This window comes from Elgaria multicarinata, chromosome 12, assembly GCF_023053635.1.
Source record: "Elgaria multicarinata webbii isolate HBS135686 ecotype San Diego chromosome 12, rElgMul1.1.pri, whole genome shotgun sequence".
Taxonomy (NCBI): Eukaryota; Metazoa; Chordata; class Lepidosauria; order Squamata; family Anguidae; genus Elgaria; species Elgaria multicarinata.
Genome location: NC_086182.1, coordinates 28,441,376 through 28,729,733, shown reverse-complemented (window position 1 = coordinate 28,729,733; position 288,358 = coordinate 28,441,376). Strand labels below are relative to the sequence as shown.

General features: G+C 45.4%; 1 protein-coding gene across 1 annotated transcript; it reads left to right on the top strand.

The window, feature by feature from the left end:
• Nucleotides 1–60,180: 60,180 nt before the first annotated feature.
• Nucleotides 60,181–185,773, top strand: IGSF9B (immunoglobulin superfamily member 9B). Its single transcript, XM_063139123.1, has 20 exons — nucleotides 60,181–60,297; nucleotides 100,029–100,226; nucleotides 105,143–105,289; nucleotides 121,599–121,750; nucleotides 122,677–122,794; nucleotides 123,762–123,903; nucleotides 127,799–127,944; nucleotides 133,550–133,692; nucleotides 141,347–141,487; nucleotides 142,546–142,662; nucleotides 146,355–146,505; nucleotides 152,572–152,683; nucleotides 157,602–157,777; nucleotides 158,734–158,960; nucleotides 161,391–161,475; nucleotides 162,369–162,530; nucleotides 164,839–164,884; nucleotides 165,970–167,601; nucleotides 184,249–184,370; nucleotides 185,182–185,773. The coding sequence occupies exons 1-20, from the start codon at nucleotides 60,231–60,233 to the stop codon at nucleotides 185,403–185,405; spliced, it is 4,308 nt and encodes a 1,435-aa protein (XP_062995193.1). The 5' UTR covers nucleotides 60,181–60,230; the 3' UTR covers nucleotides 185,406–185,773.
• Nucleotides 185,774–288,358: the final 102,585 nt, after the last annotated feature.

Genomic DNA, 288,358 nt, shown 5'->3' with positions numbered 1-288,358 from the left:
TTTAGCTCAAAATGCTTAGCCACTGTAGCTTGGCATGTGGTCTGAACAGGGTCTGTGCCTTTAATAGCAGCCCAATAAAATGAAATCAGTAGTCCTTAACCTTCCCAGTCACTACCCGGCATTTCTTAGATTGCTCACATGGCCAATCCAGTCAATTGGCTATCTTGTTGTGGTTACCTTCCCCAACCTTGTGCCATCCAGATGTTTTGGACTATCATTCCAGCCATTCCTGCTCATTGGCCTTGCTGGCTGGGGCTGCTGGGAGTTGAAATTCGTACATCTGGAGGGCCCCAAGTTGGGTAAGGCTGATGTAGTGAATAGTCTATATCTTTACACTACAGATCCCATTGGCTTTGTGGTAACATCTGTGAGTCAATCCATCAATGAAACCAGCTGAGAGAGAATGGTCAGAGCTCAGTGGTAGAGCATGTGCTTGGCATGCAGAATGTCTCAGATTCAGTCCCCAGCATCTCCAGGTAGGTCTGGGAAAGACAGCAGTATAATCCTGGCAAGCCTCTGATAGTAGTTAGACAATCCTGAGTTAGATGGATCAATGCTCTGATTTGGCGTAAGGCAGCTTCCCTGGGAAAGAGGTAGAGGAGGAGAGGCAGAGGTAGAGAGATAGACGCATGCATGCACGCACGCACGCACATGCAGAGTGTGTGAGAGAGACACTTAAAGAGAGACACAAAAGGAGAGACAGATACAGAGAAACAGACATAGAGAGATACATATAGAGAGACGGAAACAGAGAAAAACACCGTGTGTGTGAGTGTGTGTGTGTGTGTGTGTGTGTGTGTGTGTGTGTGTGTGTGTGAGAGAGAGAGAGAGAGAGAGAGAGAGAGAGAGAGAGAGGGAGGGAGGGAGGGAGGGGGGAGAGGACAGAGACAAACACAAAGACACACACACACACCAGAGAGAGGGGCAGACAGACAAAAGACAATGTAAATAAATAGGTGAATACGTTTCCATAACAACAACCCCCCCACACCCTGCTAAACTCTGCTGCCCAATTAGTCATGGGTAAGTTATCATTTGATCAAAATGTTGTTGATTCATCTAATCCGTTTGTTGACTAGATCTCGCATCTCTACTCTATGGTGTCATCAACGTAAGAAGAGTACCAATAGCAAAACGGAGAGTTGCCAACTCCCAGGAAGTTACCAGATAGATGTCAGCTTCGGGAGAGACAACAAAGGGGGAGAGATGGAGAGGAAGGGAAGGGAGATGCAAGGTTAATAATGGATGAACGTGAACAAATGTGTTGATGCTACATCCTTTCATCCATCTACAGACACACGCATTTGATCCAGCGCAATAAAATTCCTTCCCCCTAAAAAAGCCCACACCGCTTGCCAATGTCCACTAACTGCCAATGCCTCATCTAATTACCCAGCAGCCCTTGCTGTCCCTGTCAGCAGCTCACGGGGAATAAATTCCGACTGGTGTCAACCCTTCGCGCCTCAATTAGTTACTTTTTAAAGGAAGTGCTATGGAATATTTTTGTAGGAATGGTGTTTCCATGGCACCCAGTCGGCAGAAGTGTTTCCACGAGCTGGCTGATTCCCAGCAATGAACGCTCACAGAAGGTTGACCTGACCTAACTTTCTCCCTCCCATGTCACACATGTGTGAATTGGGATGTATGCAGCATGTTCGTATTCTGGCGCATAGAATCATCAACACCGCCACATGTCTGTAAAATCAATAGAGATACATGCAGTATGTTGCATGTTAACCTCTTCATGGACTTGCTCTTCTCCTTGCACACAGCTCTGTACATGAAAAAAAAAGCATGTACAAGCTCACAGATGCACCTACATCCCTTCGTACAAGCCATGGCTATGACACCACATGTGCTATCTCATGAACATGGAAATAGTGGGGTTGAGTGTGGGTTGCTGTTGAACCATGGGTTGTTGTTGAACTGTGGGTTAGTGTGTTGTCTGAACCCAGGACATTTTTTGAAAGGTGACTTGTTAACCATCTTTGTCTGCTTATTAATGCCAATTGTGCAGGTGTCACAATCACAAAAAGAGAAATTCTCATAATGTCTCATTTTTAATTGCAAGCGTGATATGATTCCAGCGCATTGGAATCAGGGCTCAATATACACAAGGGAATTACAAAACAGGGTAAAGTCATATCGAGGGGCAAACTATGGGTTTTTTTTGCAGCATGCCACCTCAGGGTCACAGTAGGTCTTGGATCCAAGGGAATGTCAGACAGTGATTCAGTCTGTGTGCCACCCTCAAGCTCTGGTAGAAGGAGGAAGCTGCTATGGTTCAGCATGAAGCTGCGAGTCAGAGGAGGATGACTAAGCTGAGATCAGGGCTGTTGTACCAGCTGAGGAACCAGACTACGTTCCTGTCACCATGGTCAGTGCCTGCAGAATCAGAGTTAGGACCCTCATGGATGCCTTCACTTGAGCCCAATTCACTAGAGGAGAACTTAGGAAGGGCGGGTTGGATGGAGGGACTTCTAAGGTAGGGCTTGGCAAAAGGTAGACCTCTAGATGTTCTGGGCTTCTGGCAATCAAGACTATTGGCCATGTTGGCAGGGACTCCTGGGAGTTAAAGTCCAAAAACATCTGGAGATTGGCCTTCTGTCCGAAGGGCCTCATTCACCTCGTTCACTGGAGCAAGTTGCTTATATGTCGCTTTCTGTGGCAGAAACCCTCACTATGTGGGTATCTCTGCTGTCTATAGATCAAAACACAAACTGCAAGGCAGTGGCCAACTAGACCAGTAAGGAAGCTCCAATAGCACAGCACAGGCCAGATCTTCTCCTTGTGTCAAGTCATTACGATCCCATCATGGTAATGTTCTATCCTTGCTGTGCCTTTATACCTCACAGGACACACCATGACATTTGTTCCAGTATTTGGATAATGTGGAATAAAAAGCAGGAAATAACACTCTGGGAGTGGTTTATGGGACGTGTAGAGTGTCCCAACAGTTACCAGTGCACTTCAATACCACTATAAAGCAGTCATGTAGATCTAGCCCAGTTCACATGGTGATATCTAGGGCTGTGCATGGACCCCCCCGATCCGCTCTGCACCCAATCCGCAAATTCTGGATTGGGTCCGCTCCGCCCTGTGTCGATCCGCCTATGGTCCGCTCTGCTGCGGAGCTCTGGATCCGAATCAGAGCTCCACAGCAGCGGCAGCAACAGGTAAGGCCCCCTCCCTCCTCCCCCTTACCTGCATCCATCGCAGTCTGGCGGCTGCTTCAGCTGAGCCCGAGGACTCAGTTGAAACCGCTAATGGAACGGAACGGACTCAGGTAAGACACTTCCCCCTTACCTGGCTCCACTGCCGTCGCTGCACAGACTGCGGTGGCACCAGGTAAGGATCCTCCTCCCCCTTACCTGCATCCGTCACGTTCCGTTGCGGCCTGATCTTCCGGTTTGAGTCCTCGGGCTCAGGTGAAGCCGCTGCCGGAATGCGATTGACTCAGGTAAGACCCTTCCCCCCGCCCCCTTACCTGGCTCTACTGCCATCACCACATGGACTACGGTGGTGGCAGCGGTGCTAGGTAATACCCCCTCCCTCCTCTCCCCTTACCTGTGTCGGTCACGTTCCGGCAGCGGCTTCACCTGAGGCCGAGGCTCAAAGTGAAGGGCAGGCTGTTGTGGCCTGGTTTTCCGATTTGAGTCCTCGGGCTCAGGTGAAGCCGCTGCTGGAACACGACGGACTCAGGTAAGACCCTTCCCCCCGCCCCCTTACCTGGCTCTGCCGCTGTCACCACACGGACTGCAGCAGTGCCAGCTAAGCCCCTACTTACCTTTTTGGAGCTCCGGATCGAGGCAAAGGATCCGCTTGGTCTCGATCCTCTTAGCCTCAATCCGCAGCCCCCCGACGCGCTTCGTCTCCGCCTTTGTTGGAGGCGAATCAGGCTGCCTCGCTATTGCTTCTATGCTCCAAAGTGAAGCGGAGCACAGCCCTAGTGATATCTATTGTCCCTCCATAAAAGTTTCTGTGCCAGACTTGTTGAGTGGATTGTGAAGCAAACTTTGTTCTTTCTGTTGCCGTTCCTTGAGCTGGTGACGTTTTGCTCTCTCAACCCCCAGTTCAAGAGGACCAAGGTCCGCTGTGTTGAGCCCCAGAGGGAACTGAGTCATACAACGATTCCGTCGCCATGCTAACCTTCTCACAGCATGTCAGGGCTGTTCTCTCTCTTCTGTGCCTTCCGAATGGAAGTTGGCATGACTGTGCAGCACCGATCTCCCCTGGAACAGTTCCATGCCATTCCTCTAAGAATTTTTTTTAGCAAAAAGGCTGTCTTAGTCATTGCTGGGAGAGTGTGTGGAGAAACACAACTGCCAATTACTAAATCTGCTTAGTCAAACATCTACTCCGTGTGACACTGTAAATGTTCTTACGGCTGCCAATGGATCACCTTATCCATCCCCCCCCTCCTTCCCACTCTCAGGGTCTTTGAGCATATGACAAAGACATCTGCTGAACCAAAGGGAGATTGGGGGTGGGGGTGGTGAAGAGGAGAGCAGGCTGAGTCAGCGTTTCTTGTGCTCTTGAACAAGGTGAGGAGGTCTGAGTGGTGACGAAGCACTTTGCATGTGCGGAGAGCAATCATGGCTGTGGGCGGGGCGTGGGGGGTGCGTGGGACCAGGCACTGTCAATCAGGCAAGGGAGGAGAGGGAGGGGTAGCAGCTTGGCATGCTCTCCCACCCTCGTTCCTCATTAGAAATGCTAATTGGAGGTGATTAATCTACACGGGAAGCACTACTTGCAAACAGTGCTGACTAAGGTTTTGAACGGTCCTTGGAACGACTCATCTCTTTGAAGTCTAGGATGGGCGTTTAGCTGGGGAAGGAAACAAAACAGAGTGGATGAAAAGTTTCTGTGACTTACTTGTATGAAAATAAAATGTAGCGACTCATGCCCAACTTTATGCATCAATGATAACAGGTGGGAAATGGTGGGCCAATGAAGTGTTGGGCTCCGTGCTCTGTCCCCTTCTCTGTAATGTTCAGTACAGGTGGGGGACCTGTGATGAGTGAGGTTGGAGAAATCCACAGTGGAATCCAGTGAGTTCAGATTTCTATGAGGCCAGGTTTTGTAGTGGAGTTTTTTGGGTTTTTTTTAAAACTTTCCAGAATTTTAAGCAACTTTAGTTGTAGAAAAATATGTCAAAGAAAAGAACACCGTCCAAAAATGTGCATCTCCCTCAGAGGCTAAAGCATGAAAATATGCATAGGGGAGGGATTTGCACATTTCAAGTGCAAATTTGTGGAAATGCGAATTTGCACAAATTTAGAAAACTGGAAAAAGAACTCAGATGAGCAGATTGACAAAAGCTGACTAAAGAACATAAGAAGCGCCCTGATGCTGGATCAGACCGACGGTCCATCTAGTCCAGCACTCTGTTCACACAGTGGCCAACCAGCCATCGGCCAGGGACCAAGAAACAGGACATGGTGCAACAGCACCCTCCCACCCATGTTCCCCAGCAACTGGGGCACACAGGCTTACTGCCTCGAATACTGGAGATCGCAATAGCTGCAGTTCTCAAGGAGCTGTGGTGGTGGTGGTGGGAGTGAATTTTCCCAGCAGCAATCTGCCTTTTCTTGTTGCAATGGCTTGATTTTGAATGGGAATAAAGACCTATAAGCTTGGCAAAAGATCTGAACCTAGTGGAGATAAGTGCTCCTAAAACAGGTGTGTTGACCTGTATCCACACAGCTGCTTGCTGTTTTGGACTCTTGTTGGGGGTGTGGCTAGTGGCATGACCATGACGAGTACCTGCGCTTGGAAATTTACTGTGTTGTGGCTTCAAAATTTAGTGCAACACCAAGCTACACTCTGGCTTGGGCTCCTTGGCATTTTGTGGTTTCTTGGTGAAGTCTCCGGCATCTGAGGCAAGGAGGACTGACCGAGTGCAGGATTCTGTGTTAGTTGGTGGAAGAACTCTTCAGAGGGTTGTGGCAGCCTGCCCTGGGGTGGGTGGGGATGGATTGCTGACTCCTAGATCCCTGTTGGGCAGTGCATCTTCCAGCCAAAGACTGGGCAGTGGGACCATGCTCATTGCCCAGTATTGGTATCAAGTAGTTGTGATGTCAAAACACAAGGCATGCAACCATGCATTTAGTGAAACATCTGGTTTGGCCCTGAAATTTATGAACTGTACTCTCCAGAAGATGGCTCAGTAGAGGGCCCAGACACTATTGAGGAGTCGCTGGTTTTGGGAAGGATGCCTCCTCAAGTCAGGAGGAGGCATCCTGGTGCAGGTGAGGATTGTATGTCTATGCCCCTGCTAGGTCCATGTGTTTTTTTTGCCACCCCCACCAGAACTGCCACAAGTCCCATCTGTCTGTGCCACTTGGCCTATGTTCAGATGTTAGGCCCCTCTTATGCACATGGGATGGGGAAGAGGAGGCCTTCAAGAATGGAAATTTAATTCAGTCCCCAGGAATTACCCTCATACAATCTTAGGGTCTAGCAGCTTGCTTTAAAACACACACACACACACACACACACACACACTGAAAGGTGGCTTTCTGGTTTCCAACTTGTGCTCCCATTTCCACATTTGAAGGGCACAACTGTGGAATGGCAGAGTACACATGTAACCTGGCTTATATCGTAGCCTCCTTAGATCCCTTCTCTGCTGGGGATGCTCTCATGCTTTTGACAAGATCCTCTGGATCAAAAGACTCCTCTAGACATTTGCTTTAGACTAAAAAAAAAAGCCTTTTAAACAAACTCTGTGCCAGCATTCAGGGAGATCAGCGGCATCAGCTATCATCAGCATATAGATTGAAGCGTTAATGGGACAGAACTCAAGAAATGAACTGTTATTATTATTATTATTATTATTATTATTATTTATTTATATAGCACCATCAATGTACATGGTGCTGTACAGAGTAAAACAGTAAATAGCAAGACTCTGCTGCATAGGCTTACAATCTAATAAAATCCTAGTAAAACAATAAGGAGGGGAAGAGAATGCAAACAGGCACAGGGTAGGGTAAGCAGGCACAGGGTAGGGTAAAACTAACAGGATAAAGTCCGCACAACATCAAGTTTTAAAAGCTTTAGGAAAAAGAAAAGTTTTTAGCTGAGCTTTAAAAGCTGCGATTGAACTTGTAGTTCTCAAATGTTCTGGAAGAGCGTTCCAGGCGTAAGGGGCAGCAGAGGAAAATGGACGGAGCCGAGCAAGGGAAGTAGAGGCCCTTGGGCAGGGGATGGTTTGCAAAATGAACCCCTGGTTATAAATGGAAAGGAATAACTAGTGAGCAGGTTGTGTCTAGGTCAGGGGCAGGGAATGTGCAGCACTCTAGATGTTGATGGATTGCAACTCCCACCAACTCCCTAAGTAGTATAGCCAATGGTGAGGGATGATGCCAGTCCAATAACATCTGGAATACCACATGTTCTCCATCCTTGGTCTAAGAAGTTAAGTAGTACCTTCAAGCTTTGGACAAGCCTTGCCCACCAATTAGGGTGGCCACTTGTGAAAAAGTGGAAATGCATCACCAAAAAAGAAGACAAAAGAGGATATTGATTTGCATAAAATTTGCTTATGCTAGTGTGTGTGTGTGTAGATGAAAATTTAGATATAGTTATTGTAATTCAAGTAGAAGTACAGTACATCTCACCATAGTGTGAAAGACTTTGACCAGGTGACCTCTGTGCCTTGCTCTGTCTGCTCTTCAGGTACTGCAGATGGGCAACTTCAAAGATGAGTTCTTTCTTATGATGGTTCTTTATCCTTAACTGGACCTGAAGAGGACAGGCCTTCAAATAGAGGGTCCCTTGAAAATAGAAGACTGACAGCCCTTTAAATAAAAGACTGTTCTCAGTAAAAGAGGACACATGGCCACCCTAGCACTCAAGCTTCCAGGATAGGTAGGACCATCAAAGGGCTTCCTGCTTGAGTAGGTCTTGCCTGAGAAATGAGACCTTCTCAAGCTCTGTCGTGTTTCTGCATGAATTCTGACTTGCTCACCAGCTGTGACTCCTGACTTATCACCAGCTTTTCTTTCTCACTCCTGAATCATCTTGGAGAGCTGCCTATGGTCCTACCTCTGACAGACAGACAGACAGACAGACAGACAGACAGACAGACAGACAAACAGACCATCACACTCTTGTTTCTGATCCAGGCAGAGTTACTCCACCAGCTCTTTCCCCCCATGTTGAGTGGGACTAAACATTCTCCCTGTGTGTTTACTTGTGTTTTATGAATGCGGTGAGCTGCCTGCTTTGCAGAATCTGGTTGAAAAACAGGATGAGACGTCCAACGATGAACAATGAAACCTGTGGCGTGTGGTGGCAAGGCTTCACTGCAAATGCATGAAAGAAAGCCCCAACACAGCAGGATCTAGAGGCTACAATTTTGAGTGGAGAAGGACTGGGTCAGGAGGGAAGATAGGGCTGCCTAACCCCTTTTCATGATGGCAGCTTTTCGGCTCACAATTGCACTGCATGATACTTCCAAAATCATGTTTCTGTGGATTGGGCCAGATGGCTAGGAAGAACTACACACGCCTGCAGCCATTTTAGTCTCCATGCCTGGCTTGTAGCATCATCGTATCAAGAGACATTGCCCAGATAGCCAACTCCTGTTGCATGTCATGATGGAATTCCTTTCATCAAAAAGCCATCTTATAAACAAACACTACACCAAACATCACTTTGGTGTCCCCGTAAACAGCAAAGAAATTAATATCGTCCTTTTTTGCCACCTCTCTTTTTGTACAGCTGACTCAGATGTGGGAGAAGCAATCTAGGAACATTGAACATTTCCAACCTCTACTTTGTCCTCCTTGTGTACCTCTGCCAACTCAAAGTGTATCGAAGTGGAGAATCAGTGGCTATTATTTATTTAAACACCTAAGCTGCACTCCGCTCCAAAGAGACATAAATAATGATTAAGAACAATAGCAGTTTTATTAATACAGTTCGCAAAGGTGCCTGTGGCACCACAAAATGAAATAAAACCAAAGGCGACTTCATAAAAGAAACCCAATGTCAAATGTCAGCCTCATAATGTACGAATGCCAGTAGCATAAACAAGGTGCTAGCAGGTGTGTGCGCGTGATGGTTGAGAGGAGGGAGCGCCACTAGAATCATCTAGGAGACTGCAAAGAGATGGGTGGTCCATTGCTTGGTTCCATTAGAGTCTGAAAGAAAGGGCTGGATGACCTCACAAGCTGTAAAGTCCAGGACTGTGCCCTGAGAAGCTTACAGTCTTGGGTTGTGTGTGGTCTGTTGAACCTTGACGACAAATGCCATTCAAAACCAGATGCTGGAAGGCAAGAATGTTGTTGTAGAGTTCCCATGTGTCCTGCTTCACAGTCCTTTGTTTGAAGGCAAATGCTATTTTGGGCTGCATTAATAGAAGTATAGCTTCCAAATCATGTGAGGTACTGGTTCCTCTCTATTTGGCCCTGGTTAGGCCTCATCTAGAGTATTGTGTCCAGTTCTGGGCTCCACAATTCAAGAAGGATGCAGACAAGCTGGAGCGTGTTCAGAAGAGGGCAACCAGGATGATCAGGGGTCTAGAAACAAAGCCCTATGAAGAGAGACTGAAAGAACTGGGCATGTTTAGCCTGGAGAAGAGAAGACTGAGGGGAGACATGAGAGCACTCTTCAAATACTTAAAAGGTTGTCACACAGAGGAGGGCCAGGATCTCTTCTCGATCCTCCCAGAGTGCAGGACACGGAATAACGGGCTCAAGTTAAAGGAAGCCAGATTCTGGCTGGACATCAGGAAAAACTTCCTGACTGTTAGAGCAGTGCGACGGTGGAATCAGTTACCTAGGGAGGTTGTGGGCTCTCCCACACTAGAGGCCTTCAAGAGGCAGCTGGACAACCATCTGTCAGGGATGCTTTAGGGTGGATTCCTGCATTGAGCAGGGGGTTGGACTCGATGGCCTTGTAGGCCCCTTCCAACTCTGCTATTCTATGATTCTATAAGGCATCTTCTTTTTAAGGGTTGCCCAGTCCAAGTTTGATTTTAAAATACAGAACCATAGGAAGGGAAAGCCAGCAGAGGCCTGCAAGTTGCCTATCAACAGCCAGGATCTGGGCAGCTGACTGAGCAGGCATCCACACACGTCACCTGTCTATGGTGAAATGTACTGCATAGTAAAGACTTCCAAATCTACATCGAGACATATAAATCAACTAATGCAGACTTATGCAAATCTGTGTCCCCTTTTTGTCCTCTTTTGTTTTTGGTGCAGCGTAACTTTCCTTCATGAGCTTCTTGTGAGCTTCTTGGAGGTATCTGGCTGGCTACCATGGGAAACAGGTGGCTGGAATGAATGGAAGTATGGTTTGATCTAGCAGGGGGTCTTCTTAGGATAGGGGCAGGGAACCATACCATTAGAATTACACATGTTAATTGACATTTGGTGGTCAAAATGTGAACTTATTTTCCATATTAGTTTCAAGTATATAGAGGGTCCTCCCCCAGACTGCCAATGGCCATGTTGGTTGGGAATGATGGGAGTTGTAGTCCAACACATCTAGAGGGCACCACATTGGGAAAGGCTGGTAGAGAGGATTTCTACTGCAGAGAAACGAAGGCTGTTCTCGGTTGGTAGAGCAGTATGGGCGATGGAGACTTTCCATTTTGACCAGAAATTCATGCTGCATGTTATGGTTATATTCCCTATCTCTCTCTCCCTCTCCCCACCCCCTTCACTCTCATGAATGGGCTCAGACCTCCATGATGTGCTCACCTAATGGCTGACAGAGTGTACTGGTTGCTGTTTTCCCTTGTGGGACGGATTGAAGATGAATGGATTGGGTTCCAGCCCAATAAAGCAGTGATCATAGGATATGCAGAGGAAAAAGCTCAGGAATCTCTCTCCTTTCAGGGGAAGGGAGGGGGAGGTTGCCTCTGGACAGCTCTGCACTTCACCAAGTGCCCTTGGCCCACATTTCCTAGCCCGAGCTGCCCTCCAAGTGCCCCATAGCCATGTGCACCTCACAGCATTGCAGGGTGGGGGTAGGGGGGAGAGAGAGAGAGAGACAGAAGCTTCCATATCCCCTACTTCTCAGTTTCTGAGATAATTGCAGACACATGGCTGCTATTCTGAGCTGTGAAATGACAGGTCGGAAAATGCACGCATGACAGGAAGGGGATTCGGAAATGCTTGTGGCACGCATGGGGTCGCCCCCTGGAGTATCACAGAGAGCATTCAAAAAGCACTTAAGCGATGCCTCCCTAACCCCATAATTTTGCTCGGAAGGAGCTTGATGGTGCAGAGCCAAGAGCTTGTTAGCTTCTTGGTCCCGCCAGGCTGAGTAGGAGTTGGAACATGGGGAGAAGGAAGGCGGCCTGGAGAACCTCCATGGTCAGTTGCAAGGACAGGATTCTTCTGAGCATGGCCTGTCTTAAGATTCTTTATACAGGACCATCACTCAGGTGAAGAAATCTCAGTTGATTGATTGCGTGAATCTTAATTAATCCATTGATTAGTTGATGAATTACATTTGCACCATGCACCCCATGCCCAAAGAGCACATGGTAGGGAAAAGCCCTGCAGTGGAGAAAAGCTGGCTTCAGAGATATTTGTGTCAGGCAGGTTGGGGAACCTGTTTCCCTTCCAGGCCTCATTGTACTACAACTCCCATAATCCCTTCTGTCCCTCTTACATCAGTTGCACCTCCCTTCACAAAGGGCATATCTGCTGAGAGCAGTGGTGATCCTCCAGTTGCTGCTAAGTGGCCAAGGTTTAATTCCCACAATGACCTTGATGTAGCATCGCACCAGGGCATTATGGGAAATTAAAATGGCACACCCAGAACATAAGAAGAGTCATGCTAGATCAGACCAAGGCTCCATCTTTTCCACTGTCCCTGCAGAAGCCAAGCAGCTGCCTGTGGGAAACTCACAAGAAGAGCTTGAGTTCAACAGCACCGTCCTGCTCATGTTCTCCAGCAAGTGGTGTATAAAGCCATAGTGCCTCTGATACCAGAGACGGCATATAGCCATTGGGACTAGTAGCCATGGATAGCCTTCTCTTCTAGGAATTTGTCCAATCCCCCTTTAAGGCCACCCACGTTGGTGGCCACCACTACCTCTTGTGGAAGTGAATTCCACATTTAACTATGCGCTGTGTGAAGAAGTCCATTGGAACACAGGAAGCTGCCTTATACTGAGTCAGACCATTGGTCCATCTAGCCCAGTATTGTCGACACTGACTGGCAGCAAAGGCTCTCCAGGGTTTTGGGCAAGAGCATTTCCTCTCCTACCTGGTGATGTCGGGGATTGAACCTGCGACCTTCAGCTTGCAAAGCAGATGCTCTACCCCTGAGCCACAGCCCCTCCTTCCTTTGATCTGTCCTGAATCTCCTACCAAACAGCTTCTGGGTTCTAGTATTATGAGAGAGGGAGAAAAATGGCTCTCCAGCCAGTTCCTCCACACCACGCATACTTCTATCATGTCTCCCCTCACTCTCCATTTTTTCTAAGCTAAACCATCCCAGGAGCCTCGTGTGGCGCAGAGCGGTAAAGCAGCAGTTACTGCAGCTGAAACTCTCCCCACGGCCTGAGTTCGATCCCAGCGGAAGCTGGTTCTCAGGCAGTCGGCTCAGGTCGACTCAGCCTTCCATCCTCCCGAGGTTGGTAAAATGAGTACCCAGTTAGCTGGGGGGAAGGTAATCATGGCCGGGGAAGGCAACGGCAAACCACCCCGCTATAAGGCCTGCCAAGAAAACGTCAGCGAAAGCTGGCGTCCCTCCAAGAGTCAGTAATGACTCAGTGCTTGCACGAGAGGTTCCTTTCCTTTCCTAAACCGTTCCAGATGTTGTAACCATTCCATATGAGGGTGTTGCTTTAGCCCCTTGATCATTTTGACTGCTCTTTCCTGCAACCTTTCTTATTCACCCAATGCTGGGTGGGTGGGTGTTGATATTATTTTTAAGGGCCCCCAGGACAGGCTCTGGTGGTGGGCCCTGCAGCCTCATCCGCTGTCCAAGGAATGACACACGGTGACGCCGGACCTGCATAGCATCAGCACTATGACTTTATTCATCTATTGCTTTCATCATGGTCCAACCTGCATGCTTCTCAGAAATTACATCAGCACCTGACACTTCTGCAGATGGTTACGATTCTGCATTTAGAAGTTTTACTCATCATTTCCCCCTCTCCTGTTCGTCTGTAGTTCAGAAACGGTTTCCAGGTGATGAGAGCGTCTGACTGCGGATTTGATCATTACCGTGGCGAGTTTAAACTGGTGATTGGTTTTTAATTAGCCTGTGATGCTATCTTGGCTTTCACTTGGCACAGAGTGAAGGCTTGCATGTAATTAGGCCTGGCCCTGGGCCAAGTGATGGTGCTACCCAAAAGTCCCTCGCAACACAGCGGGGAATTCTGGGGCCCTTTCAATATAAAAGCCTTCTGGATGCTGAAAAGTAAAACTGACTGATAAAGCTGCAAATTAAAACCAAAATGTCTTGAAACTGAAAAGCAAAGGTGTCAGTTAAATCTCCCTAGGTGGGGCATTCCATAGCTATCACCTCCCACCAGATCCTTTTTTCCATGTGCTCCTACTGAGAAGGGCCTTTGATGGAGATCTCAGCTCTCAGACAGATTTGTGTAGAATAAGATTGTTTTTCAGCTGCCCCATTTTTGTGCCATGTAGGGCTTAAGAAGTTAGGATCAGCTCTTTGAATTATGCCCAGAAATGAACAGGAAGCCAGTAAAATGTTCCTGGGGATCATAGTGCCAATCAGAAATCTAGCTACCACATTCTGCACCAATCAACATATCCCAGTAGGTTTGATCAACCATTTGGGGGGCGGGGCGGCGGAAGAAGTACATTTTGAGCCCACCGTTTCAGGGGAGAATGATAAAAATACAATAAAAATGCCCAGTTTCTAGATAAGCAGAGGAAGGGGGTGGGGGTTAGATTACCCATGTTCCAAATTTCAAGCTTCTAGTTGAGAGCATCATTGCATATATAATTTTATTTCAAATAAGTATTTTAAAGACATTTTGCTCTTCTTCCAAGGAGCTTGGAGGTGGATCACATCACACAGAATTTGCCTCTACAGGTGTTTTATGGAACCAGAGCTCTTTCACTGTGTCTGTGGAGCTTTTGGCCTGTGCCTTCAGAAGACCACTTGTGTGCATTCACTGCATATATGCATGTCTGAATGAGTGCAGGGCTTTGGAAGCTCGTGAGGGATCTTTCAGAATACTGGTTCCATTTCTAAGCCACAGAATAATAATAATAATAATAATAATAATAATAATAATAATAATAATAATAATAATCAGCCATGAATCTCTCGAGCAGCCTTTTGGAATACATCAAGGCCCTAGACACCAAACTCCTCTGCGTGATGCGGGAATCCAAATTTGTACCATCTGTCAACTGTGAAGTGATTATTTCTCTCCCTCTCTCCACCACACTCCACCCATGCTGGGTTTGCCATAAGATTTCATCAGTTATAATCATAGAAGGAGCTGCCTTTTAACTCAGGCAGCCTGAAATAGGGCGACCCTATGAAAAGGAAGACGGGGCTCCTGTATCTTTAACAGTTGCATAGAAAAGGGAATTTCAGCAGGTGGCATTTGTATGCATGCAGCACCTGGTGAAATGCCTTCTTCATCACAACAGTTAAAGCTGCAGGAGCTATATTAGAGTGACCTGATACATAAGAGGGCAAGGCTCCTGCAGCTTTAACTGTTGTGATGAAAAGGGCATTTCACCAGGTGCTGCATCCATGCAAATGACACCTGCTGAGATTCCCCTTTCAATACAACTGTTAAAGGTACAGGAGCCCTGTACTCCTTTCCACATGGTCACCCTACCTAAAAGAACTCTTCAAATTCTTAAAAAGTTGTCACACAGAGGAGGACCAGGATCTCTTCTCAATCATCCCAGAGTGCAGGACATGGAATAATGGGCTCAAGTGACAGGAAGCCAGATTTTGGCTGGACATCAGGAAAAATTTCCTGACTGTTACAGCAGTACGGCAATGGAACCAGTTACCTAGGGAAGTTGTGGGCTCTCCCACACTAGAGGCCTTCAAGAGGCAGCTGGACAACTACCTGTCAGGTATGCTTCAGGGTGGATTCCTGCATTGAGCAGGGTTCAAACTCCAGCCTCCCCAGGTAGGGCTGGAAAGAAACTTGCCTAAAACCCTGGAAAGCTGCTGCCAGTCAGTGTTGGCAATACTAAGCAGGATGGACCAAAGATTTGACAGTATACAACAGTTTCCTATGTTCCTAATGTCTCAAACTCAAGGCTACCTGGGATCTTTACAAGTGCTGGTAGCCCAATTAGATGCAACTGAGGAAAGTAACCTTTAATAGCCTTAGAGAAGAGAAGATTTTAGGAGACAGTGCTTCTCACCCCAGCAGAACAAGCGCCACCTGCCCAAACTCCATCTGCTGCAGCCTCCTCTGTATTTAGTCACTTTAGATGCAAGAGAAAGAAAGAAACAAAACCCTGGGGCCATATTGATACATGTGAAGGATGGGCATGAATAATGAGCAGCTTAGCTACCATATATATATGAGTAAGATTTGAGTGTATTGATGGGGACGGAGGAGGAGTGGGAGGAATATATTTTTACTGCCTGCAGGTGAAGACATTCCCCCCTTTTCTAGTATTTTGTTTCATTTAAATATGCTCCTCACCAACATCACTCATGTCTCGTTGATGAGCCTTTTTGGCTGGTGGCTACTGGCCATACCCCATCTGCTTGGACGGGGGCTAGAGTAAAATGTTTTGGGGCTGGAATACATCCAGTAAAGAGGACAGCCAAGTTTTGCAGGTGGCTGGAAGACGTCACCTGCGAGAGCAGACAGGGATCACGCTGCTTTGCTTTCAGGGGCGAAGTGATGCCGCTTTGAGGATTTGGTCTGTTGCTTGCCTTGCTCTGACATGCTCAGCTTGTGTCTTTGTAAATAAGCAGATGTTACGAAAATACCGTAAGTCTCTGGAGGTTCTCATGGGAAATCTGGAAAGTAGTGGAGGCTGGTGGGATCTGATATCATTGGCTCAGTGAATCCGCTCTGGGTTTCAGCCAGAATTTTAAAGGGGCTATCTTGGATAGCTCCTTTAGAGTTCCGAATGAAACCCAGAGCAGATACACTGACATCAGAACCACTAGATTCCACTACTGACCACGTAAAAGGCGGCCTGCGCTGAACCATCCTACAGCTTGGAAAAGTGTGGATTAATATTATGCACTTTCCAAGCTGCCACATCTGCCTCATTCCAATAGAATAGTTGATTTGTGCATGACTCCAAGAGGGTAGTAGTTCCTTAATGACCCCCAATGAAGCCAGGGATATAATGCATTCAGTCTAGCTAGCAGACCCGGCTCTGCACAGGTTGCAACAGCCTTTAGTTTGATAGAACAAAGGCCTCGAGCGAACTCCCACAGGTGCCAGAATTGGACACATTGGGTAGCACCCAATGCTAGACCTATGTAAAGTAGATCCATTGAAATGAATGGGACTTTAGTTATAGCTGACTAAAGTCCCATTCATTTCAATTGGTCTACTTTAAGCACTTCAATTGGTCTACTGATAGCACTCTTCAAATACTTAAAAGGTTGTCACACAGTGGAGGGCCAGGATCTCTTCTCGATCCTCCCAGAGTGCAGGACCCGGAAACCATTCCCTTGGTCTTAGTTCAATCCTGTGAGTTGTGACGGTGGAAAGGGTCCGTGCATTGTCCCTCCTCCTCAGAAATAGAAATAGACATAAGCCCTATGAAGAGAGACTGAAAGAACTGGGCATGTTTAGCCTGGAGAAGAGAAGATTGAGGGGAGACATGATAGCACTCTTCAAAGACTTAAAAGGTTGTCACACAGAGGAGGGCCAGGATCTCTTCTCGATCCTCCTGGAGTGCAGGCCATGGAATAACAGGCTCAAGTTAAAGGAAGCCAGATTCCAGCTGGACATCAGGAAAAACTTCCTGACTGTCAGAGCAGTGCGACGATGGAATCCGTTACCTAGGGAGGTTGTGGGCTCTCCCACACTAGAGGCCTTCAAGAGGCAGCTGAACAAGCATCTGTCGGGGATGCTTTAGGGTGGATTCCTGCATTGAGCAGGGGGTTGGACTCGATGGCCTTGTAGGCCCCTTCCAACTCTATTCTATGATTCTATGATAAGTAGGACTAATGTTGGATACTGCCCATTTTGCCCAACCTTTTCTTAGTGACATCAGACCCAATGGTAGCCCTAAATACGGCCTCTGCGATGGTGCTCCCCTACAGCCCCCTGAGGGAAAGCTCTGTCCACTCCATTCCCTCGAGGCAAGCAGCCAGTAATAGAGGGGTATCCATCTCAGGAATCCTGGAGAACCAGGCTGAGGCCCAGACAGGCTGGATTTGGCCTGGCTCTTCCAACATCGTTTTTCTAAACTAAAAAGATTTTGCACAGCTCCCATTTGTTTCAATCGGCCTTGCGCAGAAGAGACCAGCCTGGTGGACTGTGCCAGCATTTGCATGTTCCTGCCAAAGCGTTGCATCGTATTATGTCGGCGTTTGGTAGGGAAGCGATAATTGCAGACTGCCATCCTCAGCCATAGGACAGACCATTCTTTCTAGCTTCAAAGTGTGAGAGACAAATTACTTGGGTTATAAAAACATCTTAAAAACAACACATTTTGTTTTGCAATATTCCTAGTCCTCTGTGCCAAAAAAAATATTATGTTTTTGTCGTTGTTGAATACATTTATGGTTTACTAAAGATAGAGAGCGGGTCTCTCCTAGCTCATGCATGGTGTGCAATAGGGGCTTGTTTTTCAAACTCCCAAGTTGGTATACAGTCCCGCTTGACTTCAAAGCACCACATGCAGCTAAAAGTTAGCTCACAACTGCTATACGTAAATAGAAGTCAACCTAGAAAGAGCTGTGTTGAGACCAAACTATCACCTCCAGCATTCTGTTCAAACAGTGGCCAACCTTTGGTAAGCCCACGGATAGGATACAAGTGTAATAGAAGCCACCTGCTCCCCATGTTCCCCAGCAACATATATACAGTGGAATACTGACTCCAATACTGGAGGTAAGGCTACGAGCCTTTGATAGCCTTATCTTCCTTCACGGATTTGTCTAATCCCCTTTTAAAGCCACCCAAGTTGGGAGCCAACACTCTATTTTGTGGAAGTGAATTCCTTGTCATTATCATCATCATCGAATCATAGAACAGTAAAGTTGGAAGGGGCCTCTAAGGCCATCGAGTCCAACCCCCTGCTCAATGCAGGAATCCACCCTAAAGCATCCCTGACAGATGGTTGTCCAGCTGCCTCTTGAAGGCCTCCAAGGTGGGAGAGCCCACGACCTCCCTAGGTAACTGGTTCCATCGTCGTACTGCTCTAACAGTCAGGAAGTTTTTCCTGATGTCCAGCCAGAATCTGGATTCCTGTAACATGGGCCCATCATCATCATCATCATCATCATCATCATCATCATCATCATCATCATCATCATCTCTATACTGCTTCATAGCCAGAGCTGTCTGGATGATTTACAACTATGCACTCTGTAAAGAAGTACTACTTTTTGTTGGTTGTGAATCTCCTCTTGATCAACCTCATGGGATTGACCCTATTGGGTTGCAGTATTATGGGAGAGGGAAAACTCCTATCCACTTTCTCCATACCATGCATAATTTTGCACACCTCTATCATATCCCCCAACTTACGTCCCCCCCCCCGAGCTAAATGATCCCAGCTGTTGTAACATTTCCTCATAGGGGAATTGCTCCAGCACTGATCCTTTTGGTTGCCCTTTTATGCACCTTCTACAACTCTACAATAATCTATGTTCAAGGCGCGATGATCAGAACTGTGCATGCTATTCCAAGTGTGGCCGTATCATCAACTGTAAGGTCGCAAGAGCCTTGAACCAGAGGACTTATGACACAAACTAGGAGGGCTGAACTCCAAAAATTCCTTGAATTTGATTCATTCTTTTTTAAACTCTAGGGGTGTCATGAGACGGGAGGATTTTCGCTTTCCCTACCGCCGCTATGGCCTCCTGCTGCTGTTGCACAATAGTGTTAATCTCTTTACATGGGAAGAGAGAGGCAGCAGCAACGACCCCGTGGCCCAGTCAGAGGGCATTTTTGTTGCACTGCTTTCCCTACACACAGCAGGAAATGGCGGCAAGTTTCATTACAAAAAAAAGTTGGATTTCCTGGGTCTTTTTTTGCTACAGAGAAACGAGATAAAAGAGTGGAAGGCGCACGGGAGGCCGAAGTTGTCGTCTAGGACTCAAGAAAAAATGTGAGCGGGCAGTAACGAGTGTGCAATAAAACGCTTGTCTGATGACACTCTGAAAGTGGAATGATTGAGATAAGAACCATGATGTGCAGAGAGAGGTTTTGCTGAACCACTTCTTCTTACATGACAGTCCAGACAAAAATTGTGGTTCCTCCCACTCCATTTTGCTGGAAGCAAATGCACCGCGAGAGCAGCCAAGTGAACGACAATGGAAAAGGCAGTTTCCATTTTTGCAGGCTAACGGAATCTGTGTGGCCAAAGAACCTTCAGCCCCACTTAGACATTAGTTGATGCTTGCAAATGCTAGTTCTACAGCTCAGGGAAGCAACACAAAGAACCCCTGCCTATAAAATGTAGGCACAGCCTGCCCTGGCAAACAGAGCTGCCTGCATAACTTTAATATTATGATTATTAGTGATTATTTATTTAATAAGGAAAATATTAAAATTACAGTGATTAGAGGATTCAGTTGCAAATTCATTCCTGCGGCATTTCGAAGTTGAAATGTGTTGGGTGTGTGACATATATTAAATCCAGAAAAGCAGCAGCCTACTGAGTTGCTTCCCCCCACTTCCCAAATTACTCAGAACCCTTCCATGCACTATGCAGAATAAAATGGTAGGGTTTTGGATTGTACCACTATAGCCTGCAGGGGAGCTGTGTGTGCATTTTATTTTATTTTTTTAATCTGCCCTGCCTAAAAAAAAAAAAAAACTCCCCACATGTAGTCAGGGTAGATTGTGATAAAACTTTTTTTTCTTGATGTGCTAGTTTTCTGTTAGCAGGGAGTTTGTTCACATGGAGGGAGATTAAGAAACGGGATCTCCCTGTCCATGGCTGGTATTGCTGAACAGCTGCCTGCTAGCCAGTACTAGTCTCACTTAGGGGTGCCTGAGAAATTCAAGACGGACTAAAATGAATTCAGGTCTCTAAGAATCTGACCTGCAGAATCCAGTATGGGTTGGTCTCCCAGGCTGTGTGGAGTCCGCAGACTTCCAGATTATTATTATTGTTTACTTTCTCAAAATTTATGCAAATTCCTTCACAGGAAGATGCGCACGTTTCTGCTGAAACGTATGCCATGCTGGAAAATATATGCGGGGAAAAGTCAAAGGGAATGGAGGGCAATACGCTAAATGTTACATACTAACATAAATTATGCAAATTGTGTGCAAACTTTATTATTTTATTTATTTATTTATTTATTTATTACATTTCTATACCGCCCAATAGCCGGAGCTCTCTGGGCGGTTCACAAAAATTTAAAAACATTCAAAGTATAAAACAACAGTATAAAACCATAATATAAAATACAATATAAAAGCTCAACCAGATAAAAACAGCAGCAATGCAAAATTACAGATTTAAAACACCAAGTTAAAATTTATTTATAGACTGTTAAAACGCTGGGAGAATAAAAAGGTCTTCACCTGGCATCTAAAAGCATATAATGTAGGTGCCGAGCGAACCTCCTTAGGGAGCTCATTCCACAGCCGGGGTGCCACAGCGGAGAAGGCCCTACTCCTGGTAGCCACCTGCCTCACTTCCTTTGGCAGGGGCTCGTGGAGAAGGATCCCTGAGGATGACCTTAGGGTCTGGCAGGTACATACGGGAGGAGGCGTTCCTTCAGATAGCCTGGCCCCAAGCTGTTTAGGGCTTTAAATGTTAATACTAGCACTTTGAATCGGGCCCAGACCTGGACTAGCAGCCAATGAAGCTGGAAAAGGATTGGCGTGATGTGGTCTCGTCGGCCAGTCCCTATTAGAAAGGACCTGTTTTGTACCAGTTGAAGTTTCCAGACCGTTTTCAAAGGCAGCCCCACGTATAACACATTGCAGTAATCCAAATGAGAGGTTATCAGAGCATGGATAACTATAGCTAGGCTATCTCTGTCCAGATAAGGGCACAGTTGGTATATCAGCCTAAGCTGATAAAAATAATTCCATAACTTTCTTATGGAATTATCTGCGAATTTCTCCACCTAACAGTGTGTGTGTGGTGTGTGTATGTGTGTGTGTTTAAATAGTCTGTGAACAGACAAACCAGTGAATAACATTGCACAATCAACGAAACATACACAGGGCTGATTTCACAAAATCCAGACACCCCCATTCTCACTGCCAGGGTTATTTATTCTCAATATACCCTCCTGTCTAGCCTGGGTAGTCTCTTGTATATCCTGGAAGACTAGGAATGGCTCAGTTTCCTCTGTGAGTAAATGCATACATGCAGAGTAATACTTACCTTCATGAATACATGCATATAGACATTTTCCTATGCATTTTTTTAAATTGTCAAACTTTGTTGCAAAATTCAGAGGAGCGCAAATTTCAAAGGATGGCGAAGTTTCGGTTTGCATACTGGTTCGAAAGTGTGACATTCAATAAATTCACATTAAAATGTGAACTGAACAAATTTCTCTCCCATCCCTAGAGTCATTCCATTTTCTAGAGCAATCTCTGCCCATCATGGTGGGCTGTTTACCTACAATATCTATAATAAAGGAAAAACTTGCCAGGGCCAATCTACAGCAGTCCTACTAGTGCAACCCAGTTTAGCAGACTCTAACCATTCAATCATAAGAGTCTCTGAGCTGGAAGGAAGCCCAAGAGGTCATTTAGTCCAATCCTCAATCTTAACAATACCCATAACCTCGCTCTGGCTTCATTAAGTTTGCCGTAATAAAGGGATGGTGCAAAAGAATAGCTATCATGGGTTAGACTTTTATATTGTGTGAAAATAGAAGGGAAAAAAATTTAGCAGGTTATCAATTAGTAACAACCATGTGAACAACTTAATGCCAGCTGGCGCTTTTGGAATCTCAATTTCTAGCAAAAAGAAGCAGATTCCATGTGATGCAGAAAATTACAAATTTAAAACACCAAGTTTTAAATAATGGTGCATACACCAATAATGGTGTATGCTCCAGTTCTCCAAATCACAATCTAGAGAATGGTGTGTGTGTGTGTGTGTGTGTGTGTGTGTGTGTGTGTGTGTTGGAGGGGGTGGTTTGCCACCACACTTCTTAGGACATAAAATGGAAGTTTTAAAATAAAAACTAATAAATGTGAGATCATCAAAATGGGATTAATATAACATCAAAAATGCTAATGGGATTTGGAGGCTTGGGCTGAGGATTATAGGGATCATCAGAATAAATCCCAAATACTGTACAAGGTTTCCAGTGTATCTCTGAAAGAAAGAATAAAACAGACTTGTGTTGGAGAAAAGTTGTGGTAGCTGTTGAGAAGTCAGATGGCACTGGGCTGTAAGAAGAAGGGACTGCAAGATTTCAGAGGGTTACACCACGGCAAATTCCTGACCCCACTGCTGACTCCAGGATGTGGAAGAGCCCGCAAACCATGCATTCCCAGGGAGGCCACCTTAAGAAAGGGTATGTAAACTGAAAGTTCTCTCCCATGGATGTTGAAGTTCTTGGATGCTCCATGAGAAGATTGGTAGTTCTCTTGGGATGGGGCCCCCTCTCTTTCATTCTTGGGCTTCAGTGAATGGCTGACCTCAATTCTCCAGGAGCTGACATTGCCTTGACCATCTGAGATGGTGACAAATGAAGTACATAAGATGTCAGTGGAATCCCCATCATGAATGACATGCACACTTTCCCCCTTTGTTCCTCGGTGCAACCTGAAATTGGTTTTGTACCTACCAGAGCCTAATCTAATTAAGTATCATTAACACCACCTGTATTGCACCAGGAAACTATTACAAATTACAAAATTAGCGGCTCCAACAATATCATGCCAAGTTCCCTCCTCCAGCTCCCCTGCACCAGCCCTCAGCATGAAGAAACGTTCCAGAGGATGAAAAAGCTTGATTATTTTTTTTTTTGACATTTTAGTTGGTCCTAATAAAAGTATTATCCTACAGAGACTTTTGTCACAGCTACCTATATCTTTTTCATAGTCACAGATAAGAATGCGAGATGCAAATCACTCAAAAATGTCCTGTTTGCAACCCGAAACACGAATGCGAGCACACGCTCTCTAAATTTTTTTGCAATTTCCAGCACTTGCATTCGCATCCACAAAATGCACTTATAAAAATTAGCTTTTCACACATTAGTCAATGGGGGAAGGTGCACACTATTAAAAATGCACAACTTAATTATTATTATTTTGCATTTTCATACTTTTGTCAATGCACAAAAGTGCACAATTTTGAAAAAAAGAAGAAGCACTTTTCCCATTTGAACAAACCAAAAAACCAAGTGGCAAACAAAAATGTTAGTGAGCAGAAAAGAACTTTGAAGTAAAGTTCAGAGAATTTTGGTGATCTTGAGCACCTCTGGTTCTCCCGACTCTTGTAAAACCTAGGCCATAATGAAGGGATAAACCTGAAAGAACCTTATTATGGTTCTTAAACACCTTTCCTTTCATTCTTCAGAAAGAGAAGGAAGGAAAACACATTCATGATTCTGCTCATGTGAACCTATTGACCATTTATTCTCAGTCTTCATCCTTTTATCTTCCTCCTCTACGGCACTCCAACCCTTGTATGAAACATGCAGTGAAAATCATGGATGAAAAACATGGATTCTCCATGGGGATGCTCTGTGGCATGGGTGGGCAACTTGTGGACCTCCAAACCCTTTGACATACAACTCTCATGATCTCTCACCACTGGCTGTGCTGACTAGCACTGATGGGAGTTTTAGATGAAAGTATGTGGAGGACCACAAGTTGTCCATCCCTGCTCTATGGTCTGTTCAGCTTTAATGGTGGGCATTACCACTAACTGTGCATAAAAGGAGTGATCCCAGATGTGGGTGAGCATCTGTGTGTGAAACTCCCCCCCCCCACACACACACCAGGATGATCAGGGGTCTGGAAACAAAGCCCTATGAGGAGAGACTGAAAGAACTGGGCATGTTTAGCCTGGAGAAGAGAAGATTGAGGGGAGACATGAGAGCACTCTTCAAATACTTAAAAGGTTGTCACACAGAGGAGGGCCAGGATCTCTTCTCGATCCTCCCAGAGTGCAGGACACGGAATAATGGGCTCAAGTTAAAGGAAGTCAAATTCCGGCTGGACATCAGGAAAAAACTTCCTGACTGTTAGAGTAGTACGACAATGGAATCAGTTACCTAGGGAGGTTGTGGGCTCTCCCACACTAGTGGCATTCAAGAGGCAGCTGGACAAGCATCTGTCAGGGATGCTTGAATGTGGATTCCCGCATTGAGCAGGGGGTTGAACTCGATGGCTTTATAGGCCCCTTCCAACTCTACTATTGCTTGATACTTTGATTCTAATTGCATCCAGCCAATTCAATAGAGCTTATACAAGAATGACAATGGCGATAGATGGAAAGTAAAGACAAAAAACCATATCTGTGACATGCACAGAAAGTGGTTTCTGCATGAAGATCTCCCTTGCTATTTTGGGGCACATGTGCATTTACGACAGAATGCACACATGTGCAAGCATCCTCGTAGACGATAACCTACATGCAGCCTTTCCTGCGTGGAATTTCCTCTCGGGTAGGGGGAGAGGGATGCCACATGTGAAACTGTCCTCAGATTACCAGTTTGCTGTAATTTAGCAAAGGGAGGGAGAAAGAAACCATCTGGCTCTGTGCAGCATAGTCATGAGGACAGGACCAGAATTGCCGTTCCCCAACTCCCGCTTGTACAGCTCATCTTTTTTCCTTACATGGAGCTGAATGCTCAAGTTCCCATTTTATAACCCCTTTTCTGTCTCCCTTTTCTGTCTGGCTGCTGATTATATTGTAGCTTCTCCCTGGCTCATTCTCGTTGGCAGAGAAGGATGAGCAAGAGAGTTCAGTCCCTGTGAAAGATGAGGCGAAGAGAGAGAGAGAGAGAGAGAGGAATTGAGGAAGAGAGAATGGGAAAGCAAACTCCCGCCTGCAGACAGTTGCCACTCTCTTCTCCCTCCGACAGCTGGGCTTGGAATCTAATCCCCTGCCCTGGGTAATAATAACCCGCGCCTGTCCCCAGCTCAATAATCTTAAGCATTGATTCCATCAGGGGGGCTGTTCTGGCATCTGTGGGTCAGATTAATTACTCTGGGGGATGGGAGATGGGTTTGCTGCTTCCTTGGAGATTTCGGATCAAAGGGAAGCTCCACCTGCAGCCTCGATTGGAACCAGAAGAGCCATTTGGTCCCTTGGCCTTGTCTGGCACTTGCAGAAGACTCCAATGGGGACACTTAGACAATGGCCGTAATCAGAGTTCTCAAGGAGGTGAATGTCTTTTTAGCTTGCTGTGCTTGGAGGTGGAATACCACTTCGTTATAGTCATGGGTATGTCAGAGCAAGTCCTGGCTGTTGGGCCCTCCTTCATACCTGTTGACAGGTATGGGCCAATACATCACTTATTCACTAGGTGCCACTTTTGAGACCAATTCAAAGTGCTGGTTTTATCCTTATAGCAGGGAAGGGAGCCTATTTTCTATCAGGGGCCGCATGCCAGAAATGAGCAGCAACAGTGGGTGGGACCGCCATCACACCACGCTTTCTCTAACAGCCCCCTCTCTTTCTGACACCCTCTTGCCCACCCCTTTCTGCTTCTTTCTCTCCACTCAGCTGGGCTCCCTTTGCTCTTGCCAGAGGTCTGCACTGATCCCTTGTAGAGGACCTTTAATTAGGCTGAAGGCTGCAGGTTGCCCACCCCTTCTGTAAAGCCCTAGCAGGCCTACCGTTAGGTAAGTGAGACAGTTGCTTCAAGAGGCAGATGCTGGGACACAGCAGCAAGGTGTTGAAGGAGAGAGCTGTGTGTCAAGTTGCCTAAACTACCCCTCCCCCAAATAGCAAGCTGTCTTTAGAAGTGGGGGGAGGATGCTGTACTATTGCCAGGCTTAAAGAAGATTCAGCTGATACAAGGTCCCCCACCTACGTCTCAACGTCTCCATGTCCAGCTGAATAAAGTATGTCTTGCTAAATATGTTGGGCCAATGACATGTTGGGACAGTCCCATGGTAGTCATGGAGTCCATAACATCTTGAGCTGCCCTGGACAAAATGTCCTTGACATAAATGTTGATATACCCCAGAACCAACAGTCTGGGGGACCTCAAGAGCACACCTGAGAACATCTCCATCAGCTCAGGTAGGGAGTCTGTTGAGCAGCACGGTGGATGGTACACCAACAGAGTCCCCAGTCTGTCCTGTTGATCCAACATAATGTGCAAACATCCCAGACCAGTAGTCAAATGCACAGGGAGCCTGCAGAAGGAGATGGAATCACTATAGAACACAGCAACAGCTGTCTCATCGGCCGTCAAATTTGCCCTGAAGCTGAACCAAGTACTCTGGTGTGCACAGCTGGGAGAGACTGCCTCTTCCCTGCTCACACACCAAGGTCTCATTTATGCTGGCCAAATTGGCTTCCTCATCTACTATTAAATCATGGATCAGGGAGGTCATATTTCGAACTGATCTGGCATTTAAGGGCAGCATCCCTGAAGGCACAGAGGGCAAACGTCAAACCTGGCGATGTGGGCGGGCTGAAAAACAGCGCAGCCGTTAATTGTGTGGGCCATGTTGCTTTCCCAAGAGCTATTGACATTTGGATTTGGTTAGGAAAGGCTGCTCTTAGCATTAGGCACAATGAGTTGGCAGCTGATTGTGTCACGAAAGGGCAGGAAATTATCGGCTACTTCATTTATTATTGTAAGGCTTTTTTTCTTTTCAACTACCAGGGATGGGGAGAGCACTGGTGAGATTTTGTGCTTCCAGTGCCAAAATAATCAGCCTTGTGTACTCTGCACCTTGACTTTGGGGTGGGAGGCATTCGCTGCTTCGCTTCAGGCGGTGAAATGTCTTGGGACATCCCTGGGCTTAGGCCTTCATGGGTGGCAGTGGTGGTGGTGGCAGGGAGATAAATTCAGCTTTCACAAGGAAATAAGCTGAGCTCCTTCCTGATTCCAGCACTAGTGAGTTCTGTTGGTTAAAGAGAGCCTAGCAGGGCATCACTGGCCTAGGATCAACTGTTCAAGCACAGTGTCCGAAAGAGTGTGGTACACTTAATAGTGCTGCAGTTAGAGACAAGATCATTCCCCCTGCGTCCCTTGCTGTAGATTTTGCTTCTATTATTATTATTATTATTATTATTATTATTATTATTATTATTATTATTATTATTTTATATAGCACCATCAGTGTACATGGTGCTGTACAGAGTAAAACAGTAAATAGCAAGACCCTGCCGCATAGGCTTACATTCTAATAAAATCATAATAAAACAATAAGGAGGGGAAGAGAATGCAAACAGGCACAGGGTAGGGTAAACAGGCACTGGGTAGGGTAAAACTAACAGTATAAAGTCAGAACAAAATCAAGATTTAAAAGCTTTAGGAAAAAGAAAAGTTTTTAGCTGAGCTTTAAAAGCTGCAGTTGAACTTGTAGTTCTCAAATGTTCTGGAAGAGCGTTCCAGGCATAAGGGGCAGCAGAAGAAAATGGACAAAGCCGAGCAAGGGAAGTAGAGACCCTTGGGCAGGCGAGAAACATGGCATCAGAGGAGCGAAGAGCCCGAGCGGGGCAATAGTGTGAGATGAGAGAGGAGAGATAGGAAGGAGCTAGACAGTGAAAAGCTTTGTAGGTCAACAGGAGAAGTTTATATTGGATTCTGAAGTGAATTGGAAGCCAATGAAGAGATTTCAGAAGTGGAGTTACATGGTCAGAGCGGCGAGCCAAGAAGATGATCTTAGCAGCAGAGTGGTGAACATATTCTAGGGAAGATGGGTCAGAATCCTGATGTGCAACAAGTCGAGCTGGCTACCGCCACAAACCACATTTCAAAAAAGGCAGTCCTGAATGTGCACCAAGAGAAAACATGATGAAAACATGGCTTGGGGTAGGGGTATCAAACGCCTTGTGATTTCTCAGCTCCAGGGTCTGCATGTTCCCCCCTCCTTTGATCTGATAACAGCCTCTGAAGCATCGTTGGAAAGAGGCTTTTTCAAATGCGATCAGCCTCCCCCCCAATTCCAGAGGCACAGATGTGGGCTCACCCTCTCAAAGTCTCTCTTAATCACCTCTGCATCTCCCAGTTTAGTGGTATTGTCATCCCAGTTAATCAGCGATCCTCACCATTAAGGATCATTAAAGCTTAATTCACTGCCTGGGGAAACATTTTCATTAAGTGGAATTGTTGATTAAACGGGTCCCGATTATAAGTGGGGGGTGGGTTGGAGACAGAGAGGGAAGTTGGATGTTTAGAATCAAATCACAATGGAGGGTATGGACCTTTCAACATTTGTTCAATGCAAATGGGCAGACATGTCTTGTTAATATTATGACATTGCCATCAGTGTACAAATGTGCCTTACAACCTAACTGAAAGAGACAGATCCCTGCCTAGACAGCTTATAATCTAAACTGGAGACCTCCTTCTAGCATTTTGGCTAATGAATACCAATGCACACAATAGCCTCACTTAAAGTGCTGGTGAAGTAGGAACCCCATTAAAGAAAAGGAAAGAAGTGTCCAGTGTTTGCTTAACTAATGTCCTCATCATCCGACTTCTTCTGTGGCAGCTATCCCCAACCTGGTAGCCTCCAGATATTTCAGACTGCAAATCCCACCTTCCTGGATATTGGCTATGCTCATTGGGGATGATAGGAGTTGAAGTCCAAAACATTCAGAGAGCACCAGGTTGGGAAAGGCTGTCACAAACGACAGCCAAACTTGATAGCCTTGATATCACTCCATTCACTTGTCTGTCAATAGACCAGGTACTCAAGAAGGTAACATCATTGCTCCTGCTCAGAAAACAATTCCTGGAGCTATCACCTCCATCCATTCTCTCTCTCCTATGCCAGTGGTCCTCTGATTTGCAGTCAGCACAGGCAAGTATACCCCTTAACTCAGTACTCTTTTTCCAACATAGGAAAGAGCCCTTTCACTCTTCCTTGTCATCACCATCTGATATTCAGAGGTATGCATGAAGGATACATGATCTATCTGGCTGAAAGGAGGGATATATCCTTGAGTATGCTGGGGTGGATCAAACAGGAGAAGCTTTGTGCCTATAGAGGCATGGGAAGGTGTAACAGGAATGTCTAAGCAAGGTGTTGAGATGGGTGCATGTTGCCCCCAGTTTTTTAGGAGGCAGCACTAACCTCCCCTCCCCCAACTCTGCTACCAAGATTCATGATAACTGCATTTCCTCTCACCCTTCTCGCTGGTTCAGCTCCAGATGTTGATCACTGTCACTCTGGAACAAGTGCCACATCACCACCGGCATTCACACAGAAGCATCTTGCTAACAGCTTCCAGCTGTCTCCAGACGTAGGTGCAGAAATGTCCTCTCCCATTGCTGTGAGCTGTGAGTCAACCCACCCAGAACCAAAAAGAGTGTTTTAACTAAGCCAGAAGAGGCGTGAAGGCTGGCTCTGCATTTCTAGCTGGGGCGAGCAGATCAGGCAGCAGCCTTGTGTCTTTCTTTTTCTTGAAAGGGCAGTGGGAGTAAAGTCATGATGTAACTATGATGAGAAATCAAGTTCTCACAATGCAGAGATGAGGTGGCAGATCCATGCTTAAATGGTACCACTTTAGGCTGAAGGCAGGGGATCATGTAACTCAATTCTCATTCAACCAACCAACCAAGCAAACAAAAATCCTTGCACAGAGAAAATTGGTTGTCAGGATGAAGGATTTTAGCCTAGTTTTCTCCCTGAAATGCTTGCTTGCTTGCTTGCTTGTTTGCTTGCCTGCCTGCCTGCCTGCCTTCCCTCCTCCTCCTCCTCCTCCTCCTCCTCCTCCTCCCTCCCCCCTCTCTCTCTGTGACATACATATATATATTGTTGGATCCAGATTTAGTCATAGTTAGAGTAGAGCCATTGAAATCAATGGGATTTATGTCACTCAGTTCAATGGTTTTCAGTAGATCTATTCTAAGCATGACCAAATCTAAATTCAACTCATACATTTGGTGGGAGGGTATGATGAAGCATATAACTGAGTGAATACTCAACTGCAGTCTGAAGTGGTACAGTCCTGACACAGGCTTGGCACTCCTCTGCTGATTGCCAGAATTCAGCCGAAATCACTGAACTCTGCTGTTACATAGATACTGCTGCACAGGAGGTTATGTGTCACATGCAGGATTGTATAATAATAATAATAATAATAATAATAATAATAATAATAATAATAATAATAATACACAACTGAACAATCCAAACTCTGTACTAAAGAAGCTGAATTCCATGCCCTGCTAAATTATGCAAATTGAACACATTTGCAGAATGCCTTCTAGTTTACATAATTCAGTCTTCATGTTACACTATTTTGCACAACTTAGTCTGTTTAGGGGAGGGGAAAGAATATAGACCAAGAAACTCTATACTTCAGTTATGCTGGGGAGTGAGAAATGGAAGGGAAGGTATTTTGTTGCTACTCCAGTGGAACAGCTGCTGTAACCTATGTGTGATCAGCTTGGGAGGAGAAAAGACACAAAACACACACACACACACACACACACACACACACACACAAAAACAGTGTAAAAATGAAAGACCAGCCCCCAGGATCCTGGAAACATCATCCGTGCCAGCCCATAAGAAGGCATCATATGTGCCAGCCCATAAGAAGGCAGGAAACGATGTCCATGTGCCACCCACACATGAAGTGGGGGAGGGGCAAGCCATTCAGGTCCAGATAGGAGCAGTTCCACCATGCCTCCATGTCCCAGCACAAGGCCGACAAAATACCTTCCACTGCCTGAGGCAGAAGGATATGCTGTAGGCAATATTAAGGCAATGTGCAGTTGGCAATATTAAAGCAATGTTCATAGCAGGCATGTCAAACAGGCATAGCTAAAATGGATGTCTGAACCAACGTTTGCTTCTCACCTATTACTGGCAGGAAGGTTGACCTGGGGAAAAGAGCATATTAAGATAAATATTCTTGCTCAATATGGTTCTTGCCCAAGGCAGGTCAAAACCACCAAGGACAAAAGTTGGGAAATGTCTATAGAACTGTACAAGTTATAACACAATGTCATCGAATATGAATAAAAATGGAGCGTGGGATTAAAACAGTGCAGTAGCCAATCAGAGCATTGTAAGCAATCACATCACATACGCTCATGGGTAAAACTATAAAAGTTAAGGGAGGCTACAGCGTCAGGTGGCCCCCGTCAGGGCGTAAACTCTGCTGGCAGAAATCTGTATTCGTAATGGATGTACTCAGCTTTGTCTTGTTTTCTTTTCCTGTTGTAACGTTTGTCAACAAATACTAAGGTATCCATTTCTGTCAAGAGTCTTAAATATACCTTGCTGGTTGTTAATAAATATCTAGAATATAGGCCATGAGCATCTATTTATAAATCAATTGTGTTGAGCGTAAAAGGATTCAGCTCTTTTCAGCATCAGAAAAAAACACAGATATAGACAGGAAGTAGGAGCCTGTCAAGATAACAGAGGGGTCTGCTTAATTCGGTCTGTTATCTAGCTGGTCAAAGAGCAGCTTTGGAGTGTCATAGCATAGCCATGAGGTCTAGGAACTTGCTTTTTTAAAAAAAGAAAAAGAAAGAAAGAAAGCTGAGTTTCTCAAGAAACTGGGTTCTGCTTTTTCTTACATTTTGCATTGGCACAGACTTGTCACATACATCTCCACATGGCCTCTACATGGCATGAAACGCTCAGAGTCACTTGCTGAGATTCTACTATTCAACGATGCCTACAGGGAAATCCCTTCCAACCACTAAGCAACACTACTCAGTTTGACCTTTACTGACTTTTTCTCTAACCTGCAATTAATCCCCAGGTGCCACTCTCTGCTATCGTACAATGGGCCTGCAGGTTCCTATTAGTATTAGAGAGATAGATCCAAATAGCTGCTGACTTGTATCTTCCAACCATTGCTTCTGTGTCCCTAGAAGCTTTTGGTGCAACCTGAGCTCCTTTTTTGCATCTAGCACGGTCTAACCTAATTAAGTCTGCAGAACACTTCCCTGATTCCATTTTAAGACTATTAGGAAATGCACACCGGGCTTTTGCACCATGCCTATTAACACTTTTACTCCCCCTTGCCTTTTCATTTTCGCTTTGCTCAACGTCTCGTTTGATGCAAGATTCTGGTGAACTCGGAAGTTTCTGCACCTGACATTTTCATTTATGTACCTGACATTTTAGTGGGTCCCGATAAAGGTCCTGCTAACTTTTGTTTTGTTGGAATGTCCCATCACCACCAAACAACAAGAAGACCAAAACAAAGCAAAAAACAAAAGCCCAGTCAAGGTTCATTTCAGCTTTAGCCATTTCTAATAAATATTTAGAAGGGACCTGGCTTGAAATCCCCCTGGGGCGGATCTACACAGAGTCGTGAAGGCGTCATGAAGGCGCTTGCGTGCGCATGCAGGGCGCCCCGAAACTCCTTGTGTAGATCCTGCCCACAGAAGAGACGGAGGAGGAGGCAGTGGCGGCGGCCCCGCATCACCCCTCGCGGGGACGGGGCGAAAAGTTTCCGGGCTTGGCGCGTCCTTGCCACCAGTGCCGCCCACCTCCCCGCCGGCCTGGGTGGCTCTTTCGCTGGCAGCAGGAGGCCGGCGGGGAGGTGGGCAGCGGCAAGGATGCGCCAAGCCAGAGAGCTCCGGCTATTGGGCGGTATAAAAATGTAATAAATAAATAAATAAATAAATAAATAAATAAATAAATAAAAGAGAGCAGAAATTTGTTCTGGAAGTGTACTTCCAGAGGGATTACAGATACCTGTACAGTAGAACCTCAAATTCTGTAAGGATCCCTAGGAAAATGCAATGTTTCCAAGGCCACCAAGCAATATGCCTGTGCAGGCCATCCTCTTGAATTCAAGGCCAATTTGTGACAAGGCTAGTGACAATGAGGCCTATTTGCATGTGATCACTAAAACACAGAGACTGCAGGCTACTTGGGAGGGTGTGGATGCGAATTTGTCTTCCTGATGCCTGGGTCAATGAAATCGATCCAGCAGGAGTGATGAATCAATGGTAATTTGGTTGACGGGGCTGTTACCATAGCAAGTACTGAGTAATTAGAAGGGCAAAAGATGTCGTGAACAGGAGCCTTTGCCGACCCTCTGTCTATGTTATGGGCTTGTTAATGAAGTCAACAGCCAACTGGATGGTTATTAATTTGGGGGGAGGAGGGGAGAAGGGGTCTCTCTCTCTCTCTCTCTCTCTCTGTGTATGTGTCAGTGAAGTCAGGGTAGTAGGATTTCTGAGCATAACTGAATTTCTATCTCTTGTCTTCCCATATGTTTGCAACATACCTGCTTCCCACGTTGAGTCCTGTTACTCTGGCTTTGCACACATATTGTAAAGGGCAAGGTTGTATCTGGGGGAAGGAAGTAGAATTCCTTATGAATTCTCAAAAAGAGGAGGGGAGAGGACACTGGTGATTTGCATAAAATTTGCATATGCTGATTTATATGTGTAAATGCAAATCTAGACATTATTATTATTATTTAAGTAGAATTTGACACTTGACAAGGGCAATCTAGACAAGATGATGGAAATGCATAATCTGATCTCCCATCTCTTTAAATTTTGATTAAAAAGCAGCTGCAGGAGAAGGCTGAAATTAGGATTGAGACCATCCATGGTGGTAGATGAGAGTGTGTTCAACTGTATTCTTTCCATGAATATATTGTCTTTCCCTCCAAAGCTGCTGTTTGACCAGTTAAGGAAAACTTATATGTACATGGAAATGTAAAAAAGCCTGGAGAGATGCAGTCATAATCTCTGTCATTTTGGACCCAAGTGTGAGAAAGTTTGTGATCAGGTGTCCTGTGTGCTTTGTTCACAGAGCCAGCACAAGACATTTTGCCACCTGTGGCAAGGAACAAGATGGGCACCCTCTTCCTTTCCATGCAGAAAAGCTGACTGGCCTGTCATTGAATCTTTATTCAACACTGGCAGTGGGGCAGAATTCTCAGTCCAAACTCTCAAGGAGCTCTCCAAGGTCCAAAGCCATCAGCCTCCGCTGCCCAAATACACCAAGGCATTGTGCCCAAACAGGGAATTGTGACACATGTATGGGATGTGGGGCCATGTGTGCTCACTCCAACCCAAGTTCCCCATACATACTGGCTCCACCTTCTCCGTTCTGTCTTTCCTGTGGTGAGTGGGAGGGTCAGAAAAAGTCTTCTATAATATTTGCTCAAGTGTGTTAGAAGCCTCCATGAAATCCTGATAAAGCAGGGTTCCTGATTTTTTTGTTATTTATTTATTTATTTATTTAATAGATAGAGGGTGCAACCCTATGGTCCATAGGCAGTGTTGGGGGGAGTGGGAGCATAGGATCCTTCACACGCCTGGACTCCTAATAAGCCATGATAACCTGTGATGATCATGTCAACCAGGTCTCAGAAAATGTTATGCTAGCAATGAGCACACACACACAGACCCCACCATCCCCAGAGAAATGATCTCCAACTCCAACTCCAATTTCTACAATGTAACTTTTGGTGAAATGCAGAGGTGTGCAAAATGCCCATGATGATTCAGCTAAAATCCACAGGGGTGTCTGCCATGACACATGCTCTGAACACCAGGCCTGGCCGCGGCTACTCCCTGCTCAAGCCAAGCACCACCACTTGATACGCCTGAGGCAAGGGATAAAACCCACCTTCCTCCAAACTATGTGGAGAAAGGGGTTAAATGGAGAAGGATTTCAATATATAAAATAAAACACTGTGAGTTATATGTGCTGAGGTGAATGATTGTCAGAGTGGGTGCTAAATGTGTAAACTTCAGATGATAAATGCCAAACAGACACGTGGGATTTTTGCGGTAGTTAAAAATGAAAGAATTAAAATTTATTTTTAAAAGTTCACAAGCTTTGTTTCAAATAAAACATTTAAAAACCTTTTTTGAAACCTTTCATCCAATCCTTCCACTCATTCACATACGCGCTTTCCTTTCTCTCACACAATCACTCTTGAACTTTCTTTATTCTCAGTATTGATTAATATACATCCACTACATGCACACCACACTCTAAAGACACCACTCACTACACTGACCCTCAAATTTCCCAGAACTTAAGTACCATAAACACAGAGAGCACTACAGACTCTAAGAGTACCCAAAAAGTCTCCCTCGATCCCCTCCGTCCTTCCCTTATATATCACTCCTCCCCCCTCCCAAGACATTCTAACTCTGCCCACTCAGGCCAACATTCTAAAAACCACAGACTTACAAATTGCAGACATACATTTGGGAACTGACTTGTGGGGTGTAACGCCACAGTGTCATCTGGACAAGGTCACCCAAATTCACACCAAAATAGAGAAAATGGGGAAGGTACCAGCTTAATCTCACGGCCATTATGTGCTGCTGTCACTGCATTTTCTTTTTTCCTGGTGAATGGAGAGAGCCGGAGTTGGAAGAATACAAATGAAATAGAGAAAGAGAAAAAAGAAAAAGAAGAATGAAGTGGTAGGGGAGGAAGGGAGTGACGTGGGCTAAAAAATAATAATACAGGGAAACTGAGCGCAGAAGAGGTGAGGGAAGGCAGCCTTCAGATATGAGCTAATGGAGACAGATTAGCACTCATTTCTATTAAACACCTGAATTCATTTGCCTTGGCCCAGTAAATGCTGTATAAAAGATCGGAGGGTAATGAATCCATCCACGTGGTGTGCTGCTGTCACTGTGGCTGTTATCACAGCTTTGTTACTATTACAGTGAACTGGGCTGTGTGTGCAATGTGGTGACGCTCTGCTCCTTTGTAAGGGAGGACACACCAGTCACACATCTGGCATCAGATCCTGAAACTGTAGGCCTGCAGTGGTGGTAAAGTGGCCACGTGGTCTCCTTTACAGAGAACAGTCCCCTATTTGAAGGGCTGTCAGTGCTCTGCTTTGGGGCATCCTCTATTTGAAATGTTGTGCAGTTCAAGTCTGATTTAAAGATAAAGACCCCTAGGAATAGAGAGCAACAGAGGTTGTCCATCCTCCGTTAGCACCTGGACACTGGACTGAGCAGGAGGCACACTGGTCACCTGCTCAGAGTCTTCTCCACTATGGGGAGATGTATTATTTTTCTATCGGAGTTATAATAACAGCCCCATCCCACAGCTAAATATTCAGTTGTAGGTTTTCCCAGGAATTATTTTGGACATCCCCACAACCCCTCCCTCCAAACCTGTTCGTTTTACCTGAAAATCAAATTTAGAGAGCATGAAGTGTAGCCTTAAAAGATACAGAACATTAAAACAAAAGACCTGGCTTTCATCATTCCAACCGGTCCTCTTTTTACATTCAAAGCTTACTGCTCAAAGAGAGAGAGAGAGAGAGAGAGAGAGAGAGAGAGAGAAGAAAAAAAGAAATCATATCAGAAACACAGCGGAGCCAAAATAGCCCTCCCCCAATACAAGAAATGTGTTCAAACCCCCACAATTCACAGGATTATTGCAGGTCTGGCTAAGCTGGTTTAAAAGCAATTTCACTGAGGAAGGTAGTTGTTGCCTTGTTCCCCCCTCCCCCCTCCCCAGGTCTTTTTCCATCACTGCCTCTCAGAGAAAAGACCGCACACATTGTAAAATAGAATCTCAAATGCTTTCAATGTTCCCCATCCTAGGAAAGGCCATCTGAGGGAAGCGACAAGGAAAGAAAAGAGAGAACAGGAAAGGCCATCGGATTTGCTCCCTGTATTTCCGTGGCATTTATTTTCTAGGCCACGCATTCCTAGGGGATAGGAGGAAGGCAAAGAGAAGGAAAGTACAGATCTGCTCTTTATAGAACATTGGACAAGTACTTTAGTCCTCCTTGGCCTCTCTCTCTACTGGATCTCAGGAAGCAATGCCACGGCTAATGCAGGAACTGCCACGGCTAATGCCACATCTAACTGCCACGTCTAATGCCACGCCACGGCTAATGCAGGAACTGCATTTTGATCATTCTGCTCGGTGTAGAGATGTGTTGTACTACAACTCCCAGCATCCCCAGAGGATGGGCTCTCTGGACAAAAGCCAGCATGATCTTTGATTGGAATGATGGATGATAATTTGCCAGTGATCTTATACAGAGAAAGCTATTCCCTTCTTTATGACCCCATTTTCACAGTAGCCTGTTGTAACTTACATCCAGTTATGTTACTAGGGCTCAAGAGTTGTTGTTGTTGCTGTTGCTGTTGGTTTTACTAGACTACTAGCTGTACTACACATCTTCCTGATGTGCTAGCTTACTATATGCAGGGATCTTTATATATAAGTAAGGGGAATATTCAAAGATATGATCCCACACCTGTAGTCTGAAGTACAGAATTCTGCCACCTCATTCTGCACCAACTGTAAAAAGTCTCAAAGTCAGAATAAACACCCAAAACAACAACAACAACAATAATATACATGAACATGATCTCTGTATTTAATACATGCATTCTATTGCAGGTCAAGGGAGGCTCCAGGCTTGAGGGGCTTCTCTGTCAAAGTCCCCCTTGGTGAGCTGCCAGGGCCTATGGACCTTCCTCGTGGGCTTGAAAGTGGCCGTGGGCATTAGCAGCTCTCCAATCTTAGTATCATTCATGGCAGGACATTTAAACTGATGGACAGCTTGCAGCTGCCTTCTGCCAAGTAAAAACTGAGCTGAGGGTGGGGGGAAGCAGGTGGAGTCAATCTGGCACAGCCGTCAGCACCGCTGGGCATTGGCAGCTGCCCAAGGATGCTGGACTTTGGCGCCAGGTATTTTTTCTTTCTTTCATTTTTGCATTTCACAGACCGGAGTTCTGCCTAGAGAACAGAAATACATCTTTACTTGGCATCTCTTCATCTTTCAATTTAATGCAGTGGAGTTGGAAAAACCATTCAAATGAAGGGCCCTTGCAGTTCCTTACTAATCAAGCCAAGTCTCTGGTGTTTTAATAGGTTCATTCTCCCTTCTCATAAGGCCTCTTGGAATGCTTCATGCCCCAGGAGTGAGCCAACTGATGCTTTTGGTGGCCAACATTGGTCACAAAAATGATTTCCCTCTGGACCCTGGTTTTGACCCCTGTTTCCTGGACTTATCCGGGCAAAACCGGGTATATGGTCACTGTAGGTCTGAGGATCTTGGCTGATCCTTCTCCCCAGCAAAGCAGCAGGATGATTTTTCAGAGGGAAAGGAGGGGGTTCATTTGGTTGCGTTTGCTTCTCCCGTTGCCTGATACTGCCTTTACCCTGTGTGGCAAGTACTACAATAGTATTACAGTAATATAATGTTGTGAAGGAGGAGGACTGTGGGGAGACAGTTAAGACATGATTAGAAAAGGGGAAGGAGCAGTTAAGCCTGATCCTGGGAAAAGGGTGTTCTGTTGGTCAGTGGGACAGGAAAAGAACTGGATTTGGAGAGAACTGAAATGGGACAGGCTGGCCGTGAAGTGCAGGTAGATTGGGAGGCCCACAGCTAAAGAGCTCCATCAGATGAATATTTTATTGCATGCTCATTACTGGGCACTCATGGAGTTTCGTGGGTCCCTCTCACAATGTCGTCTGTCTCCCACATTCTTCCCCTTCTAGCCTTCTTCGTGTCACAAAGAAACACCCCAGGAAGTCCGACTTATTTTTAAAGATGGAAGTTGCCACTATCTCCTGCTGTGTGCAGGAAAAGCAGTGCAATCAAAACGGCCCACTGAATGGGCCATGTGCGCGTTGTTTACTTCCTCTTTCAAAAGAGGAAGAAATGTGGGACAAACGCACGGGTGAAAAAATGATGGTAACCAAACATGATTTTCCCCATGTGATGATGTTCGTAGAATGAGACAGAGAAAGACATGGATCACCAGCTCTCTTAAAGAACAAGATGCAGATCTTCAATGATCAGGAAAACCAGAAAGTGAATGGCTACAATAGTTAAAGTGTAATTACAGAAATATTAGAGTACTTTGAGTTTTGTGGTTAATGTTCATAAAAATTGCAATTCTCTTAACATTTTATGAATATTGCTAATGTCCACAAGTGTCAACTGGACTTTGTCCAATACCTATCTCAGAATGTCCTGAAAAGGACCATCACACCTGCAACTCTCTCCCTTCACCCCAGCTGAGGTTTCCAGATATGTGTTTGCTACATCACATGGGGGGGAGCATCCTGCTGGCCAGGAGCTTTGCAGAGAAAAGCAGAGAGTGGGTGAAAGGGGTTAAAAGCATCCCCCCACCCAATGAGGTGTTTCTCTTGCAAATTGTGTTCTTCCCTTGCAACATTTCAGGAGAATTGTTACAACACACAGTCTTTCTCTCTGACAACCCTGTTTGCTTTCCTAAGCAACATCTTCTGCTTTGGGATCAGATTCTTGAGTAGCAAACAGCCCGAAGGCTTTCAGTCTCTGTTCGTTTTAAAACATGGCTGGCTCCCTTGTTCCACTGACTGCCCCAGGCTTACAAAAACCCAAGGAAACAAACAAACAACTCAACAGCCACTCCCAGACATCTAAAGGCCACCGGGGCAAGTCAGAAGACATGCATCCAATGGCAGCACGAATGGAGCTTCCCAAACTTCACTCAGAAGAAGCCGCGTTAATTCCCCCTCCAAGAAAATTGGGGAATAGCTCCACTGATTCCATGATAATCCAAATCAATTGAGATGGGGTTTGGATCTGTACTCCAACCCTCAAGACCTTCTTCCTCTCACAGTCCTTCACTTATCTGGTCCTTGCTTCAGAGGTGGCAGCAAGTGGGAGAGTTGAAAGAAGAGTAGAACCCCACCCCCTCACTCCAAGGGGTATTAATTTCTTTAAGGGATGTGTCCTCCCATATTACTGAAAGGGTCTCTAAGTTACTTAATACCTCAATGCAAATTAAAAAAAAGATAGTGCAGAGACAGCAATTAAAGATGCAATCCTATGCATGTTTAGACAGACAGACAGACAGACAGAGTAGATAGATTAAGGGTGCAGTCCTATGCATGGATAGATAGATAGATAGATAGATACATGTTTAGATGGAAAAAGTCCTACAACTCCCAGCATTCTCCAGTCAGCCATGCTGGCCAGGGAGTGCTGGGAGTTGTAGGTTATTTTTTCCATCTAAACATGCATAGGATTGTGCCTTAAAATCCATAAAGGGAACAAATTCCTGTTTCTGGCTATTAAGGCTTTTTATTTACATTTATTTCCTTCCCTTCTCCAAGGAGATCAGTTCAAGGTATGTATTCCTCTACTCTATGCTCACAACAGCTTGCATACTGTACTGTAAACAATGGTCAGCCTTAATAAAGATATTATTTTACTGACCCTGTGAAAATTGTCTTTGCTTCAAGAATCACTTGAGACAGGACTGTTCTCTTAGAGAAGTCAAGGCTTCCATCAGGCTCCAAAAAGCGTACAATGACCTGTCCATGGTCCTGCAGAAGGGATACACAGACTTTGTGGTGCTAGAAATGACTATGAGATAAGTATAGCTCATGCCGTCACTGTAGAAAGCACCATGGACAGAATTGTGGGGCATCAAAACCAGATGTTGCCAATGCAAATCAGGGGATAATGGGTTAACATCACAGAGAAACAATTAGGGTTTACACTAACAGAAGATGAATGCACATATGTCTGCTTTGTCAGAAAAGGCTAAAACCATATTATGAAGAATTAAAGGAGCATTGGATCTTGTGCCCTGTATTTCAGAGTATCAGTGCACCTAGAGTGGCAATATCTCATCTGGAGCACGCATTTTGTTCCAGGCGCCCCAACTCAAGAACAACGATTAAGAAAATGGCCACATTTTTGATTAACTGCTTCTTTAATCTGGGGGGTGGATGGGTAGGTGGGAAATATCACTGCAAATTATTCCTCCCCATAGACTGTGCTGTTTGGATTTGGCTGAGAAAGGAATACTATCTGTGGGGATCCAGTTTGGGAAGAATGGAGGTTTTAGTATAGGATGGTACTGACATATCTGTAGAAGAGTAATGGGGGGAAATGCTCCGTAGAGTTAAACATAGGACTGGATCTCCTTTGGATTCAGGTTTTACAGAGACAGCTTGGGATTCTGCAGTCTACAGAAAGAAACTTTTTTCTCTGGGCTCCAAAGAATTCTTTTGTTCTCTACAATTCCAGCATTTAACGGATATCCATTTTTTAAATTTGGGGGTGGTGCTGCAGATCCTCTGACACAGGCCCAGATTTGGGGTCCCACTCTGGCTCTCTGGGTTTCCCCAGAAAGCCTTGCCCTTCCCTCTCACCCCACACTTCCTTCCCAACCATGATCCTTTGGTGCTTTCTTGGCTTTTGAGCAGTTTATTTGTTTATTTATTTATTTCATTTATATACCGCCCCATAGCTGAAGCTCTCTGGGTGGTTTAAAACAGTTTAAAATGGTAAACATAAAAAAAAGTATACAAAATTTAAAACACACACATCAGAAACATAAAAACAACAGTATCCATTTAAAAACAACAATTCTGCGGTCCATTAAAAACAAACTTAATGTTGTTAAATACTGTTGAAATGTTAAAATGCCTGGGAGAAGAGAAAAGTCTTGACCTGGCGCCAAAAAGATAACAATGTTGGCGCCAGGCGAGCCTCATCAGGGAGATCATTCCACAGTTGGGGGGCCACCACCAAAAAGGCCCTCTCCCTTGTTGCCATCCTCCGAGCTTCCCTCGGAGTAGGCACTCGGAGGAGGACCTTAGATGTTGAGCACAGTGTACGGGTAGGTTCATGTCGGGAGGGGCGTTCCATCAGGTATTGCGGTCCCAAGCCATGTAGGGCTTTATAGGTTAAAACCAGCACCTTGAATTCCCCCCCATTCTAAAAAAACCAAAATACCTCTCCTAAAGAATTAATTACCAGCAGTGAGAGCTTTAAACTGAGATTAGCTGGCATGTTGGGCCCTGCCCCCATTATTATTATTATTATTATTATTATTATTATTATTTATATAGCACCATCAATGTACATCTGACTCTGCTTCTTTTTGCCTTCCACCCCACCACTGGAATGTGCACTCCTCCAGAGAGAACTTCTCCAAAATGGAATTGGTCCTGTCATCTGAGAGAGTTTCAACAGCCCTCCCCGCCCCCAAATTGGCAGCAAGTACCACCATGGCTGTTTTCCAGTGCTACCTCTCCCTCCATTTCATTCTCTTTTGCTCATCTTGGATTCATCTGCTCCCACGATGCTATTGCCCTTGCTGTGTAGTAGCAAAACGTGAAGGTGTGTTATACCTACCAAGTCAGAACGTTGGCTCATCTAGCTCACTATCTCAGTATCATTGGTCCATCTAGCTAAGTCAACAAGATTGGCAAGGGCTATCCATAGAGTTGGCCATCCGCCATTGGCTTTTTCTAGATTGACCTAGAGATGCTAGAACCTGGGACATTTTTGCCTGCAATGCATTTGTGTTTTGCCACAGAGCTGTGGCTAACATGCCCAACGTGATGGTCCGGTGTGACGAAGCAACCCTCAAGGCAGTTTATGTTGTATTCACATGCCTCATATTTCAGCCTAAGCAAGCAACATATGTGTCTAGCTCAGTATCATCTAAATGGACTGGCCGTAGCTCTCCAAGGTTTCAGGCAGAGATCTGTGTACCAGGCAGAGATGTCCAGCCATCTTCTGTATGCCAACCATGTGCTCTGCCACTGAGCTATGCCCCCTGCAGTGGCCAGTTTGCCATCCACAGATCCCAGTGAATCCAGAGACCTTGAATTCAATGGCTATTGTCAGTTGGTCGATGGAAAGTGTTATATGTTTTTTGTTGCAGTGCAGGCTAGTGGCTCCTATAGAGCCCTGCTGGATCAGACTAAGGGTCCATCTAGTCCAGCACTCTGTTCACACAGTGGCCAACCAGCTGTCGACCAGGGACCAACAAAGCAGGACATGATGCAACAGCACCCTTCCACCCCTGTTCCCCAGCAACTGGTGCACACAGGCTTACTGCCTTGAATATTGGAGGTAGCACACAACCATCAGGGCTAGTAGCCATTGATAGCTTTCTCCTCCATATATTTATCCAAAAAACCCCACCCTTTTTCAGTGGGGCAGTGAATCCGCTCTGGCTTCCAGCCAGAACTCTTAAAAGAACTCTACAAGATGCTGAAGCCATTTGGAGGATAGAGTCCAGCACTTTGGATAGCTCCTTTCACATTCTGCTTGGTTCTGACTACAACCAGCCTCCATGGTTTCTATGCTGTTTGCGTTCCTTGAGAAATCGGAGCACAAGGTGGTTACTCGACATCCAGAAAAGGAAGAACTCTACACAATTTCCTTGCATTTTTTTTTCTTTTAAAAGTATATCTATTAGCTAAATGTGATTTCTGTGGCACCACCTGCTGGCCAACAATGCTCTGTGCTATCAAGCAAAGAGGGTCTTTCTGGATCCAACATCCACCCTTGAGTCTCTCAACGCCACGATGTAAAAAAGAGTGATATAAAAATAGTGAAAGTCTGTAAATTGTATAAATAGAATTAATAGCCCCAGAGGAAAACATAAGGGAAATTTTACCTGTAGTGCAACTCAAGATCCTTGCATAAGGTTCAAGCCCCTATATGTTCTGCGAATATTAATCCGAATATTAAACAGCTCAGGGGGATATTAGCTATGCCGGTGTGCCTGTTTCTGAATTCATTAAATCATCCCACCCACACCACCTACACATGCTGACCCTCTGTGCCCACTTGCATGTTTTAATGATGGTGGCAATGATTAAGGAATGTTTTGTGCTAAGCAACTTCAGATCTCGCATTCTGGAACTAATGGAGTTAGTGTGTTGCAAAATACCTTGGGTATTAGGAAGTAAACAAGAAATCATGGTACAGCCTGACTTTATCTGTGTTCCAAGGAAGTTTGCTTAGGATTGCAAAATCCTATTCTTGTGGCTGTTGAAGCGGAAATTCATACCGGGGAGTTCAGTGGGACATATGCTCCCACTAAGGGTGTTATGACGGCTTCCCATTGCAAGAAGCAGCTTCCCTTTTTTCCTGGCATGGATTCTTTACTCCAAAACAAGTTCCCCAGTGAGTTTCGTGGGGCCTACTGCCACAGAAAAATGGGGATGAGATTGTTGGTCACAAGCCAACAAGAAGCGGGAGAAGATTTTAACGGCCTGCTGATTATTAACCTATTTTGTCTTTTCAAAAACCTTTGCCATTTGCTTTGCTTGTAATAATACTGAGCTAACTTGCAGGATTGTTGCATGGATGATGTATGTGATCCTGCACTCTGAACAAGCAGCAAGCCCATAAAGGGCTACACATATGTTAAGTGTTATTATAGCCAATAACTGCACAAGAAAAAAAATAGATGTGTACGAGGTAGTGCAAAGGTAGGACTGAGGAGAATAGAGGAGCTGATTAAGGGCTACTTTCGATTATTGGGGGAATTATTTTGATTAATTTATTACATCTTTATTCTGACCTTCATCTCAGAAGCTCAAGACTGCATACTTGGTGGTCTCATTTATTCCCATAGCAACCCTGTGAGGTAGCTTAGGCTGAGAGGTAGTAAATGGCCCAAGGTCATCCAATGAGTTTCATGGCTGACGGAGGACTGGAACTCAGGTCTTTCTGGCCCTTCCCTGACACTCTAATGCAGCCTTTACCAATTTGGTGTCCCCTCACCAGATGTGATGGACTGCAATACCCATCATTCAAAGCCAGGATGGCAGCTCCTATGACTCCTAGCTAGCATAGCCATGAACTGGAGGGATGGGGAACTTATTACTATGCCACCATGTGTGTGTGGAAGGAGAGTATGTGCTTCACTTTCAAGGCCAGCTCTGCTTTTCTCATTCTGTATCCTTCAGAGGCACAGCTGTAGGAATCCAAAGCCTGGACAAGATGGCTGCCACATCTCCCAGCCCTGCATTTCACTGACTGGGGCAATGGAAGACACCTGCCAAAGATAAGAACATAAGAAGAACCCTGCTGGACCAGACCAAGGATCCATCTAGTCCAGCCCTCTGTTCACACAGTGGCCAACCAGCCATTGGCCAGGGAACAACAAAGCAGGACATAGTACAACAGCAGCATCCCACCCATGTTCCCCAGCAACTGGGGCACACAGGCTTAGTGCCTCGGATACTGGAGCTAGCGCTAGTAGCCATTGATAGCCTTCTCCTCCAGGAATTTATCCAGCCCCCTTTTAAAGCCATCCAAGTTGGTCGCCATCACTACGTCTTGTGGTAGAGAATTCCATAATTTAACTCTGCGCTGTGTGAAGAAGTCCTTCCTTGTGTTTGTCCTGAATCTCCCGTCAATGAGCTTCATGGGATGACCCCGGGTTCTAGTATTTTGAGAAAGGGAGAAAAATGTCTCCCTATCCACATTCTCCACATCATCCATGATTTTGTACACCTCTGTGTCTCCCCTCAGCCTCCTTTTTTCCAAGCTCCTCTCTGTCTCTGTCTGCCTGGAAACTGCAGTGCTTCATTAAGGGGAGAGATAACATTCAGAGAAATCGTGTTCCGTCAGCTTCCATTCACTCTATGCCAAGCCCAATTCTTGGCTTTGGTCCTCATCTAAAAGCTTCATTTGTACCCCACCCGATACTCTTCAGCTATGCTAGCTGGTGGAGACAGGCATCTTTCTAAGGATGCAATCCTAAGCACATTTAGTCATGAAAAAGGTCTTTTTCATGACTAAACGTGCATAGGATTGCACCTTAAAGGACTTTTCTCCTCTCTTTCTGATGGAGGCCGGGTGGTGGTGGGGTGGGAGATTTGCAACCCTGGGAATACAGATGTGGCAACTGGGAAAGGATCAGCCCCTTCATTGTCCATGCTTACTGTGAGAAAAAAGGAAAGGAAAGGAACCTCTCATGCAAGCACTGAGTCATTACTGACTCTTGGAGGGATGCCAGCTTTCACTGACGTTTTCTTGGCCGGCCTTATAGCAGGGTGGTTTGCCGTTGCCTTCCCCGGCCGTGATTACCTTTCCCCCAGCTAACTGGGTACTCATTTTACCGACCTCGGGAGGATGGAAGGCTGAGTCGACCTGAGCCGGCTGCCTGAAACCAGCTTCCGCTGGGATCGAACTCAGGCCATGGGGAGAGTTTCGGCTGCAGAAACTGCTGCTTTACCGCCACTAAAATGCTCATGCACCACCTGCAACTGACAGTGCAGTGCGTATATGTTGCCATTTCAAGCTGTGTATTTCTTGCACCCGAAATCAGATGGTAAAAATATGAATTAGCTCTTGTAAATGCATTGATCCCGGCATACCTTACAGGACTGTTGTAAGAGTTACTGAGAGAGAATCTACGTGAAGCACTTTGAACATGTGAAATGTTGCTGTGGTTGGTTGGAGCGGCAGCTGGGATGAATGTATTACATTCACGAGAACAACTCCAGTGTCTGAAAACGTCTGCACTGACCTTGCTAAGGCACCAAAACACGTTGGGTTTTGCCTTCTGATTCCGAGATAACCTAGCCTTGGGGTGGTAAGAAAAGAGTTCAGGATCTACCAATAGCTCTCTAGATGATTTGCAATAGATCATCAAGGGTTTCTTTCTGATGCACAGCTGTTTAAAAATAGCAACAACAAAAAAGACCTTTCCCACCTAAATTCAGCTGCTGGAATGAAGAACGCTTGTGGCAATCAGAAGTAGAATTTGTGCAATGTGCTTGCTGTCACCCAGTTCTTTAATTCTAATAGTATGCCTTTTGAATCTGACTCTGGTTGGTTGGTCTTCTAGTAACCCCCCTCCCCCCCACCCCACACAAAATAGCATCAAGAATCCTGAAGTCTTCCCTTCTCTGACCTAGATCTAAAATATCCAAGTTTATTCATAGTTCACAAGCCTTCAAATCCCCCCCCCCCAAAAAATGAGTGTTTAATTTCTTACAATTGGGGCTGGTGTGGAGAGAAATCTAAAAAAAAAAAAAAAAACACCCAAAAAAGCTCACTAAAATTATTTTTGTTTCATTACTAAACATTTTAAACAAGACTAGGACAAAAATAAATATTGCACCAACTGCAGCTGTTTATGGGAAGCAATAGTCCCACTCTACTCCAAGCCGGTCAGACCTCAACTTGAATACTGAGTCCAGTTTTGGAGACTACACTTTAAGGAGGAGTCAGATAAACTGTAACAAGTTCAGGCAAGGGCAACAAAGATGACCAGAAGACTCAAAACTAAGGCCGTTGCTAGACGAGGTCTTAGCCCGGTGTGAGGCCTGGTCTCCCTCCTGTGCATCCAGATGACGCACAGGGGATCCCGGGGTCAGGCCGGGCTAAGTCATCCCTTAACCCGGGATAACCGGATGCGGTTATGGCCCGGCTTTTCCGCAGCCCCTGCCTGAGGCCAGGGCTGCGGAAAGTCAAGCAGGGTCTGTGGCTTTTCCCGGCTGCTTGCTTACTCGCAAGTAGCCGGGAGAAGCCACGTACTGGGCACAGCGCTCATAGGAGTGCTGTGCCCATCGGGCTGGGGGGGATAATCATGGGGGGGGGAGATGGGGGCTGGGGGAAAGACCGGACCCGGCAGGAGAGAGGGGAGGAGAAGAACGGGGATGGGCATCGGGGACGGGGACGGGCCTGGTGGATGGGGGGGGACAGAGCATGGTGAGCGGGGACGGGGGACCGTTTATTTTTTTAAAAAAAAACCCTACCTTTTTCGGTGGTGCGCTCCTGCGCACATGGCCCTTTAAATGAAGAAAAACCAGAGCATGCGATGGGGCTTTCCCTTGCCCCGTCGCGTGTTGATGTCTGGAAAAGGGTGACAGCGCGCGCTAGCTGTAGCGCGCCGTCACCCCTACCTCCGACCAGATTATCTCGTAGGTCTAGCAAGGCCCTTGGTCCTATGAGGAAAGTTGGAAGGAACTGGGTATGTTTAGCCTTGAGCAGAGTAGGCTGAGGGCATTATGACAACACTTTTCAAATACAAAAAAAAGGTTGTCACACAGAGGATGGCCACAGCTAGTTTTCTTATCATCCAATATAATACAGGACACAAAATAAGAGGCTTAAGTGACAGGAAAGCAGATTTTGGTTGAACATCAGGAAAAAACTCCTGCCAGAGCAGTCAGACAATGGAACTAAACGCCTAGGGAGGTGGTGGGCCCATTGTTAGAGATATTCAAGAAGAGACTGGACAGCCATCTCTCTCAGGGATAGTCATCATCATCATCATCAATTTCTTATAAAAACAGTAAAATACATAAAACTGATTAAAATATATAAAAACTAATACATTATTAAAATAACAGCCAGGCATATTAAAATTCGGCTGGGTAGGACTGCTGGAAGAGATCAGTCTTTACAGCTTTTTTAAATTCAGAAAGACTGTTAAGTTGGCGAATCTTTTCCCAGCAGGCCATTCCACAGTCATATATGACTTAAACTGGATTCCTGCACTGGCCAGCAGGTTGAACTTGATGGCTTAAATGGCCCCTTCCAACTCAATGATTCTGTAATTCTACGAATCTTTCTACGAATCTTTCTCAATGATTCTGTAATTCTACGAATGCTGAAATTTCCTTTTCAATGCAACTGTTAAAGAGACAGAAGCCCTGTCCTCCTTCTCATATGGTCACCCTAAGTTATGTTGAATTGTGTTCCCTAGCTGTAGCACTGGTGATCAAAGCTGATAGATGGGAAGGAAAAATGGCCCTTGTTGCTCCTAGAGAGAATTATTTGATTTCTAACTTGCCAAACATGGCTCTGTGGAGCCCTCGGGGCAGTTAGTAGTAAGAGCAGTTGGAAATGAGTATTAATTAATATGAATACTACTGACTTACTACTAGTAGCCTGGTTACAGCTACTGCGATTTGGTATACGTATTAAAGGTGTGTACACACATCTATTTATCTGTCTGTCTGTCTGTCTGTCTATCTATCTATCTATCATCTTATTCTGAGTCAGACCATTGGTTCATCTAGACCAGTATTACCAACACTGACGGGCAGTGACTGTCCAGGCTTTCAGGCAGGATTTTTTCCTGCCTTACCCGGAGATGACATGGATCAGTAAATACCAAATAGACTTCAAGTAATGCTTGAGTAAATACCAAATAAATGTCATATATGGTCTTTAGTTAACCACTCATGCCCCCCACCACTCATATTAGAAGTTTTAATTCCTGTGCTTGATCCTAAGGAATACTCTGAGTAAGAAAGAGGTCTACTTTTATATATAGATTCCTAAAGTTGAGTCAGTCTGCAGATGATGTCAATTCATCTTAGCTGTTCCGCTTGCACCTGCGCTTGGGTTTGCCGTAGTCCTCATGTCGTGCTGCATACTCTGCATATGTCTGTAGCAGGTGGTGCCTCTGTAAAAGCTAATGATATGAGCTGGCACATATAACGTTATGTACTTCCCTTTGCATGTCTGGGAGAGGGAATAAGCTGATGTCACTGAACACATCATTTTATTTAGCTGTTGCTTTTGTTTAGCAACCCAATATATGTCATTCCACCACGAGGCATAGACACTACCATTATAGACACACCAGCAACGGCCATTGGCTTTACTGCTCCGTTCCTTGTTTCCTTCCCATTTTTCAGTTTGGCCCAAGGATCCGTTGCATGAATCCTTCTGTGAATTTTGGAATAAGGCTGCTGAATTCTCATGCAGTGCTCACTCCAGGTTTTGGAGGGCCCTTGGGCAAGTCGCCCACAAAGGGCTCCCACCCTCAATAGGTGCTATTGCTTTCCATCCTCTTGCTCATCCTTGCTACCCTCTTGACCAGATACAAAAGAGGGCAGGGTTCCTGCAGCTTTAACTGTTGTAGTGAAGAGGGAATTTTACCAAGTGCTGCATGCATAAAAATGACACCTGCTGAAATTCCCTTTTCTATACAACTGTCCTATTCAATTCGCTTTTCTATACAACTGCCCCCCTGTCCTCCTTTCTATATGGTCATCCTATCTGAGCCAGAGAGTGGATAGAAACTAGAGAACATGAAACCTGATAGATTAAGTCATGGATTTATCTAGTCTTTATTTATTTATTTATTTATTTATTGCACTTATATACCGCTCCCATAGCCAGGGCTCTCTGGGCGGTTTACAGAAATTCTAAAATTAAGATAAAAACAAGTATACAAATTTTAAAATTCTAAAACACAGAACATACACACATAAAGCATTAAAAACCGTTAAAAAAACACTAAACATGTGGGTGATTAAGATGTGCCGCCATATGCTTGGGCAAAGAGGAAAGTCTTAACCTGGCGCCGGAAGGATAGCAGCGTTGGTGCCAGGCGAGCCTCGTCAGGGAGATCATTCCATAGTCTGGGGGCCACCACCAAAAAGGCCCTGTCCCTTGTTGCCACACTCCGAGGCTCTCTCGGAGTAGGCACCCGGAGGAGGACCTTAGATGTTGAACGTAGTGACCGGGTATATTCACGTCGGGAGAGGTGTTCAATCAGGTATTGTGATTCCAAGCCATGTAAGGCTTTATAGGTCAAAACCAGCACCTTGAATTGGGCTCGGAAACATACAGGCAGCCAGTGCAAGCAGACCAGAGCAGGTGTTATATGGTCGAACCTTCTGGTTCCTGAAATCAATCTGGCTGCTGCATTTTGCATGAGCTGCAGCTTCCGAACCATCTTCAAAGGCAGCCTTACGTAGAGTGCATTGCAGTAATCTAACTTGGAGGTTACCAGAGCATGGACAACTGAAGCCAGGTTATCCCTGTCTAGATAGGGGCGTAGCTGGGCCACCAACCGGAGTTTGTAGAAGGCACTCTGTGCCACTGAGGTCACCTGAGTCTCAAGTGACAATGATGGATCTAAAAGAACCCTTAAGCTACGAACCTGCTCCTTCAGGGTGAGTGCAATCCCATCCAGAACTGGTGGAACACCCCCCATCCTGTCAGCGGAGTCACCTACTAACAGCATCTCAGTCTTGTCTGGATTGAGTTTCAGTTTAGTCTGGCATCTGGCTTCCATTAGTTACTAGCCCATTGCTCCTAGGAAGTGCACCAACAAGTCATCAAGGCAATAACCCTCCCCCACACATCTCTCTCTTGTCTCCAGCACCTGGTATTCAGAGAGATATAAACGTGGAGATTCCATTTAGCATGACTCTTAGCCATTGATGCATGTACCTCCTGCCACACATAATTACATTTACAACTTTGCCATTACAAAATGGAGTGTTATTCACTTTACAAGGAGATCAGACAATCCATGGTCTCTATAGATCTTCCAGGATCAGTGGTAGACTTCCTTTGAATAACAGTGTGGAGGGCTATTGCCTTCACACTCTTCCTATTATCCCCAGCAAGGAAACAGGATGATAGACTTGATGGACCTTCAGCCTGAACCAACAGGGGTCTTATTCATTTCTTCAATCCTCTTTTAATGTTGAGTTTTGGGAGTGTGGCATGTAAGGTCAGGCCCAGTGCCTACTTTGAAAGCCTCCTTAGAAATGTGCCTGCAGAAGTTATTTCACCCCCTTACGTTCAGGCCAGTCAGAAGGTACCGAGGAAGAAGGGGACAAGCAATTGACAAGGTAAGACTGGGAGCATTGTATTTCCCACCTTGAATCCTTACAGGAGGTTAATAAGACACGACAGACAATTGTTGCTGTCTGATAAGGTGAGTGTTGTGCAAGTGAGTCTATTAGTGGGATTGATGACTAATACGATATGTTGGAAAATGTGCTAACAGGAGGAAGAGTTGCTAATATGATTCAATTGACCCATTCTGCCTGACTTACTGCATCATTTTATTTTTTTCCCCTTAAAAGAATCATGCTCACAGGTGGATCATTCTGACTGGTACTGGAGGATCAAAAATAGTTTCCTCCCTCAAGCCAGCTGTGACAGTTAGTCGGTGATAAACCATTGATCATCTAGGGAAAGCGGAGAAGAGACACAAGAAGCTAAAATGAAATCTTGATACTTATTTGACTTTTTGCCATGGCCCCACTTGAAGACTCCTCAGAAGACGAAGACCTGGAGGAGCAGGAACCACCTGCCACCAGCAATGCCCAGGCTTTGCCAGTAGACCAGGAGCAGCCTGGACCCTCTGGAGTGACTACTGTGAGGGATTGGCCTGTGGAGGATGAGGACTCTGTTTCACATTTGTAGGCAGAAGACCCTCCTGGCTCTCTGGAGACAAGACAGACCCTCAGAAGGCATGCTAGAAAGAACCAGAGGCCTCTTTGTTAGGAAAAGGTCTACCTGCATGTAGGAGGACTTTTTCAGCTGCATTCACTGAAGCTTGGGTGTAGCTCTGACATCCTCTGCGTAAAAGCAGCAGTGGAAGGCTACGACCGTTGCTGGAAATAATGTCCAGCCGATCTTCCTTAATCCAGCTTCCTTTGAATCCAGACGGCTTCCTTGGATGATTGCTGTGTTGTCTTGGGACCTGGTTACCTGGACCGAACTCTGACACACCTCCTGCCTGCCCTTTGCTGTGTTGCCTTGGGACCTTGTTGCCTGTGTCCTGGACTGTTGCCTTCTGCCTGACCCCTGTTTGTGCTCTCCATCTTGGAACCAAGCATGTCCATGCTTTCAGAAGCTCATTATTTCCCCCTTGACTATATATTATCCTTTTCTGCAACCAAATGCTGCTTATTCCCAAGTAAATGTCCTCAGCATCAGTTTTCCTTTTATACTGGTAGTTATGATGGTGCTATGATTTAAGTGAATTTAAAATGAAAAACTGCCCATGCTCAGAGGATCCTTTCCCCCCATTTCTTTCCTTGGTATAAAGGGTGGGGGTTGTCTTTCTTTGTTTGGTTTTGCTCCAGCGTATCGTCAGGAACGTAGAAGCACTTGTAAAGCACGGAGTGGTGGTGGTGGTGTGTGTGTGTGTATTGGGGAAAAGAGAGAATAGAGATTTGAAATGGGTCCTTCACAAATGAAACAATACACATGCCTACCTCAACTTCCCCACCCCCCAGAATAAGACCTTTGGTTCCAGGGCCTCAAATTTCCAAGCTGTGCCACAGGAAGGGAAACAATCTCCTATGATTCGGAGGAAAGCTCTGAATCTCACTCAAGGTATTTGGAGCCCAGTTCATTCTATTGTTCCATTCTTTGTTTCCTGCCCAAGTTCAGAGTCAGACCCCGTCTCATCGATCCTTCTATGAATCCTGAAGTGCTGCTGCTGAAGTTCCTATTCCAAGGCTCATAATGCAAACCTTAAAGACTCCTTAATGCCCACCTCCAATCAGAGTTGAGGATTACGGCACCTCACTCCCAAGTTTCTGTCCAGCTTGGATGGTAATCCAAGCCAGGGAAGAATTCTTTTCCCCCTTCCTGTGCTCACTCATGCCACCTACCCACCCATAGAAAGTTCCATCTCCAACATGTGGGGCGTGGCCAGGGCCGCTGCTACCATAGAGGCCACTCAGGTGGCCGCCTAGAGCGCCAAGCTAAGAGGGGCGCTGGGCACAGCGCAGCACTCACGTACGTTGGCTGTGAGCTGGGCTGGCCTGAGGATTCAGCTGGGCCTGGGCGGGCGAGATGGTGCCCCACACCCGCCCAGCTGAAGCGAAGCCAGGGACGCTGGGGTGGGGGTGGGGCGGCTCCACGTTGGGACTTCGAGAACGCGCCCGGAAGAGAGAGAGAGAGAGAATGTATGGGTGAATGGGGTGCATGGGGTCTTTGAGTGAATGCATGTGTTCATGCGTGTGTTTGTTTGGAGTGAGCGATGCTGAGTGTGTGCGTGTGCGCGTGTGTGTGAGTTGGGGGGGGATGATTTGGAGGTGATATTCCTATTAAATAATGCATTTTGGACCCATAGACGTTCCTTTCCAATTTGTTTGCTATAATTGGCATGATGTATTTCTTGCACTTTAAAATAAATTTAGTAGTTTCAAGTTTTGTGCTTCTTATTTTTTCCAGGAAACATACGTTCTTGAAAATCAAAGTTGGCATTTTGGGTGTGTGTGTGTGTGTGTGAAAGTAGCTCACCTTGCCTAGGGCGCAAAATAGTCTTGCACTGGCCCTTGGCGTGGCTATAGGCACCTGCCCTCCATGCAGCTAGAAACGGGGAGTGTAAGGGAGTAGTATCCGAAGCAGAAGTTGTCTCTTGAGGTCACCTTTCTCTGTGCTTCTATGGGACCGTGTCTGAGGAACGGGTTGGATGATAGCTCCGCTCCAAGTGATGGAACAGCCTTTGAAGTCAGGGCCAGCTTTAGACTGAGATGAGATCTTCTGCACCCCCTTCATTTGTTCAGCTTTCAAAACCCCTTTTAAAAATGGCATTTGTAGCCCGTTTCATGATGCTGAAGCTCATTTGCATGTGTGATTTGTCTGTGTCCTATAAAATGATAAATTTGCACATTAGGATCTGATCATAATCAGGCACACGCACACACACACACCGTTTGTTGAATAGGCACTGACGTTATGAATCTTCACACACAGAGAGATGTATGTTAATGTAATTCTATCCACACAAACTGTGCTGCCTTGCCAGCTTTACAAGGGAAGATTAACTGTTTGTCTCAGCTTGTGAGCAGATAGTTAGCCTCACACCTCCAACAGCCTGGATTGCAGGTGGTCATTGAACCTAAATCTGGCTTTGTACAGGTCACAGAATTCATCATTTCTCAGTGTTAGTTTTGAGTTGTCTTAGGGGCGGGTCTGTAGCGCAATGGTAGAGGCCCTGCGTTGCTTGCAGAAGATCTGAAGTTCAATCCCTGGCATCTCCAGGTAAGGCTGGAAAAAACCTTGTCTGAAAGAGCTGCTGCTGCCAGTCAGTGTCAGCAATACTGAGCTAGGTGGACTAGGTCTGAAGCAATATAAGGCAGCTTCCTATGTCCCTATGTGTGTGGAAGACTCCCACCTCTGGTTAAAACTTTAGCAAGACCCTTTTCACACATCTCTGGAGCTTGGTGACTTTTCAGTACTAAGAAGGTTCTTTAATTAATTGGAGTTCGTAAAATACCTTCTCTTAGGGGAGGAAGTCTGACATGAATGCTGAAAGGCTAAATTAGTAAAGTTTAACCTCCGGGGTGCATTAAACTAAACTCCACTCTCCCCTGCTTTTTAAAGGCCAAACTAGATGTCATGGTAAATGCATCGTTAGGAAATACATCCATTTTTTTCTTCTTCTTAATAGTAAGTGCATTTTTGTCAGAACCGGAGTGTGTGGGGAGGAGTGGTTTAAACTTTTCTTCCCCCACTGGTTGTCCCAACAAGAGAAAAAGCCTCCATTGGCTCCTAAAATAAAGTTAACATTGGCACCAAATAGGATCTTTTTTCCCTGGAGCCGTTAATTGCATGGGCAATTTTGGGGTTGTCAGGATTGCAGTGGGGGATGAGAGGTTAACCCTCCCTCTTTTGCACTGCAATCCTGATGAAAAACACTCCTGCTATTCATTCAGAAAAAAACCCACCAACCCAACATGATTATTAGTGATGCGTTTAGCGTCAGGTCTGACGTGGCCTTCATGCAAGGGCTTGGCTGCTCTCGTGAAGCCACCGTTCTAGTGCAGCGCTGGTCAATCTGAGGCCCTAGGACAGCCTTCCTCAACCTGGGGCGCTCCAGATGTGTTGGACTGCATCTCCCAGAATGCCCCAGCCTGAGAGATGCAGTCCAACACATCTGGAGCGCCCCACGTTGAGGAAAGCTGCCCTAGGAGCATATGCTACCCTTAGTCTAATTTCATGCAGTTCTCAATGCAATCTCAAAAGTTTTCTGCAAGAGATCATTTCATACTTCTGGCAAGAGTGTTCTGTTCTTTGCTTGATAGTCTGCTAGTTGGAGAGGAAAATGGAGAGAGAGAGAGAGAGAGAGGAAAAGAGAGGAAAAAGGGGTGGCAGAAAGAGAGAAAAGGGATGGACCCACCTATGTTTGGTTTTGGCCCTGCTTGCACCATCAGCATGCAGTCCCCCAATGGACTACTCCCTAAAGCAGGCTTCCATAATCTGGTGCCTTCCTGATGTTCAGACTTCAACTTCCATCAGCCCCAATCAGCATGGATAATGTTCAGGAATGTTGGGGAGCTGTCTTCCAAGGGCCCTCAACTGGAAAAAAAAAATCCCCATCCCTGTTCTAGGACAAAGCATCCAGAAGAGGCTGTGTGTGTCTTAGAAGTTGAGTCAGTAGGCAGTATTGATGGGGACTTGGGCTGTATTGACTATACAGCCTAAAATTCACTTTTAAGTGACAGTATATCAATTTGCAGAGCAATTCCATTTGTGTTGATTTGGAGGTAAGCCCCATTGAATTCAATTGGACTCGTTCCCACCTAAGTATGTAGAGGACTGCATGCTTGTATTCATAGAGTGTTTGTGCAGAATTTGGGGGAAGTTGTCCAAGGCCACACTCCACAGCTTGGGGAAAATGTCGAGTAAGGGGGAACGTGATAGAGGTGTTTAAAATGATGTATAGTGTGGAGAAAATAGATAGGGAGACATTTTTCTCCCTCTCTCATAGTGGTCATCCCATGAAGCTGGTTGGCAGGAGATTCAGGACAGATAAAAGGAAGGACTTCTTCACCCAGCTCATAGTTCAGTTATGGAGTTCGTCACCACAAGATGTAGTTATGGCCACCAACTCGGATGGTTTAAAAGGAATTGGACAAATTCTGTGAGGAGAAGGCTACCAATGGCTACTAGTTCTCATGGCTATATGCTATCTCCAGTAGCAGAGGCAGTATGCTATGTACACCACTTGCTGGGGAACATGACCTGGAGGGTGCTACAGCATTCATGTCCTGCTTGTGGGCTTCCCAGAGGCATCTCGTTGGCCACTGTTTGAAGAGAATGGCAGACAGGATCGACCCTTGGTCTGATGCAGCATGCCTCTTCTTCTCTTAATGAGCAGAAGGACCCCTGAATGCAGCAGGGCTGACTTAACCCATATTGAAATCAGTGAAGTAATACCCATTACCATCTAAATATGTGTGTCTATGTATTTGTGGGGACATAAGAACATTATCTCCAGAGACTAAAATTACTGAGCTGCACCACTGCTTATAATAGAGCTGCCATTGAAGAACAAAGAGCTCCTTCCATAAAACCTCAGGCTCCTGAAGCCCCTCTTTAGGTTGCTCTTTCTTCCTGGAATTAGGTTGGTTTTTTATTTTTATTTTTAAAGAGATGGAACAAAAAGGAGCATAAGAAATTGAGCCCTTTCCCAGTCACAGGGGGATCAGGCTCCTGGAAAAGAATTTGGAAGCTTTCACTTCCAATCCTGGGATTAACAGCTGACTCAGTGCTTTTCTCTCCCACTCCTTCCTAGGTTCTATTTAAATTATGTTGTCATTGTTAAGGGAGGCAGGTTGGTAAGGATTTGGGACTATGGTTCTACAGGGTCTTGACCAGCCTCGGGGTCTTGTTGAAACCATTCCCTTGGTCTTAGTTCAATCCTGTGAGTTGTGACAGTGGAAAGGGTCCGTGCATTGTCCCTCCTCCTCAGAAATAGAAATAGACATAAGCCCTATGAAGAGAGACTGAAAGAACTGGGCATATTTAGCCTGGAGAAGAGAAGATTGAGGGGAGACATCGTAGCACTCTTCAAATACTTAAAAGGTTGCCACACAGAGCAGGGCCAGGATCTCTTCTTGATCCTCCCAGAGTGCAGGACACGGAATAATGGGCTCAAGTTAAAGGAAGCCCGATTCCAGCTGGACATCAGGAAAAACTTCCTGACTGTTAGAGCAGTGTGACAATGGAATCAGTTACCTAGGGAGGTTGTGGGCTCTCCCACACTAGAGGCCTTCAAGAGGCAACTGGACAAGCATCTGTCGGGGATGCTTTAGGGTGGATTCCTGCATTGAGCAGGGGGTTGGACTCGATGGCCTTGTAGGCCCCTTCCAACTCTGCTATTCTATGATTCTATGATTCTATGAGATAGCATTTATTTTTTCTAGATCTCTCTGAGAAAGAATAAGAAGTAGGATGAAGAAGAGCACCAGCCATTATAAACACTACTCAGCATTTTCATTGCACATTTCAAGAGTTTGGAAAGGTCGGTTAGATTTAAGCCATCTAAGGTGGACCATTGGTCCCCCTCCCATGTTTCAGATGCAGGTGTGTGTGTATGTGTGTGAGAGAGATTGAGTATGGGTGTTGAACTAGAGTGGTGATCTATGTAAAGATAGGGGGAATGAGTTGGCTGGCAGAGGTGGAAGAGAAAAGGAGTTTGCTCTGTGAGATAAGGCCAGTCTCCAGGTATTTTGGCACCCTAGGCAAGATGGTATTTTGGCACCATTGGTAGTATTGGGGGGCAGGTGGGATTCTTAGTGGCTGGGATTGCCAAAACCAGACCATGGAGTTAGGAACACAGGAAACTGCTTTATAAGAAGTCAAACCATTCATCCATCTAGCCCAGAATTCTCAACACTGACTGGCAGCCACTCTCTAGCTAGCCACTGCTGATAATTCCAGCCCTGCCTCAGATGCTGGGAGCTGAACCTGGGACCTTCTGTAGGCAAAGAAAGTGCTTTGCCACTGAGCTATGGGCCCTCCCTAGTTTACCCAGGCCTAACGGAAGAGCCGGGCAAGATGTTTTTGATGCCGGAGGAGAACAGTACATGGTGCCTCTCAAGGCAAGGTACAAAACACTGGCCCAGTTGTTTTGGCACCTGAGACAGAAAATCCCACAAGCATCACTCCCTGGGAGTAAAAAAATAAAATTAAAAAAGTACAATATTATACAATATAAAATTAAAAATTAAAATTAAAAATTTTATACAATATAAAATTAAAAAGGACAATATTAACACATTCAGTAACTAACCATTTCATGCCACTGTCAGCTGCCTCACTCGGCCTAACTGCAGGGCTGGCCCTGCCCACTGGCGTTTCCAAAGGCACCCCTTGAACTGAATAGTTGTCTTTTGAGCCCTGGGGGAGAAAGCCTTGCAAGGCACCGGAGGCTACTGTGCTGGGGGCCAAAATCTGTTTGCCTGTTCTGACATCACGTAATCCATGGGAGGGAGGTTGGGTGCATCCAGGGTGGGTGGCTGAAGAGCACAGAGAGACCCACCGCAACTCCGAGAGGAGCGCTTTCCAAGACTAGGTAGCTAGGGGTCTTTTGCCGCAGCCCCCTCCTAAATGTCGGCGGAGATTCCTTATGACTGCATCCTACAACTCTGGCATGTCCTTCCTCCCATGGAACATCACACCGTGTCTCTCTCTCTCTCTCTCCCTCCCTCCCTCCCCCCAATTTTGGTCGTTGGAGTCAGAGGCCCGGAGCCACGACGCGGAGCTCCGGCGGCGGGAGAAAGCTAGCTAGGCAGGCAGAGAGTGGGTGCAGAAGCTGTCAGCTCTCCCATCCCACTCGGGACCCGGAGAGTCATCGCGAAGAGTGGGAAGCGGACGGAGTCGAGAGAGAAGTGCTCCGGAGCTCGCTCGGCAAAGGGGCATCTGCCGTCCCCTCCCTTCTCCTCCCCACCAGCTGCATTGGGGCGCTCTGCGGAGATCTCCCCGGACGCAGCCAGCCAGCCACCCACCCGCCCCCTCCCAGCTTGCCTCCCCCCTACCCACCCCCGCCTCCTCCTGCCTCCCCCTCTCTTCACCCTGGTCCAGGAGCATCCTCTTCTTGGGGAACTGTCCATGCAGTGTGAGCAGGGAGGGAGAGAGGCGATGGGAGGAAAAAAAAAAACGTGGGGAGGGGGGGGGGACCAGTCCCTTCGCCATGGCATTGCGCATGATTCTGCGGCTCTGTGCATTGCACGCTCCAACCCACCTTGGCGGGAGGGAGGAGAGGGGGGCGCCTTTCTCTCCCCCCTCCCACCCTCGCTGTCAGGGCCGCCAGGATCCAATCGGGGCCCCGCTTCCTTCCCTGCCATCCAATGGGAAGCCGGCGGGGGCGTCGCCAAGGAGGCTCAAATGGCCCAGGCTAGGCTGCGCGCCCGGAGAGGACTTCGGCTGAGCGCTCTCTGGCGCTCTCGGCTCTCTCCCTCTCTGGCGGCGGCGGCGGCGGCGGCGCCTTCCGCGAGCAGCGCAGGTGCCGGGTGCTGCATGTCTGCGAGAGGCGGAGGCAGGGCGGGCTGCGCTGCGCTGGGCGAGGAAGGATGGAGAGAGCGGCGGGGAGGCAGCCAGGAGGAGGGCTGGTGAGGGCATGAGAAGGAAGAGGAGGAGAGCGGGAGGCAGCGCGCCTTTGGCACTCGCCCCGGGCAGGGCAGGGCTGGGCTGGGCGATGAAAAGGGCTCCGGCACGAAGGGCGCTTCGCAGCTAGGATGAAGCTCCGGTTCGTTGGTCGGTAGTACTATGATTTGGTATGTGGCTGCTTTGATAGCAAGTGTGATCAGCACCAGAGGACTGGCAGCAGCTCAAGGTGAGTTGAAGTACAACGTCCCCCTCCCTTTCGCTGTCCTCTCTCTCTCTCTCTCTCTCTCTCTCTCTCTCTCTCTGCGGCTGCTTCTCTCTTTCCTTCGCGCTCACGCCTTGCCTCTTCTCTGGGCACCGCTCCGATCGGATGCTTCGTGTCTGGACCACTCTCTCCATCTTTTCACCTGTATCCCTCGATTTTCGCCTCGCCTGGCTCACCTCTTCCTGCAAGGAGTTTCTCCTCCAAGTAGGAAAGCGTAAGGAGGGAGGAGGTTGTAGAAACTCGCAAAGATGTTCTTTAAAAAATAAATAAAAATCCAGGCATGCTTCTTTCTTTCTTTCTTTCTTTCTTTCTTTCTTTCTCTTGAGAAACGATGTGTGTGATGCGTTTTGAGATGTAGTAAAACCAATTAACAAAACCAAACAGGAGGAGGACTTGAGTAAGTCTATTGCAGACTTTCCTCAAACGCTGGGATATAGCGCAGCTTCGCCTTCTTTATTTTTTATTTTTGAAAAATTAAAATTGTTTTGCTTCCTGGCTTATGTAATGCTTCTAGAGTAAGCTTTTGCAGAAAGTATGTCAATGTATCAAGCAGAAATGCGTGATATTGACCAATGCATTCTATCCATCTCAAGTACGGTTTTGTTGTCCAGTGGGATGAAGTATTATTTTTGTTCTGTTGTGGCAAATGTTGGAAGTTGCTTTGCAAAGCAGTCTCACTAGGGCTGCAGTCCTATGAACACCAACCAGTGTGTAAGTGCCAACCCTGTTACATGCACAGGGGCCAGCTGTATGCAAGTATAAGTGATCTTTTTCACCTGTCCCGGAGAAACGGGAAGGAAAAGGTACAGATACCAGTTCAGTGATGAAGTAATGTGAACCTCTGTCACTTGTGCCTGTGTGTGTGTGTGTGAGAGAGAGAGAGAGAGAGAGAGAGAGAGAGAGAAAGAGAGAGAGACTGTCAGCAGTTAACTGCTGGCTATATTCTTCCTGGGGCAGAGAGGTAGTTTTCTGTCACTTGTGCCTGTGTGTGTGTGAGTGTGTGTGTGTGTGTGTGTGTGTGTGTGAGAGAGAGAGAGAGAGAGAGAGAGAGAGAGAGAGAGAGACTGTCAGCAGTTAACTGCTGGCTATATTCTTCCTGGGGCAGAGAGGTAGTTTTCTGTCACTTGTGCCTGTGTGTGTGTGTGTGTGTGTGTGTGAGAGAGAGAGAGAGAGAGACTGTCAGCAGTTAACTGCTGGCTATATTCTTCCTGGGGCAGAGAGGTGGTTTTCTGAAAGCTAGATGTCTAGTTTTGAATGTTAATTGGAAACAAATCTCACATGTCTTGTTTAAATCTGAGCACAATTCATTAAGTAGGAAGTCAGAGAGGGTTTACACATTTTATCTGTAGGCTCTGGCAGGCAAATGAAGGATTCCAACTTTACTTAAGAAGTGAGTTTCCTGGGTGTCTTCAGAGAAGTGGGTAGGATGGTCGAAAGGCAATTCTTATTGTGCTGTGATGCCATTTCTGATCCAATATATGTGTCTTCCTATTGCACACCTTCATTTTCGGAGCATAAAGTGTGCCTAATTCCAGACCTGGCACATCTGCACTGGTGATGTTTTAATATTTAAATGGTTCCAAACAACATCTGGCCAAGGCAGACTTTACTAAAAAGAATTTCTTTTAAGAATATACAAGAGAGGAAGGGCGGAGGCGGGGAGAAGCTAGAAACTGCCCGGAGCATCTTATGAAAATGCTAATCATTTTTTAAATGTCTTCCCAGAGGGCAGTCAAGCAAACTCATGAAGTTGATGAAACATTAACTCACAAACAGTGACTGTTGTATTCTCTGCATGGAAGGCTGCCAGAAATTACTCCGGGGAGGCTCTGAGATTTTTCTTTCAAGAAGTTAACCTGAGAGAGTGCAGGGGGGCGGGGAGAGAACTCCTTTTAGGACTCAAGAAAAACTGTGGCTGTGAGATTTCTGGCTGGGCTAGGTGATAGTGGAAGGAAAGCGGGCTCATCTCCTACATTCTTAGGAAGCAGGGAGAGAGCTGGACAGCAGAATATTCACTCCATAGGGGTTTCTTTCTTTTCCAAAGTTTGTATATAACCCAGCTTTACAAATAGGTCCACAAGTAGCTAGTCAACACCCCCCCTCCTCCTCCTCTTCTCCTTCTTCTACACATACATGTCATTTGTGCTGTATCCCCATCCGGAAACAGCGACACACAACCCCTTTCAATTTACAGAAGGTTTCCTTCCTGGTCACTTGGAAATGATTCTACTCACCACAGGTGAACAGCTGTGGCTCTTCACCTGTCAAATATAAAATCTCTGCCGTTTTGAGCCAAGGACCTCTTGACAGCTCTCCCTTTTTCGTTTGGGAAAGGATTTCCTTCAAATGATTTTAGTTAAGCGTGGCTGTGCATAAGTGATGGTGTCAGGCATACATTTCCAGGATTAGGGTCTATGGCTCTTGGAACAAATTTCGTGCAACAATGTTCACATTCCATTAGTTTAATTGCATTTCTCCAGTGTGGTTTATTTTCTGGTTGCTAAGCACCTTACATTTGTGTGTGGAGTGGGACTCATCCTTCTAAGGCTGGTGTTGCTACCGCTGCATTACAGGTCTGACCTACATGTGTGGTAAAATGAGTTGGGGTTTTTTTTTTGTAGAATGGACAGAAAAATCTCCAGACTGCAGCTGCTGGCGGTGCAGGTGTGGGGAATGTGGGGAATGTGTGGGAATGTGTGGGGAAACTCCCTGCAAGCAGAACACTAGCACATTAGGAAATAGGCTGGGTTTTCTCCCTGATGTTCTAGGTTTATGTATTTTTTTATTTGTGGGGAATCTTTTAGGTAGCTACAAATGGAAATCAGAATTCTGATTCTCACCCAGTCTTTATTGTCATTGCCTCATCTGTTAATGGGGTGTAGGACCTGCCCCCCTCTGTCATTGGGTATCATCTAGTGGAGGTTGGTGGCTCTGGTGATAGTGGGTTGGTGAATCCACTCCGGGTTTCAGTCGGAACCAGTCAAAACTCTAACGGACCTATCTGAGGGGCTTCCACACCTTGGATAGCTCCTTAAGAGATCTAGCTAGCTCTGACTGAAATCCGGAGTGGATTCCCCTCCCCACCAGCCTCCAGTGCTTCATCTCCTGTCAGCCCCCAGCTAGCATGGTTAGGGTTAGTGTTCCGAGGAATTGCAGTCCGGCAACATCTGGGCTGCAGCTCCTCCATCCCTGATATAAATAATGGCACTGGAGTTGCTGTGATGCTGATGAGCGATGAACCTGAAGATGCTCTTTCCATACCAGCCTTCCCCATCTGGACATCATCCAGATGTGTTGGATTGCATCTCCCACAATTCTCAACAGTTAAGGCTTTGTGGCTGGAACAAGCAAGGAAGTGAATGCATGAGTTGCATGCAGGAAGTCCCAGGTTCGGACCTTGGCACTACCGGTTAAAAGGAACAGGGGGGCAATAGGAAAGACCTTGAAGACGTCCTGCCAGTCAACACCCGGCTCAAGGGATGAATACTAATAGCAGAGAATCAGACAAGGCAGCTCAAGGTTAGGTTCCTATTCTGAGATGCTCAGTGCCTTGCCTGCATAGGAAGCTGCCTTCCACCAGATCCCATGGTTTGTCCACTGAGGCCAATGTGGTCTATTCTAACTGCAGTTCTCTAGGGTCTCAGCTAGAGGGTCTTTCCAAATGCAGTTACAAGATGGGGGATACTTGGCTCAGAAATATTACAAATGAGAAGGATCTTGGAATTGTTGTAGATCACAAGCTGAATATGAGCCAACAGTGCGATGTGGCTGCAAGAAAGGCAAATGCTATTTTGGGCTGCATTGATAGAATAAAGCTTCCAAATCATGTGAGGTACTGGTTCCTCTTTATTCAGCCCTGGTTAGGCCTCATCTAGAGTATTGTGTCCAGTTCTGGGCACCACACTTCAAGAAGGATGTAGACAAGCTGGAGTGTGTTCAGAGGAGGGCAACCAGGATGACCAGGGGTCTGGAAACAAAGTCCTATGAAGAGAGACTGAAAGAACTGGGCATATTTAGCCTGGAGAAGAGAAGATTGAGGGGAGACATGATAGCACTCTTCAAATACTTGAAAGGTTGGAATAATGGGCTGAAGTTACAAGAAGCCAGATTCTGGCTGGACATCCGGAAAAACTTCCTGACTGTTAGAGCAGTACGACAATGGAACCAGTTGCCTAGGGAGGTTGTGGGCTCTCCCACACTAGAGGCATTCAAGGGGCAGCTGGACAGCCATCTGTCAGGTGTGCTTTGGGATGGATTCCTGCATTGAGCAGGGGGTTGGACTTGCTGGCCTTATAGGCCCCTTCCAACTCTACTATTCTATGATTCTATGATTCCCATGAGCTGCTCCTTGATTGAACAGGAGATGCCATGGATTGAACCTTGGGACCTTCTGCCTGCATATAGCTCACCCCCGAGTGCTGGGCCCCTCTATCACAGAGATAATTCACAATGTATGTTCTAGATTCTGCCATGTCTTAACCTTCTTCTTGACCTCTAGAAGGGCCATCTGGCAATGGGATTTGACTTGTCAAAACCAGCTTGTTCTCTTTTGGCCATGAAGAATTGTCTTGTTGAAACAAATCAAGGAAAGCTATTGTAAAACACTGTGGTACTCCCCCCCCATTTTACACTGTCATCAACAAAGGTGTCCGTAGGCTAGTAACAACTTTTGTAGGGTAGTAAATCATTTTATGGCCTCATTTGCAAGGCCAATGCAGCACAGCCACCTCCACTCAGACAAATCCCATAAGTGAATATATAATTCAATGTATTCGTCTGCATTGTCCAGGGTGGAGCATTCTATTAGCAACTGCCAGCTTCCCTGGTCTGGGGCCTTCCAGACATTTTAGACAACAACACCCAGAATTCCTAGCCATTGGTCATGCTTGCTGGGGCTGATGGGAGTTGATGTTCAAAATATTTAAGAGGGCACCAGGTTGGGGAGGGGTAACATAATGGATCCTCCATATCCAGCAGCTTCTGAATACTGGAAGTGCTGGAGACAGAGGGAAAGTAATGACGATTAAATGTAGCTTTTATGAATGGTGGAGGCACTTGGTTACTTCTTAGAAAGAGGACGCTGAGACTAGATGGACCTTGGTTATATCCAGCAAGACCGTCCTTATTTTATTAAGCAGGAGAGTGCTCCCTGCCTTCCTCAAGTGAAAACCTGGTTTGAGAATTAAACCCGCCCCCCCTCTGTTTTTGGAAGATTCATTACATAAGTGTCACTTTCAGGGTCAAAACTAGGGTGACCAACTGTCAGGATTTCCCAGGATTTGTCCTGGTTTTTGTTCTTTCCATGGTGTCAGGGGGGATTTTCTATAATTTTCAATAATGTCCTGGAATGACACACCTTCCCCTTTAAGGCTGCCATTAGCATGGCAGGAGGGAATGACATGCGTTCTTGAGGCACAGCATTCCCCCACCCCGAGCTCCAATTGAGGTCTTAAAGGGGAAAGTGGGTCATTCGTGGACATTATAGAAAAGGCCCCAATTGGAGTGGATGGTGGTGGTGCAGAATGAAATCCTTTCCCCTCCTCCACTCCAATCGGGTTCTTTAAGGTGGCGGGGGAATAACGTACTTTCTGCAGGACTCAGAAAGCTGCTTCCCCACACGCACACTAGGTGTCCTCTTTTTTGGTTTCCCAAATATGGTCACCCTAGTCAAAACCATCCATCACAAGCAAAGCCCAACTACTCATGCTGCATCCCACACCCACCTTTCACCAGACTTGGTCATGCTAACCTTTTATTGTGTGCTTGTTGATTAGAAAATAACTGAGGAAGAGCAGTATGTGAGTTGTGTGCAGGAATAGTGATAATTGAACTCAGTACTGTAAGCTCTTTGGGGCTGAGACTGGAGTGCCTCTTTTTCTTATTACCCTGTAAATACCAAATGCATTAGCGGTGGTATGCAAAGGTTTAAAATAAAGCTGCGGAAAGTGAGTTACCCTGCAGTGAAATCAGCAAGCAGAAAATGCACAACACGTTAGCAGCGCATCACTTTGCTTTTATTAGGGGACCATTTTCTTCACTCTTGTGATAGTCATTTATGCCATGTCAACAGCTTGAAAGGCAGTGGGGAGAATAGTACTGCACTGCATTTTTAGATGGTTGGACTTCTTGCCACTTTGGGGGTAATTTCTTACCCTAATTCCCCTCCCCACAACACACACACATACTCAGGGCCAGGGTATCCTAACCAGGTCCCAGATTCAATAAGAGAACATCTGTGCGGTAGTGGTGGGGATGATGGACACTGGATATGTGCTGGAAATAGTGATGGTTTGGGATTTAGAATCATAGAATCATAGAATAGTAGAGTTGGAAGGGGCCTACAAGGCCATCGAGTCCAACCCCCTGCTCAATGTAGGAATCCACCCTCAAGCATACTTGACAGATGATTGTCCAGCTGCCTCTTGAATGCCTCTAGTGTGGTAGAGCCCACAACCTCCCTAGGTAACTGGTTCCATCGTCATACTGCTCTAACAATCAGGAAGTTTTTTCTGATGACCAGCAGAATCTGGCTTCCTGTCACTCGAGCCCATTATTCCGTGTCCTGCACTCTGGGAGGATCGAGAAGAGATCCTGGCCCTCCTCTGAGTGACAACCTTTCAAGTCTTTGAAGAGTGCTATCATGTCTCCCCTCAATCTTCTCTTATACAGGCTAAACATGCCCAGTTGTTTCAGTCTTTCTTCATAGGGCTTCGTTTCCAGACCCCTGATCATCCTGGTTGCCCTCCTCTGAACAAGACCTTCCTTTTTGATACCAAATGAAGAGATGGACTGTGGCTCCTTGGAGAGCAGAGCACATGTTTTAGATACAGAGGGTCCCAGATTTAATCCCTGTCCTCTACAGTCAGGGTTGCAAGCAGTGGGGGTACCTTTGCCTCAGACTCTTGGAGGGAAGGTGCCAATTAAAGTTAGGGATACGTGGATTAGGTTAATCGTTCTTTCTGTGTTTTGTGGCTTGTCAGGAATCTTTCATTCTATGATCCGCTCATCACAACTTTTATCCCCTTCAAAAAAGTACACAAAAAAGTCTTTCACAAACTCCGTAACATTTGCCGCCTCATAACACTTTGCATATTTTTCAGCATACAATGAATGCTCAATGAGAAGTGCAGACAAAAAGGGAAAAAAAGAGTTCTACGAATTGGAGGCTGGAGAAAGATTAGAGATGTATTCAGCATTTGTTGCTGTTTTTTAATGGTGTATATATTTGTGTATTTTCCAGTAACTTTCATACTTTTGTACGACTAAATTTGCATATGATCCTGGATTTTTTTAAAAAAATGCTCTAAGAGCCCATGGAATCCATATGACTTGGAAAATGCCAGTGTGCTGTGGATTTGGTGGGTTGGATTAACGGAAATCCAAGTCATTTGAATTCATTTCAAATGTCTCTGACACCCTTAGTCAGAGCAGATAATCCTGGGCTGGATGGACAAATAGTATGGCATCTTCCTACATTCCTCTATCTGCTGCTGTCCTGGTGCCACTTTTTCATTGGAAACAGTTTCTTCTCTGCCCATAAGACACTGCATAGTGAATATGATGATGCCACAGCGCCAAGTAGCCAATCAGGATTGTCTGTTCGATGATGTCATGGAGCCAAAAGGAATCCTAGAAAATATCTTATGTAAACTGCCCAGAGAGCTTCGGCTACAGGGTGGAATAGAAATGTATAATAAATAAATAAATAAATAAATAAATAAATAAATAAATAAATAATTTCCTAAGTGGGGAGGAGAAGGCATAAGAAAATAAGAAGTGCCATGCTGGATCAGACCAAGGGTCCATCTAGTACAGGACTCTGTTCACACAGTGGCCAACCAGCCATCAGCCAGGGATGAACAAGCTGGACACGGTGCAACAGCCCCCTCCCACCCATGTTCCCCAGCAACTGGTGCACACAGGCTTACTGCCTCGAATACTGGAGATAGCACACAATCATCAGGGCTAGTAGCCGTTGATAGCCTTCTCCTCCAGGAATTTATCCGCACACCCCTTTAAAGCCATCCAAATTGGTGGCCGTCACTATATCCTGTGGTGGTGAGTTCCATAATTTAACTCTGCACTGTGTGAAGAAGTCCTTCCTTTTATTTGTTCTGGATCTCCCACCAATGAGCTTCATGGGATGACCCCACTGGGTTCTAGTATTTTGAGAGAGGGAGACGAATGTCTCCCTTTTCACATTCTCCATACCATGCTTCAACCTCTTCAGGCCAGCTGAAGCACTTGGGCATGAGCCTAGTTTGTAGCTTTCCCCAGTCCTGCATGCACCCCCCCTTAAGATGCAGAGCTAGGTGGGAGGATTTGTTTTAAAGCTCCATAGATGTATGAAAAAAGAGAGGAGATTCTCCCACCCACGCCTAGTTGTTACAATGAGAGAAAAAATACACTGGGTTTAAAAAGGGAATGTAGAGCTTGTCTGAGTGTCAAGGAAATGAGAGGAGGTGGGCGCTGAGCCATTATGGTGAGCGTGTCTGTCTGGAGCAGTGTGTGTGTGTGTGTGTGTGTGTGTGTGTATCATAAATGAGTGCACTGTGAGTGCATACGTCAGAAACGAGTGAAGGATGATAGCTGTGTACTCTGATCAGTGTGTGGGTGTGGGTTGAGAATACTCGCAAGCGTAGCAAGGATTACGTGCTGCACGCAGAGAGTCGCTGACATCTCATGTGTGCATGTACTCAGAGGGGTTGTGCAGGTGGGTGTGAGCTCAGGTAGCAGATAGGGTAACTGTATGTGGAATGTACAACATGGTGAACGCCAGCTGTCACGAGCAGATTTATGGTTCAACCCAGTATGTGGGTATCTGTGTGCACTTGGTAAGTGTGGCACGAGAAGCTTGGGAAACAAAATGTGTGATGTACCAGAAGGCTGCTCCTGTGGATCTCGGATGTACCGGGCAAGTTAATTGCCTGCCTGTGAAGATTGAGTTCAAATCTCCTTTATGGAAGGATGCTAAACATTAGTGCATATACAAGATCAGATCAAACCAAGGGGAGCGTCTAACAGTGTCATTCCGCAAACCCAAATAGTGCTAGAGGACCTCTGCCAAGTCTTTCCATTGTGCAAGGGGGTTGTGCAAGTGGTTGCACAACAGGTTGTGCAAGCATAATGTGCTACCGGTTGCACAATGGTTGCAGGACCGTTATGAAACCAGTTGCACGACCATGCTCGCACAGATGTTTGATCTTCCTTTCGTGCATAATTTGGAGCTCAGTTTCCACTAGTGCAGCATTATTTACACGTGTGGAATGGCAGAGTTGGATACTGCCACAAGGGTGCATCTAATCCTGCATCTTATTGTCAAAGTAACCCCCAAGTTTTCTCTGGTGGGACGTGAAGGCAACAGCCTTCCTCTCCACTTCCCATTGTTGGTCCTTGACATCTGGTATACTGCCCACAAGCATGGATCTAGCTGTCATGGGCAGGACCAGCATCAAGAGTTGGCAAGGTTGGGTACCTGCCGAGGGTCCACATCCCAGCAGGGGCTCACTGACAAGAGTCCCCCAGGAGTTGCTTCTCCTCTTCACCATAGCATCCTGCTTCTTCACCTGCCTCTTGCTCTGGCCCAGGTAATGATGGTTGTGGAGATAAGGAGGAGAAGTAGAGGTCACACTGTCTTCTGGCCCACTGGCTCTCTGCCTGCCAAGCAAGCAAGTGGTCGCCATGACGAGAAAGGGGATGTGGAGCCATGGTGACCATGGCAGTGAGAAGACAGACTCACAGAGGGAGGGGGGCTGTTAAGGGTGTCTTGCGCAAAGGCCTGCAAAATCCTGGAGCAGCACAGCTATCGGTATGTCTACCCTCCCCAGAATCCTTCTGAAAAAATGATGCCTGGTGTGGAGAATGGTAGGGTGACCATATGAAAAGGAGGAGAGGGCTCCTGTATCTTTAACAGTTGCATAGAAAAGGGAATTTCAGCAGGTGACATTTGAATATATGGGGAACCTGACGAAATTCCGTCTTCATCACAGCAGTTAAAGGTGCAGGAGCTATACTAGAGTGACCAGATTTAAAAGAGGGCAGGGCACCTGCAGCTTTAACTGTTGTGATGAAGAGGAAATTTCCCCAGATTCCCCATATATACAAATGACACCTGCTGAAATTTCCTTTTCAATACAATTGTTAAAGATACAGGAGCCCTGTCCTCCTTTTCATAGGGTCACCCTAGAGAATGGGGTTAGGGAGACGTTTTCCTCCCTCTCTCAAAATGCTAGAACCTAGTGGGGTCATCCCATGAAGCTGATTGGAGGGAGATCCAGGACAAATAAAAGGAAGGGCTTCTTCGCACAGCGCAGAGTTAAATTATGGAACTCACTACCACAAGATGTAGCGACGGCCACCAATTTGGATGGCTTTAAACAGGGACTGGACAAATTCCTGGAGGAGAAGGCTATCCATGGCTACTAGCCCTGATGGTTGTGTGTTTTCTCCAGTATCAGAGGCAGTAAGCCTATATGCACCAGTTGCTGGGGAACATGGGCGGGAGGGTGCTGTTGCACCATGTCCTGCTTTGTTGGTCCCTGGCTGACAGCTGGTTGGCCACTGTGTGAACAGAGCTCTGGACTAGATGGACCCTCGGTCTGATCCAGCAGGGTGCTTCTTACGTTCTTATGCTCTTATCCAAGCTAGTGTCCATTGCTACATTTGGTTCTGGAATGTGTGCCCGGGAGAGTGCAGATGCCAAAGAGGAAGAAGCTCATATACCTTTTAAGGCATTTTGCAGAAAAGGGAGTTTTGGCAAGTGCAAAGCAGCACTAAGGCCAGATCTACACCAAGCAGGATATAACACTTTGAAAGCAGTTTGAAAATGGTATATGGAATGTGTACTGGGCCCCAGCAGGTGTCAGTACTGATATAAACAGTTATAAAGCAGTAGTGTAGATCCTCGTACAGACCAGAAGTACACCAAGCAGGATATAACGGTTTGAAAACGGTATATGGCCTGTGTCCTGGGCCTGAACAGTTGTCAAAACTGTTATAAACTGTTATAAAGCAGTAGTGTAGATCCTGCCCAGGAGGAGAAGAATTATAGGGGGTTCCGATGACACCCAGGCAGGATCTACACTACTGCTTAGAATGGTTTATAATGGTTTTGACAACTATTCAGGCCCAGGACACATTACATATACTGTTTTCAAACCGTTTTTAAAGTGTTGTATCCTGCTTGGTGTAGATCTGACCTAACTAAGGCCATAGCTAGACCTAAGGTTTATCCCTGGATCATCCAGGGGTCAAACCTGTTCATCTAGGTGACACACAGGGGATCCAGTGCTCAGGCAGGGGTGAACCCTGGATGATCCCAGGATAAACCTTAGGTCTAGCTGTGGCCTAAAAGCACAGCTCTGAAGGGTACAAGATCCCTGTCATATGAACATACAAAGCAGAATTATGCTGAGTCAGACCACTGCTCTGTCTATCCTATCCCACTCTTTGCTGACTGGCAGAACCTTTCTGAGGTCTCTGATCCTTTTAAAACTGGAGATCTTAGAGACTGAACCTAGCAACGTTCTGCAGGCAACACATGCACCCTCCCACCTCAGCGATGACCCTTGTTTATCTCACCCCCCTCTGTTGAAGTGAAGCTGCCTCCAGCCAAGGGATATGGGAGATTCCTCCGCCCTGCCTCACCAGAAGGGCTTCCCTTGTGTATTGGGAGGGATATGTGATACCAGGCAGCCCTTTCTGCATAACCTGACTATCTTGCTGCTCAGCTTCCTGCAACGAACTGCCAAAGAAAGAGTTCATCTTTGAGGCTTGCCAAAATAAAGAGCGGAGGTTGTCCCCGCTAGACTTCTTAAGAGGCAGGATGGGAAAGTCCAATGTTTCGTTCTGCCCTGTTGCTGCAGCTGTAGTTGCTATATCTCTGCAACCACCCCTCAAATTCTGGGGTGGTGGTTGTGGTGGGGAGGCTGGCAAAAGGCAAAAGATTTAAAGTGAGTGGCGTTTCTTGTCAACTGATATCTGCCAAGGCTTTCCTGAGGACTTGGTGCTTTGGGGTTGCTAAAGCTGTTCTACTTCAGCGGCTTTGTGGGTGATGGGTATTGTGGTACCCACATGGCATCTACTAGCAAGTTCTCAGGGGTGTCCCAACTATGAGGGAAGATGAGTGATAAACTTTAGATGCTCTTAAAAGTGGGAGGTGGTTGGTGGCCTCACGTATCTGATTCATGGGGCACAGTCTGCCGGGACGTTCTCTTGCAGAAGCCTCTGCCGTGCTCTTGCACAACTCCCGTTCATTTCAGCATGGCTTCTGCAAGACAACTTCCTTGCTAGACAGTGTCATGTTAGATTGTATTGCCGTCTGGGGTTTCTGCTTTGAGTACCGTATTTCTTCGATTCCAAGACGCCATCGATTCTAAGGCACACCCCATTTTTAGAGCTGTTAATTCAGAGCAAAAAGTGCATCTTAGAATCGAAGAAATACGGTACTAAAATGTCTTAGGCCAGCCCTGAAGGTGCCAGTCCATAATGAGGACATCTCTTACTGGGGCTGTTCTCCTAGCCTTATTCCACCCCCCTCAACCCATCCTGCCATGGCAGTGATGAGTGTGTAGGTGCTTCAGGCAGCAGATATTTGTGTGTGAGGGATGCAGATCAGTGGCCACCATGGTACACCCTCTTAACCATCCCTTTACCCCAAAACAAGTTGAACTGTTTTGCCTACCTCCCCATTATATTCCCATGTTGAGTGTGGGTGGGGAATCCCTCTGATTTTATTGAAGCAGTGACTCCCTGAAGTAAATCACCCCAGTGACTCACCCTAGTAAATATGCTTGTATGTTCAAGTGCAAATCTCCAGGATACATAAATAGTGCTAGATGTTTGAGGGGTGGGAAGGAGAAACCTTTTCCATATGTTAAGGTGACCATATGGAAAGGAGGGCCGGGCTCCTGTATTTTAACAGTTGCATAGAAAAGGGAATTTCAGCAGGTGACATTTGTATGCATGCTGCAACTGATGAAATTCCCTCTTCATCACAACAGTTAAAGCTGCAGGAGCCTTGCCCTCTTTGTATCTGGTCACTCTAGTACAGCTCCTGCAGCTTTAACTGTTGTGATGAAGAGGGGATTTCACCAGTTGCAGCATGCATACAAATGTCACCTGCTGAAATTCCCTTTTCTATGCAACTGTTAAAGATACAGAAGCCCTGTCCTCCTTTCCATATGCTCACCGTAGTTATGCAGCTCTACGAAGTCTATGAGATAATTTGCCTGTTGTCAAGCTGGTACAATTATTATTATTATTTATTTATTTATTTATTTATATAGCACCATCAATGTACATGGTGCTGTACAGAGTAAAACAGTAAATAGCAAGACCCTGCCGCATAGGCTTACATTCTAATAAAACCATAATATATGACATTGTAAATCCATGCTTGTACTGTTACATATATGTGATCATCATGTGTGTGCGCGCGTGCATGCACAACAGTACGCACAAGAATCTGTTTAATACATACATACATACGTTTTCTCAGACCACCAGAAGATATAGTTCTTGCTTGCCCAGACTTTTCTGCTGACTTTTCTTCTTGCAAATATGCCACGAATACCTAAAGGGATCTTAAGGTGACATTTGATCAATACGTGCCAGTCCTCTTGACTGGCTGGTTTGGGTGCCTCGAAGCAGCACTTGATCCAAATCAATGCAAAACAGATGGGAGTGGGTCTCCCCCTGAACACTTAGGAGCTGTGCTATTTCATCTCAGGGTTGTGGTGGACAGCTCGATGAAAATGTCCACCCCGTGTGCGGCCACTGTAAAGAAGGCAAACTCCATGTTAGGCATTATAAGAAAAGGAATTGAGAATAAAACGGCCAGTATCGTACTGCTCTTATACAAATCAATGGTGCGACCACACTTAGAATGTTGTGTACAGTTCTGGTCACCACACCTAAAAAAGGATATTATAGAGCTGGAAAAAGTGCAGAAAAAGGCAACTAAAATGATTAAGGGGCTGGAGCATCTCCCCTACGAGGGAAGGTTACATCAACTGGGATTGTTTAGCTTGGAAAAAAGGAGACATGATAGAGGTGTATTAGATTTTGCATAGTGTGGAGAATGTGGACAGGGAGACATTTTTTTCTCTCTCTCAAAATACTAGATCCCGGGGTCATCCCATGAAACTGATTGGTGAGAGATCCAGGACAAATAAAAGGAAGTACTTCTTCACACAGCGCATAGTTAAATTATGGAACTCACTACCAAAAGATGTAGTGAGAGCCACCAATCTAGATGGCTTCAAAAGGGGGTTGGATAAATTCCTGGAGGCAAAGGCTATCAATGGCTGCTAGTCCTGATGGTTGTGTGCTATATCAGGGGTCTGGAAACAAAGCTCTATGAAGAGAGACTGAAAGAACTAGGCATGTTTAGCCTGGAGAAGAGAAGATTGAGGGGAGACATGATAGCACTCTTCAAATACTTAAAAGGTTGTCACACAGAGGAGGGCCAGGATCTCTTCTCGATCCTCCCAGAGTGCAGGACACGGAATAACGGGCTCAAGTTAAAGGAAGCCAGATTCCAGATGGACATCAGGAAAAACTTCCTGACTGTTAGAGCAGTACGACAATGGAATCAGTTACCTAGGGAGATTGTGGGCTCTCCCTCATTAGAGGCCTTCAAGAGGCAGCTGGACAACCATCTGTCAGGGATGCTTTAGGGTGGATTCCTGCATTGAGCAGGGGGTTGGACTCCCTGGCCTTGTAGGCCCCTTCCAACTCTGCTATTCTATGATTCTATGATTCTCTCCAGCATTTTAGACAGTAAGCCTGTGTGCACCAGTTGCTGGGGAACATGGGTGGGAGGGCGCTGTTGCACCATGTCCTGCTGTGTTAGTCCCTGGGCGACAGCTGGTCAGCCACTGTGTGAACAGAGTGCTAGATTAGATGGATCCTTGGTCTGATCCAGCACGGCACTTCCTATGTTCTTATCCTCAGCAGCCCCTACAATAGGAATGCTGATGGAGGCAGGCACAGACACACCTGCTCATTCTCCTCCTCAACATTAGGATGAGCAGCTGCGGAAGAGATGAGGGACTGGCAGTACTTGCACAGGAATGTGCTCTTTAATGGGATTTTTATACCACTTTCCCATATGAGTATGGTTTGTGCGTCTATGGCACATGTGTGAATCACTTTGTTCTTGTGGCATATTTTTAATCTTCTCTAAAACAATTAAACCGAATCCCAAAGTATATATAATGCAAAAGAAATCAAATATTTAGAAACAAGAGCAGAACAGGAGGGGAAATGTTCTAGCAGATGTGCCTTCTAAAGGCGTAAGGGGCTGGGGGAAGATGGCTGAGGGAGACACAGCGTCCTCTTGCAGGAGGGGATTCCAAATGGTATTTTGGGTTGTATTGTTTGTCCTGCAATGGAAGGGTAGTGGTGGAATCTATAGAAGGGAGGCAGGACATACATGTAATGTAATAAGAACATTTAATCAATAGGACTTGTATGGTTGTTAAGTTTCATCAGGTCCTCCACCCTTCCGAGGAGGAGAAGGAGAAGGAGAAGGAGAAGGAGGAGGAGGAGGAGGAGGAGGAGAAGAAGAAGAAGAAGAAGAAGAAGAAGAAGAAGAAGAAGAAGAAGAAGAAGAAGAAGAAGAAGAAGAAGAAGACAACGACAACAACATCAGGAAAAACTTCCTAACTGTTAGAGCAGTACGACAATGGAATCAGTTACCTAGGGAGGTTGTGGGCTCCCACTCTAGAGGCATTCAAGAGGCAGCTGGACAACCATCTGTCAGGGATGCTTTAGGGTGGATTCCTTCATTGAGCAGGGGGTTGGACTCGATGGCCTTCTAGGTTTTGTGAACCACCCAGAGAGCTCCGGCTATTGGGCGGTATAGAAATATAATAAATAAATAAATAAATAAATAAATAAATAGGCCCCTTCCAACTCTGCTATTCTATGATTCTATGAGAAGAAGAAGAAGAAGAAGAAGAAGAAGAAGAAGAAGAAGAAGAAGAAGAAGAAGAAGTACTACTTGATATATTTATGCTGTTTAGGTGTCTGAGTCTCAACACAGGCAGTACCCAGGAACTTTGGAAGCTGTTGTATACTGAGTCAGACTCTTGTCAAATCTAGTCCATCATTGTTGACACTGGCTCAGTTCAGACAACACATTAGTCAACGCAGTGTGAAAACTCCACTCCACGGTTGAGTTTTTATGGAGCACGCCCCACATAACACGTTCTAACTCCACCATTGCGCAACTTTGGGCTACCATGGAGTTGAGTAAAAATCCATTGCCATGTTTGATTGACAGTCCCTCTGCCCTCTCTTCTCCCTTGGTCCTCCTGGGGTATCCCATCAGCCATCGCTGTTGGAAAAAACCATCCTGGCAGCTCTCCTAGAGCGACACTCCCCCCCCCAAACTCCACCGTTGCATTGAGGTTTCCCGCCAGGCAACGCGTTTCTCAATAGTGGCGTAAAAACTACAGCGCGGAGTTCTAAACTGAGCCACTGACTGGCAGCCTAATGCACCCCAACTTCAGTGCATTTCAATCCCGATAAAAAAAGCACCAGTGTAGATCTGGCCTGGGTTCGAAATGCAGACTGCATGGCCACAACATCTGGCCTAATATCTCCCCCCCCATCCTCTGCTTTTTGTACCACCCAGCCTGAGGAAGGGTTCTGTAGGACTCGAAAGTTTGCACACATTTTTGTGACATTTTAGTTGGTCCTGATAAAAGGACTGCCCAGCTGTGGGTTTGGGATTTCCCCCCCTCCCTCCCCACCCCTGGCTCCCCGCCTCCATCTTGTGACTGGAGTCCTTTTTGCTCCAGTACAGTGGCAAATGTGAGTCCAGCATCGAACACTCACCCCCCCCCCCCCCGGCCAGACTTGCACGTCAGTAGTGTCGGGCTAGGAAGAGGCTGGCTGGGGGAGGCTCGGGTGCTTTCCCGACTTATCCTTTTTAATCTTGCCCGAGACTCGGAGGAACTTTCCCTGCTCTCTCCCCCCCACCAACTGTGTGGTCCTGTTGTCTTCTAGTTCTTGGAAGGAAGAGTGAGAGCTGTAATCCCCCAGTCTCACTAGGCAGCCAAAGATTAATCTGATTCCTCATGATTACTTTGGAGGCTCCAGTCAAAAGGCAAGGGGAGGGGGGTGGCGGTTGGGGGCCGGAGAGATTGCAATCATCCAAGCTTGGGGGCAAAGCTACTTTCCAGCAGGGGCTGCTGTAAACCATTCTGGTATGGGAAAGGCAATGTGGCACAGTGGTTAGAGCAAGGGTGGGGGGACATCTTTTAGCCCATAGGCCGAATTCAGTTTTGGCGAAGCTCTCTGAGGCTGCGTTGCAGTGGTTGGTGGGGTGGAAGGTAGGGTGACCATATGAAAAGGAGGACAGGGCTCCTGTATCTTTAACAGTTGTATTGAAAGGGGGATTTCAGCAGGTGTCATTTGTATATATGGGGAACCTGGGGAAATTCCCTCTTCATCACGGCAGTTAAAGCTGAAGGTGCCCTGCCTTCTTTTAAACCTGGTCACTCTGGTATAGCTCCTGCAGCTTTAACTGTTGTGATGAACAGGGAATTTCATCAGGTGCGACATGCATACAAATGACCCCTGCTGAAATTCCCTTTTCTATGCAACTGTTAAAGATACAGGAGCCCTGTCCTCCTTTCCATAGGGTCACCCTAGTGGAAGGCAAAGGAGGCGTGGCCAGAATACCCCAAACAGGAGCACGTTTTAGCTTAATGCTCTTCCTGCCAGTCACTCGCTAAGTCTTAGGAGAGGCATTTCAACCTTTCAGAATGGGGGAAAAATGCAACAGAGGACAGTATTGGGGGTCAGGAAATAGGGGTGGGGCCAGGGGTAGGGGCGGAGCCTCTGAGGGACTTCAGAGGGCCATGTCTGGTCCCTGAGGTAGAGGTTCTTCACCCCTGGGTTAGCATGTCAGGGGGAATCTTGTTCTAAGGCCCTCTCAGCTGTAATGTTCACTGTGTGACTTTGGGCCATTCACCTTCTCTCAACCTAACCTACCTCGTAGGCTTGTGGTGAGGATAAAATGGCGCTGATGGGTGAAGAACCATGGTGGAGAGTCAATATAGAAATCCAGCAAGGTGGATCCACCTTGGGATCCTGTTGCAGAAGGACAAGGCCAGGTGAGTTTGCATCTTGGCAATGGGGGTGATTTGAAACTTTGGGTGGGCATCGTTGGGTGAAGAGACTCTAAAATTGGCTTTCAGTGTCTCCCTGCCCCCACAGTTGGCCACTCTACTTCAGGGGCCCAAGATGTCAGTATTCAGGTCAACTAGAACTGAACAGGGCCCAGGATACTTTGCTGCCTGAGGCAGAGCAGGGAATGGTGCCCCTACCTTCCTGAGTCACGGTACCCAAAGGCAGTGAAATTACCTTGACACCTGAGGTAGTAAATCTCATCAGCACCTCTCTCCATCCCATCCATAACAATAATAATGATTTAGTTCTCTAACAATGTCCTTCTGTTTCACAACACCCAAAAATCAGCTGCCCAGTGCAACTGCCTAACGTTAGGGCCAGGCCTGGCCCTCTTCCTACCTCCACTTCCAAAGTATAAATGGGGCAAGGTTTCCCAGGCACAAGGTCCCTCTTCCATGTCCACCTCTGAAGAAAGGAATTTCTCTGAGCAATATGTCTGCAGGGAGCTGAGTTCATCAGAACAGGATGACGGCCTCACCATCAAACTGCCCCTTCAACTAGTTCAGTTTTCCAGTCTTGTAGTCTCTGCACCATTATTCTCACCGTACCTCTTGCGGTGTGACCTAGAAGCAAGTTGCTGGACCTCTGCAAATCCCAGTTATTCCACCTGGAAAGGCTGGTTTTAAAAGCCGGACCGTAGTCCCAAAGGCCCGACCTAACTTCCTTCGTTCCCCTTCCAGTTGCTGCCTCGTAATGGAGCCAGGGAAACAAAATGGGGAAAAGGAAAGGTCATTGGTCACGGACTTGCCGAGCTGGTGATCTTCCATGATGGATGTCGCCAGAGGTGGTCGGAGAGGCAGCTCCTCTGCGGTGTGACATGGATACCCCCACCCCACAGCAATTTAACATCCCTTTGTGTGTATGTGTGTGTTTACAGCGGTGGGTAGGGGGCACAGGGCGGGGGTGGGGAAGGCCTGCAGAATCAGGGCATCTTTCTCGGACGTTTCTTAGATGATTGAGCAGCTAATTGCAGCTTTCTGTCATGTGCAGTTTCTAACTGGCTGAGCAAAACCCCCACAGCAAAGCAGGGACGCAGGCGCCTGTCGGGTTTGACTAGTGATGTGATGTGTGATCCAGAGAGTGGAAAGCCTCCAATTCACCAGCGTCTTCCTGCTTAGCTGTGATGGTTCCCCTTGTCACGCGTTGTTCATGATGGATGATTGAAAGGACGTCACAAAACACAGAATTCACTTGTGGAATTCGCTGCCTTGAATTGTGGGGATGGTCAGTAGTTTAGATGACTTTTCTTTAAAAATAAATAAAAAATAAATAAAACAACAACAACAACAACGTGTCTTGTGGCTCCTCCATCAACTGTTATTAGCTGTGTAATCTAAATGGATCCTCCAGCTTCAATTGCACTATACCAGCTTCTTGTTGGTCACTGTTGGAAACTGGAAGCTGGTTTAGATGTATGCTTGATCTGATCCTGCAGAGCTCATGTTCATGTTGTCTCTTGTGCATCTCCACATTTGCTGTTATACCCTTGGTGGTTTTCTCTCATTGAGATGAGTTCTAGTTTGGAGTATGATGGGAGTTCATTGGACTTGCTAGGCTCTTTTTTCTTCTTACTTTCTCCCCATGGATGAGAACTGTCCACATTCTCCTGCTCTTGTTGAGCTTACAGTGGGGCTCGCCAATGCATTGTCTCAGCAGGATAGATTCAGAGTGGAGGAGGTAGAGAGAGGCTCACCATTGGCCATGGGCCAGTTGACATGGGATTCTCCCTGGGCACTACAAGAGTAGTGAACCCTCTTCGCCATCTCTTGCCTGGAACCTATATATATTTTGCCATTCCAGCCCATCCTGCACCCATTTGTGTGGGTGAATTCAGCAGGATAGAAAAGACATCTCAGAGCTTTTGTTAAAAACCTTATTAATAAAAATCGTTTCTCACTTCAAAAGAAAATGGGTTTAAAATGAAATCTGCATTCAGTACACACAAGCATGTGGAATCCTACACCTCAAAAAATGAATTGGTGACCTTCTTATCAAATACTCTGAATGAAAGCATGTTCCCACCCACCCCAGGTAAAATAGAAACCCGTGAGGTAAAAATACGTGACTTCTGGGTCAAGCATTATAAATGATATAATAGGTCATGCATTGTACTTGTTGTGGTGGTGAATTATGAATATTTATGTCTCTATTGACCAAACAGCATGGACACTTTCTTTCTGTCTCATGGGGAAACTCAGCTTTGCCCAGTAATTATCAGCCTTCCAGCTGGAAAGTTCTGGGCCTATTGCTTCACAGTTCAGCACACCTTGACTCTTTATAGCATTGTGGTAGATTCTATTTCCTCCTCTTCCTCCTCCTCCTCCTCCTCCTCCTCCTCTTTTCAACACAAGTAGTGTACATAGCAAAATAAATTGATATATAATTATTGTTTATTATTAATTACTTTCCCACTGTTATTAACTTACGTTTCAACATAATAAAATAAAGGATTTCTAATTTAAAGCAATGTCATCACGTTTAACATTAATTCAACATTTATCAATACAATATCAGTACGACATTAATCTTAACTTCCAAATGCCCAATAGGATAAGTATATTTTCACCTGTCAGAAAAGTAAGCCCCAGAAATAGACAAATGAGTTTATCCTACAGCTCCAGGGCCACAACAGAGAAGGCCCTGCTTTCAGGTAGGAGGCTGGAATCTGGCTTCATTGGCCGATTAAAACTCTTGAGGGATTTTATGTTGTATTTTTATATTATGGTTTTATACTGTTGTTTTATACTTTGAGTGGTTTTAATTTTTGTGAACTGCCCAGAGAGCTCTGGCTATTGGGCAGTATAGAAATGTAATAAATAAATAAATAAATAAATATATAATTGAGGGATTGTAAAGAGAAGGCATCTCTTATAATAACGTCCAGACCATTTAGGGTTGTAAACTGCAAAACTAGCACTTTCAATTTGACTGGGAATCTGGTATTTATATCCTGCCTTTTTTCTCTTCAAGGAACCCAAGGCAGTGCACATATTCCTCCTCTCTATTTCATCCTCGTAATAACAACCACACTGTGAGGTAGGTTGGGTTGAGAGTCTGTGACTGGGCCAAAGTCACCCAGTGAGCTTCCATGGCCGAGTGGGGACTAGAACCCAGATCTCCCAACTCCCAGTCCAACACGTGAACCACTACACTACACTGCCTCTTAGAATTCATCTGTGAGCTGGCAAGAGCACCTGTCATTAGATGGCTGACACCATCTTGTACCAGCTGAAGTTTCTGGACCATTTTCAAGGGAAGCCCCACATATAGCACATTGCAATAATCTAAGCTGGAAGTCACCAAGGCATGAATGGCAGTAGCAAATATATTATTATTATTATTATTATTATTATTATTATTATTATTATTATTATTATTATTTACATTTATATACTGCCCCATAGCCAAAGCTCTCTGGGTGGTTTACAAAAGTTAAAAACAGTGACATTAAAAATATATATACAAATTTTAAAACCATAAAAAAGCATAAAATACGAACAAAAACAGACAATATCCATTTAAAAACAACTATTCTGGGGTCAGTAAAAAAAACTCAGCATATGCTGTTAAATGCCTGGGAGAAGAGAAAAATCTTGACCTGGCACCGAAAAGATAACAATGTTGGTGCCAGGCGAGGCGAGGCTCGTCAGAAAGATCATTCAATAATTGAGGGCCCACCACTGAAAAGGCCCTCTCCCTGGTTGCCACTCTCCAAGCTTCCCCAAGGGTAGGCACCTAGAGGAGGACCTTAGATGTTGAGGGTAGTGTACGGGTAGGTTCATGTTGGGAGAGGCGTTCTGTCAGGTATTGTGGTCCCAAGCCATTTAAGGCTTTATAGGTTAAAACCAGTACCTTGAATTGGGCTCAGAAACATACAGGCATCCAATGCAAGCAGGCCAAAGTCGGTCTTATATGCTCAAACCTTCTGGTTCCTGTTATCAATCTGGCCGCTGAATTTTGCACAAGCTGTAGCTTCCGCACCGTCTTCAAAGGCAGCCCCACGTAGAGCGCATTGCAGTAATCTAATTTGGAGGCAGTAGCAAGTTCCATTGAACATGCTGGGACTTACTTCTGAGTAAACATGAATATGATTGCACTGTAGGTAATGTAAAAACTGCATTTGAAAATCAATAGGTTTAAAATGTTTATAACAACCAATTAGTATTCAGGAAAGAAACGAATTAACAAATGGTAAACTAGATGTGAATCAATTATTTACAGCTCTTCCCTTCCCATCCCCCGCCGCGCTGTGATTCAAATTGCATTGATTTTTAAATCAATTCACCTTGGAGCTCAAGACACAGAGCCTGGCTTTCATACTGTGGGCCATTCCATGCTTGCACGCTCATGGCTTCATGTCAGCAAGATTGAGTGACACACCTTAGAGAGCCTGCCGTGTTTTATGTATTTTGTTGTATATTGGGGTTTTTAATATTATTGTGATGATGTTTTCTGTTGTGCTGGTCTATGACCGAAATAAACAAACATTACATTACCTTAGAGAGCTCCTTTAGATTCCTGACTGGTTCAGACTCAAACCCGGAGTGGATTTACTGCCCCTGTGACCTCGTAGCCACCAGCCTCCACTGGTGTCTTGGCTAGACTTGAACCTTGCACCCGGCTCTGCCTTTTCCATTGATGCTGCTTCGGTGGATTTGCACCTGTTGACTCTGTGCACTCCCCCTCCTGCTGGGTCTTGCACTTTATTCTTATTTATTTACTAGGGATATGCTTCGCTTCGCTTCAGAGTGTAGAAGCAATAGCGAGGCGGCCTGATTCACCTCCGACAAAGGCAGAGACGAAGCGGGTTGGGGGGCTGTGGATTGAGGCGAAGAGGATCGAGACCAAGCAGATCCTTCGCCTTGATCCAGAGCTCCGAAAAAAAGGTAAGTGGGGGCTTACCTGGCGCTGCTGCAGTCTGTGGTGATGGCGGCAGAGCCAGGTAAGGGGGCAGAGGGGAGGGGGGCTTACCTGGCGCTGCTGCAGTCTGTGTGGTGATGGCGGCAGAGCCAGGTAAGGGGGCAGAGGGGAGGGGGGCTTACCTGCCTCTGTTGCAGTCCGCCAGCGGCTTCAACTGAGGCTCAAAATCTTTAATTCTTGCGCTTGATTGCGCTTAAATCCACAGATTAGCAATTTTATTATCTATATATCTCTCCCTTTTTCACTATGCTAGGCCCCAATAACCCAATTCTGTTCCCTTTTCAGAAACCAACAAATAACAATCTAGTATCTTTAGTGGTTTTGTAACACTCCCTATTTTTTATCCCTACTTTGTACTGTTTTATATAATGGTGTATCTTCTTGTTTTATATTGGTCTGTTGACTGTAAATAAAGAAATACAATACAAGTGTTTTCCCTGGCTGAGGCTCAAACCAGAAGACCAGGCCGCAACTGCAGCCTGCCCTTCCACTTTGAGCCTCGGCCTCAGGTGAAGCCACTGCCAGAATGTGATGGATGCAGGTAAGGGGGGAGAATGGAAGGGGTCCTTACCTGGCACTGCCACCGCCACTGCAGTCCATGCAATGATGGCGGTGGAGCCAGGTAAGGGGGCAGGGAGGAAGGGTCTTACCTGAGTCCGTCGTGTTCCAGCAGCGGCTTGAACTGAGCCTGAGGACTCATACCGGAAGACGGCCTGGTCTTCCGGTTTGAATCCTCAGGCTCAGTTGAAGCAGCCGCCGGACCGTGACGGACGCAGGTAAGGGGGGAGGAGGGAGGGGGGCCTTACCTGCCGCCGCTTCCGCCGCTGCAGAACTCCGATTCGGATCCGGAGCTCTGCAGCAGAGCAGAGCGGACCATAGGCGGATCGATGCAGCGCGGAGCAGGCCCGATCCGGAATTCGGGGATCAGGTGCGGAGAGGATTGGGTGTGTGTGTGTCCATGCACAGTCCTATTATTTACAATATTTATATACTGCTCCCCATTGAAAATTTTGGAATGGTGTATAAGATAAAATAACAGAAGGAAAAAACCAAACAGAATAAAACACCTGAAAATAGATTTTAAAAGAAGCAAAATATATAGTGAAGGCTTCCTGGAATAATGACATTTTCAGGAGGTGCCGAAAGGAATACAAAGTTGGTGCCTGCCTGACCTCCAGAGGCAGGGAATTCCACAGGAGGGGAGCCACCACGCTGAAGCCTCTTCCCCTGGTGGACTCCAATAGGAGGATGGGTCTATGTGGAACCACTAGGAACATGCCCTCAGATGAGTTCAGTCGCCGGGCAGGTTGGTAGGGGAGAAGGCGCTCTCTCGGGTATCCTGGTCCCAAGTTGTTTAGGGCTTTGTACACAAGTACAAGAACCTTCAACCTGGCCCGGTAGCAAATAGGCAGCCAGTGCAGCTCCCTCAGCAGAGGAGTTACATGCTGGAAAGGGGCAGCTCCAGACAACAGCCGAGCTGCAGTATTCTGCACTAGCTCCAGCTTCCGGAGCAGCTTTAAGGGCAGCCCCACATTGCCCCACTTTGCACTTTACAACTCCCCTCTTGCTTGCCTGCTTTCAGCCTAGCACTGCCAGGGAGAGATCCGTATTGTGGCAGGTGGAAGGCGTTGGCCCTGCATGCAGCCTACTGGTACCACAATCCCACTCCCACCCCAGAAATTGTCCCAGAGACAATCTCTCTCCCCCCCCACCCCACTCCTACAACTCAATCGTTCTTTCAGCTCTTGCCAAAGCAGTCACTTGTAAGGCCTGCGTTCTGCACCTGGCAGACGCTAGGGAGTATTTGCTGTGGGACGTGGTGTTTGTATGTGGGTCGGCATTGAGAAGAAGGAAGAAAAGGCAGCATCTCTTCTCTCTTTGGCAGTACGTGACATGCATGTGCTCCGGTTCTGGCTCACGCTTCCACCGCCGACGAGCTTCCAGCATGCAAAGAGATCAAGGGAGGGACGTCTCTTCCTTTCCTTCCCCCCACATCCAATAGGCACGCAGTATGCAAAGGAGGCCAGAGTGGCAGAGGCAGGAGAGAGGAGGTGACTTCATATCTTTGCAAAGGAAAGCCATGAGCTGACATGATAGGAATGCAGCGAGATGGTGGAGGTGAGGGTGAGGAGGTGCAAGAGGAAGGGGCTTACCTGAATCATCTCCCCAGACTCTCAGATGCCCCATTCAGGGCTGCCTTGGAAGCATCACTGCTGTGCCTGCAGTAATTTCTCTTTAGATGGCATCGCTTTGTTCCAGGGGAGGCTGGTGCTCGCTATATCCGCGGGGCAGTGAATCATCTCTGGCTTTCAGTCGGAACTATAAAGCAGCTCTCCAAGGTGCTGGACCCATTAGCTCCAATGGGCCCAGCCCTTCAGATAGCTCCTGACTACTTCTGACTGAGACCTAGAGCGGATTCACTGCCCCACTGACATAGGACCGACCACCCTCTACTGCTTTGCTCTGTTCAGAATGGGGCAAGCCACAGCCCTGCGGCATCTGGGGCCCTCCTGATCATTCTGCCAAGTGCCTCCCCCCCCCCCCAGAAAACATCTGCCCCAAAGCCCTGGCCTGATGGCACCATGGACAACTTGGCATGATCTGACATTTTCATTTCTCCAAAGAGGTGCTGAAGCTTAGGCCTACCCAAAGCCATGCCATCTGCCCCGGAAACCTTGCTTCTTAATCCTAAGAGTACAGGACAGGCCTTGGCCGTGCGGCAACGAGAGACATGCACTCATCTTTATTATTACACATATTCCAGGACGTCACCCTGGTATTAAAAATAGCTTCTGTGGATGAGCCCTGAACAAATTAAGCCCTGTGCTGCATCTCTCCGCTCTCCCGCTCCCTCCTTTTAACTGGAGACGCTGAGTAGCAGATGAAAGCAGCTTTGCCTAGAAGGCTGCCTCATTTATGTGGATGCCCTCTAGGGGGAAACCTCCCAAATATTGGCAGGGGTTTATAAATCGCCGTTAGCAGGAGTGATGTCATGGGCTCGGGGAAAGGCGTCTGCCTAAATGGGAGGAATGCAGCTGAAGCTAAAGCATTCGGAGCGGTTTTAGTTTAGAAAAAGAAATTCTGCTGGAGGAGGGGTGCATGCTAGAGGTTTTAGAGCATGATGCGCGTTGTGGAGAAGGCAGAGAAAACCCTCCCTGCCTCCCTAATATGAGAACGCAGGAGTAGCCAGTGCAATTGATAGGCAGGAGTTGCAGGACAGACACAGGGCATGGCTAGACCAGGGGGTTGGAGGGAGATGATCTTGCAATATGATGATCGTGAGATCCTCCCCCTCTACATCCCGGAAAGAAGAGGACGTCGCACCTGCCATTCTGTTTTTTGTTTTTAATCGAAAAAAAGCTCAGGAGCACTCCATTGCAAAAGTGAGTTGTTGTTTTTTTAATAAAAAAAACCCCCTCCCTCCTGAGAACTCCTGAGTTGCTCCGTGCCCAGTTCTCAGCTCCTTGCGGTTACTTGCAAGGAGCCGGGACAAAACCGGGACAGCCGGCCACATGTCCTGTGGACTAGGGATTATCTTGGGACCACAAGAAAAGTTGGGATTAAAGGGTAGGGCGATATCCCAGGGAAAGAGAGGGATCATCCCTCCCTGCTCCCAGGATGCCCTGTGTGTCATGTGGATGCACAGGGACGATCTTGGGATGATCCCTGGGATATCGTCCCATCTAGACATGCGCACAGAAGAACGTCTTCACACAAGGGGCAACAAATATACGGAATGCTCTGCTGTGAAGTGTGTAGGACTTTTTGGCTTAGATGCACTGGTGTAGTGGATCCAGATCTTCTAGGGATCTAACACTGGGAGTTTTTGGTTGGCAGGGACCATGATATCATCTATCGCACGCATCCTCAAACTTTCCTGCTCCCTCGGAGCTTAGCCCCAACTCTCACAGCACTTGCAGGTGGAGGGAGGCATTTTCTCCACAACATTATATAGTTAAGAACTATCCCTGTTTTAATGCAATGTATTTTGGAGAAGCCTGGTCTTGAATGGGCAATTAAGACCTATTGGCTTTGCTGAAGACCTGCTCCTGATGAAGATGAAAATTGCTAGAAATAGTTTGTTGCTGCGGATCAACCCAGTTGCTTACATTTATGGACCTTCTAATTTACCACTGCACCACTGCTTAGCTGGCTTTTGAAAAGGGGAATTTGGATGAATTCATGGTGGGTGAGGGGTCAGTCAGCAGCTGTTAACCATGATAGGGAATGTAGAGGAGTTATGGATGACTGAGGATTTTGTCTGGACAACATTTTTAATGGCTGTTACATGCTTCCCAAGTGAATCCATAGATGGGAACACAGTTATCTTTTGGATTTTGCACTAATTCCGAATCTTTCAGTGCAGTTTCTTGGTCAGTAAAGGTGGGTCAGGCTGACTGACCCATGATTTGTTGTTGGGTTTAATCCTGGATTGTTTAACTCCTAAAGAGACCAGAATTTCTGGGTTTGGACATAACAATAACTCTGGAGTGGGACATTGCTAGGTTGCTTAGGAGAGTTGCTCATTCGCTGCTGCATGGCCAGTATTAACTATGGGATAAACAGTCCATAGTTAGCTGTTATGTGTGAACAGGGTCATAGAGTTGCCACTTAACTTCCACACTCCTGGAAACAAGTGTTCATGTACCCAGCAGAATGAAAGAAGTGCTCATGTAAGGGGCACTCAGGATTATTCCGATACTAGAATGGATGTTTGACCTGCGTTTCCAGGGAGGAAGACCGCTGGGCATATTCCCAGGTGATGAACTAGTTGAGCTGCCAGTTTCACTGTCAATTTCCATGCAGACACGGAGTTGCTGTGGTTTTGCTTTTTTGCGCTGAGAACGCATTAAAGGATTGCACTGAGATCGAATTACTGGCTTCCTTCCTGTCAGCAGGGCCCACGAGGAAGGGTCTCGAAACACAATCTAGACAAGAGCAACTTTAAAACTTTCTAGTAGTGTGGCAGGGATCGGGAAGCTGGCTAAGATAAAGGATCGATCCGGAATCTGTCTACCTGAGGACTCTGCTGGGAAATGCTGTCTCCGGCTTAATCTCTGGGCTCTTCCTTAGGTTGGATCAGATTTGCTTTAGCTATTGGACAGTATGGAAATAGAAGAAATACATACATATATTTGGGCAAGGGGGCGGGCACCTATCTCTTCTTTTTGCACTTATTGCCGATCAAATCATGCTGACCTGCTGGAATGGAGTGTGAACAGAAGTGCCCCTTTGCTGAGTGATGGCTTACTGTGGTATGGATGTGACCTCTTCTTAGGTCCGGGTAGATAAAGAACATGCATCGACTGCACATCTTATCTCAATATGCACATGACGAAGAATTCAACCCACCCTTCTCATGGTCTAGCTAGGCCATCTTTATGGGCCCTTTGTATAATCCTAAGGAATATTGGTCCTGATGGCTGTTTGCTACCTCCAGTAACCAGGGGCAGTAAGCCTATGTACACAATTTGCTGGGGAGGGTCTGTTGCGCACATGTCCTGCTTGTAGGTTCCTGGTCAACTGCTGGTTGGCCACTGTGTGAACAGAATGCTGGACTAGATGGACCTTTGGTCTGATCAGCCTGGCTCTTTTTATGTGATAGGAAAGCTAATTCCTGTTACTCACCTTTGCGCTGAGGAACTCTAGCATTTTCCTGAAAACACCATGTTGTGGTATATGTAGTGGCTTTAGTGCCTGGCTCCTTCTCCACAGGGTGCATGTGGATAGTGCCACGGTACCTCACAAGATGCAGGAAAGTGTGTTTGAGACATAGGCCTTAGCTAGACCCAAGGATTGTCCCAGGCAAATGGAGGGGTCATCCCTGCCTGCTCCCAGGATCCCCTGTGTGTCATTTGGATGCACAGGGATGATCCCTGGACAATCCCGGGATATAGGCTTGCTCTAGCCATGGCCATATTGCGTAGTGCTTGTGTAGAAATCTGTCCTGCAGGTATGGAGGAAGTCTGACCCATGGGCCAGATATGGCCCACATGGGCTTCCTTACCCAGCTTGCCCGCCTCTTCTCCATGCCCCACCCCCTCTCCCCAGCCAGGGAAAAGCTTTTATCTCTGGTCAGCAGCTGATCGGGCACAAGAGCTTTCCCTGCTCTGGGGTGAGAAATTGCATTCGCATGTGTGTTTCTTTGCCCAGGCAAGGATCAGGTCTGTGAACCCGTGCCACACTCAGCTCCTTACATGCTTGTCTGGAGTCAGTGCCACCCTTTAACCAAAAAGCCTTCCTTACCCCTGTGCTATAGGGAAGTTGCATTAATTTGCCTGCCTGTTATGAGTAGTGTCGGCTTCCCATTTTGTCAAGCCACAAACTGATTTAGGGCCATACCTTAATCTAGACCTGCAGGGTACATCCTCCAGTTTTGGAACCCAAGCACTAGTGGCTGGACCTGGGAGCTGACCTAGAGCCTGAAAGGCCACTAGCAAAAGTCTTGGTTGGCTGAACCAGAAAGGGTCTAACCGAACTAGAAGTTTCACACTGCCTACTGTTCACAGGGCCCCCTCTTACACACTAATACTTCCTTCAGGGCCTAAAGCAGGTGAGGCACACACAGTTCATCATGGATTGCTGTGTTGGGTCCCAGGCATGGCAGCCTGGAGTAGCTTCCCAGCTTCGTCCCCCTCTTAACTCTTCTGCTGTCCACAGCCCGGTCTCATCTGTCTGCTTTGCACTTCTGCCTGTCTTGCTGGCTACACTCAAATGGGAAAGCCCCACAGGTGAATGAGTGGCTGTGATGCTGACCGGGAGATAAGAGAGATCAGGGGACTGTGCCAAGGCGCATCAAGTCCTCGCCGGCTGGCAGGCCTCCAGCAGTGTATTGGGGAGATGCTGCAATTGCTTTGCATCTGAGATGACTTGGACTGGCTCCGAGATTCCATGCTGCCTAAAACTACTGGCCGAGGAGGGGAAAGCTGGCCAAGGTATGCAGGGGTCTTTTTCTTTCCCTCCATGCCTTGGCCAGCTTGGGGTACTGCTGTTGTTCCCAGGACCAAACAGACATCCTAGTTCAGGGAGAGATCCTTTGTCCGTAGAGGAGAATTGCAAAGAGGCTATGATTCAGTCAAACCATTGTCTAATGTATGTGCACTGCCCTTCCTCTGAGGAGCTTAGGACAACGTAACTGGAATTTTATTTGCTGAAGTTTTACCCCTGGTTCCCCCCCGCTTTTTGCAGGGGAGTTGCTCAGAGACCTCTACAGTGAGTTCCCTGCAGTCTCTCATCCAAGCTGATACTTAGCTTTATTCGTATTCCAGCGTCGGATCAGTGAATTTCTTAGCTGTAAACCATCAACTTACTCTTCAGCCACTGCATTACATGAGCTCTTGCTAACTCCAGCTGTGCATTTGTGTTTTAAAATGTTTCATGAAAACACACTTGTCGTGGTCATGCTTTATTCGACATTTTCCCTTTACAGCAGTGAGAGCAAGAACATCCCTTCTCCTCCCCCACCCAGGGATTTCCAACCCCCCAGTTTCAATTTCTGACATAGATATTGCAATAGTTTTGCTGGCTTGGACAAGTTTGCAAGAACCTTCTCATGTCTAGTTAGATCAGATTTATTTTCAGTTGGCAAAATACATATACTGGGAGCCGTATGTATAAACTCTGCCTTTGCTGATTAGAAATATATATGCATGGGGAGAAAACCAGGAGTGAAGTTGACATGCTTTCCCACAACCTCTGCTGAAAATCTGAAGGAGTTCCTTTACTAAAGATGATGAACCTGGCAAGGGTCTACAAACCCTCTGCTGTCTTTTTTTTTAAGAGCAAAGGAGCTTCTGCAAGGGGCAAAAAGATGCCTTTTTTATGATATTTGCAGAGAGTTTAAAGAAGGCACAGTTAGCACTGAATGTCTCAAGGGCTGGATGTGAAGATGGTTGCACCAGTGAGCAACGGAATGGTGGAGGAAGGAAAACACCCTTTTGAGGTGCGGAGGGGTGGGACACATCTCATTTGAAACTCTGTGTAACCCCCAAACATTCCATGGATAGGTGGCACCATGGGATAGAGGAGCAGAAAGATCTGCGGAAATAAAGGGCCAAGATTCACACACCCCCACCCCCATTTAACTTCTAAATGAGAAACTGTGAATTTTCACAGCGTTAGCGGTATTGAGTCACAACCTGAAGTTGTGAGACTGGTGTATTACTCCCCTGACTTGCAAAACTGGGTAGTGGAATAGCTCTAGCGGTTGACGCACTTTTCACGCCCTCCTTAAAAAAGAAGCAGCAATGATCATACCTAGAAGTACTCTGAACATGTGTAAGTGCTTTTGGAAATCCATCTGTGGCTTCTAGTCCTTGGGCCATTCAGATACATGCACATGTGGCCTTTGGCCCCAGACTGTGCCCATAGGAAAAAAAAATCAGGCATTGAATCTTATCATATTGACCCTGTTTAGATGGCATGCTGAGCCATGGTGGCTAAACATTTTGAGCTCTACATTACAGCTTAGCATGCCATGTGAACCATTCTTTACCATGATGGCTACATAACCACAATCACTAACCATTTTCTTCAAAAGGGTTGGCGGCCCAATCATGGCTTAGCACCTTGTCCGAGCAGGTCCTTCACAACCTTCTTCAACCTTTCATCCTCCAAATGTGTTGTACTACAAATCCCATCATGCTCCAGCTAGCATGGCCACTGCTGGCCACAGCTGGCGATGAGTCTGAAGCTGCTTCCTAGTTCCTCCTTCCTCCCCCCATTCATTTCATAGGGTGTAGGTTCTACACCAAGCGAGGGCAACTCAAAGAGATCCGGAGGCTATCTTCACACTCTAGACCTCACCTGCAAACTGTGGGTGCCATATATGCCATGGGGCACTCCCCAAAGATTTTTTTTAAAAAAATGGGTACCAAATCACTCTGTGGTGCTACAGAGTACTCCCAGAGCGCTTCTATGCGACCCCAGTGCACCCCGAAAACGATAGTCTGACTTCCCTGTAAAAGAAACGAGGAAGAGCGTCCATGCTGCCAACGCTGCCGACGAGGAGAGCTCTCTGCCGGCGAGGAGAGCTCGGCAAAAGAAGGCGGGGTGAAGAGTGGAAGAAGCTCTCTACCCCGCCTTCTTTTGCAGAGCTCTCCTCATCGACGGAGAGCTCTACTCGGTGGCGTCGGCATCGGCGTTGGCGTCATGGACAGCTCTTCCTCGTTTCTTTTACAGGGAAGTCAGACTATTGTTTTCGGGGTGCACTGGGGTCGCATAGAAGCGCTCTGGGAGCGACGTGCAGATCCCCTCCAGGATGAAATGTAGCTCGGTTGCAACGTTTAGGCATGGGTGCCTATTGCCCAACTTGTGAACCGCCCAGAGAGCTTCGGCTATTGGGCGGTATAAAAATGTAATAAATAAATAAACAAACTTATACTGTCATGGCTTCCTGCAGAGAATCCTGGGAACTGTAGGTTAGTGATGTGCTCAGTACTCTTTGTTGGACACCCCTCTAACTCCTGCTTGCAGAACTGCAGTTCCCTGGGGAGGTACAATGACTTTTAAACCTATTGGCTGTAGTGCCGCTTGAAGTGCCTTCTGGCAGAAATTGTAATTAGTACGATAAATACAGTAATTTTGTCTGTGGTGTATGTATGCCTGTAGGGTCTGTCCTTTCCAATGACAGGCACACCGTTGGGATGCCCAAAAACTACTTATGGTGGTTAGCGGAATCAAAACCCTTGTTTCTCAAGATTTTGAATCCTCAAGGAGTATCCTAATTTATAGTGCTTTGGGCTGAAAAAATTAGGCTAACCAGGCTGGCAGGGCAAATCCTAGGGCACGTGTAGGCAGACAGCAGACTTTGTTTTTATTGGAAACTCAAGTTCCAGCAACCAGGTGCAAAACAGTGATCTGGGGTGGGAGGGCATATATGGAGAATTAAGGAACGGGGTGCTTCTGCACACACATACCCAGCTTGGAAATTCGTTTACAGTCCCAGAAGTGAGCTCTCAGTACTGTCGCTCAAAAATCTGCTCTCATTTTCCCCACCCTCACCAAATCTCTCAATTGTAGCAGCCCGTTGACGTCACAAACCTATACACACTTAACTGGGAATAGCACCCATTGAACATGATGGGACTTACTTCTGAGTAGGAATGCAAAAGATTGCACTATTGCAGGTGCGGGGAGGATGCCTTTTAGTTGATGCTATTTTTTATTTTTAATGTGGGTGCTTCGAGATAGAGGGCACTGAGTCTACCGATCAAAATACATTGCCCAGTCATTCCATCTTCCCCTCCTTAATGGTATAAATAAATGAATAAATCAAATCAGAAGAAGTGGTGGGGAAACATGGGAGAGTTACAAATTGAAGCTGACATAACCTGGACCCCTGGCAAAATTCTGCGAAGGAGGCAGGGTGATTGCACAACAAAAACCTGGTATAGGAGCACCTTGCAAGTGTGAAACCTTGGCTGATCCACATCAAATATCCTGCTCCACCTTCTGCCCACCCTTGTCATAGGGTTCAGTTTGCTGGTGGCGTAGATATGATTTGGGGTGAGGCGATAGTGATTACAGCTCCAGTTTCCTTCCTAGCGTCTGAGTCCAGCTGCATCTTCTTTTTCTGAAGTGAACAAGATAAATTGCCATGCTGGAATCAAACCAAGGTCCATCTAGTTCTGTCTTCTCTTTCCAACAGCAGCCAGCCCACATGAATGTAATGTCTGTCCCTCTTTTGGCTTGTTAATTGCATTTGGTGTTTAGAGGAGCAAAAGCCTGGAAGGGAAAGCTATCAATTAGGGTGACCATATGAAAAGGAGGACCGGGCTCCTGTATCTTTAGCAGTTGCATAGAAAAGGGAATTTCGGCAGGTGTCATTTGTATGCATACAGCACCTGGTGAAATCCCCTCTTCATCACAACTGTTAAAGCTGCAGGCGCTATACTAGAGTGACCAGATTTAAAAGAGGGCAGGGCACCTGCAGCTTTAACTGGTGTGATGAAGAGGAAATTTGACCAGGTTCTCCATATATACAAATGACACCTGCTGAAATTCCCTTTTCTATGCAACTGTTAAAGATACAGGAGACCTGTCCTCCTTTTCATATGGTCACCCTACTATCAATGGCTACTAGTGATGGCTACGTGCTACCTCCAGTAGCAGAGGCAGGAAGCCTATGTACACTAGTTGCTGGGGAACATGGGCAGGAGGCTGCTGTTGCACCTGTGTCGTGTCCTGTCAACAGCAGGTTGGCCACCGAACAGAATTAATAGAATGCTAGACTTGATGGCGCCTTGGTCTGATCCAGCATGACTCCTCTTATGTTCAAACACCATCTATGCTAAACAAGGTGATGGGTATTGCACCAGTGTTTGAATAGCATTTGCAGCTACAGGGGGGTGGGAGTAGAAATTGCTCCAGGCAGGATGGAGAATACGTTTTGGGACTCCAACACATTGCAAGGCTGAAATGTCTTGCATACTGGCTGCAATGAAAACTAGGGATTTCCTTTTTTTCTCCCGACCCCCACTCCCACTCGCTGCTCTCCTCCCTGTTGCCCTTGGACCTCAGTTTGGGACCTGGCAGTTTCCTGCTCCTTCTGCATTTGTACATCATGAGGGTTTTCTTAGAAGGTGGTGGTGGGGATGAAGGGGGGGGGGAGAGGGGGAAGGCAGGCAGCTGAAGTCATCCCGTCTGCTGAGGGCTTGCGAAAGCCTCAGCCACATTGGCAATGCAGCGATAATGAGGCGCATCAAGGTGTGAACAAAGCATGTGCGTGAAAGGGTGCCGGTGGTTCGGCTTTGCACGGAGCGTGGGAGGGAGGGGTTGCAGGACCTGCTTCTTCCAAGCTGCTTTTGCAATTTTGGTGGTGGTGGTGGTGGGGGAGGCGCTGAGAGCGGTCCTGCATCTCTTGAATTGTGATGGATCTCTCTCTCTCTCTCTCTCACACACACACACAGAGAGCACTCTATTTTTAAAAGTGGCGATGCCTTCCAAAAGGGACATCTGGCAGGTGAATCAATCCACCCTCCTCCTTAACTGCAGTTCCCATCATGTTACATTTTAATGCGGTGCCACCCGCGTTTAAGCACCCTACCTCCTTCTTCCCCGATCTCTCCCCTCCCCACAAAAGGCCCTGCCCCTTCCTGGTAACCTCTATATTTGTATATCATCTTTCCCAACAGGAAGGGTGGAGAGGTTGCAGGTGTGTGAGTGTGAGTGAGAGAGAGAGAGAGAGAGAGAGAGAGAGAGAGAGAGAGGATGCAGGTTGTTGGCTATAGGTGTTGCTGCCTCCCAGCGCGTCCCCACCTCCCACCCCCCGTAGCCAGCTCATGCAATCCGCTGCATCAAGGCCACTTCCTTGCCTCACCCCTGTCCCGGAGGGACCTTCCTCCTAAGCTGTCTGGGACCCCGCTGGGGCCACTTGCTGGTTAATGCTTCTTTCTCCTGGTGCCAAAAATAGACCTGCCAGCGTACTAGATTCCTGTTGTGGAAAACACACACACACACACACACACACTACACAGTGATGTCATTCTAGGCCAATCAGCACCAGCCCTGCAGAGCAGAGCGTAGCAGCTGGGAGGAGAAGAAGCGTTTCCAGCTTTCCGGAGATACCTCGCTGCAAGGAGGAGGAGGAGGAGGAGGCAGGGGCAGCAGCTGTGGTGTTCTGCAGGGTGCAAGGGAGAAGTGAGGCGAGGCTGAGTTTAGACCTGGGACTCCCTCGAGGTCCGGCCCTGGGACCTCGAAACCTTCTGTGGGGCTAAATGCTAGCTCCACACAGCCTTCCGTAGTACTTCATTGTGCATGATCGCGAAACAGATCCCGGAGTGGGGGGGAGGGGTAATGCAGATACGATCTGGCTGGATTTCTTTTCGGAGGCTGGATCTGTTGGAGAGGCGGGTTTATCTCTCCGCACCGCCCAACACATCCCAGTAGTACATCCCTTTACTTTCATCCGAATGGATGGATGGATGGATGCGTTTCATTTATATTGGGTAGGGGCAGATGTGGCCGTAGACAGGGGCACCATTTCTCTCTGTGTGTATGTGAGGTATTAGGGCTTGGGGTGGAAAGGAAATCAATATGTTTCCAGTTTTTCCTTCAACCCCACCCCCACCCCAAACAAAGAGCCAGGTTTGGGAAGAAGGACCAAAGTTCAGGGCTTCCTGTTCTGTTCTGCATTCAGTTTAGGGACCGGGAGGCAGTGAGGTCCAGGCTTGGAAAAGCAGATTTGCTTTCCACCCCCTTCTAACACAAACACACACTGTGCCAATTTATTTTTTCCCCCATCTCTCCTCCCCTTGCCTATCAAACTTTTAGATAATTGAAGGTACAATTCCCATGGCTGGCTGGGGAATACTTGGAGTTGTAGGACTATTTTCTTTCTAAACAAGCATAAGATTATGCCCTCAGAGCATGTTTGGTCAGCTTATTTATTTATTTATTTACTTATTGCATTTCTGTACCGCCCAATAGCCGAAGCGCTCTGGGCGGTTCGCAAAATTACGGAATGCAAAATTACGGAATGTGATTCTTTTGTTACCCACTCACTACGATGTGCACTCCACACATCTGGGATTCTGGGTGACTGGGGAAGGGAAAAGAGACTGCCAAGCCAGAAGTTAATACCTTGGTATCTCCCCACCACCACCAGCAGCAGCATGTGAAATGAAACTTGATGGAGCGACTGCAGAGAGGGTCTCAGCGGAGGGGTCTCTATTTATTTATTTATTTATTAGATTTTTATACCGCCCAATAGCCGAAGCTCTCTGGGCGGTTCACAAAAATTAAAACATCCAGAGATTGTTGTCTATAGGAGCCTTCCCCAACCCAGTTCCAATCTGTAATTTCTTCAGCAGAGTTCCCCAAACTGATAGTTTGGGACTACACCCTCCATCATCCCCAATATTCTCATGGAATGCAGCCTTCATCATCCTGGTGCCTACAACCCCCAGCATTCCTGACCGTTGGCTGTGCCAGCTGGGGCTAATGGGAGTTGTAGTCCAAAACCTCTGACATGAAGCAGTTGTAGATATTAATCCATGGATCGAGACCCCTCACCTGAGACCTTTATCCCTCTCTGCAGATACTCGGTCAAGTTTCATTGGGCGGCATGGATGAGAAGACGCTCTCCCAAGTGCTCTGTAGGGTCACTTTTCTAACTGCGAGAAGCTGTGGCTCAACTTAGTCTTTTTCTTCCATCCCAAGTTGCTAATAACTCCCTACCCTCACCCCAAAAGATGCTTGGATGTCTTCAGTGAAGGCTGGTGCTCCGATTTCATTGGGGCTGTGAATCCATTCTGGGTTTCATAGCCGCACAATGCTTTTGGTTTGGTAGCATCAGGAAGCCTCTGTCAGCATGTCTCTTCTGTACATTCATTGAATCCCCCTTTAAGAGGTATCTAAGCCATCAGGTCAAGGCATGGCCTCTCTTCCCTGGAGGTGGGTTTAGTGTGGGAATTGAACCCAGAGCAACCTGTGTGTGTGTGTGTGTAAGTAAGTGTACTGTGTTGTAGTGGAGCTTGTGTATGTGTTCAGTGTTGCAGCAGAGCCAGGGCTCACAGGCTCAAAGCACTGGGACATTTTGATTTGCAGAGATGGTGACGTCATCTGCCAGCAACACACCCGCCCACTGCACTCAGGTTTCCCTGTTCCCTCTGAGCTTATCTGCAGTCATCATCACCATAGCTGGGTGGAGATGGATTTTCCCAGCAATAATATTTTTTTCTGATCTCTCTCTCTCTCTCTCTCTCTCTCTCTCTCTCTCTCTCTCTCTCTCTCTCTCATACATATATATGTACATACAGAGATATACTATACAGCTGCCTAATTTTTGGACTCTCCTGGCAGGGTGGTGGTGGTAGACATGGCTCTGAGGACTGTTGTGATGGATGCCTGCACTTCATGACCTATCCTTACATCCCCGGGTGTGTGTGGGAGAGAGACTGGGGAAGGATGATAGATCCCTTTCGTAGGACACCTTGAAACTACCTTCTAATGCTTCACCTGTCTCTGTGTGTCCCCGCATTCTTCAAGTGCCCTGGACTTAGAGTTGGGTGTACAAATTGGTGCATGCATCCAACAATGGATTTTGGCTTATATGTCTGATTGGAGCGGAATTCCATGCTGTAGTAAGATGTGTATATTGGAGGGGTGTGTGTGTGTGAGAGAGAGAGAGAGAGAAAGAGAGAGGGAGAGAGAGATGGATATTGGGTTTTCTCTCTCACTGGGTGTAGCAGCAACTGTAATTTATCCTGTTGCTATTTTAACAATGCTGTCACCACTTGTACTGCAGCCCGGGCTGCGTCAGCGGTTTCCCCATCAAAGGCCTTGTTCCAGGGATTTTTTTGGAGTGCTTTTCCGGTGATTGGCTGGAAGGGCAAATTGGTTTATGAATGGATGCTTCCACTGCTACAAGGAGGAGAGACATTCCCTGCAGGTATTATCAGGCAATGCTGAGAGGCTTAATAGCAACAATAGAAGAAGAAGAAGAAGAAGAAGAAGAAGAAGAAGAAGAAGAAGAAGAAGAAGAAGAAATGAAATAAAATAAAATGCCATATGGTTCTTGCCAGTTCACTCCTCCCTCTTTCCCCTTCTCCCGAACGAGAGGCTGAGAGACGTGTGTTGTGGGGGTGGGGAGGCCCTGCAGGAAGGTCACCTTGGTGCAATGCTGAGAGGCTGATTTGGCAAATGCCTGGCTCTGCTTTTGGAAGCTGAGGGTATCTCCCCTTTGGGCAGGGAGCCTTTAGAGGATGCCATCTCTTGTGCCTTGAGGGTCTGGACCAGCACAATGCCCTTTCCTTGCTACCCTAGAAGGTAGCCTTTTGCACAAACACGTGCATTTTTCTATGTATGCACAGGTGTTTCTCCGTTTCAATTCTTCTCTCTCTCTCTCCCTCCCTCTCTCCCTCTCTCTCTCTCTCTGTGTGTGTCAATTTCCTGCTTCCATTCCTGAGTAGTCGACTTCACTTCCCAGCCTTCTGGAGAGATGCCTGGTGTTTTCATTCCCAAATGTTGCTGATCCCTTCCTGTGCTCTTTGCTTGACCCTACCATTGGCCGGAGTGAAACAGTTGCTTCAGGCGGCAGATGCTGGGTGGCGGCAGCAAGGTGTTGGAGGAGAGACGTAGCTTACAAAAACAATTTAAAATAGATCAAAACTACAAAACACATTAAAATACATTAAAAACATAACATCGAACATGTTTTGGGGTGGCTTGATCTCGAATGGGCAGTTAAGACCCATGAGCTTTAGAAAAGACATGCAGCTGGTGGAGATAAGACTGGTATGGTATAACTTGTTTGTTGATATAGTTCAACGCAGCTCCCTGAAAGTTTGGGCTCTCTTGGGGAGACTGACATGATGAGTGTCTGCACTTTGACACTGACCACTACACTATTGGATTAGAAACACAGGAAGCTGCCTTATATTGAGCCCATCCAGCCCAGTATTGTCAACACTGACTGGCAGGGGCTTTCCAAGGTTTCAGGCAGGATTCTTTCCTCACCCTCCCTGGAGAAGCCGGGGATTGACCCTAGGACTTTCTGCATGCAAGGCATGTCTTTCAACCTGAAGTGACACCACTGATCTTCCCCCCATCCTTCTCGTTCTCTTTTACAGGTGCCCACGGCTTGAGGGAGGAACCCGAGTTTGTGACAGCTCGTGCTGGGGAGAGTGTGATCTTGGGATGCGACGTAATCCACCCGCTGACGGGCCAGCCCCCTCCTTATGTGGTAGAGTGGTTCAAGTTCGGAGTGCCTATTCCCATCTTCATCAAGTTTGGGTTCTACCCTCCCCATGTGGACCCAGAATATGCCGGTAAGAAGCTTCCTCTTCCTCCTCCTCCTCCTCCTTGCTTTTTTAAACAACCCATGTTGGAATTGCCCATGTATGCTAAAACCTCACACCTATTCAATAGTCAGGGCGTCGCATGAAGGATCCTTGGCTGGAGGTGGAGCTTGGAACTTTATTGTAGACCTCTGGTCACCCACATCCCTCCCCCCCACTCCTCCTCAGATCAGCAAATCCCAAAGTTTGCTAAAGAGCCCCCCTCCCACTCGCTTGCTGTAGCACAGAACATATAGAATTTGCTGTAGCACAGTATTCATATTCAGATGGAGATGATGCTTGCCAATGATCTCTGCCAGAAGTCAAATTTTACATCTGTCTTTACGCTGCCCAATTTGGACTGGCTGGTTAACATACAGCGAAGGCCAAGCTCAGGTTTCTTGTCTGTTCCTTTCCCCCACAGAAATCTCTCTCTCTCTCTCTCTCTCCCCCTCCATCTCCCTCCTCTTCTTCTCCTTTTTTTTCATTCCATTCTTTCCGCTTGGTTGGTTTTAATTAAGCGACGGCAGCGAGAAGCCAGCTGGGCTGTCTAGGCCAAGAGAAGCCGAGGCGGCGGAACGGAGGGTAGCCGCTGTTGTCGTGCCTGTTGCCGCTGCCTCCCTGTAGCAGCCTAAAGCTCCAAGTGACGCTTTTGGGGACGGCGCATTGAAAACCTTTGGTGACATCCTCAGAAGGGGAAACCACTGCTGCTCACTTGCTGGGGAGGGAGGGAATTAGGAAGAACAGAGCAAGGGAAAGGGAGCAGCCGGCCACATCCTTCTCCCAAGCTCCGGCATGGCCTAGAGGCCCTCCGGTCCATGGCCATCTTTTTTTTAAAAAAATAAATACTATTTTTATTGATTTTCAAGTAAGGACAAATACAATAAATACACAGAGTAAAAGAAAACACTCAACAACAATATAGATGTTCCCATAGCACCACTATAAAAAAACATAGGTGTTCATTCCTTCAATAAGCACTTGGTACAGAAAAAGATGCAGGTTAAGTTAGAACCTCTGACCAAAAGGATTCCTGAGTCATTGGGGGTCTCGGTTCGCCCGGATTCATATTAATAAATGTGAGAAAGTCCAACCAGTTTCCCACAAATGTGTCTGATGTTATTTCTCCTCTTGCTAACCTGCTATGTTGTGTCAATTTATCATTTAAAGCTAGTTTCCAAATCTTATCAAACCAGCGTTGATGGTCAAAAGGTCTGTCGCTTTTCCAGAATTGGGCAATTTCCCACCTGGCTGCAACCAGCAAATGGGTGACCAAGGCTTTGGGAATAATGTTTCTATTGGCATTCCTAAAAATAGAAAGTAGAGACAGTGCTGGGTCAGTTTCTACTTCAACATTAATAATGTTTGTAATGGTTTGGAAAACCCTTGACCAAAAAGTTTTGACCTGTTGACATTCCCACCAAAGATGAATATAAGTGCCAGGAACGGAGCAACCATGCCAACAGAGCGGGGGTATATTAGCACTAATATGGTGCAGTCTAACAGGGGTGATATACCACCTGTGAGTGATTTTCAGAGTGAGCTCTTTAACTTTTGCTGATATTGTTTTATAGGGTGCTGATTGCCACAAGCTTTTCCATTCACCTTCAGTGAAACTGGTGCACAGATCATGTTCCCAAATCATTTTTAACCCTCCCTTATCTGGGAATTGACAATTCAACATCATGTGATATATATCAGAAGCTCCCCCTTTAACCTTTCTAGAATAAGTCAGGCAAGCTTTCTCAAATATAGTAAGCGAGCGTGGAATGTTATGGAATTGATATAGAGCATTTGCAAAAGAGACTATTTTCAGTTTTTGGAGCCAGGTACAAGGGAGTGGGTCGCAAGACTGCCTGGTGAAGGCTGAGAGCCCCTCATGTTCCCTGAATTTCCAGCTGCTTCCACAGGCTTTGGAGACTCTAGGAGCCAAATGTGGGAGAAGACAAGACTGTGCCTTTACTGTAGAAAAGAGAGGTTTGGGAGACATGGTTTGGTAGAGGAGAGGTCAAGCAGCAAGCACACTGCATTTGAAAGATCTCCCTGTGTTTTTTGTTGTTCCTTGGTCAGGCTGGAAGGGCGATTCACCTAGCTGTTACATGGTGAAATGGACTCAGAATTAGCCTACGTTTTTTCTCTTTGTGTGTGTGTGTGGTGGCACAAATCAGCATCTAATTAAGGTACAATCAGAAAAAAAGGTTTATTTATGTATTTATTTATTACATTTTTATACCGCCCAATAGCCGAAGCTCTCTGGGCGGTTCACCAAAAATAAAACCATAATAAAACAACCAACAGGTTAAAAACACAAATACAAAATACAGTATAAAAAGCACAACCAGGATAAAACCACGCAGCAAAATTGATATAAGATTAAAATACAGAGTTAGAACAGTAAAATTTAAATTTAAGTTAAAATTAAGTGTTAAAATACTGAGAGAATAAAAAGGTCTACTGCTGGCAATGAAAAGAGTACAGTGTAGGTGCCAGGCAGACCTCTCTGGGGAGCTCATTCCACAGCCAGGGTGCCACAGCGGAGAAGGCCCTCCTCCTAGTAGCCACCTGCCTCACTTCCTTTGGCAGGGGCTCACGGAGAAGGGCCCCTGTGGATGATCTTAAGGTCTGGGCAGGTACACTTTGAGTAGCCGGTATAAATAAAGGCAAATGATCTTCAAATTGTTGGAAGCAGCTGTGTGGTCCGAAAGAGGCAGGAGTTGGGTTCCAGAGCAGCAAACACGAATCAGAGGGCCAGTAGGAGGTACATGGTCAAAGGCAGGTAGAGGTCAAGATAGCAATTGGGCCGAGGGGCCAGGAGTCTCAGCAGGGTCTCCCATTGGAGGCAAGTCACATGGATAGAGGAGGAGCCAGCTGAGATGCTGGGGCTTCATAAGGCCTGGTGGGCCCTTGGAAATTAGCTTGCAGTGCATCACATCTGGAGAGCACCAGGTTTGGGAAGGCTGTTTTGCAAGAATGATGTGACACGGAGCAGTGGTTTCTCCAAGGTTTCACCCATATCCCACCACCCAACATGGCATGATAAGTGAGGGGAGAATGGTCTAAAGTACTAGTGGCCTTGAATTGGGGAACATGGGCAGGAGGGCCCCTGCACTTTACACTCTGGGCCACCGGGGCAACTTGTTGGTGGGAATCGCTCATCTGAGCTTGGCCTACAACACACCACAGCACCAACTTGAGAGTGGTAGCCCAGAGGTGCCTGGGGAGGGGGTGATAGAAGCCTTGCTGGCCCTATATAAGACTGCCCTAGACCTGGCTTCCTAGTCTGAGAAACATGACACTTGAGCAGCCATATAGATTGCTATGCCTTTATCTTTTGGAACCTGACCATCAGCCCATCTTGGACCACGTTACTTGCATCTTGGTTGCTGTCTTTGGATTTGGCCTCTCACTGTCCTGGGCTGCACCTCCGATCCTGCTGGGTGCTGACAGCAGAGGATGGGGAGGCTGAGGTTCAGAAGCTGATATCCCTAAAGCGGAAGGCTGCTGGTTTGGCCACTTCCCGGCTCTGCTGTGGGCATCTGCGCTTCCACGTGCTTGGCTGACTCTTTGCTGCAGCCACAAGCTGTCAGGGCCATCCCTGACTCCCATCCAGGAATGCTAATTAGCTTATTAGGTCAGCTCTTGAAGCACTGCAGCACTCCGCACGCTTGAGTGGCAGGTTCGGAGAAGGGATGCAGCCGTGGTAGCGCTGGGCTTTCAGCTGTGCTGCCCCAACCTTTCCAACACTAACAGATTCCAAGGTGGTGTGCCAACTGGGCTTTCTTTCTCTCTGGCCTTAGGCTGTGAGAAGAGCCCTGCTGCTAGATCATACCAAGAGTTCATCTAGCCCACCTCTCTGTTTCCAATGGGGAACAGCCTACCAGCAGCACCTTAAAGGCAACAGCCTCCCCCCAACATTCTTTGTTTGCAGCACATTGCTCAAATTACAAAAAAGGGGCATTACTTTTTGCATCAGACCCTTTAGCAACTCCTTCCGCCCTTTTTGTAAGAACAATGTGGTAGTGTTTGTGTGTATGAGTACAATTCAGCTAAAATATAGCTAAGGAAGGAAAGGATAGAAGCCTATAAAATTATGAGTGGTGTGGAGAGATTTGGGCAAGCTTGTTTCTTCTAATAACTAGTGTAAATCTCAGGTCGGTAAATCCCACGGTGTGGAGGGGGTACTAATCTGAGAATGATTGGATAAAAATATGTGCCCATTTCCCTTGCAACTGAAACAACTTTACACTATTAAACTAAATGTACTACAAATAAACGGGCAAAGGTGAAAGAAAGTCTTTTTCCTGGGCATGAGTTCCCTGGGCATTGAACTCCCCCACCCCTGCTCACCTTCCATCTCCTCTGCTCACTGCCCACCCACGGGACTTACCTGAGCCTCCGTGTGTGCTGGTGAGCCACTTGGCCTCCACCCTGAACTGCTGCAGATCTACTGTTATAATCCCTTTCTGCCTGCCGTAGTTTACAACAGTAGATCTGTGGCAGCTTAGAGTAAAGGAAGAGCAGCTCACCGGAGTGCATGGAGGCTTCAGGTAAGTCCGGTGAGCAAGTGGGCAGGCAGGTGGGGAGCAGCAGCTGGCTATTGGGCTGAGTCAGCCTGAAGCGCTTTCGCTTCTTCAGGCAGAGGTAGCCCAATCCAGTCCCAAATCAGATTCGGGCTGAGGTGGACCGAATTGGCCTGCTTTGACTTGGATTCAGGCTTTGGGACCAAGGTGAAGGAAACCCCTACTCCCTACACTCTTACTGGCTAGCAGAGCCTTGGACCAGAGTCACTCTTAGCAGCCTGTAATGCCTGAACTGCATTAGGTACAGTTGGTAATGCCACCAGGTAAATGCCTGCTCCCCTTTATGCCACCAGGTAAATGCCTGCCCACTTTACTGTTCTCTTCCAGGCCGTGCCAACCTTCATGACAAGGCATCTCTGCGCATTGAGCAGGTTCGCTCTGAAGACCAGGGTTGGTATGAGTGTAAAGTGCTCATGCTGGATCAGCAGTACGACACGTTCCACAACGGCAGCTGGGTGCATCTCACCGTCAATGGTAAGCTTGGTAGCTCCTTGCCCAGGCTAGCTCTGGACTGCCAACCTCTTTTGCCCATCATCATCATCATCGTCATCATCATCATGAACTTAGATGCCTTTCTCAGAGGCAAAACTATAACATGCATAATTTAAAACAGCTAAAAAGAACTGTTTTAGCATGCTCTGGCGTGTAATACATTCATTGCCATGAGGTCTCAGCAGGTGCGTTTTGGGATTCTTTAAAGCATTTAGTGCCGTCAATTTCCTAAAATGGGCCCAAGCCTGTAGCCTGCTTGTATCAACTCCTCCGTCTTCTCAGCCTTCGCTTACCTGTTAAGAATGTAGTTGCGAAAGGCAGCAACCACCTCCCTTTCCCACCTGGTTATTTCACAGTTCTGTCCTTGCACTTCGTTGCTAGGGGCTTCCATGATCTCCCCACCACCACCACCACCTGGTTGTATGTCTGGGAACCATCTGTTGAGAACAGAGCCCAAGGCTCCATCTGGGATCCCCCCACTTTCTGACAGCACTTGTAGCAACCGACACTTGCAAGGGTACAGGAATATTCTACATTTCAATCTTTTCAAGGTGTCTAGTGAGGAGGGAAGGAGTAGCGGGATAAAGTAGGATGGCACCAGAAGAAGCTGTGGGTGTTTAAAGGAGCCAACTAAACTGTCGACGCTTCTCTGGGAAGATGGTGGAAGATAGAAAACATAAAGATGGGTTGTAAACACAGCATGGGTTTCTGTGCTCGGGGTTGAAACACACTCCCTCCTGGTGAAATGTCTGTTCAGTAACGCTGCATGGCTACCTAAACACTGAATCAAATTGACATTTATAGAGTAAATCATGGGAGGTTGTAATTTTCCTGTAACCCAGCTACTAAATCCCCCTTTCTCCTGCTCAAGTGACCACAGATGCATTCATGAGGACAATCCTTCAGAATTGCTTTCGGTGTAGCAACTTGCCTGCTATGCACAATTTTTTGTCATCTGCATTTTTGTTCCTTGGCATTTTTCTATGAGACTAACCTAGCAGTCCTAGGTAGCTGCTGTCATGGGCAGACCCTTAGTACCAGCCTGGACCTTGGATGGCCTTCATCCAAGTGGCAGAGACCACGACTGCAGATTAAGTGGGTGGGCAGCTTAGAAATTAGGTATAGTTCCATTGAACTCAGTAGGAATTACACCAGTTCATAGAATCATAGAATAGTAGAGTTGGAAGGGGCCTATAAGGCCATAGAGTCCAACCCTGTGCTCAGTGCAGTAATCCACCTTAAAGCATCCCTGATAAGTGGTTGTCCAGCTGCCTCTTGAATGCCTCTAGTGTGGGAGAGCCCACAACCTCCCTAGGTAACTGATTCCATTGTCGTACTGCTCTAACAGTTAGGAAGTTTTTCCTGATGTCCAGCTGGAATCGGGCTTCCTATGAGCCCATTATTCCGTGCCCTGCACTCTGGGAGGATTGAGAAGAGATCCTGGCCCTCCTCTGTGTGACAACCTTTCAAGTATTTGAAGAGTGCTCTCATGTCTCCCCTCAATCTTCTCTTCTCCAGGCTAAACATGCCCAGTTGTTTCAGTCTCTCTTCATAGGGCTTTGTTTCCAGACCCCTGATCATCCCCATTGCCCTCCTCTGAACACAGTTGCTGGGGAACATGGACAGGAGGGTGCTATTGAACTCCCGTCCTGTTTTTTTGGTCCCTGGTCGACAACTGCTTGGCCACTGTGTGAACAGAATGCTTGCTGGACAAGATGGACCCTTGGTCTGATCCAGCATGGCTCTTCTTAACGTTCTTAAGATCTGCAGGACCATGGACAGCTCATTTGCAGCAGAAAAGTTGTGAAGGGCAAAGACCTCACTGGTCTCTGCTGAAGTACTGCAACTTGGGCCCTTTCTACACCTAAGGTTGTAGAGGGATGCAGGAGAGATGATCCCTGGATTTCCAGCTTCCAGGATCATCACCCTGTGTCCAGATGGCCACGCGGCGCCCTGGAAGTGAAGAGGGTCATTGAACCCATTGTGGCCGCCATTTAAAAACAAACAAACACAGGGGCTGGAGTGCACTTGCGCTGTAGCGCAAAAGTAAGTGGAAAAAACACCAACAAAAGCCCTGCTCCTGCTCCCCTCCCCACCTTGATGTCACTGGACTCCCCCAGACCAGCTCCTTCCCTCTTCTGACCCCAGCTACTTGCGGGGAGGAGGGAAGAAGCTGAGACGGGTGCCTACACTGCCCGCGGTCCTTGGGATCATCCCGGGACCATGGGTAAAACCAGGATATTAGCGGTCCTAGAAATCTAGGCAAAATGGTGCCTGCCTGCTCCCAGTATCCCCTGTGCTTCATTTGGATGGACAGGGACAATCCAGGGATGATCTCGGGGGAAAAGGCAGGTGTAGAAAGAGCCTTGATGTTGCACAGTTAAAGTAGCTTGAGCCAAGAGGAGGGTGATTGTTGCAGGGCCTCTAATGAAGATCTACAAAAGGATAAACATCCTGAGTACATGGTGTATTGATTCAGACTTCCAGCCAGGAGAGCCTGGCCTAGCTTCAGTATCTGGCCATATTTGTTTATCCTCAATTCATTTTGTTTATTTAATCATGGTCACAGACCACCCACTAAAAATACACAAATGCAGATACAAATACAAGCTACAAATTCAAAGATACACATAAAATGGAGATTTAAGAACAGAGCTAGCTTCAATTACTGTGTCTATTAGTATCAACAAATGTTAGGATGAGTTATAGTGGGGGCGGAGCTTGGCAGCCTGAGCGATGGCGGGTTTCTTCTGAGGCTCTGAACGGCGCTTGCCGGAAAAGGCAATTATCTCTCTTTTAATGGGCATGAATCTTTGAGCAACTGACAGAAAATGATTATAAAACCAACAGGAGCCGGGAAAGTGGAGAGATTTGGAGAAGGGAGGTGAGATGAACTATGATTAATGCAATGTCTGTCTAAACGGCAACTCTATGAAAAGTGAAAGTAAACGCTGACTGACGCAGTTTAAAAAGAAGGAATTTATGTTTGCTGGACATTGATCTGTGATATAACCTCTCATCTTTATCTCACATGGGAACGATTGGAATGCTGGCTTTCTAAGGTTAAAGTGGTTGACTGGATTTATTGGCGTGGCGAGAAGGGGGGTGAAGGGGTGAAAAAAGCTGCATTTGGCATTCGGTGAGGGAGATGTGGGATGTGAGAGACTTTGAGTGATTAAATCTGATCCCCTCTAGTGAATGCTGTTGTGAACTGGATTTTTCCCCCCTCCTCGTGAAGAAGGAGCTGTGAGTGCTATATAATAGAGAAGCCAGCATAAGTTACTAAGGAAGAGAGTTGGACTCTAAGATTTATGCCCTACCCAGAAGGGACCCATGCCCAACGTTAAAAAAAAGATTAAAAGTTGGGAAAAGCTTAATAAACAAAAAAAGAAACCTTCAAATCATAATTTGGCTTACCTCTCCTTCCTGGGAAGTACAGCCCCTGGAGTTGAACAGGAAGAGGAAGATATAGACCCAGTCTCTTTGGATACAATACCAAATAAAGAAGGAAACATGGCAGAAGGGGGGAAAGAAAGTGGTAGTAACCCTCCCTCTTTAATGGAAATCAAGGCTATTATAGCAGAAAATAACATGATTATTTTTAAAAAAATGGATCAGCAAATGAGTGAATTCAGAAAACAAATGCGTACTATTATGGATAAAACGATGGAAAATTCGGATAAGATCAAAAAGATAGAGGCTAAAGTGGATCTGGACCAGAAGAAACAAGAGGCTTTCGAAAAATCAACTAATATACAATTTAAAGAATGGGAATTGCGTTTGATCGCCTTGGAAGATCAATCTCGTAGATCTTCGCTTCGAATAAAGCAGCTGAAGGAGACGCAAGGAGAAGATCTTAGAGAAATTATCGTGAACTGGTTCAAGGAGCTGACGCCTGACATTCCAATAGATGGATCGGATCTGGACCGAGTCCACCGTGTGGGGGGGAAAAACTACAAAGGGACTAGAGACATATTGGTGAAATTTGGCAACTATTACAAAAAAGAGCAAATTATGAAAGAATTGAGATCTAAGGTTCAGATACAGTGTAAAGGCAAACCAGTGCAAATTTACAATGATCTTTCTCAACGCACATTAAATTGGAGACGTAGTCTTAAACCAATAACGGAAACATTAATGAAGAATAAAATTCCTTATGCATGGGGTTACCCGGTTTTCTTAAGATTTACATATGGGAGGAGGGAATACAGAGTGACCTCATTGGATCAAGGAAAAGATTTGCTGAAGAGGCTGGGTCTGGATGGGGAAGCAGATGGGGCTGGAGTGGGTGGGGGAGGGAATGAGGCTGGGACATCTGGAGAGTAAGAGAATTGTTAATTATGTTGGAGATAATTGCAAATAAAAATGCTAATATAGAGACCTGCCGGCCAGGCACAGCACTGCCTCCCCCCTCCCCCTTTAAAGTAGATGGCTGGAGTATTAGACTCACGGGGATATGGGGGGGGGATTAGAGTGGGGGGGTGGGGAGGGGGGGAAGGTAGGGGAGGAGGGATCGGGGTAGGAGGGTGTGGGTTTTATGTATGGAGTTTGTGTTTTTATGTAAGCAAGTTTGAATTGCTGAGCACAAGGGATCGGAAGAGATTTCAAAAGGGTGATTATGGATAAAAAGATAAAGGTATCAACACTCAATGTTAAAGGTTTAGGGGCAGTCGTGAAAAGGAAGAGAATAGAACAAATGCTAAATAAAGAGGGATCAGATATTATAATGATCCAAGAGACACACCAAGGCTCCGAGAATTCGAATATGATAAAATTAAAGTGGTTAGCCTATTATGAAAAATCATTAGGGACATCAAAAAAAAATGGAGTGGCCACTTTGATTTCAAAAAAAAGTGGGTTTATATTAGAAGAGGTAAAAAAGGATGATAAGGGTAGATATCTTATGTTAAAAGGTAAAATTGAGGGAAAGGTTTATACTTTGATTAATGTTTATGCCCCAAATGAGAGGCATAGAGAATTTTTTATAAAGCTGTTTAAAGAAATAGAAGAATTTAAGGAGGGGTATGCATTATTAGCTGGGGATTTTAATATGGTTATGGATAATAAAAGGGACAGGTCAAATCCCACTAATGCTGAAAAGAGGAACAATATGACTATATTGAATAAATTAGTAAAAGAAAATGATTATTTAGATTCGTGGCGCTTACTTTACGGGAATAGGCCTGGATTTTCATACTTTTCCCCAGTTCATCATACATACTCCAGGATAGATTATATATTTGTTTCAAAAGACTTTGCAACGAGGATTTGTAAAATGGAAATGGGGGTAATAAAAGTAACCGATCATGCCTTGTTAAGTTTAGAATTTACAGTTAAGAAAGATTATAAAGAGGCATATAGATGGAAGTTGAACACAAAGATATTGAAATACAATAAAATAGTAGATAAAATTCGGAAGGAACTGTCGGAGGCATGGGAAATTAATGAAAAAGGAGGAACAGCTGGGTCAGTCATTTGGGACACCATGAAGGCTGTAGCAAGAGGAATCTGTATTAGAGAAACATGTAGTTTAAAAAGACAACAACGTGCAGAACAGGAAAAGTTAGAGATAGAAATTAAAAACTTGGAGGAAAGATATTGGCGAAGTAAAGATAAATATAAATTAGTGGAAATACAAGCTAAGAAGAAACAATTAGAAAACTTAAATATAGAAGAGATTCAAAAGAATTTAATGTATATGAAAAGGGAATATTTTGAAAACAGTGATAAGAACTCGAGGTTGCTTGCCAAGCTCACACAAAAAGAAAAAGGGAGGAATGGGATAGAAACGTTGAAAGATAGTCGAGGGAATTATTGTCATGCAATGAAAGCTAAAATAAAAATTTTTCAGGACTTTTATCAGGAATTGTACAAGGGTAAAGAAATTCAACAAGAAAAGGTGGAGGAGTATATTGGAAGGTTTATAAAGAAGGAAATAAAATCAGAATATAAGGAGTTAATGGAGTCAGTAATAACTCAAAGAGAAGTTGAAGAAGTTATTGATAAGTTAAAAGTGGGTAAATCACCAGGAGCAGATGGTTTGGGTCCAGAATATTATAAGGTCTTCAAAGATTGTTTAGTTCCAAAATTAATGGAACTTTATAATAGGATATTATCAGGAGAGAAGATACCTGAATCATGGGAACATTCAGTGATAATTCTGATCCCAAAACCAGATAAAGATTTGACTAATCCTGATTCTTATAGACCTATTTCTTTAATAAATCAGGATGCTAAAATTTTTACATCTATTATGGCCAAACGATTAAATAAATTTTTGGCAGAATATATAGGAGCAGATCAATGTGGGTTTGTGGTAGGAAGACATATGCATAATTTAGTGGGTAGAGTTTTAAATGTAATAAATGTAATAAAAAAAGCAAATATTAAGGCAGGTATTATGGCATTAGATATTTTTAAAGCTTTTGATTGTGTGAGCTGGCAGGCACTAAAGAGTATTATAGATAAATTGGGATTTGGAAATAAATTTAAAAATGTAATAGAACAGTTATATTCCCAAAATACGGCGGTAGTGGTGGTAAATGACGGACTTACTGAAAAGATACGACTAGCCAGAGGAACAAGACAAGGATGTCCGCTCTCGCCGGTCCTTTTTGTAATGGTTATGGAAGTTTTGGCGAAGGCACTAAGGGAGGATAAAGAATTAGAAGGAATTGGAGAGGTAAGGGAGATAAAGCTAAACATGTTTGCGGATGATACTTTATTGACCATTAAGAATCCATTAAGAAAATTAGAAAGAATTAAATATCAGTTGAGGGAATTTGAGGAAATTACAGGGTTAAAAATAAATTGGTCTAAATCAGAGATGATGTTGTTTAACTATACTAAGAAGGAAGAAAAGGATTGGGAATTTAAGGGGATGGAATTGAAAGTTAAGAATGAGATTAAATACTTGGGAATTAAAATTACAAAAAATCTAGAGAATTTAGAAAGGGAAAATTTAACGAGGTTAAAGAAGGAGGTATTAGAGAAATTGGAGAAATATAAAAGATTAAATTTATCTTGGTTTGGGAGAATAGCTTTGATAAAAATGAAGATACTAGCTAAAATTAATTTCGTATTTAGGATGCTACCTATAAAAATATCAGAAACCGAGATAAAAAGTTGGCAAAATATTATTAATAAATATTGTAATGGAGAAAAGAGAGCAAGAGTGAATAAAAATAATTGGTACCTAAGCCAAAAAAAGGGGGGAATGGGTCTCCCAAACATAAAATTATACTACGTAGCAAATAGATTAAGACATGTTGTAGAAGCAATTATGGGAGTGGGAGATTTATACTGGATGGAAGAAAAAATCATAAGTAAGGTAGAGATGAATCTGGAGAATGTTTTTTTTAAAGATGGAGGAAGAAAATGGGTTGGAAGTATAGATAATCCACTCCTGAGGACTCAATGGGAAATTTGGAGCAAATTTAAAGGGAAGCTGCTTCCGAGCAACTCTCCCTTAGCACCGATAATAATGTTAAAGAATTTCCCAGAGGATCTAAAGGGTAGATTATGTAAAATATTAAAAGAGAAAAATAAAATAAAATTAAAGGATTGGGTAAGAGATATTAAAACAAGAGAAGATATGGAAAATTTGTTAAAGGAGAAGAAGCTATCTTGGCTAGAATATGGTCAATTAGAACAATGGAATAAAAAGTGGATTAAAGATAATAGAATGTGCAGAAAGATGACGAGGTTTGAAGAATTAGTAGTAAGTAAGGAGAAAGGAAAAGGAGGTAGTATAGTTTCAAAAGGATTAATGAGTGAAATATATAAAATATTGTTAGAGAAGGAGTTTAGAGAGAATACAGAGAAAGTGATTTGGGAATCAGATTTGAAGATACAAATAGGGCGACAGAGCTGGGAGGGACTATGGAAACAAAGAGTGTTGAGAAGTTTATCAGTAAGAATAAAGGAGAATTATTTTAAAATTTTATGGAGGTGGTACCTAACCCCGGTTAGATTGAACAAGATAAGTGATCAACATTCAGCAAATTGTTGGAGAGGATGTGGGGAAAAAGGAACGTATTTACATATGTGGTGGCAATGCAAATATGTACAAAGATTATGGAAGATGGTGTTCTCAGAAATTGAAGAAATAGTGGGAATGAAAATAGAACAAACACCAAAAATAGCATTGCTGTCACTATTTGAAGATATAAAGTGTGGAAAAGGAACTATAGAGCTGATATCGAGTTTGTTGGTTGCAGCACGATTGATGATAGCTAGGAACTGGAAGATCCAAGGGGAATATTCTATTGAGGAGTGGTATAAAGTAGTATGGGATATAGCCATTAATGATAAACTGACATGTAATATTAAGTGGAGAAAAGGCGTAACTAAAATAAATGAGTTCGAAGGAATTTGGAAACAGTTCCTAGTGTTCGTGTTTACTAAGGGAAATGGGAAACCACCATCAGAAGAAACGATTAGATTTTGGACTCAAGAATGATCCCGAGGTGGGGGGTGCACTTTTATGTTAAGAATGAAAATGTTGTAGTGTGATAAGGCATATGTAATAGTTTTTGATATTTGTACTCAACAATTATTCAATATGTATGAAGCAGATATTTGATGTATTTCTTTTTCTTATTGTGTTTGTTTCAATTATATTTTGGAAATGTTCATTTATGTTTATATAGTGTTGAAAATGAATAAAAATTATTAAAAAAAAAAAAAAAGGATGAGTTATAGTGATATTTGGTCATTTGATTCCTAATAGAACATGCCTGGGCACAGAATTTTGCCACCTTGGAAGTAAATTAACAGGTAGAATCTAAGAGAAGAAGACCAGGAAATTTTGTTAGAACTGGGACAATATAACGGGAACAAATATCCTTATAATAAAGACAGCGTAGTAAGACATGTTCATCTGTTCCTATTTTGCCTGATTGGCATGGGCACACACATTGAGGACAAAGAATTCATAAATATCTCCTTTCCAAAAGAGCTGATGGTAGAACGTTGAGATACACAAGCCAGTGTTTCGGTATTGCCGTCTCCCCACGGGTGTACATGGATGTGCAGTGTGATTCCACATGAGACAAAAGATGATGCTGTCCATGCTGAGACCGCTTACAGAAGAAGGAACTCGCAGGATGCCAGGAAAAGAAAGGTGAGGGTCACTTGTGGAATGGTGAGCATTGCTCTCCCCCACTGCAAGGTCAACTTGCAGTGGAGGAGAGCAAACAGAAGACTCGCTGAGCAAAGCTGTCTCAGTTTTTTGCAGGCTAGTTCTGTGGGTGAAGTTTAAAGACCCGGTGCTTTGCCACCCACAGGACTCAAGTGGTCCTCTAGGAAAATGAGCTGTTGGTTATTACCTTTAAAGCCCTGCATGGTTTGGATCCAGGTTACCTGAGGGCCTTCTCCCATATAATCCACGCCTTACACTTAGGTCTTCTGGGAAGAATTTGCTACGGTCAGCCAAAACTAGGCTGACAACTGTTACCCAGAGGACCTTTTCTGCTGCCGCTCCCAGACTGTGGAATGGCCTGCCGGGAGAGATTCGTCGACTTAATAGTCTTGCAGAGTTTAAGAAAACCGTAAAGACTGATCTCTTCCAGCAGTCCTACGCAGATGTTCTTTAACATGTCCAATTGTTATTTTGTGAATGAATAGTTTATTTGTTTGTAGCACAAAGACCATTACAAAATACAGAATTGCTCACATATAGCAACACACATTATTTGAAATATTCAAAATATTCGAGGTACAATCCTTGTTCAACCAAGGAGTCAGTCAGCGGGTCACTCTAGGGGTGCTCCATTTATCTGTAGCACCCACCCTTTGCTATCGCGACAGTAAATTGTTATTTTAATGTATCTAGGGTGACCATATGAAAAGGAGGACAGGGCTCCTGTATCTTTAAAGTTGTATAGAAAAGGGAATTTCAGCAAGTGTCATTTGAATGCATGTAGCACCTGGTGAAATGTTGTCTTCATCATAACAGTTAAAGCTAAAGGAGTCCTGTCCTCTTGACCAGATACAAAAGAGAGGAGGGCACCTGCAGCTTTAACTGTTGTGATGAAGAGGAAATTTCACCAGGTACGACATGCGTACAAATGACACCTGCTGAAAATCCCTTTTCTCTACAACTGTTACAGATACAGGAGCCCTGTCCTCCTTTTCATGTGGTCACCCTAAATGTATCAGTTTAATATGCTTTTAACCAGTTTTATGCATTTTATTGTGATTTTGTATTTAATGTTGTTCCCTGCCTCGATCCAGAAGGAGAGGTGGGTAAGAAATAAATATTCTATTCTATTCTATTCTATTCTATTCTATTCTATTCTATTGACCGGTCAAGGACTTACAGGTGTGTCTTGATGTCAATCCCTTTGCGTCTTACCTACCATCTCAGACCAGATGCATTTTTCAACACCTTTAACTCTTGCAATTGGTTTGGGACGACTTCTTAACAAGCTGTACCAGATTTTTAGGGGTGGTGGTTAGAGATCAGTGATGTTCAAAGGGGGCAAAGTGTGAGCTATGAGCAGGACGCAGGCCTTGTTAAATGGCTCAGTTCTGTGTCTAACTTAAGACACTGCCTGGGAGATGGGAGGAACAGACCTTCAGGAGAAAGAGCCACTTGGCCTTGTTAACTTTTAATAAGGGCTTTGCACTCAACTGAACATCCTTTAATGTGCATTTCTTGAAGTATTAGGCATGCTCACTGAAGCAGACACTGCTTTTTCTTGCAGCTGCACCATCTTTAAGCAGCCACAAAGCTCAGGAGCATTGCCTGGCTGAAGCCATGGCATGGGTTTTGCTTTAAAGTTTAACTCCCAAGGACATCAGAGACTCTTCTTGTTTTTATTTTATTTTATTTTATTAATTTTTTGCTCTGATGAGCTGAGCCTTTGAATCTTCTTTGGGGAAAGCGGACTATTTTGCCACATCTGATTGTAGAGCTGTAAAGAGATTAGCACAGGGACTGCTGTGTCAAAACGTCATCCCCTTTGGGGAGTTACCTATGTCCTCTCATCCCTCCCCTGTCCCATGATTGGGGAACTTCTACAAATGTTTAGCTGCCTCAATAGGATGCTTAAATATTCTAGCATCCAAGAGATTGGAGATACTCTGGGAAAATCTTAGGGCCTCCGGGTCTTGTGGAAGATCTCTTAGTGAATCTCTGCCAGCAGAAGGAATAGCTCTGTTTCCCCCCCCCCCCCATTTTGAACATGCAGGGTAGTATCCATTGTTACTCCTACATAGAGTAGACCCATAGAAATGGAAGGGATGTAAGGTATTCCTTACATCACGTTTGTTTCAATGGGTCTACTTTATCTGGGACTAACATTGGATACTATCCTTACAGTGCAATCCTCTGCATGTCTACTCAAAAGTATTTCCTACTGAGTTCAATGGGACTTACTCCCAGGTTTCCTGGGCTTGTGACGTAATTTACTGCATGTGCCAGATTTAATGCAGATGCTACTTCCACATTAAGTAGGTCACTGTGGTTCTGTTTGAGAGCTACATTTGTTTTGGAATTCTTACAGTTCAGAATACTAAATCAGGCCTGGTTGGGTTTTTTTGCCGATTCTCCCCCCCCCCCCCCCGCCTTCACCATCTTCACTGATTACAGACAGCTGTTCTGTGCTTCTTACAACAGCTTTCCACAACCTGGTGCATTTGCTCAGAGGTTTAACTTGTAGTAGGCGGGGGACATGCTATCCTCCAGATGTTGCTGGAGGTTCGGAATGATGAGCATGGCAATTCTGTACATCTGGAGAGGATCAGGTTGGGGAAGGCTACCTTAGAAAAGCAGGTGGAGAGAACTTGGGACAAAGAGTCATTTTAGAGAAAAGGGATTTTCAGCCGGTGTCATTTGTACGCATGTCGTACCTGGTGAAATTTCCTCTTCATCACAGCAGTTAAAGCTGCAGGTGCCCTCCTCTCTTTTGTATCTGGTCAAGAGGGCAGGACTCCTGCAGCTTTATCTGTTATGATGAAGACAAAATTTCACCAGGTGTGACATGCATTCAAATGACACTTGCTGAAATTCCCTTTTCTATACAACTTTAAAGATACAGGAGCCCTGTCCTCCTTTTCATATGGTCACCCTACCTCTAGGCTCAGTGGGAAGTGAGCTTTCTTCTGGCGGAGAGCGCCCCAACAAGCTAGCTGATGCTAGGGTCCGCCGGAAGCTAAAGTGCATGGAGCGGAAGGAAGGCATGAGAAAATCGGTCCGACTGGGATTGCGTCAGAACCTGCCTCCACACCAGGCACTCTGAAGTTACGGGCGTTTGGGAAGGGGCTTCCTGTTCTCCTTGGTTGGACAATTGTCTCGCTTAGTTTGCATAGTTTTGCCTAGGGGGAAGTTTCCAAGAGATTAGGCTCCCTTTAGGTAGAAGAGATGTTTGCTGCTTAATAAAATCTTTGTGGATTACCTAGCAGGCCTCGTCATTTGTCCCCCATCGAAAACAGGAGCTTTCTGAGAAACACAACACCTATAGGAATTAGGATGGAGCCATCCTGTTCCCCTTTTTAGCATCCCAATTTTGTGTGGTAGAATGGGGAGGGTTTATTTTGGTGACTTTTTTCTCATTGTAGAGGACTGAGTGGGTAGGAAATAAGGAAGACAGCTACCAATAATTGGAACACCAGTGGAGCTCCCATTCTCTCCCCCCACCCCATGACCTGGGGCATGTCTACACCATGCATATATCCCGGGGTCGTCTCTAGGTCATCCCTGTGCATCTGAGTGATGCATGGGAGATCCTGGGGTCAACTGGGGACGACCAGAGACTTTTGGTCCTGGGACAATTCTGAGGACAATGACTGGTGTGTGGTGTGGCGTAGGCTCCCAGGTTCTCAAATGTACATGGAGCTGTGTGGGGTGGCTCCGTGCCCATGGGGGTGGGTTGGGGGCAGCAATTTTGCCATCCCTGGGATGGCAGGGGGGTTGGGCATGGAGTTTGGTGTGTGGGGTTCCTTACTTTTTCACCATGTGTGGCTCCTCTTCCTCTCCCCCCAAAAAAAGGTGCCCGTGATGTCCTTCTTACCTTCTGGGACATCACACAGCTATATAGACACTGGGGGAGGATTGCAGAAGCAGGTAAGTTCATGATCCTCCACCCCACTACACCCTTAGCTGTAGACGAGCCTGCTGTCTTGTTGCAATTGGGCTTATTTGGGCAGCTAGCAGCCATTGGTAAGAATGTGGCCATCACAAAGAGGAGGCAGCAAAACAAAAATACTGAAGGTATAAGACCATTTCATCCCACCCACCGCTTGGCTGAGAGAACTTCCAGCTCAGCCTGAATAAGAACAGCCAACTTACAGGGTAGTGGGCTATTTCGATTCACAGCTTTTAAACGATATTCAGAGTGGGTATAAGCGCAAGCCTTCTCATGCATAAGCTGTGACCTTGAAATTTTCTGCCTCGGAGTGCATGTGTTAAGAGAACGGTAAGCTCAAACCACGTTTGGTGCGACCAGAATTTTGTTTTGTTTAACACTTCCCAGGCCATGAAGCTGGCAGCTCAAACACTGGGGTATTGTAGGCTGGAGAAAGTGAAACCCACCAGTCTGGCTGCATTGTGGAAACTTAATGAATCGTGAGAAATAAACTAACTTGTGTCTGGTTCAGTTGCCCCAGGGCTGGGGAAAATGGAATTCTGCAGGAGTATATTTAAGGACTAATGAGATTTCTAACGGTTGCCTGGAGTCCACATGGAGGGCTTCCTCACCCTCCTTTCCCTTTTCCCATTTAGGCGTTTTCATACATGAAGCCATGATATGCAAAACCTACAACTGCCAGAATGCTCGTTGACATTACAAATGCTGCACCCCCTTTCTCTCTCTCTCCTGCATTAGAAGCTATTAGATAATAACAGAAAGAGCATGAGAGAAGCTCAAAGTCATTGGCATAACAGTGCCCTGCATCAGTGAACATTTGCGTAGTAATTAGGGATACATGAGAATTTCATTTTTGCTTGCAAAACATGCACACATTTCTTCTTTGAAGCCCCAAATGTGACCGCAAGCATGTCTGCCAAAAATGTCCACAAATTGCCAGACATGTGCTTGCATTCGATTTGCGCAAATTTCCCAATTTGACTTTGCACAAATTTCCCTGTTTGTGCAAATTTCCCAATCTGACTTTACACAAATTTCCCAGTTTGCGCTAATTTCCCTGCGGAATGAATCAGCCCTGCTTTAGTCTATGGAGGAAAGTTACACAAATTTGGGGGAAGCCGTGCGAATTTCACATTCAATGACTATTAGATTTGTGCAATTTTCCTGTTCATGCAGAGCGAGTAGCAAATGTGACTGTGAACAGGAATCAGGCACAAGACAAGCGGCAAAAAGATTTTTGAGAAATCCTAGCAATCTCCAACATCATTCATTTGTTGTTGTTTATTCGTTCAGTCGCTTCCAACTCTTCGTGACTTCATAGACCAGCCCACGCCAGAGCTTTCATTTACCCATCCTTAATTGTAATGCCCCTGCCTTTGATTCCAGCATAACATTGCTGGAACATCTATGTAACACTGTGCTGCATGATGTTGTATTACTGGATATGCTGCATTTGTATTAAGGATGGTTAGATCTCCTTGGTTTTGCTCTGTGATGTTCTGGAGCTATTTTCTGCATACATGAGTGGATTGCAGAAACTGGGATGGATTCTGCTATCCACTTTGAGCATGCTCAGAGAAGCCTGGCATGGTTAGTTGCACGCAGAGCTAGACGGCACTGTCTTTGCTGCCCATCACCACGTCAGAGACTTTAGAACAAGATTCTCCAACTTGGTGCCCTCCAGGTGTTTTGGGCTACAACTATTGGCATTTTTGACCATTGGCTGTGCTGGGTGGGTCTGATGGAACTTGAAGTCCAAAACATCTGGAGGGCACCTGGTTGGGGAAGGCTGATTGAGGCAGGGTTCTAGTTTAGAGCCCCACCTTGCATGCCTGCTGTAGGATGGCAAGAGGTTATGTGAGATGCTATCCTCCAAATCATCCCACAATTCAGTGGGTTCTGTTTCTATTGAGAAAATGCTTTCGAACAGCCAGAACTCAGAATTCCACCCTAGTTGCCAGTGGGCGGATGGGGAGGAATTTGGCAGCACCTCCTTCATATTAGAAATTAGAAGTCATAGATTTATGCAGCATCATTCACCATAACCTCCCATCATGAGAAGCCCCTAGTCTAGCCTTCCACCACCTGGTACCCCCCTGGAACTTTTAGACTACAACTCCCAGCATTCCTGGCCACTGACCATGCTGTATGAGGTTGATGGGAGTTGAAGTCCAAAACATTTGGAGGGCTTCAGGTTGGTGAAGACCGCCCCAGTCCAAGGAATCTGATTTCCCTTTGCATATGATGTTAACCACTTTTCTCTGGTTTTTTAATAACCTTATTAAAAACATAATCCTCTAGGTCCAACAGTGCAACATGAGTACAATCATATTCCGAAGGATTGCATTAGGAATCTCTCTCCACCCTCCTCTCCCTGCCTGAGCACATTAGCCTGGTTAATTTTTTCTTTCTTTTAAGAAATAAATCCTGCTCTGTGAGGGCAGCCACCCGAAATCAGTTCTTTTCAGAGTCGATTGAAATTGCTAAAATGTCTTCCTAGAAAATTGGACTTAACAGCTATTTATGATTGGGCCTATTTTATAATTCTTCAACAGCCTGTTTAATCAAAAGGCAGATTAGTGCCTGCGTTGCAGTGCCTCTCTGTGTTTTGACAGTTATGCTGTAATGCTGGGGTGAATGGGGGTAGGGAGACTCTCCTTCTGCTTTAGGTAAGTAAGAGATTTTCTTTGGCTCTCTAGTCAAATTATTCAAAAGAAGATTTACCCTTCCTTTTCCCATTGCCACCTCCATGGCAATGACATCATCGCTCCTCAGCAAAAGAACTTCATAGGGAGGCTCTGCCCTACAATTGCCGCATTAGCATGTATCTGTAAGTTTGATTCCTTGTACGTAGGACTCAGTCAAGACCAAGGTTTTGTCTCCAACTACAGTTGCATAAAATAGCATAGCAAAGCTAGGACGATGGTGTCACTGCAAACAATCATTGTGCTTACCTGTATACACATGAGCTTTACCTAGAAATGTCACAGTCTGCTTCTTGCATGTCTTGGCCTTTTGGTTTCTCCAGGTTAAAGGGAAGGGAACCATTTTTGACGTGCAAAGAATATGTAGCCTAGCAGCAAGGCTCATGTTCAAGAAGATTCTGACCAAATTCACAGTTGTGTCCTTTGACCATACAACATGGCACCACAATACATCCTCCTTCCTCTTCTCTGTCTCTTTTTCAATCTCCTTGACAGCTCCCCCCACCTTCACAGAAACTCCCCCCCAATACGTAGAGGCGAAAGAAGGCAGCAGCATTACCCTGACATGCATGGCTTTTGGGAACCCTAAACCGACGGTTACCTGGCTAAAAGAGGGGGACCTCTTGGGTAATAAGAACAAATATCAGGTAAGGTCCTGCTCAGGAAGGTCCATAGCTCAGGGGCAGATACCTGCTTTATATGTGTCGTGTGTTAGGTTTAATGGCTGACCTCTAGTTTATGGATCTTGGATTGGAAGGCTGGGGAAGAACTCAGCCTGAGATCTTGGAGAGTTCCTACTGGTCAGAGGGTTACCAGGGTTACCAGGCCAGATGGATGATCGGTCTAATGGTAATAGGTGGTGTCGTATCACTACCTATTACCCGAGAGCTTCGGCTATTGGGCGGTATAGTAATGCAATAAATAAATAAATAAATAAATAAATAAGATCAATGTGAACAATTATGCCTTCAACATGCCACATGTTCTGGAAACTCACAGGTCCTGAGTTCTCACTGGGCTGGGTATTTTGTGGGGCAGAGTGGGGCAGTGTTGCATATTTCTTTATTAGTACGAATGCAGTAGGCAGAAATAGGGATTTTAATCGTTTCTTCCATGGTCAAAATGAATCATTAGTCTATAGTAGCCTTTGCCTGTCTCGACATGTGTTGGACTACAACCCCCATCACCCTCAGCCCAATTGGTAGCTAAGGATGAAGGGAGTCGGGACACATCTGGAGGGAGCCAGGTTGGCAAACGCTGATCTATTCTATTTGGCCAACCAAAAATTCTTAAATACATTTCCCTAAAAGAAAAAGAAAAAAAGTCCTTCCAAAGCTGCAACGATTTCAGTTTATTGTAAGTCTAGTTGGCCTTGTGTATCATAGAATCATAGAATAGTAGAATTGGAAGGGGCCTATAAGGCCATCAAGTCCAACCCCCTGGGGGGTTGGAATTTGTGTGCATTTGTCACTGCGATGATTTTGTTTGCTTAATGTTCATGCTCTTCCTTCCTTCCTTCCTTCCTTCCTTCCTTCCTCCCTCCCTCCCTCCCTCCCTCCCTCCTCCTCCTCAGGTTAGTGATGGGAGCCTGACTGTTGTATCCATCAGTCGGAACGACCGAGGTGCTTACACTTGCCGGGCTTACAGTATCCAGGGAGAGGCTGTGCACACCACCCGCTTGCTCGTCCAAGGTAATTCATGGGACTGAGTCCTTGCGGATTCCCAACTAGCAGCTTATTCTTAGCAGTGTTCGTCTTTGGGCCAAAGGCAATTCACGAAACCTGGGCAGAAAACAAAACCATCCTAGTGCATCCTCACATCATCTTCTACCTGATCCTTTTACGCCTAGATGTCTCAGATTGATCCTGGGACCTTCTCTACACAAAGCGTGTTTTCTATAGCTAAACTGTGGCCCCTTGTTTTAGATGAGTCCAGTTCCAGCTCTCATCTCCTAGTAATAATGCTTACAGTATGAAGGGGGATTATGGAAGCGCTTGTTCATGATCATGTGAGCTAGGCAAACTGTAGGATAGCCACATGCTCCACTTTATGGAGGACAGTCCTCTATTTGAAGGTGTCCTCTATTTGAAGGGTTGCCCACTTCAAAGCCTGTTTAAACATATGGAACTTTACAAGGGGAGGGTGTGCAGGAGGCTTGAAGGTACCCACCCACAGTTAGTATCTGCCAGTACCAGGGGCAGTATGCTTATGCACACCAATTACTGGGGAACATGGGTGGTAGTGTGCTGTTACACCATGTCTTGCGTGTGGATTCCTGGTCGACAGTTGGTTGGCTACTGTGTGGACAGAATGCTAGTCATACTCTTGTCCAGTATGGTCAGATATCCTGGATTTCTATTTAAATGATAGAAATTATTTCTAACATTGCACTTCTGCATAAAATTAGCATATGCAAATGTTATGCAAATCCATGTGCTCTTTGTGTGTGTGTGTGGCGTCCTCTTTTTTTTGGTAAGTGGCCACCCTAGCAAAATGCTAAGATCTTGGTTTTGTTAGACAGGCCCTTCCTCGCACTGCGATCGCTGCTTCTCTGCTCATCCCTGTTCCCTGTTCCTGATGGCCATGTGCTCTTAGCTATGAGCTCACCCTCCCCTTTTCAACTGCTGAGGTAACTGTTTGTCTCTTGCTTTCCCACAGGACCCCCTTTCATCGTTTCCCCTCCAGAGAACATCACAGTTAACATCTCCCAGGATGCAATGTTCACCTGCCAGGCCGAGGCATATCCAGGCAACCTGACCTATACTTGGTATTGGGAGGAAGAGAATGTCTACTTTAAGAAGTGAGTTCAGACCCAGTTGTTGGGTCTCTCCTTCCATCCTGTGCAGTACAGCCCTGCAGAAAGAAATTGAGCTGGGGACAGGAGAGTCTTCCATGACATTCTGGAACTCTTTTTCCCTGTACCCATAAGCCATGCATATTCCATGGGCGCTATTGATATACAAAACTAGGCACAGGAATGTCAGCTGTCTGAACCTGGCCTCCTTTGTTTCCCATCTTATCCCTCTGGCTAAAATGTTTTGGGCCAGAGATGATGAGAGAGATGCACCAGTTCACAGAAGAAAAACTCAGAAACAATGGAAGAAAACACCCGAAAGTACTGTAGAAAAATTGCTCATTGCTCAGTTCTGAAGCTTATCCAATACGTTTCAAACTTTCCACTCTCAACCAAAGGCACTACAAAATAAGCAAACGTGTATCCTCTTTAAGATGAAGTAATGATCATATATAAAGAATACGCATCATCTCTCTTGTTATACAGTGGAGATCTGAAAACAAATACGTAATTTGTTTTGACAGCAGTGTCTCCTTATAGACCAGTGCATTTATCACGGCACGCAAGCATTCATGTGATAACTAGAGCCCATTTGTTTATCAGATGCTTTAAGTGGCCTTCCAAGTTGGTAGAGAACCCTATGTTATGCCAAATGCCAGAAACTGGCATTTATTGGTAAATCTTATGTGTGTGTTTGTGTGTGTGTTGGGGGTTTAGGTCTAGAGAGAAGCATTTAACAAATGCTGATTTTTACACATAAAAGTCAAAGATAAGCATATTCAGTAAATGTCTTAACGGCACCTCCTTTCCCATCATTTATAGATAAAGGACCATGTCAGAAATATAAGTGTAAAAAAGCAAGTCCAGGATGCAAAGGTCTTGTGCACATGCAGCTTCCTGCAAACAAGAGCCTGTAAATAGGAAGCGGTATTTGGATTTATGCTATCTCCCCTGTTTTCCTCCTTTCTCTGGAGTAGATATCTTTATCTCTTCCTTTGCTGATGCTAACCATGATTTATTATTGGCAGGTCTCCTCATAAGCATGGTTTGCAAACACATTTCAGACCACGCTTTGAAATTCTGGTTGTGTGGGAAACATGTCTAGCCTTAGCCATGGTTACTGTTGATGTATGTGTAATGCTACATCATAGTTTTATTTAATTATTTTTATTTATTTATTACATTTATATCCTGCCTTTTTTCCACCAAGGAATCCAAGGCAGCATACATAATCCTCCTCCACCTCTCCATTTTATCCTCACAACAACAACCCTGTGAGGTAGGTTGGGCTGAGAGTCTGTGACTGGCCCAAAGTCACTTAGTGAGCTTCATGGCCAAGTGGGGACTAGAACCCAGATCTCCCAACTCCTAGTCCAACACTTTAGCCACTACACCACACTGGCTCTCTAGTTAATACTGCCAAGAGGAAGAAGAGGCAGGAGGAGTGTGAGCATTTCCAAGGCTGGCTTGTTGGGAGCCATCATTACATCTCCACTGAATGAATGATTTCTGACATTTTCCAATTGGTCTCATATAGTCTTAAGATTTGCCAGTAAATGTCAACATTGACCATGTTTCTGAAAGTAACTATAATACGAATAAATTTATTACGGTCATTGACCAGAACTAATAAAAACATTAATAACAAACAGACAATCCCAAACACATACATACATTACTATATTACATACGTCCAGCCGTTGCTGAGAAATTGTATCACACAATCAGAGGCTGCAATCGGCAGTTAAAAGATTATGGCAAGTTATAGCAATTGCACAGAATTTGGCCACTTTATTTGTAATATGTGGTGTCTTATAGGAGAGAAGTAAAGAAATATAAAAACAGTCAGTCCTACCCGGATAATTATATAACATGGGAAAAAATAAGGTCCCTGCGTGACTATAATATGTGTGTGTGTGTGTGTGTGTATTTTCTCTGCATCCATGTGTATATTTACCTACCAACTTAAAAACACACACACCAATTAATGCATTTGGTAAAGTAGGCTTCAATCTATGGCCAGATCTACATACACCTTGATTCATACCAATTCAACCCCATCATGGTGACACTATATTCCTCTTGTGCATTTATACCTCTGTTGACATCTGTTGCAGTATTTCGGATAATACAGAATAAAATGCGGGAAACAATGCTAGAAAAGCAGTAGACAGAATGTGTAATGTGCCCCCAACAGTTATCAATGAACCTCAATACTGATAAAAAAACACTAGTGTAGAACTAGCCCATGAAAGTTTATGCCGCAGTAAATGTGTTAATCTTTAAAGTGCCTCAAGACTCTTATTCTTGCTACAGCAGACTAACACAGCTTCCCTTTGGGATAAAATATTTTGCAGTCCAAGGGACATTCTGCCTTTATTTTCTGGTCAGGATTATCAGTATTGTTTATGATTTCCCCCAGCTGAGAACACGATCACTGCTTCTTTGCCTCGCGATAAGGAAACAAGCATCACAGGATGAGCAGTGGGGGACATTCAAGAGACCCACTTCAGGGAACAAGGAGAGCGTGCTTTTCAAATTGGGGAAACTCAAATAATTAAAACACCGCAGGAGCCTCAATGTGGCTGAGCTCTTCTACTCTTTGGAGCACTTAGCATGCTAGTTAAGCCAGCCCCTCTGGGAGGATCTGTTGTCCTGAAAAGACCCACAGTGTTCCTTTTTTATTATTATTCTTCAAGCAGATAAGTGGAGCTGTTCTGCCTGGGACTTCCTTTCCAGTCCAGTTCAGATGTAACATTATTCCTCCCTGAAAAACAGCCCTGCAGGACTATGGAAGGGAACTCTTGGTGAATTACAAAATCCATGTGTATTTTTCAGGGAATGATGAAGGACGCGTACCATGGATATTTATTTATTTATTTATTTATTTATTTATTTATTTATTTATTTCAGCATAACATTTGTTCGTGTGCATTTCTCCAGGGTCATTCTTGAATGGGAAAAGGACCCAGGGCTGATCCTGATGTCATGTTTTGCCATGACATAAATTATCCTTCTAAAGATGGTGCTTTTTCCTGGCGAAGGGGATGAGTCTTTAAAGCTAGAAGAAGAGCCCTGATGGATCAGGCCAAACATCGAAGTCTGGCATCATGATTCCCACAGTGGCCAATCAGATGCCTCCAGGCTCCCCCAGCAGAGCAGGCCTAAGACATTTGCTGCCCAAAAGCAAAGCACGAGATGGTTCCTTCTTCCACTTCCACCAACACCAGTCTCCTCCAACATCTTGACTTAGAAGATGATACTTGTACGTTTTCCTCTGCAGGGAAAATAGCGCAACCGAGAGGGGATTTTGATCAGGAAAACAACAGAGGGAAAGGATTTATCCTTTCTCCAGCACCTGTGGTCTCATCTGTTAATTGTTCTACATGCCACAGGAGATCAGTAGAATTGATCTAGTATGGCCCTAAATTAAGGTGACCATATGAAAAGGAGGACAGGGCTCCTGTGTCTTTAACAGTTGCATAGAAAAGGGAATTTCAGCAGGTGTCGTTTGGATATATGGAGAACCTGGTGAAATTCCCTCTTCATCACAACACTTAAAGCTGCAGGAGCTATACTAGAGTGACCAGATTTAAAAGAGGGCAGGGCACCTGCAGCTTTAATAGTTGTGATGAAGAGGAAATTTCACCAGGTTCCCCATATATACAAATGACACCTGCTGAAAGTCCCTTTTTAATACAGCTGTTAAAGATACAGGAGCCCAGTCCTCCTTTTCATATGGTCACCCTACCTAAATCCCCTCTGCCACACTGTAGACCACACATTTCCATGGAGAAATTTGATGTTAAACCGTCCATCATTAGGTTCCTTCTGCTCCTTTTCCTTCCTCTTTGAGTCCCCTTTGCCCACTTCTCCTCTCCTTGCTCTCATTCCATTGCAGTGACCTGAAGCTTAGGGTCCGGATCCTGATTGATGGGACACTGATCATCTTCCGAGTCAAGCCTGAAGATGCTGGCAAGTACACCTGCATTCCAAGCAACAGCCTCGGCCGCTCGCCATCCGCCTCTGCCTATCTGACAGTGCAATGTGAGTGCGTTTGTCCGAGGTGAACAGGGAAGGCTTAGGGGATGAGTTAACAAATGCATGATGACAGCTGATGATAGATCTTATGGTTACATGAAATGCAGCTGGCGGCATCTCCATGTAGCCTCTCTGTAACTTTTTACGGGTGCAGCAATAACTGGGCTGGCACGGCAGTCGTCCAGAGAATGGAGAATAAATCGCGCCTAAATTACAGGGACTTAAGAGATGTAGGCTGATTGGTACAGTTGCTGGGTTAATTGCTTTGTTTAATGCAATGCTACCTAGCAGTGCCATATTGAATCAAGCGGCAGATGCTTCAGAGTGGAGTATCATGTCGGTATTAGATGTCTCAGGGGAGAGTTAATCTGCCACTCCTCGCCCAGGCAGGATGCATGCCCACCAGCTTTTATTTTATTATTTGTATTATACCGGTGCTTCCAATCTGCTAAACCCCCTTTGAAAGCTGCTTCCTGCAGCATGCCCCCCTTCACTCCGCCTGACAGCATGCACTTCAATCCGGGCTTTTGCAGAAGCCAAGCCATCGATGAGAAATTGCTAGAAATGCTTGCAAACTCAGTTCTGCAAAAGCTGGCTGTAGGGATTGTCTGCCTTCATCAGTGCAGAATGATTTTAGATCTTGGTTACAGGTTATATCCTGTTCTAGCTTGAAGAGGCTCTTGGGAACTCTGCCATGGGTAGCCATCCAGCAGCTCCCAGGCCTAGTCAGACTAGGTGAGCCGGAAGGGATGCAGTGGGTGAACTGGGATGCATGTAAGTGACACCTCTCCCCCACCCCCCCACCCCGAGGGAAGAGGGGAGTTTGCAGCCTGACATGTAGCTGGAAAGTGACAGACTGTTACCTCTGGAACAGAACCAGATAGCATGTTGCATGTGCATGGAGGTTAGCGCTAGCCACGATTTGCTTGAAACCAGGGTTAACCTTGGTTAAAGCTAACAGTGGCTAGCATTAATTTTAGTGTAACACTAAACTGTGATTTAAAAACTAAACTAAGGAAGAGAGGAGGATTTAATTGCAGAGAGAGAGAGAGAGGGAGAGAGGAGCAGCAAGAGGAAGGAGAGTGAGTGAGTCTGGAGCATGCTTCTGATCTTGTAGTCATGGGTGCAAGACCAGTATTAGAACTTCCACCGAATTCTGTGTTTGCCATTTGTTCTTTGCAGTCACATGAATCTGTCACTTAGACTGTAAACCTAGAGGGGAAGGAATATCCTTTTTAGGTCTTAATGTTCCTGGTCACTTTTCTCTCTCTCTCTCTCTCTCTCTGGCTCTATCTGGACAGAAAGCTATCTTGTTCAACGTCGCCCAAGTAGCTGTCAGATGGCGACGGCTTTTGGCCAGTCATTAATCAACCGAGTTGGATGCTGTCCAGTGACCTAGAAGTGAAAAAGCTCAGTGTCCCGTTACCAATCCCTTGAGCCTATGTTGATTACATTTTCTAAGACACGGCACTAAACTGCATGTACACAAATCAAGTTCTTCATTATGCTCTGGATGAGAATCTGGGTTATGATGCCACAGTCAGCATCGGGTGACCTTGATATAGATTTGCTCCTTGGTGGTTGTCAGCTGTTTGGAGAGTGTGGTGAGGTGTGTGTGTGTGTGTGTGTGTGTTTGGATAAAGTACAGATAAAAGCTGTGATTGAAAAATCCCTCTCCTTCCTTAGAATCCTACAACTGTCTGTATTCAGAATGTATATGCAGAATGCTACTGGAACACTGCTGTGAGGTTCTTTTATGAATCTCAGTCATTCCGTTTTTAATCTTTAATACCTCTGTAGTGTCTTTATTTTCTGTTCTTTTAATTTTGTACCTGGCAGGCCATCATATTTAGAAACCAAAAAGAAAAGAAACAAATACAAAACCCTCTAAAGCCAGAATAATAAGGTTTATACCCCCACCTCACTCTTTTGACTGGTTTATGTCCCCATCAATCACAGATCCAAAATCTCTGACAATGGTGGTGTCACTCAATCACTCTTGGTTGGACTCTGGGAATTACTGCTGCCATTCTAGCTCCTTCCTCACCCTACCAAATAACCCCAGGGAAGTTGGTAGAGAGAAATGAAAGCAAATGAATGTGAGATTCCAATATAGCCACTGGACTAGAAAGAAGAGGATGTAAGGGAAGTTGATAGTCTATGTTTTCTAGTGCTGCTAATTTGAAAAGGCATTGGCATTGCTAAATAGTACAAATGGATGGATGCTAAAGAGGAAGTGGGTGGTGTGAAGGAGTAGATCTGTAATGACTGCGTTATGGGACTATGATTGTGGACCCAGGTAGGATGTTGGGATCAGCCAGGATTTGAATTGAGAACCTTATGGCCTGTGCACGGGACCTTTGTGAGGAACCAGTCACAGCTGACAAATGAAGGAAGAAGGACAGTATTACTTTCCTGGGTCCCACTTTGATTCCCTCTGACCTGACCTAGCTGTAAATACTTCTAAGTGAAGCCTGGGTTGTTGTCTTGGCAACAGCCTGACCTTCACCTTGCTTGTGTGATTCCCCAGCCTTCCTCCAAGTACTCAGTTTGTCTTTCCTTCTCTCTCGGCTCCTGTGTCCTCATTTCTTCTGCCTGCTTCCCCCACCAAGCCGTATTCCAGCTCTGCTCTACTAGCCCAAGGCACTTGCGTGGGGAGCTGCAGTGGCCCACATAATGAGAGATCGAAAGGAAGGCCTCAGGCAGCTTTGGTGACAAATTGCAGGTAGAGCTCTACAGTACTTGGAGAAAAGAGCAGGAAAAAAAGAGACAGGGCTTCTCTGGGCTATGAATGCAGTTGCCTGGAGTAAGCTCTTTGCTTAAGCCCCATGTTTGAGACCCACCACCATGTGGTGAGTTAAGCAGCGCACATACCTAAGAACGTAAAAAACGCCCTACTGGATCAGACCAAGGGTTCCACTAGTTCAGCACTCTGTTCACACAGTGGCCAACCAGCCATCAGCCAGGGACCAAAAAAGCAGGACATGGTGCAACAGCACCCTCCACCCATGTTCCCCAGCAATGGGTGTATCTAGTCTTAGTGCCTCGGATACTGGAGGTAGCACACAGCCATCAGGGCTAGTAGCCATTGATAGCCTTCTCCAGGAATTTATCCAACCCCCTTTTTAAACCCATCCAAAATGGTGGCCTTCACTACCATCTTGTGGTAGTGAATTCCATAGTTTAACTCTGTGCGGTGTGAAGAGGTGCTTCCTTTTATTTTCCCTGAATCTCCCACCAATCATCTTCATGGGATGACCCCCTTGGGTTCTAGTATTATGGGAAAAGGTGAAAAATGTCTCCCTATCCATATTCTCCGCATCATGCATAATTTTGTACACCTCTATTTCCTTTATTTGATCTTGGCTCTTGCATGTTTTGACATGCTGAAGGTGGCAGTTTCAATCCCCAACGTGTCCAGGGAGGGCTTAGAAGGTCTCTGGTGTGAAACCCTGGAGGGTCACTGCCACTCACTGTACAGTTCTGAGCTGGATGGAGTCAGGGCCCTAATAGGGCATCTTCCTTTGTTCCGAACTATTTTTCAGTGTGAATCCCCAATCCCACTTCAGATTTCTTCTAAACGAACCTCCTTTGCCTGGCAATCTGTCTAAAGTGATAAGGTTTTACTGGTGTTTGCTATCCCCTTTCGACCCTCAAACTATTAATCTTATTTATTTTAAATAATTCTTGGCTGCCTTTCAGGGCAGAAGCCCCTTCCTCCCTAACAAGGTGGCTTACAACAATAAAATATACAGAAATGTTGAAATGTTAAAAGCAACACTAAAACCATGAACACAGTAAAATGGGAATAAAAGCATCAGTAAACACCAACAGTAAAACCAGCAACAACAATGACAGCAGCAAATACAGTAACTATGGGTTTTACCTATTGTGAAGTGTGCTTAAGCTCATAGCATATTGCTTTAGGTTGGTTTCCACACTGACTTATTTTTTTAATTAGCTTTGTTTATTTCTTTTCCCATTGACTCACTGCATATTCTACTGCAGGCAATTCCTTTATTCTGAGCAATAGTTAGACCTTTGGGTTAGCAACAACAGCTTCAGCTAAAAAGTAAATGGGTTTTAAATAATGAGATTGAAAATGGTTTCCTCCCTCATTTGCATTCATAGAATCATAGAATAGTAGAGTTGGAAGGGGCCTATAAGGCCATTGAGTCCAACCCCCTGCTCAATGCAGGAATCCACCCTAAAGCATCCCTGACAGATGGTTGTCCAGCTGCCTCTTGAAGGCCTCTAGTGTGGGAGAGCCCACAACCTCCCTAGGTAACTGGTTCCATTGTCGTACTGCTCTAACAGTCAGGAAGGTTTTCCTGATGTCCAGCTGGAATCTGGCTTCCCATAACTTCAGCCCATTATTCCATGTCCTGCACTTTGGGATGATCGAGAAATGATTCTGGCCCTCCTCTGTGTAACAACCTCTTAAGTATTTGAGGAGTGCTATCCTGTCTCCCCTCAATCTTCTCTTCTCCAGGCTAAACATGCCCAGTTCTTTCAGTCTCTCTTCATAGGGCTTTGTTTCCAGACTCCTGATCATCCTGGTTGCCCTCCTCTGAACATGCTCCAGCATGTCTGCATCCTTCTTGAATTGTGGAGCCCAGAACTGGACACAATACTCTAGATGAGGCCTAACCAGGCTGAATAGAGGGCAACCAGTACCTCACACGATTTGGAAGCTATACTTCTATTAATGCAGCCCAAAATAGTATTTGCCTTTCTTGCAACCACATCACACTGTTGGCTCATATTCAGCTTGTTATCTATAACAATTCCAAGATCCTTCTCGTTTGTAGTATTGCTGAGCCAAGTATCCCCCATCTTGTAACTCTCAGTTGAGAGTCCTCCTATTGTGGTAGTTTTCATATAGATTCATATATATGTTACATTTCCTTCCTAAGATGCCAGAATCCTCTTTCCTCTCAGGTAGACAAGTTGAGAAATCATTCCCTATTAAACATAATTCCTCTCTCTGCATATCTACTCTACAAACATACAACCATTTAGGTGCAAATTCAACCTTCAGATTCATCTCAAAATTCACTCTAGACAGGTTCTTGTGGAATGTAACAAGGAGGATAATCCATTTATCCCTCACCCCAACATTCACTCCAAATATGCTTTGACTGCTCCCGTTTACACAGAAGGTTTTTAGAAAAGGTGCAGGTTACAACTGCTACATGCTGAATGGGAACTTTTAATTTTTTCATTTTTTAAAGCAAAGTGAAGTATTTTAATGTGGATCATGGAAGGAAATGATGAAGTGTGTGTGTGTTGTGCATGTATTTACCTGCTCTCCCCTAACCCAAATATATGTCATGTTCCTAGAGTTTAGCGTAGATAGATCGAGATAAAATTATTCCAATGACTAAAGCTCTATGTAAATGCTTAGCGTTGTTCTAATGGATCTGGTGGAGATAATGAGCACAGCAATAATGGTCTTTGGAGGCCGTAGTTTTATGAGCGTTAGTGAATTAGCATGTGAGCTTTGAACTCCATTATAAAAATGTTACCGACCTTGCTTGCACTCATCTGGAAGCTAAAAGAAACAGATTGAAACAAAACTCTTGATGACTTCTGACTGTTTCCACCCCAGATCCTGCCCGGGTGGTGAACATGCCGCCCATAATATACGTTCCTGTGGGGATACACGGATACATCCGCTGTCCAGTTGAGGCAGAACCGCCAGTTACCCTGGTCAAGTGGAACAAAGATGGACGCCCCCTGCACATTGAGAAGGTAACATCAATTGCTGGAGGATTTTTTGTCTGTTTTCTTTTAAGGATTGCAAATGTGTGCTTTGCATGTTTATCCTGCCCTTTCTTCAAGGAATTCTGGGTACAAGATTCCCCTGCCCATTTTTTTCCTCACAACAACCCTGTGAGGTAGTTTAGACTGAGAGAAAATGATTGGCCCAATGTCTCCTAGGATGACTACTAAACCACACTGGATTGATTACAATGATTGAGAGACTAGGGCTGTAACATTTAGATGGCAATCTACACTTCAGAGGAATCCTCCTTGAACTCAGTGGGACTTACGTCTAAATAGAAATGCATAGTTTTGCACTGTCAGTCCATCAGTCAGTTAAGATCCATCAGTAAAAACATATTGATCATCTAAAAAGATGGCCCCAATTAATTGGTCACCAGACTTAAATTATTATTATTATTATTTATTTATTTATTTATATAGCACCATCAATGTACATGGTGCTGTTTAAGAGAGCTTCGGCTATTGGGCGGTATAAAAATGTAATAAATAAATAAATAAACAAACAAAACCCTTTTTTAAATACCTCTGTGAATGAGAAGGGAGACTTCTTAGGTTATGCTTTCCATGGCATATTCTTGCATTGTAAACCCTTCCCTTAAAATGATACGCACTTTTTTCTTTTCTTTAGAACTAATTTGTCCTTGTATCCAAATGTTAATTAATCAACCGTAATTCATACAACTAATGGATTCAGACTGCAGTTCTCTACTAACTTGCCTTGGGAGTAAGTTCTGCTGGACACAGTGAGATTTACTTCTGATTAAGGATGTATAGGTTTGCACTGTAAGGTGTCTTTGATGAGGTGAGAGCCCTGTTAGTATCACATTTCCCCCCATCCCCCATTGGGTCTCTTTCAATTTAAGCCAGGCCATGCTTATCACAGGCCAAGGTGGGTGCAGGCAGAAACCTTTGTCCCAGCTTTCTCCCCTCCCCCCCACATTTGGGGTGGGTGGGAGAAGGTGAAAACCTTCCCAATAGATTGAGGGGAGGGCATGAAACCTTTAGGTTGGTGAGTGGGAGAGTGGGGGTGAGCAAATGGGGAGGGCGATTACTTTATTGCTTAAAATGAGACAAGGTAACCAAAGGTTTTTCCATTTTTTTTAAAAAAAACCCACACATTTCAAGTGTCGTGTGTTTTGAAAATGAGGGCTGAATGACACGGGAATTACACTCTTTCAAGCCTTCCCAACCTGGTGCCTTCTAGAAGTTTAGGAATATAATTCCCATCATCCCTAGTCTGTATGGCTAATGGGGATGATGTGAGCTGAAGTCCAAAACATCTGGAGAGCACCAGATTGGGGAAGACTCTGACAAAGTATTTCCCAGGGGCATTCAGCCTTTGTTTCCAAAACACACGACACCACGGCCGGATCTACACTACTGCTTTAAAGTGCTTTATAACAGTTTTATAGCGCTTTAAAGCAGTTAAAGCGCTTTATAACTGTTATAAAGCGCTTTAAAGCAGTAGTGTAGATCCTGCCCAGCATTGCTGAGCTCAGCTTAGAACGTTAAACAACAACAACAACAACAACAACAATAACAACAACAAAACAGGATCCTAGGGGCAGTCTTGGCCTCTTTGTACCCACCCACCTGAAGAGTCATATGACTTTCAGCCCCACACGAAAGTCCCCCAACATCCCCCCATTCCCCAATTTCATAGGAAAAGAATGGTCTGTCAAAGGTGGGAGAGAGAATCACATTCTTCTCCTTTGCTGTCCCCCATCACCCCCTTCTCACCATGAGGAAGACTCTTGACTTTAAGACGACAATGAAATGTGCCCTCTATTTTGGATTCTTCAATCTCATCATCTGCAATCTTCCCATCAAGGGTCTCGTAGGGAGTTCATTTCTCCTGTCACTGCAGGAGATAAGCATCATTAATCTAACACTGGTGGAACGATAAAGTGTCATCCGGAGATATTACTATAAATGGGAACTTGGTGCTCCAAAGATCCTCTTTAACAAGACTCTACACTGCTGTTACCTCAGTTTTAAAATCCTATCAAGGACTTCATTCTTTTAAATATTTAAAACAAAATACTCAATATTTAGAGTTTTCTTTAAATATTAACACCTTAAAGATTATAGTCTGACAGTTTCAAATGTGAGTTTTCTGCTAATGGGGCTTTGGACTTTAGCCGTGGTGATGTTGCTAATCAGAGACTCAGTCCAGCCAAAGCTGAGACCTGTTAAATTCCCACCAGAACAGATGCCTAACTCACCCATTGAAGAGTTTGACATTTGGCAAGATGACAACCCCGTTTTTTTCTATAAGAAGACTGCCATCTGCAGAATAAACGTTTGTAGTGAGAACTCTAGATTTACTTACACACAAAACTTACAGTTTCCATTCATCTGTGCTAAGGACTGTGTCTTACAAGACAATTTTTTTGGTGGAGAAGTAGACAGGTCCATGCAGGAGAATCTGATCAATGTCTGTAAATGGAGGTTCTAGGAAGGTGTTTGACTTCAACCACAGCTCCTGTAAGACTGACCACTCTGTTTTAAGGGCGCCATCAAGGTTGCAGTACCACTCTGGAGCACAAAGGCCAATCAGCTGACCCCAAGGGCCAATCAGCTGACCAGCAGTGTTTGCTCCTTAGTCTGACCAATATCCTAAGTTTCTGTCCCTATCCTTGATTGCTGTTGTGGAACTTCACTCCTGATTTGCCACCTGCTTCTAGCCCACTTGGATTGCTACCAATGTAGTGTAGTGGCTAGAGTGTTGGACTGGAGTCGGGAGGTCCGGGTTCTAGTCACCACTTGGCCATGGAAACTCACTGGTACCTGTGGGTCAGTCACAGACTCTCAGCCCAATCAACCTCACAGGGTTGTTGTGAGGATGAAACAGAGTGGGAGGATTATGTACGCCGCCTTGGGTTTCTTGGAGAAAAAAAGGTGGGATATAAATGTAATAAATAATAATAATAATAATAATAATAATAATAATAATAATAATAATAATTTCTCACCTTTTCCCCAGTACTGGGATTCAAGGTGGTTTACAAGATTAAAACAAATACAATTAAAACATATAAATATAAATTTACAAAAGTTAAAATAGAATTAAACCCATAGTAAAAATTAAAAACATTAAAAAAAAGCATTAATTTTTTTTTAAAAAAAAAATCCAATACATTAACACAGGTCCAGAGAATTTCCAAAAGCCTGCTAGAACAAAAAACGTTTTTGCCTGCCTCTGAAAGTGTAAAAAAGAGGGAGCCAGTCTATTCTCCAGAGCCTTGGAGCCACCACTGAGAAGGCCCTCTCCCATGTACCTATCAGGCGTGCCTATGATGTTGGTAGGACTGAGAGAAAGTCCCACCATCTCCTTTTATGTCACTGGCAGCTCATGAAAATAATCATACAAAATACAATTAAACAAAATCATAAATAGCCAGACGGCGGCCTAAAAATCACTTAAAAACAGGAGACAGTTAACACTGATAGATAAAATAGCAAACCTAATAAATAAAAATGCTAAACCTATAATTGATTCCTTATTTTTTAAAAAAACAACAACTGCAGAGATAAGAGTCCCAATTCAAGAAAAAGCATCCCCAAATAAAATCAGTTCTTAAAACACGTTTTAATATGTTCAGAGTTGAGGCCGTAACACATTTTTGAGGGAGCTCCAAAACCCAATGAAAGAGAACTTCCTCTCCTGTCCACCAGCTGAATTAATCTTACCTATGAGCAGGGTAAGATGAGCAGGGGTGTATGAGCAGGGGTGTAGGCAGTCCTTCGCATCACCTTGTCACAAACTGTTTGAGGCTTTATACGTCCGAACCAGCACTTTAAATTTAGCCCAAAAACACTACCACCCGCCGCTTGGCCTGTGGTGGAGAGAGTCCAGTGCAGCCTACTCTGGCGTAAAGTGCTGCATGCCAGAACTGGTGCTCCAGTTTTCTGCAGATGATTTTGCATCCTGGCTGTAATGATAATGGGAATAATAGAAGGGCCTCGTTTTGTGGTCTTGGGTTATTGTGTGTGTGTGTGTGTTTGCTGATGCCCACAAACAGCCATTAGATAGCTGTGGCTATTGAACTACTGACCTGAGCTAGATTCAAACTGATGCCAAGAGGAGAAATTGTCCACATCTCATTAGCAGGGCTCTGTGTCAACATGTTTCCCCGAAGCGATACATCTGTGCCATCCAAGTAGGCCAATTATAGTAACTGACCGTCTCTCAGCTGACAGCAATGAAAAGATTGCAAATGTAAGCCAAAAATGTTGACAGGGGATTACGGTTTATGAATCCCCCTTCCTCAAATGCCATTCTGTTTGTTTCTTCTCGGGAGTCGCTAGGTGTATCGTGCTCGATTTGTTGCATCTTGGCAATAACAGCAAGAAAAGAAGTTGGGAACAGGACTGACCAGTTTCCTAAGGCCACATGTAGGGCCTATGATTCAGTCTCTCCTCCACTGCATGCTGTGAGAACAAGATGGAATGTAGATTTGGGCAGCCATTGGAATATTCCTGATTGGTCTGAGTAGAACTCTTTGGTTATGGCAGAGCCATGGAATGGATCAATCCCACTCTGCCAGAACTCTGGAGAACATTGTGGAATCTTGAATGGATTCTACACTTGATTCCAGGGTGCATGGATAGGCCTTGTGTATCCAGTGGTGGTGGGGCATCCCTAGGCCACAATTGTCATGTTCCGACTCCTGCAGCACCAACCTCACTCACTACAGTGGAGGCCTCTGCATATGCAGAGGGAGTTGTAGAGTGCACTGGAACCAGGATCTTCTAGAAAGTTGTGTGACCCACTCCCAGTTTTGGAATCTTTAAGCTCAACTGGTACCTAGGTGTCATGTTTAGCCCTGCTCCCCCTGGGTTGGAAGAATGTGTTTCAGGTGATCAGTCAGAATCAGACTCTGAAGTAGAGGAGTCAGTGCCAGAAACAGGCCAGCCTGTATCATTGGGGGAGAAAGCTCTCAAGGGCTCTTCACCAGCTGGGAGTGAACTCTCTCCAGAGCTTATCTCTTCAAGGCCAAACAATATACAGTCAGTGAGAAGCCAATATTCTTCCGAGGGGAAGAGCACGGAGAGGTTAGCCAATCCTAGAGTATGCCGCAGACTAAAATGGGTGGAGTTAAAGGAAGGCAAGAGAAAGTCAGCCCGGCTGGCGTCCTGTCAGAAGCTGCCTCAGAACTAGGCTCTCTGAAGTTAACGTGTCTTGGGAAAAGGACAATTGTCCTTTTTGGAAGGACAATTGTCTCACTTAGTTTGCATAGTTTTGCCCAGGGAAAGTTCCTAGAGATTAGACTCTCTTCAGGTGGGAAGAGATGTTTATTGCTTGAATAAAGCTTTGTGGATTACTTAGCAGGCCTCGTTATTGTCTCCCAGGAAGGCAGGAGGTTTTGAGAAACACAACACTAGGCTTCTGTCCTTAGTTCTGGTTGGGGAAGATTTGTCCCCATCTCTATTTTTAGTGTGCTGTACTAGCAAGTTCGGAATAACTTTCAGACTCAGCTTCCGCTGGGTGATATGTTGCCCTGACGCAGAATTCCTCCACTGCACGGACTGCTGAGTCTAAACTTCAAGTGCTGGTTTTGACCTAAAAAGCCTTACACAGCTCAGGAGCCCAGTCCTGGAAGGGCTGCCCATATGAACCTCCCTGGACCCTGCGATCGACATCTGACTCGCTTCTCTCCTTGCCTCCTCCAAAAGATGCTTATAGAGTGGCAACGAGAGAAAAGCCCTTTTCTCATTCCAATTATGGAATGCTCTTGCTTGCTACCAATGATATCATCTTTTAGGTGTCCAGCAAAGGCAGTTCTCTTTTCCCAGACCTTGGGATAGTTTAATGGCCCAGCTTCGGTGGCTATTTTTGATGTATCATTCCTGCAGTGGGTGGGGGATGGTTTTATGCAACTGCTTGATCTTTTTCATGCATACCTTTGTAAATGTGTGTGTTTCTAATGACTGTGTCATTGTATATTGTATTTGGTAGTGGTTGTTCTTTTTTTAAAAAAAAAATCACTTCTTTGAAAATTGCTTGTGAAGCGATACACTAAATGTAATAAACGAAACTAAAACAAACTTTTATAGGAGTTTGTAACTATCTGCTCTGGCCTCTTGCGTCCAAGAGGCCTCCCTGATAGTCCGGATGTTTTGTCTGTAGTTCCCTTTGGCCCAATCAGGGTTGTCTCACAGTGCAAAAGTACCCAGCTGAAATTCACTTAGGGACCTGTATCCCTTGCAGGGGTAAGTGCCACGTATGTGTAGGTATGTGAGAAAGAAGACTTTCAGCAGAAAACATTGTCGAAAAGCTCCATCTGTCCACTCCAATATTTCTCCTCAAATTGTAGCCTCAACAACTGCATTGTATTAAAGGAAAAAGTCTGAAAGAAAAATCCTCGGAACTACACATGATGTGTAGTTCTGCCCTCAGTCACTAGATGGTGAAAACAGCACTATAGAGGCACCTACTAACAAATGAAAAGCATTACAAACTAGGGATGTGCTCCGCTTCTCCTTGAACCGGAGAAGCAGGAGCGGAGCGGGGGGGGGCTTCGCCTACCCTTAAGGCGGAGGCGAAGAGGATTGGGGGGCCGGTGGAGCATTGCGAAGAGGATCGAGGTGAAGGCGGATCCTTCGCCTTGATCTGGAGCTCCGCAAGAAAGGTAAGTGGGGTTTACTGGGCCCTGCTGCTGTCGCTGTCGCCCATGCGGCAACAGTGGCAGGGCCCAGTAAACCCCCCTTCCTCCTCTCCCTGGCGCCACTCCCCTCCACTGCGGAGCTCCGATTCGGAGCCGGAGCTCCTCGGCGAAGAGGAGCGGACTATGGGCGGAGCGGAGCGGGCCAATCTGAAATTTTCTTGCGGCCCAGACTTCCTGGTTGAGCCACGGGCTCAATTGAAGAAGCCGAGGGACCGCGGACGGACACAGGTATGGCCCCCCTCCCCCTTGGTTCCTTACTGGGCTCTGCCGCCGCCGCCGCATGGGCGGCCACAGCGGCAGGGCCCGGTAAACCCCCCTCCCTCCTCTTCCTTACCTGCGTCCATCCGTGGTCCCTCGGCTTCTTCAGTTGAGCCTGCGGCTCAACCAGGAAGTCTAGGCCGCAAGGCCTAGACTTCCTGGTTGAGCCACGGGCTCAATTGAAGAAGCTGAGGGACCGCGGACGGATGCAGGTAAGGCCCCCCTCCCCCTTGGTCCCTTACCGGGCTCTGCCGCCGTCGCCGCACGGGCGGTGACAGCAGCAGGGCCCGGTAACCCCCCTCCCTCCTCTCCCTGGCGCCACTCCCCTCCATTGCAGAGCTCCGATTCGGAGCCGGAGCTACGCAGTGAAGAGGAGCGGACTATGGGCGGAGCGGAGCGGGCCGATCTGAAATTTTCGGATCGGCCCGTGGGGCGGATCGGGGGGTCCGTGCACACCCCTATTACAAACATCATCATCATCATCATCATCAACAACAACACATATTTTAAAAGCCAGCTGAAGGGGAAGGCCTAACACATTCTAATCCAGACAGCGTCCACACTTAAATAGATGTACCTTAAAACAGTTAATTAATCCGGGGGGTGGGGTGAGGATAGCAATACACCATATATTGATCCTGTGGAACTCAAAACGACAACATATCTAGTCTCCTCTCTCGCCTGTGCAGTATTCTGGCTGGACCCTGATGGAAGATGGCGCAATTCGAATAGAAGAGGCAACGGAAGATGCTCTTGGCACATACACCTGCATGCCTTATAATGCCCTGGGTACAATGGGCCAGTCTTCCCCTGCCCGACTGGTACTGAAGGTATCTCACTTCTTGATACATTCCTGTTCTGACTATAGCTTGTGAACTATATTTATTACATACTAACCAAATGCCAGTTGTGATAGTAAGGCTAGCACACTGCAAGGCCTTCCTGAGGCCAAAATCAGCTCAGCTCAACTAAACTAAGGAAAACATAGGCTGCATTTTTTTAAAAAAACACACACCAAAACCTCCACAGCTATTGGCTGTGAGAATTGAGTTGGTTGAAATACCTTTGCTGCTGACACGATAAGGAATGCTTATAAACATTCCAACTTAGAAGTATAAAAAGCAAGCACACAAGCTTACAGTAGTGCAGTGTTCTGTCTGATGGGGAGGCATTCAGCAGGGAAGGAAGTTGTTAACTCTGTCTGTGTTTGTGTGGGGGGGGATGGGTGGGTGGGAGGAGGGTTCTGTATGTATGGAGGAAAGGAACCTCTCGTGCAAGCACTGAGTCATTACTGACTCTTGGAGGGACGCCAGCTTTCGCTGACGTTTTCTTGGCAGGCCTTATAGCGGGGTGGTTTGCCGTTGCCTTCCCCGGCCGTTATTACCGTTCCCCCAGCTAACTGGGTACTCATTTTACCAACCTCGGGAGGATGGAAGGCTGAGTCAACCTGAACCGGCTGCCTGAAACCAGCTTCCACTGGGATCGAACTCAGGCCGTGGGGAGAGTTTCGGCAGCAGAAACTGCTGCTTTACCGCTCTGCGCCACACGAGGCTCTTCTGTATGTATGAGAGGTCTGTGAACCACATGAGAGAATAGAGTGTTCTTACTAACAACTTCCATGAGTTGGGAAGTGTGTGAGAGTTAAAGGAGAACGAACACAAAGAAGCTATCGCATCCATGAATTTACATGGGTCAGTGCTTGTGTGTATGTCAACGTAATCTGTTAACCATCTGGCTTTTGGGCTATTCATTAATTGGCTTAAAGTCCTGTAATTGGTTGGCAGCTCTGTTTTTTTTTTTAATTTAATTTATTTCAATGAGAGTGGTTCGATTTCATTTATCTCTTTCCCCTTTTCCCGCCTCTCTCCCCACTTCATCCTGGCTGCAGGACCCGCCCTATTTCACGGTGCTACCAGGCTGGGAGTACAGACAAGAGGCAGGGAGGGAGCTGTTGATACCCTGTGCTGCTGCAGGAGACCCCTTTCCTGTCATCGCCTGGAGAAAGGTACCCGGCCTGCCAGAAAAATCTGCAGTGCCTTTGGCTTTTGATGAATATTGCAGACAGAGAAGCCACACTCTGTCCCGGTAAGAGCAAACTGCAGGTTCAGCTGCTTCGCTTTGGGCTGTACCACTGCCGCCCCGTCCCGCAGGTGGGTGGGGGAAACCCAGCTCCTCGCAAGGAAGCACCAGACACTGCAGAAACCTTAGCGGCAGCAGCGTCTGCAAAAGAAGTCTCTCTGTTCCCACCCTTTTTCTTGCTCCTCTCTGCCAGTAACGACTACAGGTGCCCTTCCGACCCAAGCTTCCCCCTGCCCAATGCTACCGTTGCCCTGCGCAGTGGGAGGGCAGGCTAGCTTCTGGGTCCTGCTGCTGCGCTGAGATTTTGCCGTGCGCTGCCTTGCGCCCAAAGCATGAACTGCCGCAGCACAGTCAGGAGGCCGTGGTCAATGCGTTGGTGAAAGTCAGCGTTAAAAGGAGCAGGGCTGCACTGAGTCAAGCTGCAGTAGGGGTTGCACGTGTGGGTCAACGCCCCCAGCCCCGTTGCACATCATTGACTGCTTCCTGCAGGTGTGGAGGAACACATTGAGTGATGATTCTGGGAGACAGGATGAGTTGAAGTAGGCATGGTTGCCACCTAGTTTATCCTAATGCTTAGCTCTGTCCACACTGAACTGCTGCTGCTGCCATTCACCATTTGATCACACACCAGCTGTGTACCTTTAGGCAGAGAGAGGGGGAGGCAGGGCTACCCAGTGAGCTTCATGGCTGAGTGGGGATTTGAACTTGAGTTTCCCCTAGTCCAGCACACTCCCTATTCCCCATCTGCAGCAGGCTGTGAATCTTGAGGCCTTTGGGTTACCCATTTGTTTTACTATATATCTAGATCGATCGATCAATATCTGTCTGTTGATTGATGAAACGATCGATAGATGCTCTCCCTGACATCCATTTCTCCCATTTCATCCCCAACTATTCAATGAGAGAGATTAAACCAGGAGAGAAAATGGAAGGCCTGTAAAGATTTGAACCTGAGTCTCAAGGGCTATGCCTGTCTTCTTCTTCTTCTTCTTCTTCTTCTTCTTCTTCTTCTTCTTCTTCTTCTTCTTCTTCGTTTGCATTCTTCCCTTTGTGCCTCTCAGTGGCCTCCCTCTCCAGTGGCCCCATCTACTTCTGCTTACCCAAATATACTCCATGTCCAACCCTGGCCCCACTGGAGTCCTCACCAGTTGATATCTTCTGGCCTCCCTCGATAGCTGCATGGCCCCATTGCACCTCTCCACAGTTTTGACCCTTTCTTTCTTTTCTTGCTGAGCAGAAGAAGCAACACACACAGTCAGAGGTGGGAAAGGAAAACACTTCCATTTGATGCTGCAGTAAAAATGCTGCCCCAGGCAATAGTGTAGCCCTAGACAATGACGTATGGCTGTCTTCTAGTGGGAATGGCCTGAAACCCCAGAAAAAGTAATTTGATTGCCTCATCCTGCAAATATTATCACCGTAAAGGCAGGCAAAATCCATGGAATTGTTGCTCCCTCTACTGGCCTAAAGCGATAAACCAAGTAAGAGTTTAACTCACTGGAAACCCAATCAGCTATCCTGACCTCTTCCCCGTACCACCCCAAAGAACATTGGTAACTGTAGTTTTTTGAGGTTGAGGAAAATTCCTCGTTAGGGACCATTCGTCCCATTGTAGAACTCCAACTCCCAGTGTTCCTTTGGTTGGGAGATAAAAGAAATCAAACAGGTCTCTAGAAGTGGTCTAAATTTCTAGTGCAGAAAAGCCTGTAATAATGTGCACATTGAGTGGCTCATGTCCCAGAATGAATTATCCATACACTCTGGCTCCCAGGAATTATGCTACTTATATGCATACGTGCATTATGCTTCCATATAAGCACTCATTTTTGCTCAAGTGTGTGCCCTCACCATAGCTTACTCACCAAAACATGAATTGTGTGAATTTTACACCTTTCATTGAGTCACCTTCCATGGATTTAGAAGTATGCAGGCATTCAATTCGCATAGAACTCTTAACCTTATTGCTTCCTGGTGAGGAGATCTTACACAACAAAAGCAGTTTGATATCCAGTAAAAGATTTTATGCATTTCCTCTTCTCTGAGGTTGAATCGACAACGCTGCCCCCCACCAAAGCGTTACCTGAATACTCAACAGACCTACTGCTCTAAGGCTGTTCTTAAATCTGGGAGTAAAAAATAGTCAAAGGCAAGGGTGGAACCAAGTAATCTTCAACAATAATATTAGTAAAAGTTTTATTAAAGGGCCAGGTGCCTATGCGTTTCAAACGCGGTTGCGTTCTTCCTCAGGGCTTTATAACATTCGTGCAGTTGTCTGCAGAAGCTGTCATTCCCTGATTATTAATAATAATAATAATAATAGTAATAATAATAATATATTTCTTACCCGCCTCTCCCTCTGGATCGAGGCGGGGAACAACAGTGAATATAAAACACATAAAAATGCAAGTTTAAGGAAACAGAACTCTTTAACCTCAGGCCTTCTGGGCCATTTGCGTAGACCATTGCATCTCATAGAATCATAGAATCATAGAATAGCAGAGTTGGAAGGGGCCTACAAGGCCATCGAGTCCAACCCCCTGCTCAATGCAGGAATCCACCCTAAAGCATCCCTGACAGAGGCTTGTCCAGCTGCCTCTTGAAGGCCTCTAGTGTGGGAGAGCCCACAACCTCCCTAGGTAATGGATTCCATTGTCGTACTGCTCTAACAGTCAGGAAGTTTTTCCTGATGTCCAGCCGGAATCTGGCTTCCTTTAACTTGAGCCCGTTATTCCGTGTCCTGCACTCTGGGAGGATCGAGAAGAGATCCTGGCCCTCCTCTGTGTGACAACCTTTTAAGTATTTGAAGTGTGTTTTTGTCTCATTGGAAAGCCATAGTCTGCTGGAAGGTAGATCACAGTCCACTGATGGGACCACCGACAAATTGCTGGGATCCTTGCTCCTTACTGGGATTCTTGCAAAGAATGTTAGACCTGGTGTACCTTGGACTAAGCAACAATGTGCTACCTGTGTCCTCCAGCAAGAGTGCATACTTAAAATCACTAAACATTGAATAATGATGACTCAAGTGTTAAGAGAACTTGAGTTTGTAGTCAACTTAGGTTTGTAGTCAACTTACATTGGTGGACTACAGGCATTCCAAATAAAATAATAATAGTACTGGACCATGCAAGACCACACACATGCTGCCCACCTTCTTTGGGCCTACTAGAGTAATGGGCTCCCCATCTTGTTCCTCCCCTCCTTGTGACAACCAGTGGTGCCCCTGCTTGCCAAAAGTCCCGATTATCTATGCAACAATAGCAGCTATGTGTCCATTCCTTGCTCTGCCACAGCCTGGTTTTTGCTTTGTTTTTTGATGGTGCTCTGGTCTCTCCAAACTCACTTTGTTCTCCCCCCTCCCCCTTGCTTTACCTGTCCAGACTGCCTTCTGGAAACTGACCTTATTCTGCCTCTTTGGCCAACGATTTCGCTTTGCCCTTTGGTTAAATGCCTTGGATTGTGTGTCCCCCCTCCCCAGGAAGGGCCCGGGACACCTCCAGTGTAAGACAGCTGGGGTTATCGTAACGTTGCCTCACTCCTGTGTCCTTGTAACAAGCCTCTGAGTTGTGTTTTTCTCTCCTCTTCCATCCCCTGTGCTTTCTCTGTTTTTTGACCAAGGTAGGGAAGCCCAGTAGAAGCAAGCACAACACCCTCCCAAGTGGCAGCCTCCAATTCCGATCTCTCAGTAAGGATGACCATGGAGAGTGGGAATGCGTCGCCACCAACATCGTCACAAGCATCACTGCTAGCACTCATCTGACAGTCATCGGTAGGTATGGGACGTTTTGCTGGCATGACCGAGGCATTGGACGTTGGGGCGCCCAACATTTTTTTTCTGATCTGGCTATCAATGGCTACTAGTTTTGATGCATCTATGCTACCTTCAGTATCAGAGGCAGTATTCCTATGTAGACCAGTTGCTGGGGAACATGGGTGGGAGAGTGCTGTTGCACTCCTGTCTTGTCGACAACTGGTTGGCCACTGTGTGAACGGAATGCTGGACTGGATGGACCCTTGGTCTGATCCACCATGGCTCTTCTAATGTTCTTATGTTCTGCTCCTGAAGTGAACAGTCTCTGTTTGCTTTTGCATATTGAGTACCTTGCATGAGCAACCGTTCACAAATAGTTCTCATGGAGCTGTGAACAACCGGTTGTGCAACAGTAGATTAAGAATGACAAGTGAGAAACAGTCACAGCTTACAATATGCAATAGCATGTTTTTCACTTTTAAGCAGTGCTCAAATTACACTGTTCAAACGACCTTTAGCAATGGACCCCTAAGCTATAGTATTTAGAAGGCTTTGCGGAGGTCTCATTTGTGCGGGAATCAAGGAGTGGACATTGTAGGTTTCTTTAGTGGTCCGTTGCCCTTTCTCCAATTACTAGTGCACTGGTTTCAAATGAGAAATGAAGTGCAATTTTAAATACAGAACTATTACAATTTGGAAAAAGGAATGCACATTCCTCCTGACTTCCAGTTGAGAAAGACAGGAAGAGAAATGTCCAATGGCATCCATTGAATGTGGAGCTTGACAGTGACATTAGAGAATATGAAAATAGAATCTAGGCACCAAGGAGACGATTTAGCAGGAGAAGTTGCTGTGGAGTGGCTGATGAAGGTTTATTAGAATGCAACTGATGGTGTGCAGGAAATAGGAGAAGAATAGGTTAGGAAGAGAATTAATATTAGCGATGAAGGATATTTCGGTAAGTGGCAGTGCTTGTGGGAATAGTAACGGTACTGAACACCATGACTATTGAGTTTGGTCTCTGGAGGAGTGAGTGGGGGGGAGATCTCTATTTCTGGGCTCATGCTGGGGGACAGGTGAAATCCCCAAATATCAATATTGTCCTGAAAACAGACAAAATAAGTGAATCCTGATGGCACAATCAAATTCCTAGCTGATTCGTAATGGCTCCTTGAAAAAAACAAATCACAATGAAAGCAGGAAGGGATCACGGAGACTTTCTTGGAACTGAGCATAGAGAAAGAAGACCAGAAGATGCTGTGTTGCTACTTTGCTCTCTCTCTCTCTCTCTCTCTCTCTCTCTCTCTCTCTCTCTCTCTCTCTCTCTCACACACACACACACACGCATGCACAAACACACACACACACACCCACCCACACACCCCAGTCCATGACCCTGGATGGATAACTCAGTGACGCAGGCACTATTCGCTCCATGTCACCCTGCCTGTTTTGAGGATTCCTTACATTTCGGTGGCTGGCCCTTCCAACTGCGCTAGGAGTCAGCTCCTTGAGCTAGTAGAGTGGCTAAGAGATAATTGGAGGGGAGCGATGTGTTCCTCTGTGCCGAGGGATGCTCATATTTCTCGGATGACGTCTGTGGCAAATGCCTTGTCGGAAAGGCACAAATCGGGGCTGGTTCCCAAGGAAAAGAAGAGCAACATTTTCCTTCAATTTCATGCTCCAGTGAAGCTGCTGCTAAAATCTGTCCTTTTTTTGTTTGGTTGGAGGGGTTTTTTTTGTGGGGGGGGGAGGGCACATCTCTAGATGGATTGAAAATAAAAGTGTCTTTTCTTGCAGGGCTGAGCATGTATCTCCTTCTGTAAAGGGTGCAGCTAGAGGGATATTTCATTTCTGCTTCAAGGATTGTCAGGGCCCTACAAGGAAACCCGAAATGGTCATATTTTGGAGGCTTGGGGAGTGCTGATCATCAGTCCGAAGGGGGCCAAAAGAAAGTATTTGGGGGCAGCCAGGAGATGAGTTCTAGAAGCCTAGAGCAGATAATATGTTTTAATCAGTTTTATGTATTTTATGGTATTTGTATCTAACGTTCTTCCCTGCCTCAATCCAGAGGGAGAGGCGGATGATGATGATGATGATGATGATGATGATGATGATGATGATGATGTAATGCAAGAGAAGAGGTCACATTCCAGAGGTAGCAACTGAAGGTACAATGTCAAGTGACAGGTAGAGGCACACAGACAATCTGTTGTGGAAAATATCAGCAGTACAGCAGAAAGACCTTGGATCTTGGCCAGGCAAGATCCAATCTGATGAGATGAATTGCTCAGATTGAGAAACCAGTTCTGAGGATAAGTAGGCTTTTCCAACCTGGTGCCTTCCAGATGTTTTGGACTTCAATTTCCGTCTGCCCCAGTCAACACTGCCAATGGTGAGGGATGATCACAGTCTAAAACATGTGGAGGGCACCAAGCTGGCGAAGGCTATAATAGGTTTTTTTTAATAGGTCCTAGTGGATGGAGATGGGCCTGTGGCGTTACACCCCACAAGTCAATTCCAAATGTATGTCCGCAGTTTGTAAGTCTGTGGTTTTTAGAATGTTGGCCTGAGTGGGCGGAGTTAGAATGTCTTGGGAGGGGGGAGGAGTGATATATAAGGGAAGGACTGGGGGGATTGAGAAAACTTTTCGGGGGGACTTGTTAGGTACTCTTAGAGTCTGTAGTGCTCTCTGTGTTTAGGGTACTAAAGTTCTGGGAAATTTGAGAGTCAGTGTAGTGAGTGGTGTCTTTAGAGTGTGGTGTGCACATAGTGGATGTATATTAATCAATACTGAGAATAAAGAAAGTTCAAGAGTGATTGTGTGAGAAAAAGGAAAGCGCGTATGTGAATGAGTGACAGGATTGGATGAAAGGTTTCAAAAAGGTTTTTAAATGTTGTTAGTTGAAACAAAGCTTGTGAACTTTTAAAGATAAATTTTGATTGTTTTGTTTTTAAACTACCACAAAAATCCCACGTGTCTGTTTGGCATTTATCATCTTAAGTTTACACATTCAGCACCCACTCTGAAAATCATTCACTCACAGCGCATTATTATATATATAAATATTAAAATCCTTCTCCATTTTAAACCCCTTTCTCCACATAGTTTGGAGGAAGGTGGGCTTTATCCCTTGCCTCAGGCATATCAAGCGGTGGTGCTTGAGCAGGGAGTAGCCTCGGCCGGGTCTGGTGTTCAGAGCCTGTGTCGTGGCAGGGCCCTTAGGGACACTTGGAGGTCGGCTGTTGGGATTCCAAGCCCCCCCCCCCGCACTGAAATGTGAGACAGCAAAGAGATTTGCTGTGCAATCTTTATTCAGTAAAAACAAAACAACAAAACAAAAACTCACCTCTTCACACCTGTAGCAACTGTGAAGGCTAGGAGCTATCTTCTAAGCTTGATTAGACAAACAAAGCACGGAAGTTGCCTATCAACTAAATGTCAGGCAGGCTTTTACTGGACTCCTTCAGGGTGGGTCCTCTTGACCCAACTTCTGACGTGCAGCTAGTCTGGCAGACCACCTCCCACCTCCGCTCAACTCCGCCCACTTGACCCTGCAGCGGACTCTGGGATCCGTCAGTTCTGATGCTCCCTCCCCCTCCTACAAAGGCTTAGTTCCCAGGGTGCAGGGAGATGATCACTAAACCCAGGCCTCCTGTTCAATAAGCTTCTGGGAAGATTCTTCCCTGACTCCTGGAGATCCTTGGAGAAAGTCCTCCTCTGCTCCCTGTCTTGGGCTTCTTCTAGTTCTGCCTCTGAGTCTGATTCAGCATCTGAAACCAAACCAGGGAGCCTGGCCCCATCATGACATCAGTTGACAAAGTATTCATTCAAGCAATAGGGGTAGTGCTGCTAATCGCCCCCTGACTAATATTGAAGTTTTGTTTTTAGAATTTTTTAAAAAAAGTCTTTCCCAAAACAACATAGTTAGCTTTAAACCAGCCAAGTGCCATCCTTGTTGCTGAGCACAGTAATTTCTGCATCTTTGTTCAAACACTTCTGAACAGCTAATCTCCTTCTCTCTTTTTTATTTTAGAATTTAATAAACACAAAGGTGTAGAGCAGCAGTCCCCAACCTTTTTGGCACCAGGGACCGGTTTCGTGGAAGACAATTTTTCCACGGACCGGGGGGGGGGAGGGTGTGGAGGGGATGGTTTTGGGATGATTCAAGCACATTACATTTATTGTGCACTTTATTTCTATTATTATTACATTGTAATATATAATGAAATAATTATACAACTCACCATAATGCAGAATCAGTGAGAGCCCTGAGTTTGTTTTCCTGCAACTAGATGGGCACATCTGGGGGTGATGGGAGACAGTGACACCCGAAGTGTGTTGCTTATGTCCAGTCTGCTCCGTAATCTCGTTTCAGTTGTTGTCAATGAGAACGCGGCCCGGTTCCTAACAGGCCACGGACCAGTACTGGTCCGTGGCCCGGGGGTTGGGGACCCCTGGTGTAGAGTATAAAGTGAAGAGAAGAGAAGATTGAGGGGAGACATGATAGCACTCTTCAAATACTTAAAAGGTTGTCACACAGAGGAGGGCCAGGATCTATTCTCGATCCTCCCAGAGTGCAGGACACGGAATAACGGGCTCAAGTTAAAGGAAACCAGATTCCAGCTGGACATCAGGAAAAACTTCCTGACTGTTAGAGCAGTACAACAATGGAATCAGTGACCTAGGGAGGTTGTGGGCTCTCCCACACTAGAGGCCTTCAAGAGGCAGCTGGGCAACCATCTGTCAGGGATGCTTTAGGGTGGATTCCTGCATTGAGCAGGGGGTTGGACTCGATGGCCTTGTAGGCCCCTTCCAACTCTGCTATTCTGTGATTCTATGATTCTATAAGTGCTGCTCTAGTAGACAGGTGGCACCTGTAACAAAACGTTGCAGTGTGTGGAGTGCTTCTGTTCAGGGTTCCAGATGGCCAGCCAGTCCTCATTGGGATGTTTCCCCCCCAGATTTTTTGTACTTTAGCAAGCCTGGTGATACACCCCTCTTGTGTAGGGATGATGCACTCATGACTTGAACAACAGAAGAAAGGAAGGCTATCAATGGCTACTAGCCCTGCTGGTTGTGTGCTATCTCCAGTATTCGAGGCAGTAAGCCTGTGTGCACCAGTTGCTGGGGAACATGGGTGGGAGGGTGCTGGTGCACCATGTCCTGCTTTGTTGGTCCCTGGCCAATGGCTGGTTGGCCACTGTGTGTACAGAGAGCTGGACTAGATGGACCCTTGGTCTGATCCAGCATCAGGGCTCTTCTTATGTTCTTATGAAACAAAATTAAGAAGACATGATAGAGGTGTATAAAATTATGCATGGTATGGAGAATGTGGACAGGGAGACATTTTTCTCCCTCTCTCAAAATACTAGAACCTGGGGTCAACTGATTGGTGGGAGATCCAGGACAAATAAAAGGAAGGGCTTCTTCACACAGCGCAGAGTTAAATTATGGAACTCACTACCACAAGATGTAGTGATGGCCACCAATCTGGATGGCTTCAAAAGGGAGGTGGATAAATTCCTGGAGGCAAAGGCTATCAATGGCTACTACTCCGTGTGAATAGAGTGCTGGACTAGATGGACCCGTGGTCTGATCCAGCATGGCACTTCCTATGTTCTTATGAAACAAAAATAATAAGAATGATTAAGGATACATCTCAAAACTGAAGGGGGGGGGGGGAAATGGAGAATAACAAGAACTCGGCATATCTATAGGTTGAAATCCAACAGATTTTCTGAGAGTTTTTCTTCGCTTATTATTTATTTATTTATTTATTTATTTATTTATTTATTTATTTATATAGCACCATCAATGTACATGGTGCTGTACAGAGTAAAACAGTAAATAGCAGGACCCTGCCGCATAGGCTTACATTCTAATAAAATCATAATAAAACAATAAGGAGGGGAAGAGAATGCAAACAGGCACAGGGTAGGGTAAACAGGCACTGGGTAGGGTAAAACTAACAGTATAAAGTCAGAACAAAATCAAGTTTTATGTAATTTTATGTAATTGCTAATGTAAGCAATTTAACATCAGTGCTGACAGCTATGCTCTTTGGTTTCCCCTGCTTTCAGGCACAAGCCCCCATGCGCCGGGCAATGTGCGCGTCGTCGTTTCCATGACCTCTGCCAACGTTTCCTGGGAGCCCGGCTATGATGGCGGATATGAACAGACATTCTCAGTTTGGTACGGCCCTCTGTGAGTCATCCCAGCATGCTTTGCTCTCTGCTTCTTTTCTTTCCCACTCGGCCAGAGCTCGAAGTAGGCATGGGACATGGCTGTTCTCAGGCTGAGTTCCTGGTTTACTTTCGTCCCACGTGCTTGAATGTTGCTCATGTTCATGAGGAGCAAGGAGGGGAGCAGTTGAACACAAACTCCTCTTCTGAGGATGTTTTTGCACCCTGGCTCCTGAACGGCTCACATTAATGGTACAGAGCAGGGCTTCCTCCACCCTTTCCTCTGGGGCCTTCCTCCATCTACCATAGAGAGGCCAACCGCTGGTTTTATTTATTACATTTATATGTTGCCTTTCTTCAATGATGGAACTCCAAGTGGTGTACATGTGGTTTCCAGATACTCTCCCAACCAAGGCACTGACCAGTCCCAGGCCTGAGATGTGATGTTAAGTCCGTTACTGACCCTTGCATGCTTTGTTTTTGTAAAATAGCAGCCACGGTTGGAGAGCGATGATCCAGATTGGGACTGTGGTATCCAAGAGGGGGTTTAACGTTTTGCCCCACCATGGTCCTGATTCAGATATCCTCCTGGCTGCTATTTGCCAATAGCAACATAATTCCCCGGGTAATTAGCAGCCATGGGAGGAGGTATTTGAATTGGGGCCCACGAGGAGGCAAAGGGTTAAATCCCATCTTATGCAACACCACAGTCCTGATGCAGGTCCCCTACTGCCCAGCAGCTGCTACTCAGTGGTGTAATGGTAAATTCTAAAGAGCAGGAGTTGATCGTGATAACACCCGTAGCCAACCTGTTAAGGAGAGCAGCTGTATTGATCCGTTTGTGTTCCTGTGTTGTCCTTTATAGGTCTTTTGTAAAGAGAATGGGTCTTAATTACCCACTCAGGGTCAATCCACTTCAAAACACTTTGTGTTACAAAAAGAATGGCTCACAACAATATTCCTACTGGGAAAAATCTACCCCCACACCCTGCTCTACCCCCAGCTACTGTGAAGATTGTAGGGAACAGAGAAAGCTGAAGGTGTGCTCCCTGCCTCCACCCCCCCCCCACTACTGCTACTTAGCAAACAAAAACTAGGCGTGCCACTTGCAACTCACCAAACTGAATGCAGCCCACCAGTCATGTATTCGTGGCCTGCCAGGAATCCGAGAGCCACTTAGTTTTTGCAGTCTCAAGCAAGAAAAGCCCATTGGACCGCTGTGCATGGCTGGTAAGCTGTGTTGTGTTTGGCTTGTCATGGGTCACAAGATCTTGTGGACCTATAGCCCGATTGGAGTCCACCAAGAGAAGAGCCTTCAGCGTGGTGGCCCCCCCTTTCTTTGGAACTCCCTGCTCCTGGAGATCAGGCAGGCTCCAACACTGTGTTGCTTCCAGTACCTCCTGAAAACAGCTCTATTCCAGGAAGCGTTCCTTAGCTGTCAGCCACGGGTTTTATTGGCATTCTGGGTTTTTTTTTAAGTATAATTTTAATGGTGTTTTAATCTTTGTATCTTTTACTGTTTTACTGCTTATGCTCACCGCTCTGGAAACTGTTTCAGATATGGAGCAGTATACAAATGTGGTAGATAAATAAATGTGTGGGTCGTACCTGCTACAATTTCCCACACTTACCTGCGGAACTGATTAATAGCAAGAGCTAACACGATACAGGAACACCTTCAGCATCTCTGGTACTTGCTGACTTGTGAAAAGTGTGTGTTGTTAACTAGGCTGGATCCAGAGATGTGTCTTGCTGCAATGGTGCACACAGTGCTGTGTGTTCATATAGCTCTGTTAGCACCTCTCTTTTTTATGAACTGGAGCAATTTTTCCTTGAGAAGCTGCCTTTAGGGATGGGAGAACCAGGGATGGTGGAGCGGCAAATATTTGGCCTTGCGAAAAGGCCCAGCCTCTCACTCTGCTTCTGAGCCATTTGACATTCCGTCCCTTTATTGACTCTCAGAAATGTAGAGGTGACAGTGACCTGCTATATTTTAGTCATGTCTCTCTTCTCAAATCCTTGGGGCTTCTTTTTTTCTTTCCCTCCTCTCCCACGCCCCCCTCGGCCTCAATTTTCACCAGATGGAGTCTACTGATAGAGAATAGATTGGAGACGCGCTTCTCATAATAATAATAAAAAATCTGTTTGGCTTTGGGAGGAGTTGGGAAGTGGAGGGTAATGTGATTGAGTAGAAAGACAAGAGGAGAGGCGGAAGGAAGGAAGGAAGGAAGAGATGAAAGGGAATTGGGCGCAGGAGGGAGAGGAGGGGAAAGTGGGGGGAAGCCCAGAATGTTTGAGAGAGAGAATAGGATTAGAGAACAAAACTCACACAGCTGCCTCTGTGATTAAAATGTCCTTGAGAAAGAATGATTAAGTTGCCTTCCTTCCATAAACCACATCTCACCTTGGAGGGAATAGCCAACTGCTTCTACTTGCTGCCAGCTTTCTTGGTGTTTCTTCCCCATTACACTGTGGACACGATGGTGAAGATCTTATTATGCTTATTTTTATTATTAGCAATATGAAAATAAATCATGTGGCTTTTTGGACTGCACAAGAGGTTCCCAGAGGTGCGGGAGAAGAGGATAGACATTTGTGGTGACTACCTCTGCATGAACCCTGCTCTTTGGATGGGAGATGGTTCCTTTTTGGAGGACCTAAGGCAGAGTGGCCTTCAGGGAACCCATTCCACCCAAACTCATCTGCTGACCAAACTGTCCATGGCTATTGCAGGACCCCAGTGCCTTGCAGAGGATTCTGGGGGCATGTTCCCAGGTGCATGCATATTTCAAGGAAGGCACTGTCCAAGAGAGTTGAGGCTCACCATTGCCCTGCAACTCTCTTATGAGATTGTGCATTGCAGGGGAAGATGGATAATTACAGGCGGGCTGTCAAGGTTCTCCACCATTACCGGCTTTCTCATTGAGGATCCCAACTGGGCTTTAAGAAAGCCCAGAGTGGTACAGAACATGGCTACAATGATTGTTTATTGCCAATTGGCTGCTTATAGATGTCATATTAAACACACCCTCCCTTTTTTATTGACAACTTGGGGTTCTCTCATCTGCTGGAGACTGATTCATTCTGCCCAGGTGAATTTTGGTTTCTTGTTTTGTCTTGCAGCTTGGACTTTGAGAAGGTTGCTTTCTCATCCTCAGGGTTGTATCCACATCCACAGGCATCCTTGTGGAGATGGATAAAATCTCCATGGGGTTTTATCCACCTCTACTTCTACACACTTGTCCAAATAGGTGGTGGTGGACACATGCTGGAATAGTTCTGGAATAGGCAAAATCAAAGGGTGAGGCAAAATCATTGGCCAGAGGGGACAGCTGAAGTCCAGACTCAGAAGGCTGTCCAGGAGAAAGGAACAGAGCAAGGCTGGCAGGGCAAGGGAAGATGAGTAAGCTTGCAGAATCAAAGAAGCACAGTTGGAAGAGGCAGAATAAGGAGCCGAGTTTGGGCATACACGGAGAGATGGTTTGTTGCGCATGCATGATCTGCTAACAGGAAGGGGAAGTTATGTAGGAACAGGAAAGGGCAGGGACCAGTCCACTGAGAGGAGGTGTGGACCAAGACAGAGAAAGCTACTTGGGCCTAGAAAAGAGCTGTGCTTGGTTTTCCAAAGACCTGAAGTGCCTCAAAGGACAGAGCTTCAATCAAACTCCTGGAAGGACTGCGGTTTGAGTCCATCCATGGCTAATTGACCTGACAAATGTTGCCACTGTTACCCTATATGCTGCTACCCAAACAGGTTCATTGCCCAACTTTTGGTGCATTACCTGGACAAAGCATCATATAGCATTAGTGGTGCAAAAGAGAGTTTTCGTGTAAATTGGCAGTCCCCATTTCATTGTTCTGATGCTCTGCCTTCTGTCGTGTTGTCCTCAGCAAGGTCTGGAAAGTCGCCAGAGTGAATGAACTCATAAATTGGACATGTCTTTTGCTCAGGCTGCTGCACAGGTGAACCTAGCTGAAGGCCAAATTCAGCTCCGTGGTTCATTTGGCAGTCTCAGCGACAGCATATGAGTCAGCCTAGGGTCCACCTGCGTGTCTGTTAGCCGAGCTGGTGTTGTGCCATCTGTAAAACGATTTGCCGTGACAAATAATTGAAGCCTGATGCAGTGAAACATTCATGGGCAGCAGGATAGCTGGTTGAAAAGATTTAATTTCTACTCAGTATAGAACTGTTTGGAGCTTTCATAATTTCATTAATCGTGCCCCTTTCAACTGAAAGACCTGTGCCCAGGTTTAGAGTGACAAGAAGAAACTGAGTGCAATCTCCATCCTTTTGCTTCCATTGCAGACCAGCAGCCTTTAGAATATTGACACTTAGTCCTTTTGGTATGAAAGAATAGGATTTATGTATGAGTGAGCTGCATGCGTGCAGAAAAGCCACAAGCAAATGCATTGGTCACAAAATTCAGCTTCCTACATATTTCTTCTGTCATTGAAAAGAATCATGTTTCTAGCTCATATTATTGGGAAAATATGCTTGAACGTGTGTGGGCAGCCCTTGCCAAAAGTACTGGAGTTAAAGGAGCTGCAAAATAAAATCTGTGAAGGGCAGAGGGCATGGGGTTCAGGGCTTCTTTGCTTCTTCTTGCAATGAGCAGGAGCAGAATAAATTATGGAGAGGAATTAGTTGGATTTATTCAGGTTACAGAATTTAGCTTTCCTTGTCAGAATTTGGGTTACATCCCTGCAGAATTTTTACATGAGTATATATGTATTTAGCCCCGTCTTGGGTATCATTGGGCCCAATCCCCCAAGCCGCTCCATTGTTCATTAAGGGATTCTTTCTTTCTTTCTTTCTTTCTTTCTTTCTTTCTTTCTTTCTTTCTTTCTTTCTCGTTCTATTTTTCTCTTTGATTCCTTCCCCCCCCAAAGAACCTGCCCCTTGGATTGTCTTTCTTCTATCTCGCCAGGATGAAGCGGGCACAGTTTGGACCTCATGACTGGCTCTCTCTTCCAGTACCGACTGGCCCCAGCTGGCTGCTCATGGATAATCTAGAACCGGAGACTGCCTATCAGTTCAGTGTCTTGGCCCAAAACAAGCTGGGCACAAGCTCCTTCAGTGAGGTGGTCACTGTGAATACTTTAGGTGAGCCCCAGAGTAAAGGAACCTGATAATCCAAGGTAAACTGATTGACAAACTTTTGTGCAACCTTTGCCAATCCAGATGTTTTGGAACTCAAGTCCCATCAGCCCCCAACCAGCTTGTCCAATGCTCAGGGATTATGGGATTTAAAGTCGAAAGGGCAGTAGGTTGAGGAAGGATGCCTGTGTGCCTCCTTTTTTGTGTTAGTGGAACAACTTCCGTTTTCTCCATTGACAAATTATTTTGTATATACACAGTTTCCTGCATGCGCATTGCCCATGATAGAGTAACTCGAGGACCTTAGAAAGTGAATCTTGAAACTGCAGGAGGTAACAGAGAGGGAAGGAGGGTGGATACGTGGAAATGTGGTGGCATGGTTTATTTCAGTTGCAGGTGAGCACTAAGTGCCAAAAGTATTATGAAAGAGGTGTGTTTTGAGGAAGGACTTGAAGGTAAAAGGAGAGGTGGCACAGAGCACAGGGCTAGACCTACCATTAAGCAAAGTGAGGTGGTTGACTCAGGCAGCAAATGCTGGGAGGCAGCAGCAAGATTTCGGAGGAGAAAATGGCCTGCCTCTGCCCCATAAGTTATCCTGCTGCCTTCAGGTATGGTGGACGATGCTAGCCCATCGTCATTGTTGAAAAATGATTCAGTTCAGTTGGCTTTTGTACATGGAATGGGAAGGGGCACCATCTTGTCCTTTGGTAGCCAGTCCCAATAAAGCAGGTGCTCTGGGAGGGAGTTCCAGGCCTAAGAGTGAGTGAGGGAGAAAGGGTGGAGCCATTTAAAGGAGTGGCAGCCACGCCCTTTTGCAAATGCGCTAGCCGCCAAGTGCAAAGCCTGTGATTAGTGCTACTTCAGTCCATGTAGAGTCCTTCCCCACCCCCAAGCAGTAGTTCTTGCACCCGCTCTTAAAATGTATGCTTTTCTTTCTCCTCCCCCACCCCTTCTATTTTCAGCATTCCCTGTCACAACTCCAGAACCCCTGGTGCTGGTTACTCCACCGAGGTGCCTAACAGCCAATCGGACACAGCAAGGAGTCCTGTTGTCATGGCTTCCTCCAGCCAATCATAGCTTTCCGATTGACCGTTATATCATGGAGTTTCGGGTAGGAGAAAGATGGGAGATTTTAGATGATGCCATCTTGGGGAGTGACAGTGACTTTTTTGCCAAGGATTTGACTCAGGTAAGTGGGTGCTGGTCTTGCTACAGAGTGGTCTGCAAATGGTGCCCTGGAAACCTGGGCTCATTGCCTTAGACTCATTGCCTTTCCCAGCATTGGGTCCCTGGATCAGTTTGGACTACATCCCCATCATCCCTAGTCACAATGGGTTGGGGAGTGATGGATTTATAGTCCAACAACATCTGGGGTCCCAAGTTTGGGAAAAGCTTAGAGTTTAATAAATAATCCTCAATGAGAAGGTCAACAATAGAAGAGCAGCTTCCCTGAAAGAGCACTTGTTTGCCTAATACTGATCTTTCCCTACAAGATGGAGTCATGGGGTAGTGGTGGTGGGTGAGGAGCATAGGGAGTGTCCCAGGGTGCTCTCTGAGGACAACAATGAAGTCTGATCTGCTGCATGAACTGACTGTGCCTCCTGAGACATACCACCAGATCTTCTTTAGAACTTGGGTTCCTTTGTTAATTGCATAGAAACAGCCAGAAAATGTTGACGCTGTCCAATCATTTGAGAAGAGTGGTTGACCCTAGTTCCTATCCTCAGAGCTAGGGATGCTTCCGAAATGTTCTTCATCCAAAATTCTCACTGGATTTTGGAGCTCCAAATTGCTGATCTTGTTTCCAAAGTCTTAATAATCCTCTGTTGTCCCTTTTCCTAAATTTCTGGGACCCTGTGTGGAAAGCTGTGCCCCGCCACCCCCAACTTACATCTCTCAAGCTCCTGTGAGCATTGATGAAAAAGCAATCTTGAAGTGATTAATATGTGTATCAAGTTTCTTCTTGGGTGTTGTTCTACCAGGCTGCAGGAGCGCATGTGTGCTTCAGCAAAAATTGCAGGAAAAGAAGCCTGATGTCGTCAAGAGTTGCTTTTTTTTTTGCAGTGAGTGCGCAGATGTGCTTTGGTAACAGAGGGCAGTGGGTGGGAGAATTATATTAATGAACTGAAAGCCATGGCAAGCTGTGCATGCTCCAACATTAGAATCATTTTAGAAATTCTAATTTAACTGGAATTAAATTAGTGCAATGCAGGACAGACCAAACCAATGGTACAATAAAGGCATGGCACAGTTCAGAGGAGGGCAACCAGGATGATCAGGGGTCTGGAAACAAAGCCCTATGAAGAGAGACTGAAAGAACTGGGCATGTTTAGCCTGGAGAAGAGAAGATTGAGGGAAGACATGAGAGCACTCTTCAAATACTTGAAAGGTTGTCACACAGAGGAGGGCCAGGATCTCTTCTCGATTCTCTCAGAGTGCAGGACACGGAATAACAGGATCAAGTTAAAGGAAGCCCGATTCCAGCTGGACATCAGGAAAAACTTCCTGACTGTTAGAGCAGTACGACAATGGAATCAGTTACCTAGGGATGTTGTGGGCTCTCCCACACTAGAGGCCTTCAAGACGCAGCTGGACAACCACCTGTCAGGGATGCTTTAGGGTGGATTCCTGCATTGAGCAGGGGGTTGGACTCGATGGCCTTCTAGGCCCCTTCCAACTCTGCTATTCTATGATTCTATGATTCTATTCATCTCAGCCCTCTCCAGGCATGGTGTTCTTAAATGTTTTTGATAGGCCTGTGCCCTATATTCAGGGAGGAATCCCGAAAGTGTGTCCATGGCCAAGGTTAATATTTGCTATCCTTTCAGTGCAGTTCCTTTATCAACTCTGGCCAGCATCTCCTTCTGCAAAGATGCTGTTCCCTGTTAGAAAATCCAACCATCACTGAGTGTCAAAGGGAAGACTGGTTCACACATAAATGTTGATCCCAAAATGACTGTAGGACTCGCATGTGTGAATGGGGCATCCCAGATCAAATGCAAAACAAAATGTTCCTATCCAGTGCTTTTTTCATCACTTTGGCTTCAAAGGCATCAAGGGGTGGGTAGTTAGGACTTGCTTGTTCAACCAGGCTGTTGGCTTGTTTTAAATTCCTCCCTGCTGAGTGGGTATGTTTTAATACTCTGCTCTCTTTTATGATAATGTTTGTTTTTGTATATTATGTATTTTTAATGTTAGAAGCTGCTTTGGAGGCCCAAAAGGCAGGGTATAGAGAAGTTCATAAATAAATTAAAAGAAGAAGTGTTAAATAATCAAGTGATGTGTGTGCATGTAGGGAAACTCACTAAATAAATTTTAGGGATCCTATTTCTCCACCTGTTACCTTCTCTACCATCCTAGATTCTGTACCAAATGTATTCATCTTTTTTCTGGCCTGACCATAAATGCAGCAACCTGATGACCCAACTTAGTAAAGGTGTCTAATCTCCTTCCATATACAAAGGCAATTCCCTTGCTCCTGCAGAGAAAGGATGCTATTTCTAAATTAAAAATGGGACCACCTGTTACCATGGGTAGTGATGGCATTTGTTTTTCATTGGGAACGTTAGAATTGGTGGCAGCTAGTTCTGACTGATGGCACACCTGTTTTATGCTGTAGGATACGTGGTATGAATTCCGAGTTCTGGCTGTCATGCAAGACCTCATCAGCGAACCCAGCAACATTGCTGGTGTATCCAGCACAGGTAAGGGCTTTCTGCACCACCCATCATGCTTCTTTATCAAACAAATCTAATTTATGCAAAGGGCCTATTCCAGGTTCCATTCTATTGTTAGGCAGCATTCTCATCTTGTTAGGCAGCCAGTGTGGTGTAGTGGCTAAAGTGTCGGCCTGGGAGTCAGGAGATCCGGGTTCTAGTCCCCACTCAGCCATGGAAACTCACTGGGTGACTTTGGGCCCGTCACAGAATCTCAGCCCAACCTACCTCACAGGGTTGTTGTTGTGAGGATAAAATGGAGAGGAGGATTATTTTTATTTATTTATTTTATTTATTATTGCATTTATATCCTGCCTTTTTTCCTCCAAGGAACCCACGGCAGCGTACATAATCCTCCTCCTCTCTATTTTATCCTCACAACACCAACCCTGTGAGGTAGGTTGGGCTGAGAATCTGTGACTGGCCCAAAGTCACCCAGTGGGTTTCCCTGGCTGAGGGGGGACTAGAATTCAGATCTCCTGACTCCCAGGCTGACACTTTAGCCACTACACCACACTGGCTGTGCCTTGGGTTCCTTGGAAGAAAAAAGGCAGGATATAAATGCAGTAAATAAATAAATAAAAATTAGGATCAGGGTCTTTGTGTCGTGGCCCCAGAGATTTAGAACACTTTCCCTTAAGAAGCTTCTTTGTTGTATTCCCTGGCCTCTTTTCACAAACAGATCCAGACATCCTGTCAGGTATTTGGAAGGAGAGAACGTTTTTTTCCGTTGCTTATATTGTCAATTTTCATTTCACTAGTCCCTTGTTAACATTGTTTTAATTGGATGTGGGCTTTTTTTTAAAAAAATATGTTCTCCACCATGTGAACCTAAATGGAAAAGCATCCCAACAAGACCTCCTGTTCTCTGTCTCTTCCAGACATATTTCCACAGCCGGACCTGACAGATGAAGGTTTGGCCCGACCTGTGCTGGCAGGAATAGTTGCCACCATTTGCTTCCTCGCTGCTGCCATCTTGTTCAGCACTTTAGCTGCCTGCTTTGTTAACAAGCAACGCAAACGGAAACTCAAGCGCAAAAAAGGTGAGCCCGCCTTGGCCGATTTTGGTCCTCCTGGGATAAAGGTGGAGAGACGTTCTGAAGGATGATGGGATTTGTTCTAGAGTAAATTCACTGCATTCTGAGGCATTTGGTTTTTTGGGAGCAGAGGATAAGTCTCACATTTCTACCACCCTTAGAATGGCTGTTGTCTACACTCCTACCTGTCTGCTTTGACCCTAGCAACAGAGTGATGGTCGAGCTTACCCCGACAGAAATGGCAATTGACTCATGAAGTTATGATTTCTTCATTCCGTTGATGAATCATTGTCCACACATGTCAAAAAAGTGCATCTTGGAAACTGTAGTCGGACATTTATTTATTTATTTATTTATTTATTTAAAATATTTATATCCTGCCCTATATCACTAAGATCTCAGGGCAGTGTACAGATAAAAACATACAGTATAAAACTATAAATATACACAGTTAAAAACAAATTAAACCATGATCCAAGTTAAAACAGTATATAATTTAAAAGCAATAGATACAGTTAAAACAATGTGCCAGTGAGTTTAACCATCAAAGCTTTGTTAAGAAGCCATGTTTTTAGTTGGCGTCGACATGAAATCAATGTTGGTGCCAATCAGGCCTCCAAGGGGAGGGCATTCCGCAGTCGGGGTGCCACCACAGAGAAGGCCCTCTCCCTTGTCCCATCATAATGTATATGTTGCATTGGTGGGATGCGGAGAAGGGCTCCTCCAACAGATCTAAGGTCTTGGGCAGGCATATATAAGGAGAGGCGCTCCCTTAAGTATCGAGGTCCCAAGCCATTTAGGGCTTTAAACGTCATTACCAGCACCTTGAATTCCGATCGGAAGCACATAGGCAGCCAGTGCAGTTCCTTTAAGACCGGTGTTATGTGGTCTCTATAAGATGTACCCGCCAGCAGTCTAGCTGCTGGATTTTGCACTAGCTGCAACTTCCGCGTTGTCTTCAAGGGCAGCCCCATGTAGAGTGCATTGCAGTAGTCTAATCGGGAAGTTACCAGTGCATGCACTACTGTGGCTAGGTTGTCCCTGTCCAGGAAAGGCCATAGCTGGTGGATCAGCCACTTGGGCCTCCAGTGACAACGATGGATCTAGGAGTACTTCCAAGCTACGCACCTGCTCCTTCAGAGGGAGTGCAATCCCATCCAGAACAGGTCGCTTACTCAATTCCCAGACTCGGGAACCACTAATCCACAGAGCTTCCACCTTATCAGGATTCAGCTTCAGTTTATTGGCCCTCATCCAGCCCATTACAGCCCCCAGGCACTGGTCCAGCACCTTCACAGCCCCAGCTGGCTCCGACGACCCCTAATGACCTCACCCAATGGCTTCATATAGATGTTGAACAGCATGGAGGACAGAATAGAACCCTGTGGCACCCCACTTGAGAGAAATGGCCTCAGTTGACTAGCGGAATACAGAAATGAAGCTAAGCCACAAGTGAAAAGGAAATGTTGAGTGAGGGCTACATGGCTGTTTCTTCACACATTCTCAATTTGTTGAAGCATGTCAGATCCAAACATTTGCACTGATTGGAAAATAGTAACTTAAAAGACCCCATTCCACAAGAATCAAACAGGATTTTCCCCCCGTTTCCATCAGAAAGTAAAGGTTTCCACCAATCTCAGGACATGTGCAGAAATGGCAGGGCTTAGTTATGCATCTCATGAAGTTGCAGAATATAGCTATACACTTGGGCCTTAGCGAGACCTAAGGCTTATCCCAGGCAAATGAAGGGGTCGTCCCTGCCTGCTCCCGGTATCCCCTGTGTGTCATTTGGATGTACAGGGATGATTTCGGGATATAGGCCTGGTCTAGCCATGGCCTTGGTTTCAATAACGAAAATACCGAAGTTTGTTAGATAGCCTTCTATGCCACATATGGGCATTACGTTGAGCTATTAAATTTTGAGTTTCAGTAGCATCCCTTGGGACATTTAGACAGGAGATCTGCAGCTGGATGTCCTATGCTTTTTTCTAAAGGGCTAAATGCAACCTTGAGGTGGGGCGGGGCATTCAAATCAGGCCCTATTACCATATGCATCTATGTTAACCTTTTCCTCCCTGTGCTTTTTTCTGATCTGAATTACTCTCATAACATGCATGTAACAGTAGGTTTTGCTCCACAGGTCAAATAGCATCTCCAGGGGTACAGTTGGAATAAATAACTGGCATGACATGGATCCATTGAGGATCTCCCTCTATCACACCTGGTTGGATATAGAAAATATGGTGCCTTGTTCAATGTTGTCCTTGCATCCCTTTAGTGAACTCTTCCCCCTCCTCTTTTTATTCTTTTCCAGACCCTCCTCTCTCAATAACCCACTGCAGGAAAAGTCTTGAGTCTCCGTAAGTATCTCTGCATTATAGGTGCCACCCAAGTCTTCATCAGAGGACTCTACAACATTATTTTGTTGAACGTGTCTTTAACTACATTTGCTCTCCTTTGCCCCGATAATAAATACAATTTGGGGGAATAACTCCTTCCTATTTCAGGGGAGTTCTCTTTCACTCAAACACATTTTAAGTAGTTTTCCACTATTGTTATGCGGATACTATTATTTATTTATTTATTTATTTAGCACCATCAGTGTACATTGCTATTAATACAAAGGGATCACAAGTTGGGCAGATTCACACATAAGGACAAGCAATATATATTTTTTTTAAAAAAAATCAACAATAAAAACTAGGTTAAGAACATTAGAAGAGCCGTGCTGGATCAAACCAAAGGTCCATCTAGTCCACTACCCTGGTCACACAGTGGCCAATCACCACAACACTACATGGTGCAACACCTTCCCATCCATGTTCCCTGGCAACTGGTGCACACAGGCTTACTGCCTCGAATACTGCTGATAGGACACAACCGTCAGGGCTAGTAGCCATTGATAGCCTTCACCTCCAGGAATTTATCCAACCCCCTTTTAAAGCCATCCAAAATGGTGGCCATCTCGACATCTTGTTGTAGTGAATTTCATTGTTTAACTATGCACTTGTTGTGAATATGTTAATATATTAATGCATTGCTAGCCCATCATTCCCTCACAAACAGAAGCAGCTAAAAAACCATGGACCTTTCCAACCATGGGTTGTTTGCCATAATCTGCAAACCAAGAACTCTGGCTTGACTTTCCCCTGGTCTGCATGTCATGGCAAGCAATCCAGGCTTGAAGAATCTATGGGTTGTTAGCCACTCCAGTTCATAGCGAGAGCAATCTCATTCATGACAAGTAGAGTTGGAAGGGGCCTCTAAATCCACTGAGTCCAACCCCCTGCTCAGTGCAGGAATCCACCTTAAAGCATACAAGTTAAAGCTTTCTGATTTTTTTGTGCCCAACCAGCTTCTGTTCCAGCCGTGTTGCTAAGGAAATTCCAGATGGCAGTTTCCCTCTTTATGACCCATCCACCTTTCTTTCCTTCCTGTGGTCCAGGTTGTCTTCTGGCAAGGTGAGTCCTGAGAGCATCCGCACTCTTCGGCCCCCTTCTGAATCCTCCGATGACCAAGGTCCACCTGGCAAGCGGATGTTGAGCCCCAGCAAGGAGAAGGAGCTGTCTCTTTATAAGAAGACCAAGCGGGCCATCAGCAGCAAGAAATACAGTGTTTCCAAGGCCGAGGCGGAAGCTGAAGCGACCACCCCCATTGAACTTATCAGCCGTGGGCCAGATGGCCGCTTTGTTATGGACCCTTCAGAGATGGAGCCCTCGCTCAAGACCCGACGGATCGAGGGCTTCCCCTTTGTGGAGGAGACGGACATGTACCCAGAGTTCCGCCAGTCAGATGAAGAAAACGATGACCCTGTGATGCCTGCCTCTGTGGCGGCCCTCAAGTCCCAACTGACACCTCTTTCCTCCAGCCAGGAGTCTTACCTTCAGCCACCAGCATACAGTCCCAGATTCCACCGGGGCCTGGAAGGGACAGCCACCCTGGAGAGCCGCCTCCAAGCCACTGGTCAGGCCAGGCCTCCGCCCCCCAGGCCATTCCACCATGGCCCATATTACGGTTACCTCAGCAGCAGCAGCCCCGGGGAGATGGACCCTCCGCCTTTCTACATGCCAGAGGTCAGCCCTCTCAGTTCCGTCATGTCCTCTCCTCCTCTGCACCCTGAAGGGCCCTTCGGCCATCCCACCATCCCTGAGGAGAATGGAGAGAATGCTTCCAACAGCACACTGCCTCTGACCCAGACTCCAACAGGGGGCCGGTCCCCTGAACCATGGGGCAGGGCTGAGTTCCCTTTCAGCGGCCTGGAGTCCTCACCCATTATGTTTCCTCACCAGCTCCACCACTGCGAAATGGCTGAGAGCATGCAGCCAAAGGCCAGTCTTCCTAGGGGACCACCACCTTCCTCTCTCCAGGTCCCTGCATCCTACCCTGGCATTCTGGCCCTGGAGGCACCAAAGAGTTGGACTGGCAAGTCACCGAGCAGGAGCCAACCTTCTGTGCCCACCGCCACCAAATGGCAGGACAAACCTATGCAACCAATGGCGAGTCAAGGGCAGCTAAGACATACCAGTCAAGGCATGGGCATACCTGTGTTGCCTTACCATGGGCCGTCCGAGTCAGTCAGCCACAGCGGCACAAGCACATTCGGCCTGGACACCAGGTGGTACGACCCCCAACCTAGACCTCGGCCCAGCCCTCGGCAAATCAGGAGGGCTGAGCCCAGTTTACATCAGGTGGTGCTACAACCTTCGAGGCTTTCCCCCCTGACCCAGAGTCCCCTCAGCTCCCGCACCAGCTCTCCAGAGCTGACAGCACGAGCCAGGCCACGACCAGGCCTCATCCAACAGGCGGAGATGTCCGAGATCACCCTGCAGCCTCCGGCGGCGGTCAGCTTCTCCCGCAAGTCCACTCCATCAACTGGATCTCCTGCCCAGAGTAGCAGGGGAGGGAGCCCCAGCTTCCGACCTGCCATGGCCTTCACCTCTTTAGCCACTGGCTACCCCCCCTCTCAGTGCCCCTCCCTGCCCGTGGAGCCCATGGACGTCTTTGGACAAATTCCCTCACCAAGGAGGTCTGGAGAGGAGATTCTTAGGCCGGAGCCAACACCGACAACCAGTTCAGGGTAAGTGTTTGTGTGGAAATCGCCTGTTCCCTTTTACCCAGCCCTCCTTTCCCTCCCCACCTCACCTGCTCCCATCCCTTCCCATAAGTTCTTCCCCTGCCCCCCATCAACTGTAATCCTTAGGGTTTGTCTAGGCACACTGCAGCATCCTTTTTGGAGATGACCTCCAGTTGCCATTTCTAGGCTCCCCCACCCCACCCCAGTCAAGTTTGTATTGTTGGGCCGCCCCCCTGCCAATGTGTCATCGCTCACCTCAGTAGGTTAGATCAATGGAGTGCCTTACCTTTGGGATGGTTTGCGATGGTGTGTTGTTCGTTAGCACGAAGGTCCAGATTCCCCCTTCACAAGAAATAAATATCGAGCCTTGCTTTTTGGTTTGGGAGTTGTGTGCTGGGACAAACAAAGATGATCCAACTGTCTACAAATTCCAGTTTCAGGTGTTTTGAGGGTGTGTTTTTTTGGTTTGTGTGCTGGGTCAATGAATCCCAGAAATTACCAGTATTTTCCTCTTCTAGTTCCTGGCTGTTTTCTTTCCTTGGACATTAAGGCCTTGGGGCTGCTCTTGGCCTTCTTCACATCCTTTCCTCCCCTGAGAGGGTTTGTCATCTACCATGAATGAAACATGGCCACACAAGCTGCCTTTTTCCACACCATCTCCAAAAGGGGTGCTGCAGCCCCCTCCCCGAGACTTGGGCATGGCAAGAGAACAAGACATTAGCCACATGAAGAACTTGTAAGGAGAGGAACAAAAAGCAAACAAAACCAAAATCCACCCCAAACACACAGAAGCCAAATCAGGAAGCTGCCAGCATTCTCGGATCCTGTCCATGCAAGAGATTGCAGCTGGCCTTTTCTCCAGAAGCTGGTTTTCCAGGTACCAGGGTTGCACCAGGCAAAGCGTCTCTTTCTTTCTGTCTCTTCCTTCTTCCCCCCTGCTACACCTCTGCCTTTCACAGCACCTGTAGGCGTGTGTTCTCTCCTTCCATCCTTTTGTCTCTGCTGAAACAACTTTTATGTTCTCCATGTAGCTAAGCTTGGCCCCTCCCCCTTTTCGATCCCTGACCTTGTGGAAACGAGTGATTAATGGCGTGATGCAAAACACGTGTAGATCAACTTGGATCGAGAAGGGCTGGGGAAAGAATTGCTCCGGGTGGGGGACGTGGGAATGCATGGTCAGCCTGATACGTGAGCAAGCGCTGGTTGCTGCCGCTAGGGTCACTGTAGAGAAAGCTGTGACGTTTGAGTGTAGTGTGCGAGGAGAGCTTTCACCCCCTTGCAATGCCCCCTTGCATTTCATCTACACTCTCTGGTACCTGGAAGCTCTGAACTCTCTAGAAACCCATCCAGCATGGTTATTGGTTGCTGCTTTCAGGAGACTGGACCCGTAGGACACGACAGATGCATTTGTACTAAAGGGCTGAGGAGACAATAGCTACTAACATAAATGAAAGCAGCCTTGATTACATGGATAATTTGCAACCTAATGGAACCAAGACACATTTTTTAAAAATGCCTATCCTGGGATGCTCTAGTGCAGTCTTCCTCAACCTGGGGCGCTCCAGATGTGTTGGACTACAACTCCCAGAATGCCCCAGCCAGCTGGCTGGGGCATTCTGGGAGATGCAGTCCAACACATCTGGAGCGCCCCAGGTTGAGGAAGGCTGCTCTAGTGGGCATGTCTACACAATTAACAACAAAAAAAGTAGTTTTCCTAGTAATTCAACTGTCATGGCTTCCCCCAAAGATCCATGGAATTGTAGGGTTGGTTGTGGTGTTTTTTAATGCTGGATTCTTTCTGTTAGAGATCCCTAGCCTTTCACAAGTGGCTCCAGACACTTTAGGGTCCCAGGTTGAAAATCCAACTGGCCCCTCCCCTGGTGGTAAAAATGTCATCGTGAAACCAAATAATTGACAGTTTGCTGCCCTTTAATGGAACTGCAAAACATTCCTCACCTGGGCTTAATGATGAGGTTGGCCCTACAATTTCTGGGATTTGCAGGAATTCCCAGCAGAAAGGAGTATTGAACCCGTTTAACTCCGTAGTGTAGATATATCCTTGATGATAGCACCCTGTCGTCTGTGCTTTGTAGCCATGCCTTCTATGCGCTCTAGTCATCCTTTCTGTTGTCTCTGTTCCAGCATTGTTGGTTTGTTTTTGTGTTTTGATTTCTTTCCCCTCACTCTTCCTTTGGATTTTCTTTCCCCCCTTTTGACTTGCTGATGTCTTATGGAGCTTGGCTCCTTGCGGGTGTTGATAACTGCTTTGTTTTTGATTAATCTCAGCTATCTGGGCAGTGTTGTCAAGACAAGCTACTCCTCAGCTCAATAGGTAAGGGTGATCAATGTCTGAAAGGATGGTGCTGGGCTGTGGGGCGCGGTTGGGGAGAGGGGCATGGGAGGGGACCCCAAAGGTGCTTTTTCCAATAACATTTTTTTTCCTTTAAAGGGGAATAAGGTATTGCAAAATCCAGGACAAACCTTTGCACACTCAGGCTCTGTGGCTTTTGGGTCTCCCATTCTGTAGTACATTTCTCTTTTGTTCATGCAGAAATATATTTCCTTAGAGACACACATGAAAATATTTCATGCAGCTGTAACTATTATGGGAATAGCCCAAAGAGAGGGCTGTTAACTGCAGAGGACAATGACGTAGCTACTCATCGTTAGATTATGAGTTCCCATGCGAACTTTATTATTTACTTATTACATTTATACAACACTGCTCTCAGTGGTTTAAAATATAAAATAATGGGTTATGAACTACTACTAGAACTTTTCCAAAAAGCTAAAGCAAAATAAGACATTGCAGGTGCTGCCTCTTATGCAATGCTTACATAACAACTCAGTGGAATGATTGATGATGGAACAGGAGTTCCTGCTGAGTCAATGGGGGAAGCCTTGGTATCTCACCGTTCTTTCCAAAGCCACCAGGTGGAAGGGCCATAGATGGAGACATTTCTGGGCTACAAGTAGCCAGCTTTTGTCCTGGTTTGGAGAATATTTCTCAAGACATTCCTTCCTTCTATACTAGATTTCTCCTGGACGGAGTCTATTTCTATCGTATCTTTGGAGTGAGCAATTGCCTCAGCAGCTGGGTTTACCAAAAAAACAGGGAAACAAAATAGTCTAAACCATTTTCTTGCCAGATTTATCAATCACGTGTGAACTTTTGTAAGTACAAGAGTAAAGAAATGGTTGAAATACTTCCCCTCCTATACACTAATTAAGATGGTCAAGTCAAATCTCATTGAATAAGTCTTCAGACCGTTTCAAACACAAGATGCAGTCATTAAAAACAAAAAGTATCTTAATGTAAAATTTACATAAAAGAATCTAAGCTTGAAGTAATAAAATATTAAAATGTAAAAGAAAAAGATGTACGCCTTCTAATAAAATGAGGTTTTGTGGACCTATTGAGGCCCCACATGATAACCACAGGGCAACCCACTGAGTCACCACTGGTTAGATCCTTGTAAGAGAAAATTCAGCTTGTGCTCAATTGCCCAATTTCAAATGTGGGCAAGAAATGTCGATGAATAGCTTCCGTTAATAAAACCTGCATACCAGTAAATAGTAGGGCAGATCTGCCACTTCAGATACACCACATATATAAGGTCTATCCAGGAAGAAAAATACCCCTTCCTCCCAATGATTCAAGCAAATGGATGATGCAACAATGAAGATTCCGAGGCATTCCAGCGAAAGACAGATGTATAATAAAAATAAGAATAATTTTTGTTTGTTTGTTTATGTATAGCCTGGCTAGAAGAGGAGAAACATAACCAAATAATATTAAATACCTATAACGACTTTTTAAAATTTTAACGTATTACCAGTTTTTTGAGAAGGATAAACTACACACTATGTTAAATACATAGCTAGCAGCTACAAACCACTCCTTTTTTCTAAGTCCTGAACCAACATGGTGTTGGAGGTGGGTTACCAGTAAATTCATGGCGGAGGGAGGAATGTATTAATTCTTCCTGTCCTATGAGAAGGGGGGAGGGGATAAAAATAAGTCCACCACTTCCCAACTGTAAAAAAAGAAAAAGAAAGAAGATACAGCTTTAACATAACCTGTAGTTTGGCTCTCAAACATCACAGTATTACATTTCCATACATTTCAGTTCAGACAACATGTTTCTCAATGGTAGTTTTAGAACCCCACGGTGGAGTTTTTACACCACCATTGAGAAACGTGTTGCCTGGCCGGAAAACTCTACACAACGGGAGAGGTGTTTTTTTTAAAAAAACAAACAAACACTCCATGCAGAATATCCACACTGTGCAGGGAAGAGTTCCTGCACAACAATTGTGTTGCATGTTCTGTGGAGGGCTCCGTGGAGTTTTCCATTGTGTTGAGTCGACTTTTCCCACTGGCTACAGAGTTTCCTGGCAAGTGTGGTGAAAGAAGTGAGTGCCACTCTAGGATGGCCAGTGGGATTTTTTTTTTGCAGAAATGGCTGATGGGATACCATTGGGAGGACTGAGGGATGAGAGAGGGTGGAGGAACTGTCAATCATATGTTGTGTTGACTTTTATTCAACTCCACGGTAGCCCGCAGTCACACAATGGTGGAGTTAGAACATGTTGTGTGGGGCGTACCCCCTAAAAACTCAACCGTGGAGTGGAGTTTTCACACTGCGTTGACTAACGTGTTGTCAGAACTGAGCCAGCGTGTGTTTTTAAATGGCAGCTGTGGTAGAATCCTCATCCAGATGGGGACCATCACATGGTGGAGGGAGGTTAGCCCTTTCCCTCTTGTTCCACCTTTCTGAGAAAAATAAGGCCCCAAGATGCTATTTGCCTCAGGAGAGGCTTCATTAGGGATCTCCGTTAGCAGCTTCTGAGCTGGCGTAATTTTTGTCTAGGCTGCAATATCATAGAATCATAGAATAGCAGAGTTGGAAGGGGCCTACCAGGCCATCGAGTCCAACCCCCTGCTCAATGCAGGAATCCACCCTAAAGCACCCCTGACAGATGGTTGTCCTGCTGCCTCTTGAAGGCCTCTAGTGTGGGAGAGCCCACAACCTCCCTAGGTAACTGATTCCATTGTCGTACTGCTCTAACAGTCAGGAAGTTTTTCCTGATGTCCAGCTGGAATCTGGCTTCCTTTAACTTGAGCCCGTTATTCCATGTCCTGCACTCTGGGAGGATCGAGAAGAGATCCTGGCCCTCCTATGTGTGACAACCTTTCAAGTCTTTGAAGAGTGCTATCATGTCTCCCCTCAATCTTCTCTTCTGCAGGCTAAACATGCCCAGTTGTTTCAGTCTCTCCTCACAGGGCTTTGTTTTCAGACCCCTGACCATCCTGGTTGCCCTCCTCTGAACACGCTCCAGCTTGTCTGCATCCTTCCTGAATTGTGGAGCGAAAGGATTAACCCCCTTCTCCACCTGTACCATAGTTTAAATCTGGATCAGGGCCCTCTCACAGTTTCTATTAAAACACCCATTCTCTCACACACAAAGGCAAAGATGTGCTTTACATAACGTGTAGTTTGTCCGACACACGTGCATTCCATCAGGGCTTCTCTCACACATGGACTTCCAGGTCTTTCAAAGCTCAGAAATCCAAACTAGCTTGGTCTGCTTTTCTTGATGAGCAGTTTCACTTGAGGATTCTGGTACAAACTGAACCCTATTCCTTCAAAGTCCCTTGTGCCTGCACTGTGACTTGTGAGACACTGAGGGGGGAAGTCAGGTGGGAACAACCTCATTGTTAGCAAAAGTGCTGAGGTTAAAAAGTAAATAAATGGGAAAGGCCTAATTCCTCTCCAAATGCTGGGCCTCAGTACCTCTGAGTTTTTCCACATTCCAACCCTCCTCCTCAGAAGGAAAAGAGGGAACTGAGTGCTCAAGAGAAGGGGAGATTGAGGGAAGATTGAGAACTTTCCTCCTTCTTTGGTGACTGCGTTGTCACTGTGAGGTACTGAGGAAAAGCAAGTAGGAGCTACCATATTGCTAGTAACAATGCTGAGAAAAACAAGCTCATGAAATCCTTTGGAGACATCGCTGTCAATACTTTCATTGTTCTCAGTATCTTGGCTGTCAACAAAATAGTATTTATGAGCATCAGTTGCAACTGGATGCCATTTTGTGACTTCTGAGCCCACTAATTGCCTTCTCTTCAGCCTTCTCCTTCCTGGCCCAGGACAGGAGAAAGGAGGGAAAGAATTGACACTTTGAAGATGGCTTGTTCCCTCATGGGTTGGCAGATGGAAGAGAAGAAAGCCTTCTTGGCACCATGCCTTGCACTTCAGAAGCATGATTTCTTTCCCACCGCAATGGAATGGGATGGGGAAGGAGAGAATAAATGATAGCTAGCGCGTTCCCTCAAAGCTGGCTTGCTTAGATGGGAGATGAAGAACGCATTCTTGGGATGTTTTGCGCCTCAGGAATCAGCTTGTTCCATGACATAGGGAAACGTGGTCAGCCACCTGGATCCGCTCCATAACGCTTCAAGTTGACTGTTGAGAGTTCCTCACTCAAGCTGTTGCTTAGCAACTTGATGTCTTTGTGTGTGTTGGGGGGTAATGAGATCTTCAGAAGGGAGTGAGTGGGAAACATCGTTCTTCTCTTCATATTGAATAGGAGTAGACAGTGGTTGCCCCAAGGCCAGTGTTGAGAGTCAGCATCATTGGGCGCCTACCAAGGCCCCACAAGGAAGTGTGGCAGTTCTGTGTGCCCTGTGAATATGATGATGATGATGATGATGATGATGATGATGATGATGATTATTTATTTATTTATATAGCACCATCAATGTACATGGTGCTGTACAGAGTAAAACAGTAAATAGCAAGACCCTGCCGCATAGGCTTACAATCTAATAAAATCATAGTAAAACAATAAGGAGGGGAAGAGAATGCAAACAGGCACAGGGTAGGGTAAGCAGGCACAGGGTAGGGTAAAACTAACAGTATAAAGTCCGCACAACATCAAGTTTTAAAAGCTTTAGGAAAAAGAAAAGTTTTTAGTTGAGCTTTAAAAGCTGAGATTGAACTTGTAGTTCTCAAATGTTCTGGAAGAGCATTCCAGGCGTAAGGGGCAGCAGAAGAAAATGGACGAAGCCGAGCAAGGGAAGTAGAGGCCCTTGGGCAGGCGAGAAACATGGCATCAGAGGAGCAAAGAGCACGAGCGGGGCAATAGTGTGAGATGAGAGAGGAGAGATAGGAAGGAGCTAGACCATGAAAAACTTTGAAGGTCAACAGGAGAAGTTTATATTGGATTCTGAAGTGAATTAGAAGCCAATGAAGAGATTTCAGAAGTGGAGTAACATGGTCAGAGCGGTGAGCCAGGAAGATGATCTTAGCAGCAGAGTGGTGGACAGCGGTGGATAGAATTCTGGACCACAGGCCTGATATGGCAGCTTGCCAAGAGTTTGATGACAGCTTTCGTTCTTGCAGTTCTTCTAAGTAGGCGGAAAAAACAGGGGCTTTATCAAGCCATTAGTGGGGTGTCATAAAGGGCTGGTGGGCTGTGTTTGCCTGCAAAGGGCTGCGCAGGCCCTGAATTATAGCTTGTAAGGTTGATGTGCCTGTAGGCTCTCCTGAAACATGAGGGTCTGAGTATCTTTATGGCACATGAAAGCCAGTAAGGAGAAAAACAGCTGTATACCCTGTGTTAGGTGTTTTTGTCTTGTTTTAACTGGCCCCATAAAGAACGGAGCTGAGTGGTTGCTTTATGATTTGGGGTTGTAAAGTTGTCAGCGGGTGAAGGGTTGTGGTCGCTTTATGACCAGGCCACTAAACGATCACCCCTGCCCTCAATTCCTGTTTTATGAAGCCATAAAAACAGAAGAGGGGCATAGTTTATGAGATGTGTGTATAAGGCCTCAGATTGGCATGTCAAGAAGCTATGTTAGGAGCATGAGCGGATTCTCTCTCTCTCTCTCTCTTACATAAGGGATGCAAGCAGATCTGGATGACTCCGGATGACTCTCTTTATGAAATGTAAGCAAGATACATTGCATTCTTTCAAAACTGGGAAAAGGGTTTCAGGAGTAGGTCATGCATGGCAAACTGCAGGCCACTTGTATGTAAGATCCTGGATCCTTTATGCCAGATCTCCCCAACATAAAACCCACTAGGCCCAAAGTTGCTCACCATGTATGACAGTCTGCCAAGGACTGCTAAAAATAGAGGGTTATCATTATCTAAGTGTCTGGTGGGTTGTCATGCTAGGCTGATGGGCTGTGTTCAGCTTAGTGGATCACAAGATCAGAACGAACAAAAAAATAAGAAGCAGCCAGAGTATTTACATCCATCTAGCTCAGTATTCTCTATGAAGAATACTGTATTGTCTGAATCTCGGACAAAAGTCTTCTCCATCACTCACTACCCGATTCTTTTGAACTGGGGTTGTTAGGGATTGAACCTGGAAACTTTTGTGTGCAAAGCATGTGCTCTTCCACTGAGCTATGGTCTGGTCTGACTTGTGTCATCACTGCATTAAATGTTATAATCCCCCTCACCACCAAACAGACAAATACTTTAATTTTCAAAATTTTGCTCAGACCTGTATGTACAACACACACACACACACACACTTACTTCTGCACCTAGACAATTAAGAATTGCTTTCATTTTTGCCTTTTAATTTGTAGTTCTATGGTTTTCATACTGGATTTGGTTTGTTTATTTGTTTTTAAATGTTGTATGCACTGCCTGGGATCCCCTGTGAATGAAGGATATATAAATTCTGGAGCAGGAAAAGCTGGATTCTGTAACCTGACCAAATTATGCAAGCTTAACAAAAGTTTGCATGATTCTCTAATGCAGCCTTCCTCAACCTGGGGCGCTCCAGATGTGTTGGACTACAACTCCCAGCATGCCCCAGCCAGCTGGCATTCTGGGAGATGCAGTCCAACACATCTGGAGCGCCCCAGGTTGAGGAAGGCTGCTAATGTATTCTGATTTTGTGAGTAATAGGGAATGACAAAATGCTACGGAGAAAGCACTATTCTGCCTGCAACCACTGGAAATGAACGAATGAACAACAGCAACAATAACCCACCCCAGTCAGGCTTCCGACAACTCAGTAGACATTGCAGTTTTAAAGCCTGTATTTTCATCCATAAGGGATATAAACATTGCTCCCCTTAAAAGTAAAAGCTGTGATTTTCAGGAAGCTGAATTCTGGGGCTAGTTCCACATCCTGTGCTTTAACCGCACAGATTTTTAGGATGCACAAACCCTGCTTTTACCCAGTTTGTTGTAAGTGTCTCTTAGGCTGGAAGAAGCCTTTCCCCCTTGCCATGCATTACATCACTGCAGTGGGAAACCCAAAAACCACACGGCAAGTCGGTGAGCACTCACGGTATCTCACCGCTATGCGCTGTCCTGCATGCTCTTCCCTTAACTGGGACAAAGCCGTTTGCTCATAGCCCTAGATGTGCCTAGGTGGGGCTGGCAAGGACTTGTATGTGCCCTGCACAGTTGTCACTCTGGTGTATTTCTTTGGAGTATGAGGACTCTTGTCTGTCCGTCTCTTTTTTTTTGGAAGAAAACAGTTTTCCCCTTTAAAGGCTCTGCATGCATGTCACACTCGCTCTGGCTTGGAGAAGTCGTGAGTCCTCTTGTCTGAGTGCTTTTTCTCTCTTTTTTAAATCATCATTGATTTCTTATGTTTTGCTTTCTTTCTGTTTTCCCACTCCATTGTTGCTATCTCTCCTTCTCTTTCCTCCCCCTCCACTCCACTCCCTTCTTTTCCCTCTCTCCTCTCTTCCCAACCTGTGTATCCTCACCTTGTTCCCTCTATGTCCACCCCTTTCCCGTCAGCATGGTGAAAATCCGTTGTGTAGGCCAGTTGTGCTGTACCCGCAAACCTGGTAAAGGGATACCTTTCTCTGGTGTGCGCCCTGCTCTTTATCAGCTTCCTCGTTGTATCATTGCGCTGCTGCTGCTGCTGGTAGTGGTGGTGGTAACGGCATTGTGGTAGCAAAATGCTTGGGGTTAGGAAGAGAACTCTCCTGCTGTTTCTCTATCATCCTTCATTGGCTCAGCTTGCAAATCGCTATACAAGAGTACCACTCACCTATAGCTGCTTCCTAGGGTTTGGAGCTGGCTGGCTGTCCTCCACAAGAGAGGTGTCTCTATACTTTTAAAAGCTCCAAAATATGAGAGGCTCCGTTCCAGTACATTGGTAGAGCTTTCTCAGTGAGATAATGCCGCACTCATTGCATCCTTCCAACGCGACATCTCATCCTGGGGCAAAGGGCTTGCCCGTTTCCATCACCTTTCTTCCTCCGTTATTCCAACCTTCAGTCTGAAAAGAAGATGCAAAGAAAGACTATCCCCCCCTCCGGTTTCTGTCATTGCAAACTAGTAGAGCTGTTTATTTCAGTTGCCCTTTGTTGTCAGCATTCAACAAGATTGTGACAGTTCCTCCGAGAGGATGACAAATCATGCATCTCTTCTAGGTGTTTTCTCTTCCTGTGTCTGGACGCACTGGAAGGGAGCCACAAATGCTATGACACATCATACTAGTCTTCTCTTGCTATAACCTAGTTATCGCCTATGCTGAATGATTGTAAACATGGTGGCTCATGTATAACGTACCATTTTGAAAAGTTCTGAGCTCCAGTTCTACAGGCTCTGGGTTCAGATTTATTGGGGATTTTGACATACGGCCTGTGGAACATTCTACCAGGGGTTGGAATGAGGTCTAACTAAAAAGGGTGTGTATGTGTGTTAGTGTTTTTTGGCATAAAAACGAAATAATGTAGGATAAAACATAATGTTTAACGGTAAAATGTGTGCCTTCACGTTCATCCCCAAATATGCCACCTCTTCAGAAGTAGGGAATGAAGTTCTGGGGACTGGTAATTTCCTTAACAGCATTAAGAGTTTGTTAGAAGACAGCTGTTACTGAACACAGATGGAACACTGAATGTGTTAAGGCTATTAGTTTAACCCAGACCATAGCTAGACCTACCTGTTAGCACGCAACGGAGGAGGGAAGATCTCGCGATGTGTTTATTGCGAGATCCCTCCTCTGTTTACATGCAATGCGTGATGACCTCAGAAGGAGAGATGTCGTGCCCGCCATTTTTTCTTAAAGGGCCAGCAGCGCATGAATGCTCATGCGCAAAAGGTAAGTAATTTTTTTAATTAAAATTATTTTCCCCGCTCCCTCCACCCTACCCCCAATGGGTGCAGCGCTCCTAAGGAGCGCTGCACCCCATGCACAGTTCCCGGCTCCTTGAAAGGAATCATGAGGAGCCGGGTCAACTCCCGGTGCCCGGCCACATGTTCCACGGTCTTGGGCTCAAACCGAGACCGCAGAAAAACTGGGGCTAAAGGGGAGGGTGAGATCCTGGGGCAAGGTAGGGATCATCCCTCCCTGATCCCAGGATCCCCTGTGTGTCATGTGGACATACAGGGATGATCCCGGGGACCACCCCGGGATTTCGCCCCATCTAGCTATGGCCCCAGTATGGTAGCTTTTAGACCCTCATTAGAAAGTTGCACTACGTATATACCATATTTGATGTGTATTCAGTAATTCTAGAACATTTTTTCCTCTATCTAGGCAGATTCAAAATACTGAATTTTAGGGACCAGGAAGAATGAAATATTAAGAACATAAGAAATGCCATGCTGGATCAGACCAAGGGTCCATCTAGTCCAGCACTCTGTTCACACAGTGGCCAACCAGCCATCGGCCAGGGATGAACAAGCAGGACATGGTGCAACAGCACCCTCCCACCCATGTTCCCCGGCAACTGGTGCACACAGGCTTATTGCCTCGAATACTGGAGATAGCACACAACCATCAGGGCTAGTAGCCATTGATGGCCTATGCCTCCAGGAACTTATCCAACCCCCTTTTAAAGCCATCCACATTGCCTCTGATGAAGTCCACAAAAGCATATGCCAGAAGAAATGTGTTAGTTTTTAAAGAGCTATTTTTTGTGTGTGTGTTTGCTACAACAGATTTCTCTCTGGAAGCCTTTACACGAGGAAAGCTGTAGTTTGTTAACAACTAAACACTGATTATGATATGGCTTTCACTATTGTTGAATGGTTTTTATGCCATTAACATTAAATTAGACAAATTCATGAATGATAGCTAGAGGCTTCAAAACTTGAAAGTGAAACCTCTGGTGCAAAGACAGTTTGTCTCTGAATAGCTAATGATGTGGGGATAAATAGACATAAACAACCATCATCTTCAAGGTGATGCCTGGAAACATTCAAAGCATCTGATAGAAAACTTTTGGGGGAAAGGGTGCTGGTCTAAAGAGGCTTTAGTCTCATCTATGAAGGCATTTCTTATGTTCTAAATCTTAATCTTGATTACATCACAGTAACGCTCTCATTTTTTCCTCTTGAAAATGCTGTTTACTTTAGACAACAAATTAATGTGTTTTTTTCTTCTTCACCCTTAATCAATAGGAATTCTTGAATGTTATAAAAACAGCATAATTCCCTTTTTCCTCCCAGAATGGGCTTATGGCTCAAAGCTAGGAGAGTAGAACATACCAAGACTTATATGTGATTTGAGTTTTATGATCCTAAGTAAGGATGCAACAGATATCTACAATAAAATAACTAGAATGTTAATCTTTGAAACCTTATTATGAAAGTGCTTTTGATTAGTAGCTTGGCTTCCCTTGTCAACTAACATTAACAAAGGGAAATGTTCAGTTTTTACCGAACTACTGTATTTATTGAAGCAAATATCACACATTCATGATTGCAGATAACTGCCTGAGACACAGCAATAGATTTTGGATTTGTTATCCTGGATTTATATAATAAAAGGAGGCTCTTTCACAATTGGACTAATTGCACAGAATATGAAAGGATGCCCAGTAAAATTGACACCATGGGCAAAAGCAACCCACAGGAGATCTACACTAGTATATGAAACATTGTTTCACAGGCATTGAACGTTTTATTCTTGAACGATTTAAAACGTAGCTGGTTTTAAAACGTTTACTTACATTTTCTCTTTCCGTGGGAATGCATTGCTTTTGGCCACATTAAGAAAATACATCTGTTTCTTCTACTTCCCCATCTGCAAATTTCCCCTCCCACTTCCTCTTCTCTCTGCTTCAATTGCCCCTCCTCCGTATCATGTTAGTCAACTGCACCTGTGATTAGAATTCAAACAGTTTGGGCGGGATTGTATTACTTTCACTTTAGACCAGCCTTCCCCAACCTGGTGACTTCCTGATCTTTTGGACCACAAATCCCAGCATTCCTCACCATTGGCTCTGCTAGGTAGGGCTGATGGGAGTTGAAGTCCAAGGCTTCACAGAAAAAAAGGCTCCAACTTTGGGCGTGGAAATTAAATAGGGTGACCTTATGAAAAGGAGGACAGGGCTCCTGTATCTTTAACAGTTGCATAGAAAAGGGAATTTCAGCAGGTGTCATTTGGATATATGGAGAACCTGGTGAAATTCCCTCTTCATCACAACAGTTAAAGTGCAGGAGCTATACTAGAGTGACCAGATTTAAAAGAGGGCAGGGCACCTGCAGCTTTAACTGTTGTGATGAAGAGGACATTTCACCATGTTTTCCATATATACAAATGACACCTGCTGAAATTCACTTTTCAATACAACTGTTAAAGGTACAGGAGCCCTGTCCTCCTTTTCATATGGTCACCCTAAATTAAATAAACACACCCCCAGGAATGTGATTGGCTAATTAAGAAGTAAAGGAAAGCTAAGTAATACGGCGAAATCGGCCACATCATAACAAATGCAACGAGCTATTTCAGAAAAGTTCAAAGTAAAAACCGGAGAAAAGACCTCAATAAAACTTCAAAACCTGAACGTCATGTGGCTTAATACTATGAAACGCACACTTAAAACTGGTAAGACACGTTCTAACTAGATTAGTGTAGATCCGCTCCCAGTCAGCTATGGGGAATAGTGATGAACAATAGCTCAGCAATATATGGTTTGAGTGGCAAGCATGCCACCTATTGGAATGGGGAAGTGTGATGAACAACAGGCAATACTGATCAATAAGAAGTCAATCAGTTTATTCTAGGTAGGATTCAAACTAGCAGGTGAAGTGGCAGGAGTGCCTGGTTCTGGGCCCAACAGGATCCAGAGGAGCTGATTCTGTATCGAGTCCAACGCATTTAGCTCTAAGCTGTCCCAAATCTCAGCCCTTTGCGGCAAAGACTCTTAAGGGCCAGGAAACGCTAGCAAATTTCAGAACAGAATACATAGATTTTGGAGCTCTTAATTCAACCTGGCATTTCCCACCCACCTGTATTTGCATTCATGTGCCTATATGCAGCTTCTTCATCAGAATTTGCAAGCACGTATCGATCCCAAGTCTCCATAGTCTGTACTTAGGCAGTTCTCTGTTTATCCTGTCAAAGGCTGAAGTCAGATCTACACAAATAGCATATAAATGCTTCTTAAGGGTGCCTGCATATATACATTATATATTTTAAAATAGGAATGGGCAAACATGGATGTTCAGTCTCGCTGAGGTTCTCCAAATTCTTCCTCGAAGCTCATTTCATCACGCTTGCATTGCCAAATGCAAATGTCTTTAAAAAAAAATAATCAGGAAAAATGTACAGTTTTTAAATTGCACATCCCCCCCAATTGAGTATACTGTGCAAGTGCACATTTTTGGAAGCACAGATTTGGGCAATTGCAACATTTCCCCAAGCATTGCGTTCTTCCTTGGGTTAAGAACATAAGAACCCAGCTGGATCAGACCGAGGGTCCATCCAGTCCAGCACTCTGTTCACATGGTGGCCAACCAGCTGTTGACCAGGAACCAACAAAGCAGGACATGGTGCAATAGCACCCTCCCACCCATGTTCTCAAGCAACTGGTGCACACAGGCTTACTGCCTCAAAAACTGGAGGTAGCACATAACCATCAGGCTAGTAGCCATTGATAGCCTTCTCCTACAGGAATTTATCCAACCCCCTTTTAAAGCCATCCAAATGGGTGGCCATCACTACATCTTGTGGTAGTGAATTCCACAATTTAACTCTGCATTGTCTGAAGAAGCACATATTTTTATTTGTCCCGAATCTCCCACCAATCAACCTCATGGGATGACTGCGGGTTCTAGTATTTTGAGAGAGGGAGAAAAATATCTCAGTTCATGTTCAGTTCATGTTTGCAAATGAGAGGTGTTTGCACGATTTGCAAAGAGGAACACATTCTCATTAATCCCTACCCTTAGATGATTTAAAACAAAGCACTGATCTGTGTCAGTCTTCCCATGATAAAATCCTGCTTGTTCATTCTCAGTGCCACTGAGGCTTTTTGGTCAATCCTCAGCCTTACATAAATAATGCATGCAAATTTTGGAGGAAGCATCTAGTAAACTAATTGGATGGTAATTAACTGGGAGCAATGTATCCCCCTTCTTAAAGATTGGGACACAATACGTCCCCCACCCCAGCCCCTGAGAAATCTGCCAAAAGAATTAACGTAAGTGAAAAGCTTCCAAAGCGTAGGTGTATCATTCCTAATATATGCATTTTTGTATGCAATTTGCCTAATATATGCATTTTGCAAGCACTGTCCCCTAATTTAATGTTTTTAATGAATAAACACATTTTGTGCACACCTTTTCCTAATATACACATTTTTGTACATATGTTTTCACTGGGGAAAACATTGTGAAATTTGGCAAATTCGCATTGTGAAATTTGGCAAATTCGCATTGTGAAATTTGGCAAATTCTGAACAGGAAAGCGTAACTGCATTTCAGATCACATGTTGCTTTGGGAAGGGCCAGTTTGTTAAGTTTGCATTAAAATGCAGACCGGATGAATGTCTACACCATCCATACTTGCTGCTCTATCTTTCAAGACAATTTGCCAGATTCTCCTCCCTTTGACCTTTGTGCTATGGTGTGTTTGTGTGGGTTTGCTAATAATGCATAGGATGTTTAGGTCAACCTACACATGGAAACACGAAGAATGTAAATGTATATTTAAAATACTTCGGAGTATAGGGACCCTTGTTCATTGCATCTACCAACCCCACCATATTTCTCTCCAGCTTTCTGTTTTTTTGTGCTGTGGAGTTGGCTAGATCTGATAATCTGTCCCACCACTGTGAACACCTGTTTGTGCCTTTTGTGAGTTTTCTCCCTTTTAATTCCAGAAAGTGCCTTATCAGACATGAACTGTCATTTTAATTCTTCTTCTTCTTCTTCTTTTCTTTTTGAAGATTGCAGATAATTTTAAGCCAAGAGCCTTGGTGCCAATTTTATTTTATTTTTTCCCAGCGTGATTCCACCATTTTCAAGAGTTTGATTCTATTTACAGGAATGGCCAGGGTTTGGAGCCCTTCTGTCTTTCTATATAACCTTTGCCTGGTTCGACCTGAGCAGCGTTTATTGTAGGATAGAAAAACGAAAAACTCCAGACAAAGAGTTGGCATTGTTGGTTGCGGGTGTTCTGGGGGATTGAGGGTGAGGAGAGACCATGTTCTTTTATTGATGATGAGGTGTGAGAATGGTTTCACCTCCAGCACCAGTGTGGTGGGCTGGGCCCTGATTCCACCACCGTAGGGCCTCCTCATCTTTTCCTTTTCCATGGCAGACCTGCTGGAGGTTGAATGCACTTTTCCCAGCAGAGAGACCTCCCTTGAGACAGAATATGGCAGGGGGCCACTGATGGCGCTTGTCTGCTTTGTCTTTCTAGAAAACGTCCATCTCCAACCCGGAACGCTGCTGCACCTGAGAGGCTCGAAGCTCTGAAATACCAGCGGATAAAGAAGCCCAAAAAGTCATCCAAGGGCTCCTCGAAATCCAAAAAACAAATCAGTGAGTGTGAGGAACACGAGACTCCTGGCTAATCTCCCTTTGCCTCTTCCTCAACTCTGGGCCCAGCACAATACTCATTGAAGTCGACGACTTGTAATGGGAATTGATTCTGCCTCTGGGCCCAGAGCTTGCTACGCTCTCTTGGTTTTGACCTGTGTAAGAGGTCACTGGGTTGTCTTGTTCCTTGGATCTTCAGAAGCAAAATATCTACTTGCTAGGGTGTTTTATTCCCCTTTGTGATATTTGACTCCATCCCTTAGGCCAAAGGTAGTTTATAGCCCTCCTAACCTCAATTTATAAAACCCCTGAGCTGGTATTTCCCATAGTTTCCCAGTGGATTTCTTCCAACCTTCCCTATCCGCCTTTAAGCTCAAGCCCCGTCGTCTCTCTCATTTCCTCCTTCCTCCTACCCCAGTTCCTCAATAATCTCTCCTAACTCCTCCTCCTCCTTTTATTTTCCTCTTGATTATGTCTTTATTTAGATGAAAGCCTGCCTTATTCCTAAGGGTCATTCATCCTCACACCAATCCCATGAGCTACATCTTCCTCCATGTTCTCTTCTCTGCATAGAGCAAACCTTCCTTTTTTCCAGGCATTATTATTTTTTCCTACAAATCACTCAAAACTTTTCATATGCTAAGATTAATACCTGTGCACCTTTCTTATCAATTAGGTTATATATTTTATTTTATTTTGCTTTTTGCTGCTGGCTTAAAGAAACCAAACTATTTATTGTCGTCTGTCCGCGCATAATATCCAAACAAATGATTAACCCATCCTCTTCCTCTGTCCCTTTCACATTCCTCTTCAGATGGTTCTGCCTCCCAGGTTCAGCAACATCCTAACTCTCAGGTACTGTGGCCCGATGAAGCTGTCTGTCTCCGGAAGAAGAAGAGACACCCTCGTCAGGACCCCTTTGCCCGCCTCTCAGCACTGAAGGACGACCTCTGTCACCGGCAGGTTCCTGAAGACCAGACAGCCATTCTCAACAGTGTGGACCATGATGATTCCAGTGGGCATGCAACCTTACTTTAGAGTAGCACCAGCCAGAGCAAGGACAAGGGGGGAGCAGGGAGGTGGAAAGGGTGCAAATATCTCTTTATCAGGCAGAATGTGTGGTGGAACGTCAGGGAGAGAAGAGGCTGAAGCACAGGTGTGTGTGTGAGTAATATATTTGAGGGTGTGGGCTTCAGTGTTGTCTTTGGGTACCAGCAGGGAGGGAATGTGCCTAACAAGCAATTAATATCACATACCGATGTGCATGACTCTTGTGTGGTACTTGATAGAAGAAAATCCAGCATCATGTCTTTGACCATTGCAGGGAGAGGTTTACTTCTCCGTACAGCAACTTCAGTTGCAATGCAATCCATGAAGATAGGAAATATCCTAAATGAGAGGACAGAAGGGAGAACAACAAGAATAAACAATATCCCAGCTTGATCCCACTTTGCTTTGTTTGGATCTCCTGCGGAGGGTCAGAAAATGTAAGAACTAGGAGTATGAAATTTTGAAGCAGAGACAGAGACATAGGTCATGGCTAGACTAGGCCTATATCCTGGGATCATCCCAGGGTCATCCCTGTACATCCAAATGACACACAGGGGATCCCAGGAGCAGGCAGGGATGACCCCTCCATTTGCCTGGGATAATCCTTAGGTCTAGCTAAGGCCATAGAGAGAGAGAGAAGGAGAAGGAGAAAGGGAGCTCTTTATGAGTCTCGCAAGCCCCAACACCTCTTCTCTGTGCTCTAGCTTCAGTTTTATGCATCTTGGAAAGGCGATAAGATTTTACAACCTGGTTTCCAAAATTATATATAGAGTGGGTTTTGGAAAAATAAAAAAATAAACATAGATGCAGGATACAATGTATATTTATACAGTGTGTGTTTAATTTAGGTAGAAACACTGGGGAAAGGCAACAAGCTACCCTGCTACGGGGAGCAAGTTGGGATGCGTTAGGATCCAGTTAAGTAGCAAATATTTCAAGCTGAGATTTATGACCCAATGAATCAATTTTATTAAAGAGTTGCAAAGATCATAATGGAAAGCTTACCAGCACAAAAAATAAGAAAAGAAAAATCTGCTTGTTTCAACTGTCACACCTTTTTGATGTCTGAATATTCTAAGTGAAAATACAAATTATCGTTTGATTTTTGATCTGTCAAATCCAAACCTAGGATTAGAATATGTATTGTGTTTTGCACAGTTGTATCAACGTACACAAAGAACTTCTTAAATTACACTAAAGAGGCTGGAAGATTTTATTTTCCAGGCTAGAAAAGATGACAACAGTGTGTTCAAAATGCCAGGTATTTGCACCCTCAATTGTACTTTTGGGGCAATTGTAGGTTTAGACAGGCTAATTTGAAGATGCTAATCATGATATACTAGTATCTGTACTGTAGTACGCTATGAAAAATTAGTCTTTGTACTACAAGCCTCACTGTATCAGTGCCTCCATTCACATGAACTCTGCTGAAGTGAGGAGAAGTTGTTTAAACTCTCTCTGTGTGTACGTGTAACTAGGCAAGGTTCTGCTGTGACAACTGTTGCTTCCAGTCTCTGGTTTTTTCGGGTTTTGGTTTTTTTTTTCCTGCCCAGACACTAAATCAGCTGTGATGTACAATTGCCTAAGAATGAAGTAGCAAGATCCCGAGAGTGTAACACTCAGAGAACAGGTTGTCGGATCACATATTTGAATGTTTCCCTACAAGATTAGCTACAAGTACAAAATGAGCTCAGTACAGGTGATTGTCAGGCTACAACCCTTTTTCTCGGATGTGCTACTTTTAAAAATAATCATTGCAAGGGTGTTCCTTTAAAAACAACAACCAACCAAGGCTATTCCTTTAAAAACAACACAACTTTTGGTAGCATACAAAATGGTGTCTTCTCCCACCTGTAGTATGAAGTAATACAGCCTGTTCAGCCACCTCGGGACTCTGCCACCTCATTCTATTGCAAGTGTTGGACGGTCGTCAGTGTAGACACAGGGCAAATATGCAGCAGCGATCCTAGAAAGGAGTTTTGGAATGTAACTTTTTATCTCACGTTGCTGAGGGCAGAACTTATTTTGAGTAGCAACTAGTGAAACCAAATTCCATACGCCTGTCCAGCATCATATTCATCTCAGTATCTAACTTCATTTCTGATTTTCTCCTCCTCCTTTTCTTTAATTATTATTATTGTACCTCCTCCTCCTCCTTCTCCTCCTCCTTCTTCTGCTTCTATTCTTAAGGGTGTATCTGGGCCAACAGTTTTCTCATGTATTTTTTTAATCTCAGTTTTGCCTCTTCTAGAAGAAATAACTCCATCCAGGGGTGCACACACGTTCTCCCACTGGAATATCGAGCCTAGATTTGTTAATGGCTATAGGACTGTGAAATAGACACACGGCAATTTGCTAATCAAGCCTGTGCAACTTGTGACCTACCAAGCAAAACTCAGACTACCAACCATGTATGGTAACCCATTGGAAGGCAGTGTGGTGGTATGGTTAGAGTGGTGGACTAGAATCAGGAGACTCCAATTCAAATTAGGGATGGGCAAATCATCTATTTCTAGTCCCTGCACATTTGCATATTTCTCCCCCCCCCCCCATTATTCTATTCCATTCGTCAAAAATCTGCACTTTGGAAATACAAAATACATACATTCAATGCGTATTTTGATGTTTTTGAAAACTGTTGGAATCCGACTGGTGTTAATCAGGTCATGTCTTACAAGAATTTGCAATGATTAAATTCTAGCAGCATCTCTGATTCATAACCCCACTCTGCCACAAAGCTCACTGGGAGACCTCGGACCAGTAACTTCTCTCAGCCTAGCTTACCTCACAGGTTGTTGTGAGGATAAATTGGTTGGTGTGGTGGAGGACCAAATAGGTCATCCTGTACTCCTTGGAGGAAAGAGAGGATAAAAATGGAATAAATAAACCTACCAGAGGATCAGTTAAGCTCCTATTCGTGCTGTCTGCCTGGGACTGCAGAAACCAGGAGGCTAGTCAAATACTTGAACAGGCCCAGAATCTGAGGCTAGTAGGTTGTGTTTGGCTTGGTGGATCACAAGTCATCATTCAGACGTCTTCTAAATAAAAGTAGAAGACAACGTTAATAAGGTGTCTGTGTAAGTGGGTGAATGGTTGCAAAGGTGCACATTAGTGTGTGTGTGTGTGTGTGTGTGTGCATTGCCAGGATGCAAAGAGTTTCTTGGGCATGCCTACGGGTTTGCATACACTTGGCTGGATTTTTATTTATTTTTTTACAATTTTAATCAAATTGATTTTGAACTCCCTCTCCCTGCTCAGTTTTAACAGTTTCTTGCTAGGCAACCTACGCCAAAATCATCAAGAAACAGAAATCCCAAGTGTCATTGGCTGTGCAGAGCTAGTTGTAGTTCTTTGAATCCTGGCTTGTGATGATGGGTGTGATAATAGCCAGGAAGGAGGGATAGCTTTAGGACGCATCCATACTACAGACTGGTTTAAGAATGGTTCCTCCTTTCCCTGGAATTGTAGTAGTGTGAGCGGTGTTAGGAGATCTGAAAAACCTTCACCAGACTATAGGGAAAGCTATAGACAATTCAATTGGTCAATAAAAAGTTTGTAATGTAGATATACCTCCTTGTCTTTCATCCAGGGCATTTACAGAAAAACTTGTGCCTCTCTAACGCAGTATGAGATTTGGGAGGGGTGGGTGGACAAGACAAAACAGAGAGAAATACAGAGGAAGGATAGTTTGTGGTATAGACTGTGAAGTCCTCGTGTGTCAACCTAAAGGCACACTTAATAAGACTGGATGTGATCGATACTGCAGACTGAACTGCTAGTGCAAGAGGAGCTAGCAGTTCCTCAAAAAATAGAAGCCGAGCACCAACACTACTTTCCAGAACGGGGCAGATCAGCCAAGCTCACAGAAGGGAGATCCCCTGTTCTGCCCCATTCTAGAAATGAATGTTTCCACTTATTTCCATTCTTATTTTGGGAACTGCCAGTTCCTGTTGTACTAGCGGTCCATTTTGCTAGTGCAAGAGAACTATAGGATACTGCCCAGAGGCTTTTAACGAACTGCAGCAATCATCAAAAGCAATATATTATCCTCTGTTTTCCTGATTGCATCTGGGCTTCCTCAGGGCATGCCTTCCTCAGGGCATGCCTTCCTTCACAACCTTATGCAGTCAGATGCAATATACCTTTTTGCAGGCTGCCCGTGCCCGTTAGAAAGGCAGCTATGGACTAATAACATTAGGAGGGGCGAGTTGGGCCATGCAGATTCCCTTTTGTGGTTTTGCTCAAGGCTCATGGTCACATAGCAAGCTGCTCACCCACCCCATGCCTCACCGTTCCCACCTGTAAAGTAGGCGTATTAGTAGGGGTAATAGTAAGCACTTTGTAAAATCCTTTCAGAGTCTATTTTCAGAGTCTACCAATGAAAGCTGCAAATTTTAAGTATTGTTGTTGTTAGTAGAACAATATCTTTATATTTAAAACAAACAAACAAATGACTTCTTCCTATGGGATGAGAGCAAATACGACTTCCATGTTCTTCCCCGTATACCAGGTTCCTTTTTTTTCCAATTCTGTGCATGCTCTGCTCAGAAGTTCCACTAAATTTGGTGGGACTATCTTCCAAGGAAGCATAGGAAATGTTTCTTTACCTGCGTCCATCTCCAGAACCCCAGCCCCCAGGACTAATTCTTATAAAAATGTCTACAAATTGAGAAAACAGCATTTGGTTTTGAAGGAGCCTTTCCATGTCGTCTTAGAGCTGTTGAAACATGGAGGGTGCCATTTTGTTTTGAAGGAGGATTTACAGTCCCTCTGCTGCCAATTTGCATCTATGTTTATTTAAACATGCTCCTTTGAATATGTGTGTGTACGGAAATGTTAAACCTCCTCATTTGCCTATTAAAGCTGAATAGGGTGAAGCAGGCACAATTGCCTGATTTGTTGTACATGTTATTAAGAGTAAGCTCTCTTGATTTCAACTGAGCTCATTCCAAAGGAAGTATGTATAGGATAGCAGCCTGGGTTGCAGAAGGTGAGGTTAGCTTGCTTTGTAACTAGCCAGATGATCCCTCTGGGAGGTCTTCAGGGGTGTGCATGTGTGTGTTTATTTCTAGTGAAAAATAACCTAGTGTGCACTTGATCACAAATACTTCTTCCGTTTTACGGTCTTTTTAGAATGGCCTTTCACAAACGTCTTCAGAAAAGTCTCCTTGGAATCTCTGAGGCCCAGGATTTTAAATCTTTGCCAAGCTATGAAATACATTGTTTTCCTTTCTATATCCTACCCTTGTTTGAAAACAGTTTTCCATACTGGATATCATTGTCAAGGTTGGAGTTTTGTCTTGTTTTTGATTTTTAGATTCTGTGCTAGACAAAAATATTTGTTTTATTGTGAAGAATTATCAGGGGTATCACACTTCTCTCCCTTATGGTATTTTGTTAAGTTTTCTGAAAATCCTAAGAGGGTACAACAAAAACGTATAATGAAGAATATGAAAGAACACCGGCAGCGAGAATGTCTTTCACTGTGGTCTACAAAGGCTTCTGTATCCCCACTCTTTTTGAGAATGTAAACAGAAACACAGTTGTATCATTACTCCCCTTCTTCCTAGTTTTTTAACTAGTGACAGTCAAACCTATCCCAAGCAAATTCATTAAGAAAGTAACAAATTTGTCCATGTGAACTCAGATAAGAGTTCTCCTGGAAGTTTTGTTCCATATATATGAGACTTCGTGCATGCACATTATCAAGATCCATCTTGGGAGCTGACGTTTGGAGTTGCATAGTGCAGCATGATGTCACCAGGCATGACTACACTATGGCTTCTTTCTGATTGGTGTTTTTTCACATGGCCTGCCTACGTAACAATGTCATGTGATCTTTGCTCACTGTTGCTGTTCACTGGTATGAAGATGGACCTGCAGAGTCCTCCTCTTCCTCCTTGTGGAGCCAGAGTTGCAGTGGCAACAACAATGAGGGGAGCAGCCAAAAAGACTGCTTTTTTTGGGGGGGGGGAGCAAGGTAGAAGATGACTGAAAAAATTTGGGTGGTGGTGGATTTGTTTGTTACTTTACTGTGCATGTTCCAAAGCTCACAATCAATTCCAAACGTAATAGCAAATTTAAAACACATTTAAAACACAGCTCCGTTATATGCAATTAAAGGTAATATCTCATAATGTCTTAAGCATATTTGGGGTTGCAACTTAGGCGGAAGTAAATTCTATTGTAATCAATGGAACGTAAGCTTGTTTCAGAAAAATGCCAGAGAGGCATGGAAGCTACTTCCATCCGGTCTGGTTCTGCATTGCTCTAATACCACCCTGATGGAGGGATCATGCAGGTGGGGTGAAGAGCAGCCTAGGTTATGTGGTTCCTTCTTACACAGAAGTTGCCCAACCTTTGTGGAGGATGCTGGTAGCATGGGAAGGAAACCATGCTGTTCGCTCACCCTAGGCTGCACAATGCATATGGGTTACCTGGGAAGTTGCTTGCAATCTGGGAGGTGTGCACTCTCAGCAACATTGCCAAGGGTCCTGACCGTTCATCACTTGGATTATTTGGTGCAGTTGCTTGAGTTGTTATAAGAGCCTCGTGTGGCACAGAGCGGTAAAGCAGCAGTTTCTGCAGCCGAAACTCTCCCCATGGCCTGAATTCGATCCCAGCGGAAGCTGGTTTCAGGCAGCTGGCTCGGGTCGACTCAGCCTTCCATCATCCCAAGGTCGGTAAAATGAGTACTCAGTTAGCTGGGGGAAAGGTAATAACGGCCGGGGAAGGCAACGGCAAACCACCCCGCTATAAGGCCTGCCAAGAAAACGTCAGCGAAAGCTGGCGTCCCTCCAAGAGTCAGTAATGACTCAGTGCTTGCACGAGAGGTTCCTTTCCTTTCCTTCCCTGCTTGAGTTGTTAGTACATCTTGGGTTCAGACCTTGGCTCTGTTTTAAGGCTGTAGGTGTCCCTGTTCCCATTACTATCATCATTGATTTTCTTATGCCTTTGCATTGTTTTGCTTTAATACATTAACCATTAGATGTACAGCATGTAGTCGAACTCAGTACCGTATACACAGTTTGGTCAGTACAATATTTTTTCTCCTCTAGCCTGAGTTACTTTAGAACAGTAATTCTAGTCCAGAAACAAGGACTGAAAAAAAAAATGCTTTTTAGAAAAGAAAATTGGTCTGTTAGCTACAAAATGATGTAGTAGCCTCATTTGGAGATATGTATATTAGTAATAAAAATGGGTTGATTTCTTCACATCCACCTTATCTTGAAAATGCAAGTCACCCAGTAGAGTCGCACAGATCAAAAGCTGTTCAGGACCTCTAGGCAGAATAAGGTGGCAACAGTTGCTCCCCAGTCACCATCACCCTGGCTCCCTGCTGGTTCAGACCTAAGGTCCATCTAACCCAGTGGTTCCCAAAGTGGGCGGTACTGCCCCCTTGGGGGTGGTGGGATTGCATAGGGGGGCGTTAAGAGGCAAGGGGGCAGCAGGGGGGGTGCTAAGAAGCAAAGGGGTGGCAGGGGGGCACTCGAGGTGGTCTTTTCCAAGAAGCACCTCTCCAGAAGGTCTTAAAACCCAGGGACATTTTTATGAGAGAAGGTAGTTTGGTCCCAAGCCATATAGGGGAAGAATCCACACATGTATTAATACCGTTTAAGAAGAGTCCTTTTAACGGTGAATTGAAATGTTTCAAAAGCACCAAAACCCTAATGAAGAGACATACCCTGCTTGGTGTGCCCCGCCATGACGGCTGCAAAACAGGCGTTGGCTCTCTTTTCCCTCCCTCCCTCGGCAAGCCTACGGTGGGTGCTTTGGATTTTGAATAAATATTAAATTAATTGTTACTGTTTTGAATCTTATTGTTATTATCTTCCTTAGTGGGTCATTGAAAACCGCTATTCTGAATAATGATTTTTATAGTGTAGGGTAGGGGGGCACTGGGCATGAGTTTGTGGAACCAAGGGGGCGGTGACCTGAAAAAGTTTGGGAACCACTGATCTAACCTTTTCTCCTGTTTCCCACAGAGAGCTGACAATATATGCCAGAAAGCTCACAAACAGAACTTGAACCCACAGTTTGTCCCCAATACATGCTATTCAGTAGCAAGCTGCTTCCAAACCTAGAGTTTTCACTTCACCATTCTAGCCAATACCGTTGATAGGTCTGTCCTGAAGGAATTTGTCCGAGCCCTTTTAAATAAAGCCATCTAAAATAGAGGCCATCGCCATATCTCTTAGAGCACACAGCTCTGTAGTGAAGAATGTGAAGAATGTGAAGTTAGAATTAGAAATCAGGTGATTTGCATAGCTCCCTTTTGTTTTAGGGGTTTGCGCTTGGGTCATCCTCCAACCATCCAAACATCCTAATGTTTAGAGGAACGGGGGCCATAGCATTTCCTTGTACCCTGTTTGGGCAACCTCGAGCACTAGGCTCCAACCCATAACTTGGCAGTGTTGATCTTTTATGTGTGTGTATGTGTGTGTTTTTAAAGAGAAAGGAATGTATATAAGAACTATATAGATATATACAGAGAAAAAATTGGAGAAGAAGTTAGATGTATTTGCAGGAAATTGATATATTTGCATGTAAAAAGAACATTGTGGGCAGGACGTTAAAGACTTGGTAAGGGGTGGGGTGGGGAGAAGGTAGTGTGGGGATGGGATGGGATGGGACCCTGGGGTGGGGGTGAAAACAAAAAGAGTCCAAGGGGAAAATATATTGTGGTAGTTTTCTTCCATGTTACAAAGATGCAACCTCCATTATTGCACATCATTGACCTTGCTGAATTATGGAATAAAAAGGATAGCTATCCATCAATCCTCCCCTTAAAGCAGCAATGCTGAACATACTATAAATGCCTGCATGAAAGTAGATGGTGGGAGGTGAACCACTTCCATTGCTTTGTACTTGGAAGTCCCCCATGGGGCACTCTGGAGATTAGCAGGGGCTGTAGTTTGAAAGGTAGTCTACTTCAGAAAGATCTCAAGCACATTGTGCAAGTCTCCTGGGAAGTTCAGGCTGAAGAAAAAGATTTTTCAGCAAGTTGGAGGTGACAGGAGAGACAACGATGTCTACCGTGTGCACGTCCGACACTTTGTCTTCTCTGTTCATACTTTTTGCAGGATTCTGGAAGGCTTCAAATGTTGGCAGAACTTGTGTAACTGGAGATAACAGTGGGACAAAGGAAACCATGTCTCTGCTACTGGGAACCATGCCTCTGTCATACAACTGTTGTGCAAAACACCCCTGAGTGGTTTCGCTGGTCCTATTTCAACTTTTTTGGGCTTCCCTCAAAATTCCTTCTGTTTTACTTCAACCTTTTTGTGAGAGAGCAACTCTAGTTCATCTTCTTTTTTGGAAAGGTGGCCTCATCGTGTGCCTCCAAGATGGGATGAATTGGCTTGCTGGAACCCCAAGCATTTGGTAGCTTTTGTGGACCTCAGGATTCCAAATCTTCCTGCAGGACTTTATTGACCCAAACAATATCCATTCACTTAGTGCCTTTTTGCTTTTGTTGATGGCAGGAGGTTGTAATGGATGAGCATGAATACAATTTTCATCACAGAAAGCCAATGAATCTTTAGAAGTCCAAAATAGTAGATGGTAGTCTTGGTGAAGTCATTTTTCTTGACTTGTGTAAAATGGGGATAGGAGATGGGAAATCCTGAGCTAGAATCCTGAGCTGAGTGACCACAGCATTAACTTTAATACTTCACTACTGGTTTAGTATATACGTACAAATATGCTTTCCCACAGATCAGTAAGGCAGTAGACTGTTAGCATACATTTTCTTTCTTGACAATGTCAGACTGAATATACTTTTCTTGCTGGGGAAATGCACCCCACCACACACACACACACAGAGAGAGACACAGACACATTGCAATTGTGACCGGCATACTTGTACAAGTGTCGTGGGCTTCTTTGGATAGTGCCCCTGAATTTCAGTAGTGATGAGTTGAACAACTCTGCTTTCCCTTGCTCATATAACCTCGTGATTTATTTTGAACTTTTGTAAGGCCTCAGCTAGACCTATAGGTCTAGCACGATGGAGGGGTGAGGATCTTGCGATATTGTTATCCTGAGATCTCCCCCTCTGTTTACACATGGCACATGACCTCAGAGGGAGAGGATGTCGTGCCTGCCATTTTGATTTTTTTTTAAGAAAACAGAAGGAGTGCATGAGCGCTCGTGTGCTAAAAAGTAGGGGTGGTGTGTTGTTTTTTTAAAAAAATCCCTGCTCCCCCCACTCCACCCCCTATGGGCGCAGAGCTCCTGAGGAGCTCTGAGCCCCATGTGCAGTTCCCAGCTCCTCTCAAGTAACTGCAAGGAGCTGGGACAAACCACGACACCCACCCACACGTTCCGTGGTCTTGGGAATCATCCTGAGACTGTGAGAAAAGCAGGCTGAAAGGGTAAGGCAATATCCTGGGGAATGGGAGGGATCATCCCTACCTGCTCCCAGGATCCCCTGTGCGTCATGTGGACGTGCAGGGATGATTCTGGGGATAGCCCCAGGATATCGCCCTGTCTAGCTATGGCCTAAGAGGATAAACCTTCCAATACTGTTTTCACAAAGGATACCTGAGAGAACGCCTTCTTCCTTACCAACCTGCCCGGCCACTGAGGTCATCCGAGGGCCTGCTCCTGGTGGTTCCACCTAGATCCATCCTCTGATTGGAATCCACCAGGGGAAGAGCCTTCAGCGTGATGGCGCCCCTCCTGTGGAATTCCCTGCCTCTGGAGGTCAGGCAGGCGCCGACCTTGTACTCCTTTCGGCGCCTCCTGAAAACATCTTTATTCCAAGAAGCCTTTCTTTAACATGCAGCCTTGGATTACTGTTATTGCTTCTTTTAAATTTTGTTTTAACTGTTTTATTCTGTTTTTATTTTCATTTTACCTTGTACACCGACCGCTCCGATTTTTTTCAATGGGGAGTGGTATATAAATATTCTAAATAATAATAATAATAATAATAAAAAGTGCAGGAGTTATCATGTAGCTCTTTTTGAAAAGAAAAGAAAGGAGAAAAGTAACAAACACAAGCTATGTGGATACCTGGAGTAATAAGTTTTCCATTTCATGAGACTTCTGTTTTTGAAGTGAAAGCTAACAGAAAAGTTTCCAGCATAACCAACCTTTTAAAGACTCAGGCCAGATCTACACCTTGCATCAAATCCATGAATGTGGAATAAAAAGCAGGATATAACATTATGAAAGTGGTATGTGGAATGTGGATTGCGCCCCAACAGTTATCAGTGCACTGCAATAACTCCATGAAACGGTAGTGTAGCTCTAGCCATACTTTTTAGATCAAGCAGTCCCAAAGGAAAATGGTTCATTCCAGTAACAACTGCCGAGTGTGCTTCCTACAGATGAAAAGGGTATGGATGACTCTTCCTGAGTATGTATAGAAGATGATGAATTGAACATAGGAGTTGAAATTCATTTGGCAGCTTCAATTGCACTGTGGGTGAATTGGGATGGTGGGTGTGAAAATAACTACTTTTAAAAATTAGTTGTGTTTGGGACTTCTCTACTAACTTGGCCGCTTTGGGAAGCTGATTTCATCAAGGGATTTAAAGTGGAGGTCAGAAAAGAAAAGCACCCTACATATAGATAATTCAGAGTATTGACTGTTGTGTCCAGCAGCAGGACACAACTGCAGTCGACTATTTATTTATTTTTAAATGCCAGTCCTTTGCATGCTTTTTATGACCCTGCTGTATTCCCACTTCTTGTATTTTATTTAGCCACCAGTATCTAATGGGGGTGGGGGGGGAGTTTTTATAGATTATTTCAGGAAGTATGCAGGTGAGGCAATCCTTGCCCCTCAACTCTTGAGGACTCTGGTAGTTTTGATATGTGCATGGTATAGAAGGACCGTAAGCAGTGGGGTGGGATGGGAAAGGGAAGGCAGGAAAAATGATGGGGGAAAGGGATTGGTTTCGTTTGTGAGCAGTGGGATGGGGGGAACCAAGTGTTGAGAGCATGTCTTATGTCAATATCATGGAAGCCCTTCTTTTTTTCTTTTCTTTTTTTAAAAAAGGAATCAAAGTGGGAAATTGGAAGGGGGTGATTCTGGAAATTTCTCTGCCCTTCCCCAGATCAGAAGCCTTGTTCACTGGCAGTCAAAACTGTCAACTGTATATATTTTTTAGGGTCAACGTTTAGGAGCGCCCCACGTTTGAGACATTTTGTGCACAAGTTGTGCGGCTAAGTTGGAGAACGAAGGTCTGGCTTGGCCAGTCGGGGTTGAAATTCCTGTCATGATCCAGCGTGGGCCACTGTTTAGCAGTTCAGTCTAGCAAGACTCTTGGGGTGAGAGAGAGAGAGAGATCCATTTGGATAATGTGTTAATAAAAACAACTTCCAATTTCATGCCAACAGAAGTTCACTTGAGGAGAAAATAATCCCTTGTCTCCTTTCACTTTTGAGGTAAAGCTGAGTCTGAGGAGAACTTGGCCTTTCATTGGAAACTGCCTTAGGGTCAGATGATTGGTTCATCTGGACCAGTTTTCCTGAGCACACAAAGTCTTCTTGGGGCCAGGTGGGCGATCTGACAAGGACTCTGAGTCTCCCACCTGCACTGCCACTGTCTAGGCTCCAGACAGCTGTGAGACAAGACAGGTGAATGGGGAGCCATGGCAGCACTCAGGATGGGTTCCACGGGGTTCTTTTGGACCCTAGGCAGGGCATCCCTGTGACACAACTCTTCAGGCTTCGTTACGCGGGAATGATCTCTTAACAGAGAATTCTCAGCACCCTCATAAAAACTTCAGTTCCCAGGACTGTTTGGGAGATGTGATGATAATTAAAGTAATATATATATATATATATATATATATATATATATATATATATATATATATAAAATATGTAGTGTAGATAAGGCCTACAAGGGTGGGGGGATGCAGCAAGGGCCCAAGAGAGTCCTGTCCTCTGCATCTGTAGGCTTCCTGGGTTCAAAGAGGTTCATGAAGGGGGAGAGGGAGGTCACCTCTTGCTCCATACCTAAGTATATCTCCTTGTGCATCAGAAATGACACCTCAGAGAAACTGGCAAAGGACTTCAGAGGGAGTCTCAGTTTCTGTACAAACCTTTGAATATGTGCTTTCCGTGTATTCCAGAACTGCATTGTATATAAAAAGTATATAAATATAAATTTGATTTCTATTTTAAGGGGAGGGATGGGAATAAATAGAAGAAGAAGAAGAAAACTATTTAAAAGAATAGCAAGTAAATAGGTGTTTGAAAGTTCAGAAAAGTTGTTAGAAGTGGAGCGAAGCTAAAGAACAGGTACACAACAAGCATTTGTTCAAATAAATTTGTGTTGGTGCTTAGCATTCTCCATTTCTTGATCTATCTACATAAGTTAAACCACATAGCTCACTTTTATTTTTTGTACCTGCACGTAGACTTGTTCTAAGGGACACATCCTCTTGGGATGAGTTGTTAACTTTGAGAGAAAGGCATCTTTCTCAAAGGTCAGGATAAATTGATACTACAAGGTGCAACCTTAAGGGATCACTCAGGTCCCCAGGGGATTTGTGGAAATTCTTTTGGCAGAAGTGCTGGAAGAGATAAGCTAAGAAGCTGTCCCGTCTTATGGCTGTGATTCTATGGATGTGCAAGGGAGTCACAGAATGTGACATTTGAGCTTGCTAAGAATCACTTAAAAGTGTGTGTGTGTGTGTGTGTGTGTTTAAGGGCACATGCACCCAGATTTCTAGTCTTTATGGTTGGGCAATATACTTGAACGTATGTGAGCAATGCCTGGTGAATTCTCAGCCAGAGGAGTTCCTGAATATAGGATTTCTGGAGGTCAGAGGGTGGGGCTCCAGTTTCCTTTTCAGCTACATGCTGCATGACCAGTAGAATACGTTCTGCAAAACCATGTGCACAGTTTGCATATTATAGGCAGGTCATGGAATTTTGCTTTCTTTTTGCTGGATATTGGTTGATGCAGAGCTCTGGGAGAAGTTCTGTGGTGCACACAGCCCTGCTTATGGCACAGTTGAGCTATCCCATGAAGTGCATTTTAAGTTGTTGCTTTCTCGCTTTTAATGTGATTGCACTAGTGTAGAAAAATGCTGGGGAGGGAATGCAGAAAGATATTTCTAAGGGATGGTGGGAAACATGATGCAAAGAATTGCCAGGCGTCGCTTGGACGAGAATGTGTAAACATCCTTCAGTATTATAATCCCGTCCGACTGGGTGCTCTTAATCCCATGAGAGATGCTTCTGAAAAGGAGCTTCTCTTTGGCAAAAGAGAGGAGTCTTGGTACGGCTCATGTGTTTAAGGAACAGCTGCAGTTTAAAAACAAACAAACAATACTCGATATTGCTTGAGGCACCATTTTGGATTTTTATTTTCTGGATGCAGGCATTATACTTAACCAATGTGAGGTGGGGCAAAGAGTGAGAGGGGAGAAAGGTCATTGGCGAGATGTAAACATTTCTCTCCCCACTTGTAAGAACTGTGAATAGAGGAGCAGTTGTTTAACACTCAGAAAGGCAAGCATTGGCAACCAAAAGACAGGCTGGGAATAATTGTAGATGGTGATATGATTCCCTGAAGAGCCAGCTAAAGGCAGGATCTCCTAATGGTTAGTTTAGCAGTTTTGGTCTCTTGTGGATGACAAGCGTGCTTATTGGGTATGTTGGGAACCCAGAAAAGCCTGTGTCTAGAGAGAGCATAAATGCACCTGATTCAGTAAGACCTTTGAAAGAGGTGACTCCCTTAGGGTCCATCTCCTCAGCTGGGCTATAGATGTATCTTTGAGGAATGTTTGCTAACTCTGTGTGCAAAGATTTGGGGAGTAGGCATGGGGGAACCAAAGCTAGCATATGTTTTGATACTTGGAAAATGAAATGTAACTGGTTGGCTGGCTTCAACAGGTCCCCACCCCCCGGCATTAATCACCAAAGAGGTCCAGGGCGCTTACTTTTTTCACAACCCTGAGGAAAGAAGGAAAGTTACTGTTCTGCTGAGTGTCGGAAGAGACCTTTCCCCAAATTTCCCTAAAGACAATGATGTGAGAGGTATCTGTAGCTCTCGCAGGAAATCATGGGATTCTGTTACACGGTCTCAGGAGAAGGGAGCAGGGAGAATCTATCCAGGCACTCGATTACCTCTACATGAAATGGATCTCAAAACTTGAAGCCTCTGCTGGTGCCTGCCTCAAAACGCTGCACCTTTCTGTAACTGGGATGCCCAGAGCTGGGGCTTTGCTGAAGGAGCAGCTCATTTCTGCCTTGACGTCTGCCAAGTAGTGCAAATGCCATTAAGTAACGTAGATTTCAAGGCTGCAGTCAAAACAGCAATTGAGAACCTGTGGTAGGTTGCCCCAGAGTTACAACCACAAGGCTAATACATTGTTACTGGGATTCAAAGCAATAGTTAACAAAACTTTCTAGGGGTTGTGACTAGTTAACCTTTGGTAGGAGACCAGGACCTCTTGTTCTTGGTTTGCTGTTCACTTTGTGTGTATGTGTGGGCGGGTGGGGAAGCATACATTCTGTGACCAATATCATGTCCCTTAAATATTTGTACTGAATTTTAGATCTGAAGTAGCAGAATATTCTACAATGCTAAATGGGTGTTCTTGGATTAAGAAGTTCAGGAAGGTTGTCTCACAGCACGCTGGCCACCCCCCATCCTGCATACACACAGCCCCACTTGGGTAACACTTCCTGATGTACATCCAACCAGAAGAAGCTTGGAAGCAATATCTGCTTGTGCCCCTCAAATTCTGTGGGTTGCTGAAGTCCTATCTTCTCTGGTAGGAAAACTTGGCATTTAAGGAAAGGCAGTGTTTATATTTAATAAGGGTGTTGTTGTTGTTGTTTTTAATACTTTTGTATCCACACAATGGCATCCCCACCATCATCACCAAAGACCAGGCAGACTGTCAATAGGACGTGACTTTGTATGTGAACATTGTTAGACAACTTTTGCAAGTGAAAGCAAGAATGTGACGTGTTCAGGAGGCTCTAAAGCTCTTCAATAGTGCAATGATTATTTTATTTGGTTTGTTTCATTTCACTCCCATCCCCCCGCATGTGCGCGCACACATACACACATACTGTATATAGAAAGGCAAGCATTTCCCCCAGTTTGAGCCTTTGTTCAGCACAGGTTGCTAAGATGAAAATAGAACAAATTTGTATTGGTATCTGTCTCTTCTCAAGGACGTTTGACTCCACTGATTAGCACCAAGTGAGCAGAACAAAGTGTGTGTGTGTGTGTGTGTGTGTGTGTGTGTGTGTGTGTGTGTGTAGATTCCAACCCCAACCATGTGTGTGTGTGAAGGCTGCTTCCATTCAAACTGTGTAGCATAACTGGAGCAGGTCTTCGATTTCTTGTCTCCGTGACTTGACCCACCATCGCTTACAAGGAGAAAATAAATCTGCCATAGAACAATTACAAAGCACACTTTCAGCAGTAATAATGTTAACCTTCTTTAATGCCAAGTATAACCCATCCTCTTAGCATTTGGGAGAATAACTTTGGAGGTGCTTGACTTTCTGAGACCCGAACTTCTGGCTCTCATCTATTGTGCAGACCTTCATCTCTGTACACTTTTCTCTTACGACTTCTTGGAAGGTCTTAATTCACATGGGATTTGATTATGAACTTTAATGATATAACCATTACCTGTGGTGGAATATGAACTTAAAAATAGTCCAGAATGGTCCATGCAGAAAACATCCATACTCATACTGTCTGGAGTCAGAAATAGGAATCAGTGTACTTGCACCCCTGTCCAAGTTTGAGAGTTTGTAACTTTTTTTTAATGTTTCACCTCATGTTCCATTGAGGCCGGTGTAAGTTGTAACCCCAACCCCAACCCCCATCACTGATGAAGAGGGGCTGGTGATCCATTGGGAACTTTCCCTTGGTCTCCCAGTGAGACTATGGAGAATTCCTGAGCCCATCCGTATGAACACAGAGACTTCTCTTTAGAAGCTAGCTTGTTTTGCAGGAAGAGTTACATCAGAACTCTCCATTCCAACTAAGGAAACCATTCTGACCAACAACGACGACTTGCTCTTTCCCATACAGAAAATTCTATAGAATTGTATTTGTAGATGAGACTTTTTCTGTAAGCAGTTTACAGGATTGGATGAGAAAAGCTATATATCCCTATTATAAGTAAAAAGAAATCTACACTCAAAATACTTTATCACTGTCATATCACTCTGTGGGGTCTCTACGCAACTCTTATAAAGTTCTACAGAACCCCTTTGGTTCCTTCCGTGTCAAATCCATGGGACTTTTTCATAAGGTGCTATTGCATTTTTGAGATTTTCTTTGAATCATTAAAAATGTATTTTATTTTTCTTTAAAGTCTTGCCTACTGAATTAAACCAACTTTAACCCTTAAAGACCATTCAACCTCGATTACATTTTTTGAATGTTGAGTATTACACTGTATAACTCATGTTAAGGTGCTTTTTGGTGCTGTTTCAAAGGTAGCCAGTGGGGTGTGGGTGACTTAAACTACATAAATAGATAAAACCAATAAGAGTGAAACTAACCCCACACATCCTCACACACACTAGTTCCTTCAGATTTATCATTGTGGTTTTGTTCATGGGTTTTGAAAGTACTGACCTGTAGTGACCACTACTGAGAAAAAATGGCATTGTTGATTCCTGATTGGTGCACTTCAACCTAATTAGCTCTTTGCTATGGGACTAGTGTGTAAAAGTGTAATGGTAGGTTGATTTTTTTAAAAAGAATATTATTAGGATCTTTTTTTTTAAAAAAAATGCACAGGTGTATACAGCAAAAAGATTCAGTACAAGCCAAGGTGGCATCTAGATGGTTAATTTTGAACTTTAAATAACTCAGAGGGATAAAAATTTAAAAATTAGTAGAAGAAAAAAAACCTATTTTTCAGTATGTCTTTTTTTCTGTAAACAATTTCAGAATAAAATCGAAGATACAATGGTGCTGTACCAAAGCCTTATATGAGACTTATTCTGCGAGATATATAATCTCTCTGTATCTGCATTGTTGCTCTCTGCCTCCATTTTGTAAAGGCCTATAAAATACCAGCGGGAAAGGAATTTGGACTGGGAGCTGACCTTGGACTTCTGCCAGCAGTGCTACCCTGCCACTTGGGAACAAGGAGCCATTTCATACATTAATAGGAAATCTGGAGAATGGAAAAGTGAGGAGATGCATTTTTCTCCAGTTAAGTCGGGAGGATACATATATATCCTCCCCTCATCAGCCAAGACCCAGAAGTGTAGGTGAATTTAATCACACACACCTCTATATCCTTCTTTGTCTCTAAAGTGGCTCTAAGGGTGAAATAGTTTGCAGTTTCTGCTGGCATTCCTTTTGGAAGAATCCAAGCTTGAGTTTCAAGGCCAAGTGCTGGACGTTAGACAGACTTTGGTCTCGTATCTTCCTACTCCCCTCTTTCTCTGGCCCTGAGCATATAGAGAAAGGTGCAAAGGGAATTTTCCCCACAACTGGGTGCTAATTAATTTTGTTTGGGGGCAGGGGGCGAGTAAAGAAAATCTCACAAGTTTGGGATGAATGCTCCACTTCCTTCTTGCTTTTCCTTCCCAAGAAAGATGATTGAGCAGAGAGAACTCAGAAAGTGTGGCATTTCTGCACTACAAATATAAACCAGTTTAAATCCTATTTACCTATGATGGCTCACAGCAAAGAGACCCCAGAATGCTCCAACAAAATGGATACAGTTGCAGGAGTGATTACCAGAGGTTATGATGGATGAGCCTAGTTTCAAATCTTTTTTTTTTTTTAAAAAAAGTTTTGATAGTAATAGCTCAAGCAGAAATACATGTCGGTTCCAAGAATTCTAAGACCCAGGCTATAGCTAGACAGGGCTTTATCCTGGGGTGATCCCCGGGATCATCCCTGTGCGTCCACATGACGCACAGGGGATCCTGGGATCAGGGAGGGATGATCCCTCCCTTGCCCTGGGATCTCACCCTCGACTTTGGCCACTGGTTGACCTGGCTCCGCGCGATTCCTCACGAGGGGCTGGGAACTGCACATGGGGCACCCATCAGGGGTAGAGGGGGGAGCGGGGAAAGTAATTTAAATTTTAAAAATACTTACCACTTGCGCACGAGCGTTCGTGCGCTGCTGCCCCTTTAAGTTTTTTTTTAAAATGGCGGGCGCGACACCTCTCCTTCTGAGGTCGTCGCACATCACATGTAAACAGAGGAGGGATCTTGCGATAAACACAACACGAGATCTTCCCTCCTCCGTCGTGAGCTAACCGGTAGGTCTAGCTAAGACCCTTGTAAAGGCTTACTGAAATCGAGCAACCTTGGTTGTTTGGTCTAAAATCTTCCAACATCGCCAGATTGGTAGTGTACCTCATGTGGCCAAAGCAGATGTAGACCATGCCTTTTGCTGAGTCTCTGTTGGTCCCATCTGCTGATTTTGTCCATTCCTCAAAGAGCTACCCCCCACTTGGCTTTTACCAGAGGTGTCTCCTGGCCACATCTGGTTTGGGAACTCTTAAGCAATAAATCCACTCTGTCTGCCAATGACGTTGCTCCCCCCACACGCAGGCATTTGGAACATGGCCACTGAGTTGAACTGTGTAGCCCCTGCCTTAAATGTGAACAGCATTCCCTTAACCCTTTGACCTGCTGGTATTTTGAAAGCCTACTAAACCAATCACCTCCAAATAACATTGCATGTTCATTTCCTTTCACCCTCCTCCTTTTTATTCTTTATTTTTTAAAAGATGTACCCAGTAAAGAAAACTATGGCAGTGTTGCAATGTTATGTAACACTAGCCATTCTGTAGGAGAATGACGGACTTTGGGATTGATTAAAAAAAATAACATTTAATTGCTCCACATGTAACATTACTCTGCTTCAAAAATGTTTTGTATTTTGATATAAATAAACATTTGCAAAAAATATATGAAAATTTGTATTTCTTTGTGGATTTTTTTTAAATGGACAACAACATAACAGGGTGGTAAGTACATTAAATTTGAGAGTCCTACCTTCCTTCAATTACCTTCTCCCTCCCAATAATGTGGGACTTAGGCTGTAGATGTGGGGTGATTGACACTCCGGACACTTGTGGCATAACACAACAATTTACTAGTATATTAAAACAACAAAATTACAAAGAAATGTATTTAGCTGAGTGATACAAAGGCATTAAAAAAACAATAGTTGCAGAAACACAAATTCTTTTCCCCTAGCTGCCTGTAGGCTTTTCCAGTTGCATCTTCCTCATGTTCTCATCTTTCTGGCTCTCTTTTGGGTTGGCTATACCCTCTCCCCCTGCCCCCAAAACAGAAACTACTGCTTCAACCTGGAAGAAGTGAAACTTAACTGGAGAAATGAAACCTAACGAAGGAAATGAAACTTCACCAGAGAAATGAAACTACTACTGTCAGGGATATCCACTCCCAGCAGAAAATCCCCAGGCCTGACCTTTTTACTTTGCCGCTGTAGGCCTCAAACCTTCACAGTCTGAAAGCTCTGGAATGATAGGGCAGGCCATGCATCTAAATTCTAAAGAACAAGCAGTTCTTCTGTGATGAATCCAGCAGTGATGCAGCAAGGCAATTTTAGATCCTGAATTTAATGATCTTAAATGGGGCCCTCAGATTAGGGCTGTGCACGGACCCCCCCAATCCACTTCGTATCCCGATCCGTAACTTCTGGATTGGCTCCGCTCCGTGCCAATTCGCCAGTGGTCCACTTTGCTTTGCTGCGGAGCTCCGGATCCAAATCGGAGCTCCGCAGCGGTGGTGCCAGCGGTGTCAGGTAAGGCCCCCTCCCTTCTCCCCCTTACCTGTGTCTGTCCGCGGTTTGGCAGCTGATTCAACTGAGCCCGAGGACTCAAACAGGAAGACCAGGTGGTCTTCTGGTTTGAGTCCTCAGGCTCAGTTGAAGCCGCTGCCGGACCGTGGACTGATGCAGGTAAAACCCTTCCCCCCCTGCCCCCTTACCTGGCTCTGCCACCATCACCGCACAGGCGGCGACAGTGGCAGGGCCAGGTAACAACCCCCCGGCCCCAGTGCACACCACTTACCTGGTCTGTCACGGCCTGTTGCCAGCTTCACTAGAGCCCATGGCTCAACCTGGAACTGTAGGCCCCGCTTGGGCCCTACACTTCTGGGTTGAGCCGTGGGCTCTAGTGAAACCGGCGATAGGCTGCTATGGACCAGGTAAGACCCCCCCTGCCCCCTTACCTGGCTCTGCCGCCGTCACTGCACGGGCGGCGGCAGCCCCAGGTAAGGCCCCCTTACCTTTTTTCTTTGGAGCTCTGGATCGAGGCGAAGGATCCGCCTTCATCTCGATCCACTCCACGATGCGCCGCTGCCCTCCCGATCCTCTTCGTCTCTGCCTTAAGGGGAGGCGAAGCACCCCGATCCACTTCTCCAACCTGAAGAGAAGCGGAGCATAGCCCTACTTTAGATGACCATGTGTATTAATTCAGTTGCAAAGAACACAGCTAGTATTTGTATTCTCTATTCTCCATCCCCCCCCCACACACACACCATGGAATCATGCTTTACAAACTGCTCCATTCCTAATACATTTCAGCAAAAAATAATAATGAACACCCACATTTCTGAAATATTGGGGGCAAAAAAGTAAAACAACAAAACTCCCTGTATCCCAACCCTGGTTTTTGTATTGTTTTTTGTTTTGTTTTAAAGAAATATTCTGAGCATGTGTAATTTTAATTTTAAACTCACTTAAACCAGGTCAAAATTGCATAAATAAAACAGAGTTTGCTTCTACTGCCCTAATATTTGAATAAGTACCATCTTGTACATACTAAGGATAGTACATACTTAAAGTAAACATATATATATATATGATGAGCATCTGTAACTCCGTACATGCCCAGTTGTCCACACTGATTTAAAAGGAAGGATGCTGTGGTGACTAGTGACCAATGTCAGCCCTGGTAGCCCCTGCATGCCCATACTGGTCAAGATGTTGATGCCATCGCTCTCTGGGTGGTCATGGGACTGTGGGGACATGGTTCCAGCCCTTAATCTGGCCAATACTAAGCCTGCTTTCCCCATCTCATTGTGACATCATGGTTACCTAGGCAATGTTTTGCGCTTAGTTATGCAATAATGTCTCCCAGCCATGAGCACTTGCATTGTGTTAGATGTCTCACTCGAAGAGTCCACAGGCTCCTGTGGGCAGATAAGAATCATAGTTAACCCTGGGGGTGGGGTAGGCTCTGACTTCTTCGGCTTCTATGCCTGCTTTAGGATGATTGTTACCACATGGACAGCGTTTATCTTCTTCCGCAAAGCTGCTAGACCACCTTTCCCAACTGACAAGACTCCAGTAAGGGGCAGGTTGATGCTTGTTCATTGAGCTGCTTTTTGGGCTCAGAAGGGACTATGAGGCAAAGTGGGAGAGGGATAATCTCTTTAGAATTCTGGGCGGGGGGTTTGGTCACAAAACATGTGAGCAGGCCCCGCTTGAAGCCCTGAAGATAAATGTGACCACGTGTCCACCAAAAATATTCAAAAATTATTGAACACACGCTCACGTTTGTCTCCTGAATTCCCATTTCGATTTGTGCAAATTTCCTCCATAGACTGAATCAGCCCCACTTTAGCCTTTGGAGGAAATTGGCACCCGTTTCAGGAGATTTGCGCAGATCTCCTGTTTGATCACAGAGCCTGAAGCAATTACAAACAGGAAGTGGGCACGAGACGAGGGGTGAAACAATGTTTGGAGAATCCTGGCAAGCTCAAACATCGCTCGTTCACCCATCCCTAGTTATCATGAGACTGAGGCCATGGCTAGACTTACCAGGTCGAGTGCATTGGAGGAGGGAGGATCTCACAATATGGTTATCATAAGATCTCCTGCTGTGTCTACATGGCACTTGACGTCCTAGGAGGAAGAGGACGTCACACCCGCCACTTTGGTTTTATTATTTTAAAAGAGATGGAGTGCATGAGCACTCATGCACAAAATGTGATTTTTAAATAAATAAATAAATTTCCCCACTCACCCCACCCCACCCCAATGGGCACAGACCTCTTGAGGAACTCTGTGCCCAGCTCCCGGCTCCTCACGGTTCCTCGCTTGGAGCTGGAATAACCCACCACACACGGCCACACGTTCCACAGTTGTGGGATCATCCTGAGACTGAGGAAAAATCAGAACAGAAGTGTAAGGTCCTGCTCCCGGGATGCCCTGTGCATCATGTGGACACACAGGGACGATCCCAGGGCAATCCCTGGGGTATCACCCCATCTAGCTATGCCCTGACACTATTGAATTACTCCCACTCCTTTTCTTTCTCTCCTTTAAGGATGATGCCGTGGAGCATGAAGTAGTGCCTGTATTGGTACACTGGCTGAAGAGGGTGAGTTTAATGCTGAAATTCCAGTTCATGCAGTCTGTCTGAGAAGACTCCTGAACCACGACACATGACACATCAGTAACAACAAGATCCTCATGTATAAGGACAGTGTATTAGAACAACCTTGTATATTTCACAGTTGTGATCAATATTCGGTTCCCCTACCTTGCTAGATTAGGGTTATTGGAAGCTGCCAATGGTGTAGTGGTAAGGTAGAGGGTGCACAGATGATCTGGGGATCTTTTTTTGTTTTTTTTGGAGCAGCAGTGATGAAATAATCAGCTCGAGAGAGACAGGGTAACAGATATACCCTCTTTGCTCTGGTGAGTTGATGGATATACTTCATACTAGCGATCTAAACAGTAACACTTAATTTGCAAGCTCATTTGCATTTTTTTAAATTTAAAAGCAAAGGATTGCATTTCAGCTGGCTGAAGGTGACTTGCTAAATCTCAGTAATTAATTTTCTAATTTGCTACTTTTACATCTGCTACAACTCTGCAGTCAGAAGCAAGATGATTTATTTAGAGTACACCCATGGAGTCCACTAAAGCGGGATCCAATCCATTAGGTTTATACACCCTTAAAAACATTCAGCAAGCCTAAATTGGAATTTCTGGCTGCTGCTACTCAAATTACCCCTTCTCCACCCCCCCCCATCAAAGCCTGATTTAAGGTTGTGGAGCAGGAGTACCAATGGACCTTCCATGGTCTGTCATTCCATCCATTGTGTTCTTTCTCTTCCTCTATGGTGAAATGTTGGCCTCTGTTATGAGGCAAACTCTATGCTCCGTGTTTTGATTGTTAAGTGTAAAAGTATCTTTAGATATTTGTAATGACTGATGAGCATCGAACTACATGCGTAACAAATTTCAGCTTTCTTGGTGGCATGGTAGCTCAGCAACCATTTTGTAATCTTTCTCACTTTCTCTGTTTCTAGGAGGAAAATGATACAAATATCTCCTTTCAGACTTTGCTGATATTTATTTTTGTATTTACAATATTTCTAGGCCACCTTTTAGGGCAGGAACCCTCCCAAGGCAGTATGCAACAATAACAATGAATGTAATAGTGTTCATATAATTTAAAAAAATGTGATAATAAAAACAGCAAGTGTTCCACAAAAAACAAACACCAGCGTAAGGTAGAACCTACACCACAACCTTTAGTCTCATTCATTTTAATGGATCTACTTTGTGTAGGACTAACATTAGATACTTCCCCTAGTGACCAACTTGTCTGGTATATTTTTCAGGGAACTTAACTAATTTTCTCTTGGTTGGGACCTTTGGTGTTTTGTACAATGAGTCACTTCACTAATAGGAAAAGCGCCGTCATGTGTGTGTTTTTCTTTGTGTCTCGGTATGTGTGGTTGCTATCTCCAAGGTCGAAAAAGAGGCTGCCGATGTCTTTAGGCAGAAATCAGAAAACAGGGTAGACAATGAGGAAGGTTTCAGGCAGGACCTCAGAATGTTCCCATCGCTTAGCCAAGATTTGGCGGCAGCAAGATCAAAACCGGAGCCTTGGGAGAGTTTTGAAGACAGGAGGCCACCAAAGGTGAGAGATATGGAAAGGTATGTGTGTGTGTGTGTGTGTGTGTGTGTGTGTGTGTGTGTGTGTGTGTGTGTGTGTGTGTGTTGTGGGGTTGGCAGGGAGCTTCTCAGACCCAATTAAAAGTGGGATAAGACAAATGGAGAAAAGTCCTAGCTAGCTTGCAGTCTGCAACATCAAACTTCTGTGGTGATGCCAGCAAACTTTATAACAGCCTGATTCAGAATACTCATTTGGCATGCTTGCTAAAGCAGGGCTGGGTAGAAAGTAGATCTCCAGATGTTTTGGACTTCAGCTCCCAGAAGCCCCTGCCAGCATGCCAATTGTAAGGAATGTTGGGAGTTGAAATTCAAAACATCTGGAGATCTACTTTCTGCCCACCCGTCATAAAGCAAGCCAGTATTCCACATGGCAGTTCTTCTCCAACTCAGATTGTAATCTGAGCCAGAAAGGAACTCCCTCTTCTCCTTCTCACCAATTCATTTACCTGGCTGCAGCAGTAGTGACAGCAATGACTGGGAGGAAAACATCTCTTTCTCCTCTCCCCCCCTCCAGTGTTTAGAACACTGCTATGACAGCTTTCCAGATGCTGAGAAATGTAGTCCCCCCCGCCCGTGCACCTGGGGAAACTACATTTCTCAGCTTCCCTGCCTGTTGGTGCAAGGAGCTTCCTGGGTTGCTTCTGCAGCTGATTTCACTGCATTTATTTCTTTTTGCCAGAGCGGGATTGTCAATCACAGGCTGAATCCTTGCCAGAAATTCTTCTGCTCATTATTCCAAGCCCTGCCCTGGGTATAAGCCCTGCCTGTTACCTGCGGAAAAGAGCTCTCCCTGAATTGAACTAAAAATTAAATTAAATCTGAGCTTGTAAACTTTATATACTGTGCAATTATTATTATTATTATTATTATTATTATTATTATTATTATTATTATTATTATTATTATAGTTGACCAAGATTCTTTGCTCCAAATTGCCGGGTATTTTATATCACTTTTACAGGATGGGACTCGGTTGTCCAACATAGAACTTACATCCTGTTCCAGTCAAGATTTAGCAGACTACAGGACAAATCTCCAGTTCATCCGATGGAGGTGAAGCTTTCGGTTAAGACTCTACAGCTCTCATGTGGAACCTTGCTTAAATGATAGGGAAGGCAGTTGGTCCTCAAGAGGTAGTCATGGAAGTTGCACTCCAGGCCAACGAGGAATGCTTGAGGAATTAGTTCATTGCAAATTCTGATTTAAAGTGACCTGAGATTGGATCCAGGTTTAGTCATGCTTAGAACAGACTCTTTGAAATAAATGGGACATAAGATAGTCATGACTTACAAGCCCTGTTGATTTCAAAGGACATACTCTTAAGCATGACTAAATCTGAACCCAACCCCTGATCTGCACTTCCTGAAAATTATGGATGTGCATGGGTTCCACAGAAGATAAGGGATATAGATCATATTCCTACCTTAAAGGTGCGTTTTGAAACAGAATTTGAATTCAAAAGCTGACACAAGCCATTCTATGCCAAAGGGCTGGGCAGGCATGACCTTAATTTTTATGTGATAGCAATTTAGTAATTTGCACCATTAGTTCCTTGAGTCAAAGTGGTCAGCTGCTGCCTTCTAAATTCACAGCAGAATAATTGGTTGGGTAGACTAGAAAGAGTGTTAGGTTTTGATTTAGGGAGATTGGAGTTCAAATCCCAAATCATCCATGCTGCAATGTCCACATCAGTAAAATAGGAATAATGGTGGCCTGCCCTGTAAGGTGGCTTTGAGATCATTAGCATGAAGCATGCACAGAATTAGAAAAATAAATGCTGTAGGAATAACTGAACAAAATACAAATCCTGTTAGCAGAGGATGGCTGCTGGGCGACATTCCCACTGGCTCAAGACTTGAAAGTTAGATTTTTAGAAAGGATACTGTTAGATTGGTGGACATTCAAGTATATGGATATAAAATCTCATATTTATACTGATTGATGCCTGTGTGTGTTTTGCAGCCAAACACGAGTGTATCGGGTCACAAGTGACATGAGGAAGGATGCCATGGAAGAGAGGTTGAACAAGGTGACGAAGAGGTGAGATCAACTGTTGCATAAATTATGGCAGTACAAGTGGAGCAGTGTTCAAATTTCATGAACTTGAGAAAGATCACAGGCGAAGCGTTGGGCTAACAGATTTTATTCTCGAGAATAAGGTGACCTCCTGGTGCTATTGCTGCTAAATCAGGGTCACACCGTGCCGGAGCGAAACAATAGCATATACACATCCAGGTGTTACACGTCATTAACCCACATCTCATTGGCCCGCACCACCTGTCACATCACCCAGGCATGTGCTGTCACATACATACAGTGGTCAGAAGGAGAATTGCAGCTGAAAAATACCTGGCCACCGCCATTACCACGTGCATTGTTTACCAGCTCCCAGGTGTCCTTTGCATTGCATACCTGCATTCCTGCATGTAGCCCTCTTCCTAATAAGGTGGTGTATCCAGGAAAACAGCTGTATTGATTCAACTGGATTCAACTGGTCAGTGTTACCTGAAACTGACCTAAGCTGTCAAGAAGGTTCACTGAGGTTGGGAAATGTACCTAGGTGACATTTACCTAAAGCTGAATGGAGTTGGAATGAAAAAAATCTGGTCATCTCTGGCCGCCATCCCATCATGCACTCCACCCAGCCATAGAATCATAGAATCATAGAATAGCAGAGTTGGAAGGGGCCTACAAGGCCATCGACTCCAACCCCCTGCCCAATACAGGAATCCACCCTGAAGCATCCCTGACAGATGGTTGTCCAGCTGCCTCTTGAAGGCCTCTAGTGTGGGAGAGCCCACCACCTCCCTAGGTCACTGGTTCCATTGTCGTATTGCTCTAAAAGTCAGGAAGTTTTTCCTGATGTACAGCTGGAATCTGGCTTCCTTTAACTTGAGCCCATTATTCTGTGTCCTGCACTCTGGGATGATCGAGAAGAGATCCTGGTCCTCCTCTGTGTGACAACCTTTTAAGTATTTGAAGAGTGCTATCATGTCTCCCCTCAATCTTCTCTTCTCCAGGCTAAACATGCCCAGTTCTTTCAGTCTCTCTTCATAGGGCTTTGTTTCTAGACCCCTGATCATCCTGGTTGCCCTCCTCTGAACACACTCCAACTTGTCTGCGTCCTTCTTGAATTGTGGAGCCCGGAACTGGACGCAGTACTCTAGATGAGGCCTAACCAGGGCCGAATAGAGAGGAACCAATATCTCACGTGATTTGGAAGCTATACTTCTATTAATGCAGCCCAAAATAGCATTTGCCTTTCTTGCAGCCATATCGCAACATTGGCTCATATTCAGCTTGTGATCTACAACAATTCCAAGATCCTTCTCATTTGTAGTATTGCTGAGCCAAGTATCCCCCATCTTGTAACTGTGTATTCGGTTTCTATTTCTTAGATCCCGATTAAATTTCATTCTGTTGTTTTCAGCCCAGCACTCCAGCCTATCAAGACAGTTTGTTTCTGTCTTCCAGGGTATTAGCTATCCCACCCAATTTTGTGTCATCTGCAAATTTGATAAGCATTCCCTGCACCTCCTTGTCCAAATAATTAATAAAAATGTTGAAGAGCACTGGCCCAGGACCGAGCCCTGTGGTAGCCACTCGTTGCCTCTCCCCAGTTTGAGAAGGTTCCATTGATAAGTACTCTATGAGTCCGATTCTGTAGCCAACTGTGAATCCACCTAATAGTTGTTCCATCTAGCCCATTTTTCGCTAGTTTGTTAATCAGAATGTCATGTGGTACTTTGTCAAAAGCTTTGCTGAAGTCAAGATATATGATGTCCACAGCATTCCCATGGTCCACAAGAGAGGTTATCCTATCAAAAAATGAGATCAAATTAGTCTGACAGGATTTGTTCCTGACAAATCCATGTTGGCTTCTAGTAATCACTGCATTGATTTCAAGGTGTTTATAGATTGACTTCTTTATAATCTGCTCCAGAATTTTCCCAGGGATGGATGTCAGACTGACTGGTTTGTAGTTCCCAGGTTCCTCCTTTTTGCTCTTTTTGAAGATAGGGACAATGTTAGCCCTCCTCCAGTCATTTGGCACCTCACCCGTCTTCCATGATTTTGCAAAGATAATAGACAAAGGTTCTGAGAGTTCTTCCGCTAGCTCCTTCATTACTCTAGGATGTAGTTCATCGGGTCCTGGAGATTTGCACTCATTCAAGGAAATCAGGTGTTCTTTGACCATTTCTTTATCAATCTCAAACTGCAATCCTGCCCCCTCAACTTCTGCTTCACATTTTCCAGAGGGTCAGAGACCTGCTTTTGGGAGAAGACTGAGGCAAAGTAGGAATTGAGCACTTCAGCCTTTTCTTTGTCATCTGTTATCAATTTGCCATCCTCATTAAGCAGTTGAACCAGGTAAACCCCAATATATACCCCTGTCGATATTGTGAAGGGAAATAGACACATTTCGGAGTTTGAAGTCGATTGAGGCAAGTTTATACAACACAACTAGAAACGCAAACTGCTGTTAGCAACATTTTAGTTGCTTATAGACAAGACATCATTTCTTTCCTACCAAGTACAATATAACACTCCCTACATAATCCATAATACTATCCTCCAAGAATAAGTCTTTCCTCGATCCACCATCCTACTAACATGAAATTAGACTCAGGGGAAGATGATTCAACCTTATTCATCATGGATTTCCTTACAGCATTTGTATGATTCAATCCCGAAATCTAGAAGTTGCAAAACAAATCATAACATTTCTATATACTATTTCCCCTTCAAGTTGATTCTATAGCTAGCATAGAACTGTATGTTTTCATGCAAATCAGACCCAAACAGATTACCAAGGAGATCTTCTTACTGATTCTTGTAAGTTTATATTTACAATGCTTCATAGGAACATAGGTATCTCTCTTACAATGCGTGAGATGATTGTTCCAGGTAGTTTGGTATTATTTGTGGCAGGGGTCTGTAGGGATGGCCAAAGCTCAAATGTGATTCTTACCCATTTTAAGCCTCCAAGGTAAGCTGTACAAGCCTCAGAAGTATAACTCAGCAGCTAATTGAGAAGAGCTTTCCCCTGCTGAGTATGCTAGCTTTTTTCAGTGCTCAGTGGGGGGAAACTTTGCTCTCCAATCAGCTGCTGATCAGAGGTAAGAGCTTTTCTCTGTTGGAGAAGGGGCAGGCAGTGTTTAAGTGGTAAATAGAAAGATGCAACAACAGTGAGGCCTTCACCCAAAACTTTAATGAAAATGAAAGTAGAAGCCCCCATGAGTCTGAGAGCTGTTCCCTTGTGAATAGTAGGCATGTGCTCCGCTCCGATTAGGAGCGGAGAAGCTGTAGCGAATTGGCCTGCTCCGCCTTACCCAGAGGCGGAGTAGAAGCGGACCGCAGACCCCTAGAAGCAAGGCGAAGAGAAGCGGCCATTTTTCGGAGCTCCTATTTCAGGCGGAGCGCTCCGATCGCCATCTTGAAAACATTTCGCCCATAGGATTGCATTGCGGGAAATAATCACGGATAACTGGGTTGTTTTTGAAGATATCATTCTGAAAATTCTTGTGCTCAGAGAGTCGTGGATGGGGGTCATTTTGAGACTACTCTCAGCTCTCTGTGTCGTGCGGGTCGCGTGCTAGAATTTTTAAAAAATCGGGTAAACAAACGGCGGTTTTCGCCCATAGGATTGCATTGCGGGAAATAATCGTGGATAACTGGGTTGTTTTTTAAGCTATCGTTCTGAAAATTCTTGTGCACAGAGAGTCATGGATGGGGGTCATTTTGAGGCTACTCTCACCTCTCTGCGTGGTGCGGGTCGCGCGCTAGAATCTTTTAAAAAATCGGCGGGAAAAATACCTTTTTCAAAGGGCTGAGGGGCAGAGTCAGCTCCCGGTCATGATGATCCCAAAGTTGAAGGAGGGCATAGGCAAAACGGGTAACTTGGGATTCTGGGAAACTTCTCTTTTTTAATCTGAACGGACTTTTCCCAGTGTTTTTAAACACAGTAGCCCCACCAAATGCACAAACACAACCTGAAATCATATACTAAGCCAAGAATAAGAGATAGAAACACAGCACTGCTACCCACCCTAACTTTGGGGAACAACTGAAAAGATGTGGTGCAAGGGGATGAGCTCCCCTAGGGCATCTCATTGTGGACGTGCCCCCACTCTCTCCTGTACTTGGAAGGCCATCAGAGCCTTCCAAAGAGAGTAACCCGGTGGAGCAATGCCTATCATGAGTTGAAGTGAGCGGTCTACTTCTCTTAGTGGTGGAGCAATGCCTATTATGAGTTGAAGTGAGCGTTTACTTCTCAGAGCTGTTGGTGAAGCAATGGCTTTCTTGAGCTGAACTGGCAGCTGCTTCCCTCTCCCCCGGGCACATCCCCCTATTACTGGTAAAAGACAGATATAGCCTTTTTTTTAAAGTTCTTCTTGTTGTTTATTCAGCAACACTGCTGCTTTTAATTCCACCCCTCCTTTGTTTATTTATTTATTTATTTATTCCATTTTATATGCATTACTGGCTTATCCTTGGCTCACTTCCTTATGCCCCCAGAAATGTCTGCTGCCTGCCTGCCTTCCCTCCCTCCTCCCCTGCCCGCCTCGCAGGGATGTTGTGTGTGTCTGGCTTTGACTCAGGGGAGAAGTCCTTCCTGCGCTCAAGTTAGACTTTTGGAAGTTCCAAATCCATTTTTCAAGTGTGGAAGAAGATTCATACTCCCCAATTCATGGCATGTTGGGATTTCCTTTGAAATGGCCCCATAGAGATGTCTGCAGGTTTAAGCCCCGCCAAAAAACAGGGGATGATGGGACTGCCTTGAGTCTCGGCATGCGTATGTATCCCTGGATAAGCTTTCATGGTGGTGAGTTTGAGGGTTTTTTTTAACATGCAAATTGACGGAGCTATGGAAAGGGGTGTTGGATTTTCATAAATTCCCCCAAAATCAGGGGATGATGGGACTGCTTTGAGTGTGGGCGTCCATGTGGACACATGGATAAGCTTTCATGGTGCCGAGTTTGAGGTTTCTAACATGCAAATTGACGGAGCTATCCCAAGGGGTGTGAATAGGGTGCCCGATTTTCAAAAATTCCCCAAAAATCAGGGGATGATGGGATTGCCTTGAAACTTGGCGTGCATGTGTATATGTCCATGAGGTGTCATGGTGCCAAATGTGAGTTTTCTAACTTTCACAGAAAAAAATTGTATAATTTTTTAGCTTTCAATGCAACCCTATGGGGGGAAAAAACGGAGCTCCGATCCGGATCCGGAGCTCCGAGCGGAGTGGAGCGGAAGTGGGCGGAGCGGGGGCGGGGTGAAGCGGCCCGCTCCAAAAATCACGGATCTGCAAGTGAAGCGGAGCGGGGGGTCCGTGCACACCCCTAGTGAATAGCTTCCCCCCAGGGAGTCTGTTGTCCTCAACTTCCATTCCACTAAACATGTTGCAGGTAGAGGTCATCCTAACTGCTGTTCACTGCTCCAAAAAACTTGGATGTGGAGCGGTCTACAAATATTGTAAATACACAAATAAATAGCTTGGCCCTTTCCGTCTCTACTCTTTCACGATCATTCCAGTGAGGAGTACACTGATGGGATTGCCACCTGATCATCCAGTGGCAGGCAAATGGGCTGAAGCACTGCCTAAAGTTGGTGAATTTGGGGGTAGCAGGAAGACCATCGTCAGAGAATGCAAAAGAGTGTGTATGTCTCCTCTGAGGCTCCTGGACATGTTCCTATAGTAGATCTTCATGTCTTGATCACTATATCCAAGGTTTGACCCTAGTCCAGATTCTGCTGGGACATAGTCAGCTCTGACCACATTTCCTTGTCTTTCAGCGTCTCCAGGGTCATGTTCCAGGCAAGTTTCGACAGTGACATCACCCAGTCTGACACGGACCTCCACACCTCAATGTCAACGTCATAGACATGGACAGGTGAGGTGGCCATCTCTGCCCCTCTGCTGGTGACTTCCCTCTCTATGTTGCCCAGCTCCCTTGCCAAAAGTCATAGGGCCAAATCAGGCACAGTGCAGAAGAGCCATGATTAGGATTTTGTTTTGTTAACTAGCAACTCCATGGTGGCTGCTTTAAAAAGTGGAGATGCCTTTTGCATCCCTACTCAAACAGATGACTGATTGCTTTAGAGCAATGAGAGGGGAAAGCTTTTGCTCTCATGTCCTGCCAATGGGCTTTCTCTAGGAACCTAGTTGGCCTCTCTGGGAGGAAGCACACTGGATTAGATGGACCTTTAGTCTGATCCAGAAGCGATCTACTAACATTCTCAGAAATTGACCTCCATGTGGTGACCACTGCCACTGTGTTCCTAAGCATGCTTACATCTAAGTCCTATTTTATCCAAGGAGACTTGCTCCCTAGCCCAGGGATGCAGAGCCTCAAGTGCAAAGTTCCAATGTGGCCCTGGCCTTCGTAGGATCCCAGTCAGGTCGTCCGAAGTTTGCTGGATGCCCACATGCCTTCCCCCCCCTTTCCCACTCCTTTTCATTTTAAGGCTTCTTGGCTTTAGTGAAGTCCCCACCCCACCCCCAGCCCCACCAAATGCCGCTCTGAAGCCTGAAATATGCTGGCATTTAGTATTTTGCCCCCTTACCTTTGGTTCACCCATCATTGGGATGAAGCCTTCAAGAGCATCTCCAGAATGGATTTTTGCCCTTCGGCTAAAAGTGATTCAACACTCCTGCCCGAGTGTGTTTTGGATAGTAGTGTTAAAAAGCAGCTCCTACCTAGCATTGATACACTGTTCATTAGCCTTCTGCCTCAATGGCTTCTGATGGGACTGGGTGGTGCTGGTGGTTATGGATGGAGACTGGAGAAATCTGGCAGATTGAGGATGTACAGACTCGACCCACTGCTGCTGAGTTCTGGGTGGAGCCCTGCAGAATCAGGATGTCTACTAGTTTTCAGTGCCTCCTCTGCTCTGGTGCTGCCTACTTAGTAGAATATGACTTTACTGAACAATACTGATAGGTCGGTGCAACGACACAGGCTCTGAACAACAGACCCGGCCGAGGCTACTCCCTGCTCAAGCCAAGCCCCACCGCTTGATACGCCTGAGGCAAGGGATAAAACCCACCTTCCTCCAAACTATGTGGAGAAAGGGGTTAAAATGGAGAAGGATTTTAATATATAAAATAAAACACTGTGAGTTATATTGTGCTGAAGTGAATGATTGTCAGAGTGGGTGTTATATGTGTAAACTTTAGATGATAAATGCCAAACAGACACGTGGGATTTTTGTGGTAGTTAAAAACAAAATAATTAAAATTTATTTTTAAAAGTTCATAAGCTTTGTTTCAAATAAAACAATTAAAAACCTTTTTGAAACCTTTCATCCAATCCTTTCACTCATTCACATACGCACTTTCCTTTTTCTCACACAATCAATCTTGAACTTTCTTTATGATCAGTATTGATTAATATACATCCACTACGTGCACACCACACTCCAAAGACATCACTCTCTACACTGACCCTCAAATTTCCCAGAACTTAAGTACCCTAAACACAGAGAGCACTACAGACTCTAAGAGTACCTAACAAGTCCCCTTGCAATCCCCTCCGTCCTTCCCTTATATATCACTCCTCCCCCTCCCAAGACATTCTAACTCCGCCCACTCAGGCCAGCATTCTAAAAACCACAGACTTACACACTGCAGACATACATTTGGGAACTGACTTGTGGGGTGTAATGCCACAGTCAGCAAACCCGGGGTTGGACATTTTCTCATGCTTCATCCTCCATAACATTCTTCTTGTTGGTTTTCTCATCCTCAAATGTCTCTTTCTTTAGGGCGCCTGATGGGAAACAGACACGTCTGCTGCTTTCTCCCCCTTCTCTGCCCCCAGCATTTCATCCGTGAAAATCCCTAACTCTTGAAATCTCCAGCCAAGAACGTGAATCCTGTGAAAGTATTGTTAATTTTGTATTGCCTTGGCTATTGTAAACGCCTGGCTGTGTAAACCTTGAATTACTAATAAAATTGCTTAGTGCTCAGAATGCATTCTAAAAGGTAGATTGTTGTTGTTGTTGTTGTTGTTGTTGTTGTTGTTGTTGTTGTTATTAAAAATAACAATAAGAGGGCAAACCGTTATTCAGGTGTACCAATGTGCATTGGTAGCATTTGTGAGATGATTACAACCTGGCTGGCAGAACTTGTACAAAAATCCACCAGGTGGCAGCGTTTCCTTTCAAGAGCAGAGGACCAAGAGTGGGGAAAAAGATTTTCGAGAGAAAATAAAGCGACGTTAGGTTGGCAGATGGGCTTTATTTTAAGAGGCTATGCTGGAATATGTCTCCCTGTTTCTTTCAAAGCATCACAGCTCTGTAAGATTGACCCAAAGGGTTGCTTTACACACACACACACACACACACACACACACACACACATACCGCATGCATGGCGATTTTCCTATGCAGAGGTAATCTGTGTATGTTAGAGAACATGGTACAGGCAACTCTGTTCTGGGCACTGGCAGATGAAGGGAATAGGCACCAGTAGGAAGGTGGAAGAAAGAGAGACGACCTCTGGTGCCGTGTATAGATGAACAATGAACTTTTTATTTTTGTAATGATGAAAAAATGCTCGACGTTTCGGATTCAGAGGAATCCTTCCTCAGGAGCTAAAACAAATAGATTACAAAACCATTATTTAATATAAAAGGTTAAGAACAAGAACAACACCCATACACCCAGGAGGGCTCAATGATACTTTAGAATTGCACACAATCAATCAGCGTTAACAAATGGCCATTTAACATCTGCCTTGTTGACCCTTTGATCACCATTTTAGGGTTAAATTGCACCATCACGAGTTAGCAGAGTACTATAAAATCAATCAGTATGTTCCTTAATGGATCAGGGCTTGCTCACACAACCCAGAAAAGTTGTTAGTTCTGATATCAGGACACACAACAAACGCTGAGGCTTTTTAATCAAGCGAACTGTGTTTGCAGTTTTGCAGCTTGTCCTTCCTTTTTTATTATCACGGGTTGGTCAAAATATGTATATGTCACTGGTATTTCTAATATTGTTGCCAGATTTTCTTGTATAACTATTTAAATTTCCTGTTATGGTCTTAACAGTTAATGAAGCAGTTTAAAAGAAGGACTAGAACATATTACATGTTTGAAAAAGAGTAGTGTATGATTTTCAAATGGTTGTGTATTGCTTGTTTCTTAAATATACTACATGTAGTTTTTAGATAAATGACAGAAGATAACTAGTTTTTATTAAGTGTTTTCAGTTAAGAATCAGCTCAGTAGGAGCCAAGAGTGATAGATATGCATAATATTGTAGCTACTAGAACAAAAAATTATAATATCACAGATATCCAAATTTTAATTATATTTATATGGGTGTTGTTCTTGTTCTTTATTATTATTATTTATTTATATAGCACCATCAATGTACATGGTGCTGTAAAGAGTAAAACAATAAATAGCAAGACCCTGCCGCATAGGCTTACATTCTTAACCTTTTATATTAAATAATGGTTTTGTAATCTATTTGTTTTAGCTCCTGAGGAAGGATTCCTCTGAATCCAAAACGTCAAGCATTTTTTCATCATTACAAAAATAAAAAGTTCATTCTTCATCTATACACGGCACCAGAACTCTGCTCTGGGAACAGAGTAAGGCGGAAATAAATCTACAGCAAGGAGACGCAACCAGCTTGGTCCCTTTTGTGCTGTCTTTTGAAGCTTGTTTATTGGATTCAGGCTTCACACATCTGGTTGGCAACTAACAGTTAGGGTGACCACCAGTGGAGGGTGGAGGCTCTAATGTCGGTAGAGCTGTGGATCCATTCCAGGTTTCAGTCAAAACCAGTCAGAAGGGGCTGGAATGGTTTTGGGGATATGGTTCAGCACCTTGGACAGAGTTCTGGCTGATCCTAATGGAAACCCTGAATGGATTACAGCCCCACAGAAATCAGAGATATCAGCCTTTACTGGTGATCGCTTATGAATCATCAAAAAAGAGGAAAGACATCACCAGGGAAGAGGATAAAAGAGGACATTGATTTGTATACAATTTGTACACCCCAATTTATAATAATAATAACAATAATAATAATAATAATAATAACAACAACAACAACAACAACCCGCCTCTCCCTCTGGATCAAGGCAGAGTACAATGCAAATGCAAACACCATAAAATACATATAACTAATTAAAACATTTTAAATAAATACATTATTAAAAGCAGCACATTATTAAAAAGGCATCTTAAAATTCAACTGGGCAGGCCTGCCGGAAGAGATCAGTCTTTATGGCTTTCTTAAATTCCAGAAGACTGCTAAGTTGATGAATCTCCTCCGGCAGGCCGTTCCACAAACTGGGAGCGGCAGAAGAAAAGGTCCCCTAGGTAATAGTTGCCAGCCTAGACTTTGCTGACTGAAGTAGGTTCTTCCCAGAGAACCTGAATATGCAGGGCGGATTGTATGGGAGAAGGCAATCCTGCAGGTAGCCTGGACCCAAACCATGTAGGGCTTTAAAGGTGATAACCAATACTTTATACTTTGTCCGGAAACTAATTGCCAGCCAGTGAAGAGATTTTAAGACTGGTGTAATGTGGTCACCCCTAGATGTTCCAGTGACCAGCCTGGCTGCCATATTTTGAACTAGTTGAAGTTTCTGGACTAGGTACAAAGGTAGCCCCATGTAGAGTGCATTTATATTGTATAGGTCAGGGGTGGGAAACTTTGGGGTATCATTTGGAACTCCCAACATGGGCTGCAGTTCACAGGGTGCTATGCTGCCCATGCCCCCTTCCCCTTCAGCAAATCTACTGGTTTACCACTGACATTCAAGGAAACAATTTTTCATTTCCACACAGTGCAAAATCCAAGGCACAGGTGATTTCCAAACTGGTCTTGCTCACATGCTACTGGAGCCTTTATTTACCTTGCCAAACTACACCCACACACAGGCACACTTGTATCTTTATCATCTACGGAAATATTGTATGAAGGGACCTACAGTATTTGGGAAATCTAGCCATACTACTTATTGCTATACCCACTAGGGATGTATGAGAGTATCATTTCAGTTTGCAAATCATTCAGACTTGGCCTGTTTGCAATCCCAAACATGAACAGGTGTGTGGGTGTGGGTGTGGGTGTGTTGGGGTTTTCCACAGGTATTTTTTTTGCAAATTGTTTATATTATAATCACTATGTTAATGCATATTTTGAAAAATGTGTACGTTAAAATGTATGTTTTTCCAAAAAATATATATGCACATTTTCACACTCAAGTCAATAGGGGCAAGGTGCACCTTTCCCATTCTCAATGCACATTTTCTCCATTCAAATGAAAAGAAAAACAGGTTGCAGATGAGAAGGGGAATTCAGAGAGCCACAGTGGATTCGGACATTCCCAGTTCTTCCATCCCTAGTATCCACTCTTTTGTTATGTGGACACTAAGGGCGGAATCCTATCGATTCCACCTTTGTTGGTCAGAACCCCCTAAATTCGGAGGCTTTTAATCATCCAATACAAGGATGGGGTGGGGGAGCGGTGGAAGTGATTTTTGCCTGCCTGCCCTCCCCCCTGCATATTTTGCTAGACAGGCTTTTTAGCCCTTCTAGCAATGGCACTTCACAGAAGGACAGATGGAGACTAGAAGAAGTTCTGGATAAATTGCATTCTAGCCTCTCTGGTCGTCTACCCACCCCTGGCCACCAAAACACCCCTTTTTGAACCTTGGAGGGCAGCTGGTATGGCTCTTTCCTTACCGGGTGGGAGGAGAGCGGGTGAGATCTCTGACTCACCCTTCTGAGGCCAGAAAACTAGGTTCGAACTTGGAGGAATAATAGAATCATGCAATATTAGAGTTGGAAGGGGCCTATGAGGCCATCGAGTCCAACCCTCTCCTCAATGCAGGAATCCACCTTCAAGTATCCCTGACAGATGGCTGTCCAGCTACCTCTTGAAGGCCTCTAGGGTGGGAGAGCCCACAACTTCCCTAGGTCATTGGTTCCATTGTCATACTGCTCTAATGGTCAGGAAGTTTTTCCTGATGTCCAGCCAGAATCTGGCTTCCTGTAACTTGAGCCCATTATTCCATGTCCTGCATTCTGGGATGATCGAGAAGAGATCCTGGAGGGAATTACCAATATCCTATGCCCCCTCAGACAATATCTATGGGGTATGGGATAGCTTCCTAAGCCAGAAGAAAGCCTGACAGTGGGGTTGCCCACTGATCAGAGTAAAACCAAGCCTGAGCTGCCTTTTACCTTCTAAGCTCAGCTTCATCTGCAGAAATCAGCAGTTGGATCATCTTACTCCACAGTGATCAATATTCCCAGCTGCTGATGTCCACAGATCAAGCTGCCATTAAAGGTGCAGGAACATAGATTGGTAACAAAAGTTGGCAACCCTGACCCTAGAACATTGTTCTTTGACAGGGATGCTGTCCCTGCTGCCAGCACTCTGTCTCCAGAAGTAGGGGAGAGAAGTCATTAAGCAACTCAAAGGAAGCGAACGCCCCCCCCCCGCATGATTAATGCTGGTGGGTGAGGCTTGGTTTCAGGGAAGCGACACAGCCGCTCCACCTGTATTCCAGGCACCGCCAATTTCCATGCTGAATTAATGGGAAGTAAGTGGCAAAGATGTGGCTGCTCAGCTGTGACCGAGGCATTTGCGTAGCTAAATGGGGCTGAAAGGAAGCGCTAATCAAGGTGTTGTGGGTCACGGGTTCCGCAAGGTTGCCGACAGCCTCCACGGAACACTGGCCAAAGGTGCCTGTGTCAGGAAGGCCACTTTCACAGCACTGAGATGCCAGCTGCATGCATAGGACAAAGGGCCAGAGCTGACGTGAGTCTAAGGCCGTTGCTAGATGAGGCGTTAGCCCGGTGTGAGGCCCGGTCTTCCTCCTGTGCATCCAGATGATGCACAGGGGATCCCGGGGTCAGGCCGGGCTAAGTCCTCCCTTGAACTGGGGCTGCGGAAGGTCTAGCAGGGTCCGTGGCTTTTCCCAGCTGCTTGCTTACTCGTGAGTAGCTGGGAGAAGCCATGGACTGGGCACAGCATTCCATAGGAGCGCTGTGCCCATCAGGTCAGGGGGGGAATCACAGGGGGGGAGATGGGGGCCAGGGGAAAGGACGGGCCCGGCAGGAGAGATGGGGGGGAAGAAGAACGGGGACACGCATGGTGGACAGGGACAGGGGAAGAAGAACTGGGACGGGGGATGGGCATTGCAGACAAGGGGGAAAAGAATGGGGATGGGAGACAGGCATGGCGGACGGGGGGAAGAAGAACGAGGATGGGGGACAGGCATGGCGGACGGGGGGAAGAAGAACAGGGATGGGGGACGGGCATGGTGGATGGGGGAGGAGAAGAACGGGGATGGGGGACAGGCATGGCAGATGGGTGGAAGAAGAACGGGGATGGGGGATGGGCATAGCGAATGGGGATGGGGGAAGAAGAACGGGGACAGCCATGGCGGACGGGGGGAGAAGAACGGGGACGGGGGACAGGCATGGCGGACGGGGGAGGACGGACGAGCGGGGACAGGGCATGGCGGATGGGGATGGGATGGGCATGGCAGACGGGGGGAGGATGGGCGAGCGGGGACAGGGCATGGCGGATGGGGATGGGGATGGGCATGGCAGACGGGGGGAGGATGGGCGAGCGGGGACAGGGGCATGGTGGATGGGGATGGGGATGGGCATGGCAGACGGGGGGACAGGGCATGGCAGATGGGGATGGGGATGGGCATGGCGGACGGGGGGACAGGGCATGGCGGATGGGGATGGGGATGGGCATGGCGGACGGGGGAAGGACGGGCGAGCAGGGACAGGGGCATGGTGGATGGGGATGGGGATGGGCATGGCGGACGGGGGGACAGGGCATGGCGGATGGGGATGGGCATGGCGGACGGGGGAAGGACGGGCGAGCAGGGACAGGGGCATGGCGGATGGGGATGGGGATGGGCATGGCGGACGGGGGGACAGGGCATGGCGGATGGGGTTGGGGATGGGCATGGCGGACGGGGGAAGGACGGGCGAGCAGGGACAGGGGCATGGTGGATGGGGATGGGGATGGGCATGGCGGACGGGGGGACAGGGCATGGCGGATGGGGTTGGGGATGGGCATGGCGGACGGGGGAAGGACGGGCGAGCAGGGACAGGGGCATGGTGGATGGGGATGGGGATGGGCATGGCAGACGGGGGGAGGACGGGCAAGCGGGGACAGGGCATGGCGGATGGGGATGTGGATGGGCATAGCAGACGGGGGGAGGATGGGCGAGCAAGTGGGCAGGGGGGCATCAGACATCATGTGGGGGGAAATCAGGGGGAGCGGGGAACCCTTTATTTAAAAAAACACTTACCTTTTTTGTGGGTGTGCTCCTGTGCACATGGCCCTTTAAGAGAAAAAAAGCTGGAGCACGCGACGGGGCTTTCCCTTGCCCCGTCGCGTGTTTACGTCTAGTTAGGGGCGACGGCGCGCACTAGCTGCAGCGCAGCCTCGCCCCGACTCCCGACCAGATTATCTGGTAGGTCTAGCAAGGCCCTAAGATAAAAGGACTCCTGCCCCAAGCCTTGATCTTCCTGCACTTCCTTCCTTTTGTCTGTCTGTCTGTGCCTTTACTAAACAGGAGGCCGAATCCTAGTCTGTGCTTTGCAGATGGGATAACCTGAACCTCCCCATAGCCACGCCCCACAAGGGGAGTCCAAAAATGCAGGCTGCTGCATCAATCCATATCAACAAACCAGTTCTAGCTCTTTCCATCTCCACCAGGAGCAGGCCTTTGCCAAAGCTAATAGCTCTGAATTGCCCTTACAAGACCCCAAAATACTTTGCGTCACAACGGGGAACAATATGCTGTTGCTAGGGGGGGGGGGGAAATCAATTCTCCCAGCTACTCTGAGGTTTGCAGAAGAGCTCAAGAAGGATCAGAAAAGGCTGCGGCATCCTCCTCCACTCCCAGCTCCAATTCAGCTTAAGAATGTCGCTTCAAGTTCTCGTTATTTCTGGAATGAATGGACACCTCACACTCTCAAGACGCTGCTGAAGGTGTGTGTACCAAGCCAATGTAGGCAGGAAAAGGCTGATGGCGAAATCCCTCCGGCTGGAGTAGCGGCGTTAATCGGTTCTGTTGTTCTTGCCCATCTGGGAGCTAAAAAGTGGCGGCGGGTAATTAAGCCTTCCATTTGAAGTTGCATCTTGGCCACGAGGGGCTCAACAGGCCTAGTTTTCAGGAAGCCCCGTCTGCCCGCCGAAGGCAGACGCGAGCGCTGAAGGCACACTTGCAGCGTATCAGTGAATTATTGATTGGTGTTAACACTGCGGCTCTGACAACGCCATTACCGCCTTTGACTTCATGTTTAAATCATCCCCCTGAAGCGTCTGCAATGCTGGATCTTTTATTTAATATGTGCCCAGGTGCTTCTCCTTTTTCTTTCCTCCCATCGCCCCTGGGCTCTTGTTTATTCTCTCGGGTGATGCTGGAGGGGAATTGAGGGCAGGTAACAAATGCAGTCAAAGCCAAGGAGCAGTTAGGAATCAGACGGCGGAGAGCCGGAACAGGCCAGGAGGAGGCAACGGGCCTGGCCGTCTGCTGATGGCAGGATTTATAGGGAAAGAAGGAACAGTCACACTTGCACTGAAAGAAAGCACGGCACAAATCCAACCATTTGGCAACGTTGCAGAATTTGGGTTTTGGAAATTCTTCACGCAGCGCGTAGCTAAACTATGGAACTCATCCCCACAAGATCTAGTGATGGCCATCAATTTTGATGGCTGTAAAAGAGGGTTAGATACATTCTTGGAGGAGAAGGCTATCAAGGGCAAGGTGTCCTGATGGCTATGTGCTACCTCCAGTATCAGAGGCACTATACCTATGTGACCAATTACTGGGGAACATGGGCAGGAGGGTACTGTTGCACGCATGTCCTGCTTGGGCGTTTCCAGGAACAACTTGCTGGCCGCTGTGTGAACAGAATGCTGGACTAGATGGACCCTTGGTCTGAACTAGCATGTTTCTGCCTTTTGTTTTTAATGAAATGATTACATTTTGCTTTGAAATGTACAGTAAAGAAGGGGTGTTGTTGCTGTTTACCTCTAGCGCTCCCTTTCATCCTGTGGGACACTATTCTCCAGTCTAGTGCCCTCTAGTTCCATGTAGTAGTACCCTGTTTCCCCGAAAGTAAGACATCCCCCGAAAATAAGACCTACTTCCAGTTTTGCCTCTCGCTGTAATATAAGACATCCCCTGAAAATAAGACCTAGCACATCTTTGGGAGCAAAAATTAATATAAGACACTGTCTTATTTTCGGGGAAACAGGGTAGTAGTAGTAGTAGTAGTAGTAGTAGTAGTAGTAGTAGTAAAGCTTTATTGTTTCAACCAATGGTTACAACAAGCATAATAAAAACAATGCTAAATCAAATGCTAAATTTCTGCAAGGTCAGAAATGTTGCTCTATACATTTGGGCTGTAAGAGCGAAGTTGGCCAATGCCAATACGACAGTCTTGTTATTGCATGTAAACAAAAAGTATATTCTTTCTGAATCGGACCAGCTGGACTTATTCTCAAAAAAACCCCAATCTAAATATTTAGAATGAATTTGAGAATAGACAGGGCAGTAGAACAAATAATGAGGCAGATCCTCTCTTTGCCGCTACGGCAAGGGCAGAGTCTAGAGGCATAATGAACAAGGCTTCCATGTTTCCTGACCAGCATGGTCCCACCCTTGAAGCCCAAAACTTGACCATCTAGTTCTGCTTCCCCCACACCCATTATTCTTTCCTCTGGGCAAAGAGATGCACAGAGAAAGGGAGCAGCTCCTCAAAGTGCCAGCCAAGTCCTGGCTTCACACGCTGCTCATCATTCCAACTGGGACAATGTGGGGAAACCCAGAATAGGATCACAGCCCCACCAAAATCGGAGCCACCGTCCTCTACTGTGCTAAGGGGAATCCCCACGGTTCTCTCCTATCAGTGACTGCAAATAACAGCAGGGATTCCCCCTTAGCACACTGCTCACCCTTCCAATTTTGGGGTGTTTCCAACCTCTGCAGGTCAGATTGGGCTCACAGGCTGGAGATTCCCCACTCCTACAATAAAACATGAATCAAGGTATGGCCACCAGGGCTGTGCACTGCTTCGGATCTGAAGCGAATCAGGGTGATTTGGAGGGCTTTGAAACAGATCCGAAGCGAATCAAAACAGGTCCGAATCAGTCCGAAGCGAATCAAAACAGGTCCGAATCAGTCCGAAGCGAATCAGGGGCTCCGTGCACACATTTCATCAATAAGGAAAATAAAATAATTATTCTTAGGGTAGGTACACATGAGCCATCTTCATCTCCACTGTGGATATACATATGCTATGAATATGTTTCTATATGCCTGAGTTCTTGCATTCAACAGCTGAGAAGCCCTTACTGCTAGAATCACCAGCTTTACTAAGAAGTTACACTACTCAGAAATGACTCAGCTTGCTTGGCAAAATGGACACTGGACCCCTAACCAGAGAACAGAGCATGCTGTCTTTGAATACCTGAGTTGGCTATCTGTGCTTTAGCTAAAGTCCCGAGCGTCATCTCCTACGAATAACAGTTCATCTGCGAACTGCATCTGGTTGAAGGGCAAACCATACCATATGTACAAACAGTTGTAATGATTCCCATATGGCCATTGCTCTCGCTACGAGCAAACTCAGGTGATGAGTGCCAACAGGACTTCAGCCAAAATGGAGCATCTGAAAAACAAGAAGGAGATACAGTAGTCTCAGGGGAAACCCCACGTTTGCAAAGATCTGAAGAATTTTTAGGAAAAGAAGCTACCTGAAGGGACACAAAATCATCCCCTGATTAAGCTGAATGAAGACGGAATATGCTCAGTTGCCACAGAGAACTGAGTGCCTGTTCTGGGGGAGAGGGGGGGGGACAAGGTGGCGGGGGAGGATGGTTGACCCTAGAAGAGGATTTGGCCAGTTCCCAATGCACAATCTTTTATTTAATAGATTCCTGCAATGAGCAGGGGGTTGGACTCGATGACCTTGTAACACTACTATTCTATGATTCTATGGTTTGCTGGAACCCTGAATGGGAGCTCTTCAGCCTGCAAGCTTGTCATGTGGTTTCTGGGGAGAGGGCTACTTTGAGTTGTGAAGAGAACATAAGAAGAGCCATGTCGGATCAGACCAAAGGTCCATCTAGTCCAGGATTCTGTTCACACAGTGGCCAACCGGCTGCCAACAGGAACCCCATAAGCAGGACTTGAGTGCAAGAGCACTGTCCTGCCCATGTTCCCCAGCAATGGGTGTACATAGGCTTATTGCCTCCGATACTGGAGGTAGCACATTGCCATCAGCACTAGTAGGCATTGATAGCCTTCTCCTCCAGGAACTTGTCTAACTCCCCTTTAAAGCCACCCAAATTGGTGGCCATCACCACATCTTGTGGTAGTGAATCCCATAGTTTGACTGTGCGCTGTGTGAAGAAGAGGCAACCTTCTGCTCCAAATTGCCCCTCCCTCCCCCAGCTGCTTTGTCCCCTGCAGGGCTCCAGGTGAGTTTGCCTTGGCAAACCTATTGCTAACCCCTCCTTACATTACCCTTTAAATTGCATCTTAAATGAGCTTAAACACATCGGTCGGTGCTTCCTGTTGGACACTTCCTAGCACTGCCCATGGAAAGGCAGCTGTTCCTCCTTCCTCTCCTTGACCGTTGGCATAACAGGTTTTGCTGCAGTAAGAAAAAAGGCAAAAGAAGAGGTGGGAAAACACAGGAGGGTTTCAGGTGGGAGATGACATCGCCTAGGACCCCTGTAAGATCGTGTGTTTGAGGCAAGGCAATGGTGCGATGAAAGCGTCCCCGTTTCGTTAGCCCCTCCGTTGTGAAAGCGGGGGGGGGGGGAGGTCTAGCCATTGCCCATTCATGCCACCAGATGTCACCATCGGCTCAGTTTGCATTGCTTCTGTGCCCTGGCTTGTTTTGGGGCTGAGTTGCATAACCCACAAGCATTGTTTTTCATCCCCAATCCGGCAAATGACTTGCCACAACCCTCTAGCTTCTTTGATCAGACACACTCCCCTGCCAGAGTGTCTGTGTGCACTTGTATAACAACAACAACAACAACCGGCCAGCAGCTGCTTTCACACCCCTGCTTGGTAGTCTTTTTCTATTAAGACATCCATTTTCCTGTGGAGGAAAGAACTCAGGATTGAAGGCCAACCGCCTGCATTTGTGCATTCATAGCTTTTCAGAGCATTTTTCCATTAAGGATCTGCAATCTTTTAGTACCTTATATCGGACTTCTTTTGCGTGATGGTGCGTGGTAGGATGCACATGAATTGCTGGGGGCCAGGGCTTCTTTGCTAACTGTGCACCTTGTTTTTTAGGGTTACCGACTGATAACCCCACCCCCACCCCAAAACCTGCCTTGGCCTGCTTGTGCACCTTTAAGCTCAGCTTGATCTGCTGAAATACGCAAATGAAGCATGGAGATAAATGCTATCCTCTCTTCCTGTTTGGATAAGCACCATGCTGGTGTTACAGGCAGAGCTACAGGGGCCAAATGAAAAGCTGGCAACCTTGGTGGCCTTGGTCAGGGATGGGAGACAGGTTTAGCTAGCTTTCTCCAGCTCATGATGGCACCTGACTAGGAAAGTAGCTATTTCCTAGTTAAGTTTAGGTGAGCAGGTGTCAAATCCCTGCAGGGGCAATACTCAAAACATCAGCTTAGTTCCTGGCTTCTCCCTTACCTAGGGCAAAACTAGATGTGACATCTCTGGGATTGTTTTTCTTTTCTTTCTATCTTAAGTTATAAAAGAGCATGGCAGAAATGTAGGGCCTGTCTATACAGAGTCTTGTTGCCGTCGAAAGAGCCACCCGGGCCCACCCGGGTCGGAGAGCTCGGCGGAAGAAGCCACCGCTGGCTTCTTCCGCCAAGGCCAAGCTCTATGACCCGGGTGGCTCTTTCGCCAGCAACAGGAGGCCGGCAGGCAGGTGGGCGGCACGTAGGATGCAGCTGACTCCCCGGCGAAGCCGCTGGGCCCAGCAACTCTTCACCCCGTCCCCGCGAGGGGTGATGCGGGGCCGCCTCCTCCTCCTCCTTTTCTTGGAACGCTTAAGGTACTGTCTACATCATCGATTTCAGGGCGCACTGCAGGCGCACTCCAGGCGCCCTGAAGACTCTGTGTAGACAGGCCCGTAGAGAACGAACGGATGAATACAGTACAAGATGATGCCGTGCTCAATGTATCCTCCATGCCAGCCAGTGGCACAACGTTCATTTTTTTTTTGGTAAAGGAATTTAAAAGCCAACCTTCCTCTTCTAGGGGAGCGCCCTACACCAAAGTGTGTCCCTGTAGCTGTTACTTTTCACCACCTTTCCCCACCTCCAGCCTGTTTCTTGTAGTGATTACCAGCTCGGAGGGAGGGAGGGAGGGGGAGTCATCTTTCTTCTCTGATAGCTGTTTATTCACAGTACCAGACACAAAAGCCCTTTTCAAGGAAGAAAAGAGAAGCACAGAATAGCAGACGCAAAGCTGCTTTTGCGGACTCTTCTTGTTCCGGTTTTCCGTCACTGCTCACCTCCCTCCTGCTTCCCTTTGCACAGTGGTCTGCATCTCTGACAATTCCTGTTATCCGAACCCAAAGCCCAAAGCTGGGCGGCTGAGCCCCTGACCTTGTTCTATTCTGGGACTGGGAATGAACACCAACAGTCACATCACGGCTGGCAAAGGGAAAGGTGGATTGACCTGTGGGTCGGTGTCTCTCTGTAAGAAATCCAACGTTGGCCAGCTCTTGAAAGAATCTGTTTGGGCACCTGGGGGCCGATCTAGAAGGCAGAAGCCAGCTGTTTTGGGGGGTGGGTCTGAGGGAGGGGTTCGGAAGTTTTGTCAGAGCCAGGCAGGCGTGGGGTTGAGGGCAAAAGCTGACTATTGCCCCCATGGGTAGAATAAAAGCCCCATCACATCTAGGTTAAACACGTTGCTCCCGTTGCTTCTCTGTTGCAGCTCCAACATCACTTTCTGAAAATGTGAAGTAATGAGCCCCATTCAGTCTGGCAGGAGAGAGCAGCAACTGGACTTTCTCTGGTGTTTTGGGGTTTTTTGCAGCGCAACGAAGGCCAGAAGGGGCAGAAGACATACGAGAGGCAGATGACATCATGTGAGTAATCTGTGAGTGCCCAGTAACAAGCGTGCAGTAAAACGCTCATCGGATGGAGCTTTAAGACATGCTGAAGCCCAGTTTTTGCATTTGCACAATACCAAGGTGCATCTTGGGAGCTGTAGTTTGGAATCCTGTAGCACGGCATAACATCATGCGGCATCGCATTATGCCCCTTTACTGATTGTTTGTTTTCACATGGCTTGCCTGCATGATGATGTCATGTGATGTTTCCTCACCATTGCCAATGGCCGCCATGAAGATGGAGCACCACAGAGTCCTGCTCCTCATGGAGTCAGAAGCAGCTAAGGAGACTGCTTCAAATACATCTTCTTGGGAACCACGATCTAGATGGGAGGAGGACTGAACTTTTGGGCAGGGATGTCTGTGTACCGCTTTACTGAGCATGGTCCTAAGCTCACAATCAATTCTGAACACAAGGCCAAATTAGTAATACATTGACCCAGGTTCATTGCAAAGGTGAGCATTATGATCACAAGGAACTATGAAATTTAGCAGCATCACTAGAAAGGGGAGGATGAATCGTTGTGCCAGATATTCCACAGGGATGTGACTTTAAGCACAAGTTCCCAAAACTTTCTTATAATGGCTAGATCTTTGTTCACCAAAAATGAGCTTTCTTGTGCGTGTGGTTGAGGTGGTCCAGATCAGAACTATGGAGTGAGTGAGTGAATGTTTGTGGGTTGTGGTGGTGGTGGAAATTCACTTTCCTTTCTCATCTTTCTAGCTAAAAACCACCTCTTCCTGAAGCTTCTCCATTGCCCTTATATATTTATTTTAAACTAGGGCAAATAACTGCTTTAGGAGAGGGAAGTTATTTGGGAAAGGCATAAGAGAATGCCTTCTTCCTCAGTCACTAGAGCTGATCTGGATCAGGGCCTCTTGCAGTTGGTTTGGTAAATCAAGAGATGCAGTCAGTCTAAGCATGTTTTTGAGCCATATGGTTAGAGTTGCATCTACTGTGATCAGTATGGAACCAACACAAGTGTCTTTATGTTTTATTAGCATGAACTTCAGAATGGGACAACTGTTCCCAGCTTGTTCTTTGCACTGCATCTCTTTTTAACTTGGCACGGGGCCATCGGTACAGTAGGCTGAGTGCATAATGAATGACATTTTTCTGACGGTCTTGCTCACCCTCAGTTCCCCACTGATCTCTTCATTCTTGCCATGTCCTCTTGGACGTCTGGCCACTTTCTATGCCCACTTTCTCTTGAGGCCAACATTGATTGATGTCATCCACTGCTCTGAAAGTCTGAGCCACCGTTAGCTCAGCTTCCCCGATGTCACAGCAGGGCTGCATAGCAGGCAATGCAGTTCTTCTTAGGAGATTGTAGGAGGCTCTGCAATTTGAATTTGAATTCCAACGTCTTTGGCTGATATTTGTTCCATTAAACCTCTCCTATTCCTGGAACCCCATCTATAACGGCAGTATGCCATAGACTTTTTGAAGAATATTTTGTCAGTGAAGCTGGCTTGAGAGCCTTCCAATAGAAATGGACAGGTGACACTTGGTGCTTAGGGATTTGAACTTGTGAACATGAGAACTTCCTTCCTTGCTCACATGCAGAATGTTAAGATGATGGCCCTGTTGTTTCCCCTCCAGCAACTGGTAATGAGGGGTATTGACTCTATGCATGGGGCATTTGAGAGATCCCCTGCAGACCAGAATCCATGCAAACAAGCTGGGCAAAGCCACCATGCATTGATTTCCGACCTGCAGATATATGGCTGTGTGAATCATGGCTTGAACGGTTTTAATTTTAACTTAGGACGGCTCATTGCGATCATGTTTTAGAGCTGCTGAGCTGTGCGGCTGCCATCTGGATAAGCAATTTTAAATTTGCATACATTTAATTGAACATATGCAAATACAAACAACCCCTCCCACTCCCCAAACAGCCCCTCGAACTTCAGACTGTTGGCAAGATTAGTTTCCACCCACACTTGTCTAAATACACACACACACACACACACACACACACTCCCTAGACCCACCTGAAATTCAGGTGACTTGGGATCAGCGATGCCTGGATTTTGTGTGTCATTCATTCCGGCATCTGTTTACAGATTTGATTTCCCTTCTCATTGTGTGGAAAAATACGCAAATAATTCCATAAGAAAGTTCACAACAATTTACATAATTTATGTTAGTATGTCACATTTAGTATATTGTCCCCTGTTCTATTCAACTTTTCCCCACATATATTTTCCAGCACGGTGTATGTCTCAGGAGAAATGTGCGTATTTTCCTGTGAATATTTATTTATTATTTATTTATTAAAACATCGATTCTGGCCCGCTTGCATTGGCTGCCTATACGTTTCCGAGCCCAATTCAAGGTGCTGGTTTTAACCTATAAAGCCCTACATGGCTTGGGACCACAATACCTGATGGAACACCTCTCCTGACATGAACCTACCCGTACACTGCACTCAACATCTAAGGTCCTCCTCCGAGTGCCTACTCCGAGGGAAGCTCGGAGGATGGCAACAAGGCAGAGGGCCTTTTCGGTGATGGCCCCCCAACTGTGGAATGATCTCCCTGATGAGGCTCGCCTGGCACCAACACTGTTATCTTTCAGGTGCCACGTCAAGACTTTTCTCTTCTCCCAGGCATTTAACAACATTTAACAACGCTAAGTTTGTTTTCTAACGGACCCCAGAACTGTTGTTTTTAAATGGATACTGTTGTTTTTATGTTTCTGATGGTTTTTAAATGTTGTATACTTTTTTTAATTGTTTACTGTTTTTAACTTTTGTAAACCACCCAGAGAACTTCAGCTATAGGGTGGTATATAAATGTAATAAATAAACAAATAAATAAATAAACCTCCCTATATCACTGGGATCTCAGGGCAGCAAATGTATTTGCGTAAATTTCAGCAACAACAACAAAATAAATCTGGAACTCCGTGGACTCTGCACAGCCTGGTGAGGCTGATCAGCAATGGATTCTGAAGGATGGATTATTAGAAACCGAATTCACTTTAGTCTGCCTAAAATTTCTCCAACATCTGTACAGTTGTTTGGGTCCTCACTCTATACAGCGGTAGCTCTGGATGTGCAAACAAATGATGTCCATGTTCTCCTAGATCCTCCAAAGATTGGCCCACTGCTCGTTTCTCCCCAATTTGCACCAGCTGTTGGAATCACTGCCCATTTTGCGCAAACAGGAAAAATGACACCAAATGGGTCTGTTCAGATGACACACTAAGCCATGGTTAGGCTGCTAACCCTTTTGCAAGCAAATGGTTAATGAGTGTGTTTAAACTATGGTTATGCAGCAACCATGATTAAGAATGGTTCACGTGACATGCTAAGTCATGGTTCACACAACATGCTAAGCCATTATGTTTAGCTTGACATACTTAATCACCATAGCTTAGTGTGTGGCCCGAACAGGGTCAATGAATGTGATCAAATGCGAAAGTTGCCCACAAAAAATCTCAAATTTGCACAAATCTCCAAAGTTGCTCAATTCCCCTGAAAGACGAAAGCATGAAATGCCACATTGTAATGTTGCACAATTGAGAATCTTTCTGCTTGTTGAAATTTGCATATCTTTTCAATGCCAGCAGATGTTTGAGAAGCTGTGAACATTTTTGGAGAACATTTTCTCCTGTTCGTGCTCATGTTTGGGGCCATGAATGGGGATGTCATACGTTTTATTTATTTATTTATTTATTTATTTATTGCATTTCTATACCACCCAATAGCCAGAGCTCTCTGGGCGGTTCACAAAAATTAAAACCATTCAAAGTATAAAACAACAGTATAAAACCATAATATAAAATACAATATAAAAGCTCAACTAGATAAAAACAGCAGCAATGCAAAATTACAAATTGAAAACACCAAGTTAAAATTTATTTATAGACAGTTGAAATGCTGGGAGAATAAAAAGGTCTTCACTTACGTCTAAAAGCATATAATGTAGGTGCCAAGCGAACCTCCTTAGGGAGCTCATTCCACAGCCGGGGTGCCACAGCAGAGAAGGCCCTCCTCCTGGTAGCTACCTGCCTCACTTCCTTTGGCAGGGGCTCGCGGAGAAGGACCCCTGAGGATGGCCTTAGGGTCCGGGCAGGTACATATGGGAGGAGGCATTCCTTCAGATAGCCTGGCCCCAAGCCTTTTAGGGCTTTCAATGTTAATACCAACACTTTGAATCGGGCCCGGACCTGGACTGGCAGCCAATGAAGCTGGAAAAGGACTGGCGTGGTGTGGTCTCGTCGGCCAGTCCCTGTTAGTAGCCATGCTGCCCTGTTTTGTACCAGTTGAAGTTTCCGGGCTGTTTTATGGGCAGAAGCAAAATTCCCATACATTATTTCTGATGGTTTCTTTCTGGAAAACAGCCAGGGACAGTACCGACAGGAGGCAGAGAGGCGTTGGCATTAGCTGCAGTTGATGTGGTCCCTATTATATTTTTTATCAGTGCTACCATCCAATATTCCCTGGACGCTTTGTCTTTGCTTTGCATTTTATCAATATTACTGCCTGATCCTGCCATCCCCTCTCCACAGGTTTATTAATATTGCCTTCTGATCTGTGGGTAGTAGCTGTGTTTTATATTCCAGTGCCATCCCTAGCCCTGGCCAAACCTGGACGCCATCTTTAATTAGATTTTCTCCTTGGCTCTGACAAACATAAACTGAACTCCCCCCTCCCCATCTCTTCCTTGTCTCTGGGCCAGGCAGGCGCTCCCTCGCTGACTTTCGTATTCGTTTGCCATCATCGTCCTGGGGCTAAACGTATCTGGAGCTCATTCTAGCGGTTCAAGCTGCTCTGTGGATAAATAGCAGGGCCCGGATCTTCTTACAGGTCTGCCTGGCTTGGGTTTTTTTATTTTTCCTTTTGGCATGGACATGACTGGCACATCCTGAAAACACAAAAAGCTGCCTGAGAGCTAGGATTCCTGGGTGACAGGATTGTTGTGACTAACAGAGAATGGTTTGATCTCTTTGTGGCAATAAAAAAATAATGTAGTAGGGTGGCCATGTGTCCTCTTTTACAGAGGACACTCCTCTATTTGAATGGCTGTCAGAAGGCCATCTGCTATTTGAAGGTGTCCTCTCTTTGAAGGGCTGTCTGGTCCAAGTCTGGTTGACAGACAAAATACCGTAAGAACTTTTGGCCACCCACATTTAGCACAGGGGCAGACGAATGAACAGGTAGCCACACAGGTCACATGGTTGCAGTCTTCTGCACTAGGGTGTGATTTCACTGTATTTCCCTTTAGAGTGCAATACTTCTTTCTAAATTTGCTCCAATACCTATAAATTAGGATATGCGAATGTGATGCGCTGTTGTGTCCTATTTTTGGTGATGCATTTCCTCTTTCTTGACATTTCATAAGTAGCTGCCATGTCACACCTGGCCGGTGGGACAGGAGAAATCTGGTAGCTTATGCAAAAACATTGCATTTGGAAGAGATCCAAAATGATTGATACCACTGAAAAATCTACAGTGGTTCATGAGATATAGCTGAATTGCACACACAAAAGCTGGGAGATAATTTTTCCAACCACAGCACCGGTCTCCGTTCAAACCGCAATGTGCCTTGGGAAAAGGGACCAGCACATGTTTGGCAAATGATGAAGGACAGAAGCCTATTGTGATGCACATGTGACCAGGGCTGGCGCTACCATTGGGCCAACTAGGCAGCCGCCCAGGGTGCAGACCTCAGAGGGGCACAGTACTGACCTTTAAGGGTCAACGTTTTATACTAATTCACTGTTTTAAGAAAAAAAAAACATAATAAGTTCAAGTTTTGTACTTTTTATTTTCTCTACAAAGCATCTGTTCTTAAAAATAGAGGTTGGCAATTTTTTTGGGTGGTGGTGGTGCAAGTAGCTTGCCTTCCATAGGGCGCAAAATAGACTGGGCCTGGCCCTGCATGTGACTGCTGTACCACAGGGCTTTGTGACCTATCAGTCTACAGCCTGAGTGCTCGGATCTGCATTGTTGGACTGCAAGTTCCATCAGCATAGCCAATGGTGAGGCATGATGGGGACTGTAATCCTACAATACCTGGGTGATACCTCCAACCCTGTTGTGGCAGCTGAGATTTTTAAAAAATGCCAAGTAGAATCCAATGTATGTTAATCCAAACACCATGCCTCCTCTACAGGATATCCTTTACACATGCTTATTAGAACCCTACAGAAGATCAGCTTACGGTTTCTAACTCTCAAGAAACATGGAGACAAAGATAGCTCTTGAGGAGATGTCTACACACCAGAACTGTGGGGGCCTGTGTAATGGGTAAACGTTCCAGGGTGTGGGTGCTGAGCACCCTCTAATGCAAGTGCTCCTGAGGCAACTGGACATGAACTGAGGGCAACAGGAAACCCATACTGTTCACACCGGCTGCCAACAGGAAACCCATAAGCAGGACATACGTGCAAGAGCACTGTCCTGCCCATGTTCCCCAGCAATGGGTGTACATAGGCTTACTGCCTCTGATACTGGAGGTAGCACATAGCCATCAGAACTAGTAGGAATTGATAGCCTTCTCCTCCAGGAATTTATCCAACCCCCTTTTAAAGCCATCCAAATGGGTGGCCATCACTACATCTTGTGGTAGTGAGTTCCGTAATTTAACTATACACTGTCTGAAGAAGTATTCTTATATTCGTCCTGAATCTCCCACCAATCAACTTCATGAGATGACCACAGGTTCTCTTATTTTGAGAGAGGGAGAAAAGTATCTCAGTTCATGTTCAGTTCATGTTTGCAAATGGGAGGTGTAAGCACTTTTCACTGCTGAGGGTGTCACATGCACCTGATGGACACAGAGATCAGGCAGGGCCATAAAAGGTGAGGGTATCCCTATAGTAACCTGGTCCCAACAACACCTTAAACTTGGCCCAGGGACTTCTTGGTAGGCAGCCAAGTTCTGTTGAAAGAAGGACCCTGTGAGGAGTCTCACAGCTGTATTTTGCACCAGCTGCAGCTTCTGGACCAGGCCTAGGGGTAACCTCCCATGGAGCACATAAAAAAAATCCATTCTCAACCCATCTTTCAGATCTTCAAGAGAATCCGTGTGCTCCAATTTGGCTCAAACCTACCTGTGCTGTGCCATGGGCCACATGAGAAGGTGATGACCAGGTTTTGGAGGTTTTCCACAACCAAGAGAAGGAAAATATGGGGTTTATACCCAAGGTAGCAGAGTCCCTGTAGCGTGAAGGAAGGGCATGATTGTTCTCAGATGCCTTGAATCTTTTGCCAGTGTCTGAGATTAAAATTTTATGTATTGATTTATTTAAGATGCTGGCGCACTGCGTTTCTGCAGCTCAAAGTGGTTTACATGAGAATAGAACAATATTTAAAATCACATAAAATATATATAAAAAAACCTCAATAGCAACGATCACAATCTAGATTCAACAGAGTCCATTAAAGCAGAACAAAACATCCACAATATCCCAACAAAAGCTGCATTAAAAATAAAATCTAGCTGGTGGCAGAGAAACTCTGTAAATGTTTCTTTAGGCATGTATGAGAAATGCATTTCAGCTCATTTTTGGTCAGAATTTACCCACTTCACACCTTCCGGACTGAATATGGGCTCAGACGTAATCTGCAGTCTAGATCCATACATTTCTGAACTTGCGATGTGATTCGCAGGCCAAAAATTGCGTCCCATAGCATGTGTACATTTGAAAAATGCACCCAACTGTACTTTAATCAATGGGAGAACAATGAGTACATTTCAAAGACGTTCACAATTGATGTGTACCTTGGAGGACTATGCAGGAGAATATACACATGTTTTCATGCAAAATGAAAAACAAACAAACCCAAAGCTCACAGTCTGATACAGACTCGACTTGGAACAAGCTTTGAGATGGAAATCAGTGAGTTTGGGTTTGCTGATTCACACCTTCCCATTGAGAGGACTATGCTTTAATGTGGATTCCTGCATTGGGCAAGGGGTTGGACTTGATGGCCTTATAGGCCCCTCCCAGCTCAACTATTCTATGGCCTTAGCTAGACCTAAGGATTATCCCAGGCAAATGGAGGGGTCATCCCTGCCTGCTCCCGGTATTCCCTGTGTGTCATTTGGATGTACAGGGATGATCCTGGGACGATCTCAGGATATAGGCCTGGTCTAGCCATGGCCTATGATTCTATGAATAGGTGGACATGATAAGGAATGGAAATAGATGGGTTCATCCATTCCTGTCTTCTAGCATGCATTTAATCAAAACAACAAACACCGACTTGGCTCTTAAGTCAGTGAAGGACTGTTCATTGGAGAGTAAGTGAACACAGTATAAGCAAGTGAAGTAGACTCTCCTGCAACATTTAATGGGAGGCAGTGATCCTTCATGTGAGAACAGGGATGTTACAAGTGATCTATGAAATGCTGGCAGACATGCCACTTGTTCCATTAGTTTTAGTGAGGCTTGCTGCCTGAGTAGATGCTTGGGAGTCCCCATAGAGTTCAATGGCACTTATTCCAAAGGCATACATTTTATTTATTGGCTTAGAAGAAGGCATACACCCTGCCTTTTGATCCAATACAGGAGATTATAATGCACTCACACAAGCCAGCAGTGCTTAGACTCCTTGCTGATAGATCGGGGAAGTGTGCTTCTCCTCAGGGTATACAATCTTAGAATCATAGAACCAAGGAATCATTGAACAGTAGAGTTGGAAGGGGCCTATCAGGCCATCAAGTCCAACCTCCACCTTCATCTTCAAGCATCCCTGACAGATGGCTGTCCAGCTGCCTCTTGAAGGCCTCTAGTGTGGGAGAGCCCACAACCTCCCTAAGTCATTGGTTCCATTGTCATACTGCTCTAACAGTCAGTAAGTTTTCCTGATGTCCAGCCGGAATCGGGCTTCCTGTGACTTGAGCCCGTTATTCCATGTTTTGCACTCTGGGATGATCAAGAAGAGATCCTGGCCCTCCCCTGGCAGTTGGAGCTGAATGTTCCTTCTGCCAGGGAGGAGGGAAGTAAACTCCCTGCAGCTGCAACTTCTCTGGCCAATGGATGGCTGTCTATAGTCTCTCTCCCCCACCCCCCGGCCATGCACTGGTAACCTTGGGTTTGGATTTATGTGGGGTTGCGTGAATTATGTGGGGCTACCCTTAGGGCCAGTTTGAAGGTTGCAGTTCATGCAGTTACTGACAGGGGTGCTGTACCACACACATATTACACCAGTGCTAAAGGGTCAGTGCCGGCTGCAGGGCTGCTACTGAGCTAGATCGAAGTTGTTGGTATTAGTATGCAAAGTCCTATACAACCTGGGAGCAGCCTACCTCAGAAGAACATAAGAGGAGCCCTGCTGGATCATACCAAAGGGCCCTCTAGTTCAGCATTCTGTTCACACAGTGGCCGACCAGCTATTGACAAGGAAACTACAAGCAGAACATGGGTGAAAAAGCACCCTCCCACCCATATTCCCCTGCAACTGGTGTGCATAGGCTTACTGCTTGTGCTACTGGAGGTAGCACTATAGTAACCATTGATAGCCTTCTCCTCTAGGAATTCATCAAACCACAAAGAACATATCCCCTGTTTCAACCTCCCAGGCTGCTACCCTTCATGGGGTAGTCTTGTTGTCTGTGCAGTGCCCTTTGGATTTCCATTTGGCCATGTCTCAGAGATGGGCATTCTCTACCAACCGTGGCATGCTCTCTCTGCTGTGGTATGCCAGGTTTCAATGCTGTGTTTTAAGCATTTATTGAAATCTTTGCTTTTCTCCAGCCATGACACCTGTCTTTGGATTAGTCTCTAATATGGTACTACTTATTGTATTGCATTTATTGCATTCTTTTGTAAACAACTTCAGGATTTGTGCAAATGAAAAGATAGATATAGCTATAGATATAGATCCCCCAATCTTCTTTAGGGAAGCAGAGGTTGCAACGTCCCAGTGAGCCTTGGTTCCCTGGCTGATGATGGAGGCCGGAGTGTTCTTCCATTCAGCTCTGCACTTCCAGGACAACATAATACGAAGCATCATCAAAAAAGTGTCACAGATAGCAGCATGCTAAAGCAATGTTCAGTGACAACATATCTGACCAGCAGAACCAACTTTGCTGTCTGAAACAGAACAGTAAATGGTGCTCCACCCCTGTCCAAGTCAAGGAGTGTAGAATACATGTTATTTTAGGACCCGAGGCAGAAAACCTTCCCAAGCACCACTAGCTGGGAGTAAAATAGCTAACCCTTTGCTCTGCTTTCATAACTGTCAGCTGTCTGGGGCAACTGCCTCCCTTTGCCTAATAGTAGGGCCGGCCCAGCTGTACAGCTCACTGGAACAGCACATTCTTCACCACCTGTCTAAATGCAGGCAGCAATTGCTCTATATTAAGTGGTGGAGCAGGGCTCATTTCTTCTGTCTCTGGTGCTGGTGTGCACTCCAAACGTTGCATCGGATGCTATTCCCACATGGGGTGGAATTGATAGGACCATCTCTTCTTGTCGGTGTCGAAGCAAACCTTCTGCTTTTAATGCGCTCAGGCACTTGTTTAGCCAAGCTGAAATCTTCTTGATTAGCTTTGTTTCTCTTGCTTTGATAAAGCTAATGAGAGGTTTTTAAACCAAAGTTTAATGAAATAATCCCAAGTTGAAATGAACTAATAAAATAAATTTAGGCTTCATTAGGCAGTGGAGCTAAGTGAATGAAAGCAAGTGAGAGGCTGTTTCTTCGCTGATCAAACATCTGTAATTGTGACAGAGGAGGGACTGAAAAAAGTTCTCATCTTTGGCTGGATCATGCTGTTGGGCTTTTAGGGATCCATTTATGATGCCTTAAATACCGAGAACATCTAAGCAGGGAGGAGGGGTTAGCTGAAACACTAGTAGGCCTGAGATATGCAAGGAAGACTCTACCCTCATTCCATTGTGGCTGCTTCTACTCCTCCTGGTATTCTAGGAGAGAAGAGAAGGCAGGCAGTCAAAAGCAACACCAGGATCAGGGCCTAGTCCAATAGGACCATCCACTTCCTTCTCCGGGCCTCTGACCACCAAGTGTCCTGTTAGATTACAAGGATTCATCAGACTTGTTATATTTTAATATTGATTGTTATTATTTTTATTAATACCTCTTTATGTTACTTGTAAGCCACTTTGGAAGGATTTGTATAATTGTAACTAATACATCATCAAGACAACAACTTCCGGTTTTAACTAAGACAATTTCTAAAATTCATTCAATTAGATTAGTCTGTAATTTAAATGTCACCTTTCCATAAAAGAAATTATGTTCAGTTGTCCAGATCTTACAATTAGTGATTGGTAAGAATGTTGTTTCAGTTCCTTTTTTCATCAGAATTTACCAAAATTCACACATTTCATCATATTGGCAACAGAAAGAATGTGAGATTTAAGGCTTTTCTACACGAGGCATTTATTGTGCTCTTGTAATTCTTCACACATGGTTGTTTATGGGTTCTTTAGACAAAGTTGTTACTCTACAGTTTCACTTCCATTTTTAAGAGTACATTAATGGGGGGAGGGGTTAGAGCTGAGAAATAGCTGTATTATTCATAAAAGCAAAGCAAAACATAGTCCCCCCTTGTGTAATTGAGTTATTCTACTATGCCACAGCACCACCTAGAGGTGATGTAGCAGAAAAGCGGGAAAGGAAAAGCTCTTTACGTAGAGTTCAGACCTCAGTTCTGTAATGAAACTAAAAGTAGATACAGTGGACTAACAGCCTTGTGTAGAAAATCTTCTAAAATTAGAAATGAAAGGAAGATAGTTAGAGAAATCAAAATTGACATTCATCCATCTAAGCCCAGGGCCCCTATCCTGCAACATCTGCACTGGTTACCAATTTGCTTCTGGACACAAATCAATGTCTTTGTAAGTACCTTTAATGCCCTAAATGGCTCAGATCCAGGTAACCTGAGGGGGTTGGCTCATCTCATAATATCCTGTCCCATGCCTTTAGATCAGAAAGCACTTCGTGTGTCCCACCTGGGGTGAAGGCACAGTTGATGGTGACAAGAGTCAGGGCCTGCTCTGTGGCTGCACCAATAGTGTGGAACACCTTTCCCCATGAAAGTGTAGAGATTCCCTCCCAGCTACATTCTCTGGCTGTTTCACTGGTTATTAAAGACATTTTTATTCTGGCAGGCTTTTCCCTGTAAAGTCTCTGCTGTTTTACACAAGGATTATGTATTACTTGTGATCTCTGCCTTCATTGCATTTCTAATGAATCTTTATTGTATTTTGTGACGTTGTCGTTTTAAATTGCTGTAAGCTGCCTTGAGTAGTACATTAGCACTAGAAGGGTGTGGTGGAGGTTTAGAAATCTCAATCCCAATAAATTTATTCTTAAGACATATTTTTGCACCTGTTATTGTCACGTGTTCTTGGTAAAGTGCAATGCAAATATTTGTAAGGTAATGTGTAGGGTGACCATATGAAAAGGAGGACAGGGCTCCTGTATCTTTAATAATTGTATTGAAAAGGGAATTTCAGCAGGTGTCATTCGTATATATGGAGAAGCTGGTGAAATTCCCTCTTCATCACAACAGTTAAAACTGCAGGAACTATACTAGAGTGACCAGATTTAAAAGAGGGCAGGGCACCTGCAGCTTCAACTGGTGTGATGAAGAGGGGATTTCACCAGCTTCTCCATATATACGAATGACACCTGCTGAAATTCTGTTTTCAGTACAACTGTTAAAGATACAGGAGCCCTGTCCTCCTTTTCATATGGTCACCCTAGTACTGTGATCTGTTATGATGGCAATGGCCCTTTACATGGATGCAGTGTGACCCTCAGAACCTCTGCTCCAAAGTTTTGTAAATGCCTCTATTCTATTCTTTGCCACCTCTCTCAGCTTGAACAAAAAACCCTGCTAAGTTCTCTAGGCGAGGCTTTTGTCTGACTTTAAATTGACTTTTCTTTCCTAAGCCCTGTGAGGTTTTTGGGAGGCTCATCACCTTCATTGGGGCTTTTACGAGTCTTTAGTGGCTTAAGACAAAACTAAGTTTGCCCTAATCTCTCATAAAACACACAAAGCATTTCCCACCCAGCACTATGGTTTCCTCAAGGTTTTAGCCGGAGGTTTTTCTTTGACAGTTGTGTTTGTGTCAGGTGTTGTTGTTTTTGTCCCTTTAAAACGAAATGCCTCAGAATCCACCTTTTAAAAATACGAAAATCCTTGTCTAAGAAGCTTGTGTGTGGCAAAATGGAGAAAAGATTATTGTATTATAGAACTCAGGTGCCCTTTCCTGCAAAGACAGCAAAAAATCAATGGGTCGGTTTATACTTTCAGCAAAAGCAGTGGTAAAACTCCCCCCCCCCCCTGGATTATACCACTCCTGGCTGAAGCTAGAGGGTTGGGTGAGTGTTCCTCAAAGGGGAAGGGAATCCTGCCTGCATGTAGGAAACTAGCATGTCAGAAGGAGTCTTCTCTCTGAAGTTTATAAGTACATACAACTCCAACCCCCACCCCACACATACTATCTGCAACCAAATGATATAGTTGAAAGAAGAGTGTTATCACTTGATTCTATTGACTGTGAGCTGATCTACACCAAGCAGGATATTCCACTTTGAAAGTGGTATATAAAAGACAGGAACCACACTACTGTTTTATAGCAGTATTGAAGTGCACTGACAACTGTTGGGGCCCATTGACACATGGAATATACTGCTTCCATACCACTTTCATGTGTTTTATCCTGCTTGGTATAGATGTGTCATGGGCCCCCAACAATTGTCAGTGCACTTTAGTACCACTATAAAGCAGTAGTGTAGATCCTGCAGTGCACTTCACTACTGCTCTAAAGCAGTAGTGTGGCTCCTGCCTTTTATATACCACTTTCATAGTGGAATATCCTGCTTGGTATAGATGAGGCCTGTATGAAGTGGCTTGCAGCCCAATCCTATGCTTGTTTAGTTAAAGCAAGCCAGGACTGGTCCTGTCATTGGGAAGAGTGAGGCAGCTACCTGAGGTGGCAGATGCTGGAGGATAGTGAGTCAGGTGAGGTGTTGAAGGAAAGAGCCATATGTGTCAAGTTGCCTGTCATGCATCCTCTAAGCCAGATGCCTGGCTTCACAATCCATTTTTCCCTTTTCTTTCTAGAACCCTGAGATCCACCATCCAGAGCCTGATGATAGAGGCATACAGCTAGAATGAAAGAACTCTAAAGCCAGAAATGTGTTTTGAGTACCAGAACTGAATGGCCCCTATGGTGCTTCTACACAAATATTCACGGCAGGTTACCCCAAACTTCTATAATTTCAGCAGTATAATTTAGGGCAGTGGGGAGTCATTTCTTTTCTGCTAATAGAGTCAAACATCTACGTGAATCTATTGCAAATCACCACTAGATCCAGACCGACTTTCTACTTGCCCTGTTCTAGCTAGCAAGACACCAGCACTTTGCTAACCATGTTGAGAAAAGGTTTGACTGTCAATCCAGTTGTATGATGAATGCATATGAAATGTATGTGAAGTGTGTGTGTGTGTGTGTGTGTGTGTGTGTATCTTCTTATCCTTCAGCTTGGGCAGCATAGTGTCTTGGGCTGATCCCAAGTAAATCCCATGGGGTTCAGTAAGTGGGCCTATTTGTGCCCTACTAAGTGAGTACACAATGGTAGCCTTGGTGTGTTTGTGTCCTTGAGAGAGGAATAACAGCTAGCTAATTGTTGTAAATCAATTCAACAATTCAAGAAGGACGCAGACAAGCTGGAGCGTGTTCAGAGGAGGGCAACCAGGATGATCAGGGGTCTGGAAACAAAGCCCTATGAAGAGAGACTGAAAGAACTGGGCATGTTTAGCCTGGAGAAGAGAAGACTGAGGGGAGACATAATAGCACTCTTCAAAGACTTAAAAGGTTGTCACACAGAGGAGGGCCAGGATCTCTTCTCGATCTTCCCAGAGTGCAGGACACGGAATAACAGGCTCAAATTAAAGGAAGCCAGATTCCAGCTGGACATCAGGAAAAACTTACTGACTGTTAGAGCAGTATGACAATGGAATCAGTTACCTAGGGAGGTTGTGGGCTCTTCCACACTGGAGGCATTCAAGAGGCAGCTGGACAGCCATCTGTCAGGGATGCTTTAGGTTGGATTCCTGCATTGAGCAGGGGGTTGGACTCGATGGCCTTGTAGGCCCCTTCCAACTCTGCTATTCTATGATTCTATGATAATGTTCTTATATGTAGTAGTAAAGCACTCACGAAGTCCTTTACTCAAGTCAAGTTCCAATAGGACAGGCTGTCCCCCCACCCACCCACTTTTATCCCAATCCAATGCTTATTTGCTTGGATATCAAATAATTTCAACAGAACTCTTCTTCCAAAGAATTTACTATTTAATGATGGGCATTTTGCCAGGAATTCTGGAACGCTGACGTATGCCCAGATCAGCAGAAGGTCCATGCCTTCGTAGGTAACACAATTCAACCCGGCAAGGTAGAATCTGCAACCAGAAATGTGTAGCATGGATTTTATTAATAGAGGGTGAGGGAGCTAGCAGAAGAGATGGTAATTGGAATGGATTGAGTCTCATCTGATTATGGTAATGGTCTGTTAGGTTTTAAAAGTAGAAACATTGGCCTCTTGTAAGTGCAAGATATGAGTTTGGGAATCCTGGAAGACACACTTGCAGGTTGTCCAGAAGCTAAACCATTCACTGGTTCATTATGAATTGCAATGAATAATTCACTTAATTCAATACCACAAGATAAAAACATGGTCATTAGCTCATTTGGTTTCCTTAAAAAACAGAGAAAAAGGGAGTTGGTCTATGTATTTCTTTAAGTGTTTTTTTTAACCCTGCACTTCAGCCAAAGATTAAAAATAAGTCTGTTCCTACCCCTAGGGGTTACAAGACATGTCATGAAAGGAAAAGACATTGGGAGGGAGAAGGGGTGGAAAAAGCAAAGATGCAGCAGGTCTTTGTTGCAAAGTTCTTATAACGAGAGGAGGAGCTGGTCTCAGCCAAGCCAACAGAGTGCCCCTGCTGCTATTCTCTTCCTCCTTCCACTATAGCCTGATGGAAGGGGGAATGCCTTGTAACAGTTGATGAGGAGGGAGGAGCCAGATGGAGGCAGCTTCTCAGCCCAGCTGATGGTGACCCTGTCTTCTTTCACTCCCTCTGCTGCAGCCTGATGTCCTTGCTACTACCAGGTGATGGTTGAATTGGTCAACCATGGCAGTTCCAAACACAAAGCCTTCATGCTCTTGTGACAGAACACCTATGAATAGCTGGGATGAATGAGAGCTGGCCACTGCCTGTCCCCCATCTGTGAAGCTTCCTAGAGGCCCTCTTATCTCCAGCCACAGAGGGGATTTATTTGTTGTTTTATTTTTATCCTGCTTTTCCTCCAAGGCATCATCATCATCATCATCATCATCATCTACATTTCTATAGTGGCCATTAGCCCTAGCTCTCTGGGTGGTTTGCAAAAGATTAAAACCATAAAATTACAATATAAATAAATAATATATAAAAACATTTAAAAAACAATTTAAAAAATGCAACAACAACAACAACAACAACAAATATCTCCCAGTGGGTAGGGTGACCCTATGAAAAGGAGGACAGGGCTCCTGTATCTTTAACAATTGTATTGAAAAGAGAATTTCAGCAGGTGTCATTTGTATATATGGAGAACCTGGTGAAATTCCCTCTTCATCACACTAGTTAAAGCTGCAGGTGCCCTGCCCTCTTTTAAATCTGGTCACTCTAGTATAGCTCCTGCAGCTTTAACTGCTGTGATGAAGAGGGAATTTCAGCAGGTTCTGCATATATACAAAGGACACCTGCTGAAATTCCCTTTTCAATACAACTGTTAAAGATACAGGAGCCCGGTCCTCCTTTTCACAGGGTCACCCAACCAGTGGGAGAAGGCAAAGGGCAAAGGAAACCAATTTCTGGCAACTTCATCAGGAACCAAATGATGCCAGAGAACAGGGCCACACCCTTTTACTGTATGGCGATGCCCCCTGACCACACACAGCCTGCAAAAGGCTTGGTGGGTGGTCCTTTTCCCATTATAGCTGCCCACCCCTGAGGTAGAAGGATCAGGTGCAGGAAGCTACCCTTCACAAAATGCCCTGCACATGTAGAAATTAGCTTGGAAAGGTGAGAGACTCTAGCCCAGGCCTCATCTCCCTATGGAGCTAGTTTTCTACTTGCGTGGAGATGTTTTGCATAAGGGTAGCATTTACACACACACACACACACACACACAACCTGGGGATGCTACCATCTGATTCTCCTACATGTTTAAATAATAGGCACAGATAATGAATAGCAAAATGGATTCCCCCAAAGCATTTATCCTCTACCCTTCTCTTTCAGTGCTCTAATTGTCATAAAACATGGCTCCTATGGGAGGTGAAAGTTTGTGTGCGTGTGCATGCACGTGTCTGTTTGGGGGAGAAAATAAGAATCTTTTGGGGAGGAGGGGAAGAAAATATTGGCCGAGCTGGGAATATCTTCCTCTCTTCATTTTTGCTCAAAAGAAAATGAGGATGTTACAGTTAAGTAGGGAGCTATAGTTCAAAGCCACCCGAGCAGAACATATAAACAAGTCCATTGCCTGAACGACGTCCGTGTATGTGCGCGTCGGGCCTCCTGTATAATTCATGAGCGGGGCGCTTTGCGTAATTCACAATTAAGGTTCTGCCAACAAGCTTTCATGTTTCCTGTTGCGCTCCCTCAACTTTGTGGTTCCTAGTCAAGAGCGAGACAAGCTTGCTTGGGATGGCCTGTGGGGAGATGGCGCATTTGTGTACTGGTAGGGAACTTATGCATTATGCAGCCACTGTTGGGTTTGACTGCTGCAGCAAAACAGCTGGCTTCTGAAAAAGAGAGAGAGCCATATTTATCTTGGTGTGCGATCAATTTTCTTCAAAATACACATTTGCACACCTGCATTTAAGGAAGAATAGGGCTTTTGTGGGTGGGGTGGGGTGGAAAGAACCTGAAAAGTGTTTCTTTCAGACCAGGTCCCTTATTCCTTTCCTGGGCTATTTAATCTCTCTGGATTTACCACAATTCTGATGTTTGCAAGAAGGGACTTTTGCTTACCCCCCCCCCCCCCGAATACTTATTTTGATGGAATGGGATTATTTTGATGGAATGGGATTCTGGGAGATCTTTATATGAAAGGCCAAAGCATTTAAATTCCCTTTATAGCTGAAAACATGGCCTAGCCTCAGATACTGTAGCTTTGGAAAAATTCTTAGCATCAGGCCATAAGCACAATCAGACCAGGCCCTCTTGGGGCTCCGGTACAGATGAGAACCAAAGCCATGACTGGGGGAATTGGTCCGCAGAGTTCCATTCATGGTGGCTGAATCTTGTTTAGGGTTGCTGAAGGAATTCGATCTTTATGAAACTGACCTGATCTTTACTTTCTGGACCAATGTACGAACAAGAATGTAGCTATCCACTGGTTGTTGCACTTCTAGAATGCTCTGGCACGATTCTCATCTAAAAAAAATAAAAGGTATCAAAATATATTTTAAAATGCGTATTTGAGAGAAATGCGTGTTTAAAGAATGTTAATTTCTGTGCAGACTAAAAACATTCTCTCCTGTTTTTGTGGAAACAGGAGAGAATGGACTTCTCAGTGAACACATGTGGAAGTGGCGTAGATCAGAAAGAGTCTGATTCGAGCACCCTAATTCTTGCTTGGCCCTGCAGCTGAGCTTTCCCAAAAATATCATAGAATCATAGAATAGTAGACTTGGAAGGGGCCTATAAGGCCATCGAGTCCAATCCCTTGCTCAGTGCAGGAATCCACCTCAAAGCATATTTGATAGATGGTTGTCCAGCTGCCTAGGCCTCTAGTGTGAGAGAGCCCACAACCTCCTTTGGTAACTGGTTCCATTGTCATACTGCTCTAACCATCAGGAAGTTTTTCCTGACGTCCAGCCGGAATCTGGCTTCCTGTCACTTGAGCCCATTATTCCGTGTCCTGCACTCTGGGAGGACCGAGAAGAGATTCTGGCCCTCTTTGGGTTTACTTTTCCAACATATGCATTTTGTTTTCATCAATAAAATGGGAGCTTTTTGGTGAAGCTCAGAAGAGTTGGCTCAGCTTTATTTGTTTTAGGATTTGTTTTAGTTTGGATTTTGGCTAGGATTGGGATGAGTCTTCCATTTTTAGTTTGGATCTTTTGCTAGGATTTTAACTTAGTTTTGGTTTGGTTCAAAGGATTTGTCTTATTTTGATGTTGGTATTTTGTTTGATAACAGAGCTGTCTTGCTGATACCTTTTCTCTCTTCACCCCTTTGCATCAGTCTTTCCATCAACCACAGATCGTTGAATCCTTGAATGCGTAGAATGATGTTATAGGAAGTCAGATCCATCTAGCCCAGTACTGTCAATGAGTCCTAATGGCAAAGAGTCCCTAAGCACATGTCTTCTTCAATCCACCTATTAGAAATGGGAATGGACAGGGCTGACCCATCATGCACCCAGGACGTGCAATAGATTTTATTATTATTTTTTATTATTTTTATTTAAGCATTTTTATGCCACCATTCAGCCAAAAATGGCTCTCACGGCGGCTCACAAAAGTATTTCTTGACAGTCCCAGCCCACAGGCTTACAATCTAAAAGACATGACACAAAAGGAAAGGGGATTGGGAGGGAGGAGGAGGAGGGGGAAAAGGAAAGCAAATTCAGGCACTACAATCTTAGTTGCAAAGTTCAGCAATTACAGTAGACAGTGGGAGGGAGGGGGCTCTGAGCTGGAGCTGGACCCAGGTATGATGGAGAGGTGCCTGGCTGCTGCTTCCTCCCTCACTGGTGGCCTCTGCAGAGACAGTTGGTAGCAGGAGGGAGGGGGCTCTCAGCTGGAGCTGGACCCAGGCATGGTGGAGAGGTGCCTGGCTGCTGCTTCCTCCCTCACTGGTGGCCTCTCCAGAGACAGTTAGTAGCAGGAGGGAGGGGGCTCTCAGCTGGAGCTGGACCCAGGCACGATGGAGATGAAGGAAGGCACTGATGCCTGAATGGTACAGCAAGACTTCTGAAAGCAAGGGTGTTGAACTGCAGGTCTGCAGGCCAAATGTGGCCCACTTGTGGTTCCAATCTAACCCTCTGGGCTTCCCCAGTTGGTCATGCTCCATTGCTGTTAACTACCAATTATTTGGTGATTTCCTAGTTTTGCACATCCCCCTCCTGTATTAAAAAAAAAAGGATGAAATGCCTCTCCTAAGGCCAGGAAGAGCTTTAAGTGAAAATATGTTGGCATTTTTGATATTTTGGCCCAGACCCCTCTAGCTTCAGCTTCAGCCACCACAGGAATACAGCCCCTGTGAGCTTCCCCAAAATTGAATTCTGCCCTTCAGCTGAAACGGGTTCATCACCGATGGCTTAAAGGAGTGATCTTCAACTGGTCCATCCCTGAGACCCACCTCGGACTCTCAACCTGCAACATGGGACCTACGTTGACAATTTCACAATTGCCCAACGGCAGCAACAGCTTTGCCATGCCCCCACATCTGGACTTTTGGGTCATGACCCATGAAGGCCACTGGCTTAAAGTGTTAGCTCTAGTGGTGGTGGTGGGTGGGTGGCTTTTGGCTTTCCTTCAGACAACAAAATCTAATGAGAGATGCCACAGGTTGAACCTGGAGCCAAAGCCTGCAAAACGTGTGTCTAACTTGTTTTCGGGCCCTCTCCGAGTTATAGTTTTGGGTCCACTGCCCAACTGCCACTGTTTGGTCACCCAGTGTCATGGCCTTCCATAAATACTTGGTTCAGGACTGAGAGGTTGTGGGGCTCACCTGTCCACCCCTTCTATCCCATGTGAGTCAAGCGTGAATATGCATGCGAGACTCCGATGAGACTTCAGAAGTTCTCTCCCTGTATTCTCTTCCTTCACCGATTCTGCTTGGCAGATCTAGCAGCAGAGACTTTTCTGAGCCAACAGCCCCAGAAAACCATTCCTGGGATCAGGGATGTCCAGCTGTGTGCCGTCTGGTTTTTAACATCCTCATCTGTTATTGGGCACAGCTGGAGCTGCAGACTGACAAGATTGGAAATGTTCAAGCACAATTTGATACTCCGTGGTTCTATGTGCCATGAAGAAATAAAGGACTGAAAAAGGGCTTGGATAAGCAAGGAAATAAAAGGACTTGTGATAGGGGAAGGACAGAAGCCATCTTGTAATTCCCCCCCCCCCCGAAAGGATGGAGGCATACAAGTCCTAACCGGGGCCATAGCTTTTCCCTCTCCACAGCCAACATGGAAATGACATTGGGGCATGCTATGGATCTCTAATCCAGAATTGTACTGTTATCAAAGGACAATTCCTAGCCCATTGCGGCTACTAGGCCCAGCATCAAAGGAAGGCAGAGTTAGGCACTGATTGAGGGCCCACACCCTATTATTATTATTATTATTATTATTATTATTATTATTATTATTATTATTATTATTATATTTATTTATATAGCACCATCAGGGGCTCACTAACAAGAACCCCTTGGAATTGTGACGTCTCTTCTCCCTTGCAACCTGGCCTTCCTTCGTCTCACATCAGTCCACTGGTCTCTGTCCACCACTCTGCCACCAAGATCATCTTCTTGGCCCGCCGCTCTGACCATGTCACTCCGCTTCTGAAATCTCTTCATTGGCTTCCAATTCACTTCAGAATCCAATATAAACTTCTCCTGTTAACCTTCAAAGCTTTTCACGGTCTAGCTCCTTCCTATCTCTCCTCTCTCATCTCACACTATTGCCCCGCTCGTGCTCTTCGCTCCTCTGATGCCATGTTTCTCGCCTGCCCAAGGGCCTCTACTTCCCTTGCTCGGCTCCGTCCTTTTTCTTCTGCTGCCCCTTATGCCTGGAACGCTCTTCCAGAACATTTGAGAACTACAACTTCAATCGCAGCTTTTAAAGCTCAACTAAAAACTTTTCTTTTTCCTAAAGCTTTTAAAACTTGATGTTGTGCGGACTTTATACTGTTAGTTTTACCCTACCCTGTGCCTGCTTACCCTACCCTGTACCTGTTTGCATTCTCTTCCCCTCCTTATTGTTTTACTATGATTTTATTAGATTGTAAGCCTATGCGGCAGAGTCTTGCTATTTACTGTTTTACTCTGTACAGCACCATGTACATTGATGGTGCTATATAAATAAATAATAATAATAATAATAACCTGCATGTTCACCTGCATCTTGCTTTGGCACAGACAATGGTGTTGGTGTGAAGGAGGAGAAGCAGATGCCACGGCCTACTTGCTCACTGGATCTCTGCCTGTAAAGCAAGCAAGTGGTAGCAAGGATGATGAGAAAGAGGATGAGTGGCAAGAGCAGCTGAGGACAATGGTGGTGTGAGAAGGTAGACTCACTGAAGGTGGAAGCTCATGGAGGGAGGCTTTCCCAAGCATCCCCCCCACACCCGGAGCTGGCACTGTGTGGGTATATACATTTCTCAAAGCAAAGCAGGGGATTTCTGTGTGAGCATGAGCTACCATCCTTTTGGCTTACAGACAGGCATATTTCTTATCTCCTTGCCCCAGTGCCTTTATCTCCAGAAGGAAATACGCCTTCCAGAGGATGCTCTCTGGATTGTGTGGGAACTGTGATCCCATGCTGTGCCTGCAGATCCAGAAAAGAGGCTTGAAATCCTCTTAGCAACAACATGGTGACACTGGTCCCATTCAGAAGACACCTTAAACCATGGCTTTATCCATGGTGGTTAAGCCAGAAAGCAGGGCTGTGTTCAGAAGACACCTTAAACCATGGCTTTAACCATGGTGACTAAGGCTTTTTTGACTTTTTCACCGTGGTTAAAGCCATGGTTTAAGGTTTCTTCTTCAGCCTGGCTTTCTGGCTTAACCACCATGGTTAAAGCTGTGGTTTGAAGTGTCTTCTGGACAGGGCCACTCTTTTCTGTGACAGCTGCAATAGCTGAGAATGGAACTTCCATGAGTAGAGGCAGAACATAATCTGCTTATGGGCAAGATGGAGAAAGTTGCCTATTTCATCTTCAGCAGGAAATGTGTTGAACCGGTGCCTGACTGCGACAATGGACTGGATGAGGGCTAATAAACTGAAACTCAATCCAGACAAGAGTGAGATGCTGTTAGTAGGTGATTCCGCTGACAGGATGGGGGGTGTTCTACCCGTTCTGGATGGGATTGCACTCACCCTGAAGGAGCAGGTTCGTAGCTTGAGGGTTCTTTTAGATCCATCATTGTCACTTGAGGCTCAGGTGACCTCAGTGGCACGGAGTGCCTTCTACAAACTCCGGTTGATGGCCCAGCTATGCCCCTATCTAGACAGGGATAACTTGGCTTCAGTTGTCCATGCTCTGGTAACCTCCAAGTTAGATTACTGCAACACACTCTAGGGCTGCCTTTGAAGATGGTTCGGAAGCTGCAGCTCATGCAAAATGCAGCAGCCAGATTGATTTCGGGAACCAGAAGGTTCAGCCATATAACACCTGCTCTGGTCCGCTTGCACTGGCTGCCTGTATGTTTCCGAGCCCAATTCAAGGTGCTGGTTTTTACCTATAAAGCCTTACATGGCTTGGGACTACAATACCTGATGGAACGCCTCTCCCAACGTGAATATACCCGGTCACTACGTTCAACATCAAAGGTCCTCCTCCGGGTGCCTACTCCGAGAGAGGCTCGGAGTGTGGCAACGAGGGACAGGGCCTTTTCGGTGGTGGCCCCCATATTATGGAATGATCTCCTTGACGAGGCTCGCTTGGCACCAACGCTGCTATCTTTCCAGCACCAGGTTAAGACTTTCCTCTTTGCCCAGGCATATGGCAGCACATCACCCACATGTTTAGTTTTTTAACGGTTTTTAATGCTTTATGTGTGTATGTTCTGTGTTTTAGAATTTTAAATTTTGTATACTCGTTTTTATCTTAATTTTAGAATTTCTGTAAACCGCCCAGAGAGCCCTGGCTATGGGAGCGGTATATAAGTGCAATAAATAAATAAATAAAATATTTCATGCTCCATCACATCATGGGTTTGCTCTTCCCCTGCATGTAATGAGTCCCCCTTTTTAATCAGGTCCTTGATTGTCTTTGGTTGATTGTTTTAAAAGAAATATTTTTAGATATATGTTGCCTGCCTCTGAGCTATTGGTTTATATGTTTTAATGTAAATGGTTTTGCACTTGCTTTATATAATGTATTGTGAATGCTTTTTTTATTTTTTTGTGAACAGCCCAGAGAGCTTCGGCTATGGGGAAGTATAAAAATATAAGAAATGAAACGAATGAATGATCTGGTAATGCATTTGGTCTTAATGTTTTTAATACATGTGCTGTCATGTGATTTCTTTGTATATCAATCTATTAAATAAATAAAACCAATGCTAGGAGAGACACTGTCATTGTCCTTCCTAACTGCGCTCAGAGATGGCAGAAGCAGTCTAGCTAGGCAGAGTAAGCTCATCCGCTTGCTCGTCACAACCGGGTGTGCATGGCAGCAGAACCCCTGGCTGATCAGACATTGTTGTGCCCAGTTGTTGAAATGGGGCCGACGCGCTGGCTGTCATTCTCCTTGGTTAGCAGGTGCTTGATCCACAAAAGAATCTCGCAGTGAAGAGCAGCTCTCGGAAGAAAGGGACTCGTAATTCCAGAGCATCGGTATCTTTGAAAATGTTCTCCCTGTGGGCCTTGAGAAATCTTGGCCCATGGGAAAAATGTTGCTCAAAGCGAGAAAACCTTTGCCATGGGCATCCCTCCTGCTCTCTGGGGAGGCTATGAGGCTTCCAGCGTCAGCTAAGCAATGGAACGGTGTTAATAGGCAGCTTGGTATGTTCGTTTTCGGAATGCCCATTCTGCCGTGCCTGGCAAAGCCTGGGCAGGGGGAGGGATTTGTGGGCGGGACGAGAGGGAGGCATGCCCATCCTGCATTGGGCAGGATTTCGTGCCACTCGGGTTGGGAGGGGTTTGACCAGATAAAAGCCGGTCACTTACCCCTCACAGACCTCTTCTCGCTTCCGCGGCTCCCTCCCTCCCTCCCTGTAGGCAGTGTGAGCTTGCTGGTTGCCATTACGGGGCCGAGTAGGAATTTTTTGCTCACGTTCTGAATTGGACATGAGTTGTTTCGCCTACTCCACACTGTAAGACAGTCTGGGAGCATAACTAGGTGGATCTGGCTGCGAACTAATTTGGTCACATCTAATTCATGGCAGGTAGGGTCGGGCATCCAGAGGGAATTGAATGGCGAGCATTCATAGGCACTGTTACAGTGATAGGTGACTCCCGAGGGCTCCCAGTGTTGAGCCTTGTGGACAGGCTGGGGGATAAGGACCACCTATGAGGCCGACCTCTCTCACCCACCTTGAGCCTGGGGGCATGGGTTGGGGGTGACAAGGGAAGGTCTCCCTACCTCTTCAGGGGACAGACAGCAGGGCGGTAAAAGCAGAGCGCCACCCGCTGGGCCAAGAAGGCTCGCCCCTTCGCATAGAAGGTCTGTACACAGGCTTGTCTGGATGCCTGATAGGAACCCCTTTGCAGATCTTGAATAAAAGTGACCCAGTTTAAATCCAACACTTTGTGTCATCTCTTATTTCTTGTGTCCGTCCCGCAATGTGCCAATTTCCTCATTCTGCTGCTCTAGTGTTCCATGGGTTTGTTAAGAACATAAGAAGAGCCATGCAGGATGAGACCAAGGGTCTATCTAGTCCTGTATTCAGATCACACAGTGACCAAACAGCTACCCAAGGGAAACCAACAAGCAGGACATGCATGCAACAGCACCCTCCCACCCATGTTCCCCAGCAGCTGGCATACTGCCTCGATACTGGAGGTAGCATATAGCCCTCAGGACTAGTATCCATCAATAGCTGCATCCTCCATGAATTTATCCATCCCTTTTTGAAGCCATCCAAGTGGGTGGTCATCAATACATCTTGTGTTAGCAAATTCCATAGTTTAACTCTGTGCTGTGTGAAGAAGGACTTGTTCTGCCCTATAGCTCTATGTAGTATGTGCCCTGGTTCCACTACCCCAGTGCTCCCAGGTAAAGATGCATAATATTGCAGTGATGCCCTATAAAATTCAATTGTGAGATTTTATTATTGGTTTGTTTGGTTTGTTTTGAGATGTCTGAGTTTTATGATGGAGTCTTAACCCGAAGTGTTGGTTTCTTTGAGTATAAATAATACAAAATCAGGAGATAATTATTATACCCTGATGGTGGGCATATGGATTCTCCTTGGGGGTATGGCTGTGGGATTTGATGAGCTGCTACACTTCAGAATTTACCACTGTATCACTGATCAGTTCAGATTTGGAGACAAGATGGTCATGTGGAACTCCAAAATGCTTAGATAAATTTGGATGAGAAACATTGTTGTTTCTGTTGGTGCTGTTGCACCATGTCCTGCTTGTTAATCCCTGGATGACGGCTGGTTGGCCACCGTGCAAACAGAGTGCTGGACTAGATGGACCCTTGGTCTGATCCAGCATGAGGCACTTCTGACGTTCTGATGTTCTTATTGTGTGTGTGTGTGCGTGCGCACTTTCCGATATCCAACAAGATCTGATTTCAGGATTGATGGATCTACAGCAGCAACGCCAACATTCCTACTTCAGATGTTTCCTGCATGCACTTCCAACCTTTCCAAAGTATCTTGAGGACAATGTTACCATCCGTTTGGTCATAGTTATAATGGAATAACAGGCTCAAGTTACAGGAAGTCAGATTCCAGCTGGACATCAGGAAAAACTTCCTGACTGTTAGAGCAGTATGACAATGGAATCAGTTGCCTGGGGAGGTCGTGGGCTCTCCCACACTAGAGGCCTTCAAGAGGCAGCTGGACAGCCCTCTGTTAGGGATGCTTTGAGGTGGATTCCTGCATTGAGCAGGGGGTTGGACTCAATGGCCGCCCCTTCCAACTCTATTATTTTATGATTCTATGAGAGTTTCAGGGATAGAGATGTGAAATTAGAGAAGGTCTCTTGCTTCCTCCTCTTCCCCATGCCCTGAGTCATGGAGACCCCTCCCTTCCTGGCTTTAACTTTCTCCCAGTAGAAGCAAAGGTTAGCTGAGATCAGACAACCAGTTGGATGCCCAGATTCAAACTCCCTGGGGCTAATTATGAAACAACATTAGATAAAAGTCAACATATGTTGTAAAAGGCACTGTGCTTCACCGCCTGACAGTTCGTAACAATGTGCTCTTGTAACAGCTGTCAGGATGCAATGCTAGAAAATGAGTAATATGCTGATTTATGGATATCGGTTCTGCTCTTGCATTCAGCTGCTGCAAGCGAAAGGCGCCCCGTTCAGCTTAGCAGCAAGGCTGGTGCTTCAGAAAGATTTCCCCAGCAGGTATCGACTTAGGCTGGGATTCCAGCCATCCAGATGTGCCCCCACTGGATAACACTTTTATTTACATTGGCAGGTTTTTAGGATTAATCATGGCAAAACAGAATAATCCTGAGTCTGGCGTGGCAAGAGCACAGCCCTTTTCACTGACACCTGACACCCCCCAAATATCTAAATTTTGGAACTATTCCCCCCCCCCCTGCTTTTTAGGTTCAATTCCTGGAAAAAAATATATTCTCCTCCTACCCCTCCACCCCCATATTGCCAGCTCAAATGACCCCCAAATGGGGCCTGGCTACACAATGAATTCAGGCTGTGTTTACTTGTGGCTGCCTGTACAAGTGAGTATCTTTAGAACGTGCAGGATCCACCATCAAGGCTCACCATCCCAAGATGATTACAACCTCCAATAGCCTGTTCAGTTTGGCTTGCGGGGTCGTGGTTCCTGAGTCAAACCTCAATGGGCCTGAGTCTGAAGGGAGGCGGTTGCTTGTGCACAGGGTTTACAACTCCATCTCTACAGCAACTTTGGTGTAATCTACACCAAGCAGGATACAGCACTATGAAAGCGGTATATAAAAGGCAGGAGCCACACTACTGCTTTATAGTGGTACTGAAGTGCACTGACAACTGTTGGGGCCCATTGACACATACCATATACCACTTTCATACCGCTATATCCCGCTTGGTGTGGCTCCTGCCTTTTATATACCACTTTCATAGTGCAATATCCTGCTTGGTGATTAGGCCTTTGAGTCATACTGCCACCCACCCCTCACTATGACAAACACATGTGCATTGACCAAATGTGTTTTATTAAAAGTGTATAATTGCATCAATATTCTTTTTGTATCATGCTTTTCTGATGCACTTATGGGATCTTGTACATTGATACACCCAGGTCCCTGTTTACTTAGGAGCCTATTCACTCTGCTGTGCAGGACTCAGGAGGGTAGGATGGAGGGCCCTGTGGCTGCTTGGCATACTGGGAGCAACCCCTGAGGATCAAGCATCGGTGCTGATCGGTTCCTAGAAGCAGACATAGGGTAATATACTCACCTGTTACCTTATTAGTGGTGGCCCCTATCTTATGGAATCTAGGCCTTATCTAGACCTAAGGTTTATCCCGGGGTCATCCCTGCCTGCTCCCAGGATATCCTGTGTGTCATTTACATGAACAGGGATGACTCCGGGATGATCTTGGGATAAACCTTAGGTCTAGCTAAGGCCCTATTCAGTTAACCCTGTCAGTCATGGCTTTCATGAGGGCTTTGATGCATCACCTGTTTCAAATGGATTTAACTGAAAAATAAATGTTATCGAATATGTTGCTGGTTGGATTTTGTGTGTGTGTGTGTGTGTGTGTCTTTTTGGTTTCCGAAGAATACGGGGGTGGGTGGGTGGATGGGTTGAAAAGTCATTTTTAATTGACTCAGTGCTGCTGGATTTTAATTTAAGGGTGCAGTCCTGAAATGTGGCTCAGCAATGTATAAAACAAAAGCAGCAACTCTTTAATTTTGCAAATGGTCATTTTAAATTCAATTTTATTGCTAGATTTATAACGTTGTGGTTTTGCATATTTTTCTAAGCCATCTTTTTCGAAAGATGGCCTATAAATATTTAAGATAGATAGATAGATGAGAGGAGGGAGATGATACCTTTTCATTTAAAAACTGAAAACATTTTTAAAAAAATATTTGCAAAGCTAATTTAGGAGGAGGTGGCGGTGTATGTAAAACATCACACACGTGTGCTAAAACATCACACACAGGTAAAACATCACACATGTGCGCTAAAACATCACACACATGTAAAACATCACACACGTGTGCTAGCAGTGGTCTCTGCAGCAAATCTTCCTTTCAGTTCAATCTCTCTGAAAAAGCTGCAGAGCAGCGTATTTCAAAATTCACCGAAGGAAAAGAAAAAGTACGGGTTTGAAATGAGAATACTTGTCTTTGCTCTTTCCCCATCCTCTACCACCGACAGATGATCTTTGTCTTGCAAGTGGTTTCTAGTATGCTCTCTTTCCCATGTCTCCATCAGCCCACAGCCTCTAGGAGAAAGTTCCCTGCTGTTGTTCAGCTGAGCTGAATTCATGTATTCCGCTGGAACTTGACAGGTCTTTCAAAATATTTTGGACTCAAGATTTAGTGTTGATCCAAGCTGGGCTGTGGCTGACGGTGCTTCTGTTGGCTTCCTTTGCACTGCATGAATTATCTTGCTCATTTTATGAGGCCATTGAATGCGCAGCCTGGTCCCGCCACATCGCCTTCTCCACCAAATTGGCTTCACTGAATCGAGGGGGATACTTCCAAAGCATCAAATGGGACGTTCTATTTTGAACATATATACAATATATTGTTTTATCCAGCCTTTCGGAGCAGCCACAGTCATGGGCTGAGTGTGGGGCAGGCAGGGAGAAGTTATGAAGGGGGCAATAGTCCTCTGCTCAGAAACTAAAACCATTTTCCATGAGATTAGACAGTCACTGACAATTATTATTTTTAGGCAGATGTAGAAGATGCATCTATTTACACTAACCTACCATGTATTTTATTCCTATGGGAATGTCAGTGTGGTATATTGATTCTATGTATTTTATCTTTTTTATGATTTGTAGACGCCACTTTGAAATCTGTAGATGTAAGCAGTAGATGTAAGCAGTTTCACTCATAAGTAAATAAATCCCATGGCTGATACAAATGAAGGAATCTAAATAAACCCAGAAATTAGCTTGGTGATGGTGTATGGACAGCCAAGTTTGACCCTGCTCTGTTCCTGCTTGTAATGATGTCATCGGAGAACTGGGAGGTCCAGATTGTTCCTCAATTCCTCCCTAACCTGGGCTGTTTGTTGTGACAGTGTAATGGAGGAGGTTTTTGTTTTCAGTCTCCCGTACAGGTTTCTGGTGCACTGGTATGGCACTGGGACTGATGTCAACAGTGTTAGGGAAACTGCATCTCCCATCCTTCTTTTTGGCTCATGATTGTGGCAGTATATGATGTGCTGGAGTGTGTGTGTGCACATGGGAGATCTTTCTCCAGGCTACTACTGTGTGGTAGGGATTCAGGAAGGACTTAAGTACTTTGGCTCTGGGCTGTAAAACTCAATGTCTGTAATAATAAACTTCTAGGAGAGGCAGGCATTCTGAGACACCAAGACTGCTACTTCTGAGCCCGGCAATATGATGACATTGCTAGGGTGTGAGAAGGTGCTACATTGGTGTCCAGAACTGGGCTGCAGGTTGTCCTAGGGAAAGAAGCGCTGGGGGAATATGGTGGAAATGGGAATTTGATACAAAGTCTAGGAGCTGGCCTGGAGAGAATTGTACCAGCAAGTGTTGGCAATCAGTTGAGAGTTTCATCACCATTGGTTTCTACCCTTTCCCAGGCAGTGCTGATAGCAGAAAATAAGCTTCCGTTCTGGTGACTTTGAAGGCTGGTTGGGAAGTTCAGAGGAATTTGTGCAAATTCTGGCTGAATTTATGCAAATCCATGCAAATTCCTCAGAAAACTGCAAATGGTTCAGAAATTAGCACAAATTTCAGAACCTGAATGTTCCCAGAGTTCTGGGAACAGCCCACAGAATGGGTTGCAAATGCAAATCATGCCATGGCGCTCCATTGAGTCAAAAGAAATCCAGATTTCCCAGCGATGGACATCCTTATTCATAGTTTGTACCCCAGAGCTGCTTGTAGTGGATTAGTTAGGGGGTTGGTTTTTGAGGGGAGTGGGTGCAGAGGCACAATTGTTTTCCTGGGGAAAAAAAACATATTTAACTCATTTTGTCCTGTATTCTTGATCGAAAGAGACACTGCCTTGTAATTTGTTCTTAAACCCTATTTTTAACCAGCCTTTTCTCTGTTGCACAGGCTGCTATAGGTTACTGAACTAAAATAACATCAAATTTACCTAATCCATATGCTGCTTTGAAAAGAAAGTGAGAGAAGAAGTGAAGCTTAATTGGCAGGTGGTGGTGGTGGGGAAGAACTCAAACTTCCACACTTTTGCTATTTTGTTCTTCTATTTTTGTTTTCGAGTCTTACATAGCCACAGACATCTTTTAGTTGAGGTATTGATTAGCATCATTTAAAAGTAACAGTTAACAACTAGAGCCCCTATGCCAAAGCTGGCACCCTTTTACCATTCATAGAATCATAGAATCATAGCATAGCAGAGTTGGAAGGGGCCTACAAGGCCATCGAGTCCAACCCCCTGCTCAATGCAGGAATCCACCCTAAAGCATCCCTGACAGATGCTTGTCCAGCTGCCTCTTGAATGCCTCTACTGTGGGAGACCCCACAACCTCCCTAGGTCACTGATTCCACCGTCGCACAGCTCTAACAGTCAGTAAGTTTTTCCTGATGTCCAGCTGGAATCTGGCTTCCTTTAACTTGAGCCCGTTATTCCGTGCCCTGCACTCTGGGAGGATCGAGAAGAGATCCTGGCCCTCTTCTGTGTGACAACCTTTTAAGTATTTGAAGAGTGCTATCATGTCTCCCCTCAATCTTCTCTTCTCCAGGCTAAACATGCCCAGTTCTTTCAGTCTCTCTTCATAGGGCTTTGTTTCTAGACCTCTGATCATCCCGGTTGCCCTCTTCTGAACACGCTCCAGCTTGTCTGCATCCTTCTTGAATTGTGGAGCCCAGAACTGGACACAATACTCTAGATGAGGCCTAACCAGGGCTGAATAGAGAGGAACCAGTACCTCACGTTGCCCAGTTGCCATCCTAGAGACCAAAGAGGTGTGGAGAGGAGGACATTTTAATGTGCCACAAGAGAACATTTTAAGGCAAAGGTTGAGCAGCTAGTCCTTAATTCCTCTTAGCCAACTAGTTTTCCTTACATCAGCTTTCCCCCACCTGGTGACTTCCAGATGTTTTGGACTCCAATGCCCAAGGATCCTAGCCAGCATGGCCAATGGCTAGGAATTCTGGGAGTTGTAGTCCAAAACATCCAGAAAGAATCAGGCTGATGGAGGCTGCACTGCTTGAAGACGAAACTGTGTCACTATGGCCTAGTTTTCCTTGAGGAGTGATGTGAAGTGGATAAGGTGACCATATGAAAAGGAGGACAGGGCTCCTGTATCTTTAACAGTTGTATTGAAAAGGGAATTTCAGCAGGTGTCATTTCTATATATGGAGAACCTGGTGAAATTCCCTCTTCAGCACAACAGTTAAAGCTGCAGCTGCCCTGCCCTCTTTTAAATCTGGTCACAGTATAGCTGCAGTACAGCTCCTGCAGCTTTAACTGTGGTGATGAAAAGTGAATTTCACCAGGTTCTCCATATATTCAAATGACACCTGCTGAAATTCCCTTTTCTATCCAACTGTTAAAGTTACAGGAGCCCTGTCCTCTTTTCATACGGTCACCCTAGAAGTGGGGCTGTACCACTTCACATTACAAATGGAGGGCTCAAAAGACTGAATGGATGTCAGGGCTGTGGACAGCAGTCTGGAGCGAGTTAGTTTAAAATACACCTTCGCGGGGGCAGCATATGAAATGGCAGGCTGTGCATGGCCTGGTATCATTACATATTCATGCATTTGCCTATATGTGTTCTAGAGATGAAATGTATCTACAGCAAATGCAGTCATTTAGTTTCCAGAGACCTCGGGGAAGATCCCTGAACCCCTAAGAAAGAAAACTCTAGTGACATACATGAGCAAGATGTTGAGCAAGGCACTTTCCAAAGGCAAAAATAGGGAAAGTCATTTCACTAGGGGAAAAGGGCCAAAAAATAGGGCTGTTCCCAGGTAAATTGAGGAGTTTGAGCATCTAGCAAAGACATCTACCATCTTCCATGGGTTCAGGGAGGGGATGGTTGGAGGTCCATTCAATCACATGATTCCCCCACTTCCAGGTTGAAGTGGTACAGCCCAGACACAGACTGAGCGCCAGATTCCAGATTTGTTTGCCTCAATATCTGCAGGCTTTTTGTTTGTTTCTATAACCTATAAAGCAATGCAAGGAAACACCACTTCCTAGTCAAGGGAATGGCTGGTTGTCATACCTTTGAAAGCTTGAAATGAGTTTAAGCTATTGATTGCCCCGACCCTCCCGAATGCTACACAGATGTTTGACATTCTGGATGCTATGTGATTGTGTATGTGTTGGGTAAGTTGAATGATTCTTCTGTAATTTGTTCCTTTTCATAAACTGATATATTTTCCAACCTCTGTGTTTTCTCTCCTTCCTAAGTGAATATATGTAATAATAATAAAACATCCTTCTACATATTCATTATTTACTAACTTGCTTCCCCAAACTCGGTTATCTTGGGTTCTTTGTCTGATTTCTCTTGGGGGATCTTTTAATATGGAGATTCTGTGTAAATATTTAGCTACATTAGTTTATCTACTTCCATTGTATTCCTTTCTAAATATAACTTCTAAATTCCCCAAACCAGAAAATCTATTCCAGGCTGACTTCTTTCCCCTCCCTCCCTCTTCTTTTTTCTTTGTGCTTGATTGTATTCACTCTTAATGATTTTCTATTTGTGTCTAGAGATCTTTGGCTGGAAATGCCTTTCAAGGCGATGCGTCAGTGGCCCAGTTCCTGCCAATCAGTGTATGGGTTTTGTGTTACCCGCATGTTTCTCTGCAGGGTGAATTTCCATGTATCAGTGTTGGGCCTCCACAATGGGAAACTGTGTGATGTGTTCTCCTAATAACTGTATTCTATGGCCCACAGTGACTGGGCTTTATGTTGGGCAATCACTAATTTGTGACCCTTAGAAATTCCCATTAGAAGTAGGAATGTATGAGAAGTTCATTTTAGTTTCATGATTTAACTAGTTTGCACCTTCCAAAGTGAATGTGAACTAGGGTGCAATCTTCAGCCAAAGTCCATACGTTCCTAAGCCTGAAATGTGATTCATGGATCAAAGAAAATGTGCTTTAAAGCATGCAACGGTTTGAAAAATATGGGTTTTTGAAAAATGTGCACAACTATGCTCACTTCTTTAGGTCCTAATCTGAAAACCTCATATGCAGTTTTGCACATGAGCATCCCAAATGGGAAAACACTTTCCAAGTGGTATCTTTGGATCCATGTGGTAGGGGTGAGGCTGGAGAAGCAGCAATTGTTCATGCAGCCAGGCCTCTCCCTACAATGTCTTACAATGATATAGATGATCTACATTCTGCTGCTTAGAGATATTGTGCCTTTGGAGGATAGGACATGATGCACCATGAAGCCTGTTCCACCTGTGATCTGGAAAGGGCAAAAATGTATCATGTACCTTTGCAGCAGCAGCCCATTGGCTTTTGACAATATATATATATATATATATATATATATATATATATATATATCAACATTTCACTACGGCCATGGCTAGACCAGGCCTACATCCCGGGATTGTCCCTGGATCATCCCTGTGCATCCAAATGACACAGAGGGGATCCCGGGAGCAGGCAGGGATGACCCCTCCATTTGCCTGGGATAATCCTTAGGTCTAGCTAAGGCCTAAGGTGTAGTGATGGCCACTGATTTGGATGGCTTCAAAATGGGATTGGACAAATTCCTGGAGGAGGATATCAATGGCTGCTAGTCCTGATGACTATATGCTACCTCCAGTATCAGATGCAACATGCCTAATTACACCAGTTGCTGGGGAATGTGGGCAGGAGGGCAGTGTTGCACTCTTGTCCTGCCTGTGGGTTACCTGTGGACAGCTGGTTGTCCACTGTCTGAACAGCATGCTGGATTAAATGGACCTTGGTCTGTTCCAGCAAAATGAGAAAATCTGCACATCCTTAAGATGAACATAAAATGCTTCCTGTTACCGTTGATCCATTGCTTGGATGAAGCTAAAAGCAGCATAGGGTGCTGTTGTGGGTTCCTGGTTGACAGCTGGTTGACCACTGTGTGAAGAGAATGCTGGAGTAGAAGGACCTTTGGTCTGATCCAGCACGGCCTTTCATATGTGTCTTGAACTTAGGATGTCACTATTTTGGAAACGACATCAACGTCTGTGAGTAGAAATGGAAAAGGTTTTGCGCATTCCCTCCCACAAGCTCCTGGTTCAGTCTCACACGGTACGTCTGCCGAATGTCAGAGAGGTGGTGATTCTTCGAAATGAAAGAGACACGCAGACCGTCACTTCAGGCTACACTTCATTGATAAGAACTGACCTGCCTTAGCAACGGGCTGGCCAAATGATTTCATTGCCCTGTTTGAAGCTTTTATTACTGAAGTGTCTAGGAAAACGCTATTAGCTGATGGCCAATGGTGGAACAAAATCGTCCATCCTTTTATGGAGGCAAGAGCTTATAAAATACGGAAATGAGACAAACGATAAAGGGCAACAGACACAAAGCTTGCACCTCCCTGGGGGCCAGACAATAAATAAATAAAAATAAAATAGAACAAACCCCATGGTGTTTGCAATGCAAATCCCCCTTGTGGTGCTGTAATAACTACGATTGAGAGGCAATTAGGGTTTAAATATAGCTTTCCACAGATTGGGAAGGGCGTAAACAACAAAGAAATGACTGAAGCAAAGATCTGATTGGGCTCATGGGTGCTGCCACACTGTTTAGGTTTCTAGTGGCAGCTTCGAAAAATGAAGCCAAAGATTAAAGAATCAGATTTAATTTCTGACAACACATGAGCACCCCCCCTCTCTCTCTTTCGGAACGGCTTTTGGAAGAAGAAGCTTTTGTAAGAAGATGGGAGATGGGACTCTTTGATGGTTGGCCGCTTGTACAACTGGTGTAATTAGGTATTCCCCGTAGTAACCTATGGCTGCGAGAGCTGGACCATAAGGAAAGCTGAGCGAAGGAAGAGAGATGCTTTTGAACTGTGGTGTTGGAGGAAAATTCTGAGAGTGCCTTGGACTGCAAGAAGACCAAACCAGTCCATACTCCAGGAAATAAAGCCAGACTGCTCACTTGAGGGAATGGTAGTAAAGGCAAAACTGAAGTACTTTGGCCACATAATGAGAAGACAGGATACCCTGGAGAAGAGGCTGATGCTAGGCAAAGTGGAAGGCAAAAGGAAGAGGGGCCGACCAAGGGCAAGATGGATGGATGATATTCTGGAGGTGACAGACTTGACCTTGGGGGAGCTAGGGGTGGCAACGGCCGACAGAAAGCTCTGGCGTGGGCTGGTCCATGAAGTCATGAAGAGTCGGAAGCGGCTGAATGAATAAACAACAACAGCACAGTCAATGTACATGGTGTGTTACAGAGTTACCTGAGCAAGACGCATGGTCCCTGCCCCAAGGAGGATGCATTTAAATGTCATCTCTTTATGGGGGGAGGAGCAACAATAGGAGAGGAAAGGGAAAAGGAAGGAAGTGGAAAGGGTCGACATAAACTAGTGCAGCACAAGCCGCCTTCCCATCCCTGCTCATGGGGAGGAAGAGAAGTTATCCCCCGCCCTGCAAATTGGCCATAATTCTGCTTATTTCCCATGGCAAGTTGTTCCCCCAGGGAACTAGAGAAGAGAAGGGACAATTTGGATGGCTTTAAAAGGGGATTGGACAAATTGCTGGAGGAGAAGGCTGTCAATGGTTACTACTAGTCCTGATGGCTATGTGCTATCTCCAGCATCAGAGGCAGTAAGCCTGTATATACACCAGGTGCTGTGTGGAATATGGGTGTGAAGGTGCTGTTGCACCATGTCCTGCTTGGCCACTGTGTGAACAGAGTGCTGGACTGGATTGGACAGATATCCTTCTCTTTATACACTTTGCAGCTATTGCCTCTGGATAGTAAGTCTCTCTCTGGCCCTCATCCCACATACCTGTTTCCCTCGAATTATCCCCTGCAGCGTAAAGCTGTCATCGTTGTTGTTGTTAGCTAAATCACACCCCAGGCGGCAGCGCTCCTAAGATCCTTTGCATACCAGGAAAAGGGTTTAAGGGAGGAAATGGTAAAAAAAAAAAAAAAAACATTAAAAAATCAACGGATGACCCAATCTGTTTCAAATTTGGTATGCTTAAAGCTGTGCCAATTTTGCTGTCTTTATCTTTAAAAACTTACGCAGATGTAAGCATTTGTTTAATTGGTAGTTTAAATATATCAAACCCTCCTCCTGCGCCCCCAGTGGCCGCTCGGAAAACAACGAATGATTCGCTCCTAAAGAGGTAGCAAAATAGGTCGGGTCTTTTGGCTTTAAAGCAAAATTCAAGTATGATGCATGGGAGTACTTCACAGTCAAAGCAAATTATAAACTGGAAAACTTTGGAGTCCTTTGCACCCAATTCACAGTGATTGCACAGTGATTGCACTGGTGTGATGAATCTCTCTCTCTCTCTCTCTCTCTCTCTCTCTCTCTCTCTCTCTCTCTCTCTCTCTCTCTCTCTCTGTGGGTGTGTGGGTGGGTGTTGGTTTCCTTCCTCTAGTCCAAACCCAGCCAGTGTGATCTGCAGTTGTGGGGATAAGCATGTGTGGCAACGAACAGAGTCCGCACGAAGAGGGAGCCCTAGCAAATCTCCTCGCTTTGTAAAGGAGGACGCTTCGTTCAATTAGCCAGCACATTGTCGCATGGCAAAAAAGCATCTCTTTTCAAGAATTAGTCCTTAGCGCTCAGTCAATTATATTCTCTGAATCTGGCACTGTAATTAAATGCCAGCTGACAGTAAATATCAAACCGCTTGTGAGCTGTTGTGAAATATAGACAAGTGGATTCTTTGTGATTGCTTTTGGTAATCTGCTCTTTAATCTTTAATGCCAATTAAATGCAGGGAAGCAAGAGCCAACCTGGTACCATTATCTACACAAAGGTGGCAGACTGAAACAGCAGAAGTAGTAATTCTCTCACTCCCCCTTGGTGTGGGGAGTGGGGAAGGTGGGACCATTCAGCAGAGGAACCCCTGCCCCCTCTTTGCTATTATGGGGTGGCACGGATGCCTCTGAAGAAGTATGGTCTATTCTTAGTTATCAAACTGACTATGTTTGCAACACACCCACCCCAGGTGTCTCTACATTAATAAAACACACACACACATTCTTATCGGGGTGTTCTGATTTTGGCTTCTTTGCAGGATTGGGAGGAGCCCCTTTATATGGCAGCCATGTGGTTTAAATCGAGGGAGTGCCTCCCTCCCTGGCATGTGTGCAAAGGAGTGGCGAGGATAGGGTGACCATATGAAAAGGAGGACAGGGCTCCTGTATCTTTAACAGTTGTATTGAAAAGGGAATTTCAGCAGGTGTCGTTTGTATATATGGGGAACCTGGTGAAATTCCCTCTTCATCACCACAGTTAAAGCTGCAGGTGCCGTGCCCTCTTTTAAATCTGGTCACTCTAGTATAGCTCCTGCAGCTTTAACTGTTGTGATGAAGAGGGAATTTCACCAGGTGCTGCATGCATGCAAATGACACCTGCTGAAATTCCCTTTTCTATGAAACTGTAAAGTTACAGGAGCCCTGTCCTCCTTTTCATATGGTCACCCTATCTGAATGGAAGCATGACATCCTGGAAGGGAAGAGGGCCTGCCATATTTTTTTTTAAAGAGAGGAGCTGGGAGCACAATTGCGCTCCAGAAAAATGTGATTCAAACAAACAAATGCTCCCCCCAATGTCCCTGGACTCCCCCTGGCCTGGCTCCTTCCCTCTTCTGACCCCCGCTACTCGCAGGGAGGAGGGAAGAAGCCGGACCGCCTGCCCATGGTCCTCAGGATCATTCTGGGAACCTGCAAAAATTTGGGATAATTGGGGTACCAGTTATCCTGGGAAAATGGAGGGGTCATCCCTGCCTGCTCCCAGGATCCCCGTGTAACATTTTGAAGCACAGGGACAACCCCAGGAAAAATCCATGGCGTAGAAAGGGCCATGGTCTCTGCTAATCCAAAGGTCCTGGTGCTGCATCACTCTGGGCCCTGGCTCAGTATACCAGGGGGCAATCCACACGTCGTACCGAGATCGCTTCTAAGCGACCCCAGTGCGGCGTGAAAGCGATCGTGTAACTGGCCTTTGGAAGAGCCGAGGAAGAGGCGTCCTTGCCGCCGCCGCCACCACCCACAGACCTCCTCGCTGGCTGGCGAGGAGAGCTCGGTTGAAGAAGGCGGAGTTGAGAGTGGAAGAAGCTCTCCAGCCCGCCTTCTTCCCCCGAGCTCTCCGTCCCAGCCGGCGAGGAGGGAGTTGGGTGGCGGCGGGGGCGGGGGCGGGGGCAGGAAGGACGTCTCTTCATCGGCTCTTCCAAAGGCAAGTTACACGATCGCTTTCACGCCGCACTGGGGTCGCTTAGAAGCGATCTCGGTACGACGTGCGGAAGGGGCCCACCTCTTTATACTCAAGGGGTTTTAAGTGTACAGTGAATGTAACAAATGGGTGTTTGAAAACCTGTGTCTCACAACACTTTGCTCTTCAGATTGCCTACAGATCCCGTATTGGTGGCAAGCACAGGTTTGGTGTGACGTAATGGAGTTACGAGACAGAGGGTTTCTACTATTAACAATCATGAAGGCATTGTGTGGCAATTCTGTCTCCCCCCCTCCCCAATGGATTTTCTATGGTAAAGAAAGAGACAGAAGCAGCAGCGAAGAAAACTCGGTTTGCGTGGGGTGGGGGTCTGTGTGGAAGACATCGCTGATGGTGCCATTAAAGCCTCTCCTGGAAGCATCAAGTATGTGAAATGGTCCCAACAAGTGGATCCATTAAAAGCTTGGGTGGTTTTTGGAATAGCTGCTAATAACATTCGATCAGGATATAGAGCCAACGAAACTACGACACCTCAGAATTCACTAACGAGTCTATTCGGAGCTCCCTACAGAAGGCCAGATTTAAAATTTGAATAATGAATTCTGTTTTAAGGCTGAGAACCTCAGAATTCCATCTGTGATGAGTTCTGGAATAATTACAGCTGATGACTGCTTGGTGCTTCTGCCAGAAAAAAACAAAACAAGAGTTGGGATGCCAGCAATCGCAAGCAGCACCCGCTTGAGCGTAGGGAGACCTTCTGCATGCATGGAGTTGTGAAGAGGGGATAACAAAGGATACCTAGCAATGTACTTGTGGGGACACAAGAGGGAGGGCAAGCCAGAAACGAACTCTACCTGAACCTAAGTGTCCCCCAGCTAGACAGTGAGAAGCAGAGAAGAGGTCTTCAATGTCTGCCATCACTATTGTTATGGAGCTTATGTGACCGGCCTAATATGGACAGTGATTCTGTGCCTTCTAATAGCAGAGTGCTACCTCTCTTGTCAGAGTCAGTAAGCCTATATACACCAGTTGCTGGGGAACATGGGTGGGCCGTTGCCGTTGCACCATGTCCTGCTTGTGGGTTCCTAGTCGACAGCTGGTTGGCCACTGTGTGAACAGAGTACGGGACTAGATGGACCCTTCGTCTGGTGCAACAGGGCTCTTCTTATGTTCTTAGAGTGTTTCAGGGCTGTCAGCCATTGGGGAATTGAACCACAGACCTTCTGAAAACTGGGTTAAAGAATCACCATGTGAACCCCTGCAGCTCTTCAGAGAAAAAAAAGAGTTTTCCCAGGCTCAATTAGTTTTGGAAACGCCTTGTCTTGCTCCAAGACATGGCCCTGTGCTTTTCTTCCTGTCCCTTTCTTCTTGGAACAAAGTACCTGTGTGCTGTGCTGCTCACAGGTCTGTCCTGTGTTATCCCCTCCCATCCTGCCTCCATGTACCTGTTGCGATGGAGCACGTATCAAGAGAAGCCTCTTGGCTTCACATCCCAGCTTGTGTGTTTCCGGGGTGGGGGTATCTAGCTGTTCCCTCTTGGAAACAGGATGTTGGGCTGGGTTAGCATCTCTCAACCCAGCTTGCTATGGTGGACACTTAGCCATTTTTGAAAAGGAGGACCTGCTTCACCAAACTAGAGGGCAAAAGAGGATACAGATTGGCAGAACAGTTGATGTATGCTGATTTATATGCATAGACGTGCATTTAGAAATAATCACTATAATTTCAATAGCAATACAATACAGCACACCAGAGTGGAGGTGACTGTGACCAGGTGGCCCATGTGCCTGCTCGTCCAGGTGTTATCCAAGTGCTAATTGTTGATGAGCATCTTCAGGTCCTTTGTACATCCTCCCTTGTTATGGTTCTTTATCTTTAGACTTTTGACTGGACAGCCTTCCAAATAGAGGACATTGCCATGACACAGGCTCTGAACACCAGACCCGGCCGCGGCTACTCCCTGCTCAAGCCAAGCACCACCACTTGGTACTCCTGAGGCAAAGGATAAAAACCACCTTCCTCCAAACTATGTGGAGAAAGGGGTTAAAATGGAGAATGAATTTTAATATATATAATAATGCACTGTGAGTTATATCTGCTGAGGTGAATGATTGTCAGAGTGGGTGCTGAATGTGTAAACTTAAGATGATAAATGCCAAACAGACACGTGGGATTTTTGTGGTAGTTTTAAAACAAACAATCAAAATTTATTTTTAAAAGTTCACAAGCTTTGTTTCAACTAACAACATCTAAAAACCTTTTTGAATCCTTTCATACAATCCTGTCACTCATTCACATACGCGCTTTCCTTTTTCTCATACAATCACTCTTGAACTTTCTTTATTCACAGTATTAATATACATCCACTATGTGCACACCACACTCTAAAGACACCACTCACTACACTGACCCTCAAATTTCCCAGACCTTAAGTACCATAAACACAGAGAGCACTACAGACTCTAACAGTACCTAACAAGTCCCCCTGAAAACTTCTCTAAATCCCCTCAGTCATTCCCTTATATATCACTCCTCCCCGCTCCCAAGACATCCTAACTCCACCCACTCAGGCCAACATTCTACAAACCACAGACTTACAAACCACAGGCATACATTTGGAATTGACTTGTGGTGTGTAACGCCACAGACACCTTTAAACAGAGGACTGTCCTCTGACACCCCATCAAATAGAGGACTATCCTCTTTGAAAGAGGCCACCCTGAAGCTCACTCCAGATGCATTAGGCTAGAACTGCCACCATTCTCAGCCATTCTTCAATGTGCAGCAGAACGTCAAGGAGATCTCCCCCTGCACACACACTGCACTGCAGTAGTTCTGAACATCACGGAATATGCTCCCAAATGAAGAGATTATGTACATATCCCCACAGTGCCCGGATTTCCCATGTAGTAAAACTGTCTGTACTATGTAATCACAACATCGATAACGGGAAACCTCCTGATAAATGAGTTGGATGATACCGAGGGGAAAGTTTACTATTTCGCAGTAGTAGTATTAAATGGCATTTAGGTTCTGCTTAATTGGGACATCACTGGGACTGTGACATCCAATAATAAGGACAGTGGGAAGCTGATCTGACAGCTCGTTAACACTCAATTAATGCTGCTCTGTACAATGCAGCGGTAAACTTTTAAAAAATGTATCTTGGCAATCAAGGCGGAATTGAAATAGCAAATGCGCGGCCAATTCTTTTTTAAGTGCGCCCTCTGATTTCTATTCACTGTGGCATTTGCGCGGTCTGGGCATGTACTCTTGGAGTGGAATCGAAAGCTGGGAAGCACAATTCATTTTAGGTGAGTGCCATGACTTTATACAGAAGAGAACAAATGGATGTTTAATTTATATGTGCAATTAAAGTCCACTAAGAGTAGGGGTATTCATTATTCTCACCCAACTAATTGTGGGACTCTTTAATTATTATTTATTTATTTATTTTTGGAACGACCATTTGTGCCTGAAGGCATATATAGTCATAAGGGGAACCTGATGCATGCTGTGCACTTAGCTCAACTTATAATGCATGGTGCTTTGCATTATCACAAGACTGTTGGGTGTTTGGGGATATGTGCTTTTCCTCAGAATGGGAATAAACAGACCTTGCCGTCTTCTTTTCCCTTTAAAGCCTTTTAACTTCATACAGAGTTGTTGTGAGCATTCTAGCAGGCAGAACTGAAACACAGAAGCAGAAAAAACAACATATATATATATATATATATATATATATATATATATATATCACAACAACAATAACTAGTGCTGTAAGTCAGTATTTTTAAAAGTTTCTTCATTTTCTCACTGTCCCCTGGGTGGTCGCCTCACTCTTCCTAATGGCAGAGCCGGCCCTGCTGAGCTGATGACTGTCATTTGTGGTGTCTTGGTCATTGCTGGGGAGGAAGGAGTTGAGGGGCGAAAAAAGCAGAGGAAGTCTCTGTTGGTTTTCATCCTGAGCATAAAGGAGTTCATGAGCTCCTGTGGGACGGAGCCAGTAGGTAATTGTCCCTTGCACCTTTGCTCCATGAAAAACACGTTCTTACTGATCAGGGGCAAGTACGATCTCACTACAAGCTGAGTGAGGATAAATCTCAATATCTAAATTTCAGTTTCTGCAGAAGAAAGAGTTTTCTGTGTTCATCCAAGTCCTTGTAGCAAAGCCCAGCATATCTTGTACAATGGCTAGGGAATAATTAGTGAATCCTTTTGTTCACTAACGAGCAGCGAGTCTGCTAATGAGCCCCAGGGTCTTTTACTGAACGGCCTGCTTTTCTAGGGTTCTGGCTTTTTGACCCAGGTTCTGATTGGTCACTCTGCATCCCGGCTTCCTGCTTGGGGATGTTGAAGATGAGCAAAGCTTTCATGCTTGCACATTGGGTAATGTAGCTCCATCTAGGCATTTATCTTTGTCAACTGCCGGCTTTTTTTCTATCACCGAGCTGTTGCCTGCCACCTTTTCTTCTTCGTTTTACTGTTTTCGGTGCTTTTCTCTGTCCTCTACTCTCCCCCCTTTCCTTATTATTACATTTCTGAGTTCAATCATGCAAAAAATTACACGATTACATAGATTTAGCTGTCTCTGGTCTCATAACACCTGCCCTGGTTAGTCTGTCTGTAACTGCTCAATTAGGCCAGGCGCACAAAAGAGATGTAGTGGAATAATCCCACCTTAACTTAAATGCTGTTTTGTCCTGTTCTGGAGTGCTCCACAGAGAGAATGTTACAAAGCTATTTTTCGAGCACATCAGTGCAACTAATGCTCAAGGCAGTGACTAGGAGATGGCTCCACCTGTACCGTTGGGAGCACATTTTCCCTTTGTGTGGTAGCCGTCATCATGCAGGCGGATGCATATAATGAAGGGGGTATATCATACCTATTTTTAGCAAAACATCCTGTAGAATCAAGGTTTTTGGAGAGGTTTCAGATCTTCTCTCCAAAGCACAACCAATGCGTTAGGAATATTGCATTCTTATTTATTTATTTATTTATTTATTTATTACATTTCTATACCGCCCAATAGCCGGAGCTCTCTGGGCGGTTCACAAAAATTAAAACCATTCAAAGTATAAAACAGTATAAAACCATAATATAAAATACAATATAAAAGCTCAACCAGATAAAAACAGCAGCAATGCAAAATTACAAATTTAAAACCATGTTATTTAAAATTTATAGATTGTTAAAATGTTGGGAGAATAAAAAGGTCTTCACCTGGCGTCTAAAAGCATATAATGTAGGTGCCAAGCGAACCTCCTTAGGGAGCTCATTCCACAGCCGGGGTGCCACAGCAGAGAAGGCCCTCCTCCTGGTAGCCACCTGCCTCACTTCCTTTGGAGTGTGGGCAGTTCACTTCCTCCCATTCTTCTGTGTCTTTTAAAAATTATCCCCGAATTTTATACAGACTAGTTTGTTGCAGCTTTGGCATCATTAAACCTTTCCCCTACATTATTGATGCATGCAAATGCATTAATTAAAAACTGTGTGTGTGTATGTAGGGGGGGGAAGGTATCTCAATGGGACTGCATCTATGCATTATCAAGATACTTTGGGGATGTTCTGCTAATGCACAGGAACCTGTGGGTACAACAGCCAAACATTTCGCTAACTTCTTTCTTTCTTTCTTTCTTTCTTTCTTTCTTTCCTTACAATACAAAAAAACCTGTTTAATATAATAACATTGCTTTACACTAAAATGCATATGCAGTCATATCAAAACTAATCAATAAATAAATAGTGACAGCAGAAACATGAACAGTAAAACAGAGCAGTGTCACAGACCATTACAAGCCAGCAGAAGCCTGTGTAAACAAATACATTTTCAAAAGGCGTTTTAACTTTCCTTCAGTTTCTGCCTCTCAAACTGTGCAGACCTGGTTTCCTGGTACATAGGAGGCTGCCTTATACTGAGCCAGACCACTGGTCCATCGAGCCCAGTATCATTGATGCTGACTGGCCACAATGGCTTTCCTTGGTTTCAGGCAGAGGTTTTTCCTGCCTTACCTGGAGATGCCGGAGATCAATCAATCAATCCTTTATTTACAGTCAATAGACCAGAAAAAGAAAGGTAGTTATTTCAAGCAAAAGGTCAATAAGATAACCTAAGCATATAAAACATATCATTAGTAATACATTTTAATACATAAAAATCAAGGGTAAAAGGGAGTAAGATCAGAGTAAGGATGGGACATGTGTTAACATTAGATCTTGAACAGAACATAGGAGGAAAATTCAAGCAATCCTATGTGGTCTGATGAGAATGGCCAGATTCAGAAACTTGGCAACCTGTATAGTGATTGAGTTATTTTGGCTCACCATCAGGGCCTCTGGGAAGCGGCCAGGCAAAGCCTGTATAATAGGGTATATCAGCTCTTTTCTGATATCATCATAGAAGCTACAAAAAAAGGACGTGGGTAATGGTTTCTACTTCAGCTTCGTTACAAGGGCAGCATCTTTTGCATAAAGGATTTTTTTATATCTGCCTTCCATCAACCTGGAAGGAAGGGCATTAAATCTCGCCAAGATAAATGTCCTCCTATACTTGGGAATAGTCAACCAGCATAAATATGGAGGACCATCTTTATTAGTGTGTCTAGTTAGGCCTAATGCCAGAGATCAAACCTGAGACCTTCTGCAGGCAAAGCAGATGCTCTACCACTGAGCCCTGAGCCCTCTCCCTGCTGGTATTACATGGCAATGTTGTGTTGGTTGCAGAAAAACCAATGAGATCCGCTCTGAAGATCTCAAGTTTCAATTGGGTGCAGGTAGAAGAAGGTATCTCCTAGGTACCCTGGTCTTGAGTTATTTACGGCTTTGCATGTCAACGACAGAAGACTGGACATGGCTCAGTAGCTAACAGCCAGCCAGGTAAGCCCCCCTCCCCCACTTACCTGCCACTGCCGCCGCCATTACCACACAGATTGCAGCCAGGTAACCCCCCTCCCCCCTGCCCTCTTACCTGGCTCTGCCGCTGTTGCCAGGTAAGCCCCCTCGCCCTGCCCCCTTACCTGCATCCATAGCAGTGCGGGCGGTGGCTTCAAGTGAGGCCCAGGCCTCAAGCCAGAAGCAGGTAGCGGCCTCCTTCTGGCTTGAGGCCTGGGCCACAGTTGAAGCTGCTGCCCGGACTGCTACGGATACAGGTAAGCCCCACTCCCCCCGCCCTCTTATCTGGCTCTGCTGCTGTCGCCGCATGGACTGCGGTGGCGGCTGCATCAGGTAAGCCCCCCTCACCCCACTTACCTGGGTCCAGACCTTTGGAACGGATCAAATCGCTTTGGACCGTTCCGAACCACTTCGAGCCGATCCAGACCTCCGCTGATCCACTCTGGGGATCCGTAACGGAGCAGGGCACACCCCTATTTCATTTTAAATGCGGAAGAGCATTTGCACATGTGATCCCCCCAACCCCATCCTTGACAGTAAACTGAAAAGGTCCAGTGCAACAGGCACATCATCTGATGAAGTTACTGGTTGCAGACTTTGGCTCTATGACCGCCTTCCACACTTCTGAGACGTATCAGCTGCCAGTGTACTGGCACCTGTTGTCCTCTGTCAATGATAGTGCTATTTGATGCACCGTACAATGACAGGCTTCTGCGTACAGCTTACAATCTCAAAGTATTTGAGATGTGTAGAAAGCACACACTAACAGCGGTCTTGCTATGTCTTGCTGGTTCTTGGAGTTCTGCCCCCCCTCCTTCTTCACTTCCGAAAACAGGAGTTCAATTCCCACCTGCTGTTCCATTCTCTTGGGACAAGCTGCTGCAAGTTTTCCTCCATTGGTTTGCTTCGATGTGTGGGGCTCTGGGGAATGCTGATAATGGTATTTTCTTAGCCATAGGTATACACTCTGAAAACTTATTCTCAGGGGTCAGAGAGATGTGGACTTTCTCTCTTCACTGCCTCCTGTTGAGGATAGATAGGGCATGGAGTCAGACAGGACAAATGGCCCCACCTAAACCCCAAACAACCTTTTAATGGCCTGCCATGTAGAGTGATTACCAATGGGAAGTTCATCTCTCGCCCCCCTCCCTCACTACAATTTGTAATCAATCCTGGAAAACGGAATCAATCACCTTGATGGGTTTCTGCCTTACCACCTGCATGGAGCTTATTCTGATGTTGCTTGACCATCCCATCCAATCGTCATCTTGGGTGGCCAGAGAAACTAAACACCCCAGTTGTGCAGGAATTATTTATTTATTATTTATTTATTGCACTTATAAACCACTCCCATAGCCAGGGCTCTCTGGGTGGTTTACAGAAATTCTAAAGTTAAGATAAAAACGAGTATACAAAATTTAAAATTCTAAAACACAGAACATACACACATAAAGCATTAAAAACCGTTAAAAAAACCTAAATATGTGGGTGATTAAGATGTGCCGCCATATGCCTGGGCAAAGAAGAAAGTCTTAACCTGGCGCAGGAAAGATAGCAGTGTTGGTGCCAGGCGAGCCTCGTCGGGGAGATCATTCCATCGTCTGGGGGCCACCACCGAAAAGGCCCTGTCCCTCGTTGCCACACTCCGAGCCTCTCGGAGTAGGCACCCAGAGGAGGACCTTAGATGTTGAACGTAGTGACCGGGTATATTCACGTCGGGAGAGGCGTTCCATCAGGCATTGTGGTCCCAAGCCGTGTAAGGAATGGACATGCTCCCCCTTTGAAGGAACTTGCTGTTGCTTCAGAGTCCCACATGAGTGACAGTGAGCTGCAGCCCCATTGCCATGATGGGGGAAATGTGACCCAGTCCATGCGGGGTACCTAGGAATTCTCGTGAGATTGCCCTGGGGTTGTAGCTCTCTGTAAGGGAGAGGTGGGACTCGGGGAGGCTGAGAAAGGGGTGACTGAGCCCTTTGCTCCACTGCTAGGAGACACAAGTTTTATATAAGAGAAAGCCAAGACGGAATGAGTGTTTACCACTTCCCCAATCCACAGAGGCTAAGAAAAGTAAAGGTACCATATTCTTTCTTTTAGTTTAGAAAGAAAATGGGTTTACTCACAGTTCGTAGCATTTACACTATGCAGGCACAACGTGGGCTTTCAAAGGGAGAGTTCCTTTTTGTTCAGGGAGGAGAGACAGCAAGCCATGTGTGCTCCCAGCAATGGAGGAAGGCAGAGAGAGAAGAGAAGGGGATGAGCAAGAGGGAGGAAACACAAAGTCACACGTAGGGTAGAGATCCTGGGGGGGAAAAATCCAATGCATTAACTAGCTAAATGCCAAACTGCCCCCTTCTATTTGGGGAATCTGGGCATCCTTCTCTAAACTCTGAGGGCCTGAAAAAAATATGACACTTGGGCCCATTGTTCTGGAATTTGCTGTTAACCCCAGGAGAGCTGCTTGGGGGACAAGCCGTGTTTTGAATCAGCCCTTAGCAAAGACGCCCAGAGTCTAATTTTGCCCATAACGACACCAGATTTTCTTTTGCTAATCACAGAAGGAAGCTGGGCAGCTCCTGTAATCTGTCCACACACCCTGCTCTGTGTACTGCTCAGATCCAGCAGCAGGCTGAGAGTTTATGCTAGGGCTGTGCAGGGACCCCCCCAATCCTCCTCGCAGGCTGATTCGGAGTCCCTGAAGCAGCCCCAATCCGCCTCGCAGGCCGATCCGGAGTCCCTGAAGCAGCCCCAATCCGCCTCGCAGGCCGATCCGGAGTCCCTGAAGCAGCCCCAATCCGTCTCGCAGGCCGATCCGGAGTCCCTGAAGCAGCCCCAATCTGCCTCGCAGGCCGATCCGGAGTCCCTGAAGCAGCCCCAATCCGCCTCGCAGGCCGATCCGGAGTCCCTGAAGCAGCCCCAATCCGCCTCGCAGGCCGATCCGGAGTCCCTGAAGCAGCCCCAATCCGTCTCGCAGGCCGATCCGGAGTCCCTGAAGCAGCCCCAATCTGCCCCAGGGATGCCTCAGGGGTTCTTGATCTGCCTTGGCGCCAAAGCCTAGGCAAAATTTGGACCCTCTGAGGCAACTCGGAGTTTCGAGGCAAAAACTCTCCCCACTTACCTGGTGCCTCTGCTGTCCGCCGGTGGTGGTGGTGGAGGTGGCAGATGCAGGTAAGGGGGGGAGGGGGGGCTTACCTGCTGCCTCTGTCGCCACCACCATCTTTCTTCTGGTGGCTTCCAGGGCCTCTGGATATGAAAGGGAGTAGGCCACGTGATAACTTAAAATCACATGGCCTACTCCCTTTCATTTCCGGCAGCGGCACCGGAAGCGATGGAGACAGCAGGTAAGGAGACTGGTGAAGGGGTGGGGGGTGGGACCTGCTCCGAAGCGCCAAGGCGGCCCGAAGCATTGGAGCCAATTGTGTCAAAGCTACACCAAGCAGGATATTCCACTATGAAAGCACTACGAAATTGGTATATAAAAGGCAGGAGCCACACTCCTGCTTTATAGCGGTATTGAAGTGCACTGACAACTGTTGGGGCCCATTGACACATACCATGTAGCACTTCCATACCACTTTCATACCACTATATCCTGCTTGGAGTGGCTCCTGCCTTTTATATACCGATTTCCTAGTGGAATAGCCTGCTTGGTGTAGATAAGCCCTTGGTTTTGGCTTCGGGCCGGCTCGGGCTTTGCCTGAACTGCCTCGGATCCGGTTTGGAAGGATCTGAACCACTCCGATCTGCTTCGGATTCAGGGTTCGGATCCGAGGCGATGCACAGCCCTAGTTTATGCGGCTTGTAGTCAAGGAAACTTTTCTCCTTCTTGGTTGGATTAGTTTTGTAAAGTAAATGTGCCGAGGCTCTGAAAGTGAGCGAGAGCGAGTGAGCCACTAAGACAAGGTGATTTTTCTCTTCCTTTGCTCCCCCCCACCCCCTCAATCCAAATTGCTAAAAGTAGAAGAAGAAGAAGAAGAAATAAAAAAAACCCACACACCAAATAGCTGCTCCATTAGGAAATCAACCTCCAGTCCCGCTTTGCCTAGAAGCTGTACTGATGAAATATTAAGTATCACCCCGACTGAGGCGACGAGGATGGAGCTGATGAAATCAGATGAGTAGTTAAAGGCCTGACTTCCTTTGAGGACCTTTGTGATTGATCAGTCCCTGCAAAAAATAAATAACGCAGCTCTTTAGATCTATGTAGTGACTTTAAATATTTAATAAATCCTGTATGAATGCATGTGAACGGCAAGTCCCCACCTGGCACTCTGCCTCTCGTTCCGGTGATCAAATTCATCACGCGTTGCCTTTCAGACTTTTGGGTTTGGGATCCGACTGACAGATGCAGGCAATGTGATTTAACATTTCTGTCCCATTATTATCCTGGAGAGGTGTGATAGGGAACTGGCTGGCTATCAGCCTTGTTCTAACTCTGAAAAAGGATGATTGTGGTAGTAGGGGACGTTGAAATTGACGGCGGAGCATCAATCATTTCGGCGCGTGCGCTGAGAAAGGGTTGCAGCCGGCAGCAGTCAGGAAGGCTAGTTCAGCAAGAGGACAAATGGGGAGGTGGGGAGGAATGGGCGGATCCCTCGGTTTCGCTTTTCCCTGCATTCACTTTTGTAAAAAAAAACACCCACAAAACCTTAAGTTCCCTCTCTCCCAGTTATGAAGAACTTTTCAAATGCTGGTAAATTCTAATCAAAACCAAATCAAAATGTAATTCTCACTCATCTGCACCAGCCAAATTCAATAGGTACAGATGTTCCCAGCACGGAGGGGAACAAGGTGTATTTATTGCCATATAGCCATTAAAGATGAGCAACCCATCAGAAAAAGAAGTGACAACTCTAATTAAGCACTAACATGGTTGAACACACAGGGATTCAACCCTAGACTTGTAAGACCCAAGCCCTGAAAGCCCTGGCCCTAGATTTGGGATATTATTATTATTATTATTATTATTATTATTATTATTATTATTATTATTATTATTGTATATAGTACCATCAATGTACATGGTGCTGTACAGAGTAAAACAGTAAATAGCAAGACCCTGCTGCATAGGCTTACATTCTAATAAAATCATAATAAAACAATAAGGAGGGGAAGAGAATGCAAACAGACACAGGGTAGGGTAAACAGGCACTGGGTAGGGTAAAACTAACAGTATAAAGTCAGAATAAAATCAAGTTTTAAAAGCTTTAGGAAAAAGAAAAGGTTTTAGTTGAGCTTTAAAAGCTGTGGTTGAACTTGTAGTTCTCAAATGTTCTGGAAGAGCGTTCCAGGCATAAGGGGCAGCAGAAGAAAATGGACGAAGCCGAGCAAGGGAAGTAGAGACCCTTGGGCAGGTGAGAAACATGGCATCAGAGGAGCGAAGAGCACGAACGGGGCAATAGTGTGAGATGAGAGAGGAGAGATAGGAAGGAGCTAGACAGTGAAAAGCTTTGTAGGTCAACAGGAGAAGTTTATATTGGATTCTGAAGTGAATTGAAAGCCAGTGAAGAGATTTCAGAAGTGGAGTTACATGGTCAGAGCGGCGAGCCAAGAAGATGATCTCAGCAGCAGAGTGGTGAACAGAAACCAATGGACTGATGTGAGAAGAAGGAAGGCCAGTGAGAAGAAGGTTGCAGTAGTCCAACTGAGAAATAACCAATGCAGGAACAAGAGTCTTGGGAGAAGAGACAGACAAAAATGGGTGGCATAGAAATGCAATCAATCAATCAATCAATAAATAAATAAATAAATAGGACTCCCCCCTCTTAGTTCAGGGAGCACAGGCAGCCTGGGAAGCAGCAGAGCAATGACGTGTGAAAGAATGGCACACACAGCCTACTCAGCCGCTTTGCAGCCATCAAAAACACCACCAAAAATGCATTGTAGAGTACCTTGAGAATGAAGCTGAACAATGGAAATCTCTTCAATGGAGGGAGAAAGTTTTCAGGAAATTGGAGGACAGCTCTTGTTCCACCTCTTCCCTGGAGTGGGATACGGTGTTGCCTCTCTCACACCTGCATTGCGGCGAATACAAAATGTGGGTGAGGGCAGCCTGCCAATACAGTTGATGCTGTAGCCACTTCCAGTAGCAGCATGACACACACACCCCTCAAACTGTTACACAATACAACAAAGAAGTTGTGCCACAATGCAGCCAGCGGCGAGCCCTAACTGGGAGGAACTCTTGAAAATTTCTCCTCCCGCTGAAGAAATTCAGTGAAATCCCTCCCCTGCAATTTCTCTGCCCACGTGTAGAGTGCGGAATTTTGAGAGGCTATTTGCTCACAGCTCTAATTCCTGGCTCTCATTTCCTGGCCTGCTAGGTTCCCTTCAGGGGCTGGTTCCAGGGTTTTGTGTCACCCGGCCGGTTCCCTAAAGGCTACGATCACAACATTGTATAAATAGCTTGAGCAAAAGTGCCCTAGAACAGCATGCCCGACTTGCATAACAGGGAAGCTAAACTTAATGCTAACTGTGTAATTTTGTGTCCTTTTCACATAATTTACCCAGAATACAGAATTTGTGTCCGTTTCAATTCCTTGGCACAAAAGCTGGAGTTAATTTTATTCTTGGCAGGCATGTATATAGCCTTTCAAAAAATAAAATAAAAAAAGAGGACCAGAGGTAAATTCTCTGCGTTGGAACATTTCCTAAGTGTGTAATTGATTGGCACCAGGATTTAATAGGGCAGGATGGCTGGGTTGTTGATCAATAGGGCCGCCTGCACTCTAACAACCTTTGAAGGAAAGTAAGTAAACTTCTTAGGGTGTGCACGGTCCATTTCATGACAGTGATTGAATCAAATGGACCGGCGTGCTTCCATGTGGCCTGGTGGCATGCTGTGCCAAAGAATTTTTTAAATCTCGTAGATCCTGTTCAGACGACACACTAAGCCATGGTGATTAAGCATTTTGAACAAAACTTTATGGCTTGGCATGTCATGTGAACCGTGACTTAGCATGTTGGGTGACCCATTCTTAACCATGATGGCTACATAACCATGGTTTAAATACACTCGCTGTCTCTTTTCAGATGACATGCTAAGCCATGGTGATTAAGCATTTGGAGCGAAACATTATGGCTTAGCATGTCCTGTGAACCATGACTTAGCATGTTGGATGACCCATTCTTAACCATGATGGCTACATAACCATGGTTTAAATACACTCGCTGTCTCTTTTCAGATGACATGCTAAGCCATGGTGATTAAGCATTTGGAGCGAAACATTAAGGCTTAGCATGTCCTGTGAACCATGACTTAGCATGTTGGGTGACCCATTCTTAACCATGGTGGCTACATAACCATGGTTTAAATACACTCGCTGTCTCTTTTCAGATGACATGCTAAGCCATGGTGATTAAGCATTTTGAACAAAACTTTATGGCTTAGCATGTCCTGTGAACCATGACTTAGCATGTTGGGTGACCCATTCTTAACCATGGTGGCTACATAACCATGGTTTAAATACACTTGCTGACTCTTTTCAGATGACATGCTAAGCCATGGTGATTTATTTATTTATTTATTTATTACATTTTTATACCGCCCAATAGCCGAAGCTCTCTGGGCGGTTCACAAAAATTAAAACCATCATAGAACAACCAACAAGTTAAAAACACAAATACAAAATACAATATAAAAAGCACAACCAGGATAAAACCACGCAGCAAAATTGATATAAGGTTAAAATACAGAGTTAAAACAGTATAATTTAAATTTAAGTTAAAATTAAATGTTAAAATACTGAGTGAATAAAAAGGTCTTCAGCTGGTGACGAAAGCAGTACAGTGTAGGCGCCAGGCGGACCTCTCTGGGGAGCTCATTCCACAACCGGGGTGCCACAGCGGAGAAAGCCCTCCTCCTAGTAGCCACCTGCCTCACTTCCTTTGGCAGGGGCTCATGGAGAAGGGCCCCTGTAGATGATCTTAAGGTCCGGGTAGGTACATATGGGAGGAGGCGTTCCTTCAAATAACCTGGCCCCAAACCGTTTAGGGCTTTAAATGTCAATACCAGCACTTTGAATCGGGCCCAGACCTGGACTGGCAGCCAATGAAGTTGTAAAAGGACTGGCATAATGTGATCTCGCCAGCCAGTCCCTGTTAGTAAATGGGCTGCCCTGTTTTGTACCAGCTGAAGCTTCCGGACCGTTTTCAAAGGCAGCCCCATGTATAACGCATTGCAGTAATCCAAACGAGAGGTTATCAGAGCATGGATAACTGTAGCTAGGCTATCACTGTCCAGATAAGGGCGCAGTTGGTATATCAGCCTAAGCTGATAAAAGGTGCTCTTTGCCACTGAGTTCACCTGTGCCTCAAGTGACAGTTCTGGATCGAAGAGCACCCCCAAACTACGGACCCGATCCTTTAGGGAGAGTGCAACCCCATCCAGGACAGGGCAAACATCACCTCGCCGGACAAATGAACCACCCGCTAACAGTACCTCCGTCTTGTCTGGATTGAGTCTCAGTTTGTTAGCCCTCATCCAGTCCATTACCGGGCCCAGGCACTGGTTCAGAACAGTCACTGCCTCACCTGGGTTTGATGAAAAGGAAAGGTAGATTAAGCATTTGGAGCGAAACATTATGGCTTAGCATGTCCT

Bases quoted from the DNA above. Each gene is read 5' to 3' on its own strand.
- IGSF9B (XM_063139123.1), top strand. From the start codon at position 60,231: ATGATTTGGTATGTGGCTGCTTTGATAGCAAGTGTGATCAGCACCAGA. The intron at 161,476-162,368 runs GTAAGGGCTTTC...TGTCTCTTCCAG, and splicing joins TGCTGGTGTATCCAGCACAG to ACATATTTCCACAGCCGGAC. The intron at 162,531-164,838 runs GTGAGCCCGCCT...ATTCTTTTCCAG, and splicing joins GAAACTCAAGCGCAAAAAAG to ACCCTCCTCTCTCAATAACC.